At 44.3% G+C, this 288,358-nt stretch overlaps 2 protein-coding genes and 1 long non-coding RNA gene across 5 annotated transcripts; 1 reads left to right on the top strand and 2 right to left on the bottom strand.

Moving 5' to 3' along the window:
• Positions 1–87,346: 87,346 nt before the first annotated feature.
• Positions 87,347–110,627, bottom strand: LOC309338123. Its single transcript, XR_014154734.1, has 4 exons — positions 110,573–110,627; positions 104,293–104,560; positions 103,496–103,555; positions 87,347–88,477 (listed from the first exon to the last, which is right to left on the bottom strand). It is a non-coding gene; the product is annotated as an uncharacterized lncRNA (long non-coding RNA).
• Positions 110,628–116,605: 5,978 nt separating this feature from the next.
• On the top strand, positions 116,606–169,045 carry FANCL (FA complementation group L). Of its 3 annotated transcripts, XM_081854936.1 has the most exons (14): positions 116,606–116,793; positions 124,860–124,918; positions 131,149–131,209; positions 132,691–132,747; positions 137,537–137,634; positions 139,958–140,054; positions 147,528–147,596; positions 158,528–158,678; positions 159,454–159,537; positions 161,153–161,198; positions 161,278–161,359; positions 163,290–163,406; positions 168,511–168,582; positions 168,903–169,045. In XM_081854936.1, exons 1-14 carry the CDS (start codon positions 116,698–116,700, stop codon positions 168,936–168,938), a joined length of 1,125 nt encoding a protein of 374 aa, XP_081711062.1. In that variant the 5' UTR covers positions 116,606–116,697; the 3' UTR covers positions 168,939–169,045. The 3 variants fall into 3 exon arrangements, with proteins under 3 accessions (XP_081711062.1, XP_081711064.1, XP_081711063.1); XM_081854937.1 differs by lacking the exon at positions 124,860–124,918 and having other exon boundaries at positions 116,620–116,793; XM_081854938.1 differs by lacking the exons at positions 137,537–137,634; positions 139,958–140,054.
• Positions 168,829–233,879, bottom strand: VRK2 (VRK serine/threonine kinase 2). Its single transcript, XM_081854802.1, has 14 exons — positions 233,684–233,879; positions 229,600–229,740; positions 221,679–221,734; positions 219,869–219,938; positions 219,431–219,518; positions 218,638–218,746; positions 217,327–217,419; positions 209,415–209,547; positions 192,950–193,070; positions 181,236–181,294; positions 179,558–179,739; positions 171,443–171,610; positions 170,018–170,083; positions 168,829–169,248 (listed from the first exon to the last, which is right to left on the bottom strand). The coding sequence occupies exons 2-14, from the start codon at positions 229,733–229,735 to the stop codon at positions 169,009–169,011; spliced, it is 1,521 nt and encodes a 506-aa protein (XP_081710928.1). The 5' UTR covers positions 229,736–229,740; positions 233,684–233,879; the 3' UTR covers positions 168,829–169,008.
• Positions 233,880–288,358: the final 54,479 nt, after the last annotated feature.

The following is a 288,358-nucleotide window of genomic DNA, read 5'->3' as shown; positions in this document are numbered from 1 at the left end:
TGAGACAAAACAGGGGTGGGAAAGACCCAGACTTCACTCCCCTCCATTTTCAGAATCACCCAAATCCAGAATTTCTCTTCTAAGTACAGCAAGACTGAATGTACATAATGATGTATATGCTAGGAGATTTCTCGATTCCCTTTTTTTGCAGGAGAAGAGATCCAGCAACTCTGCACAGGATAAATGGATCCCACACAAATCGACAAAGCAGATTGACAGATCTGTCCGTTCTTGCAAACCAGTGAAACTCCCTCAATTCAGCTTAAAAGAGAAATAAAGGAATGGAAAGGAGAGAAAAAAACCACCATGGGGTTTAGTTTAGCTTTCTTTGAAATACTATAATGAAAATGTGCTTTTTTTATTTGTGTTTATAGTATTTTCAAGAAAATGGTTTTTTTCCAGAGCGACGCATCCCTCTCCTTCCCTGCCAGCCCCTTGCCAAGGGGAAAAACAACAACTTACTTTTGAGAAGTAAGCACCTAAACATTAGGAAGAACTTCCTGACAGTAAGAGCTGTTCGACAGTGGAATTTGCTGCCCAGGAGTGTGGTGGAGTCTCCTTCTTTGGAGGTCTTTAAGCAGAGGCTTGACAACCATATGTCAGGAGTGCTCTGATGGTGTTTCCTGCTTGGCAGGGGGTTGGACTCGATGGCCCTTGTGGTCTCTTCCAACTCTATGATTCTATGATTCTATGATCCTATGAGGGTACCCCTGGTGGCACAGAGGTCAGCAAGAAATAGGAGAGGCTTTTCTTGCCTCTTTGCCTGGAAATAAAATGTGATTATATGCTGGGTATCACAGGACTCATATTCTACGCTGTCTCCCAGTTCAGAAGCCTCTAGAGATGCAGGAGTAATTCTTTCCTGTTCACACTGAAAGGTGAAGCCATGCGATTCACAGTTTCTGAAACGCTGCGGGACCGAAACACAGTGATCCTTCGAAACCTGCAGTTTTCCAACCAAGTAATAGGTACAAAAATGCATGAAAGTGCATATAAGGAGTGGCAATTTTTCTTTCTCCAAACCTTTATTAGGCATTACATATATAGACCATTGTAAAATGTCCATATACAAATTTTAAAAAACATATATACAAAGAAGCAACCATATAAGATATATAGCAACAAAAAGTTTCATTGGAGTGTTTTCTCGTTAAACGGTGCCATTCACCACTTTAAGAGATACTATTGACAGAAACTCAGCCACTCTTGCAGTTAAAAAAAGGTAAAGAACCCCGACAGTTAAGTCTAGTCGCAAACGACTCTGGGGTTACGGCGCTCATCTCGCTTTACTGGCCAAGGGAGCTGGCATTTGTCCACAGACAGTTTTTCTGGATCATGTGGCCAGCATGACTAAGCCGCTTCTGGTGAAACCAGAGCAGCATGGAAATGCCATTTACCTTCCCACCGGAGTGGTACCTACTTGCACTTTGATGTGGCAGGAGCTGGGACTGAAAACAACAATGCTACTGTGTCTTTCTCTTTTCTGTTGCAGGACAGAGCTTTTGGTGAAAATGGGCAAAATGACAGCCCTGCCATCGCCAGGGAAAGGGGGAAAGGGGACCTGAGAGGGAGGTCTGGAACCCCACATTTAGCTTCCCTGTCTGAGCGCATGTTGGGTGCTATAGAAAACCTTCATCGCGCTGATGATGGCAGTCATCGAACCAGCATTTTGCAGGAAGATCTCTTGATGTCTGCAGGCACTTCTTTTTATTAAAGATTTCTTGGTTTACAAAAGTATGCACAATGTCTCTTTTTTTCAAGTTACATTTTCTACAGATCAGCTTCATTTGTTGAGACATTAGTGTTACATTAGGAAGAAAAGGGGGAAAGAGGTGGGGGGATGGTGAGTGGGGGTGGAGTCGGGTGACGATGTTTAAGTCATGTCAGACTAACCTGATCTCGTTTTTTGACAGAATTACAAGCCTGGTAGATGAAGGGAACGCAGTGGATGTAGCCTACCTTGATTTCAGCAAGGCATTTGACAAGGTGCCCCATGATATTCTTGTAAAGAAGCTGGTAAAATGTGGTCTTGACTATGCTACCACTCAGTGGATTTGTAACTGGCTGACTGACCGAACCCAAAGGGTGCTCATCAATGGTTCCTCTTCATCCTGGAGAAGAGTGACTAGTGGGGTGCCACAGGGTTCTGTCTTGGGCCTGGTCTTATTCAACATCTTTATCAACGACTTGGATGATGGACTCAAGGGCATCCTGATCAAATTTGCAGATGACACCAAACTGGGAGGGGTGGATAACACCCCAGAGGACAGGATCACACTTCAAAATGACCTTGACAGATTAGAGAACTGGGCCAAAACAAACAAGATGAATTTTAACAGGGAGAAATGTAAAGTATTGCACTTCGGCAAAAAAAATGAGAGGTACAAATACAAGATGGGTGACACCTGGCTTGAGAGCAGTACATGTGAAAAGGATCTAGGAGTCTTGGTTGACCACAAACTTGACATAAGCCAACAGTGTGACGCGGCAGCTAAAAAAGCCAATGCAATTCTGGGCTGCATCAATAGGAGTATAGCATCTAGATCAAGGGAAGTAATAGTGCCACTTTATTCTGCTCTGGTCAGACCTCACCTGGAGTACTGTGTCCAGTTCTGGGCACCACAGTTCAAGAAGGACACTGACAAACTGGAACGTGTCCAGAGGAGGGCAACCAAAATGGTCAAAGGCCTGGAAACGATGCCTTATGAGGAACGGCTAAGGGAGCTGGGCATGTTTAGCCTGGAGAAGAGGAGGTTAAGGGGTGATATGATAGCCATGTTCAAATATATAAAAGGATGTCACATAGAGGAGGGAGAAAGGTTGTTTTCTGCTGCTCCAGAGAAGCGGACACGGAGCAATGGATCCAAACTACAAGAAAGAAGATACCACCTAAACATTAGGAAGAACTTCCTGACAGTAAGAGCTGTTCGACAGTGGAATTTGCTGCCCAGGAGTGTGGTGGAGTCTCCTTCTTTGGAGGTCTTTAAGCAGAGGCTTGACAACCATATGTCAGGAGTGCTCTGATGGTGTTTCCTGCTTGGCAGGGGGTTGGACTCGATGGCCCTTGTGGTCTCTTCCAACTCTATGATTCTATGATTCTATGATTCTATGTTTCTATGTTTCTATTTTACTTAATGTATGTGTAGGGTTTTGTGTCACCGACACTTGTTCGGGTTCTCTTTCCTATTTGTTTGTGTTCCTTTGGTGGTGAGAGAGATTGGGGTTGGCCTAGGGTGTGGTTGTTTGTTTGTGACTGGCTGTGGTGAATTTTGTTTTCATGTGTGAGTGGGGTGGGAGGGTGTTTTTGAATCAGGTTAGCCGTATTGATTCGTATGCTGTTGGTGGATTCTTGTCGTTGTCTTGTGGGGCTGTGTATGTGATAAAAGGAACCATACCGGGGTGAAGGCATCTTCTTCCATTTGTCCCTGTGTCAGTTTCAGTTTATTGGTTAGTTTTTCTAATAAGGCTGTTTCCCATACTATTTGATACCATTGGTCCGGGCTTACTCCTGACAGGTCTCTCCAGTGTCTGGTTATGGTGTTTCTGGCTACTGAGAGTAGGTGGGTTATGAGTTCTTTGTGATGTGAGTGGGCATTATTATCTTGGAAGATGTTTAATAGGGCCAGTTCTGTGGTGACTTAACTTCCCCAGAAAGGTGTCTTTCAAATTGCTTAAGGCAGTCAGAGCGCCCCTATATTTTCCTTTTAAAATAATAATAATAATAATAATAATAATAATAATAATAATAATAATTTATTCCGCGGCCAGAGCCAGGCTCAGGGTGGCTAACACCAGTAAAATTACAGTAAAAACATAATGGGGGGGGGGACAATTTAAAATACAGATTAAAATGCAATTTAAAATGCAGCCTCATTTTAAAAGTAGCCCGTAGATCAAAACCCTAAGGGGAGGGAAACATAAGGGTCAGACTGAGTCCAAACCAAAGGCCAGGTAGAACAGCTTTGTTTTGCAGGCCCTGTGGAAAGATGTCAAGTCCCGCAGGGTCCTAGTCTCTTGTGACAGAGCGTTCCACCAAGTCGGGGACAGTACTGAAAAGGCCCTGGCCCTAGTTGAGACCAATCCAACCACCTTGCAACTTGGGACCTCCAAAATGTTGTCATTTGTGGACCTTAAGGTCCTCCGCGGGGCATACCAGGATTGGCGGTCCCGTAGGTACGTGGGTCCTAGGCCACATAGGGCTTTAAAGGTCAAAACCAGAACCTTAAACCTGACCTTAAACCTAAGGTCATTTGTGGACCTTAAGGTCCTCCGCAGGGCATACCAGGAGAGGCGGTCCCGTAGGTACGTGGGTCCTAGGCTGCTTCTTCGATTCTTGTCTTCCTTTCAGTGCAGGATCTACACGGCCTGAGCATCAGATGATGCTTATGTGTGCATATGTACAGGGGCGTCTTGCCGATAGAGGCAAGTGGCGCGAGGCACCTGGGCACCAAGTTCTGGAGGGCGCCGGGGAAGAGGCAGAGGCTGGGCGCAGTGCCTCCTGGCATCAGCTTGCTGCCCTCGCCTGCCTCCGCCATGCCTCTCCAAAGCAGCGCCGCACCCAGAGCCTCCGCATTTTCCCTGCCAGAGGAGCCGCCCTCCAGGTACTGCCCGCCTCCTCCAGACCCGCAAAGCTGCCGGCAGCGCTGTAAAAAGGTAGGCAACTCTGGGAAGCAGGGTGTGTATGTGTGCCGGAGAGATCTTTGCATCACAGCGCAGAATATTCTTAAGACGGCCCTGCATATGTATCATGCACCTATGCTTATCTTTCAGGTAAGGTAAAGGTAAAGGGACCCCTGACCATTAGGTCCAGTCGTGGCCGACTCTGGAGTTGCGGCGCTCATCTGGCTTTACTGGCCAAGGGACCCGGTGTACAGCTTCCGGGCCATGTGGCCAGCATGACTAAGCCGCTTCTGGAGAACCAGAGCACTGCATGGAAGCACCATTTACCTTCCTGCCGGAGTGGTACCTATTTATCTACTTGCACTTTGACGTGCTTTCGAACTGCTAGGTTGGCAGGAGCAGGGACCGAGCATCGGGAGCTCACCCCATCGCGGGGATTCGAACCGCCGACCTTCTGATCAGCAAGCCCTAGGCTCTGTGGTTTAACCCACAGCGCCACCCACATCCCTTAGCTTTCAGAGTAACCTGCAATTCTCTCTCTCTCTCTAAATTCCTCGAGAGTTCAGCTAACCCCACTGAAATCAGGACTTCCATGTAAAAATACGGTTACGATCTGGATGCCAGTAGAACCAAGAGGTAAAGTGGATTTCTGAATTACCTTGATTGCCCACAATACTTTTGAGACTGTGGCTAATGAACACGAGGAAGAGCACGCGACTCGCGCCTGTTTAAATAAATAAATAAATTCCCAAATGCTCTCCGGTATTTGAGGACACTGAAAGAGAGAGAAGTGGTTTGTGTATGTGTTAGAAACCCAGTTTTTTGTGTGTGTTTTTTTGGAGACAGACCAAATTTCCCTTTTGCCACTGTAACTCCAAAGCACGGCTTCAATATTTAATGAAATGCTTATGTTGCTGCACCTGGATACATTGTGAGCGCCAGGTCCCCAGTGGGTCATTACTGCAGCCATCTGAAAGGGGGCAAACTGTTCATCTATGGCAGTAATGCCTGTCTTCAAGACTTGAAAGCTTACAAAACAGCAGGGAGCAAAGTTATGTTGGTTCTGATCTTGGGGAACAATTCAGCCAGGGGGCAAAAAAATATCTTTGTTTCCTCTCGTCAGAGGTGATGTAGTTCGCCGTAATTCTGGAAGGCGGAATTTAGGGGCTGGTTCCAAGCTGGCTCCCTCTGTTCCCCATCGAAACCTCCCCATTTGTGAGGCCTCTCCATCAACAACGAGAAAAACACACCAATTCATGCTTTCCCTGCTAATGATCTGATGCGTCAATAGCTCAAAACAAGCAGATGTCATAAGTTAATGTTAACTTCCATGGGACTTTAACTGGGGGGGGGGGACGTGGCTTTTCGGAAGCATTTGTCTTCCCTGCCTTACCAATCCCTCGCTGGAGATCTGCAGAATCCCTGGCACAGGATTCCTGGAGCACACGAGGAACCCGCAACTCTACCTCCCTCTTCCACACTCACACACACACACACACTTCCGCCCTGACTAATGGAATTTAATTACCGTAGTGGTATTAATCATCTGTACAGTAGAGCAAAGTGTATTTTATTACCACTTTTAAGGGTTATTGGCACAGTTATTTCAAATGAGCTGTCAAACTGCATTACGTGTCAGGCATGCCAGCTTTGAGAGCCTGCAGAATGGGCGGAAAAAAGAGGGGGGGAATCAGGAGAGGAGAAGCAGACCTTTTTAAAAAATGGGGGGTATTTAATATTTACATGCACGCAAGGATGGGGTGGGGGGGAGGTCAATGTTCCCATGAACACGGGAGACTTAGCTTTGGGGGACCCCAGTTTGCCAAAGCAGATCAGAAGTGGTTGTTCCATATAGATGTCTCTGTCCCTAGATTTAAAGTCAGAGGGCAAAGTGGTACCATCCCATTCAGGACTGAAGCCTACTTTAAAACCAAAGGTTGGAGAATCGAGACAGGAAAATGGCACTTCTCTGGCACTGATACAGGCACACATAATATATGTTTCACATCTGTAAGAAACCCACCTTTAAGAAGGCACCACCTATACTTTGGACTTGGGAGAAAGGCAATGGCAAACCTAGACAGCATCTTAAAAAGTAGAGACATCACCTTGCCAACAAAGGTCCGTATAGTTAAAGCCATGGTTTTCCCAGTAGTGATGTATGGAAGTGAGAGCTGGACCATAAAGAAGGCTGATCGCCGAAGAATGGATGCTTTTGAATTCTGGTGCTGGAGGAGACTCTTGAGAGTCCCATGGACTGCAAGAAGATCAAACGCATCCATTCTTATGGAAATCAGCCCTATTGCTCACTGGAAGGACAGATCCTGAAGCTGAGGCTCCAATACTTTGGCCACCTCATGAGAAGAGAAGACTCCCTGGAAAAGACCCTGATGTTGGGAAAGATGGAGGGCACAAGGAGAAGGGGACGACAGAGGACGAGATGGTTGGACAGTGTTACCAGCATGAGTTTGCTACCAGCATGAGTTTGACCAAACTGCGGGAGGCAGTGGAAGACAGGAGTGCCTGGTGTGCTCTGGTCCATGGGGTCACGAAGAGTCGGACATGACTAAACGACTAAACAACAACATACTTTGGAACTCCCTGCCTCTTGATTTCAGGCACGAACCTTCGCTGCGCTCTCTTTGGTTTCTGCCATATGCAATTTTGTTCAGACGAGCCTACCCAGATATTTAGAGTGTTTTCAGCTATATGCTGGAAGCCACCCAGAGTGGTTGGGCAACCCAATCAGATGGGCAGGGTACAAATAATAAAATGATGATGATGATGATGATGATGATGATGATTTAGTGCTGGTTTTAATTTTCTGGATGCTTTACTTGTTTTTGCTAACAATTTTATTATTTATTATTTCCGTAAACTGCTTTTAAATGTTATAGATAGGTAGCCGTGTTGGTCTGCCATAGTCAAAACAAAATAAAAATTCCTTCCAGTAGCACCTTAAAGACCAACTAAGTTAGTTCTAGGTATGAGTTTTCGTGTGCATGCACACTTCTTCAGATGGTATCTGAAGAAGTGTGCATGCACACGAAAGCTCATACCTAGAACTAACTTAGTTGGTCTTTAAGGTGCTACTGGAAGGAATTTTTATTTTGTTTTGCTTTTAAATGGTTGAGGTTGGGGTTTTTTTACAATCAAGTGGCATATAAATTTTGTGAAATAAATAAATAACATAAATTATCCCTCCATGAATTCTTCCCAATCCTTTTTTAAAAAATCCATGGTGATTGTCATGCCTTGTGGAAGTCAGCTCCATGGTTGAAAAATGTGGTGTGCAAAGTAAGGTAAAAAGTAAAGGTAAAGGACCCCTGAATGGTATAGTCCAGTCAAAGGTGACTATGGGGTTGCGGCACTCATCTCGCTTTCAGGCCGATGGAGCCGGCCTTTGTCCACAGACAGCTTTCTGGGTTATGTGGCCAGCAGGACTAAACCACTTCTGGCACAACAGAACACCATGACGGAAACCAGAGCGCACGGAAACGTGGTTTACCTCCTGCCACAGAGGTACCTGTTTATCTACTTGTACTGGCATGCTTTCAAACTGCTAGGTTGGCAGAAGCTGGGACAGAGCAACAGGAGCTCACCCTGTCACAGGGATTCGAACCACCAACCTTCTGATTGGCAATCCCCAGAGGTTCAGTGGTTTAGACTGATTTAGTGATTTAGTATTTGGTTTCTAAATCACTGGTTTAGTGATTTAGTATTTCCCCTTGTTTGTCCTGAACATCCCATCATTCAATGTCATCGGATGGCCCTGGGTCCTAGCATTATGACAGAGTGGCAAAAATGTATTATCGGAAGCTGTCTTTTACTGAGCCGTTGGTCCATTTAACTCAGTGTTGTCTACACTGACGGGGAGCTCTCTGTAGTTTTGGGAAGGATGCTCTCTCAACCCTACGTGGTGATTCCTGGGACTGAACCTGGGACCTTTGGCATGAAGAGGACTGCTTCCTGTTGCTGAATAGGAATGAAAAGAAACTTATTTTCTGCCCTAAAGCTGCACAGAATCTCCCTTTCTCTTCCTCTCTCAAAAGTGAGCATTCCTTTGTTTAGGTTCCTTTCATGCAGCAACCGCAGCAAGCTTAAACTCTTTTCGGGCTACAGAGAGCATCAGGTTGTTTCTTGTATCTCAATGTGGACTCGAGGCATTTATCTCCCCGTAACACATGCTTTCCTGTGTCTGGTTATCAGAAAGCGACCTTTTCTTTAAAAAAACAAAGCAAAACAAACTTGCATCCGTCTCACCTCGCTGGGTCACCCCCAGCCACACATCCTGCTAGCTGGAGGTATGGGGTGGGTACATATTTGTGCAAGAGGTGGTGGGAGAGGGGGGAATCCACCTGGAATCTGTACGCCTATGGTGGTGTGGGATGTAAACACAGGAGCAGTCAATGACAACATTCCTAGAGTGTACATGTTAGAACATGGGGAGGGATGTCTGTCTAGCAAGTAGGTAAACTTCCTGGGGACGGACTTCCTCCGCATGTGACCGGAGGTGGGTGTGGCCTCACCTGTGCAGGTAAATGATAAAAGCACAGGGCAGGCAGCCATATCTCTCTCTCATCTTCATCTTCTGAAGGAGCAACATGCCCTCTAGGCTCTCAGCCAAGAGAGGACAGTACTAGCTTCCTATAAGATAGATTCTAAGTGTATGTAACCTTTTTTAAGCTGTCTGCCTTCTGGGATCATATTGTGAACAGAACGTGAGTAAACTCTTTTATACTTTTATAAAGACTGTGTCGTGTCTTGTATTTTAAGAGGGAACAAAAGGGGAAATTACCAGAGTAATTATTATAGAGGTTCTCACGAACCTGTGCAGACGTTACCGTTGCAAACTTAAAAGGGAATGTCATAAACTCTGCTGATATTTTGGGAACTTGTTAGCACAAGTTGGATTAGGATATAATTAGTCAATATATCCTCTCCTGCACCCCAGAACATTCCCACAAATGGGACCAGACATAATAAGAATAAGAATAATAAATAGGACAGGTCAAAACCAAAATGCTTTGCTGCTGGAGACAGGGGAGAAATTCAGCTCAGTTTGAACTGGTGACCCTCGGATGAAGGGCAGTATAGAAATTGAAGTATAATTAAATTACATGATTTTAACACAAACCTACCCAATTTGTAGGGATGCGGGTGGCGCTGTGGGTTAAACCACAGAGCCTAGGACTTGCCGATCAGAAGGTTGGCAGTTCGAATCCCCATGACGGGGTGAGCTCCCGTTGCTAGGTCCCTGCTCCTGCCAACCAAGCAGTTCGAAAGCACATCAAAATGCAAATAGATAAATAGGTACCGCTCCAGCAGGAAGGTAAACGGCATTTCTGTGTGCTGCTCTGGTTCGCCAGAAGCGGCTTAGTCATGCTTGCCACATGACCTGGAAGCTGTACGCCGGCTCCCTTGGACAATAAAGCGAGATGAGCACCGCAATCCCAGAGTCGGCCATGACTGGACCTAAGGGTCAGGGGTCCCTTTACCTTTACTACCCAATTTGTACTTTCTGAACCAATACGCAAACCGAAATGCAGTCGCCCTTTGAAATCCAGACTTCTTCAAATGCCACTGTGTGGGTGTCCAAACAAGTAATGTGTACACCAATGTGTATATTTGGTGGAAAATGCACATGCTAGTGAAAATAGCATGGGAAATGTATCATATTGGGGGGAATTGCTTGCAGAAATGGGGGGGGGGGAGTTCAGTTGTACCTTGGTTCTCACATGCCTTGGTACTCAAACGGCTTGGTTCCCAAATGCTGAAAACCCTGAAGTAAGTGTTCCAGTTTTCAAACGTTTTTCAGAAGCCAAACGTCCGATGATACTGTCAGCTATTTTTTCCAGGGCACCTGGAAAAGCTGCGCCTTGGTTTTCGAACATTTCAGACTTCCAGAACAGATTAAGTTTGGCACTTGTGTTTTTGCTATTTATTTTTTCTTTTAGTTTTGGAGGCTTTTTCAGTTAATTTGTTTTTGTGACTGTGTGGAACCCAGTTCAGCTACTGACTCATGGATTGTGTGACTGTGGAAATGGATAAAAGCCCCCCATCCGAACAATGACTATCATCAGTGTAGGTAAGATTTAATTTTTTTTTTAATTTTTATCATCTACAATATTGTCTAATTTATTTTATAGTACAGTACATTGAGCATTGCTTTCATTTTATAGATCAATGGTCTCGTTAGATAGTAAAATTCGTGTTAAATTGCTGTTTTAGGGGTTGTTTTAAAAGTCTGGAACGGATTAATCCGTTTTGCATTACTTTCTATGGGAAAGCACGCCTTGGTTTTGGAACGCTTTGGTTTTGGAATGGACTTCCAGAATGAATTCAGTTTGAGAGCCAAGGTACCTGTCAATGCTGTTGCGGTTGCTCGAGAGTAACCAGGCAGGACTGCAACCTGTCTTTTACAGGCTTTACTTTGGTGCAAACTATTTACAGTGAAGAGCGTCATAAGTTCATGTCTGGCTCAATCTCTAGCAGAATCCGGGAGTGGTCTGTTTTTGTACCTCCCCCAACATAAAAGTTTCATCACCGCAAGCCTTTTCAGCCCCTCCCTGCGCCTCAAACTACTGCGCATGATGGGCGATGGCAAGGGTGTGTGCTTCCCTCCTCTCCAGTTTGCTCAGGCGCAGTCTTAAGGCTCTCTCTAGCATTCTCTGGTCCTTGCACCTCTTCACCACTGGAGTGAAGCCGGAAGAGGAACTGCTTCGCAAGATTTTCGGAGGCTCCCTGTAACACAACTCCCCCTGTATCTCTCGCCTCTGAGCCGATGGCAGTACCCTAACAGTACCACTGTATGCAAAAATGTGTAATGGAAAATTCGCAATACAATGCAGGTGAATTTTCATTCATAAGCCCTAAACGGCCTCGGTCCAGTATACCTGCAGGAGCGTCTCTCCCTCCATCGTTCTGCCCGGACACTGAGGTCCAGCGCCGAGGGCCTTCTGGCAGTTCCCTCCCTGCGAGAAGCCAAGTTACAGGGAACCAGGCAGAGGGCCTTCTCGGTAGTGGCGCCCTCGGTGTGGAACGCCCTCCCATCAGATGTCAAAGAGAAAAATAACAACCAAACTTTTAGAAGACACCTGAAGGCAGCCCTGTTTAGGGAAGCATTTAATGTTTAATAGGTTATTGTATTTTAGTGTTTTGTTGGAAGCTGCCCAGAGTGGCTGGGGAAACCCAGCCAGATGGGCGGGGTATAAATGATAAATAACAACAACAACAACAACAACAACAACAACAACAACAACAACAACAACTATTATTATCATCATCATCATCATAGACTTGTAGAGTCAGACCATCTAGACTGGCAGCTCTCCCAGTCCTACCTGAAGATGGTGGGGATCAAACCTGGGAGCTGATCTAACATGGAGCTACAGCCCTTCCTCAAGTCTATGGGAAGCTGTAGCTCTTTGCACAGAAAAAATATGGGATAAAATGTCACTCACTTTACACCTGGCACTGCCGACGCCAACATTTCGTTTTCTTTGCTTCTTTTCATTTCTGTTATTATGAATGTAGCCTGCCGCGATTACACTATTTGTTGCCGTGGTTAGTTTAGTATAGGATTTTTATTTTTAATTTGAAGTTTATGGCATTTCTCTCCCCACCAGATCTCCCTGCATCCCCTTGTATTTGGAGAATCCATGTTTGCGGGGAGAGGGGGGGTGGGGAAGAGAGAGGGGAAGTTCAGTTTCATTCCACTATTGATCTGTCAGACAAGAACCTAATCAATCTTCTTTATAAGCTATTAAAGCAGAGCAAGAGAAATGAACTCACCTGATACATTCAACATTGATTGCTTCTTTCAAAGAACCGAATGTCAGTCTTATCTGCTACTACAGCTGCGATCCAATTTTTCAGAAACAAGTTTTTCCTCTTGTTAGTTTCCCAAGAAATAAAAGAGCGGGTTTTTATGCTCCCCCAACCCCACCCCATCACGATCTTTGTTTTAGCCCATCATGATCATCATCAAGATTCAATAGGGCTCATTATCTTCTGGATTTTATTAGCTACAATGGTGGGATGGTTATGAGCTACTAAGATGTTCTCCCCCCACAGGAAAAAACCCCACAAAACCTTCCCTAAGACCACCTGAAGGGGCGTCTCCACCCCCATCATTCAGCCCGGACACTGAGGTTCAGTGCCGAGGGCCTTCTGGCGGTTCCCTCATTGCGAGAAGCAAAGCTACAGGGAACCAGGCAGAGGGCCTTCTCGGTAGTGGCGCCTGCCCTGTGGAACGCCCTCCCATCAGATGTCAAAGAGATAAACAACTACCTGACATTTAGAAGACATCTGAAGGCAGCCCTGTTCAGGGAAGTTTTTAATGCGTGACATTTCAATGTATTTTTCATCTTCATTGGAAGCCGCCCAGAGTGGCTGGGGAGTCCCACCGCAGATGGGCAGGGTACAACTAATAAATTGTTGTTGTTGTTGTTCTTGTTGTTGTTAAAGCCATCCAAATGGGTGGCCATCACTGCCTCAAGGGGAGCAGGGGAGTTCCATAGTTAGACTAGGCACTGTGTTAATAAATATTTTCTTCTCCCTGTCCTGAAATCTTCCAATGTTCATCTTCGTTGGATGTCCATGCATGAGAGAGGCAGAAAAAAAACTTTTCTTCATCCACTTGCTCCATAACCCTCTTTTAAAGCCACACAAGGTTCTGGCCACCACTAAATACTGAGAAAAGCCAGGGAGATTCTGCCAGTCTGAGTCTGTGCTACAGATAAATCCTAAGTGTTTTTGGTTTGTGTGTGCATGCCAAACTATGGATCTCCTGCCGCTTCCAGAAACAGCTGGGAAGAGAGAAGAGGAGTTCAGGGATATATATATATATATAATTTTATAAATTGTGTGTCTTTGCTTCTCAGTTTGTATTGTGTTGTTTTATGCGCTGCAACCTGCTGTTATTTTTTATGGATTATAGTTTAGAAATGATTTAAGAGTGAGTTTCTGTTTAATTATTATCTGCTGATATTTAATTTCATTGTGGGCTATTATATTCTAACGGATTGTCAAATAATACTTAATGCGGTAGAAGTTGCTTATTTCAAAGTTATGCTTCAATTATGTCATTTTTGTACTGCCATAGGGCCATAGGGCGAACGGTCTTGTATACAGCAATACAGAAAGGCTGTATGCAAATTATAAACACAATGCAATGAAATCCTGGGGCAAGAGGAATTGGGCCGACTTATTTACTTATAGATATATTTTCACACACACACACACACGCACACACACACCATTGGTTGCAATGAGAGAGAGGAATATTTAGGCCAGCTCCAGGCTGCCATGGAGGGAGTCTCAATCCTGCAGTATCTCAAGAGAGCTTCACCTCCACCCTCTAATGACCCCATTTCAGGATTTAAAGCTGGCTATTTCTGGCCAGAATTCCACCAGTGGAGGTTTCTGAAGACTTAATGGAGGGGCACCTCTGCACAGTCATAACCATCTCCAAACAGATCCAGGCATCAGGACTGCCCTGCTAGACAACCAAAAAGTCTGACTGGTTATGAGATAGCTCCATGGAGAAAGCTATCAATGGCCACACTCTGCATCCACAATTGGAGGGGCGCAATGCCTGTTGATGGAAACCATAGGAGGGGAGAGAAGAAGGAGGAGGAGGAGGAGAAGAGGAGGAGGAGGAGGAAGAGTTTGGATTTGATATCCCTCCAAAGGAGTCTCAAAGCGGCTCACAATCTCCTTTTCCTTCCTCCCCCACAACAAACACTCTGTGAGGTGAGTGAGGCTGAGAGACTTCAAAGAAGTGTGACTAGCCCAAGGTCACCCAGGAGCAGGGAATCGAACCCGGTTCACCAGATTACGAGTCCACCGCTCTTAACCACTACACCACTCTTCTGCTTGAATCCTTCTAGCAGGTTTCCCAAATGCATCTGAGAGGAGGATGCTGGACAAGATAGGACATTGGCCTGATCCAGCAATCTCTTCTTGTGGCCTTATGTTCCTATTAACTATTAGAATGCTCTGTATCAGTATATTTTAAAAAGGACCCCTAGATGGTTAAGTCCAGTCAAAGGGGACTATGGGGTTGCGGTGCTCATCTTGCTTTCAGGCCGAGGGAGCCGACATTTGTCCAGAGACAACTATCTGGATCATGTGGCCAGCATGACTCAACCACTTCTTGTGCAACGGAAACCAGGGCGCACAGAAACACTGTTTACCTTCCTGCCATAGTGGTACCTATTTGTCTACTTGCACTGGTGAGCTTTCAGACTGCTAGATTGGCAGGAGCTGGGACAGAGCACTCCATCACAGGGGTTCGAACTGCTGACCTTCCGATCAGAAAGCCCAAGAGGCTCAGCGGTTTAGACCACAGCACCACGTGTGTCCTCACTATGTTAATATACGCCATACATGGCCATTGAGCTTTGTTGGCAACAGACAGACAAGTTGTGGAATTACTGTAAAAGAAAAGAAAGGATATTATATACACACACACACACACATATGGAGCATCTGGGGGGAAAGGAGTCCTTGGGTGCAATTCCAACGCAGCGCTCCTTTTCAGAAGCTTCACTAATGCAGGATAGGAAAGGATTATATTCAACCATATCATGGAGCCAAATAGTGAGATTGCAGTGGAGTTCCCGCTGAGCTTGTTTTATTTTCCTTAATACTAAATTGATTCCTGGAATATTAACTGTGCACACTTTCTCAGAAAACCCATCCATTTGCAATACGTGGATGTAATTTCCCCTAGGAAGATATGATGGTGCATTCAAGCTTATGTTTATTTATTGCACACACACACACACACACACACACACTGTGCAAAAAAAGGGGGGGCAGGGACTCTTCTAAGAGAATGTTTCAGTCAAATTAAATTAATTTCTAATTAATTTTCACTGCTATTTCCGAGAGGAAACCTTTCATCAGCGTCATTTAGGCTTTGAAAATTACAATATTAACTAATAGTAATTAAATAATAATTTATTAATTTCAATCGTTTTAATTATCTCCTCTGATTAAATTACCTGTAAATCAGTTCCACACTGCTTTTGTTATTAATTAGTTAATTTAAGAGTGAACTGCAAAAAAAAGAAAAGAAAAGGAAGAAAACAAGACTCTCGGGGATTCGTTTATGTTTTGTCTAAACAGGTCAGTGGGAACTATTTCAGAACATCAGCTTGACTTCTCTGATTATTAGATAGATAGATGGACCTCGCAACTGGCTGAATTGATCTTTCGTTTTTAGATACTACTTAGACCACAGGGTTTGAATAGGGGATCGAGCCAGAAGAGCTGATGTGAATTCAATGGGGAAGGATAAAAATAGAAATCAGAAGTGCTAAATAAATAAATAAAAAGATGTTCCAGGATCATATGGAGCAAGATAACATTAAATCACCCCTAGCAATTTGGAGTTCTTTTTATTAGCAAAAACAGGATATACAAAGGAGGGTTAGGACTAACGAGCACAGCAACTCATCTCCCGTAGGTCTTGCCCTAAGAAGCAGTTGCTGAGACTGAAGGTCCACAGCTGCCCAAGTCCCTGCCTCTCCAGAGTTTTCCCCATGCAATCTGAGACTAGACTTGTGTGATGCTAGCCTCTCCTCTGCCCTCTTCATGCCTCTCCTGATTCTAGGAGACCTGTGGATAGGGAGCTTGCTGCAGCAGGAGGGGGAGACGCCCTGGCTTCTTCACCAGCTGGACTCATCTCTGCCTTTTGGCCTCCCTCCTCTGCTCCTTTGGGACTTTTCTCTGCCAAAGACTCCCCCCGCTCACTAAACCCTGATACCTCTTCAGCTTCCAACACTTCCTGCCAGTCTTCTCCCTCACCATCATACCATCATCCCACCTCCAATCCTTGGCTCTGTGCTTTCTTCCCTTGGGGGTTCCCCAGCTGTCTCCTCCAGCCTTTCCTCTGTCTCCAACACATGGTTTAAGGAAGGTTTGAAAAAGGGATGCGAGTGGCGCTGTGGTCTAAACCACTGAGCCTCTTGGGCTTGCTGATCAGAAGGTCACTGATTCAAACCCCTGTGACGGGGTGAGCTCCCGTTGCTCTGTCCCAGCTCCTGACAACCTAGCAGTTCGAAAGCACACCAGTGCAAGTAGATAAGTAGGTACCGCTGCGACGGAAAGGTAAACAGCGTTTCTGTGCGCTCTGGTTTCTGTCACGGTGTCTCGTTGCACCAGAAGCGGTTTATTCCTGCTGGCCACATGACCCAGAAAGCTGTCTGTGGACAAACTGCCCGGCTCCATCAGCCTGAAAGTGAGCTGAGCACTGGAACCTCATAGTCATCTTTGACTGAACTTAATGGTCCAGGAGTCCTTTACCTTTTCTTTACCTAATGAAGGCTACCAATTGAAGGTTTATAAGGAGCTGTTAATCTAACTCAGTACTGTCCATAGCTGTCAACCTTCCCTTTTTTTGTGGGAAATTCCCTTATTTCAGCGCCGTTTCCCACTGCTTCCTGCTGCTATCCCGGATTGTTAGATATCCCGTAGACTGTCTCCGGGACAGGTGAGGCTGCTGATCCCTTATTTTCAAATCCAAAAGTTGACAGCTATGGTACTGTCTGCACTAACCGGCAGCTTCTCCCCAGAACAGGGGTGCCATCTCAGGATTGTGGGTGTCCACTGCCACAACGTGGATGTGCGACACCACACATACACAACTCTGTTTCTGAGTCTGAGACGGTCCCGGAAAAGGGTGTCTCACTGACTGGCTGCGAAGCATGGAGCTGAACTGTTTCTCTCTCGGATGCAGTGCTGTTGCTGCCTGCCAACTTTTCTCATTGACTTTGTGGGTGCCCGGCCCCTGCAATTATATTGTTGTAGCTGCCCAAGCACCCCACGGTTCCCTGTAGTTGGCTCCTATGCCCCAGAGTTTCAAGCAAGGTTCTCATATGTCCCTACTTGGAGCTGCCAGAAATTGAACCTGCAACATCCTGCAAGCAAATCAGATATGGCAGCCAAGGGCAACCATGAGGTTGTGCAACTGAGTATCAGATTATGAGGTATAGTGGTTGGAAGGTGGAATATGGACCTAGGAGACCAGAGTTCAAATCCCCACTCAGGGATGAAGTTCACTGGGTGTCCTTGCACCCCTCACCATCTTTCAGCCTAAGATGTGAGAATAAGTTGGGGAGGGGGGAATCAGGTGTGCCAGGTCCTCAGAAGAGAGGTGGAATAATATGTGAAAAAATGGGGGGGGGGGGAGGGATATGATTTACAACGAATTGAAAAAACTGTTTAAATATACCGTATTTTTTGCTCTATAAGACTCACTTTTTCCCTCCTAAAAAGTAAGGGGAAATGTGTGTGCATCTTATGGAGCAAATGCAGGCTGCACAGCTATCCCAGAAGCCAGAACAGGAAGAGGGATCACTGCTTTCGCTGCCAGTGTGGTGTAGTGGTTAAGAGCAGTAATCTCGTAATCTGGTGAACCAGGTTCGCATCCCCGCTCCTCCACATGCAGCTGCTGGGTGACCTTGGGCCAGTCACACTTCTCTGAAGTCTCTCAGCCCCACTCACCTCACAGAGTGTTTGTTGTGGGGGAGGAAGGGAAAGGAGAATGTTAGCCGCTTTGAGACTCCTTCGGGTAGTGATAAAGCAGGATATCAAATCCAAGCTCTTCTTCTTCTTCTTCTCTTGCTGTTCTGGCTTCTGAGATTCAGAATATTTTTTTTTCTTGTTTTCCTCCTCCAAAAACTAGGTGTGTCTTATGGTCTGGTGCATCTTATAGAGCGAAAAATACAGTAACTTCCCCAAAAAAACCGGAAGCTTTTTTGTTGGGGTTGATAGGAGATGAAATAAGAAAATAATAATAATAATAATAATAATTTATTATTTATACCCCGCCCATCTGGCTGGGCCTCCCCAGCCACTCTGGGCGGCTTCCAAAAGAATATTAAAATACTATGATACATCAAACATTAAAAGCATCCCTAAACAGGGCTGCCTTCAGATGTCTTCTAAAAGTCTGGTAGTTGTTGTTCTCTTTGACATCTGGTGGGAGGGCATTCCACAGGGAGGGCGCCACTACCGAGAAGGCCCTCTGCCTGGTTCCCTGTAACTTGACTTCTCGCAGTGAGGGAACCGCCAGAAGGCCCTCGGTGCTGGACCTCAGTGTCCGGGTAGAACGATGGGGGTGGAGACGCTCCTTCAGGTATACTGGACCGAGGCCGTTTAGGGCTTTAAAGGTCAGCACCAACACTTTGAATTGTGCTCGGAAACGTACTGGGAGCCAATGTAGGTCTTTCAAGACCGGTGTTATATGGTCTCGGCGGCCGCTCCCTGTCACCAGTCTGGCTGCTGCGTTCTGGATTAGTTGTAGTTTCTGGGTCACCTTCAAAGGTAGCCCCACGTAGAGTGCATTGCAGTAGTCCAAGCGGGAGATAACCAGAGCATGCACCACTCTGGCGAGGCAGTCCACAGGCAGATAGGGTCTCAGCCTGCGTACCAGATGGAGCTGGTACACAGCTGCCCTGGACACAGATTTGACCTGTGCCTCCATGGACAGCTGTGAGTCCAAAATGACTCCCAGGCTGCGCACCTGGTCCTTCAGGGGCACAGGTACCGCATTCAGGACCAGGGAGTCCTCCACACCTGCCCGCCTCCTGTCCCCCAGAAACAGTACTTCTGTCTTGTCAGGATTCAATCTCAATCTGTTAGCCGCCATCCATCCTCCAACCGCCTCCAGACACTCACACAGGACTGTCACCGCCTTCACTGGTTCTGATTTGAAAGAGAGGTAGAGCTGGGTATCATCCGCATACTGATGAACACCCAGCCCAAACCCCCTGATGATCTCTCCCAGCGGCTGCATGTAGATGTTGAAAAGCATGGGGGAGAGGACAGAACCCTGAGGCACCCCACAAGTGAGAGCCCAGGGGTCTGAACACTCATCCCCCACCACCACTTTCTGAACACGGCCCAGGAGGAAGGAGCGGAACCACTGTATGACAGTGCCCCCAGCTCCCAGCCCCTCAAGACGGTCCAGAAGGATGTTATGGTCGATGGTATCAAACGCCGCTGAGAGATCCAGCAGAACCAGGAAACAGCTCTCACCTTTGTCCCTGGCCCGCCGGAGATCATCAACCAGTGCGACCAAGGCAGTTTCAGTCCCATGATGAGGCCTGAATCCCGACTGGAAGGGATCCAAATGGTCCGCTTCTTCCAGGCGTGCCTGGAGTTGTTCAGCAACCACTCGCTCAATCACCTTGCCCAAGAATGGAAGATTTGAGACTGGGCGATAGTTGGCCATCGTGGCCGCATCTAAAGATGGTTTTTTAAGAAGTGGTTTGATAACCGCCTCTTTCAGTGGGTCTGGGAAGGCTCCCTCACGGAGGGAAGCATTCACCACCCCACGAAGCCCATCACCCAGTCCTTCCCGGCTAGCTTTTATAAGCCAGGATGGGCAAGGATCAAGGAGACAGGTGGTTGGTTTCACTCGTCCAAGCAGCCTGTCCACATCCTCGGTGGTAACAGATTGGAATTGATCCCATGCAATTTGACTAGACAGGACTCTAGCACTCTCCCGCCCCGGCCCTGCTCCCACGGTGGCGTCTACCTCTTCCCGAATCTGAGCGACTTTATCTGCAAAAAACTTTGCAAAATCATTGCAGGAGATCATGTGGCCCGTACTGGGCCCCGATGTAGCAGGTGGTTCCGCTAAATTGCGGACCACCTGAAAAAGTCTCCTGCTGCTGTTTTCTGCAGATGCAATAGAGGCGGCGAAGAAAGTTTTCTTCGCCGTCGCTACCGCCACTTGGTAGGCTCGACATTGAGCTCTAACCTGTGTCCGGTCAGCTTCAGAATGAGTTATCCGCCACCGGCGCTCTAGCCGTCTCAACGATTGTTTCATTGCCCTCAGATCCGTGGAAAACCACGGGGCTCTCCGGGCTCCATGCAATCGGAGAGGGCGCTTCGGAGCCAAACAGTCAATAGCCCTGGTTAACTCCACATTCCAGCGGGCCACCAGGGAATCAACTGAAAGGCCATCAACATGGGATAAAGCATCCCCTACCACTCTCTGGAAACCATTTGGATCCATTAAGTGGCGGGGGCGGACCATCCGAATCGGTCCCACCTCCCTGCAGAGGGGAAGGGTCGCGGAGAAGTCCAGTTGCACCAGGAAGTGATCTGACCATGGCACTTCTTTTGTTTCACTTTTAGTTAGTGTCAGATCACCAACATCCGTAGAGGTAAACACCAGGTCCAAGGCATGTCCGCGGCTATGGGTTGGGCCAAACTTATTCAGGGACAGCCCCATGGAGGCCATGCTTTCCACGAAGTCCCGAGCGGCCCCTTGTAAGGTCGTGTCGGCATGGATATTAAAATCCCCTAGGACAACCAAACTAGGCGTCTCCAGGAGAACATCCGCCACGACCTGAAGCAGCTCGGGCAGGGAATCCTTGGTGCAGCGGGGAGGTCGGTACACCAAAAGGAATCCTGTACTGCCCCTATTGCCCAACTTCCAGAACATGCACTCAGAAAACTGGGTCTTCCCAATAGGACGCCTGGTGCAAACTAATGACTTCCTAAAAATCACTGCAACCCCCCCTCCCCGCCCACAAGGCCTGGGTTGCTGTGCGTAAGAGAAACCTGGTGGACAAGCAGCGGCAAGAACAGGCCCATCTGCTTCATTCAACCAAGTCTCTGTTACACATGCCAGGTCAAATCCTCCATCCATGATCAGGTCATGGATGGCAGTGGTCTTATGAATCATTGACCTGGCATTGCACAGCAGCACCTTCAGGTCATGTGGGTATCCCTTGCTGATTCTAGTATCCATCTGGTCAGGACCAGACCTGGAGGCAGGGATAGTCCTCAGACAACGACTAAACCTGCCTTCTCTGTAATGACATGGTCTGGTCTTAGCGTAACTCCTCCTCCTACCCGAGATCACTGAGATCGGTTGTCCCAACGCATCCCCCCCTGTGGAGCATGCCGCAGCCATTTTGTTGGCTGGGACCCACTCCCCGGCAGCCCTGACCCCTCCCCTTAAAAACAAAATAAGGCATTAAAACAATGAAAACAAAACAAAAAAGAAACCCCAAAAAACAATACAAATAAAAAACTGTAAAAATTACAATCCATCAAAATCAAACAAATTCCCAACTAAACATCCATCCCACCCCCACCCCACCCCTGCATATACAATAATAATAATCACAATAATAATAATAATAAAGAAATAAAAGGAAAAGGAAAATTTTAAAACATTTTAAAAAGAACTCTGCACCCCTCCGGATCCCCCTGGGCCGCAGCAGCAGTGACAGCAATCGTCCCTGTGAGGCCTGTCAGGCCCCGCCCCGGGCCAGATGGTGAGTGGCAGGAGGAGCAGGGCCCTCAGACACCCAGCAGGAGAGTCCTCCTGGGCAGCAGAGTCCAGCAGTCCTTATGGGCCTGTCAGGCCCCGCCCCGGGCCAGATGGTGAGTGGCAGGAGGAGCAGGGCCCTCAGACACCCAACAGGAGAGTCCTCCTGGGCAGCAGAGTCCAGCAGTCCTTATGGGCCTTCAGGCCCCGCCCCGGGCCAGATGGTGAGTGGCAGGAGGAGCAGGGCCCTCAGACACCCAGCAGGAGAGCCCTCCTGGGCAGCAGAGTCCAGCAGTCCTTATGGGCCTTCAGGCCCCGCCCCGGGCCAGATGGTGAGTGGCAGGAGGAGCAGGGCCCTCAGACACCCAACAGGAGAGTCCTCCTGGGCAGCAGAGTCCAGCAGTCCTTATGGGCCTGTCAGGCCCCGCCCCGGGCCAGATGGTGAGTGGCAGGAGGAGCAGGGCCCTCAGACACCCAACAGGAGAGTCCTCCTGGGCAGCAGAGTCCAGCAGTCCTTATGGGCCTGTCAGGCCCCGCCCCGGGCCAGATGGTGAGTGGCAGGAGGAGCAGGGCCCTCAGACACCCAACAGGAGAGTCCTCCTGGGCAGCAGAGTCCAGCAGTCCTTATGGGCCTTCAGGCCCCGCCCCGGGCCAGATGGTGAGTGGCAGGAGGAGCAGGGCCCTCAGACACCCAACAGGAGAGTCCTCCTGGGCAGCAGAGTCCAGCAGTCCTTATGGGCCTTCAGGCCCCGCCCCGGGCCAGATGGTGAGTGGCAGGAGGAGCAGGGCCCTCAGACACCCAACAGGAGAGTCCTCCTGGGCAGCAGAGTCCAGCAGTCCTTATGGGCCTGTCAGGCCCCGCCCCGGGCCAGATGGTGAGTGGCAGGAGGAGCAGGGCCCTCAGACACCCAACAGGAGAGCCCTCCTGGGCAGCAGAGTCCAGCAGTCCTTATGGGCCTGTCAGGCCCCGCCCCGGGCCAGATGGTGAGTGGCAGGAGGAGCAGGGCCCTCAGACACCCAACAGGAGAGTCCTCCTGGGCAGCAGAGTCCAGCAGTCCTTATGGGCCTGTCAGGCCCCGCCCCGGGCCAGATGGTGAGTGGCAGGAGGAGCAGGGCCCTCAGACACCCAACAGGAGAGTCCTCCTGGGCAGCAGAGTCCAGCAGTCCTTATGGGCCTTCAGGCCCCGCCCCGGGCCAGATGGTGAGTGGCAGGAGGAGCAGGGCCCTCAGACACCCAACAGGAGAGTCCTCCTGGGCAGCAGAGTCCAGCAGTCCTTATGGGCCTGTCAGGCCCCGCCCCGGGCCAGATGGTGAGTGGCAGGAGGAGCAGGGCCCTCAGACACCCAACAGGAGAGTCCTCCTGGGCAGCAGAGTCCAGCAGTCCTTATGGGCCTGTCAGGCCCCGCCCCGGGCCAGATGGTGAGTGGCAGGAGGAGCAGGGCCCTCAGACACCCAACAGGAGAGTCCTCCTGGGCAGCAGAGTCCAGCAGTCCTTATGGGCCTTCAGGCCCCGCCCCGGGCCAGATGGTGAGTGGCAGGAGGAGCAGGGCCCTCAGACACCCAACAGGAGAGTCCTCCTGGGCAGCAGAGTCCAGCAGTCCTTATGGGCCTGTCAGGCCCCGCCCCGGGCCAGATGGTGAGTGGCAGGAGGAGCAGGGCCCTCAGACACCCAACAGGAGAGTCCTCCTGGGCAGCAGAGTCCAGCAGTCCTTATGGGCCTTCAGGCCCCGCCCCGGGCCAGATGGTGAGTGGCAGGAGGAGCAGGGCCCTCAGACACCCAGCAGGAGAGCCCTCCTGGGCAGCAGAGTCCAGCAGTCCTTATGGGCCTTCAGGCCCCGCCCCGGGCCAGATGGTGAGTGGCAGGAGGAGCAGGGCCCTCAGACACCCAACAGGAGGGTCCTCCTGGGCAGCAGAGTCCAGCAGTCCTTATGGGCCTGTCAGGCCCCGCCCCGGGCCAGATCAGAGATTATTTATGTATGCTACGACTGCCGCCAGAATTTTAGTAGCCCAAAAATGGAAAACTCAGGAAATACCAACATTAGTGGAGTGGCAGACAAAAATGGTGGAATATGTAGAATTAGCAAAAGTGACGCACGGGATCATTCACCAAGAGGAATCAAAGTTCAAAAATGAATGGGGTAAATTTGTTGAGTATATAGGTAATAACTGTAGAAGTTTAAAGACTGTAGTAGGATTAAAATAAATTTTGTGATGTTTATAGGATGTTCTTAAGAATCTGCAAAAAAAAGAGAACACTCAATATGAAAGCCTGTTGAAGGGAGGGAGGGAAGTCCACATGCAGTAGAGCGTTTAGAAAATAAGTGAATATATGATTATTGAATTTTAGAGTATTTTGTTTGTTTATGTTTATGTTAAAGAAAACTCTTTAAAAAGCATTTAAAAAATAGACAAGAGGAGGAATATAATTGTGATTCACACAAAAAATTACTATGCTTCCAGATTTTTTTTGGGGGGGGGGGGGATGTGTTAATATAGCAAATGGGCCATTGTCAACCATTGTTAATAGCTCACTGGATTTTCCAAAATTAAACCTAGAAAGAAAATATGTGACAATCTAGGGCTGCCATATTTCAAGAGGTAAAAATACAGTTGTTGAGCTTTCTCAGGACAATCACCTGATAGCCCTGAAAACCCCCAAATCCAGGACATTTGCTTAAAAATGTAAAATTTCCCTGGATGGGCATGTCGGGCCGCCGAAAGAGGACATGTCCAGGAATTCCTGGACTTATGGCAACCCTAACAATGGCTAGTACATTGATGTTGAAGGAAACTTGCGAAGAACCCAGTTTCCACAATAAACACTCATCTGAAAGCATTCTTTCTTTAAAGGGTATCCAGGGAAATTCTTGCTGAAATGTTGATACACCTCAAGGTGTGGCATTTTTTTTAAAAAAGAACCCAAGAAACAACTGGCGATTTCCTTTTCGAAAAACATCAAGTGGTTAAAATAAATGGATCTCCTTTTAAAAATGTGCAATGTGTGTTTGCCTTTAAGAACATTATCTATGTCTTTTGTTAAGTGATTTGTAATTGTTTTTAAATTGTTGATCTCTCTTTAATGGTATATTTGCAGCTGTGCGGCTGTTTAAATTCTCATCGCAGAAGCAATTTTTGGATTAACGTAAATTGTTCATCCATCTTGCGGAGCTCTTAAAAAACAGCGAAGAGCAGAGCGGGGGGGGGAGGCGGGGAGAGAAAGTAGAGCAAAAAGGGGGGGAAAGACTCTAATATGCAATTATTAAGAGATGCATTGTGATAACACCTTTAAATATTTATATAGCCACTGATTATATATTAAACAATTCTCACATGAACTCCCTGAAAACCCATTAATATTATTATTAGATTTCAGGCACACCTGCAGACTCTGTTCAAGGTGGGGTCCATTATCCTAGATCCTGTAACAAAAAAACTACATAATTCAAATTCCATCCCATCTCCCGCCATGCCCCAGGTGGCAAAATTCATCGGGCCCAGTAGGCGCCACAGCTGCTTGAAAGCACCCATGCTCTGATTTCAAAGTTCTGTTGCACCGTACAGAAATAGCTCACGGAAGCACAATCTTGCTCCATGCTTTCCAATGCTGGATATGTGTCAATTAGGGATGGAAGAGAAATCTTACCCAGTCTGCATTTTGCACTCTCTCTCCAAAACACGACACAGGACGAAACACAGCTGTCCTTGGCAACAGTGCTGACTCCGTAGAATCGTAGAGTTTGAAGGGACCCCGACGGTCATCTAGTCCAACCCCCTGCTATGCAGGAATCTTGCCTAAAACAAACCCATGACAGGTGGCCATCCAACGTCTGCTTAAAAACCTCCGGGGAAGATGATAGAAGATGATAGAATACTTGGAACTTGCGGAAATGACTGAGAGAATAAGGGGACACTCAAACCAGAAAGTGTGTGAAGAATGGATAACATTTAAAGAATGTTGTTGTTGTTTAGTCGTTTAGTTGTGTCCGACTCTTCGTGACCCCACGGACCAGAGCACGCCAGGCACTCCTGTCTTCCACTGCCTCCCGCAGTTTGGTCAAACTCATGTTGGTAGCTTCAAGAACACTGTCCAACCATCTCGTCCTCTGTCTTCCCCTTCTCCTTCTGCCCTCCATCTTTCCCTACATCAGAGTCTTTTCCAGGGAGTCTTCTCTTCTCATGAGGTGGGAAAAGTACTGGAGCCTCAGCTTCAGGATCTGTCCTTCCAGTGAGCACTCGGGGCTAATTTCTTTCAGAATGGAGGATCTTCATGCAGTCCATGGGACTCTCAAGAGTCTCTTCCAGACCATAATTCAAAAGCATCAATTCTTCGGCGATCAGCCTTCTTTCTGGTCCATGGATAAAGACAACAGGCATTTAAAGAATATATAAAATAATATTGTGAAAATGCAAATCTCCTGACAGGTCTAGGTTGAATCTTGAATATTAAGAAAACTATAAATGTAGAATTTTTTTATGGATATGTAACAGATATAAAAGGAAATGAGTAAAGGTTAAGAATATGTAGAAAGCACAATGAAGTGAATTGGAAGTCAAAAGTGTGTGTGACGTTAGATGATGTGTTGTTAGTTCATGTTTACAGTGGTACCTCGGGTTACAGACGCTTCAGGTTACAGACTCCACTAACCCAGAAATAGTACCTCGGGTTAAGAACTTTGCTTCAGGATGAGAACAGAAATCGTGCGGTGGCGGCACGGCAGCAGCAGGAGGCCCCATTAGCTAAAGTGATCCCGCAGGTTAAGAACAGTTTCTGATGAGATTTCCATTCCACCTTAAAGAGCAGACGTGTGGAACTGTTGCGTCTCACATGTCTGTTTACATTCCAGCACAGCTTGCTGGGAACTTCCATTGTGTATAGCTTTTGCTTTTCCTGTTCTCTCTGAGAAGACGAGCGAGAGAGACGGCATGTTCCTTTGTCCTGATTTATGATTAATAAATCTGTAGTTGTAGTATGCTTCCACAAGCCTCACGCCTATTCTGTGTGCGCAGTTTGCTCGGCTGATAGTGTACCCTGGCTCTGAAGACTGGGTCGCTGATTTACGTCAGAGCAGAGGCTGATGGTCTTCGCAGAGGGAAGACTGGAAGGAGATGACCCAGCTGGGGCTAGCCAGCTGGCCTCCCGGCCCTCTGCATGTCTACAGTTTCAGGTTAAGAACGGACCTCCAGAACGAATTAAGTTCTTAACCCAAGGTACCACTGTAGTTGTCATTGAGGTATTGGCTTTGTTTGTCTGTGTTGTTATATGTAAATTGTTTTTCAACAAAGTTTTTTTTAAAAAAAAACAACCTCCAGGGAAGCAGAACCCACCACCTTCTGAGGTAGTGCGGTCCACTTTTAAGCAGCTCTTACTGCCAGAAAGTTCTTCCTGATTTTTAGCCGGAATCTCCTAAACATTAGGAAGAACTTCCTGACAGTAAGAGGTGTTGGACACAGAGCGCTTGCAGAACTACAGTTCCCAGCACCCTTATAACATTACTACAGTGTTGGGAAACTGTGTACATGCAGCTACTCTCACAGAGTCAATTAAGGTTTGGCAGACAGCCAGAAGGGAATCTGAAGGAGTAAGTCTGCCTGGTGATAACAAAGACATGAAGACCGCTCCCTGATTGGTCAAGCTCTCTCAAGTGAGTGATAATTAATGGCCTACTACCTGGAATGTGTTAGTTCAGGAGTTCAGTGTTCAGAGTTCTGTGTCAGTGAGTGTAGAAGTTGTGAGTCGTGTCAGAGAGAGCTAGCAAAAGATCCATGTTCTGTTCCTGTAAATAGTCCACTGTATATAATAAACACCTAACTACAAGTTCCTGGTTCCTGCTTTGTCTATCCTGTCTGCAGCCAAGTCGCCAATTGCTTCCGTGGATTCTGCGTCTGCTCTGCTAGGTCTGGCTAAGGTCCTGGAACTAGTCAGAAAGTTGAGAAACACCAAATAGGTTCCACCAGTTCCCAGGATTGTCCATGATTATTAAAGTGGTATCAAAGTGCTGTGAAAGGTAAGCTGTGCATTTGAACTTACGTTCTTAAATATTACAACATGTTGGGTCTGGTGGGCTGCAGATTTATACAAACTACCTTGGGAATACATCCCATTCAATGGTCCTTACTTCAGAGTCAGTACATAAGATTTCACAACCAAAAAGTCAAAAGAGATTCTGGTTTTTAAGAACAAATGCTTTCCACCGCAATCAATAGGACTTACTGCCAAGTAATATATCGGGAGCTGAGGTTGTTAGTAAGGCCTCTGGTTTTGCCAAAGAGGAACGTCATTTATTTGTGTTCCACTTGCTGGGTTAAAAAAATATGGGGGGAAAATCTGGCCTAAGCCACGTCCTTTGTTTACACACAAATACATTATTGATTTAGAGCAGCTCATTCATTTGCTTGAGAACGTCTAGATCTAAAATTGATCTCCAGTTTTAAGCCGTGTGTCCTGTGAACCTGAGAGTCTTGTGCAACTTAAAAAGGGTAATTAAAATAAAATAAAAAAGAGCAAAATGGGGAAATGCAAAATAATAATGATGATCAAAGCACAGGGAGTGAGGGAGGGGAAGCACTGGGGAATGGGAATGCAAAAACCAAACAGCTCAAGAAGATGCATGGAAGACTTGGGATGTGATGGATATCTGCAGTTCTTATTTTAGGGAGCAAAAATAGCGCATTTGCAAATTGTTGCACAGAATATAGTAACAGCTTTCTGAAATCAGTGTAAAATTGAGTTTCAGATGGGAATCTATCCCAGGCCTGAGATGCCACCAAAGAATCAAACCTGCTATGTTGCACAATGCTGTCTTTTTGCTTTCTAGAATGAAGCAGGCATTGAATACCACTGAGATGAGAGTGAAATCTAAGCCAATAAGACTCAAGCCTGCTCTGTGATCTTCAGATTAATCATATAATGGTAGAGTTGGTACCTCAACTATCATCTAATTCAACCTCCTGCAAAACAGGAATCTCAACTAAAGCACTCAAGACAGATGCCCATCCAGCTTCTGCTTAAAAACCTACAAGGAAGGAGAGTCCACCATCTCCCGAGGAAGACCGTTCCACCATAAAACAGCTCTTAACATCAGAAAGTCCTTCCTGAAGTTTAGTCAGAATCTCATTTATTGTAACCCTCCAGAGCAGGAGAAAACAAGCTTGTCCCCTCTTCCATGTGACAGCCCTTAAGATATTTGAAGATGCCTATTTTATTTCCCCTTTTCCAGGCTAAGCATCTCCATCTCGCTCAAACCGTTCCTCACAAGTCTTGGTTTCCAGATCCTTGATAATCTTGGTCACCCTCCCCTTCACACCTTCCAGCTTGTCAACATCTTTCTTAAATTGTGGTGCCCAGAATTGGACACAAGATTTCAGGTGTGGTTTGACCAAGGCACAACAGAGTGGTACTATTAACTTCCTTTGAAGTATTAGTAAGAACAGGGCTTTTTTGTAACAGTCACCAGTACAGAGTACTGTCCCCAGTGCCGGATTTACGTACAAGCTAAACAAGCTATAGTCATACCTCGGGTTAAATGTGCTTCAGGTTGAGCGTTTGCAGGTTATGCTCTGTGGCAAACTGGAAGCAACGAAGCACGTTACTTCCGGGTTTCACCACTCGCGCATGCGCAGACACTCAAAATGACGTCATGCGCGTAAGCTGCGAATCGCGACACGCGCACACGCAAACGGGGGTTGCGTTCACTTCAGGATGCGAATGGGGCTCCGGAATGGATCCCCTTCACATCCAGAGATACCACTGTATAGCTTAGGACCCCACTCTCTTGGAGGGCCCCAAAAAATATAAAGGGGAAAAAACCTGGGTGTACATTTCCAAAATATAAGATAAAAAACAAATGAAATAAAACCTACAGACAGCAACAGTGGTTTGCGTTGTGTAGGCTCCTATGATGTAAGTAATGGGCCCCGCCTGCTAGCCTGCACCCTAAAATATCACTGGTTTGCTCATTTCTATATCAATTACTTTGATAAAACAATATTTTGTTTTCTGCAAATGGCCTGAGATACCAATCAGGTCCATAAATTACGACATAGCATATATTCAAAACAAAAAAAAATGTCAATTTGTTGTTGACAAAGGACAGCTGGACATATAAAGGGTCCCATTACCTTCAATAGTTTAGGGCCTTGTCAAACCCTGACTGCCCCGTCTTTTATTTTTGCTACCCATGGCAGTCCTTGTGTACTGGCACATAGCACCCTTATTAAAATATAGAATCACAGAGTTGTAGAGCTGGAAGGGGCAACGACAGTCATCTAGTCCAACCTGCAATGCAAGAATAAAGTACCAGCACCTCATTTTTTTACCCCAAAAAGCAATAGTTAACAGTATGGTTTTCCCAGTAGTGATGTATGGAAGTGAGAGCTGGCTGATCGCCGAAGAATTGATGCTTTTGAATTATGGTGCTGGAGGAGACTCTGGAGAGTCCCATGGACTGCAAGAAGATCAAACCTATCCATTCTGAAGGAAATCAGTCCTGAGTGCTCACTGGAAGGACGGATCCTGAAGCTGAGACTCCAATACTTGGGCCACCTCATGAGAAGAGAAGACTCCCTGGAAAAGACCCTGATGTTGGGAAAGATGGAGGGCACAAGGAGAAGGGGACGACAGAGAACGAGATGGTTGGACAGTGTTCTTGAAGCTACCAGCATGAGTTTGACCAAACTGCGGGAGGCAGTGGAAGATAGGAGTGCCTGGCGTGCTCTGGTCCATGGGGTCACAAAGAGTCAGACACAACTAAACGACTAAACAACAACAAAATGGTGGAATGTTAGGAACTGGGGCACACACAATGACAGACACACGATGAAGCTTCACAAAATTGTGGTGGCAAAGTTGACCATCTCCCTTCCTTGCACTCGCTTCCACAAAACTGGCGATTCCTTGATATTTTCCAAACAACTTTGCAACATCTTCCCCCCCACCCCCCGTTTAAGTTAAAAAGAATGGAAAATAGTGCCCATGGGAGAAATAAAGAATGTGTGTGTGTTAGGCTAAACCTCTAATAAATCACATCGTTAAACCCTTTATGATTTTTCCCTCCTTTTAATTACATCACGGGAAGAATCTCTTTTCAAAAATAATAATAATTGCACTTTAAACATTTCTTTAGAAGCACCGAACAAGACATTAATAAGAAAGTGAAAAGATAAGCAGAAAAGCAGTCAGTGAAAAATTCTATATTTGTATTATAAAGGCATTGTTTTCACTGCTGGCACCTTATTTTTCAAGTACATAAAGAGAATGCAAGCGAGATCAGGGTGAGACAAAGATCAATGCTGAATGTATTACCTGGCAGTGGTCAGACTCAGTTTAATAAGAAAAGAATTGATCCATTAAGCTAAACCTAATTCTTCGCCGAAAATGGTTGAAATCTATTCTTTATATTGCTAGCTTCATAAAGACCTATAATATTTGGAAGAAACAACCCGGTGCTGGGTTTAATCTGATTAAACGTATTGCGAAATATACTTAACAAGAATCTATCAAGTTGTTAATGATCGCTATTAATAGCAAACAATTTTTGTATAGAATTCTTTTATTCTTATTATTATTGTTATCAGAGATGTCAGCAAAATACGATGATGTGGAATGCAGAGGGGGGAAAGGAGGGAGGGAGGGAGAAAGAAAAGCCTTTGCAGTAATTTGTAACAGCTACAATTGCAGGCCTAAAACCTTCACCTACAAGACCTAAGTAATTTATTTCATCAATCCAGTTTCTAACACAAAGCGAAATTTGATTCATAAAGTATTTGAGTGCCGGCCATTAACACCTACCAGCAAAGTTCAGAGGGCCAGGAACAACTGTTTATAGCCAGGGCAGCGCAGAGCACCATAGGACGAGAATGATGGAAAATGTTTTCACCTTCCGGACCAAGGATGATTGAAAGTGTTTTCACCTTGCCAACAAAACTTTCAGAACCATTCTGAAGGGCAGTGTGGTCATTTTGATTTTGAGCATTTCTCGGACGATGGAAATTTATGGCACCTACGCTTCTTCGCAGGACACGGGTGGCGCTGTGGGTTAAACCACAGAGCCCAGGACTTGCTGATCAGAAGGTCGGCGGTTCGAATCCCAGCGATGGGGTGAGCTCCCATTGCTCGGTCCCTGCTCCTGCCAACTTAGCAGTTCGAAAGCACGTCGAAGTGCAAGTAGATAGGTAAATTGGTACTGCTCCGGCGGGAAGGTAAACGGCATTTCCATGAACTGCTCTGGTTCACCAGAAGCGACTTAGTCATGCTGGCCACATGACCTGGAAGCTGTATGCCGGCTTCCTCGGACAATAAAGCGAGATGAGCGCTGCAACCCTAGAGGCAGCCACGACTGGATCCTTTACCTTTACCTTGTGGTTCTTCGCAGGATTAGAAGCCAGGACCTTTTCGGTGGTGGCTCCACATGGGGGGAGGAGAGATGGACAACTGTTCCCCACAGCTGGAAGTTGTGGCATGCCCTCCGATTGGTTCCAGGTTTCACCAGTGTGTGTGTGTGTGTGTGTGTGTGTGTGTGTGTGTGTGTAAGAGAAAGAGCTGTCATTTTAACTTCCCACAAAGCCCCTGATAGGAAGATTTTCTGCTTCCCTCCCCCCCCCCCCCGCCGCCAATTCAGTTCTCCACATTTCAATATCGGCTTGCGATGCATACTTTTCTTAAGACGTCGTGAAAATCCACAGTGTTTCACTGCTAATTTCTCCTAACATCCCTCTATTGCAGTAGCCCAATTCTGTATTCTCACGTACCCCAATGATTAAAGGGTGACCCAGGAAGGTGTAAGCAGAGAGTGCTCCTCACAAGTCAGCTCTTAGGGGCCGATCCACTTTCAGGCAGCCCCCAATTGTTTTTAGAGCCAGTGTGGTGTAGTGGTTAAGAGCGGTGGACTCGTAATCTGGTGAACCACGTTCGCGTCTCTGCTCCTCCACATGCAGCTGCTGGGTGACCTTGGGCTAGTCACACTTCCTTGAAGTCTCTCAGCCCCACTCACCTCACAGAGTGTTTGTTGTGGGGGAGGAAGGGAAAGGGGAACATTAGCCGCTTTGAGACTCCTTCGGGTAGTGATAAAGCGGGATGTCAAATACAAACTCTTCTTCTTCTTCTTCTTTTTCTTCTTCTTCTTCTTCTTCCCAAGGATGTCATTCACAACAGCGGTGCTTGGCAGACTCAACAATGGCGCTCACAACTAAATTTTGGGGTGCTGGGTGGATCTTTGCACCCTGGCGGCGCATATGCTAAAGACTTGCCTGCTCCCACTACTTAGCTGGGGAAGTCGAGCGTCTGTCAGCAGCGAGAGAGGCTGCAGTGGAACTTGTTTCTCACGCTGCATTCACATTCATGCAGTGGTGCTAAACTTTGCAGCTCCCTTGAATGGCATTTGAAAGAGCATTGTCAGAGGCATGTTTTAACGATTCATAAATTCCTTGATTTCTAGGAACGGGCTCATCAAAAGCTACAGCAACGCTAGACCCTGATTGCAAAGCTAGGGGGTAGTGGATCTTCCTCTTGCGAAACCCCCCCCCCCTTGAATAACTGACTGTCTAAATTGTTCAAAATGAGATTTTCATTACTCTTCAGAATCAAAAGCTCCCAAGTTCTCCTCTGGTTCTAATCATGGTGTCACAGATTTATTACTGTTAGCCGCACCGTTTTTCTCCTTTGTTTCTTCCAGGCATTGGATCAAATCATTTCTACCGTTCCATTTTGTCTGTATGCAACTGTTGACCTAGAGATCAATCTGGCCTATGGAGGTTTCTCAACCAGTCCCAAGTCAAGTCCCCGGGGATCCTTCTCGGGTACCTGAGCAGTTTATCCAGCACTGAGCTGAGACAGAAGCTCTTTTCAGACATTTACCAAGGGTAAAGTGAATGCTTGATGGGATTGCAGATAAAGACTCCATCACTTGACCTACAGGTTGCAGTCAAGGCTAGCCCTACTCAGAGTAAACCCATTGAAATTAATAGCCATGGCTAACTTTGGTCTGCCAATTTATAACCCAACAGGAAAAGCTTTCTCAGCATTTCGGTTCTAAAGCATTAGAAACTTCTCCTTTGGAATTGCTTTTTGAATCTTGCAGCAGTGAGAATAAATGCTAACAACTTTTCCTCCATTCCCCTTAAATTAGCTTGCAGTTGTTATTTTCCAGGTCTGCTTTCCCTGATGCTAAAGGTCCAACAGAACCCAGAGTGACTTTTATTTATTCATCTAAGGAAATATATACAGTGGTGCCTTGGTTCTCAAATGCCTTGGTCCTTAAACAACTTGGAACCCAAACACTGCAAACCCAGAAGTTAGTGTTCCGGTTTGCGGCCTTTTTCAGGAAGCTGAACGTGCTCCGTTTTGAGTGCCATGCTTCTGTTTTGAGGTCTGTCTGTTTTTGCTATTTATTTTGTGCTTTTGTTTTTGCTGCTCTTTTTTGTTTTGTTTTTGTGACTGTGTGGAAGTGTGGAGCCCAGTTCAGCTACTGGTTGACTGGTTGTGTGACTGCAGCACATTGTTTATTGCTTTCATTTAATGGGTCAATGGTATCGTTAGATAGCAAAATTCACGTTAAATTGCTGTTTTAGGGGTTGTTTTTAAAAGCCTGGAAAGGATCAATCTGTTTTGCATTACTTTCTATGGGAAAGCGCGTCTTGGTTTTGGAATGCTTTGGTTTTGGAACATATTTTCAGAACGGATTAGGTTCAAGAACCAAGGTACCACTGTATTATGCTTAATCCACATAGAATAATAGAATTGTAGAGTTGGAAGTGTCCCAGGGGTCATCTAGTCCAACCCTCTGCAATGCAGGATTCTCAGCTAAAGTATCCATGAGAGATGGCCATCCAACCTCCGCTTAAATACCTCCAAGGAAGGAGAGTCCACCACCTCCCGAAGGAGACTCTTCCACTGTCGAACAGCTCTTACTGTCAGAGAGGTTTTCCATATGTTTAGTCAGAATCTCCATTCTTGTAACTTGAAGCCATTGGTTCGAGTCCTACCCTGGCCTTTGAGCAGTTTACAAAAGGGCAATCTAAAATATTAATATTTTTTTTTAAAAAAAAAAAATGATAACAGCAAACGTTCACAGCAAGTTATCATCACATTCATATAAAGAAGAAGAAGAAGAGAAGTGTTTGTATTTGATATCCCGCCTTTCACTCCCTTTAAGGAGTCTCAAAGCGGCTAACATTCTCCTTTCCCTTCCTCCCCCACAACAAACACTCTGTGAGGTGAGTGAGGCTGAGAGACTTCAGAGAAGTGTGACTAGCCCAAGGTCACCCAACAGCTGCATGTGGAGGAGCGGGGAAGCGAACCCGGTTCCCCAGATTACGAATCTACCGCTTTTAACCACTACATCACACTGGCTCACACATTTCAATGCAATCATGCACTGAAATACTGACAGTAGGGTGGGATTTTCCGAAGAGATGCTCAGCTGCCAAAAAATAAAAGAAAGGGTGGAGGATGATAGAGTGTTTTTCTACCTGCCAGTCAGTGCAGGTAATAATGACCTGGATGGACCACTGGTCAGATTCGGTATAAGGCAGCTTCCTATGATACTTTGACTTATTGCTAGATATGGCTTCATAGCTTCCCATGTTAAAGGGCAACATCATTTTCTCAGGCGGGTCTTGGATAATTTTAGCAGAAAAATATTTAGAGCTCCAATCTTCTGTTATGGCCTCTTATTTAGCAGCCCCGCAAAGCCTTTTGTCTCGGCACTATTTTTCTCCTTTGTTTTCTGCATTAGCAAACAGCTATATCTTGTGTCTATAAAGAACAATTGCCCAATTGATCCTTCTGCCGCTGTGCTCCAGTTTCTTCAAGCGGACGCCGCACTCGTTACGAGGGCTGTAAGGCAAAGCCCGTTATTTAGCTGTCGAGCAAAGTACAGTGGTGCCCCGCAAGATGAATGCCTCGCAAGACAGAAAACCCGCTAGATGAAAGGGTTTTACGTTTTGGAGGCGCTTCGCAAAACGAATTTCCCTATGGGCTTGCTTCGCAAGACGAAAATGTCTTGCGAGTTCCTGCGGGGTTTTTTCCCCTTCCCCCCCTTTTCCTAAGCCGCTAAGCCGCTTATCAGCTGATCCGCTAAAAGCCGCTAAGCCGCTAATAGCGCTAATCCGCTAAACTGTCAATGGGCTTGCTTCGCAAGACGAAAAAACCGCTATATGAAGAGCCTCACGGAACGGATTAATTTCGTCTTGCGAGGCACCACTGTACAAAAGTAAGCAAATGGCATCATTTAGAATCTAAGCAGCTCTGTAGGCCGTTTGGATGTGGCCCTCCAGTCCTCTCCCTGGCCCTTGGAAGGCTTCCCAGGCCACGCCCCTTCTCACTATCCCTGCTTTTAGGCCTGATATTTTTGCCTGGCTGGAAAGTGTCTTGGAACTCTAAGAATGCATCCTGCCTAGCTTCTGACATTTCTCCGATGAAAATAATAAGGATAATATATAATAATAATTTCTTACTTATACCCCGCTCATCTGGCTGGGTATCCCAGCCACTTGGGGCGGCTTCCAACAAGAGATTGAAAATACATTAAAACCCCTAAGCAGGGCTGCCTTCAAATAGAGATGTCCCATTCCATAATCATAACAATAATCTTATTATTTATATCCCTCCCACCTGTTTGGGTTGCCCCAGGGGCAACATATATAGAAACACATATAAAAACATATTAAAACATGAAACATTTTTTTTAAAAAAAAACCCTTCCCTACTTATCTCCTTGGCTCGGGGGTCACATAACTCCATAGCCTCTAACAATTCTCAGATGAATATAGGGGCATCCTAAGGAAAAACAGGACATTCCAGGATTGAATCGGAAACCAGGATGGCTTCTGTAAATCCGGGACTGTCCTTGGAAAATAGGGAAACTTGCAGGGTCTGGGTGGAGGACAGAGAGGGAACGGCAAAGTTTTGTGAAAACTAGCCTGCTGTCGATAAGTCACATTCCCATTCACTGCCTTTGGCCAGCTGGCTAAAGACTCTGTCTCCAAACCCCAAGGATCAGTGCTGGTGTCAGTGCAAGGCAGTTTAGGAAAACTGCCAGGCAGGGGTGCCATCTTCTCAAGATGATTGAGGGGGCCGGGCGCGACGTCCTGACATTGTGCATGTCATGTTGCGAGGAGCTGAAGGGCAGAGCCAAACGCCCTCTGAACATTGAGAACAACACAGAGATAGGCTTAAAACTATTTAAGCCTGCAATCCTATACTTTCTTACTTGGGTTTTAAGTTCAGGGTTATGCTGTTGACATATTTTGGTTTCTACAGATAAAAGGGACCCGGTTGGGTTTCAAAAGAAGCCCCGAGAGTCAAGAAAGGTACAGTTAGATCTTATTCCCAGGGAAGTCACAATCTGCCACACAGACCTAAGGGAGGTCTGCTCATAAGGAATTGGCAGAAGTTTGGCAGTTCGGGGGGAGGCAGCAAGAGGAGATTTGCAGGTGGGTTTTTTGAGGCGTGAGTTGTCTCCCAGGCAGGATAATTCCTTAATTTCACAGCAACAACAAGGAGATGAGGGATCAAAGTCAAGCACAGAGGTTTACAGATACCTTTGCACAACATCTCCCATCAGCCTCAGTCAGAATGTTGGGAAGGGCCATAGCTCTATGCTAGAGCATCTTCTTTGCAAACAGGACCAGAAATGTCCCGTCTGAAATCCTATAGAGCTGCTGTCAGTCAGAGTGGACAGTACCAAGCTAGAGGACCAATGGTCTGACTCAGTATAAGTCACCTTCCTATGTTGCAATAATTTTCCTTGTCACTACCTTCCTTGTCACTACCTTAAAAAGCAGAGACATCACCTTGCCAACAAAGGTCCATATAGTAAAAGCTATAGTTTTCCCAGTAGTGATGTATGGAAGTGAGAGCTGGACCACAAAGAAGGCTGATCGCCGAAGAATGGATGCTTTTGAATTCTGGTCTGGAGGAGACTCTTGAGAGTCCCATGGACTGCAAGAAGATCAAACCTATCCATTCTGAAGGAAATCAGTCCTGAGTGCTCACTGGAAGGACGGATCCTGAAGCTGAGACTCCAATACTTGGGCCACCTCATGAGAAGAGAAGACTCCCTGGAAAAGACCCTGATGTTGGGAAAGATGGAGGGCACAAGGAGAAGAGGACGACAGAGTACGAGATGGTTGGACAGTGTTCTCGAAGCTACCAGCATGAGTTTGACCAAACTGCAGAAGGCAGTGGAAGACAGGAATGCCTGGAGTGCTCTGGTCCATGGGGTCATGAAGAGTCGGACACGACTAAACGACTAAACAACAACAACCTTCCTCACCTTTGCAGAGAAGTGTGTGAATTCTTGGGTGGGATAGGTGCCCAGTGGCTGTGTGTGTGTGTGTGTGTGTGTGTGTGTGCACGCATTTATCTACCTATATGTGTGTGAGGGTAAGGCACACAAATAAAATAAGAATTATGCACCGTGCGTGTATTCTTTACCTGTCAAAAATCACTTAGTTCTTGACAATTTCCACGTAAAAATAAACAGTAGATTTACTCTTTATCCTAACAGACAGGATAGACATATTTATACACGCAGGTTTTCCTACACTGCTTTGTCTTGGAAATATTTATCATTATAAAAGGCAAAAGATGACATCCCATAATGCTCCCTCTTAGAGTAGTTAACACTGCGGGGAACAGATCTGTCTTTGTCTTCAAACTCCATTACCATAAAAAGAGCAGTAAATGAAATCTAACAGGTACACTTGCAGACCAATAAACTGGTTCTGACCACAAACATGCCTTCTGTTATGGCTGCCATTGGATGCCATTGTCTCATCAACCAAACAAGCACCCCTGCTTTAGTCACATAAGGGCTGTAAGAGCATCTGCTTACCAATTTGGAATCTCAAAAAAAGAGCCTCAAAAATTCCCAGGTTTTAATCTTTCCCGGGGATGGTATGGGACTAGGGGGTAAGCAAATCTGTCAGATTGGGTTTCTCAGTTTGCAATTAGTACTCGTTTTGAAAAAGTCTTCATCGAAATTCATCGGCATCTTAGTACGCATTGATCCTAATATACACATTCTTTTGTGCAGCTTTGCCTAGTAATTACATATTTTTTGTAAGGCATTTCCCCTCTGACCTAATGCTTTTTTGGATCTTATTTTCTCTAGCATAGGCACACGATCCCCTCGTACATGTGCTCTTTCGGTGTGCATTATTTCGTTGCAGAACGCCATTGCAAAATTCAGAGAGGTGCAAATTTCACAGGATGGTTGAGTTTCAGGCAGCGCGAATTAGGTGGATTCACCTTTTGGTGTGAACTAAATCTAATTTCACTCCCCTTCATGGAGGAGACATCAGCCTTAGTCTCCTCTTGTACCTCCCCAAGCCACATTAAGTAACTTTTCCTTAAGTGCTTATTTAGGACATTTTCAACCCAGTCCATTCTATCAGCCTGGCTGGGATCAGCTGCCATCCACTTCCTCCTCTGCCAGAACTATGCCCATCAGCAGACAAATCCACCTGGCTGCATCTGAGGACAGGTAGCATGGGCCACTCCCATCATTTTAGCTCCTTCTCTCTGGGAATTGTCTCCTTAGTAGCCATTCCGGCTGGTCAGCATAACGGAAAGAGGAACCTAATTCACAATTCCCAGACTAAGACCCTGATAAGAATGCAGTTATCCTTTGGACTACCCCAAATGTGCAACTCTCATTTTTTAAACAACAACAACAACAACAAACCTGTGTATTTTAGAGAAAAATCAGAAAAGGAGACTCTTAAGGATGGAATTAACACGCATTATGTTTGGTGGTCTCTGATTCCTCTGCCCCTTCGAAATCCTCGGTCCACATACTGCTTGAGCCTTCCTTGTAGAATTTTAAGCATAAATCTCTAGCCGGAATTAAGATTGCCGGAAGAAATATCAACAACCACAGATATGCAGATGACACAACCTTGATGGCAGAAAGTGAGGAGGAATTAAAGAACCTTTTAAGGAGGGTGAAAGAGGAAAGCGCAAAATATGATCTGAAGCTCAACATCAAAAAAACGAAGATCATGGCCACTGGTTCCATCACCTCCTGGCAAATAGAAGGGGAAGAAATGGAGGCAGTGAGAGATTTTACTTTCTTGGGCTCCATGATCACTGCAGATGGTGACAGCAGCCACCTGCTGCTTCTTGGGAGAAAAGCAATGACAAACCTAGACAGCATCTTAAAAAGCAGAGACATCACCTTGCCAACAAAGGTCCGTATAGTTAAAGCCATGGTTTTCCCAGTAGTGATGTATGGAAGTGAGAGCTGGACCACAAAGAAGGCTGATCGCCAAAGAATTGATGCTTTTGAATTATGGTCTGGAGGAGACTCTTGAGAGTCCCATGGACTGCAAGAAGATCAAACCTCTCCATTCTGAAGGAAATCAGCCCAGAGTGCCCACTGGAAGAACAGATCGTGAAGCTGAGGCTCCAATACTTTGGCCACCACATGAGAAGAGAAGACTCCTGGAAAAGACCCTGATGTTGGGAAAGATGGAGGGCACAAGGAGAAGGGGACGACAGAGGACGAGATGGTTGGACAGTGTTCTCGAAGTTACCAGCATGAGTTTGACCAAACTGTGGGAGACAATGGGAGACAGGAGTGCCTGGCATGCTCTGGTCCATGGGGTCACGAAGAGTCGGACATGACTAAACGACTAAACAACAACAATGTTTGGTAGATCATGTTTTCTGCATGGCCATCTCTACCACTGGACAGATTGGCAACAGTGCCCCTAATATTCTTCTTGGTTCTCTAAGCTAGCCTGCTGCCATCAAGTACATTGGAGGATACTTTCCCATTGCCAGGGTTGAGCTGAGATTCAGCAACTAATCCGTCCATACTCTGCACAGTTTGGAGAGGGGATCTTGTCCTTCACCTTAGGTAGCAAAGAGTGGCTCTCTCACACAGAGAGAGAAAACCCTTTGTCATAATATCCTAGGCACAATGCTATGTGTGTTTACTTTGAAGCAAGCCCCACTGAGTTCACTGTGACCTTTTTCGGATTAGACACGCACAGGGTTGTGTTGTTTAAGTATGTTTAAGAAGTGGACCGTCAGTGTGGTGTGATGGTTCAAGTGTTGGACTAGGATGTGGGAGAGCAGGGTTCAAATCCCCTTTTAGCCGTGAAGCTCACTGGATGACCTTGGGCCAATCACCATCTCTCAGCCTAAGAAATGCAGACTCTGCGTTTTCCAAGAAGAAGAAGAAGAAGAAGAAGAAGAAGAAGAAGAAGAAGAAGAAGAAGAACTTCTAGAAAGAAAGTTATGAAGCAAAATGTGCAAGTATCCTTCTAATTGTTTTATTGTTTTATGCTTCTACCTTTCAGTATTTTTAGCCAAGAAGTGAAATCAGAGCTGTGATTGATGAGTGAATGGCTTGGACACCAAGCAATAGGGGGCTGTTTCCCCTCCGAAGAAGAAGAAGAAGAGTTTGGATTTGATATCCCGCTTTATCACTACCCGAAGGAGTCTCAAAGCGGCTAACATTCTCCTTTCCCTTCCTCCCCCACAACAAACACTCTGTGAGGTGAGAGAGGTTGAGAGACTTCAGAGAAGTGTGACTGGCCCAAGATCACCTAGCAGTTGCATGTGGAGGAGCGGGGAATCAAACCCGGTTCACCAGATTACGAGTCCACCACTCTTAACCACTACACCACACTGGCACCTTTCCTGCTTCTGTCTCATTTCCTAGTCATAGAAACCTCCAAAATTTGCCCCTCCTTTTTTCCTAGTAACCAGGATGCATCGTTCCTGTGGTGGGCTCATCGGATGTCAGTGATTCCCTGGAAGGTATACTGCTACACAATAAACACAGAAATAAACATGACAACTTTGCAAAGATGCTCAGGCATGTCTCCTGAGTCCAGCCACTCACTGCATTGTGATCTTATAGTGTAATAAAATACATCTCCTGGTATGCCCCACGGAGGACCTTAAGGTCCATAAATAGCAACACCCTAGTGGTCCTGGGCCCTAAGGAATTCAGATTAGCCTCAACCAGAGCCAGGGCCTTTTCAACACTGGCTCCGACCTGGTGGAACGCTCTGTCTCATGAGACCAGGGCCCTGCAGGATCTGATTTCTTTCTGCAGGGCCTGTAAGACAGAATTGTTCTGCCTGGGCTTTGGCTTGGAGTCAGTTTGATTCCCTCCCTTTCTTTCTTTTTCCTTTCTGCTCCTGTGATGAGCCTGCATTGTTTTAATGTTTTAATGTTGTATTTTAATCTTGTTTTTAAGTTGTATTCCTTCAACTTGTTTTTATTATTGGTTGTTAGCTGCCCTAAGCCCGGCCTTGGCTTGGGAGGACGGGGTATAAATAAAATTGACTATTATTATTATTATTATTGTTATTGTTATTATTATTTCCGTATATAAGTGGGTCTTGTGGTGTTCCGTGGGGCTTACTCCCAGGTACATGGGTACTGGATTGCTGCCTAAGCTTTGGTGTACAGTTAGGATTGACAGAAAGCAAGGTTCTTGTGCCCTTAACAGCTGTATGGCAGGCAGAAATTCATCATGTTAAGCTTTTTCTATTATGGAAATAGAATTATGGGGAAAGCTTCACCTGCTCACATTCTGTGAGGGGTAAAAGAATATGTATGTGACCAATTTATTTTGGGACCATCTACAAAAAACAAAAAAAAAGGCCACAAATTTGGATATGTTGTGAATCAGATGCATATCTGTGTCCTCTTTTTGCGATCAGAGAGCCCAATCCACATACAGGATGCTCAGTTGAGAAAATCCTATTGGCATTGTCAGGAAACTGCCATCGGAGCCAAGGGCGGTGGTGAGGCTCCATAATGATGCTGGAGAGGGAACCAGCAAGGAGAGAGAGGAAGCTTCCACTGGGGAAGGAAATAGACGTGACCCCAGGGAGAAAGGGGAGTCTGAGGGAGCTTCGGAGAGAACGCTCCAGGACTCTTCCAGTGAAGCCAGCGGGGAGAGCACGGGACCTCCTCTGGGGACGCCTACTCTGCACAGAAAGGTTTCGCGCAGAGAAGGCAGGCGGCGATTGGGTGTGAAAGAACTTCTATGTTGGAAGAAATTCAGGAAACGCCCACGGACGGATTCTTTTTATATATATATATATATAAATTTTTATTAAGATTTTTGAATACAAATACCAAATAATAAACAATCTTATTTTTAACACAACGTAATTTCATCATTTCTTTGGACTCCCTCACGTCTCCCGCTCCCATTTACATCGTTAAAAGGTTTTTCCGAGCAAATTATTGACTTGTTTACGATCTTATATCCACTCATTTCAATATAATCTAGCAATTCTCCCAAAAAAAATTTTTGTTTTCTTTAATCTCACTTATCATCAAATTCAAATCTAATTTAGTGGTGGCCAATTTTTTTTTATAATCTAGCATCCTTCTTAACATTCAACCAAATTACAATATTTTTGTAAATACATCTTAAATTTCTTCCAATCTTCCTCAATCCTCTCTTCTCCCAGGTCTCGGATTCTGCCAGTCATCTCGGCCAGTTGCATATAGTCCATCAGCTGCATCTGCCACTCTTCCAGTGTGGGTAGATCTTGAGTTTTCCAGTTTTTTGCGATGAGTATCCTTGCTGCCGTTGTTGCATACAGGATTCTGCCAGTGATTGAGACAGTCACGGTGCACTGACTGTCCAGCCTGGGGAAAGTTTTAACCAAACTACTCAGCTCGGAGCAGTTTGCCCCTTACGCACAAGCAACCCCATACCCCATTACAGGCATCCTACATTTAACAGAAATAAATGCATAGTCTTCTGTGGTTTAGCCCTGAGTTTCAGATTGTAAGCCCCTTGTGGCAGGGAACCGTGGTGGCGCATATAATGGTGGGGAAATACTGAGTCCCAATCCGGATATGACAATCTGCATATACACACATAGCTTTTCTGGTGTAATCAGGAATCAGGAAAATAAATTGGATGAGCATCTGAATATGGAAGCCATCTATTACTTTCAACAGGATGCACAGTTGGTTGTGAAATGATGTGAGCATGCCAATCTACATTTGGGTGGGGATATGCATTCAGATATATGTCCTTTTGGAAGCAACCCAATGTCGAGAGATGACTTCCTGCATTCCGATGCACGTCCAACTGAGATTCTGGTACCCACAGAAGCCCACTTCATAATGCATCAGTGTTTGTGATATATACGTTTACGATTGATTGGACCGGGTGGGGTGGGGTATGCATTTATTTATTTGCATTTCTTCATAGCATTTTGGAGGGGAAAAAATCTATAATGCCATTCCGTGAGAGTTTCTATAATAGACAGTAGCAGCTGCTATGGTCTATTGTGTAAATAAGTAATTATGGAATTTACAGACTATCATGTAAATATGTAATTATGGACTTTTTAAAAAATGTGCATTATTCTCTCCATGTATTATTTACTCAGCTTGCAACAGTTCCTTGGGATGGAGCCCAACCAGTCTATTTGGGTAAACACATCATGGCAAACATGTTTAAGATATGCATTATTTAGCAACTTAAATTTCAGCCCATAGTGCTACTCTCAGTACATCCGAGGCATTTCTGAATGGGAGACAATGCTCTGTCCAAGATATCGCAGGTCCTTTTGTAACAGGAGAAGGAGAATCCCATGTATACTGGCACCAAAGTGGAAGAAGGAGCTATGAGCAAGCTTGGGGGAAATGCAAATTTTTGCAGGAGTACAGTAGTTTTTTCTAAAGGGGTCAGGAGAGACAAACATAAAAACTGCCCAGTGAGAGCAGTAGTCTCAGGATGCAAACTTACTTTTGGGAGGAGGCTGAATGCAGGGAAACCAAAATGCTATCTTACAAAGCTATCATACTACCAATTTTACTGTATGCTTGTAGAACATGGACCACTTACAAACACCATCTCCAACTCCTCAAAAGATTCCATCAATGGTGTCTCTGGGAAATTTTACATATCACTTGGGAAGATGGGCAAACTAGTGTCAGTGTACTGGAAGAAGCAAAGATCACCATTGTTGAAGCAATGATTCTTCAACATCAGCTTCGTTGGACTGGCCATGTTGTGCGGATGCCTGATTATCGTATTCCAAAGCAGCTACTCTATTCCGAACTTAAAAATGGAAAGCGTAATGCTAGTGGTCAACAAAAGAGGTTTAAAGACGCTCTCCAGGCAAATCTTTAAAATGTAGTATAAACACTGACAACTGGGAAACACTGACCTGTGAGTGCTCCAGTTGGAGAACAGCCTTTACCAAAGGTGCCACTGTATTCTGCTCTGGTCAGACCTCACCTGGAGTACTGTGTCCAGTTCTGGGCACCACAGTTCAAGAAGGACACTGACAAACTGGAACGTGTCCAGAGGAGGGCAACCAAAATGGTCAAAGGCCTGGAAACGATGCCTTATGAGGAACGGCTAAGGGAGCTGGGCATGTTTAGCCTGGAAAAGAGGAGGTTAAGGGGTGATATGATAGCCATGTTCAAATATATAAAAGGATGTCACATAGAGGAGGGAGAAAGGTTGTTTTCTGCTGCTCCAGAGAAGCGGACACGGAGCAATGGATCCAAACTACAAGAAAGAAGATTCCGCCTAAACATTAGGAAGAACTTCCTGACAGTAAGAGCTGTTTGACAGTGGAATTTGCTGCCAAGGAGTGTGGTGGAGTCTCCTTCTTTGGAGGTCTTTAAGCAGAGGCTTGACAACCATATGTCAGGAGTGCTCTGATGGTGTTTCCTGCTTGGCAGGGGGTTGGACTCGATGGCCCTTGTGGTCTCTTCCAACTCTATGATTCTATGATTCTATGATTCTAGGTGCCATGGACTTTCAAGAAGCACAAACTCAGGACCAAAAGGAAAGATGAGCTAAGAGGAAGGCATGTTTGGCAAACCCTCACCGTGATCAACTACTGCCCAGAAAGCTATGTCCTCACTGTGGAAGGACATGCGGATTCAGAATTGGCCTCCACAGTTACCTATGGACACACCGTATTCATATTCCATATTCACGGAAGGCAATCTTACTCAGCTACGAGTGATCACCAAAGAAGAAGAAGAAGTATATGGTCACAATGGGTAACCTTTGCCAGCCCACCCTCACCATTGTTCATTTTTAACATGGATCATTTTTAGTACAGTGTAAAAAAGCAGTGGTGACTCGGCACCTCAGCCTGTGTCACATACAATGCGAAACCAAGGCTTGGCTGGGAGAAAAATGATTCTGCAGCGGGAGGGTCCCTGACCGCTGCCCTTGCCTGTTCCTTTTCCATCCTATCAGCAGATTATGCTTTTGAATATGGATCAAGACAAGTATTATCTATGGTTGGCTCTTATCTCCTCTCTGGCTTGTACAGAGGACTTAGGGAAAACAGGCAAGCTCTTCCCTCATTAACTGGCAGGGAGGGGGGAAGAATTTTGATTCAGTTCACATTTAAACATGAACCTACCTATGTTGCACGCTTCGGACGAGATGCAAATCGAAACACAGTCGTCCTACAAAGTTCACACCATGCATTCTCCAGCTGGAAAAGAGGAGACTGAGACGAGATATGATTTATTGTTGTTTAGTCGTTTAGTCGTGTCCGACTCTTCGTGACCCCCTGGACCAGAACACGCCAGGCACTCCTGTCTTCCACTGCCTCCCGCAGTTTGGTCAAACTCATGCTAGTAGCTTTGAGAACACTGTCCCACCATCTCGTCCTCTGTCGTCCCCTTCTCCTTGTGCCCTCCATCTTTCCCAACAGCAGGGTCTTTTCCAGGGAGCCTTCTCACGAGGTGGCCAAAGTATTGGAGCCTTAGCTTCAGGATCTGTCCTTCCAGTGAGCACTCAGGGCTGATTTCCTTCAGAATGGAGAGGTTTGATCTTCTTGCAGTCCATGGGACTCTCAAGAGTCTCCTCCAGCACCAGAATTCCCCTTAATACAATGCATATTTACATGTTACGTTCACATTTCTATGCTTTCTTTAGGCAGTGGCATATGTATTTTAGTATGCACAGGTAACAGAATTGTAGAATTGGAAGAGACCTCAAGAGTCATCTGGTCAACCCTTTGCCATGCAGGAATCATAGCTAAAGAATCCCTGAGGGATGACAAACCTCTGCTTGAAAACCTCCAATGAAGATCCACCACCTTCCAAGGACATCCATTCCACTGTCAAACAGAATGCAGCAGCTAAACTGGTGACGGAGTGGCCACCGGGACCACATAGCACCGGTCCTGAGAGATCTGTATTGGCTCCCAGTACGTTTCCAAGCACAATTCAAAGTGCTGGTGCTGACTTTTAAAGCCCTAAACGGCCTCGGTCCAGTATACCTGAAGGAGCGTCTCCACCCCCATCATTCAGCCCGGATACTGAGGTCCAGTGCCAAGGGCCTTATGGCGGTTTCCTCACTGCAAGAAGTGAGGTTACAGGGAACCGGACAGAGGGCCTTCTTGGTAGTGGCACCCACCCTGTGGAACGCCCTCTCATCAGATGTGAAGGAAATAAGCAGCTATCCTATTTTTAAAAGACATCTGAAAAGCAGCCCTGTTTCCACTAGAGGGCGCATCAGAAGATGGCTGACAATAACATCTCTCCGACCCACATGAGGTAATTTGGAGGCTATGATGGGAGTAATTAGCCTCCCTACCCCCCCCAGGATGGTGGGGGGGACTGCCCTTGCCTGCTGTGCCCTATACCACCCCCGAATTTGTGGGGATGGGGGCACTAGGCACAAAGCCCTCCTGTGGGATTCCGGCACTCCTGGATGCCGTCCCTGATCCGCGCCACTAGCTGCAAGAACTTCAAAAGAAACAATTTTGATGAAGGAATGCACATATCTCAAGGAAGGAGGGGGAGTAAAGACTGCTAACAGAAGAGATCTCTGATAAAATAAGACAAGAATAAAACATGAGAAGATACGCCAAGAAATGGTATGGCAAATGACTGATGGAGGAGGGGGGGAAACTTTCCTTTCTTTCCTTATGTGATTAAACAAGAATCCCCTCCCCTCACGAGTCAGAATTGTCGTTTTAAGGACTTAAGCTGTGGATTTAAGGCTGTGTGGAGATAAACTTTCGAACCAAAGCATGTTTTAAGAAGAGCGTGGAATGTATAAGAGCTTTGGAATGACGCAGTTAAAAATGCCGTCGCCATATTGGGAAGTTCTGTCGGAGGACTTAAGTCTGAGAGGAGAAATAGAGAAATAGAGCTGTTTTTATAGTGTGGGTGAAACTCCTCAGTGGGACTTAAGAATGACAGTTCTGTAATTAATGATGGAAAGAGCGCTGTTATTTATGAAGGTGATGATATATGGAAACCATCTCGATTTGAGGATTGGAAGAACAGAAAATTCACACAGGATTATTATTGGTGTTTATCGGCTTAAGGAGACTATCAGAAGAGATCATAAAGAAAAAAGAGAAAATATATGAACAAGATGTGATGTGGAAACAGCAAGATAAGACTGGATAGAATTATGAACTCTGTTTGGACTGATCTGGATTGATTTGGACATTAACGCAGTAGCAAGAAGATGATCAGAATCCCCCTTCGGATCTTGAAATATGGGTCCCCCCAACAAAATTTAAAATTCAGCTTTGTAATTTGGAATTTATGTGATGTGATTTAATTTGATTTGATTGGCCGGTTAATTAAAAATATTTTTTTAAAAAAAAGAAAAGAAAAGCAGCTCTGTTTAGGGAAGTTTTTTAATATTTAATGCTGTATTGTTTTTAACACTTGATTGGGGCTGCCCAGAGTGGCTGGGGAAACTCAGCCAGATGGATGGGGTATTATTATTATTATTATTATTATTATTATTATTAATAATAATAATAATTTGTCTCACTCCACAATTTGCTTGCTGCTTCTCCATGCTTTCCCCTCGTTCCTCCTCAGCCCCAGTCTCTCCTAGGCCAGCTTTGCTCCTCCCCTCGCCTGCCTTTTGTCCCTGGACTGTGGAGAACTGACCTTGCTTGTCTACTTAACCTCCAGTTTTATTTCCCTTTCCATGCCCCAGTCGGACATCCCGCCCGACCAGCAGCACCTCTGCGCAGCTCCTGGTCCTTCTCCTCTTCCCGGGGAAAAAGTGCTGGGATTCCTTTTCTGGATCTCACCATCCGCTCTACATATCCCCCCTCGCTTTGTTTATTCTGGAAGCCCCGCCAGCATTCACAAGGTCATGCCGTATACGCTAGTCACACTATATTGCCTATGCGTGAAATCCTCATTTTGTGCAAAGCTCACAAATATATATTCATGTCATAATATCTTAATGTCCGGGAAGGATTGAGCAAGCAGAGGCGAGGGGGTCTGTCGTACGCACTCAACATTACGGTGCTTTAGCAAGCCAATGGGAAATGTTGTCAATTCAACGCTGGAAATCGAGAGGGGAGGGTGGATGGGGTGGGGAGAGGTTTTAAGTTAGTTGGCATTGTTGGAAGTAGGGCATTTGGCCAAAAAGGGAAAGAGAGGGAGAAAGCCAAAGGACTGCACTGCTTTTCTGTGATTGCAATTAGTTGTGTGTGAAGCAGACATGTCAATCGGGGGGGGGGGGGACGAGGACTACGACTCTGTCCGCATTTTTGTAAGAATAATTGCAGGGCCATGTTCAAGGTGGGATTATGGACAAGAAGCCCCCAGGGCCCATTGCTGCCCATGCAGTAAATCCTCATTCTGTGCAGATTTAATGAGAAAGAGACTTTCTTGTAATTCATTCCGAGGTTTGTCACTTGTTTCTCCTACATCGAGATGAGGATGTGTCGCTTGCAGAAAAGGCAGCGATAATTTGGCGGACAAACCAGAATTAAGACTTTTTTTTCAATATGTATTAATAGCTTTGAGCCAAAGTTTTGTACTAACCCACAAAGCATGCAAATTCCTTGGTATATCAGCCGCATTCTCCGTCATGCCACGGTTAAGCATTTGGGCTCGCAAAGCTCTCCGGCAAAGGACATTTTGCTTTGTGTTCTACATCCAACAGACGGCAGTGTTTGGGATCATGTAGAGCAACTAATTATGACTAGGTAAAGGGACCCCTGACCATTAGGTCCAGTCGTAACCGACTCTGGGGTTGGGCGCTCATCTCGCTCTATAGGCCAAGGGAGCCGGTGTTTGTCCACAGACAGCTTCCGGGTCATGTGCCCAGCATGACTAAGCCGCTTCTGCTAAACCAGAGCAGCACATAGAAACGCCGTTTACCTTCCCACTGGAGTGGTACCTATTTATCTACTTGCACTTTGACGTGCTTTCGAACTGCTAGGTTGGCAGGAGCAGGGACCGAGCAATGGGAGCTCACCCCATCACGTGGATTCGAACCGCGACCTTCTGATCGGCAAGTCCTAGGCTCTGTGGTTTAGCCCACAGCGCCACCCGCATCCCTAATTATGACTACCATCTTGCTATTACTGCTGCTAGGAAGGCCAGGGGTGTCGATAGTTTTGCTCCCAAAAATGGAAGAGGAGGACAATTCACAAACAGGGGATCAACTTCAACTTCAAAAGCAATAAAACAATTTAGTAGAAGTATCATAGCCTGAGAGAGGAGGATCTCTCCATTCATGATATAAACAAGAACAAAATTATTTCACAATACTTGACACGCCACAAGGGGATGCCAAACATGGACTATATTTCCCATGGATGACAGCACTTCTCATGGTCCCCAACTTCCAAGTGATGTTGGCCATAACAAGGAATAGATAAGAGCTATATGAAATACAGTGGTACCTCGGGTTAAGAACTTAATTCGTTCTGGAGGTCTGTTCTTAACCTGAAACTGTTCTTAACCTGAGGTACCACTTTAGCTAATGGGGCCTCCTGCTGCTGCTGCACCATAAAGCACGATTTCTGTTCTCATCCGGAAGCAAAGTTCTTAACCCGAGGTATTACTTCTGGGTTAGCGGAGTCTGTTACCTGAAGCATCTGTAACCTGACGCATCTGTAACCCGAGGTACCACTGTAGTCTGGCTAATAAAAGCTCTGAACTCTACTCTCCGTGTTTCTCCTGTGTTCTCCATGTGGTGTTGCGATTATCAGCATCATTTATTACCTGCCCTTCACCAACTGGGTGAGTTGCAACAATTTAAAATTCAAGATTAAAAACAGTTAAAACAGATCACAGCTAGATCCTGAGCCAAGACAGTCCCTGGTATCTGTTCCCTCAATCTACTCCTTCCCTCTGTGTCATGGGGTTAGTCCTTCTGTCTACTTCCCTAACTCCCTAACATTGTTCCACGTATGTTGATATAACTGAACACAACACACCCATGAGTATATAAGACAACATCCAGGGCCTTAGTCTCTGTCATGGAATTCCCTACTATTCCTCCAGTAAGTAGCACAACAAAGGGGGAAAACACTGAACCAGGAACTGAGGGCCTGAGCCCTTGAGATGTGCCAACCATGTTATAAAGGATTAGGTTAAAATTGATTTATTAATTGGTGAAAGACGAGAATTATAGTATATTAAGATAAATTATTAGGATAAAAATAAAGCTGGAAAGGATTTGCTGAAACATCTAACTGAACTAGAATACAAAAAAGGGAGGTGTGAGGAGGTCAAGGAAATAAGTAAAGGAAAGAAAGTTATGTAAAGGTCTGATTTGTTTTCTTTTTTAATTGTTTGTTTGTATTTCTTATGTTTTTTCTTATTTTTCTTTTTTAATGTTTCTCTTTGTAATCTTTAAAATTTGAATAAATATTATTAAAAAAAAAGAGATGTGCCAACCATGTCACATGCCACATGGGAAGAAGCAAAGATCACCAGTGTTGAAGCAATGATTCTTCAACATCAACTTCATTGGACTGGTCATGTTGTGCGGATGCCTGGTTATCGTCTCCCAAAGCAACTAATCTATTCCAAACTTAAAAATGGAAAGCATAATGCTGGTGGTCAACAAAAGAGGTTTAAAGACTGTCTCCAGGCAAATCTTTAAAAATGTAGTATGAACACTGACAACTGGGAAACACTGGCCTGTGAGCGCTCCAATTGGAGAACAGCCTTTACCAATGGTGTCATGGACTTTCAAGAAGCACAAACTCTGGACCAAAGGCAGAAATGAGCTAAGAGGAAGGCATGTTTGGCAAACCCTCACCGTGATCAACTCCTGCCTGGAAACCAATGTCCCCTCTGTGGAAGGATGTGTGGATCCAGAATTGGCCTCCATAGTCATTTATGGACTCACTGTTAAAACCGTGTTCATGGAAGACAATCTTACTCAGCTATGACTGGTTGCCAAAGAAGGAGGAGGAGGAGGAGCAGCAGCAGGGAAGGTCTATAGGGTTGATCTGGACTCCGTCTGGAGTCTGGATTCATTTTGTTGGGGAGCAGCAGCCCTTGGTAATCATAGAATCAGACTTGAAAGGGATACCCCCTGCAATGAAGGAATCTTGGCTAAAGCATCCATGAGAGATGGCCATCCAGCCTCTGCTTGAAAACTTCCAATGAAGGAGAGTCTATCACCTCCCGAGGGAGACCGTTTCACTGTTGAACAGCTCTTACTGTCACAAAGTTTTTCTGTATGTTTAGTTGGAATCTCCAAGGTAACTTGAAGTTGTTGGTTCAGATCCTACCCTCTAGAGCAGGAGAAACAAGTTTTCTCCCTCTTCCATGTGAAGGTATTTGAAGATGGCTAATGACCGCAGCATAAGGGACATGGGTGGCGCTGTGGGTTAAACCACAGAGCCTAGGATCTGCCGATCAGAAGGTCAGTGGTTCGAATCCCTGCGACGGGGTGAGCTCCTGTTGCTCGGTCCCTGCTCTTGCCAACCTAGCAGTTCAAAAGCACGTCAAAGTGCAAGTAGATAAATAGGTACCACTCCAGCAGGAAGGTAAATGGCACTTCCATGCGCTGCTCTGGTTCTCCAGAAGCGGCTTAGTCATGCTGGCCACATGACCTGGAAGCTGTACTCCGGCTCCCTTGGCCAATAAAGTGAGATGAGTGCTGCAACCCCAGAGTCGGCCATGACTGGACCTAATGGTCAGGGGTCCCTTTACCTTTGCCTTTATAGTCCTCAGCAATATTTCTGAAGACTGGCATGAGGCTGCCCTGTTGAACCATTTCCTTAATTTCATCCCTCCACACATCACTTGTCCGCATCCACAGAGGTATGTCAATTTGGTTACAATGAACTTGAAAGCCAATGCCTTTGTACTGATTGGATAAAATGCTAATACCTGGAATTGCAATAGCCGGTGTAATCCAGTCCCATTGACCTTCTTGTCAACAACCAATAATGAGTACATCATCAAATGTATGGAGAAAAAAAATAAAATAAAAGGAATCAGGGAGATCTTAGTTAGGCCATGCCAACAAAGAGATTTTATGAACCTGGCACAGAATGAGGGAAAGTATTATTAGCAGCATAAAAATGAAAAACGTCCTGTTGATTTTGTGCATGGGGTTTTCTGCAGAATGCATTACGACTCAACTTCCCGCTGAAAGCACAAGGTCATGCCGGATACGACTTGTCACAGTATATTGCCAATGCATGAAATTCTCATTTTGTTCAGCACTCCAAAATATATATTCATGTCATAATACCTTACAGTCCACTTACAGTCTGGGAGAGCCTGCCTATTACATATGCAGCATGGGTGAAGACAAATCCAGCAACGGTCCTGAGATCTATTTCTTCTCCCTCGCTACACATGCTAACTCCCATTAGCTGGGAGTTTTACACCAAACCGCGAGCGGTTCTGCATTAGAAATGGGCAAAAATGAAAAGAGAAGAACTCAGGTTGAATATACATGGACATACCGAGCTGACTTGTACTGCGTCAGGTGGACATTGGCTCATTTTTGGACTGGAGGTGACTGCTGATGGCCACATTAGGGCTGAGATGAAAGGATGGTCTGTTAGCACTTCTGCTGCAGCAAAAAGGGTCCCTCCTTTTGCTGATTGTATGGGAACTGAGAGAGAGAGAGAAGGAGATGGAGATGGAGATAGAGGGAGAGGTGTTCCTTCTTTCAATGAGACACACAGTGATCCCATTGGGTAGGATCACTCGAGTGATGAATCAAGGAGCTGGCTTCATTTGCCCAGTGGAGGAGCTAGCTGCTCTGGCACCTGGAGTGGTGTGCACCTGGGGGTGGGGCTAGTGTCCCAGGGGCCGGGGCGAGCATCCCAGGGGTGTGCTCCCCATGCCAAGTGTCCCAGAGGGTGCGCGTCCCAGGGGGGTGCTGCCCGTGCTGAGTGTCCTGGGGGGCACCACCCATGGCGAGCGTCCCGGGGGCGGCGTGGCAATGTCACCCCCCATGACACCCGGGGTGGTCCGCACCCACCTTGCTCCGCCTCTGCATTTGCCCCCAGTGACTTTGTCACATGGCCGGATCTGATCAGCTATGTAATGTTGCCAGGTGAAAGCCGTGCTCCCTAGTTGGCTAGAATCATACAGCAAAGGTCAAAGAAGACATACCAAAAGGAAGAAATTGGCCCAAGCATCAGACATAGAGAATAGAAGGGTCCAGAGCAGGCTTGTTTAATAAAGAACCATTTCATATAACTTCTAACTACTAATTGTGATTGCCAACATCACTTGGATGCTAAGGACCAGGGGAAATGCCCGTCATTCCTTGAATAGAACGGTCAATATTCTGCCCAACAAATATACACATTTTGGCAACTTCCTACCTCTCTATTTCCTTTCCCCTCTTACACAACAATGTTTGGCAATTAAGTTCCCAGGGAACACCATGGTAGTAAAGATCTTACCAATCTCCTTCCCATGACTGCCCATTTTGATCGTCGGAAACTCACAGCAGTTAAGCAAGCTGCAATTTTGCCTTTCCCAAAGTGCGAGGGACATAGGGCTTGCAACAACACCAAATGTATTCGAACACCCCCCCCCCAGAAGACTCCCAAACATTCAGAAGTTTAGGTTAATGGAAATCCTATATACCTATGGCCCCAATGACAAATAAATTTGTTTAAAAAAATCCAAATCATTAGGAAGATAGGGTAACTCAGGTATGGAAAATGGAGCACTCCAAACTGGCCCTTTCTTCTAGGTTCTGCTCTGGAAATGACATTGCGATGGGACAAAGGGCAGGACGAAGTGGTAGCTTGTGCCCAATGGGAGGAAGATGATGACCATTAGGGGGTACCACAGCTAATGGCAGGCAGAACCAGCTAATTCAGGCTTTGTCTCTGCCTTCCTTCCTGCTGAGTTCTACAAGGACAACGCTGAGACTAAGGAAGTGGAAGTTGTCACAGACAGTGCTACGTCCTGGGAGGATAAAGGTGTCAGGAGGTCTTACACACGAGTAGGAGACCGGCAGAGACTGGCATGTTCTCTCCCTCCTGGTCGTTCATTCGGGAGATTCAAAATCTTTCTCCAGCCCAAACATCACAGCGACTGATACCTCAGAGGCATCAGCACACATCAGGATCAGCAGAAGTATAGGCAGTCAGCATTCAGACTACGTTTATTTCCATATACACACACTCAGAGCATCGTAAATCGGCGCCTTCCTCTTCAGCATCAGACAGCAAAGAGAAAGAAGAGAGGACAAATGTCCTACATCATGGAAACACAGTAATATAAACATCCTGTTTCCGTCACTTCCCACAATGTGGTATGAAAACATACACGGTCATGTGATAAAAACAATCCCATGACTGCAACACGGGAAAAGAATCCTAACACCCTCCCCCGATTTGTGTACCGCGTTGTACTCATCAGTGTAACTGCAACAAACATACAGATGTCTTACACATAGTATACCCCTGTAGCACCCGTTCCACCCTTGGAACTACCTCCAACTGGACTAGGCTTGGGCTGTTCCATCTTGCACATCTGGTTACCCTCCTTCCATGGGACTAGAGCTCTAGCTCTGTTCCTCTCTGACAAAACAGTGTCTACCCTTACAGCCTTTGGGTGTGGTTTCCCATCCTTTGAGGACAAACCTTGTACCCTTTCAAGACTTCGGGTTCCAAGACCTTTGTTGAGCTACTAGGTAAAGGGAAAGGGACCCCTGAACATTAGGTCCAGTCGTGACCGACTCTGGGGTTGCAGCGCTCATCTCGCTTTATTGGCCAAGGGAGCCGGCGTACAGCATGACTAAGCTGCTTCTGGCGAACCAGAGCAGTGCACGGAAATGCCATTTACCTTCCTGCTGGAGTGGTACCTATTTATCTACTTGCACTTTGATGTGTTTTTGAGCTGCTAGGTGGGCAGGAGCAGGGACCGAGCAGCAGGAGCTCACCCCGTCACGGGGATTGGAACCGCCGACCTTCTGATCGGCAAATCCTAGGCTCTGTGGTTTAACCCGCAGTGCCACCCGCGTCAAGCTACTAGCCACAGCTAAATCTGCACCAGCTGTGTCAGTGGAACTCACCTTGGTATCAGGCACCAGTACTCTTTTTCATACCCCAGGAAGACACTATGTTTCCTGCTGTTTGACGTCTCCACCCACATGTCAGACCCATCTGCTGGTCTCTCAGGCAGGTGAGGGACAGCTGTGGGCAGACTTATGGATGGTGGGGCCAATTTATTATCCTGGACCTGCATCCACCGACTGCAGGCTCTGAAAACCAGATAATTTGCAGTGTAAAAAGATATCCCTGCGAAAGATGCAGAGGTAGTTTTTCTGCTTTGCAAAGAGGCAGGCTCCTTCTCTTCTGAGATGAGCCCTTAGAAATAACACTGGTGTGGGTTTTCAGTGCGGTTTCGCTTGAATGGGGTGGATCTTTCAACAGAAGAGATTTACTCTGGTACCAATAACATCACATGACTGCATCACCTGACCCCTATCATAGTTTTGCAACTTTTTTTTTTTTAATGTTTGCAGATTCCCACTGGCTTGAGAGTAAGCCTCGTTGAAATAAAGGGGACTAACTTCTGAGTAGGCGTGCGTAATGTTGACACAGGATTGATATAATCTTGATTTGGTATTAATATGCTGTTTTATGGTGCTGCTAAGATTCCAACCAGAAGTCAACAAAGGCAGAAGATATGTCTCCAAATATATTTCATAATATGCTGGCGATACATGCAATACTTGGGTGGATATCTAAAAGAGGGGTGTTGTACCTCAAGCTTGGGTTGGGGGGGGCAAATATAGCCCTCTAGACATTTTTATCCCTCTGCAAGTTACACCCTATCCCTGGCCCTGCTGTAGATCCTGAACATTTTTTGCCCGGCTGGAATGTGCCTTTGTAATTCTCTGATAATGCCTCTTGCTTGTGTGGATGAAGGACAGAGACAAAGTGTGCCAGACTGTAAGTTAGAAACTAGCCTATCGTAGAAAGGTACATTCATAGGCAAACTCAGCCCTCCAGATGTTTCAAGACTACAGTTCCTATCACCTCTGACCACTGGTTCTGTTAGCTAGGGATGATGGGAGTTGTAGTCCCAAAACATCTGGAGTTTGCCTATGCCTGTTCTAAGCCCTGACATCTCCAGGCAAGCTTTGGGAAACTCAGAAGAGCCACTACCAGCAGCTGTAGATAATTCTGAGCTACTGACCAAAGGTCTAGCTCTGCATATGAAAGTTCCCTGCCTTCCTATAAAAGGGAGAATAACCTCCAGGTGTGTCCCAAATGAGAAGAGAAGAGGGTAGCCTATTCATGCCATCACGCCACCTCCTTCCCCTTCCTTTTTCCTTCCAGTTTTTTTCATTTGTTCCTTTCTGCTATTTCCACTCAACCTACGCCACTCCCGTATACTTCAGAGCCCTTTCATGCAGAGAAAGGGTGGGCTTTTGCGCTTTGGTTAGGACTCAACAGCTTAATAACCTCTCAATAGGCGAATGCTTCTATTCAGCGACGAGGCCCTCTACACATGACCAGAGGCTGTCTGGAATTAATTATCATTGCAGACCCTCCAGTAATGAGCTGCCCCCTCTTACTCGAACCAGGTCTCGGCGCTGACCGGTTCTTCTCCGGTCAACACGGGGTTGTTGTTGTTATTTTTGCTGCTGCTGCACTAGCAGATTAAACTTCTGGAAAGCCAGCGCATTTCTTAAGCCTATTTTCCCCCTCTCCAAGAACTGACGCCGATTTCTAGCATTCCGTTTACAGTGGAGCGTGCACATTCTTTCTTTCTTTCTTTCTTTCTTTCTTTCCTCCCAATGAGTTCAAGGAAGTGCCATTCCCCACGACCTCTCCCTCTTCCCCGCCCAGGGGGCAGAGCCAAAGTGTGCCCGCTCCCACACCAATGCGCAAAACCTCTTTCTCCAGAGCACTTTTCAGGACAGGCTGGGGGTCTAAGCAACATAAGACGGGCGTCTGTAACCTCTCCCGAGGTCCTAACGTTAGAGCCCCTCCCGGAAGTGGCCTCCGCACCCTCTCGGCTCCCACCCCAGGTCTCGCCCCCTAGGTCGAAGGCGGCATCCGGCGCGCCATCGCGCGCCTTTGCGCAGTGGAATGCGCCCCGGCCGCCGCTGCGCAAACCTCTCCAAGCTATAGGACGACTGCAGGCGGTTAGGGGGTCGCTGCTGGAGTTTGGCGTAGGGGAGGGGAGACGGGGGTCTTTGGAAGGGGGGCCAGGGAGGGGTTTCCTCCTCCACCACCCGCCAAAACCCACCCGCCTTGCTGGTGTCGCACTTACCTAGCTTGTGGCGACGCTCCCGACCATCTCCCAGGAGAAAGAGAGAGAGTTGTATTTGGGTATGTTTTAAAAAGTCCATAATCCACGCAAGCCTTGGAGGGCGTCCGATAAATAGGAACACTCCGCCATGATTTCTTTTGTTTAGCTAATTCTTTTCTGCATTCTGGCTTGCCCGCTCTACCCCCCCCCCCACCTCACCGCTCACTTTGTCCCTGGCTGCTGCTGCTGCTGCGGCTTCTTCTTCCCAAAATACACGAGGAAAGAATCACACTTGCTGGTCACTCTTGTCTTGTAAGAAGACCCTTTACCTTCCTCTCTTTGCTTTCCCTTTATCCCACACCACCAACAAAATTGATTTTTTAAAAAATGAGTAGAAAGTTGAGACTTTGGTGGCTAACTTGTGGGCCTGTAGATGCTATGGACATTCGCCTCCCATCAGCCCAAGTCAGCCTTGCCCAGTGATCTGGGATGAGGGCCGCTGTAGTCATAGATTGTAGAGTTGGGACCATTAGGATCATCTAGTCCAACCCCGTGCAATGCAGGAATCTTTTGCCCAATGTGGGGCTCGGATCCATGGCCCTGAGATTTAAGAGTCTCATGCTCATCCAAATCCAGGAACTTTTGGATAGCCACAGGTTCCCGGATTCTGGTTGAGAGCAAAGAGGTAAGTCAATAAGTGAATAAGAGATGGCTTTGTAATCCTCGTTTGCAGGGTTTTCTTTGAGCCCTAAGTCAAGGAAGTGATAGGGAAGAAGAGGGTGCATTGGTGCATGTACAAAGTGCATCTGAGAGCCAGTGTGCTGTGGTGGACTAGGACCTGGGAGACCTGGGTTCAAATCCCCGCTCTGCCATCAAACTTAGTATGTGACCCCGGGGCAGTCACTGCCTCTTAGTCTAACCTACCTCACAGGGTTGTTGTGGAGATTAAAGGAAGAGGGGGCAGGGAGCCATGTACAGCACCTTGAGTTCCTTGGAGGAAAAGGTGGGATAATGCTGTGGTTAAACCACAGAGCCTAGGACTTGCTGATCAGAAGGTCAGTGGTTCGAATCCCCATGACGGGGTGAGCTCCCGTTGCTCGGTCCCTGCTCCTGCCATCCTAGCAGTTCAAAAGCACATCAAAGTGCATGTAGATAAACAGGTACCGCTCCAGTGGGAAGGTAAACAGCGTTTCCGTGTGCTGCTCTGGTTCACCAGAAGCGGCTTAGTCATGCTGGCCACATGACCCGGAAGCTGTACGCCGGCTCCCTCGGCCAATAAAGCGAGATGAGCGCGACAACCCCAGAGTCAGCCATGACTGGACCTAATGGTCAGGGGTCCCTTTGCCTTTACCTAATTGCAATAAATAAAAATAAAAATATGCCTCCCAATAGGGTTGCCAATGTGTCAGGTAGCCCTTGTAGCTGTGCCTTTAGCAGCAGCTTAGTGTAGAGCCATTAGCGAGTGGCCGTGCTATTTCATGCCATGAAACACCTTTGCTGGCTATTAAAGGCACAAGAGCAGCCCATCCTGGTGTTTTGGGAGGGGTTGGTTGTCAGCCCTTTTAGGAGAGTTTCCCTCCTCTCCCCAAGGCTCTGGAGCCTCTTCAACACCTGTCCGATGGGTAAAAAGTAGGACATGAAACGTATTTGTCACTTCAAACCAGGAAAACATCTGATTAAATTTACACTCAATACAGATGATAAAAGAACAGTCATCTTGCTGGGAGGGAAAAGGTGGCAACCCTCTGAGCAACCATGAACTTACAAAAACAAACCATCACCGAGTTAAACTCCATCACTAAATGATTCCTACAGCCAAAGTTATGACAATTCTAGTAGTGAGCATGGATTCCATCTGGATTCCCCCCACCCCCACCCCCACCCTGCTGTGCAGCTATTAAAAGGCACAGGAGCCCTGTCGGAATAAAAGCTGGCAACCTTTTGCAGAGTATATTTCCTTTAAAAACAACAACAATGATCTGTTTTATGTGATGAGGAATCACCGTGGATCAGCGAACGCTGCCATTTCTAAGTTCTACCATCCTCACATAACTTCCTAGAAAATCACGTTGCAGCGAACTCAATAGGATTTACTTCTGGGTAAACGTATTTGGGATTGGGCAGGAAGTTTTCTTCAAAGCAGACTTTTTCAACATTGGCTCCCGCTTTTGGCAGCTGTAGTTCAAAACATCTGGAAGGCACCAAGGTTAAGGAAAACCGCTGGAAAGAAAGTCTCATTGAAAACGACAGGGCTTATTTCTGAGCAAACATATTTAGGATTGGGTTATAAATGTCCCTGTGCAAAGAGAGTGGCCCATTGTTTTTGCTCTTACAGTGCTTCTGAAAGCTTTCAAAGCTGGATGAAATTCAGCAGGCGTTAAGTTTCCCCCTTCAACATGTAGCCCCATGTTGATGAAAGACATCTAACTGCGATATTCCTATGTGCCATGCAGGCAGTAATAATAATAATAATAATAATAATAATAATAATAATAATAATAATAATTTTTATTTATACCCCACTCTCCCCGGCTAACAAGCAATAATAAAAACAAGTTGAATGAATACAACTTAAAAACAAAATTAAAATACATTAAAATATTGAAACATTAAAATATTAAAATGTAGCCTCATCGCAGGAGGAGAAAGGAAAAGAAAAAAAGAAGGGGGGAATCAAATTGGCTCCAAGCCAAAGGCCAGGCGGAACAACTCTGTCTTACAGGCCCTGCAGAAAGAAATCAGATCCTGCAGGGCCCTGGTCTCATGAGGCAGAGTGTTCCACCAGACCGGAGCCAGAGTTGAAAAGGCCCTGGCTCTGGTTGAAGCTAGTCTAACTTCCTTAGGGCCTTTTCTTACTCCAGTAAGACCCTGGAGCCCTGGTTAAAAAACGAAAACAGGCAACCCTCAGTAAAAACTCCCATGGTTTAATTTTTTGCACATCTTGTTTACTTCTGATGCTGCTATTTTGGGGATCCCTCATTTTCCATTGACTTGCGTGACTCTCTATCATCTTCCATCAAGGCAAGTAACAATCAGGGAGGGTGGCAGCTCCTCTCTGACCCAGGGGATAGGATGTCACATTGAATTAATAAACGCAAGGCTGGGATACCTCTGCCTGTGCTTTACCTGCACACTTTCCCAAGGCAAGTAAAGCAGCACGTGAGCTAAGAAGAGCAATACAGGAAGCCAGTCTTCCTGTGCATTTATGAATCACTCTGGCACAGGACTGGATTTGTAAAAGATGGCGTTTCGCCTCTCACGGTTGTCTTGAATGTAGGGCCTTTCTGACTGACTTCTAGCTTAACTGCATGAGAATCAGGAAATTCAGAGTGTGCAACACACACACACAAGTGCATGGAAATGCAACAATAAAATACCATAAAGAAGGCTGATCGCTGAAGAATTGATGCTTTTGAATTATGGTGCTGGAGGAGACTCTTGAGAGTCCCATGGACTGCAAGAAGATCAAACCTCTCCATTCTGAAGGAAATCAGCCCTGAGTGCTCACTGGAAGGACAAATCCTGAAGCTGAGGCTCCACTACTTTGGCCACCTCATGAGAAGAGAAAACTCCCTGGAAAAGACCCTGATATTGGGAAAGATGGAGGGCACAAGGAGAAGGGGACGACAGAGGACGAGATGGTGGGACGGTGTTCTCAAGGCTACCAGCATGAGTTTGACCAAGCTGCGGGAGGCGGTGGAGGGCAGGGGTGCCTGGCGTGCTCTGGTCCATGGGGTCACGAAGAATCGGAAACAACTAAACGACTAAACAACAACAAAGAAAACTACAATGGTTGAATGTCGGCTTACCAGAAGATAGGAGAGCCTTGTTTGGTCAGGGTGAAGTCCCAATGAGTCCAGCATACTGTTTCTAAAACTGGGTCTCAGTCAGGTGCCTTTAGGAAATCCACAAACAGCCTGGAGGTAACCACATCTTCTGTTTATAGGTACACTGCCTCTGAGGTTCTATTTAGCTATCATGAACTAGTAGCCCTGGATAGACATGGAGGGGGGAGAGAGCTTGAATGATATCTCCCTATGCACACGCACACAGTTGCATATTCTCGAAACCAAAAAAACCCCAAATGCTTAGCTTAAGGGGAGGTGCTGCAACTCCCTGAAGAATGATCATCCCCTGAAATGCAGCCACTGAAAATGCATTGTCTATAACGCAGGACACAGTCACACCATATATTTAAAGCACCATGGTACCACTTGAAGCAGTCATGGCTTCCCCCAAGGAATTCTGGGAATTTTGGCTTGTTCAGGACGCTGAAAGTTGTTGGGAAGCCTTTTTTCTCCTCGCAGATTGCTGAAGTTCCCTGTGAAGAGGAATTGGTTGTTAAACCACTCTGCAAATCGTAGCTCTGTGAGAGGAATATGAATCTCCTAACAACTCCTAACAACAGGGACATGGGTGGTGCTGTAGGTTAAACCACAGAGCCTAGGACTTGCTGATCAGAAGGCTGGCGGTTCGAATACCCGCGACGGGGGGAGCTCCCGTTGTTCGATCCCTGCTCCTGCCAACCTAGCAGTTCGAAAGCACGTCAAAGTGCAAGTAGATAAATAGGTACCACTCCGGCGGGAAGGTAAATGGCGTTTCTGTGCACTGCTCTGGTTTGCCAGAAGCGGCTTAGTCATGCTGGCCACATGACCCGGAAGCTGTACGCCGGCTCCCTCAGCCAATAAAGCGAGATGAGCGCCGCAACCCCAGAGTCGGCCATGACTGGACCTAATGGTCAGGGGTCCCTTTACCTTTAACAACTCTCAGCGTCCTTAGCAAACTACAGCTCCCAGAATTCCTTGGGGGATAGCCATGACCGTTTAAAGTGGTATCACAGTGCATTAAATGTATGGCATGAATGTGGCTACAGAACTTCTTCCTGGGCAACTGAACCCCCACCATCTGTGGTTTTTTATACCTATGTGGAGATGCCGACCAGTTTCGTACAATAAAATCGGAAGAAAAATATGCACCAGCTCTACAAGTGAGTCAGCCAAGGTTAGATGTCCATGCAGACAAGCTAGCCTACCAACACTTGGGCGTTTGCATGGATAGAAATTCAAATAGGACCAATTTTGGGGAAGCTTCCTTATCCCCTGGAGTTGTGGATGGAAATTTAAATAGGGCCAGCTTTTGCTAGTTTATTTTACTGATCATCTGGAGATTAGCTATTGCCCAGTGTAGGTGACCAGACAAACAACTATGAGAGATAGCAGTGTGTTGTTATACATGGAATGCTAAGCAAATGTGTACTTAGATCTACTGAGATCTATTCTTCATTTTTCCAGTCTGCGTCTCTTCCTGGCATGAACTGGCTGGATGAGCTATACATTCATGCAAGTTAGGAATAACAACAAAGCCCTAGAAACTCTCCTGAGAGTCCATCATTGTGAATTCCACAAAGGCATTGTTCTTTGTAAGGCAAAATAAAAGCAATTGTGGTGGGGGTTCGGGGAGTAAACCCCTCCCCGCCCGCAGTTGTGTTATCCTGCGTTACCAAACTGCTATTTTATAACAATAACTGCACATTAATTATGTCAATTTTGCCCCATGATGACAGATTACAGTGAGCAATTCATCATTGTAACATATTAATCGCGAGTATTAGTTTTTAAACGGAAGAATCGCATCTGTAACATACTTGTCATATTAGTGAAAATTACCACAATGATGAAAAATAACCACCCAGCTTGTACATGTATTAGCAAAACAAGGAGTCTGTGTGTGAGTCACGATTCTCCATCTCAGTTTTCTGTAGCCACACATTGCTATAGAGAATGAGAATAAGAAGTAATCGTCTCATTATTATTATTATTATTATTATTATTATTATTATTGGCTTATCCAATGTATTGTGAATCATTGTGGGTACAGTTTTGTGTGAAAGTGTAATTTTAAAAAATGGGGGGTTGTGGTAGGAGATTGTTAGCTGCTTTGAGACTCCTTAAGGGGAGTGAAAGGCGGGATATCAAGTCCAAATTCTTCTTCTTCTTCTTCTTCTTCTTCTTCTTCTTCTTTGAACATCAGCTATGTAACAGCAGGACTGACTATTAGCAATAGGCTCCCTGGGATCTGTCCATGGTCCTGAACTGCTCTGGTTTTCTAGCGCAAAGGTTGTTTTGTTTCGAACTGGACCTGCTAGCTGGGTCTATTTGTTCTCTGCGTTCGCCTTCAGCTCAAGACTGCTTGCTGAACCTGGTAGCTCCCAACCTTTTTGTGGGCTTAGCATCACTCGGAGTCCACACACACACAGACACACAAACACACAATATTAGGAAAATCTCACTTGGGAAACAACCCTGTTTGTGAGATTATCTTACTCTTACTTCCCCCAGAAAACTGGCTCAAGGGTAGTGAGTGATGTTGTGCTGTCCTGCATACTCTTGAAGGACAATGCAGATGTCCATCAAAACAGATTAGGCTCTATCTCTGGCTGAGGCACTCAGCTGTGAACTAAGCCTTCTTAGCCCTGTTGCTGGCCTGATGTGTGTGTTTGGGTTATTCTACTTTGAAAGCCTTCTTGGGAGAAAAGCAATGACAAACCTAGACAGCATCTTAAAAAGCAGAGACATCGCCTTGCCAACAAAGGTCCGTATAGTTAAAGCTATGGTTTTCCCAGTAGTGATGTATGGAAGTGAGAGCTGGACCATAAAGAAGGCTGATCGCTGAAGAATTGATGCTTTTGAATTATGGTGCTGGAGGAGACTCTTGAGAGTCCCATGGACTGCAAGAAGATCAAACCTCTTCATTCTGAAGGAAATCAGCCCTGAGTGCTCACTGGAAGGACAGATCGCGAAACTGAGGCTCCAATACTTTGGCCACCTCTGGAGAAGAGAAGACTCCCTGGAAAAGACCCTGATGTTGGGAAAGATTGAGGGCAGAAGGAGAAGGGGACGACAGAGGATGAGATGGTTGGACAGTGTTCTCGAAGCCACCAGCATGAGTTTGACCAAACTGCGGGAGGCAGTGGAAGACAGGAGTGCCTGGCGTGCTCTGGTCCATGGGGTCACGAAGAGTTGGACACGACTAAACGACTAAACAACAACAACAACAACAACAACACTTTGAGAGCAGACAGCTGAGCTATCAGGAATAGGCTGCTGTCCTCTCTCCAGCTATGCTTACTGAAGTATAAGGTTCAATTCCAGAGTGGTGTATGGCTATCTGTCAGGGACTCTTTAGCTGTGATTCCTGCATTGCAGGGGGTTGGACTAAATGGCCTTTGGGGTCCCTTCCAACTCTACAGTCCTATGATTCTGTGGAAGCCACAGACCAAATAACTGGACTTCTTGATGCAACAATGAGTTTAGCCATTTCAATTGAATACTGGAAATCTAGATTTATTTTCTTTCCGTGTCAATTCAATTTGCTCATATGCTAAAGAGTTACATGTACATTTTTCCACAGCTCTTTTTTTTAAAGATTTACAAGTCCATCCCCCCCTTAAATTAAGCTACTCAACATCAATTAAAATGAGGAATAAAAGTGAATGTAACAATGCCGCTGGTTTGTCTACATAAAAAGATACATTTTTAACATACTCTCTTTTTTTTAATTTAAGGAAGCGGCTGTCACGGAACATAACCGGGTTTTGGAACACCCTTCAGATTGTTCTTGTAGGTGTTTATCAGGAATCAAGAGAAAGAGAAAGCTGCTCCAGAGAGATATAAGGCAGCTGACAATTTGCATAAAAGATTCTGCGCTTTTTTTTAATATATATGAATACATATCCACCCATCCATCCATCCTTTGGCACCATAGCTTTTGCCTTTGGATAAATGGGCACCTCCGTTCTCCTGGATGTCAGCGTGGCACATCTTGCTTCTTAAGTGCTAGCAGTTCAGTTCTTTGAAAAGGCCTGTGGCATCTGACACCTTGGCTTTATTAGCAAGCGTAGCGTTGTCACCCTGCGTGTTTTCAGTCAATTGGAGTGCACTGCAGTCTCCAGAAAAGCACCCAGCATCATATCCCAAGGCAACGTGCTATGGGAATGGCTCTTCTTCCTTTGCTGTACACCACTGTAACTTAACACTCGCACAAAAGCTGCTCCTGGATTTAAAGGCGTCAAGCCAGGTGTTGCATATTCATAGATTGTGCCAGGCAACCGCAGGGGGCGGGTGCTGATTCCTTACAAAATCATGAGAGGACGCTCCATTTTGTTTCTTCGGTATTCTTCTACTTCTTCTCTGAGAAAAAGGTTGCTTCTTTTCCTTAAGTTTGAATCATAGAATTGTAGAAGGGACCCCGAGGGTCATCTAGTCCAACCCCCTGCAATGCAGGAAACTCAGCTAGAACATCCATGAGAGATGGCCATCCAAGCTTTGCTTAAAAAGCTCCAAGGAAGGAGAGTCCACCACCTCCCAAGGAAGACTGTTCCACTGTTGAACAGCTCTTGCTGTAAGTTCTTCCTGATATTTAGTCAGAATCTCCTTTCCATTGGTTGCGTCTCGAGGCCCCAAGACCCACCCCCAAAATAAATACACACGGACACTTATATTAGTTGAAGCTTTTGGGCACATTTTGGCCACAACTTTATTGAAATACAATCACATGAGCGGTATTGGCTTAGGCATTGACTCCCCACTATAACTGACTCCACCTCTCAGGGTAATCGTCCAACGGGGTAAACCAAACGAGGGAGCAAGGTCGATGAGGCTCACCCTGGGGTTCCTATGGTCCTGGCATGGCCCTAGCCCCTCAAGCGGACTTCAGATGAGATCCAGGACCCCCAGATTCCTTTAATGGAATACCCAGTTGCTGGAGGGGCAAGTGATGGCCGCACCTCCCCTCCCCACAATCCAACTGAGCCAATGCCAAACCACCACCTTACAAGTTGTGATGATTTGCTAAGGGGTAGGCGAAAACCAAATGGCTAAAGCCAATCTGCCAAGTGGAAAAATTCCTACCCAGCCCCTGTTCCAAAACAGGAGACCCAAACCAAAGCAAGGCCAAGCGACTCTAACTAAACTAGGGAGGATGGGCAGATGTTCAGAAGTGCAAAGCAAGTGCCCCTGCTTGCGTCACACTGCCGTTTTTAAAGCCCCTGGGATCAAGCCACCTACTGGCTATTGGATAAAACTGCCTGGTGTGATCCCAGGGGAATGGCCAGGAGTTCCTGCTCCCCCCCCCCATTTTAACCCTGTCCAGTGAGCTCTTGGGTCCCACACGCAACCAGGACCCTCTGTTATGAGGACCCCATTTCAAGTCCTACCCTCCAGAGCAGGAGAAAACAAGTTTGTTCCCTCTTTCATGTGAAAGCCCTTGAAAATGCAACAAACCTTGGAATTGGTGCAAGGGAAATGGGGAGAGCAGAATTCTAGGCATCAGGAATGGTGCTTCTTCTGAGGAAGAAGACAAAATTACGCAAGGTAAGGGAATGCAGGCACATCTATGATATATGTAACTTGCAAAGTACAACGCTTGACTGGATGCGACAGTGGCAGAAAAGCTTTCTGCTGCCATTAGTGACATGGAGCTGGTCTTAAAATGGACTTAAGCCCATGCTTGGTTGGTTTTCTCTAAAGTTCTTCTACGCCATTGATCCAGTCATTGTCTCCGTTGTTTCATTGTCCCAAGCATTGTGGGAAAGTGAGGGGCCAACTGGACTCTGTGTAGTGGTAATAAAAGATATGGAGTGATCACACCAATGACCCTGACCATTTCCCATAATGGAATTTGGTCAGGGAATTGACAAGACAATCTGCACACTTAGTTAGAAGCTTTCTCCTCGCAATTGCCTGCCCCTGATATTGCCTCCTGCTCAGCATGGCAGCAGTATTATAGACAAAAAGGAAATAAGAGAGGGGGGGCAGTCTGGGAATCATTAACTAAAGCCCCACCAGTCTCGTTGGAACAATAATTACCAATTAAGATGCAGTTGTGAGGCTGCCACTTGAAGCAATAGCAGGGACAGAAAATACAGGGAGGAAGCTAATAACTGAAGGCACAGTAACCCCTAAAAACCTCACTAGTCACCTCACCCCAGACAGCCTGGGACCACACTTTGCATTTTAAAAAAGAAAGAAAAGCTTCCACATTCCAAAAGAAAAGCTGAAAAGACACCATATAGAACACTAGAGTGCAGCAAGATGGTGGTGAAGTTGACCAGATTCTTCATAAAAAGTGAACAACTGGCTAGCAATCAATAATAATAATAATAATAATAATAATAATAATAATAATAATAATAATTTATTTATATCCCACCCACCTGGCTGGGTTTCCCCAGCCATTCTGGGTGGCTTCCAACAAAATATTAAAATACAGTAATCCATCAAACATTAAAAGCTTCCCTAGCCTGTGACCAGTAGAGAATTGCATTCCAGTATGAAACGACATGCTGAACCCGATGCTAAATTCTGGGGTGCCGCATATTATGCAAATTTGGGATGTGCCAAAGTACAGACCTGTCTTCCCAGGGATCATAGAGCTGGGAAGACTCAGAAAGTAATCAGGTGGGACCACCTACCAGTAGCTTCCCGCCGCTCAATTTGTGCATTCCTCCCCACAGAGAGGCATAATGGGGGATCACATTTCCCATCTGAACTCCCAACATCTCCAATTTGAACAACTGATCCAAGCTGTATTCTGCCAAAACGGGTGCATTTAAAATTCTTCATCCCGGCATCAAGGACGCATTGCGATTCTTGAAAAATCCTGTTATTTCCCACTCATCCCCCTTTACAAAATGAACCCCCCGCCCCTAAAACTGCATTTGCTAGCAAAATACTTGGGAAGTAAAATTTCCACCCAAGCCTTTGTAGTTTACAGCATGCTCACTTGGTAATTGTCAGTTATAATTCCTTTCAATTACCAGGGAGAAGTAGGTCAGCCAATCCTCAGTGCTTACAAAAACTTGTGACGCTGAGCTGGAAGGCAAAACAGTAGAAGTTCGGCTAAAATATGATTGAGCAAACAAGATCCCCCGTGGGCTTCCAAAGTCAGAGTTTAGAAGTGATGCCCTAACAGGACCTCTTGAACACAAGCACGGCGCCATTAAGACCCTTGGTGCTTGGCAATTTGGGATTGATTCATATGTTACCTGGGCTGCTTTGTGGCAACACCAGTGTCAGGAGTGTATGCAGGAGCCAGGCCCTGTGACTGGTAGGGCCTCGCAGGACTGGGGCCTTCCTGAGTTTGGCCTGGAAGGGCAAGGCGTGGCCGCACAGGTAAGGCTTGACAGAAGACTCGTAGCACCTGGTGGCAAGGATCAGGAGGGGTATATAAGACCAATATTTCCCTCAGGCCGCAGCAACACACTATCCACCTAGCTGTGCTTCAGCTTTCTGACTCTTGGGATCCTGACCGTCGAACTCTTGGCTTCCTTACTCCAGGTTTCCTGATTCGTGAACTCTTGGCTTCCTGACCCCTAGACTGCTGACGCTGGACTGCTGATTCCTCAGTCCCGACCTCTACCCCGGTCCCGATGTACAGAGCCAGGACTCCAACTGCCTGTAACCTGGACTGTGACAACCAGTGACTTTTGAAGACCAGAATTAACATGGGACACAGGTCAATATTAAGAGCAGAAGAAGAACTTCCGGTCTCCTTGATTTCCACCAGCTTTTCCTCTGCAGTAGTTATGGGCGACTTGCCAACAAAGGTCCGTATAGCTAAAGCTATGGTTTTCCCAGTAGTGATGTATGGAAGTGAGAGCTGGACCATAAAGAAGGCTGATCGCCGAAGAATTGATGCTTCTTAATTATGGTGCTGGAGGAGACTCTTGAGAGTCCCATGGACTGCAAGAAGATCAAACCTCTCCATTCTGAAGGAAATCAGCCCTGGGTGCTCACTGGAAGGACAGATCCTGAAGCTGAGGCTCCAATACTTTGGCCACCTCATGAGAAGAGAAGACTCCCTGGAAAAGACCCTGATGTTGGGAAAGATGGAGGGCACAAGGAGAAGGGGACGACAGAGGACGAGATGGTTGGACAGTGTTCTCGAAGCTACCAGCATGAGTTTGACCAAACTGTGGGATGCAGAGGAAGACAGGAGTGCCTGGCGGGCTCTGGTCCATGGGGTCATGAAGAGTCGGACACGACTAAATGACTAAACAACAACAACCCAGCCCCATAAGCTTTCAGGGAAACAGTCTGGAGCACTGCGCCTTCTGGCAAAATTCCGCCAGAGGTGTCCATGTGGCAAAGAGCGCTTGGGCAACATCAAGGCAAAGAGCTGCTAAGTCTCATCCTGCCAACAGAGTCAGGTGCTTAACTTGTACAGTCCCTCCTCTTGTATTGAAAAGTATTCTGGCTTTATCGCTGTAAACAACTTGGAACATAATGACGCCGTTTGAAAGAGCTGATCAAGGCGAGAAAAAATGGCGAGTGCTGTAATAAAGGCATACTAAATGGTGCTATTAACATTTTATAGTTCATCTATGGAGGTGGCAGGGGAGGGGGAGAGACAATGGTTCCGAATTGCAACTACAGACAAAAAGGAGAAATTAATTCTCTTTTTTTAAAAACAGGACCACGGAAGCAAATATTTGCCATATATTGGTGGAGCACTGCACAATGTGAAGATTAGCGCTGATGCAGTGTTAACTGCATTGAAGGGCATTGCGCAAGAGAGTGAGGTTGGCTCTTTCTTTGGGCTTCTGTCCAGGCTACAGCCAAAGGATGGCTATGGAGCTAAGAGCAAAGTAAAGGTAAAGGAACCCCTGACCAAAGTAAAGGTAAAGGAACCCCTGGGTTGTGGCGCTCATCTCGCTTTATTGGCTGAGGGAGCCGGCGTACAGCTTCCGGGTCATGCGGCCAGCATGACTAAACCGCTTCTGGCGAACCAGAACAGCGCACGGAAACGCCATTTACCTTCCCGCCGGAGTGGTACCTATTTATCAACTTGCACTTTGACGTGCTTTCAAACTGCTAGGTGGGCAGGAGCAGGGACTGAGCAACGGGAGCTCACCCCGTCATGGGGATACGAACCGCCGACCTTCTGATCGGCAAGTCCTAGGCTCTGGTTTAACCCACAGCGCCACCCGTGTCCTGTAAAAAAGCAAAGTGCTTGTGTAGAAATAAAAAGCTTGTATCAGGGAGGGGAAATCTTTTTTTCAACCTGAGGCCCATTTTTCCTTCTAAGTAACTTCCAAGGGGCCACATATCGATGGAGGGCAGAGTCCGAGTGAAATGTGAGTGGAGAAATGAATGTTGATTTTACCCTGATACAAGAGGCTGGTTTCCACACACCTCCTCTCTATCCTCCATCCAGGGAAGGAAGGGGGATTATATCACAGTTCAAGGACACATTCCAGCCCGGTGAAAACATTCAGGAGTGAAACACAGTCTCTCCTCCTCCTCCTCCTCCTCTTCTTCTTTGGCAATCACTCGTAGCCAAGTAACATTGTCTTCCATGAACACGCCCTTAACAGTGAGTCCGTAAATGACTATGGAAGCCAATTCTGGATCCACATGTTCTTCCACCTTGAGGACATAGGTTTCCTGGCAGGAGTTGATCATGGTGAAGGTTTGCCAAGTGTGCCTTCCTCTTAGCACGTTTCTCCCTTTCATCCTGAGTTTGAGCATCTTCAAAGCCCACAACACCTTTGGTAAAGGCTGTTCTCCAATTGGAGCGCTTGCAGGCCTGTGTTTCCCAATTGTTGGTGTTTATATTACATTTTTAAAAAAGATTTGCCTTAAGAGAGTCTTATAACTTCTTTTGTTGACCACCAGCATTATGTTTTCCATTTTTAAGTTCGGAATAGAGTAGTTGCTTAGGAAGACGATAATCAGGCATCTGCACAACATGACCAGTCCAAGGACCAGAGTATGAGGGTTGTGGCCTGGGAAGAGGGGTGTGACCTAGACAAAGTAAAGGCATGTGAGAGCCAGAAGATTGCCAGGATGGGAATCTGACTGGGCTGAAAAATGGTCCCCCACCCCCCAGCACTGGAATGGATAGAGCAATGCTTCCATTTGAGGCAGCTTCAAATAAAGCCCAGCTTTCTGCCACAGGATGAAAGTTCCTGTATTACAGCTGCAAGAGTCTTGACAGTAGAAGAACCCAAGCAATGATTGAGTGACTTGACACTTTATTACTGGAGAATCCTGTGAAAGTATTTCAAAGTCAGTTTGACGTCTTGGAAAGAGAGTCTCAGATTAAGAAACACCAGCCTGGTGCAGATCAGGAAGAGGAGAGAATGATGGATCATGTTATGGAGTAGCCAAGGTGGTACAGGCTGACACCTATAAATGTCCCCTTATGGAGTGATGCAGCACTCTATATCCTTGGAGTGGAGGGCCCATTACAGACACTGCCAAAATGTTCTGACAAGGAACCCAAAACTGACACTGGCACATACATCCCAACTCAGCTGTTCTGGACAGAAGACTTTTCTCTATTGCCCTGCTGGTCTTGTCTGATGTCAAAGAGGTGCGCTAAGCAGTGTATGACATATCTAGTGCCATTCACGCTAAAGTGGGTATGAACGAATCTGTCCGTTTCAGTTTCTCTTAGTTTTTCATTTCTCCAGTCTTAAGTTCTCCATATTTCCACATCATTTTGTGTGTGTTTTAAAGAGGCCCATATGAAAGTTCGCCAGCATTTCAATGCAAATTTCTTCTGACAGCTTTGTATACAAATTTGCCTAGTATGCACATTTTTCTGCATTTTTCTCTCCAAATAATGGATTTTTGTTGTTGTTATTTTCCTTAATAAAGTGTATGCATTTTAGTCAACACTTTACCGCAGTATATGAATTTTGGTACACATTAAGGTAAAGTTAAAGGGACCCCTGACCATTAGGTCCAGTCGTGGCCGACTATGGGGTTGCGGCGCTCATCTCGCTTTATTGGCCGAGGGTTCCGGCGTATGGCTTCCAGGTCATGTGGCCAGCATGACTAAGCTGCTTCTGGCAAACCAGAGCAGCGCACAGAAACGCTGTTTACCTTCCCGCCGGAGCGGTACCTATTTATCCACTTGCACTTTTGAAGTGCTTTCGAACTGCTAGGTTGGCAGGAGCTGGGACTGAGCAACGGGAGCTCACCCCATCACGTGGATTTGAACAGCCAACCTTTTGATCGGCAAGTCCTAGGCTCTGTGGTTTAACCCACAGTGCCACCCGCATCCCTTTTGGTACACATTACTTGGCTGGAAAACTACATTGCAAAATTTGGAGAAGTGTGAATTTTTCAGTATGGCTGTGTTTCGGTAGAGTTGGACGGGTCCCCAAGGGTCATCTTGTGCAGGCATCACAGCTAAATAATCCCTGACAGATGGCCGCTCAACCTCTGCTTGAAAACCTCCAATGAAGGTTCACCATTTTACAAGGTCATCCATTGCAATGTCAAACAGCTCTGGACCATTGGCCATGCTGGTTGTGGCTGATGCGAGTTAAGAGTCCAACACTTTATCCATCCTTACTTTATTCAAAAAGATTAAGGTATTTTTTCCCCAACCCCTCCCCCCCCCCCCGAGCATGATTTGACCCACTGGAAGACTGGGCAGGTTATATTACAGAGGCTTATTATTTTGAATAGTTCATGTTTAAAAGTTCTCTTTGATATGGCAGGATGTCGTTTGACAATCCCTGACCCCCCTTCCTCTCATACAAGCGAAGAGCAGATCTAGAATATTAAGAACAAGCCCTTTGAAGCTTGCAGTTTCCCTAGAGTTCAACGGTATCCGAAACCGTAGTTCTAGATAAGTGTTCTTGCTCCAGGCTTTCACAGACTTATTACAAGCGTAAGGCAGGACTCGCTATTACTGCGCTGGAGTACCCATTAAAACTTCAAAGCGCACACTTAATCTGCATTTTGCCCGTTGTGTAGCACAGAGCACTTATTTGAAAAAGGAGGGGTGAGAGATTCTCTCTCTCTCTCTCTCTCTCTCTCTCTCTCTTTATGAAACTTCCTCTGTTTTGTAGACTGAATTCCAAGGAAGGGTCACGGATGACATTCAGGTTTTGCAACCATCAATAAAGAGCCCAGATTCTCATCTTTCTTGCTTACTCTGGGCTTTGGGAATGTATGAAACAGCAGCCCATATTAAGACTGTGGAGCATTGCCTTGTTGCTTCCGTAAGTATGAACCCAGTCCGCTTATGAGTAGGAGAGCAGGTTCTTAAAGCAAATTGCTAATAAGAGTTTCGGATTTGGATTTGATATCCCGCCTTATCACTACCCGAAGGAGTCTCAAAGCGGCTAACATTCTCCTTTCCCTTCCTCCCCCACAACAAACACTCTGTGAGGTGAGTGGGGCTGAGAGAATTCAAAGAAGTGTGACTGGCTCAAGGTCACCAAGCGGCGGCTTCTGGAGGAGCGGAGACACGAACCCTGTTCCCCAGAGTACGAGACTACCGCTCTTAACCACTACACCACACTGGGTGTGCCGAAAGAAATGGATCCAAGGGTAGTCATGTTGGCTATGTTCTAGCACCACGGACAGAAGCATGGTTACCCCTGAATACCAGTTGATGAGAATCACAAGAGAGGAGAGCGTTATCGCCCCCGTGCTTTACTTGTGAGCTTCCCACAGGCGTCTGGTTGGCCACTGTGAGAACAGGATGCTCAGCTAGATGGTTCTTTGCCCTGATCCAGCAGCCAGGCACTTCTGATGTTCTTACTGGGTATTCAGAGGTGGTCTTCTTCTTTGCCGATCACTCATAACCTAGTAAGATTGTCTTCCATGAACACAATTTTAATAGTGAGTCAGTACGTGACTGTGGAGGCCAATTCTGGATCCACACGTCCTTCCACAGTGGGTACATAGGTTTCCGGGTGGGAGTTGATCACAGTGAGGGTTTGCCAAGTGTGTCTTCCTCTTAGCACGTTTCTCCCTTTCGTCCTGAGTTCGAGAGTCTTCAAAGCCCTTGACACCTTTGGTAAAGGCTGTTCTCCAATTGGAGCACTCGCAGGCCAGTGTTTCCCAGTTGTTAGTGTTTATACTACATTTTTTAAGATTTGCCTGGAGAGAGCTTTTAAACATTTTTGTTGACTACCAGCATTACACTTTCCATTTTTAAGTTGGGAATAGAGTCGTTGCTTTGGAAGACGATCATCAGGCATCCGCACAACATGACCAGTCCAACGAAGTTGATGTTGAAGAATGATTGCTTTGCCACTGGTGATCTTTGCTTCTTCCAGTACACTGGCATTAGGTCGCCTGTCTTCCCAAGTGATGTGTAAATTTTTTTTGGAGATACTGTTGATGGAATCTTTCAAGGAGCTGGAGATGGTGTTTATAAGTGGTCCATGTTTCACAAGCATACAGTATTCAGAGGTATACTGCCTGTGAACCTGAAGGCTCTTCTTAGCTTTGGTGGCTGCCTAACTGGAAAATAAGAAGAGTTCTTGTGGATCATACCAAAGGCCCATACAGTCCACCATCTTGCTTCCAAAAGTGGCTAACAAGACTTCCAGAAAGAGACCTCATCACAATAGCTATGCTCTGTCTCCACTGCTGAAGGCAGGACTCCACTGAATACCAATGCTGGGAATTACAAATGGAGAGCATTCAAGTCCTGCTTGCATGCTTCAAGAAAGGTCTCTCATTGGTCATTGTGAGAAGGGGATGCTGGACTTGTCTGGAGGTTCATGATGTCTCGGGTGGGGCGGTAGAATAGCTTGTCAAAAAAAATGTATTGTTGTGAATTGGGTGAGGCAGACTTTGTGCAAACTCATAAATTCCTGAATTTGTGCAAACTCATAAATTCCTGAATTTGTGCAAACTCATAAATTCCTGAATTTAGCAAGGGCTGGAAATAACACCGGCTAACTTCCTCATGAGGCCAGCCTGGCAATGGTGAGGAAACAATTAGGCCCTCAATAGAAGTCATCAAGCAGGCAAAAGGCTCTGACGAGCACAGAGGGAGGTTGCCAGGGTAACAGGGGACGTGATGTCACCACAGGAAGAGAGGGCCACCTTTTGCCACAGAGGTTTTGAGAGCAGGAGTTTCTGGGAAGAAGGAGAAGGAAGTGGCCAGAACTGAAGTGAGGACTGAAGGGCAGCAGCAATGCCGGCTGACTGGAGCAGGCTGTTGGAGAGAGACACTGTTATGGCACTTAGGATGCCTCCGAATCCATTGCTGCACTGCTGGGAAGGAGAAGCATCTCTTGAGACGTAACTGCTGTGAACTTGCCCTCCACAAAACTCAGGTGTAAATATGTGTGAATAAACCATATTTCTTAAGGACACTAGTTTCCACTGTGCCTCATTTTCACAGTGAAAAAACAAACCCTAGTTAAGTGCCAAGACCCTTGGAATCTCTTGCTACCACTTGGTAGAGATTGCCCATAACAGTATCTAATATGAGATGCAAAGAGAATTTGGGGGCTCCTGCTCAAGATAGCCATGTGGGGATGCCTCAAACATCCATGTAATTTCAGTGTTGTTTAGTCGTGTCCGACTCTTTGTGACCCCATGGACCAGAGCACGCCAGGCACTCCTGTCTTCCACTGCCTCCCGCAGTTTGGTCAGACTCATGTTGGTAGCTTCGAGAACACTGTCCAACCATCTCGTCCTCTGTCGTCCCCTTCTCCTTGTGCCCTCCATCTTTCCCAACATCAGGGTCTTTTCCAGGGAGTCTTCTCTTCTCATGAGGTGGCCAAAGTATTGGAGCCTCAGCTTCAGGATCTGTCCTTCCAGTGAGCACTCAGGGCTGATTTCCTTCAGAATGGAGAGGTTTGATCTTCTTGCAGTCCATGGGACTCTCAAGAGTCTCCTCCAGCACCATAATTAAGAAGCATCAATTCTTCGGCGATCAGCCTTCTTTATGGTCCAGCTTTCACTTCCATATATCACTACTGGGAAAACCATAGCTTTTACTATACAGACCTTTGTTGGCAAGGTGATGTCTCTACTTTTTAAGATGCTGTCTAGGTTTCTCATTGCTTTTCTCCCAAGAAGCAGGCGTCTTTTAATTTCATGGCTGATGTCACCATCTGCAGTGATCATGGAGCCCAAGAAAGTAAAATCTCTCACTGCCTCCATTTCTTCCCCTTCTATCTGCCAGGAGATGATGGGACCAGTGGCCATGATCTTCGTTTTTTTGATGTTGAGCTTCAGACCATATTTTGCGCTCTCCTCTTTCACCCTCAATAAAAGGTTCTTTAATTCCTCCTCACTTTCTGCCATCAAGGTTGTGTCATCTGCATATCTGAGGTTGTTGCTATTTCTTCCGGCAATCTTAATTCCGGCTAGGGATTCATCCAGCCCAGCCTTTCGCATTTCAGTACATGTGTGTAATACACAAGGTAATGCTGGAGACAGTTTTATAACAAGTCACATCATTCATTCCAACGTTCCACTGAGTGGGGCTTCTTCTGCCTTAATCTCCTGGGGCACACAGAAATTGATACTGAAATCCAAAACAAAGCCTGATGAAACAGTGTTTCCATTGTTCCATGCATCTGTCATGATTTATCTTTTGAAGAACTCAAAGGCACCACCCCAAGCAAAACCCCAACAGCACAATGACTACAGTAGAAACGTGTGCTTACTCAAATCTGTTATTGCATCTTGTTTTAACATGGATCTAACAAATGTTATTGTCCCAGTTAACATGAAACATAGATGAACACACACACATACAATGTAAAAAGTCAAAAGGAGGAAGGAGGAAACTGTGGTCTTCCAGATGGAAAATTTGAATCCTGTACCCTGATTTGTAATGTTTTTATTGGCTTAATAGAGGCATTACATTCATGTGGATTTTGACAATATTTAAATGAATGCATTGCTTATGAAAGCAATATTTTATTTTCTCTCAGAAAGAAATGTTCTTCATCAGTTTTTAGCATGCATTTAACTCAAGGGCCAACAGTTAATCCTCAGTCCAACAAGATGAAAAGCCCTGGTTTGTTTTGCACTCCCTCAAAAACTCCTATCTCATCATCGCCTGCCCCCGAACTCCTCTGCCGCTGCGGCCTAAAACAAAATTGTGATTTACAACTGTATTCCACGTTATCAGAAAATAACACTGTTGCATCCCAGGGAGCTAGACCCAGTTGTCATATATGGTTACCATTGTTTCTTTGGAAATAAATGACTTCTGGTTATCATTGGCCACTCTGACATGATAATGTAAAATCATATTCGGGGCTGTGGTGTTGAAGGCGATAACGTGTGCTGCTAAAGTTACAAAACCGGCAAAAAATAACAATAAGTCTCTCTTGGATTCCTTGCACATTAACACATTCAGATTCTGGCCACAGCAAACTATTGGTGGCATTTTTAGGGACATTTCAGGCATTACAAAGTTGCCAGCCCATCTTTCTCATGGGATGTGCGCTGGTCAAGGAGGTCCGGCCAATCTCAGTCTTCTGGCAAGCAGGGATGGGGGAAGAATTTGGTTTGGTTCAGCATTTCAATGCGGAAGGACCTGATTCACACATGCCGAATTAATTCACATACTGAAAGGCAGCTATCATTTGAAATCCATGTGTCTCTGAATTTTGTGGCACGCTTGTGCAACCAAATAATGGGTGCAAAAAAAGCACATATTAGTGGAAAGTATGAGTAAGAATCACCTTGCCGACAAAGGTCCGTATAGTTAAAGCTATGGTTTTCCCAGTAGTGATGTATGGAAGCGAGAGCTGGACTTTAAAGAAGGCTGATCGCTGAAGAATTGATGCTTTTGAATTATGGTGCTGGAGGAGACTCTTGAGAGTCCCATGGACTGCAAGAAGATCAAACCAATCCATTCTGAAGGAAATCAGCCCTGAGTGCTCACTGGAAGGACAGATCCTGAAGCTGAGGCTCCAATACTTTGGCCACCTCATGAGAAGAGAAGACTCCCTGGAAAAGACCCTGATGTTGGGAAAGATGGAGGGCACAAGGAGAAGGGGCCGACAGAGGACGAGATGGTTGGACAGTGTACTCGAAGCTACCAACATGAGTTTGACCAAACTGCAGGAGGCAGTGGAAGACAGGAGTGCCTGGCGTGCTCTGGTCCATGGGGTCTCGAAGAGTCACACACGACTAAACGACTAAACAACAACATGAGTAAGAATGTATAGATTAGTGAAAACAAAATTCAAAGTGCGTTAGATCTGTGGAAATGGTTTGCAAAAAGGTGTATATTAGGCAAGATTGCATCCAAATTTTGTATTAGGAGAAATGCACAACAGGCTGACAAATGTTCTTGAAGACTTAAATGATGACATTCTTACATTCTTATTACATGGAAATATATTAGTCCATTAGTGTGCATTTGTCCCCTTGGTTTTCAGTTATGCTTTGAAATATTGTTTTGACATATTTGTGGTATGTATGTGTATGTGTGGTTTTAAACTGTATTTTGTTGTATCCTCTGCACGCGAATCGTAAACCACTTTGGGAAATAAATATTGCAGATTCAAGAAGAGGGTGGACTGGATGACCTCAAAGACTCCTTCCGACTACTGTGAGTCAAAGAAAGAAATTCTAACAGAAATTTAATGGGCCCACTGACTCTACAGCCAACATCCAAATAACAGAAATTGCTTCTGGAGCTTCGTATAAATAAATGCAGCAGGACTAAAATGAGCAAATGGAATAGTTCCACCCCCACCTCGAAATGTCTCCTATGCAAACCAATTTTGTTCTGCGCTTTACATATTTGCCTGCTGCTAATTAAATTGAGCTCTAATTCCAATTAAAATGCTGGTTTTCTTAAACAGACCACAGTAAAATGACAGTGCCATGCAATTTGGTGAGTTCTTACGTGACTGTTGTAACAATGGTTTGCCTGGCTTTTTTCCTCCCTGCCTAGTGGGTTACGTTCCAAAGCCAATGAAATCGATGGGATTTTACCACCCACTTGGGGTATTGCAAAACTATTGCATTCTCTTATTGTTTTAATTCTTCCCTTCTACAACTGGGCAAAGTGGTACGGATGTTTTTAATGGATAGTTTTGTTGATTTTATTCTTGCATTCCATCTCGCTACATGTCAATGAAAGTGCAGCTTATAAAACTCCAAAATATAATAAAGGTCCTCCTTTTTTAACTCAACGATGTGAGGCTGGTTGTGATGGCTGCATATTTGGTGGCTGGAGGAGAAATCCGTAGTCGGATGGAGATAGAAAGCTCATAATAACCCAGATTCCTCCAGGCCTGGAGAGTCAGGTGACACAAGAGGACCAATTGGCAATTGACATCATGTCACCTGGTGGTGACAGTCATTCTTTCAGGCTGTATTGCAGAGGGAGAGAAGGATTATGCCATTTCTTCTTCTGAGAGACTAGCTGGTCTCCACAGATACCTAGCTACAGCTGTTCCATCAATTTACCTGAACTGTTCCCATTCCAGCTAGTCTTGATAATGGAGGTGGCTACCCTGTGGACCGTCTACAGTGGTACCTCAGGTTACAGACGCTTCAGGTTACAGACTCCGCTAACCCAGAAATAGTACCTCGGGTTAAGAACTTTGCTTCAGGATGAGAACAGAAATTGGGCAGCAGCAGTGGGAGGCCCCATTAGCTAAAGTGGTACCTCAGGTTAAGAACAGTTTCAGGTTAAGACCAGACCTCCAGAACGAATTAAGTTCTTAACCCGAGGTACCACTGTAGAGCCTATTAAGAGGTTTGGGGTGGCCTGAGAGTACAGGTGTGATTTAACTATAGCTTGAGTATGTCCTTCATCCTGGGAAGGTTCTTCAGCACATAGGTGTAGCCTTCCCCTTCATCAGTTGGTATTCCTCCGGCAGCCCAACCAGCTGATTGGCCTCTCTTTCTCCCTTCCTTCCTTCCTTCCTTCCTTCCTCCCTTCCTTCCTTCCTTCCTTCCTTCCTTCCTTCCTTCTTCCATCCACTTCTGCTCCCCATGGTCTACCTTTTAAATCCCAGACAACCCATGTAGGTTTGAAGCATCGTTCCAATCCTTTCTCCTTCTCTGCCTCTTGTCTGCTGCCCATCAGTGCCTACACACAATGCTGTAATGTCCTGTGTCCCTGGGTTACATGGGTGGCCCTGGCTCATAGGGCCATACACAGAGGTGTATCACTGGTACAACTCAAAAGTTTCCTTCCCCTATGGGGAAGTGACATAGCTCAGTGGTGGTGTGTCTCTACTGTACTGCAGAAAGTCCCCGCTCCAGGTATGGCTAGGAGAGATTCCTGTCTGAAACCCTGAGGAATTGCTAGCCCGTGTCGACAATACTGTGATCTGAGTAGGTAGGAGGCAGCTTCCTATGTTCCCGTTTAGTTTTTCGCTGCACAGTTAAGTTCTGAAGAGCTACTGAACTCCTTGGAAGTGATGCCCTTCTGTGGAATGCTCTCCTGTCTGGTGCTGACCTTAGGTTCTTTCTCGTACATTTTAATTCTGCCAGTCCTTTAAACGTTAATTAAAAAAAAAACCATATTTTAATATCTTTTTGATAGCGTTGATATTTTAATAGCATTGATTTCAGCCTCCTGGATTGACAGCTGTCATTTGAAGCTGCCGTTTGGCTTTGGAGAGCTGCTCAGTTGACAGTGAACTGCTTGCTTTGATTGCAGTGCTGCTTTTAGGCTTGCATTGCTGACGGGTGAGTTTTGTCGGCTTAATCTTGTGTGTTCGAATAGTTAGCTGAAATATACGCGGAGTCGAGAGTGGATTTCATGCTCTTTATTCAGCTCATAGTGGTGAGGAGGAATGGAAGTTCCCCCAGAATGTCTGCTTTATATACATTATTTACACAATGGGTCCCACGTGTTTGGCTAATTCCGGGATTCTCCTGTAGGCCAATCAGGTTGCGGATTCACTTCCACCTGGAGCTGGATTGGGTGGCTCCTGTGGGCCAATCAGACTGCTGCATTCTGAATCCTATTGTTCTAGGACCCATCAGACTGCTGCATTTTGGATCCTATTCAACTCAGTACATAACATTAGCAGATAGCTAATAAATGCAATAAACCAATAGATGTGGAATATGGTTTTGTTCCAATGACCAGTGATGATCTCCGATTTACATTTGTCCTCCGCAATGAATTCATTTAAAGTCTGTGATTAAAACCGCTATGTTCCTTCAAAATGCAAATATGTCATCCCCCCCCCCCAAAAAAAAAATATTGCAAAGAAAACATCGTGAGGCTGGTGCCTAGAAATGATCTCTGGTTGGATTCTTAAGTTTGTGAGCTAATTGTATCGGGTACGATTTATGCAAAATCCTGGGATCAGAAGGCCAAAACTCTTGCTTCTATAAATGCAACAACAGGGCTTGCCTGAAGAAAGGCAGCTTTAGAAAAGGAGAAGAAGAGTGTTCATGAATGAGAGGGGCCTTTGCTATCAGGTCTAGATGCTTAAGAGACATCAGATGTTTCTGGTGAGGAAAACTTCCCTGGAAGGTTAAATGGGCCCTATGCCATCTCTTTTATTTCAAAGATGAGATGGCTTTTGAAAGAAAAAAGAAAACCCTACTTGGCTCCTTAATGCGAGGTCTCGCCACGTGAAGCAATCTCTCCAACACCTTGCTGTTGCCACGTGGCTGCTCCTCCTTCCCCTCCCCTGGTCTTCCGTGCATGTCTGAAAGTCTGATAAATTAGTTGACTTCCAGGGTAAAATGTTGATGCCCTCCAAGGCATTTATGCAGAAGAGGGCTAATCCATCGGTCTTTGTCCCACAGGCACCCCCCAAGTTAATTTCTCTGCTAAAAAGCAAAGATGTGTGTCTGTTTTCCCTCGATCAATTTGTTGATGAAATGCCTTTGAAATGCCCGCAGATCAAGGACCTCCTTTTCTGGCTCCGAGACTTTTTGAACCACCTCAATTCGCTGTTCTAGCCACCCTGGGATCTGAGTGGAAGGAGTTCTCAAAGGTGTCTTAGAAACCCTTCCCGCTGCTCCTTGTGTTCTTCCAGCCAGACTTTCTGAAGGTTTGAGATGAGAAGAAGAAAAGATCAAGAACCAAAAGTGTCTTTTTCTCTGCGGTTTTCAAAAATCTTCCTGGGCACCCCTTGCTTAAAACTAAAAATAAGGGTTTGCAACAGCAGTTTACAGGAAGAAATAAAGGAAAAAACAGCTTCTCCCCGTAATGGAACCCACAGGGGAGAAATAAGCAAAGTTTTAGTCCTTCAGTTACTCCAATAATTTTTTATGATGTTTGAATGTTGTGTGTTTCACCCATGCCATTCTTTAAAGGGTTATCTCTAAAGGACTGTCTCTCCCACATCCACTGCTATCCTGCCTGGGGCTAGATATAGGCCACCACCTAACAAAGTTTGGGCTTCCATAACTTGCTACAGGGCACTCTCAGTGGTGGCACCTCAACAGCAGAACACATTTTCATTCAGAGGTTAGAATGGCACCAACATTGGTTAGTTTTGGGTGCCATCCAAAAATATTCCCCCTTCTCCAGCCTTTTTGATTAAATAGCTCAGGCACTAGAATCTGATAGCTGAAAGGTGGAGGGTGCCGGGTCTTATACAGGGATGATTAATTGATTTTATGTCAATGAACTCTTTGAATGTTTTTACCCACCCTCCGCTCCTTTTATGATGAAGGGCGGGATATGTATTGTAGAAATAAATAAAATTAAATAGTTAAAGCCTTTTCAGCAGCGATAGACTAGCATCCCCCGAGAGGCTTGCCTGACACCCAAGCTAGGGCCCTTTCGGTGCTGGGTGAATATCTTCTTTTTGTGCTCAGAAGAATGGTTAAGACTCCTCCTTTTTATATATATAACAAACCGCCTTCCAGCAACATGGAAACCAGAACTTTCGACAAAAATGCTTCTCTCCATCCTTTACCCAGATGGCAACACTCAAGGACTGTGCCAAGCAAGAATGATGAGGTGTAAACTGAGGAGAAAGTGCAACCTAAGAAAAGTTTCAGGGGCCAGACACAGAGGTCTGGAGAGCCACAGGTGAGCCCTAAATCTGAGGTCCACCCTCCTCAATCTATCAGGTACTTCAGATTTTGTCCTAAAATCTTTCTGGATTATATGATGGCTTTCATGGTTTAAGCTGCTGTGTTTTAGCCTGTTTTTAATTATTAAAGGTAAAGGTAAAGGTACCCCTGCCCGTACGGGCTAGTCTTGCCAGACTCTAGGGTTGTGCGCTCATCTCACTCTATAGGCTGGGAGCCAGCGCTGTCCGCAGACACTTCCGGGTCACGTGGCCAGCATGACAAGCTGCATCTGGCGAGCCAGCGCAGCACACGGAACGCCGTTTACCTTCCCACTATAAAGTGGTCCCTATTTATCTACTTGCACCCGGAGGTGCTTTCGAACTGCTAGGTTGGCAGGCGCTGGGACTGAACGACGGGAGTGCACCTCGCCGCAGGGATTCGAACCGCTGACCATGCAATCGGCAAGTCCTAGGCACTGAGGTTTTACCCACAGCGCCACCTGTGTCCCTGTTTTTAATTATTACTTACTTGCTATTTGGGGGGTACTGCTGGTATTTTTGCTTCTGTGATTTACAGAGGTACCTCGGCTTACATACACTTCAGGTTACATACGCTTCAGGTTACAGACTCCGCTAACCCAGAAATAGTGCTTCAGGTTAAGAGCTTTGCTTCAGGATGAGAACAGAAATCGTGCTCCGGCGGTGTGGCAGCAGTAAGAGGCCCCATTAGCTAAAGTGGTGCTTCAGGTTAAGAACAGTTTCAGGTTAAGAACGGACCTCCGGAATGAATTAAGTACTCAATCCGAGGTACCACTGTATTAAACTTTTGCTTTTATCTTCTTTAATGTGAATTGCATTTTTTTGTTTTTGTTTCTGTAAACTGTCCAGAAAGCTAGTGTAGTTTAGTAAAAAGGTAAAGGTAAATGACCCCTGGATGGTTAAGTTTAGTCAAAGGCAACTATGGAGTTGCAACGCTTATCTCGCTTTCAGGGTGAGGAAGCCGGCATTTGTCCACAGACAGTTTTCCAGGTCATGTGGCCAGAATGACTAAACTGCTTCTCGTGCAACAGAAACCAGAGTGCACAGAAATGCTGTTTATCTTCCGCTGCAGTGGTACCTATTTATCTACTTGCACTAGTGTGCTTTCGAACTGCTAGGTTGGCAGGAGCTGGGACAGAGCAATGGGAGCTCACCCTGTCACAGGGATTCGAACCGCTGACCTTCTTGGGCAAGCCCAAGAGGCTCAGCAGTTTAGACCATAGCACCACCCGTGTCCCAGTTGCAGTTTAGTGTAGCGTAGAGGTTAGAGTTGTGGACTAGGACCTGGGAAGATGGGGTTCAAATCTCCAGTTAGCTATTAAACTCACAAGATTATGTTTGGCCAGTCACTGTCCCTCAGCCTACAGGGTCATTGTAACGAAAAAAAATGGGAGGTGAAGAACCATGTGTGCCACTTTCAGCTCCACAGAGGAAAGAAGTCCAGCATACTCTTCGAAGTTTAGGGAGGGTAAAAAAAGATTAAACATTTTTTCTTTCAAATGATCTAAAACAAAATATATTGGGGAGCTTTTCCATCTTGAAATCCTACTTCCCGACCATGGTACAAAGTCCTTACACTCCTTGGGAAACTTCCAGACCACCCCAAGCCAAACTGATTTTGCCATCTTACTCACAGAAGCTGGACTTTGTCAACATGTTGTGACCTGACCTTTTCTCTTCAGCAGCTGGAATGTCAGGGGTTTTGCTTTGTTTGTTTGCTTGGGGACTTTGCAGCAGATCAGCCGAGGAAAAGACTTAAACCACTTGTGTCAAGTTTTTAAGCATATAATATCTCTGGGTAAGGAGCACAAATGTGCTGTTGCATTCATGTTCTGCTTGAGGGCTTCCCGCAGGCCACTGAGAAGAGGATGCTCTCCAGGAAGTTTGCAAGCTGGGCTTAAACTTTGGAACCAAGAGGAGGGTCCCCCCCCCCAAAGTCTAACTACAGGGTGGGGAGGGTGATGCATTTCTTCCCTGCACCCTTCCCACCCTCCTATTGGGATGTGTCCAAGGGAACGGGGGCAATTCGTAGGCCCCCAGCTGGCTCCAGCCCACCGGCCGGCAGCCGGGCAAACTCCGGTCCCTGGAACAGCATCAAAACAGTGTCACACAGTGTCTGAAGCTTTCGGAAGCTTGAGCATGCCTCAGTCAGCAGAGTGATTAACACGCAACAGAAGTGGCGGACAGAGGCATATGTAAAACGTATTTACAAGCAGTTTATTCAGGATAGACCAAGACAAAGAAAACATGTCTACTCTCCTTCATGTCTAAGAGCAGGAAGCACTAAGCAAAAGCAATACACAAACAGAAGTTCCCGGCAAGCTGTGCTGGAAGGTAAACAGACGTGTGACTTACAACAATCCACATATCTGTTCCTCTTAGGGTGGAACAGAACATCAATATGCTAACACCTCCATCTTCCAACCCTCCACATTTACACTGGGTAAAAGTCTGTTAGACCAGCAAAGAGGGTCCCCCCCAAAAAAAAACCCCCCACCTAATTAAGGTGTTGGACCAAATTTTTGGCAGCACAGTCACAGCATATGGGGAGGGCAGTGCTGACCCTCCCTCCCTCTGCCATGTAGCTTTCCTTTCTTCCCACCAAGTTTCCATATGGCAAATAGGCTTTCCAAGTGTCTTACTGGGTGCAATCTGAGGTGGTTCCTTGCTGCGGTGCTGCAGGGAGGAGTGGTGAGAGAGGACGATGCAGACCAGATGAGGAGGCCTCTCAGTCCACATCCAGCCCACAGGTTGGCAGTTCTCCACCCCTGGCTGTCCCTCTGCTATTTCATGCAGGCCACTGGTTTGATAGCATTACATGCCGTCTCTGAAGACTGCAACCCCACTTCGGCATCATGGCTAGCATAATAATAATAATAATAATAATAATAATAATAATAATAATAAATTTTATTTACACCCCGCCCTCCCCAGCCAAGACTGGGCTCAGGGCGGCTAACAACCAATAATAAAAACAAGTTGATTGAAATACAACTTAAAAAACAAGATTAAAACACAACATTAAAATATTAAAATACAGCCTCATCACAGGAGGAGAAAGGAAAGAAGAAAGAGGAGGAGTGAATCAAATTGATTCCAAGCCAAAGGCCAGGCGGAACAACTCTGTCTTACTGGTCTGCGGAAAGAAATCAGATCCTGAAGGGCCCTGGTCTCATGAGACAGAGCGTTCCACCAGGCCGGAGCCAGTGTTGAAAAGCCCTGGCTCTGGTTGTGGCTAATCTGACTTCCTTAGGGCCCGGGAACACTAGGGTGTTGCTATTTATGGACCTTGAGGCTCTCCGTGGGGCATACCGGGAGAGGCAGTCCCGTAGGTACGAGGGCCCTAGGCTGTGAAGGGCTTTAAAGGTCAAAATCAGCACCTTAAATCTGACCCTGTACTTCACCGGAAGCCAGTGCAGCTGGAAAAGCACTGGGTGAATATGCTCCCATGGCAGAGACCCCGTGAGGAGCCTCGCTGCAGCATTCTGCACCCGCTGGAGTTTCTGGGACAGCTTCAAGGGCAGCCCCACGTAGAGCGAATTACAGTAGTCAAACCTGGAGGTGACCGTTGCATGGATCACTGTGGCCAGGTCGGGGCGGGAAAGGTAAGGGACCAACTGGTAAGACCATCGGAGATGTAAAATACACAAAGCATGCTGGTCCACAACTTCTTGTTTCTGTGATACAGAAACTCTGAAAGAAAAGTTGGTTTCCATTGGAAAGCAGGAAAAGTCCATTGCAGCTTCATTTCCCGCTTATTATTGGATGCTGATGGCACATCCAAATCTGGGATGAACCATCTAATTTCCAGCGATACGAAGAAGCACCATTGCCAAGCTCATTTAATCTTTAGAAAAAGCAGGGTTTTATCAGCTTCACTAACAACTTCTTTTTTGGGGCACAATATACTCACGTGGCTCGATTGTGCCAAACACCCGTCTCCTCTAGTTATGTACTAGACATCGCTTAACGGGAACAGCCAGCATCCAGCAGTGATGTTGGATAATCAATCGTGTCTTCAAGGATAAAAATAAGCCGGACCAAATCTATGGTTTCTTCTTGCTTCCAGCGTGTTTGGGAAACACTGTTAATGAAAAATGAGGCGGGTGTCTCCATTGCACATTTTTGGATTACTGTTTGGTGCCATCAATCTGAAGCCTAATGAAACAAAGACCACCTACAGGGGAAGGATATTGTGTCCATCTGACAAACAGCATCCGACTCACTAGCTGGTTGCAAAGACGCAAGCTGGCATCGGCTGAGAAATTTCCTGCTTCTGATCAGGCGTAGCAAGCAAAGTCCCCAACTTTCCCCCATCTCCTTCCTGTGGGGAATCCAAAAGGGAAACTCACTGTTAGCACAAGAGTGGGAAACCTATGGCCTCCCACATGTCGTTGGACTCCAACTCCCATAAGCCCCAACCAGCTTGTCCGGTAGTCAGTGAAGATGGGAGATGTAATCTAGAAACATTGGGAGGGCCACAGATTCCCCATCTCTCTGCTCTACAGTCTCTGTGTGAAATAAGACCCAGAGAATGGGGCAGCTCTTTCTATGCTTGAGTAATGCTCAGTGTGGAAGATCAAGCAGTACTGGGACTGTCTCCTCTTTGAAACCCTGGAGAACCACTGCCAGTGTAGAAAAAATAATCTGAAGCAATTATTATTATTATTATTATTATTATTATTAATACCTCACCCTTCTGGCTGGGTTTTCCCAGCCACTCTGAGAGACTCCCAACAGAATATTAAACAGAATAAAACATCAAACCTTAATAATAATAATAATAATAATAATAATAATAATAATAATAATAATTATTTATATCCCGCCCATCTGGCTGGGTTTCCCCAGCCACTCTGGGCGGCTTCCAACAATACACTAAAATACAATAACCTATTAAACATTAAAAGCTTCCCTAAACAGGGCTGCCTTCAGATGTCTTCTAAAAGTTTGGTAGTTATTTTTCTCTTTGACATCTAGTGGAAGGGAGTTCCACAGGGCGGGTGCCACTACCGAGAAGGCCCTCTGCCTGGTTCCCTGTAACTTGGCTTCTCGCAGCGAGGGAACTGCCAGAAGGCCCTCAGCACTGGACCTCAGTGTCTGGGCAGAATGATGGAGGTGGAGGCGCTCCTTCAGATATGCTGGACCAAGGCCATTTAGGGCTTTAAAGGTCAGCACCAACACTTTGAATTGTGCTCGGAAACGTACTGGGAGCCAGTGTAGGTCTTTCAAGACCGGTGTTATATGGTCTCGGTGGCCACTCCCAGTCACCAGTCTAGTTGTCGCATTCTGGATTAGTTGTAGTTTCCGGGTCACCTTTAAAAGTAGCCCCACATAGAGCGCATTGCAGTAGTCCAAGCAGGAGATAACCAGAGCATGCACCACTCTGGTGAGACAGTCTGAGGACAGATAGGGTCTCAGCCTGCGTACCAGATAGAGCTGGTAAACAGCTGCCCTGGACACAGAATTGACCTGTGCCTCCATGGACAGCTATGAGTGCAGAATGACTCCCAGGGTGCGCTCCTGGTCCTTCAAGGGCCTTAAAAACTTCCCTAAACAGGGCTGCCTTCAGATGTCTTCTAAAAGTCAGATAGTTGTTTATTTCCTTGACGTCTGATGGGAGGGCAACTTCCTATGTTCCTATATATGTTTTCATTGCCAGGTTAAGTTCTGAAGACCTCAGTACCTTCTCAGTAGTGGCTCTGTCCCTATGTTCCTCTTTTGGTTTGTTACTATCGTTCCTGCTGGACTCAATGGGCCCTTAATGTGATTGAGCAGGGCTTTTCTTAAAACGATTGCTTAAGAAACAGGTTGTTGTTGCTGTTTTTAAAATAAAGGTATGGATATTTCACAATGAAAGCTTCAGAAAGAGGTGGAAATGAGCCACAGTTGGCTTATCATCAAATCAGTTATTGCGTATGTTACTACTGTGGAAATTCTAATTTTGGTGTTTTACAGAAATTTTACAGCATTGTATTTTGGAAACACAATGCTTGTTGTTATTGTTAAAATTGTAATAATTTTTTTTTTTTTAAAAAAAAGAATCATAGCAAAAAATAAAAATCCTAAAATACAGAACAGATGTCCAATACTGCATCAAATTAGTATTCTAAGAAAGCTCAGTGAAACAGAAATGTTTTCAGCGGTGATAACTGCAATATTGCTGGTGCACCAGGGACAAGTCAAGACACTTGCCATTTTCAGCAGGGAGTTCATTTGCTTCTGTACCTTAGTAGCACTGCTAGAATTTCCAGAATATTACTGCTTGTCAGGGTACTTCCAGGTTACCTGTTTATTGAGCATTAACCCTGATATATTTTTCGGGGAGATTTAATGAGCATTTGGTCTAATCTGCAGAGACGTCAGACGGAATTGCAGGAAAGCAAGTATTATTTTCGCAGTGCCTTTTCCCATCCCTCTCCATATCACAAAAACTCTGATCTTTGGGACATGACTGCATCCCATCCGAAAACAGTCTGGTTGTGTTTAGAATAGATTTGTGAAAGATTTAGAAAACTTAGCGATTAGAATATTTGTGTGAGAATGTATGGGAAAAATACGGAATAACAGATACAATCTTGCTTAAAATGTATATAGGAAGTGCAGTGTAAGCGATGGAAGTCAATCAATGAAATTTTATTATTGAGATATTTGTAGAATAAATTTGGAAGAAATTCTTCCAACTTTTCTTCTCCTTCTCCTTCTTTTCTTCTTTTCTTCCTTTTTTCTCTTTTGTTCTTTATATATATGTGTGTGTGTGCTTATCTGAAATATGTATTTATGTATGTATCTATGTATGTATGCATTTGCAATATTTTGCTTATATTTTGTAATAATTATGTTAAATAAATTAAGAAACAAACAAACAAAAAACAGTCTGGAAGCGCCTTGATTTAACAGGGAGAAGAAGACAATGCGAAATTACAGTTCGTATTATTTGGGTCTCTTGCCATCGCTAGACACGATGGCAAACTCTTTCTGCTAGCGCTGTGAAAACGACCACTGCTAATTTTTTGCCTGACACACCATGTAATAGATGTTTAGAAATCTGCTCCTCATCCACACATTACTAGGTTGTGCATCACCATTATGGTTTTCATAATCAGTTTTTTTTAAGGTTCCTGACAGCCTCATCCCCAGCACATCCTACTGAATTGGTCCACCTGTATGAACAATACTTAGGATTTATGCTTAGCAGGTACAGAATTGTTTTGGGCTTTCTCGGTGTTGATGCCTGCTGCAGAGGGGACGCTGGGGTTGCTACTGCTTATTGTAAACCCTGTATCATTCGCCAATACACAAGAAACTTTCCGGCTGACTTTGACTGCCATACTGTTTTTTGTTTTTGTTTTTTAAAATGTAATTAAATTTTTAAAGTGAGATCTTTATGGTGTGGCTCTCCACAACAGAACTGGCACATCTCCATGTGCATAGACACACTCCCACCAAAGTGCCAATTCCATCTATGAGAAGCGCATGGTTGGTAAATGAAACATGCTTTAGATTTGTAATTGTACATAAAATGAAAGGGTTTAAGGTCAGTGAGGAGAAGGAGAAGGATTGGTTTGAGAAAATATTGAATTATTTGGGCAGCCTTCAATTTGAATTAGCCTGATCCTCTATTCCCTTTTCCCTTTCCTCTTCTATGAAGAAACCCTTTCTGGGACCCCTGGTCTTCCCTGGTCTCCTTGCTGGCCCTAGTAGGACCAACTTGGCCAGTTAGCCCTGGTGATCATTCGATGTCTACTGACTTGGTGTTGTTGTTTTTTTCCCTTTCCAAAAATGACCCCTGAATTTTTGAATTTTATTGATATTGATGCTGCATTTTATGTTGTATTCTATGCTGTTTGAAAGTCACATTTCAATCAATGTTTTATATTTCCTGTTAGGTGCCCTGAGCTTGATTTTTAAACAGGGAAGGGTGGGGTATAAGTAAAATAAAAATAAAAATATTTATTTATTTATTTATTTACACTCCTGTTTCTGTTGGAATCCTCCAACATCCTCAGCTATTCCTTTAAGATGATGCTTTTTTCTTTTCTTTTCTTTTCTTTTTGGTAGTACTATGTTTATTGAATATTGCCTTTTGTTGGTCACCTTGAATGCTTGTTCAAGCGGACAGGGCATAAATAACTGGAAGCGGGCATTATTAAAGCAGGAATAGGAAACAAGCATCTTTGAGCATTTGATTTCAGCTCCCCAGAACTTAGTAACTAAGTCCATCAACCTTTTGCATCAACTCTATCAACTCTATCCCCATGGCATACAAAGTATGCAGGAACTTGACGGTTTCTGAGTGAAACTTTGAATGAGGAGCCTTGTTCATTATGACAGACTTTTGTAAATCAATGGGAAAAAAAGTTTGCTGGATTCTTGTTAATGTTCTATTGTCCTTTTTCGGATAACTCTTGCGCCAGAAAAAAATGCCTCTGCTGCTTACATCGTGCACGATCTATATGACTCCTCAGCAATGTTACTAATCACTTTATGCATATTTATGGGTGGGGTGCAATTTGTATATGTGTGTGTGCCTGTAGTTTTACTGCCTTACAATATAGGAGCACTTATCTAACCCCCCAGATGCTTATGTTGATTATGCTTAGAAAACGAGGGATAAATAAGGAGGTAGAGTTGCCAATTACTGCAAGATGAAATCTATTATCGCTGTAACAACATCCCCACTTTCCACAATCATACCTTTATATTTTACCCATCTCTCATTTCCTTGTGGGGAAACTAAAGAAGCTCAGCATATGTGTACTGAAAAGCTAATGTCAATAGACCATTTAGAGCATGGTGTTGCCAAGCATGTAGGATGAGTTAGGGAGAGGTACCAGAGGAAGCAGGTATTAGGTGGAGAAATGTCCCAGCAAACCAGCCCCTACAATGAGAGCAAAGAAAGAAAATGATACCCGTTCCCATTTATCAGAACTATCTTCCGTTTTAGATGCCGTGCTCCCTGGGAAATGAGTGTTGTCCTTCCAAGTACATGAGATTAATTGGCAGTAATTGAACACAGTTTGGAGGCTAATTATGTAAAAATTGATATTAAAGAATACTACCAAATTGATGGAGTTTAGCAGTTCATATTTAGTTTTACAAATTACATGAGTTGAGAGGCAGCAGTAAGAAACAATAAAAATCCACTGAGAGCTGCTAAAGCAAATTAAGGTTTACTAGTCCTTTGAAAGACAAATGATCCAAGCGCTTGTAATGTAGGGAGGGCAGTAAAAATTGTTCCTGACATTTACTATAGATTTAAAATATCAAATGGTCGCAGATGCCATATGTTGAACACATTTCATTTTTTTTCCCTCCCCTTTGAGGGTAAATGCTGCTTTATTCCAAAGGACAGCAAGGAAGGAAGAAATCTGAGACAAGAACTTCTGGATCCAGGTTTCTGGTGCTGCGGCAGAAATATCTTAAGATCAATGGTTTTCAAAACATGCGTTAAGGAAAGCTGGGGTTCCTCCAAAATTCATCAGGGGTTCTCCAAGAAGAAAGTCAATAAGAATAGAGTAGCATCTCTGAGGGAGGGACCTTGGCTCAATGGCAGAACAGAAGCTGTCGATTTAGCTCTCCCAGCTTCAATCTCCAACATCTCCCACTTTTAAGAATGGGAGGTGACAAGAAAGAACACCAGATAAACACAGGCAGAGTCATTGTTAGCTGGCATAGATATTAAGTTCTGTCCATTTGACTTTTTTAAAAAAATTGCTCCTTGCTTGGTTTTTAAAAAATAATAATAATTGTTGGCCTGTTTTAGTGTGCTGTATGTTAAATTTGTGCTTCTTTTTCTACACACTTGCAAACCACCTGGGAATCAACGTTGATAGAGTGGAACATAATTACTGGCAGGTGCTCTCCCAGGTCCCAAGTGCCAGCATTTCCCACAATTCCCCTATTTCCTTGAAAAAGACCAACTCCAACTCTCATCAGCCCTGGCCAGCATAAACTAGAGAGCCATAAGTTTCCCATCCATTAATTAAACTAAGGTATCATGCTAATATCTACCATATAGGAGAGAAAAAATTGAGAGAGGTGCTATCACCTGCCATATGGAAAATGGCTATTACTTATTTTTATAATAGCCTGACTCAGTGGCTAAAGAATAGAAGTTGTCAGCTGGGCTCACTCAATGCATTCTATGCACCTATGCTCAGGCAATTATATCTCTCCTACCTGTCCACATGTAAGGAATTGCGAGCTGCGGGAAGGTATGACATGGGTACAGCACAGCCACAGACTGAGATGAAGATTAAACCCATGAGCACAGCTCACATTGACCCCAAGGGCCATACTTAACAGAAACTCAATGGGGAAGTGGTTGTCCCATTACAGGTCGGTTGAGCACATAAGGAGAGCTGGGTGGAAATAGCTTCTGGAAGAGATCTCAAGTTACTGGTCAGTGCAGTTATTATGCAGGCAGAGGCATCAGTCAGTCCTGGGTCAGGAACCAAGTGGGAAACACTGGTGGACAGAGACAGGCACTTCAGCACCCTGGACAGAGACAGGGAGTAGGTTACTTGTTCATAAGAATGTAAGAAGACTACTCTTGTGCTTGACTCCTACTTGCATGCTTTCCCCAGGCATCCAGTTGGTCACTATGAGAACAGGGTGCTGGACTAGATGGGCCATTGGCCTGATCCAGCAGGCTTTTTCTATTTTTATAAACATGTATCACAATACTCCAGCACTTCAGCGCAGGACATTGGGCATAACATTATGTTTGAGGATTGGGAAAGGTTGTGGACCACTGGGCTGAACTTCACCGCATGTAATGCTCTGAAGGAAAATGTAATGAAAATGATATATAGATGGTACATGACCCCAGTTAAACTTGCCAAAATATACCATTCGTCTGATAATAAATGTTGGAAATGTAAAGAGAATGAAGGAACATTCTTTCACCTCTGGTGGACATGCCCTAAGGTGAAGGCCTTCTGGGAAATGATATATAATGAGCTGAAAAAGGTATTTAAGTATACCTTCACTAAGAAACCAGAGGCCTTCCTTCTGGGTATTGTCGGCCAGAAGGTGCTAAAGAAGGACTGAACATTCTTTATGTATGCAACAACGGCAGCAAGGATACTCATCGCAAAAAACTGGAAAACTCAAGATCTACCCACACTGGAAGAGTGGCAGATGCAGCTGATGGACTATATGCAACTGGCCGAGATGACTGGCAGAATCCGAGACCTGGGAGAAGAGAAGAGTGAGGAAGACTGGAAGAAATTTAAGATGTATCTACAAAAACATTGTAATTTGGTTGAATGTTAAGAAGGATGCTAGATTATAAAAAATTGGCCACCACTAAATTAGATTTAAATTTGATGATAAGTGAGACTAAAGAAAATATAAAATTTTTTGGAAGAATTGCTAGATTATATTTGAATGAGTGGACACGAGATTGTAAACAAGTTGATAATTTGTTTGGAAAAATCTTTTAACGATGTAAATGGGAGCGGGAGATGCGAGGGAGTCCAAAGAAGTGATGAAACTATGTTTGTGACAGAAGTAAGATTGTTTATTATTTGTGCATTCATATTCAAAAACTTTAATAAATATTTATTTAAAAAAAAAAAAATACTCCAGCACTTCAGGAGGACAGACTCGATAATCCAACTCTACAATTCTAAGTCCCTAATCAAAATGCAACACTGTTCCATTACATCAAAGCATTTCACTGTGTGACAAAAACACATAATACAGCCATTAAAATAATTCATCTACATGTACACTACATAATACTGTACATTCGTGCTACACAAAATTAATTTAGTTCAGTTGGTAGAACATGAGATTCTTATGGGTCATGGGTTTGAGCCCCACATTGGTCAAAATATTCCTGCATTGTATGGGGTTGGGCTTGATGACCACCGTGGTCCACTCCAACTCTACAAATTCTATGATTCCATGATACACAACCTCCATATACACCTCCCAAAACAATCTGCTTGCACCCACCACATCACTCCATTCACTCAATTCTTGCTTCAGTTAAACACTCCAATAATGAATAACAATAACAAGGATCCCAAAAGAAAAGATAGACAAGGACTGGAAGGTGTTTAAAGGATATTTGCAAAATCATATTGAAAAATCAGAACTCCTATTAGAATAAATAAGTCCCGTTATTTAGTATTTCAGTATTTATAACGGGACTTATTGGATGGATAACAATGTGTAACAGAAAAAGAAGCAGAAAGTTGGTTTAAAAGTGTGTGAAAGAAAGTAATAGAAGTGGAAAGAAATTGGACTTCCGGGTTGACGCGATCGGTCTAATGGCGGATTCCCTCCGAGCTCCGGAGGGAATCGGCTCCGCTGAAGACGGGTCTTGCCGCGCCGGCGACGCGGGGACCCTTAGAAACCACAGGTGCTGATACCTGTGGACTTGGTGACTCAGTGGGCACCTTAAGCGCCCTCCTCGACAATCGAAGAGCCTTTTTAAAGGCTGTGGAGAGGGTACGAGGAATGGCGTGGTGCTGGGAGTAGACCGCTACTTCAGTGGAGTGAAGCCGCAAGCCATTACCGGAGAGCGTCAACTTTCTTCCCGACATTTGGACTGGAAATAAATACCCCGTGAGTAGAAGGAAATTTGGACTTTAAAAGAAATTTATACCTTTAATTTGGAACGAACGGGGGGATGTGCTAAAGGGAAGTCCGCACCCCCCTACATACAGACAATTTAAAGCAAGGAGCGAAAACCTAAGATCGGAATAAAAAATTTCGTGTCTTTTGGGACTGATAAGAGATTCCATTAATTTGTGAGAACAAGCTTTTATTTATTTTTAAGTTGCGCTGGAGGGAAGAGGTGAACTTTGAAAACTTTTGTGTACCCCCCCCCCGGACCTGGGAGCGTCCTGCATCAACCTAGCGTGAAAGAACAGGAGTTTGACAGCTGTTAATTGAGCTGTCAAACGGCTGGATCAAGATAAGAACTGCATTACTTTATATCTCTCTGATTTAAAGGTGTTACATTTAACTAGAAGTGGTTGGAAACAAAGTAAATAACAAGGTATAAGACTGTTGGCAAAGAACTCTAACAATGGCAATCCCCCTAGGGGGAACCAGTGACACTACAATGGCTGCAGAAGGAAAATTACTAGCACAAATAGAAAGAGCCTTTTTTCTCGTGGGAACTTTACAAGAGCAAGCTATGGCTATGGACAAACAACTCACGACCTTGATTGCTAAAACAAGCAACCTTGCTGATGGAACTAAGGATCTGACTCTGAAAGATTCTGCAGCCGAAACAGAAAAGATATCTTTGGAGCTGGTGGAAAAGGAGGCTGGAGGGGAAAAAGTACAGATAAAAAATTTCGAACAGGACCTTTTGCAGTCAGGGAACAGAGAAGTTTTTTGGATTACAAATCATGAGAAGAGAAAAGCAAAGGAGGAAGCCATTGGACACTATGGAACATGGGAAGTTAAAAGAGTAAAGAAACACAACTGGGACTTCCTCCTCTTTTCTGGCTTGGATGACTTTGAAATTCGGGGACCCCTGGCAGAACCCTGGCAGCAAGCTTTTCCAATTAGGTTTGATTCGAGAAAAGATGAAGTGACTGTGACAGACATCCCTCGAGATCTGAAGACCAACAAAAAAGACTATCAACAGAACAGACAGAGAGAGACTGAAAGAGACTTAAAGGCCTCTGATGTGAGGAATCCGGGCTAGGAGTTTCATGGGAGGACAGTTATTTGGGAAGGGACAGATACCTGGGCAGGGAGGAAGGGGGAAAAACAGAATTCAAAAATTTTATGATTTTGGGGTTTTATAATTTTGATTTATATTTCAATATAAAAAAGGGAAATTTATGGTATAAGAACCTTGATCGATCTTAGATAAAGGATCTAATGTATATAAGTGAATGGGACAATAAATTGGGCCTAACAGAAAGAATTAAGTCTAAACATAATAAGAATAGGGTTAAGGAGAGAAACAAGAACTTGCTGAATTAAATATGGAAATTGGGATGTATGGGGGGGTGGGGGGAAGTCAGGGAAAGAGGGTTATGAAAGTAAGGATATGAAAATATTCATGTGTGTGTTTTTTTTTTCTTTTTGTATGTGTTGTTATAAAATGTGAAAATCCAATAAAATTTTTTTTAAAAAAAAGAAGTGGAAAGAAATTGCAGTTGAGTAGATTGGAAGTCTAACACAAGGATGGGGTGAGGGGTGAAAGATGGTGGTGGGAAAAGGAAATATGTGTGGGATTGAGGGTGGGTATGTATGAATATTTTTAAGGACTGTATGAAATGTATGTTTGTATATTCGCAATATGTCTGTATTAATGTTGAATTATTTTAATAAATTAAAATTTATTTAAAAAACAAAAACTAACCAATAATTTGGTGCAGTAAACTTGTGCCACTGGCCTTCCCAATTTGCTTGGCCCCTTTTCTGATCTATCAGAGTCATGACTGAGGTAGGCAGCACAACAGAATTGTGTTATGAGGGTTTTTTTGTACTTTTATTGATTTGTCTTCTGTGGATCCCCTGTAACTTAAGAGAATATTCTGGGCCCATTATTTACTGGGTGAAATGAGGGCTATTGAGTCTAACCAGCACACCATACAAACTGTTTGTATATGTCTCTACAGGGGAAGATCAGTGACAGCAGACAAGCAAATCTGGAAGAAATGATCCCGGTTAAACAGTATGCGGGCAAAGGAGATGTCACTGAAGGCAAGTTGCATTCCTTCCTTGCCGTAGGTCTAGGAGTGCTTCCTACATCCAACACTGTCCTCATATGGTGAGATTCCCTACCCACACCACCACCAGAAGCCAATGACATGTAAGGTGGGCACTGAAACTCACCATCTCACAGAGGGTGGTAGCCAAATAAATTAATTGCACCAGCAGAATAACTTCGCCTTTGAAAACGGAAGTTTCCCTCCTCTCCTCCTCCTGGGCAAATCCGCCACAGGTGGTTGTGAGAACACCCGAAACAAATGTAGGGAGTGTGGATGGGAAGATGGAGGCAGAAAGTCCCATTGCATAAGCAGAAGTTGTTCCGCTCTTCAAGGAGTTACTTAGTGATACTTTGGATGCAATACAATGTTTTGTCATGTTTTAAGTGCTCCTAGGGGGAAGGAGTTGGGACGCGGGTGGCGCTGTGGGTTAAACCACAGAGCCTAGAAGTTGCTGATCAGAAGGTCGGCGGTTCGAATCCCTGTGATGGGGTGAGCTCCCGTTGCTCGGTCCCTGCTCCTGCCAACCTAGCCGTTCGAAAGCATATCAAAGTGCAAGTAGATAAATAGGTACCGCTCCGGCGGGAAGGTAAACGGCATTTCCGTGTGCTGCTCTGGTTCGCCAGAAGCGGCTTAGTCATGCTGGCCACATGACCCGGAAGCTGTACGCCGGCTCCCTTGGCCAATAAAGCGAGATGAGCGATGCAACCCCAGAGTCGGCCACGACTGGACCTAATGGTCAGGGGTCCCTTTACCTTTACCTAGGGGTAAGGAGAGGAACAATATTTCTATAGTTCAATAAAGGTCTGTATAGCTGAGTGGCTAAGCAAATGTCATACCTACACAAGACTGCAGAATCAGGCCATTGCAAACTCCAGCTCATGCAAAACTTGTCTGAAACTGTGGCAAGCTGCTGCCAGTCAGTGTGGACAACATGGAGCTGGATAGACAAATGGTGTGACTTTGTATAAGGCAGCTTCTCATGTTCCTTTCAGGGAGTATATTCACTATTACAGCCATGCCCAGCTTTGGTACGAGTGAAAGAATCAAGTCTGAACAACGAATGGTATAGAAGAAATATAATTATTTAATAAAAGCCTCAGCGACATGCTTTTTAAATTAAAAAAGAAACAAATATTAGAAGTTTTAATAAAAGAATACAATGCACGGTTGAATAAAAGATCTGTTACGGGTAGACAATTTTTGCCTACTAAAGTAGCTGGAAATTTTACTGCTAGCAAAAACTGGATGATGGCTTTTATTGGCATGAGATGTAGGACAAAGAAAAACTCACGAAGTTATAGGTCCCAGCACTCTAGGAAAAGTACATGTGCCATGTAAAAACTCCATGGAAGCCGAGAGAGAAAGCAAAAGCCAAGTCTGACCAGATGGTAAAATTGGATGTTACTGAATGACGTCATAGAACAGACTGATCTGTATAATGAAACCAAGCAAGCCAGAAGTTTTTTTTAGAGTCCAGGAAGACATGAATGGAAGTGGTGCATGAAAGAAAAGCACTCTCCTTTGAGAATGCTTTTGAGGACATCATGTCTAGACTCCAAATGTTAAGAGGCTTTTCCATTTTGAATTCAGACCGAAGACTATAGCAAGCCAAGCTCTGGGGTAAATATGCTGAATTCTGTGCTTCCTTCCAACTTTCGTGAGGCAATTTAGGAGTGTATCTGAAAGGGGCACCTGGAAACTGTCGGTTGAGTCTATCGGTGTCTACCCATGCAAGGAGTCCAGCCCAACAGGGATGTATCCCTGAAGAACCTATAATGCCTGAGAGAGATGTTCTCTAGCCGGAAAGGCAGGCAACATACAATTTGGCTTTTAGAAGACATCTGAAGGCAGCCCTGTTTAGGGAAGCTTTTAATGTTTGATGTATTTTAATATTCTTTTGGAAGCCGCCCAAAGTGGCTGGGGAAGCCCAGCCAGATGGGCGGGGTATAAATAATAAATTATTATTATTGTTATTGTTATTGTTATTATTATTATTATTATTATTATTATTCTAGGGCTTGAACGTAGAACCTCGTGGCTGAAAGTCAGGCTTTGACTTGGACTATGTGTGCCCAGACTCCTCTTCACAGAAGGGGATACAGGTGAGGCATGCAAAACTACGCCTTGTGATTGGTAGGCTGTTTGAAGCATCAGAAATGGCTGAATGGCTAGGCCAGGCATGTCCAACTGGTCGATTGCGATGGTAGATCACTGCCTTTTTTTTGTACTGGGTGTTGATCGCAGTTGCTTGGAAGTTGGACATGTCTGGGCTAGGCCATAAGTTCTTGCCTGGTGGAGAGAAGTGTCTTAGTCCTGGCACCAGATATCACAGTCCTTTGGTCTGAAGGACTCAGTCTAGCTGACCAAGGCCTTTGTCTGCTCCTGACAGGTAAATCTCACTAGTCCAAAGCACATAGCCAAAGAAAAAGCAGTAGAAAGTCAGGCAAGAGTTTGATACCAAGGACAACAAAGCAGGCCCTTACAGAAGAGCAACAGCTACTGCTGCCTAGCCTGCCATTAGCCTTTTCCTGCTTCTTTAAACAGGACTGCTGGGAGTTCACTGGAACCAAACCTGGTACTTCGCAGTTGTCAAGACAATACGTGCCAAAGTGCAAGGCAGGGGGTGAATCTCGATGGCCACAGGAGATGTCAACCAAGTTGCACGACTGTGGGCTAAGACTTTTGTATGCTTTTAGCTTGTGATGAACTCTGCTCAAACCACATTCCCAGTTTGTTCCACTTTGGCTGTGTGAATGGATCAGCTTGCAAGACAGCAATATATCTAATAACAATAGGCTTATAGTGCAATAGCAATGGTGCTTTTGTCTAATCAGGAATCTAGCCCTTTCCATCCCAAGGTTCTTTCTATCAGCTTGCCCTTCTCAAAACATACCATCAGTATTTTCTTCTTCTTTTTAATATTGTGGTTTAGTTAGAAGCCTCTTTATTTTTTAAGACTTATTTTACTGTAGCATTATCACAGCTTAATTTTCATGCAGTTTAATCACATTGGGTTATAAACTAAAATCTCTCGGTACTTATGGTAGCATCTAGTGGAACCTACCCATTTGCTCCTTTTAGTACCCCTGACTCATCATCTTACTCTATATTCATTCATCAGTGTTTTAACAACCGTTCTAAAAAATGTGATGTGATAGATAATTTGTCTAAACATGCTTGGCTTTATTCTCTCTCTCTCTCTCTCTCTCTCTCTCTCTCTCTCTCTGTGTGTGTGTGTGTGTGTATGCACAAAGCCATTGGGGCAGCATGCTTACTAGGAAGTAAATCCCACTAAACTCAGTGGGGACCTACTTCAGAGTAGGAATCAACTGCAATTCTTTTCATTCTGTAGCAGTTTCCAGCTTTGTAGTTCTTCCATTTATCCTGAAAACAACCCTAGGAGGTCGATTGTGCTTAGAGCCTGAGCTGTCCAAGACCACCCCCAGCTGAGAAGGGCTTTCTGGCTGAGCGAGGCCTGGAAAAAGAAAAACTCCTACATCTAAAAAAGTGAACACACAATCCACCACACCGCAGGGTCATGGACTTCATCACACAATCCATTTTTTCCCTAAATAGATCTTCAGAGAGAGAGAAAATGCATTCAAAACACCATCATTTGAAATGCTGCCACAGTCTCACCTCCTTCCATCAGACAAAGGGGAAAGGGATCGTTTCTTCCAGTCCCCCCCTCCACTTGCAGGCTGAGCACAGGGAACAGCTCAAATCTAGGAGTTCCTTCACTGCCTTCGCTCCCTACTGATTCCCAGAAATTTTCTTCCTCTCTTTCTAGAGAAGGGGAATAGCTCAATAGCACAGCATGAGCTTTGCATGCAGAAGGTCCTAGGTTCAATATCCAGCATCTCCAGATAGCTTTCCAGGTCTGAAATCCTAGAGAGTCACTGTTGTTGTTTAGTCGTGTCCAACTCTTCGTGACCCCATGGACCAGAGCACGCCAGGCACTCCTGTCTTCCACTGCCTCCCGCAGTTTGGTCAAACTCATGCTGGTAGCTTCAAGAACACTGTCCAACCATCTCGTCCTCTGTCGTCCTCTTCTCCTTGTGCCCTCCATCTTTCCCAACATCAGGGTCTTTTCCAGGGAGTCTTCTCTTCTCATGAGGTGGCCAAAGTACTGGAGCCTCAGCTTCGCGATCTGTCCTTCCAGTGAGCACTCAGGGCTGATTTCCTTAAGAATGGATCGGTTTGATCTTCTTGCAGTCCATGGGACTCTCAAGAGTCTCCTCCAGCACCATAATTCAAAAGCATCAATTCTTTGGCGATCAGCCTTCTTTATGATCCAGCTCTCACTTCCATACATCACTACTGGGAAAACCATAGCTTTAACTATACGGACCTTTGTTGGCAAGGTGAGTCACTAGAGGTGTGGAAACTTTGGCCCTCCAGTTGTTGAGGGCCTACAGCTCCCACCACCCCTTGACCACTGGGGATCTCCCCTGAACCATTTGAAGCTAGATCCCTAGATTATGATATTGGTTACACCTTGCTCAAACAGTTACCTGGGATGCACATGTCATAGGGAGAACTGGGGGAAGAACTAAACAAAACATTTGCAAGTGGATTCTATTTCTGCATTGATGATTCTTTGAAAAGCCTATGTAAGTATACAGACAAAGGAATTCAAAAGCTACCTGGAGAGTTCTGGCAAATGAAAGAATAAAACTTGAAGATTGGAATGCTGAATTTTAAACCTGGATGAGAGAAAATCACTTTAGTCTGATAACCGGATTACGTAGAACAAAAAAAGGAGAGAAAATTAGGAACTGAAGAGCATAAAATTAAGGTGGAATGCAATTTGAACAGTAAGTAAATGATGCAGGCTTTTATATTCATCTCCCCCTCCCAGTGTCCAACTAATTAAAATTACAGTCAAAATGAAAGAGACCAAACTTGTAAATATCTTTTTGCTAATGATGTTGTCTTTTTAATCATCTTCGCATTCAAAGACTTTTCTTTATTCATTTAGAGCTTTACAAATCAAAAATTGTTTTGCTCCATTTCTTAAAATGTTTTCTCTTAAGCTATGAATTTGGAATTTTTCATTTGATTTTCTGGGTTTTTACAACTACCCTTGTGAAATCATGTATTGTATCAATTCACGGGATCTTATTTTTGCTGCAGAATATATTTTGTACATGATAATGGGATTTAATTCAAGCAACCTTATTCATTTAGGAAGGTCAATCCATCTGCTCATATTATTCATATTTAAGATGCACTTTACATAAAAATACAACAATCACAACCCAATATTTTATCTGAACTACATTTATCATACATATACACAGAATATACAAAATAAACAATGATTACGTAATGGAAATGTGTTGAAAAAACAATGCTGATATGCTACTGGAATACTGTAACATTATTAAGAATTATATCACACAAGTGAAGTAATGAATGGACAGAAACTCATTTAACTTACAATGCGCCTTGTCCAGCGTCTTCTCTAGGTATAGATTGGAGTGGGGAGACCTTCTTTTAGTTCAAGAGTCCTATCCCTGGGCTTCTACTGAAGAAAGGGTGGGACAAAAGTGCAATAAATAAAATTATTTTTGTCACCCACACATTCCAGTTTATGGTTTCTTAAACTGCAGTGCCCTGAACTGGACACTATGTAAGAATGAGGTCTGACCAAAGCGGAATAGAGTGTTACTTTTACTTTTCATGATCTGGACGCTAAACAGTGGTACCTTGGGTACCAGGGAAAAGAGTCGGTGGAAGAAGACTGGAAAAAGTTTAAAGATTATTTACAGAAATATTGTAAAATTAATGAATGTTAGAAAAACAATGGAATGAAGTTATATGGTGTGATGGGATTATGAGCTACTTGTGCGTAAAAGTTCAGTCCCTCAGATCTTGGGCATGTTTCTCAAGACTCTGTGTACAGCGGAGCCCCTTAAGCATGACTCCCTTAATCGCTGGCAGAATCCAACAGTGGGCATTTACGGAAACGACTCCAGCATAGAAACTCCTTAACGGAAACGCGTCGTCTGGATTCTCGGCACGACAGTTTCCGGCGAGGAGTGGGTGTACCTATAGGAGGTCCTGCGACTTCTCCACTGTTTTCGCTGGAAGATTCCCTGAGCAATTCCTGCGCCTCACTCTCTCTCTGATCTCCCGCACTCCCCCTGCTGGTACCTTCCCCCGCTGCTAATTCTCTCCTAGCTTCTGAGAGCCCCTCCACCACCTGCCTTTCCGATGGCAGTTCGCTGACATCCACCTCCCCCCCCAGGGCCCCCTTCACCCCCTCCCGCCCCCTCCTTTACTGGCGGTGAGGATGGAAAACCCCGGAAGGAACTTCCCTCGTCGTCAGAGGACTCGAACACCTTTCCCCATTGACTCCTGTCTCTTCTTCCCGAGTCCCCTTCCTCGTCGGAGTCTATTCCCTCCTCCAGCCCTGATTCTGGGAACCCTTCGAACTCTTCTTCTTCATCGGTTGTGCTGAAGTGTTCCCTCCCGAACCGTGCTACGGGCTGAGGTTTCCTTGGGAACCGTTGATGAAACACTTCTATTAAAACCTTGTCATTGACCTCCTCTGCCGGTACCCATGTGTTTTCCGATTCCGGTTCCCCTTCCCATACAACCAAATACTCCACCTGATTCCCTTTCTACCTGGAATCAATGATTTCTGCCACCTGCATGTTGCGTTCCCTTTCTTCTATGACTGGTGTTTGAATGACCTCCCTCTCACGTTTCCCCCACTCCCGCCCTTCTCGGTACGGCGACAGTAAGGACCTATGAAATACTGGGTGCAGTTTCATGTGGTTGGGCAACCTGAGTTTGAATGCTACTGGGTTGACCTGTTGTATGACCTCAAAGGGTCCTAGCCGTTTGGGTCTCAATTTCTTACACCCTCCCTTGAACGGCAGTCCTTGGGTGGACAGCCACACCCAGTCCCCCACCCTTATGGTTTCACCTTCCCTTCTGCTTCTGTCTGCTTGCTTCTTGTATTCTTCCTTGGCCCTCTCTAAGTTGAGTTGGAGTTGCCTGTGGATAGCTTCCATCTCTTCCACAAAGTGTTCCGCTGCTGGGACACTCCATCTTTCCCCTCGTTCTCCTGGGAATGCCCTGGGATGACACCCATAATTAGCCAGGAAGGGACTCATCCCTGTGGACACATTCTCCGCGTTGTTGTAGGCAAATTCTGCCAGGGCCAACTTATCTACCCAATCATTTTTTCTGTCATTTACATAACACCTCAGGTATTGTTGTAAAATACCGTTTGCCCTTTCCGCCTGCCCATTTGTTTCTGGGTGTTGGGCAGTCGAAAAATTGACTTCTACGTGCAGTAAGCTCATGAGCTTCCTCCAGAACCTGGAAGTAAATTGTTTCCCGCGGTCTGAGACCACCCTCAAGGGGGCGCCATGCAACCTAAAAATATGCTTTACAAACAACTTGGCGGTTTCTTCCGCTGTGACCGCGTGTGAACAGGCTATAAAATGGCACATCTTAGTTAACAGGTCTACCACCACCATGACCGCTGTCTTCCCTTTGGATTTTGGCAGATCCGTCATAAAATCTATGGATACTGCCTCCCATGGCCTTTCTGGTGTGGGTAAGGGTTCCAATAACCCCGCTGGTGCCAGCCTCTCTCCTTTTGCTCGTTGGCATCGGTCGCACCCCCTTACATATTCCCGTACATCTTCCCTCGCCTTGGGCCACCAAAACTCCCTGGTAACCAACCACATGGTTTTGTGTTGCCCGAAGTGCTCCGCTGTGGGGCTGTCGTGCAATTGTTTGAGTACCCTGCCCCTCAATTCCCCTTCCGGTATGTACAGTGCCCCCTTGTAATACAACGTTCAGTTCCTTTCCTCAAAACCCCCTGTGTTCTCTCCACCTCCCCGGAGTCCTCTGAGTTTATCTTGGGCATAATCATCGTTCTCGGTTCTCTCTACCAGTTCTCTTTGCCCCACCAATGCCGCCCCACACACCCAGTGGTCCTCGGGAATGATATGTCTCTCCTCTGGCGCTCCCTCTCCCTCCAAATACTCTGGTTTTCGAGAGAGAGCGTCCGCTCTGACATTCTCCTTCCCCGGCACGTAGCAAATTTCAAAATGGAATTTGGAAAACTCCTGGGCCCATCTCACTTGTCTCTGGTTCAGTACTCGGGCAGTTCTCCAGTATTCTAGATTTTTGTGGTCGGTGCGCACTTGGACCTTGTGCTGCGCTCCGATCAGCAAATGTCGCCATCTCCGGAACGCTTCATGAATGGCGAGTAGTTCTCGGTCGTACACGGTGTAGTTTCTCTCGGATTTGTTCAGCTTCCGCGAGAAGAAGGCACACGGTCTCCATTCCGACGTATCTTTTCCTGGCTGTAGAAGCACCGCCCCCACCGCTCTGTCTGATGCGTCAGTCTCCACTCTCATTGGTTGCCGTAGATCCACGTGCAAAAGTTGTTCTTCCGACGCAAACGCCTTCTTTAAACTTTCGAACGCTCACTGCGCCTCTTCCGTCCAGACAAATTTCTTCTTGCTGCTGAGGCAATCAGTGATGGGAGCCGTTAAGTGGGCAAAGTTCTTGATGAACTTCCGATAGAAGTTTCCGAAGCCCAGGAACCTTTGCACGTCCTTCTTAGTTTTCGGTGTCTTCCATTCCAGTACCGCTTGAACCTTGCTGGGATCCATGGCCAATCCCTTGTCTGACAACCGGTACCCCAGGAATTCCACCTCTCTGGTATGAAACTGACACTTCTCCAGTTTCACCCACAGCTGGTTTGCTTGCAGCCTGCTCAGTACCTCTCTTACGTCCCGCACATGCTGCTCCACATTCTCTGAGTACACCAAGACGTCATCTAAGAACGCTACACAGTTCTTGTAAAGCAAGGGTCCCAGGATGTGATTCATGAATGATTGAAAACAGGCTGAGCCCGCCTGTAGACCGAAGGGCATAACGAGGTACTCAAAAGCCCCCAAGGGGGTGAACATGGTGGTTTTCCACTCGTCTCCCTTTCTCATAGGTATCAGGTTATACGCCCCCCTTACGTCCAGCTTGGTAAAAAATTTCCCTTTCCTCACCCGGGTCAAAATGTCATCGATTCTGGGCATGGGGAAAGTCACGGGTTCTGACACTGCATTTAGGGCCCGGAAGTCCACGACCAATCTGGGTTTATCCGTGTTTTTTTTGTCCACAAAGAACACTGGGCTGCCCCCCACCTCTCTGATGAAACCTCGCTTGAGGTTTTTGTCAATGAACTCCCTTAACTCCTGCATCTCCCTGTCTGACATAGCATACAGCTTGCCCACTGGCAGTTGTGCTCCTGGGAGTAAGTTAATTTGACAGTCAAAGGGTCTGTGCGGGGGCAGTTTGTCTGCTTCTCTTTCGCTTAAGACATTAACCAAGTCGGCATATTGTCGTGGTACCTCCCCTTTATCTGTTACTTCCATCCCTGCTAGCGTGGCCTGGGCTTCTGCCTGTGCTTCCCCTCCCTTGCAGTGCGCCAGGCAATACGCTGACCCAAATGAGACTACTCTCTGGTGCCATCCCACTAGCGGGTCATGCAGCGCTAGCCAGCTCATTCCCAATATGATGGGCACTCCTCCCAGGGTAGCCACATTAAACGCTATGACCTCCGTGTGTCTTGCCACCCTCATTATCATGGGAACAGTCTGGAGGTTAACTTCTCCCCCCAACAGCTCCCTCCCATCAATCGTTGTCACCTGCAGAGGGTTACTTAAAGGAACAGTCTGTATCTGGTGTTCCGCTGCAAACTCCTTACTCATAAAATTGCAGGAGCTGCCTGAGTCCAATAGCGCCCTTATCTTTAGCGGATGTCCGTTTGGTAGCTCTAGCACCACCTCCACGACAAGCGCTGGTCTTGGGGGTTCAGGCTTGGGCACATTCACTGCTCTTTGGCCTGGCTGCTGTGCCCCGATGCTGGCAACCAGGCGTTGGCTTTTACCTGCTCCTTAACCCCCTCCTCCTCCCCCCCAACAGCTCCCGCCATTCCTTGCCATCCCTTCCTCTGAGGGCAGACTGGCAAAGTGACCTGGCTGTTGGCAGAGGAAACACTTCTTGACGCTCTTTCCCTCTTTCTTCCGCCCTTCGTTGGCGTTTGAAACTCCGCGCGCACGCGCTGTTCCAATCTCCATCGGTTCTACTGGCGGTCACTGCTGCCCTGGTATCTCTGGAATACGGAACTCACTCCAACGTTCCCCTTTCCCTTCCCGCTTTTCCAAGGCTCTTGCCTCTTGGCGCGCTCCGACAGCAAGCACTGATTTAGTCAATTGGTCCATAGACTCCGCCCTGGGCGCGCGGGAAAGTTCATCCTTCACCGCCGAGGATAACCCTTCTTCGAAAAGCATTTGAATTGGGTCTGCAGACAGGTCCCACCCCAGTTTATGGATCAACATGGTAAACTCAGTCCAGTACTCTCAGACGGAGCGGTTCCCCTGTTTACACGCCATCAATTGTCTGCGCACCACCCCCTGCTCAATCTCACTGGAAAACATCAGGTCCATGGCGCGAAAAAATTTCCTTGTGTCCTTTAGAGTGTCACTGTTCCCTGCCATCAGGGGCCTCACCCAGTCTTTCGCCCCACCTTCGAGATGCCCAATGACATACGCCACTCTCGATTCCTCATCTGGGAAGTCATCAAACTGCAGATTGAGGGCGTATTGCATCTCAGTCCTAAAGGCTTGATAATTTCTGGGATCACCCCCAAACTTTTGCACCAACCCTGGCACCTTCCTGGCAAGTGGGGTGGTTTTGCCCTTGTCTGCATCCTGAGCCCGCCTCTCTTCGAGCCTCGCTGTTTGCAGCGCTAGCTGGAGTTCCAACACCCTGCACCTTTCTTCCAGGCTTGGACCCGCTCCAGCTCCTCCTGCGTCTCCAGCTCCGGTTGGGTTGCTCATGATGCCTTTTGCACAAGCGCTTACAGAGACTGTCGGATTGCTGTGATGGGATTATGAGCTACTTGTGCGTAAAAGTTCAGTCCCTCAGATCTTGGGCATGTTTCTCAAGACTCTGTGTACAGCGGAGCCCCTTAAGCATGACTCCCTTAATCGCTGGCAGAATCCGACAGTGGGCGTTTACGGAAACGACTCCAGCATAGAAGCTCCTTAACGGAAACGCGTCGTCTGGATTCTCGGCGCGACAGTTTCCGGCGAGGAGTGGGTGTACCTATAGGAGGTCCTGCGACTTCTCCACTGTTTTCGCTGGAAGATTCCCTGAGCAATTCCTGCGCCTCACTCTCTCTCTGATCTCCCGCACTCCCCCTGCTGGTACCTTCCCCCGCTGCTAATTCTCTCCTAGCTTCTGAGAGCCCCTCCACCACCTGCCTTTCCGATGGCAGTTCCCTGACATATGGCTTTAGCAGAAATGTTATAAGGAATTAGGTACAGACAGATTGTAAATGTATTAAAGGGAAAAAACAAGGTTAGAATATGTTAAGATAAATTACAGGACAGGAAACAGAGGAAGATGGAAAGGAATTGCTGAAACAGTTAATTGAAGTGGAATACAAAAAGGGAGGTGTGAGGAGGTCGCTGAAACAAGTGAACGAAAGTTATGATATTGAAATTATTGGATGTGTTTTTAATTGTTTTTGTTTGGTTTGGTTGATTCAATGTTTTAGGGTTTGGGTTGTGTGGTGTTTTTGTTTTTGTATTGTATTGTATTGTCTTGTTTAATTCTTTTTCTTTGCTTTTGTAATCTTTAAACTGCTAATAAATATTATTTAAAAAATAAAAAATAAACAGTGGTACCTTGGTTGTCGAACTTATTCTGTTCTGGGAGTCCATTCAAATCTCGGAACAGTTCGCCCCGAGGTGGTTATCACCAGCGGAGGCCAAGGCCAGAAAAAGACTCAATATGGAGGTCGGATGGCCAAAATATTGGGAAATAATAGAAAAAACTGGAGCTAATTGGAGGCTGCAGAGCTTTGAAAAATTAAAGAATAGGGTGCAAGACTGGCTTCATTATGCTCAAATTCAAGAGGTTTTTAAGCTGGACAAAAAAATAGGATTCCAGGTGGAAAAATCGAAATTAGAGACAGAATTGTTAGAACCTAAGACCAAGGTACTTTCGAGGATGTATAATTTGCTGCTTAAATGGAATACCCAGGATGAGATAGTTAAATCAGCCATGATAAAATGGGCTCAGGATATTGGGTACAACATTATGTTCAAAGACTGGGAAAGGTTATGGACCACCGGAATGAAATTTACGGCATGTAATGCCCTGAAAGAGAATATTATGAAAATGATATATAGGTGGTACATGACCCCAGTCAAACTTGCAAAAATTTACCATCGGTCTGATAATAAATGTTGGAAATGTAAGGAGGCTGAAGGGACATTCTTTCACCTTTCGTGGACTTGTCCAAAAGTGAAGGCCTTCTGGGAAATGATCTACAATGAGTTAAAAAAGGTGTTTAGGTACACCTTTCCCAAGAAACCAGAGGCCTTCCTCCTGGGCATTGTGGACCAAAGGGTGTTAAAGAAGGATAGAACACTTTTTATGTATGCAACTACAGCAGCAAGAATACTTATTGCAAAATATTGGAAGACACAAGATCTTCCCACGCTGGAAGAGTGGCAGACGCAGTTGATGGACTATATGGAACTGGCTGAAATGACTGGCAGAATCCGGGATTTGGGAGAAGAGACAATGGAAGAAGACTGGAAAAAATTTAAGGACTATTTACAAAAACATTATAAGTTGTATGAATGTTAAGAATCTGCATGACTTGGAAAATTTAGCTCCTGCAACCAGATTGAGAAAACAGAAAATTAAGTTATAAGTAAGAAAAAGTTGAAATTTAAAGCTATTATACGTATTATTTTAAGGTATAAATATTTGACAAAAGGTACTTTAAATTTAGAAGTAAAATATTTTGAAAGATATAAATAAGACACGAAACAAGGTAATAATTTGCTGATATGTTTTATTGTAAAGAACGCAGGGTGAGGGAGATGTGGGGAAGTTCAGTTAACAACTTAAAAATGTATTCTGAAAGTTGGATTATTTTTCTTCTTTCTTTTCTATCCTTTTCTCTTTTTTTCTGTAAACTGAAAATATAATAAAAATTTTATTAAAAAAAAAAAAATCTCGGAACAGTTCGGAAACAAAGGCATGGCTTCTGATTGGCTACAGAAGCTTCCTGCACTCAGTCGGAAGCCATGTCGGTTGTTCAGCTTCCCAAAAAACGTTCACAAACCAGAGCACTCACTTCTGTGTTTGCAGCTTTCAGGAGCTGATTTGTTCCGACAAATAAGCCGTTCAACAGCCAAGGTACCACTGTACTTCTGTTGATGCAACCTATAACTGCATTAGCCTTAATAGGTGAACTAATACCAGTGTACTGGAAGAAGCAAAGGTCACCAGTGTCAAAGCAATGATTCGTCAGCATCAACTTCATTGGACTGGTCATGTTGTGCGGATGCCTGATTATCATCTTCCAAAGCAGCTACTCTTTTCCGAGCTTAAAAATGGAAAGCATAATGCTGGTGGTCAACAAAAGAGGTTTAAAGACTCTCTCAAGGCATTTTTTAAAAAAAATGTAGTATAAACACCAACAATTGGGAAATACTTGCCTGCGAGTGCTCCAATTGGAGAACAGCCTTTACCAAAGGTTTCATGCACTTTGAAGACACTCAAACTGAGGGCGCAAGGGAGAAACGTGCTAAGAGGAAGGCACGCTTGGCAAATCCACACTGTGATCAACTCCTGCCCGGAAACCCATGTCCCCACAGTGGAAGGACATGTGGATCCAGAATTGGCCTCCACAGTCACTTACAGACTCATTGTCAAAACCTTGTTTATGGAAGTCAATCTTACGCGGCTACGAGTGATCACCAAAGAAGAAGAATAGCAACCATATCACCCTGCTGACACATGTCTGGCTTCTGGCCTACTAATACGCCCAAATCCTGTTCACATGGGCTGCTATCAAGCCAAGTGTCACACATGATTTTATTTGACAATTCTTCCAGTACAAACGGACTTCCCTCTTCTCTCCCTGCAGCCTCCTCCACCTGCTCCAGAGGACTGGGGGGTAACCACCAAAAGACATTTGGAAGGTGCAGGAGACCTGCAGGGAAAGGAGAAAGAAAATCCCACTGTGCAAGCAGAAGCCTTTGTGCTAATGAGACAACTTCGTTGGGATACAATGCTATATGCCAAACCTGGCATTTATCTGTGTTGAAATTAATTTCGTTTGGCCCAGTTCTACATCCTATCTTGAATCTATTTTTAAAACACAAGAACGGAGAGATTTACAGGCAGTAGTGGAAGCTTTTTTCTTTTTTTCTTTTTTAAAAAGATGCAGTTATGATGGTTTAGAAAGATCATACTGAGGATGAATTTTTAAGAAGGGTGGGAACAGGCAAATAGGAATTATGAGCCAAAGCTCTATTTTAGAGATTCAGACCACCCCCGCCAATCATTTCTGAAGGGGAAAACCTTCAGCGGACAGTCTGGAAAACCTCCAAGTGTTTTCAAGGTTTGAAAGGGATTAACAGCATCCTTTTGGGCCTTCCAAATCAGTACAGCATATGGATTGGTCTGGTCTTCCAGTGTTGTCAATGTCTGTAATGGGAATATTTTTTGTAATTCAAGATGTAAATGAGGCATTAGAGAACCTATGTACTTTATGTGTAGAAGATAACTGATTTATATGGTTGCTTTTGGACACCTGCCAGGAAGAAATAATTCTAGGGAGCCAAGATCGTGTTTTGCATATGTGCGCAGATGAAAAACTCAAGGCCACTTGATGTTATTTTTAGAGAAAGAGGTCTGAACATTGGAATAGCTACCAGCATGCAGGCCTGTGCATCCTCCATGATCCTTTGCTAGCGCAGAAATTCTTACAGGAGACAGAATTCAGCATCCCTGTGAATCCTAAAATATTTTTTAAAATGGAAAGAGCAAGTTTCTAGTCCCTATAGCTATGACAATTGGCTTAAAGATGTAATAATAATAATAATAATTTTTTATTTATACCCCGCCCTCCCCAGCCAAGGCCGGGCTCAGAGCGGCTTATAAACAATAATAAAAACAAGAAGAATGATTACAACTTAAAAACAAAAATAAAATACATGGGTTGCCAACATGTCCTTCTTTTCCAGGATATTTTTAGTGATTTTTGGCTGGACACTGCTTCCGACTGCAGTATTCTGTATATGTCTGGGAAATTCCAGACGTATGGCAACCCTAGATTGCGGCTCTTCCACTGCCTTGGGGCCCCAACTGCAAAGGCCCTGCTATTTTAGGGCAAAATGTTTATATAAGGTGAATAGGGAATAATGGAGACTGCAATCTAAAAAGACGCCACCACACATGGAGAAAAAAGAATGAGAGGGAAAACCAAGTTCTTTAAATTACATTTCTAAAAACACAGGTTATATAGGTTTTGCCCTAGAGCAGCCTCTCCCCAGAAGTATTCTTCCCCCTTCCCAGGCCATAACGAGGAGCAATCAGAAGTTTCCAATCCTTAATAAATGTCAGTAATAATTTTTCCTCTAATTAAACACATTAACTTTGCTGTCCCAGCTAAGTCCAATAATTTTACCAACCATTCCTCCACAGTAGGTGGGGTTGGATATTTCCACCTTTGTGCATATCACAATCAAGTCTGTGCATGTCTACTCTGAAGTAAGCCCCAATTCAAGGAGGCCTGCAGTTTTTACTGCACTTGACATTTTTAATAGGTGTGTGTATATATTATATTTAATAGGTGTGTATATATTATATATAGTATTAACTTTCCCAGTTTGTTTTGAAGGGTTTTCCCCCTGTGTTTTTAATTGTTCTCATTTTTCTCTGTAAAGCAGCCTTGAGTCCCTGTCGAAGGAAAAGGCGGGCTCAGAGCGGCTTACAAACAATAATAAAAACAAGAATGATTACAACTTAAAAACAAAAATAAAATACAACATTAAAATAATGGAACATTAAAATATTAAAATGTAGCCTCATCGCAGGAGGAGAAGGAAAAGAAGAAAAAAAAAATGTACAGGCAACACCTGATGGAACCTCAGAAAGTGGGGAGCAGTGGAGGTGGGTTAAGAGACCTTTGTGCCTGAGTTCAACACATCGATTAAAAAAACCCAACCCCAACTAAATACCTGGTCATTTTCTGCCCTTTAATCTGTTCCCTGAAGTGGGCTGTCTCACTCAGCCTAACTGGTCAGGAAATTGCCTTATATAGAGTCCGGCCAATTAGTCAATCTAGTTAAGCAAAGAAACATAATTCCCCAAATCTAGATTACGGCAGGGTTGCCATATTTCAAACAGTGAAAATCGGGACAGAAAAGTTGGTGAGCTTCTTTTTTTGGGCAAAGTTTTTAAGGAAAATAGCCAAAAACGTCATGGGTTGCCAACACGTCCGGATTTTCCAGGATATTTTTAGTGATTTTTGGCTGGACACTGCTTCCGACTGCAGTATTCCATGTGTGTCTGGGAAATTCCAGACATATGGCAACCCTAGATTGCGGCTCTTCCACTGCCTTGGGGCCCCAACTGCAAAGGCCCTGCTATTTTAGGGCAAAATGTTTATATAAGGTGAATAGGGAATAATGGAGACTGCAATCTAAAAAGACGCCACCACACATGGAGAAAAAAAAATGAGAGGGAAAAACAAGTTCTTTAAATTACATTTCTAAAAACACAGGTTATATAGGTTTTGCCCTAGAGTAGACTCTCCCCATAATAATAATAATAATAATAATAATAATAATAATAATAAATTTTATTTATATCCCGCCCTCCCCAGCCGAAGCCGGGCTCAGGGCGGCTAACAATGCTAAAACAGTACAACATTATAAAAACATTATAAAAATTAATTAAAATCAAAGTATTCTTCCCTCTTCCCAGGCCATAACGAGGAGCAATCAGAAGTTTCCAATCCTTAATAAATGTCAGTAATAATTTTTCCTCTAATTAAACACATTAACTTTGCTGTCCCAGCTAAGTCCAATAATTTTACCAACCATTCCTCCACAGTAGGTGGGGTTGGATATTTCCATCTTTGTGCATATCACAATCAAGTCTGTGCATGTCTACTCTGAAGTAAGCCCCAATTCAAGGAGGCCTGCAGTTTTTACTGCACTTGACGTTTTTAATAGGTGTGTGTATATATTATATTTAATAGGTGTGTATATATTATATATAGTATTAACTTTCCCAGTTTGTTTTGAAGGGTTTTTCCCCTGTGTTTTTAATTGTTCTCATTTTTCTCTGTAAAGCAGCCTTGAGTCCCTGTCAAAGGAAAAGGTGGGGTATAATAATAATAGTAATAAAAATAATTTCTTATTAGACGTGTGCAGGGCTGCACCGAAATACAGCGCGAGCCAATATTTAACTATATTTAACTACAGCCCCACCAAAAGGCAGGCGGGAACTTATTATCTACTTGTCACAACTGGTGAGTGACGCAATAAAAGGCGTGGCTTTCCTCCAGCCCCGCCCCTCCACTCTCCTCCACGCGCGCGTTCTGCCCAATCACAGTTAGCGGCGGGAGGCACGGGGCGGATTCAAAACGCAACGGATTTCAACCGTCCCTGACAGAACGCAGAACGGCGCGCGCGGCGGGCGTGACCATCTCTGATCCCGCCCCCGACTTCCTCCCGCCCCTTTCTTGGCCTTCCGTTCGAGATTAGAGGGAACGGGTGTGGGGCGCGCGACGTTGTCCGTTGCTTCTCTCCGGGGCACGCGCATGCGCCGCGCCGAACCCTCCCTCCGCAAGGGAGGGGGGGAAGCGAGATTGCGCCTGCGCGGTTGTGGTAGAATGCTTGGGCGGCGGTTAAAAAAACACGTCTGCGCGTGAGGAGAGGGAAAAGCGAGCGGGCGGGAAACAGTAGTAGTAATAATAGTAATAATAATAATAATAATAATGGCTGCCGGTGTTGGGTCGCTGCTGCGAGAGTGTCCGCTCCTCCTGCCCCAGAACCGGGAAAAGAGCGTCTATGAGGGCTTCGTCACCGCCCAGGTACTGAGACGCTGCACCCCCCCCCACCCCAAACACACAGGAAAACGTTTAAGGTGCAGCTTTACCTGAGAGTAAGGTCGCATTCGACCCGAGGAAACAAGTGGCAGGGGTAGTGTGGGCGACCTCGGGGCGGGGGGAAAGAGAGAGTGGGGGCTTACTCGCTACTTTTCTCCTCACAACAATCCATAGCTGCCAACTTTTCCCTTTTCTTGCGAGGAATCCTATTCGGAATAAGAGGATTTCCCTTAAAAAAAAAAAAAGGGAAACGTTGACAGCTATGCACAGTGGCGTAGCGTGGGTTGTCAGCACCCGGGGCAAGGCAAGTAATTTGCACCCCCTAACATGTGGATTTGTGCCCACTAACCCTAACCCCCAGATGTTGCGCCCGGTGCGGCTGGCCCCCCCCTGCACCCCCCACGCTACGCCACTGGCTATGCAACAACCCGGCGAGGTTGGCCAGGAGCTTCGTGGCTGAGGGAGGATTCGAACCCGCATCTCTCGCGGCATAGGACGAGGGGAAGGCGGAAGAGCAGGCTTTGTAATAGGCTTAAAAGGTGTGGGGAAGCATTTCTCTGCCTGAGAGCCGCTGGTTTCTTCAGCTTGGTGGTCGCGGATCCAAGGCAGGTCGCCATGGATTCCTGCCTTAATAATAATAATAATAATAATAATATTTTTTTTATTTATACCCCGCCCTCCCCAGCCAAGGCCGGGCTCAGAGCGGCTTACAAGCAATAATAAAAACAAGATGAATGATTACAACTTAAAAACAAAAATAAAATACAACATTAAAATAATGGAACATTAATATATTAAAAGAATCACAGAATTGGAAGGGGTATCCGAGGGCCATCTAGTCCAACCCCTTGCAGTGCAGGGGGGTGGCCTGCCTAGGGTTGGGCTAGATGACCCCTGCGCCCCATTTCCAAATTTACAGTTCTGATTCTGTGCAAAAGGAGCACCCCCCAGCATGCGTGCCCAGCTACAAAGCGGGTCTCAAAAAGTTGAAGGTACCTGGAATGTTCTGTGTTGTTATTATGGTTTAATGACATTGTTGCTTATTAAATTTATCAGTCTTTTTTGGGGGGAGGGGTTGCCGCAGCAGCTGAAAGCGACTTAAATTTTTTTGAGGGAATTCATGCAAGACGAGCTCGCGCCCCCCCCCCCCAAAGCATCTGAATGCAAATCAGAAATAATCATCATTTAGGTTAGATAAACAAATTGCCTGATCTGATACAGTGGTACCTCAGGTTACAGACGCTTCAGGTTACAGACTCCGCTAACCCAGAAATAGTACCTCGGGTTAAGAACTTTGCTTCAGGATGAGAACAGAAATCGTGCAGTGGCGTCGCAGCGGCAGCAGGAGGCCCCATTAGCTAAAGTGGTGCTTCAGGTTAAGAACAGTTTCAGGTTAAGAACAGACCTCCAGAACGAATTATGTTCTTAACCCGAGGTACCACTGTATATGATTGTAGTGTGGCACCACCTTTGGAACTCCCTGCCTGTTGACATTAGGCAGGTACTACACTGCCTTCAGAAACCTTTTCTGTTTGGGTGGGACTATACAGACACATGATTTGGTTACATATCTACCTTTAAAATTTGTTTTAGATGCTGTATTGTTTTTTTTAAATCAGTTTTAGAATGTTTTAAATACATTTTTATTTCATTTTAAAATGCATTTTTATAACAGAAGTTGTTGCCACCCTAGGTTCCTTTGGGAGGAAGGTTGGGATATAACTTAAATAAATACATACATTAGTACTACTACTATGCCTTATTAGTTGCATCTCACAGTCCAGTTTAACAAACAAATATTAGTAACTTTCACAGTACGGTAATAATGATGGGCTGGATGGAAAAGTAGGCTTCCTATAACTAGAGCAGGAAAGAAGAGAGCTCTTGTTTAATTTTCAATTTATTTATTTGTTATTATTGTAGTTATTTATGCTCCACCTTTTGGGAATGCAGATCCATTCCAGGCAGTTTACAAATACATTAAGCTACATTTTAAATAACCACAGTTAACAATGCTGTTAGTGTTAAAATGTAGTCTTGCCTGCCAAAAGGGTGGTTACAGTTAAAAAGAACACACACACACACACTAATAAAGCGCATGGAGAGAAATGGATACAAGTCTGAGGATGCCAGAACAAAGAAGTGAGCTGCAAAATAAGTTCTTTAACCAGTTGCTGCCAGGCTGACCTTCCTGATGGTTTTGACTGGATAGAAGTGCTGCAACTGACCCAGTGGAGCTTGACCCCCTGGCTGATGTTGGAGGCTAGAGTATGCTTCCTTTCTGTTCTGTAGTATCAGGGCAACTGGAGCAGAGCCTTCTTCTGTAAGAAAGATGCAACAGAATGAGGTGGCAGAATGGACTATATCTCTTCAAACTGCATTAAAATTGGGGTGAGCTTTGCAATTGAATTCAGTAGGCACAGGATTCCACCCTTAAAATCGTTAATGCACTGACAGATGTATTATCTGAAACAGAACTTTCTTGAGAAATTATGTTTAAGCAAAGGAGTAGCTGGCTGCACACAAAGTGCTGTTGAATGTACAAAGAGAAGATAGGGGAAAAAGAAAGCAACACCCCTTCACCCCCAGTTAAAGCAGAGTTATCAAAGCTATTTTATATCTAGAATTTACAACATTTGCGTATGGCACCATATTTTTCTGTAGGAGATTTTCTTTTTAAAGGTGTTTTTTAAAGTACCTTTCAGTACTTTAATGAAACACTGAATCATAGTTATTTGACCTTTACAAAAGGTCAGAATTACATCTGCTTTTTATTTTATAAAAAAGGCCATTTAAATGTAATAGAAGTGAGAGTTACAATATACTATGAAGGTAAAGGTTATGGGGTACATTAATTGTGTTTCTGTATTCTTCATTATGACAGTTTCTTGAAATGTCCGTTCCTTTGTACAAATGCTGAAAATAATTAATAACTATGATAACTGCTTCTAAACTTAGTTAAAATACTTCCCTGATCAGAGATTTATGAACTCTGTTGGGGAGACTTGACACCTTCATTTGTTTCCCAAATTTGGCCAATAGCATCCCTTATTATGATACTTAATTGAAAGAGTACAGTTACACCTTTAAGATGAACTGAAATTATTTTACTGAAACAGCATGAGCTTTTGTAGGCAATTACCTACTTCATCAGATGCTAGAGTGGAACTGATTAGAAATTAGTCCTTATTAGAAAGAAGATCCTTTCTGCCCATGACATTTCACACTGCTTTAGCCAAGACAAAATGTGTGCTCTGGGGAGTCCTGGTAACTTGCTAAAAAGTGAGTGCAAAATACAGGCCCTGACCAATGCAAGTCATGAAATTATTAACCAACTTTAGTTGATTTTCCAGTTAGAATGTTAGACCACATGGAACCACACAAGGTTCAAGAAATGACAGAATTTTTTATAGCTATTTCTATGTATGGACACTATTCTTCTCTCTTGAGAGTGAAGGGAGGAAGGGAGGCAAATACACCATCAGGGCCTCTGCCAGTCCCTCTGTGAAAACGAAGAAGAGTGCTGGGAGAGGGAGTCTGTGGTGTTTTTTACCATCTGCTGACCACTGGATGGGAGAATTGTAAGCCTCCCTGACTGCCTTGTCAAAAACCCAGTGTATCAAATAAACAAATAATATTTGCAACCTGCAAATGCTCTATTATAGGTCATTCAGTGGCCTACAGCTCTAGCACATCATAGGAAAATTGAAACAAGATCCTGCTTTAGCTTCCATGCAAATTAATGTGTTTTCCCATTTGTGGAATAGTCTACATGGAATTCTATATAGTAAGAGTGAACTCATTCTCCATGAATGGATCCAAATGTGGTCAAAATGGTACCTCCTATGTATAAGAGAAAGGTGTCAGAAGACTTGAGGGAACCCCATGGTATGCAGACCTAGAGAAAAGCTTCAGGGGGCAGGAAGAGAACCCCAAAACAGTCCAGTATAGGATAAGCAAATGCGGAATGGTGCTGAAATATAGCATCCCAGAAGAGGGCATGGCTGACTGGCTGCATCCTTGAACAGTGAGGATTCTACATGTATTACTTGGTTGCCCAGCATGGTTAGTATCCTAGGCATGCATCTTAACCCTTTGCATCTTTTAGATTCACTCCCCCGGTGGTTGTGAAAAGCGGGAGGGTTTCATAAGCATGTCAGAAGAAGCAAAACTTGGTGTATGCTAGCTGCCCTTGCTAATAGAAAAACTTGCCTTCAATGACTGGAAGGTGTAAGAATGCTAAGTAACAACATAAGGAAAGACCTGCCAGAAAGCTAACAGTAACTGCAAGCATGCATATTGGTCAACTCTAATTGAATTCATTTTTCCAATTTAACAATTGAAGCAGCAGCACAGTAGACTAGGAAAAAAACTAGAGCATGGGACTTTTTCTTTGGAGTCCCCCCCCCCCCCGGCCCCAGGTTTTCAAGTGAAAAACAGTGTAAATTAGGGGAAACACTGAAAAAAATATGACACCCCCACCCATTTGCAATGAGTACAATTTTAGCCAGAATGTATAATATGAAGGTTTTTATGTAAGTCAATATACAGCATTAGAGAATAATAATTTCCATATATGCTATAGCTATATATGTCATTCAAACCCATTGCTATTTCTACACCTAAAGGGTGCTTCCATTTTCATGAGAGAGGCAAAAATGTCCTTGATTGTTTCTGAAGTGATGTTTGTCTTTGGATAAACTTGGATCTAATTTAAGATATGCTGGAAGCATGTGTCCTATATCTGTCCTTTTGACCTGACTTCTTTCTTGGAAATGACCTTTTTACCTCTCCTCAAATCCATTGTGACAGGGCACCCTGCTACATACTCTGAAACAAGCAGCTCCTTGTCCTGCTTTGCTGGAGGATAAAATGGTCAGGAGGCACTGCAAACCTATATATGTTTTTATGGGAGTAAGTTCCATTAAAGAGCATGGGCCTTCTGAGTAAGCATAATGCAATTCTGGGCTGCATCAATAGGAGTATAGCATCTAGATCAAGGGAAGTAATAGTGCCACTGTATTCTGCTCTGGTCAGACCTCACCTGGAGTACTGTTTCCAGTTCTGGGCACCACAGTTCAAGAAGGACACTGACAAACTGGAACGTGTCCATAGGAGGGCAACCAAAATGGTCAAAGGCCTGGAAACGATGCCTTATGAGGAACGGCTAAGGGAGCTGGGCATGTTTAGCCTGGAGAAGAGGAGGTTAAGGGGTGATATGATAGCCATGTTCAAATATATAAAAGGATGTCACATAGAGGAGGGAGAAAGGTTGTTTTCTGCTGCTCCAGAGAAGCGGACACGGAGCAATGGATCCAAACTACAAGAAAGAAGATTCCACCTAAACATTAGGAAGAACTTCCTGACAGTAAGAGCTGTTTGACAGTGGAATTTGCTGCCAAGGAGTGTGGTGGAGTCTCCTTCTTTGGAGGTCTTTAAGCAGAGGCTTGACAACCATATGTCAGGAGTGCTCTGATGGTGTATCCTGATTGGCAGGGGGTTGGACTCGATGGCCCTTGTGGTCTCTTCCAACTCTATGATTCTATGATTCTATGATAAGTAGGATTGCTCTGTAATAGTGCAATCCTATTACTATGTCTGCTACTTCAGTATGAAGTAAGACAAACTTCAAGATATCCAAGTCTTCTGTAAATGTTAGTATTTATAATTCAAATTGCAGAAGAGCTATATACTCCTAGCCCAGAACTTCCAGGCATCAGCAACTTAATCAATTAAATACTTCTCTTGTGCAAGCATTCATTTTTAAAGGTATAGGATTTGCAGCCTAAATTTCATAAGCATACCAAATAGTACAATTTTATTTCAAAAACGTTGAAAATTATGCAACTTGCATATATTTCAGTTTCCACCAACATTTCCATAGTCCCCCATTTTCATTTGTTTCCCTCTATGACTTCAACATTTCCAGATTTTTTACATTTCTGTCAGTATAGTTTCTCATTCTGCTTGGCAAATTAAGAAATCTGGCTCCTGATCCACAGTGTGGACATCACTATGTTGTATTGTACATGCTTGAGTTCTCATCCTGTAAGAATTCTGAATAATGCAAGCCACTTAAAAAGGGAAAGGGGGAAAGACACTCCTATTGATTTTATGAGAAGTGAAGCAGACGTGCCTGAATCACTTCAATATTATAGAGAGATAAAAGAATGTGGGCTATATTAAGATATGGCCTTTCCACACAATGAGAAGCAAAATGTTTCCCAACCACATCTCATCCGTTGTAAGATTTTTCTACAGTATTCAATCTGGCAATGGATTGATGTCCCTTCAATGTGATGTGGGGCTCGGGAGGGAGAGAGAATAACTGCTACTATTTCTGTCTTCTGCCTTCACTTTGAAAAGAGTGTTATCTTGTGCAACTTCCAAAGAATTTAAGATTTTTTAACCCCAAACATTTAAAACCATGGGGCAGTCAGGGTTAGGAAGTAAATAAAAGAAGATCACACAGTGGTGCAAAAATCTGAAGTGTCTGTAATACTTGCACACCTGCATTTTCCACATCAACCACTTATTTATAGACCGCTTATATGACAAATTTCTAAGTAGTTTTGAACTATAAAAAGTTTAAGAAAACCACTTAACACCACAGTTAAAACTGTAAAATCAGAAGTTCAATTCAGTGGACTGCTTATCTAATCTGATGGAGCCTCCTGTTTCAACAGGGAAGGCATTCTGTTGCTGCCAACAGTGTTATGGCATGCCCTCCCTGCTGAAATATGAAAAAGCCTTCTGTTACCTCATGCTGATAATTGTCAGGCCACAGCAAAATGAACCAAGTTCCATTAGATGATTGTAGTGCCCTTACCAGTGAAGAGGAAGGCAGTTTTTCAGGTAATCTGGCCCACGGTTATTTAGGGCTTTATATGGAAGTATCGCAAGCTTAAAAGTGGCTTGATGGTTATAGGCAACCAGAGCAGATTCCTCAGCCCTGGTGTGACATGTGCCTGATAAAGAGCACCACTTAGCACCCAGGCTGCAGTATTCTGCATAAACGGTAGCCTCTAGACCAACTGCCAAGGAAGCCTTACACAGAGCACATTACAGTAGGCCAAACGTGAGGTTGTCAGTGCTTGTGTCACAGTGATCAAGTTATCCCTGTCTAGGAAAAGGTGCAGCTGATGTAGCAGCTGAAACTGATGATAAGTGCTTTTTGCCACAGACCACTTGGCCAAAAATAGTTCCAAGAGCATCCCCGAGCTGCATACCTGTTTGTTTTTTTCAGTGGGAGTGTCAGCCCATCTAGGCTCTCCAATTCTCCAATCTGGAAACCACTTAACCACAGTGCTTCCGTCTTAGCAGGATTCAGCTTCAGTCTGTTGACCCTCATCCATTTCACCACTGCATCCAGGCCCTAATTCAGCTCATTGTTTCCAATTCTGAACCAATAGCAATGGGAAGTAATGCATGTTCCCAGATATAAAATACTGCACTCTGATTGCTTGGAAAATAAAACATCTCTACAACAAGAGCATGGTTTTGAGAGAAGATGGGTGATATAGTACAGATAATAAATAGATCAACAAATGTACATTAATCGTGTGGAAAGGCACTAAGAACCTCATTCGATTGCGTTGAAACTATTCTGCAAATGGAAGGGCTTCTGTACTGTACATGGAAATAACTCCAGTCCAGCAGAGACTCCCTGAAGGGGATGCTGCAATTTTTAGTGATCCTTGTTCCTCTGCATCACTTTACACACTTGTTCTGGAAGGTCCGTAGCCTTCTGTTGCAGCTTTTAATATTGTTCTTCTTCTGGTTCTTACTATGTTTCCCTCATGGCTTGGTGTTGGTCAAGTTGCTTCTGCTGCCTTGTACTGACCTCTTATCCAGCAGTAGCCACAATTTTTTGTATTTGGCCATATTTTTTCTATTATTTCATTGCCTGAGGCTTTGAGCTGTAAACTAGTAAAAAAAATAAATAGGTCAAAGTCTACTTTTAAAAAATTCTTGGATATGCCTTAGCATTCCAGCTGTGCTAAGGTGATATATTTGTAGATATTCTACCTAATGAGATGCTACTTTTCCAGGGCAGAGACTTTCACGTAAGGATATTGTTACCATCGGATCTTCAGTTGAAAAATGCCAGGTAAGGTGCATGATTTTTTAAAATATATTTTTGCTATATTGCAAGATAACCTTTTCATTTTTAACAATATGTCTTGTGTGAGAAGTAGTGATGGCTCTTACAGTTTGAAGAGATTTCCAGAGTATCAGCAATTTTAGTTGTTAAATGATTGTTGCTAATTAACTTTGACACCAGTAAGATTTAGTGGAACCAGTCAAGGAAGAGCATGGAAAAATGTAGGAAAATGAGCAAGTATTTTTTGATTCTGCAGACCAGGGAACAACCACAGAAGAATGTAAAGTTGAATTTGGTCTGAAAGTAATCATATTGGGGTTATACTTGGACAATCAGTGACTGTTGCAAAGCTGAAATGTCTTAAGTGAACTAGCCAAGGAAGTGGCATTGTAGGTATTCAGTAAAGTACTGAGGCTTCAGTTGGCACTATCCCCAACCATTGGGGGACAGAGATGCTGTGGTGCGCACACCTCCAGTAAAATATGGCTCATAATATATTCAGATGGCAACTATACTGACTTGCGTGTCATGCAGATCCCAAATTAGGTGGGTTTGTGGTGACACATGCAAATGAGTGGGATTTTGTATATAGAAATTGTTTCACACCAACTGATCATCATAGTCTGGGAGCTGCAGCATGCTTAAATTGAAAGTGGCTGTCATACATTTTGAACTGGTATCCATTAGATCAGAGATGTTACAGCTAGAGACAGGTGGGGGAGTGTGACGATTACAATTTTTCTCTTGAGGACACTCAGGTTTTGCATCATGCTTTGATTGAAAATCATATTCCGTGCATTTCAGGCAGAAACTTGTGCCCAGCACAGCTTGACTGATAATTCTGTGTGTGGTTTTCCCTCCCCTTTACCTTGAGTATGAGATTTATCTCACTTTCTTGAATTATGTGGAGCTATGTTTATCATGGTACAGCTTGTTCAATTCTCTTCAGTAGAATAATTTGGATTGCGTGGCTTTATCCTGTAAAAAGGTTTACAAGTGAGTAATTCTGCTTGGGGCAGGGATCGAACATGTGTGCAAGTATTGTTTCCATAGCTTTCATACCAGCAAATGTGCAGGGGCATACACCCTTCGCCGCCTGCACTATTGTACACTCCTGTATCAGAAAAGCCTTCATACAAAAAAGTCAGTGATTCCGAAGGTGATTCCAGTGTGTATGTGTGTGTGTACGTACCGCTGGCTTTTACATGGTTGAATGTAGCCTACTGCGCAAAGGGTAAGAATCTGTTACTTTCCACACTTTAGTTTCTGGATCCACCCATTACTGATATGCCATCCCGGAAGGTTGTCCTTGAGAGAATGTGACCCTTGGGTTGAAAAAGCTTCCTTCCCTGCCCTCTGTCAACTGTGGATTATGCTAATATCATTTCAGTCTGTCTGAGTTCGTCCAGGGCTGTAGAAAATTTCAGAAAGCTAATTTGGCTTGCAGAAAGGTGTTAAGGTCTGTGCTTCTTTTATGAAGTTATTGATAAAACACAAGAACCGCCCTCAGTTTCTTGTTTCAGCACCTAAAGCATGCATTGCATGCTCTGAAACGTGTGTTGTTTGAGATGCAAAGGTTGAATGGAATTTGTACTTCAATTCAATGAATATAATGGGAATAAAAGCTGATAGGAATGGTTGGTTACCCAGGTTATGAGGAAGGTTATGAACCCTTTAAGTGAAGCTGAATGGTCAGTAAACAGTGGCTCTGTTTCTCTTTTTTAATTATGCCTTCCTAGATGTTTACAATAAATGAAGTACTCACGCATGTTTATCTTAAAATGCCGGTTTGAGATACAGTACTGAATTCTGTGCAATCAGGCAACTCAAAGCTATTATATCAGTTAAAGCTGTTGTCCGTGAAACACTTTAAGCATGCATACTTATATCTAAATCTGTTTACATCCATTGAGTGTTATAGGCCTAATCTAGTTTAAGTACATATATACCTGTTTAAAAGTTTTATGGTTCATAGTGAATGATATAACTGAATATCACCACCACAGTATAGAAGTTTGAAACCAAAATAAAGCTGCCATGAGAAGCACTATCAGTTGAGCACATCCAAGAGCTGAACCTTGGATAACATCAACAGAGTGAAAAGGATGAAGGGAGAGAACCGTGAATCATGGTCTTTCCACCAGCAAGTGGGCATTTCCATGACTATTATACCAGTTCCTGGTTTCTGTGATTAATATTTCTATTTTATTTTATTAAGCTTGTTGCACTGTGGTATTTTAATGTTCAATTTTTTTGTGAACCACCTTGGTATTTATATTTGAGATGAAAAACAGTATAATAGTACTGTACAAGGTGCACACAAACATCCAGAGCAGAGCTTTTCAAACTTTTCATGTTGGTGACACACTTTTTACTGCATCAATTCCCAATACAGTAATCCAGTTTTACTAGCAAACCGGAGGTTAAACTAACCCCTTTCCAGCCCCGGGGGGAGGAGTGTTCACACAATACAGCTACAGCTACCAAACTAACATGTCACAACACACAGTTTGGAAAGCTCTGCTCCAGAGAGTAGTAAAGAGAAGCAAGGCCACTATCAGCTCTACTGTTAAACCAACTCATTCCTCCATCTGCTGTCATCTGGCAGCAGCCATTCCATCAAACTCTAGCAAAGAGATTGGCGGAAAACAGGGCTATTCTATTGGCTCAGCAGTTACATTTGACTTGTCTTCTCTATAGGGAAATGGTTATCTCTGACCCACATTTTATACATACAAGATTAAATATTTGTGCTTCTTTAATTTTTATATTTCAATTTTTATATTTATATATGGAACTCTATTTTATTCTATTTATTAAATTTCTATACCGCCCTTCATCCAAGGATCACAGCACACTTGTTGAGGCCTTCAGAGGAAAGTTCCCTGACACCCTGAGGCGGAATTCATATGTATAATGTGTGGTTTTCTAATAAATAAATAAATCCTGTCCTCCTGTCCCATATGCAAAACTCACCTCATCCTATACCACCATTGGTTTCATTTTCACAGGCCTCCCAGTCAGTTTCTCCTTGCTGGCAGAGTTTTGGAAGCTTCATTTGAACTTCTGCAAGAGTAACTGAGAATTCCTCAACATTCCGCTTTTCTACTGCCCTTCCCTTAGTAGCTTGACAGGCAAGAGAGTGACATCATCCAACATGAGTGACAGAACCAACCACTCTGATTACTCAGTGGGGAGAGCATGAGACGCTTAACCTCGGGGTCATGAATTCAAGCCTCACCATTGGGCAAATGATTCCTGCATTCCTGGGGGTTGGAGGAGATGACCCTCATGGTCCCTTCCAACTCTACAATTCTATGAAAACACATGCTCTTTGAACTATTTTTCATGGCAGTTGTTACAAGAACTTCGTAATCGAAAACTTTTCTTCCTCTCTAATTCCTTTTCCTTTTGTGTTGTATCTTTTGGATTGTACAGTGGCATAGCATGGGTTGCCAATGCCCAGGACCATGTGGAGGGGGGTAGGAGGGAGGGAAATGGATGGAGTACTCATGCTCATTCAACTGCCTAACCGCTTCCACATCACCTAGGAGATCACAGATGCAGAAATAAGAAAGTGTTTTGTTGTCTGGAGCGGTCACTTCATGGTTCACATGGAGAAGCCATTTTCAACCGAGCCCAATGATGGAAGTGCATAGCTGTATTGAGGCAGCACTGGGTGTTGAAATTTTGCTCCGCTAACAATTTTGTGCCCTGGGCAACTGCCCCTGTGACCATCCCCCACACTATGCCACTGTGCCTGAGGTCAAGGGCTATCTTATTACAGCGGTACCTCGGGTTACCAACACCTCGGATTACCAACACTTCAGGTTACAAACTCCGCTAACCCGGAAGTAGTACCTCAGGTTAAGAACTTTGCCCCAGGATGAGAACAGAAATTACTCAGCTTGGCAGCAGCGGGGGGGGGGGGGGGCATTACCTAAAGTGGTACCTTAGGTTAAGAATGATTCTGGTTAAGAACAGACCTCTGAAACGAATTAAGTTCGTAACCCGAGGTACCACTGTATTGATCTCCCCAAGCCCCTCAGAGCTTTTTGCTTGCTTACTTGCTTAAGATCAGGGTTAAAGCTCTCATAAATAAATTACAAAAAAAAGGCAAATAGTTTCAGCGGAGACAAGAAGAAAGCATTTTTGCCCCAGTATTTTTTAAAAACTACGGATTGTGGTTGGCGTATATAATGTGACAAGCAGCCATTTTAAACTTGAATTATAGTCCTTACCAATGAAGCTATTTAATTAGAATAACATGATGATTGATGCACGTTTTCCTGTCCTGAACAGATGTAGTCTTATTGAGGCATGTTATCAGTTCCTTATAGCTACTATAGAAACATCTATGCTTTGTAGTGGTGGGTGGGATCGGGGGAGGAGGTGTGGCATCCAGTAGTGGAAAACACAATTGCACCTTTGAACATGCTTCATGAAGATTGATGTGACATCAGTGCTGATCACATAGAAGCTTTAAGTAAGTATGCTTTCATACTTACTTAATTAGATATTTTAATTTATTTGTTTGTGTTATTTATTCCATTTCAGTGCTGCCTTCATCTGAAAATCACAGGACAGTTCACAATATAAAAGCACAAAAATGCATACTATAATATAAGACTATGTTTTTTTGCTAAAATAAAATATAGTCCAAAATTGGGGATCGTCTTATGCACAGATGGTGAATGCACAGGGGTTGAAAAAAACACACTACGAAAGCTTCTGCCATGGGAGGTATGCGCAGTTCCCTGTAAGTATTGCACCCTCCTTTCCCCCTTCCCCAGCCACATGCAGTGCTCTTTCTCATGCGTGCACACACGGGCGCAGGTTTTTGAGCTGCGCCACAAAAAGAGCAAGGTATGGGGTGGCAACTGGAGCCCTGTGGCTGTGCCAAAAACTCTCTGAGGGAAGTGCATCCTGGGCCTGCGCCACTGGCATGTAGCATTGTTGCCCTGGAGAAAGCCAAGAAAAGCTCAACAGGGTGAAACCCCCCCCCCACCTGGAAGCTGAGCAACTTCTAAATTTCTAAATTTGGGGTTCAAAATTTATACATGGAAAAATACAGGTATTTCCCTCTGAAGATGAATATTGATTTTCATGAACTGAATGTTTTTTTTTTCTTTTCTTTTTTATTGTTCAGGATTTAGAATGACCAACAGCACTTTCAGTTTTATGGAGACTGGTTTTCTTCATGTTTTGTTATAATTATGCTAAGTTTTGCAACCTTGTGATCAGAGAGTCAGAATTGGAAATTACCTCCACCAAGTACAGTGGTACCTCGGGTTAAGATCTTAATTTGTTCTGGAGGTCTGTTCTTAACCTGAAACTGTTCTTAACCTGAAGCACCACTTTAGCTAATGGGGCTTCCTGCTGCCGCTGCGATGCCACTGCACAATTTCTGTTCTTATCCTGAAGCAAAGTTCTTAACCCAAGGTACTATTTCTGGGTTAGCTGAGTCTGTAACCTGAAGCGTATGCAACCTGAAGCTTATGTAACCCGAGGTACCACTGTATGGTAGATTTAGGTTAGAGAATCAGGCTTTCTGAAATTATGTTACAATCAGAAACGTGTTTTCTAGTGTACTGCTACAGTGGTACCTTGGGTTAAGAACGTAATTTGTTCTGGAGGTCCGTTCTTAACCTGAAACTGTTCTTAAGCCGAGGTACCACTTTAGCTAATGGGGCCTCCTGCTGCCGCCACACAATTTCTGTTCTCATCCTGAAGCAAAGTTCTTAACCCGAGGTACTATTTCTGGGTTAGTGGAGTCTGTAACCTGAAGCGTCTGTAACCTGAAACACCACTGTACTTTGATTCTAACACTATCCACTCTTTTGAAGCTTAATAGAGGAAAGTGAAGCTTAATAATAAAAAATGTGTTAGCTAATTGAAAGTTTAAAAATCTGTTACAGTTTGTTATATTTCATACTTCAGTTACCATGCACCTTTATAAAGTGCATTGAAAATAGCATTTCCTATGGGATAATACAGCACTCTGTTCCAGAGAATATTAGGTATTTTTATAGAGCACATTTGGTAAACGTATACATTTGAAATTCATGTATTATGGTAGATGACATAGCATACAAGAAACTAAAATTTCTTAAAATAAAGGATATGTTTTTGTGTGTGTTATGTTTTCCTTTCTGTGTACATAAAACTACCATAAAGCACTCATTTGAACGTTAGTCTTCCAGTTTACTTCATATGGATTATTTTATATTTTGTAGGATACAGTGTAGCTGGTATTTGAAAAAGTTGTTGGATGGATACCAGCAAATTCTAAAACAGGTATGTTTGTGAAACGTTTTGCTGAACTTACCAAATTCCAGTAGCTAGTGATGGTATAAATACTTGAGAAGGCCTGTAGCCTACAACCCATTTGCTTGTAAGTACCGTATTTTTCGCCCCATTAGATGCACCGCCCCATAGGACGCACCTAGTTTTTATGGGGGGGAAATAAAGAAATAAAAATTATTTCCCCCCCAGGCGCGGGGCTGGCGCGGGGGAAGCCCGAGCTTCCCCCGACCCCAGCCCCCAGAACACCCTGCTATCTGCACGCCTAGGGAGCTGCGCCGTCTCCCCAAGCTTGCGGAGAGCTGCGTGAAGCCCGGGCGCTCTCTTCAGCGCGCCCCAGGCTTCGGAATGCAGGCAGCTCTGCGCAACCCTTCGGAGCCCGGCGCGGCTTCATGCCGGGCCCGTAGGGGCGCGCAGAGCTGAGCGACCTCCAGGAGCGCAGGCAGCTCTGTGCGACCCTTCGGAGACCGGCGCGGCTTCGCGCCTTGTTCCGTAGGGTCACACAGAGCTGAGCGACGCCCGGGAGTGCAGGCAGCTCTGCGTGACCCCTCGGAGACCGGCGCAGCTTCGAGCCGGTCTCCCAAGGGTTGCGCGGAGCTTCCTGAAGCCTGGAGAGGGAGAGGGGTCGGTGGGCACCGACCCCTCTCGCTCTCCAGGCTTCAGCGAAAGCCTGCATTCGCCCCATAGGACGCACACACATTTCCCCTTCATTTTTGGAGGGGGGAAAGTACGTCCTATAGGGCGAAAAATACGGTATATATTTAAAGCAACTCTGTTGTCTTCTGTAGAAATGCTTCAAAGTAAATTAATTTTCAGATCACATCAAAAGTGAGTCTGCTTATGACCTTGACCCTGAGTAGGGGAAGCTGAATCCTACAATGAAGTCTTATGGAATGCTCTTCCTATTAGATAGGGAGAAGAATTTGCTCCAAGCTTGGTTGACTGATAGTCTTTCTTTGAGATCTCTGGCATTCTGACTTCTGAGGATAATGGGAGGACAATGTGGGAACGAAAGTCATGGCCATGTAGTCATCTGCTTCACTAAAGGTTTTCTACAATAGGAGGAAGGGCTGTAGCTCAGTGGTAGAGCCTTTGCTTTGCACACCGAACTTCCTAGGCATCTCCTGGTAGGGCTGGAAGAAGACTTCTCTGAAATCTTGGAGAGCCACAGCCAGACAATACTGAGCTAGGTGGACCAATGGTCTGACTTGGTACAAGGCATGTTTCTGTGTTGAGTGAGAGACTTTCTTGGAAACCCTTTAGAAGAGATTTGGGGGTTTGTGTGTAGAGATGATATTTTTCTTGAAATGTTGAAGCCATGGGGTCATTTTTTATTTCTCACTTGCTGCGAAATGGAGTCCTGTCTAGCTTTAATGGTATCACTCATATGCTATATGATAAAAAACAGGCCAATGCAATAATATTAGCACAAAGCATTACATGAAATAATTAACAAAAAGAAATGTGTTTTTCAGCGGTTGCAGCACTCTTCGGATCTAGTCAGTTTCATGGTGGAGTTGAAGACTGTTTTGGTGAGGAACTATATTACAGAGGATTAGTGATCCTAATTTGTCTCCTTACTGTTTACTATTACTTACTTGTATAATAAGCAAGATACCCTATTTGCTAATCTTCCATAACAATTGCAGTTTTTCATATGATTCTTCTGGAATTGTGTTGTATCTGCAATGTAATGGCCAATACTATTGCTTATGTAACCTCTTTTTACAAGTTACTAGTTAGAAACTAGGCTATGGTTTTCCAAATGCAACTGTTTTAAGTTACTCCTTTTCAAATGTAGCCTTTTATTATCCTTGTATTATACTATGTCATGATACAAAAGCCTCGAAGTAAACACATGAGAGGAAGCAGTGGGGATGAGTGTGCTGATTTTATCCCCTTTGTTATTTTTGTTTTTCTGCTTTTAAAAATTGATTTGTCAGAAAGATATGCACAAACTGACACATAACCATGTAAACAATAGCAGAACCATACATGGAGCATATTCAGTATAAAAATCTAATTACAGAGATGCAGTTATATATACAGTAGCACAAATTTTAAGAAGAGTCTTTAGACCCCAACCACAATGATGAGTGACTCATGGGAGGAATGCTTGTATGACCCTATTTATATAATTTTTTAAAAAGTGAGAACCAGTCCGCATCAAAATTGACTGATTTGACTTTGCCCTGGACTATTTGTCTATGTCTAACTCAACACTCAGTTAAAACAATGTTCCATACATTTGCAAACCTCTTCGCTGTTTTCATTACCTTCAAATTTGTGGAAGATGGCTGTTTGAAGAAGAGAGCCTTTTTGATTTGTGGAGACTCATACATTTTAGAACCTTCTAAACACAGAGTGGAAAAACAATGACAGAGGAGGCATAGCTAGTGTGGTCATCCCCATTGTGCCCCTCATGTGTTTATTTCTTGGATTGGTAACCCCTGCATAGGGCTTGTTTGAATAGGCAGAATCTACCTTATCTGAATATCTTTCAGACTAGAAGGGAGGAAAACGGTTACCTCTTAACTTCATTGCTGGCCCTAAAGGAGGAATATGAGGCAATGTGCATCCATTAATTTACCTGCATATTTAAGTTCTTGGGTATGTCATGTGCAGCACAGTATTACTAGTGTAAGAATATCTCTTTATTGCCTATATATCCATCATAAAGGTGATTCCAGAGCTAAAAAATGAGAGGCATGCTTTATTTTGTTCTGATTTTACCATGGCCATGGTTTCTGATTTATAACTTGCCAAGCAGAAATGCAATAGGAACCGACCATTGCAAGGTGAAATCCAGTTGCAACTTCAAAAGAACCACAGTTTCATTCCTGTGAAAATGTTAAATTTCAGAACCTGGGGATTTGGATATTTTGGAGAAACCTGAGCTATTTTCAGCTGGATCTAAAGAGGCTCTCTATGACACTGTTGTTGTTTTTTAAGTACAATTGAAAGTACATACACACTTTGTTTGAACTTGCTTTTCTTTAAATATTTTTCCTGTCTGCTGATAATGTTTAGTGCTGAGGGCTTTTTTAGACTATAATTTTTACCACAGTGAATGTGCAGCAGTTATACACTTGTTGCAGAAGATCCAGATTCTTCTTGAGTAGCATATCATATTTTTCCAGCACTCAGGCAACAATATTTTGTTGCAGGTTAAATGATACGCTTTCGTGCATTTCTTCTGCAAATGCTGTGCGAAATGATACTGCTACATGAGGGCACCTCTTGGATAGTGCTTCTGACTGTCTACTGATGAGCAGCATAATTCCCTTCATATCTGCACTATTTTATGACTTCTTATAATTTCTTTTAGAGGTTGATTGCTCTCTCATTGTGCCACTCAAGTGCGTACGTGCCCATGTAACCCTTTTAAAAAGAAAACTGCAGACACCAGCAAGGACTTCATGTTTTCTTTCCCTCTCCTGGCAAAAATTCTACCATTTCATGATTTTTCTTTTTTACCCTAAGAGTGTGTCCTCCCCTTCCTGAGCTCTGGAGCACACAGATCTTTTTTATTTTTCTGTTTCAAAAAGACAAAAACCACAGCTAACCCATGCAGCAAGGCTATCATTTGCAATCCATTTGGTGTGGACAGTTTGTTGTTCTGCTGCCAGTAGATTGTGGCAAGGTGAAAGGCTGAGATTTATCACCTGATAAGCTCTTAGAACTTGTAGTTGGAAATAAAGTTGGAAACTGTCATGATGTTTCTATCATACTACTCTTCATTTTTAAGGATGCCTCATATTAAACTTTTTGATAGAGCCCTTTCCGAGCCTGCAGAGGAGAGGGTGTTGCGGGCAGGACACTCCCACATTCGCGGGGGCTTCCCTCGCCCCTGCGAGAACTGGGGAATCCCTGGGCGTGCCTGCAACCCAGCCCGCCAATCGGCGGGCAAGGGGAGGCGCGGCCTGGGCTATTTGAGGCCAGGCACGCCCAGCGACCACGCTCTTTTCCCCCTCGCCCAGCAGCTGAGCGGCTTTTTCCCATCCCACCCACCCTTAGGTTTAGCTAGAATTGGCCTTGCTATGGACTCCGGTTGGTTGCCACAAGGGGCCTGGTAGGAATTTTTCCAAATTGGCACACTTCCTGCCTTTTGGTTTTTTCGCCTACCTCGTAGCAATCGTCACAACTTCCGGGTATTGGCGGTTAGGCATTGGCATGGGGCAAGTTTAGAAAAAGGAGGGGGGAAGGGAGCGCCATCACCTTCCCCCAAGGAGAAGGGGTAGTCCGGTAGAGGACTCCCAGGGGGGGCGTGGCCTTGTCCGAAGCCTGGAGAGGTAGGGCCTCCGGCACGCCCCCGAGCGGTGACACCCGTGGGATCCTAGTTGGCGTACTTCAACAGGACTCCTGCGGTTTGTGTTCAACCCTTCCCGGTCACCATGCCGGGTAGTCGATAGAAGCCAATGCCTAAGGCCAATACCTTCAATTTCCGTAATCAATAAAGTTGTGGCCTTTTACGCCCATTAACCTTAAATCAACGTGTCTTTGTCTTCATTTCACCTGGGGGAGGAAACTTGTCACGCAACTCTGAGCTTCGTTTTCTGAATCATACTGGAGTATATTTCCAGAAGGAACTTGGTCAGTGGTTGTGAATTTTTTTAATAGGTAGTTCCACTAGACATAGGTTTTATGTATCCCTTTCTCTTCACGGTGTCCTTCTAGTCAGAGTGTTTGAGTGTTCCCATTTTTTTTAAATCTCTGAGGCATGCTTCAAATTTGTATTCATATATGCATTGACAATGCCTGATTAAAAATGTGGAGAGATTTCTACCAGAGGGTTCAAAAGCAGTTTAATGGACCCAACCTTTATTAGTATGAGGACCCCCTTTTAACCTCAAAAAAATAAATAAAAAAAAAATGAAAATGCAAACCCCATCATTTCAATTGTTACAATTTTAGGCTTCATTAATTGAGAAAATACATAATGAAAAAAAACTATTATGAATTTAATATGGTATAAAACCAATGTAGATCTACGCAGAAGACAGCTCACACTGTGCTGTAAAATGAGCAATTATGATATGGTGCTATCTTGTACATGTCTACTCAGAAGCAAGTCACAGTGAGTTCAATTGGACTTACTCCAAAGTGTACAGAACTGAAGCCTCAATGCCCAGACTTTCCTTTATTTACTGTTAAGGCACACACCACTTCTTTCTTGTTAAAAGGAGAAAGGATATGCTATCTTGGTTCTTCCTTTTTCCTTTGCTTAAGGAATGAGACAGAGAAGATTGTCATTCTCCAACTCCTCCCATACTTTTCTTTCCTTAGTTCCCATCTCTTTTCTCACCCCTTGAATGCTTTGAATCTGGCCATTTTTATGTACAGTGGTATCTTGGTTCCCGAACGGCTTGGTTGTCAAACAAATTGGCTCCTGAACGCCGCAAACCCAGAAGTAAATGTTCCGGTTTGCGAATGTTTTTCGGAAGCCAAATGTCCAACTCAGCTTCTGTGACTTCCGATTGAGTGCAGAAAGCTCCTGCAGCCAATCAGAAGCCACACCTTGGTTTTCGAACGGTTTTGGGAGTCGAACAGACTCCCAGAATGGATTAAGTTTGAGAACCAAGGTACCACTGTATAGGGAATAATTTGTAAACTTCAGAAGACAAAATCTGTGTCCTGGTCCCAACCACATGTTTTGTGGAAACGGAAGGCACAAAGAATGAGCAAAAGAGAGCAAATTGGGTAGTAACAAAATTTGGGTGAGAAGAAAGAAATGGGATTCCTAGACTTTGGGTGCAAAGAGTACAAGAGTTATTGGGAGAAAAAGGGGAGGCTGATGGGGTAAAATAGTTTTATTCTGGAGAGGCTGTTCCTCAGTGCTCCTGGAGCAAGCCCTGTGGGAGTTGTGGTGTCAGCTACTACTACGGGTCTGTCCTCCATGAGGTGCTTGGAATCCACTCCTGGCATACCTGAGCAACCAGGCTAAGCCATGAGCTGAGCACTGGAGAAGCAGGAAGGGACCAGTTCTGTGGTGCTGACAAGGCCCTGCCAGCAAGGCTTGAGGTGTAGAGGAATCAAACTCTAGCAAGTAAGTGTCCATAGCCTTCACACACACACCTCAGTGTAAGTTCCATCGAATACACCGAAACTTCTGAGTAAATGTGTATAAGATTGCATCCATAAGCCTTGCTGAAAACAAGGAAACTCATTTTAATTATGAGTGTCTTTTGAATAGACATATAGATTTGCATTGTTAGCCATGACTGGATTAGGATTCATCTGAATGTATACAATCAGTATATATATATATTTCTAAGTTGTTTAACACTTGACAAACGTATAAGATGCTATATTTTTCAACAGGAAGTTGCTATGAAAAACACACAAGATGTTCATGCGCCTCCATCTCCACACTATTACTCTGGTGTCATCGGAGATATAGAAACTTTGGGATGGAATAAGTATGCCATGTTTAATAACTGTGATCTTGAATAAATTGTTTAGTAAATTTAACATGCTTGTTCCTGAAGAAATAGTATTTTCAGGTTTCACTAATGGGTTAAATACAACTTGTGTTTAAATAGCTTTTCTTATTATAACTAACCTTTAATTAAGTTCTTAACATAGATTTTTTAAAAGGTCTTAAGAAGAACCTACAGGTCAAATCTTGTTTACAATTGAAAGTCTCTTCCACAGAGTTTATGTAGTATGCAATTGGGATTCCCCTCAGGGCAGTTAGGGTAACTAGTCTTTGACTCCATTCTTTTTTTGCTGGTTTCCTTAAAAAGCAAAAAAAAAATAATAAAAAAAATTGAGAAAGGAGAAATTGAGAAAGTCAGAGCTTTACTCTTATTTTCCCTCTTCCCTGATTATTATAGGGTAGACAGAGGAATGATATCTTCCAGAATAACAGATGCAAAACGCTATCCTAGTTACACAGGAGTACTCACTTCATTCTTGGAGGAGGTACATCATGCCATGCCCTGATAGAAGCTACAAGGCTTTATCTTCCTGCCTGTATCAATTGGCTGGGGAAGGGTGGCAACCTCCAAAGCAGCTCTGTGGAACCACAAAGGTAGTGAGTGGATAGCAAAATGCACATAGGAGAAAACAAGGGGTAACCTCTGGATCTCCAAATCCATCTGTACAAGTAACATTTATTAATGCCCTCCCATGGACAGAAATCACTTGTCACAAACCTGGCTGACATAGAGAAAAACAACTCATGGTACAGAGCCCCCACAGAATCCCACCCTTCACACACCCCTCTTCATTTGCTATTGCAGAGATCTGCACCTTGAATCTTTATCTGGAACCATGGGGTAATAGTTATGTATTGCATGGAGAAGGACTCTGTGGGTTGTATTCAACTAACTTTTACTTGGAGTCAGAATTAATGGACCTATGTTAATCAGTTTACGCACAATACAATTTCCTTTATTACAACCCTATGAATGGGGAAGGAGGAAGTGGTGGACACTGCTTCTGCTAGGGTTGCCATATGTCTTGATTTTCCCGGATATACCTGGAATACTGCAGTTCGGAAGCAGTGTCTGGGCGTAAATTGGCAAAAGGTCCAGGAAAATCCAGGCATATGGCAACTCATGTCGGCAGTGCCGTTTTTGCCAATTTTCCTTAAAAATAGCTCAAAGGTGTCTTTCTTTTGCTGTTTTGCCAAAAAAAGCTTAACAACATAAAGCCATTGTAATAATTATGCAGTGGAAAGGGCCATAGCTTACTCGTAAGAGCATCTGCTTTGCATGCAGAAAATCTAAGGTTCAGTCCCTGGTTTTTCAGACAGCCCTATTTCAAACCCCAGAGATCTACTGCCAGCTGTAGACAATACTGAGCTAGATGGACCAAGGTTGTGACTTGATATAAATATGGCAGCTTCCTATGTTCCTAACATTAGTAGTAACTTGGAACTCAGCTGAAAGCAAAGCTTCTTGCACCCAGTTCTGTTTGTGTTTCTGTTTTGTTCTCTTTTACAGTGGAACTTCTTTATGCATAATCTGTAGTGTGACTCAAATCTTCTGCTACTTGTTATCCATTGAAATTTCACATAATCTGAAAGTGGTCTTGTTGCCACAATGTATGATAATGCTTTCACAAAGATTACTAATCATATATAAATTGCTGTGCTGAATTTCCTATAGTACCTGTATTTATAATTTGTTGACCAGAACAGGACAGTCCGAGCATGTAACATCGATCGTGGCCTGACTGCTAGCTGATGGATGAGCACTTATATTATGTTTTATTATGTGTTTTGTATTTTAAATATCGAATAACTTTATTTTAATATTTTGTAAGTCTGAGACATTTTGTAAAAAATGATTAATAAATATAACATATATTAAATAATAATAATAATAATAATAATAATAATAATAATAATAATGAAAAAGTTCATTGAAGAAGGAAATCCAAGAACAAAAGTCTTCTACTTTAAGAAACTGCAAAAATGGATCAAATAGTTGACAGGAAGTTTAATGTGTAGATAAGTGGAGGCTGACAAGAACATGCTGTGTGTGCCAAAGGTTCCAGTGATGGAAAACTGAAACATAGTGCTCACTGACCACAGCGTGAGCCCTGACACACAATGTAAATAACTCAGAGATATATGACTGCATTAAGCAGCTGGCTGGTGTATTTCAGTGATAAATCTGCAACAGCAGAAATGGCTGTTATACAGATAATTTCTGATTAATATATTTGTAACAGACTAATAGGGGTAAGGCATAAATGAAATTACACCAGAACTTGTTTCTGTTCTTCTTCCAGGGTTGTTTTTGTAGATCCTGGTTTTAGTACCATCAGGTTAAAAGCAGAAGATTCCTGTGGCCGGGAACATCTAATAACATTGAAATTAAATCCAAAGGTGAATGAATGTTTTTTATGGTTTTGGGAATGGGGAAGTACGTTTCTATGACGTGCCTCAGATATATTTTTAGTAGTTGATCTGTTGAGTAATATTAAAATTGATATATGTTTAAGCCAATTTAAGAATAGTCATTAAAGACAGGTAGCTTTGTGATGTACAGTGGTACCTCGGGTTAAGTACTTAATTCATTCCGGAGGTCTGTTCTTAACCTGAAACTGTTCTTAACCTGAAGCACCACTTTAGCTAATGGGGCCTCCTGCTGCCGCCGCGCTGCCGGAGCACGATTTCTGTTCTCATCCTGAAGCAAAGTTCTTAACCCGAGGTACTATTTCTGGGTTAGCGGAGTCTGTAACCAGAAGCGTATGTAACCTGAAGCATCTGTAACCCGAGGTAACACTGTAATTGCAACCTGTAGAAGTTTCTGATAGAAAGTAACTATCCAAAGTAAAAATTCTACATCAGTGATTTTGCCAGTAGAAATTATTTAATATCCTTTTGGCTTGGTGTGGGCTTTAAATGTATCCATTTCACTTAATCATTGGTCAGTTTTGAAGCTCTCTAAGGATAATGGGCTTTGTATTAGCTGAATGTTTTCCTAGTTGAGTTTTAACTACCTAGAAGTGGCATTCCCTTGAACAAGAAATAATTCCCTGCATATGGATTAGGTAAAGGGACCCTGACCATTAGGTCTAGTCGTGGCCGACTCTGAGGTTGCGGCGCTCATCTCGCTTTACTGGCTGAAGGAGCTGGCGTACAGCTTCCGGGTCATGTGGCCAGCATGACTAAGCCGCTTCTGGCGAACCAGAGCAGCGCACGGAAACACCGTTTACCTTCCTGCCGGAGCGGTACCTATTTATCTACGGGCACTTTGATGTGCTTTCGAACTGCTAGGTTGGCAGGAGCTGGGACCGAGCAACGGGAGCTCACCCCGTTGCGGGGATTCGAACCGCCGACCTTCTGATTGGCAAGTCCTAGGCTCAGTGGATTACTTGGCCACAATTGTGGCTCCCTGACATGTGTGTGGAGTACAGGTTACAGATTCCCCCCACCCCCCTGTAAGATGGTTTGGAAAGAGAGAGGTCTAAATGACTCCTGTGAAGCGCTCTTCTGTAGCTGGCTCTGGCATGTGGTTATTTGTTTGCTTTTCATTTAAAACATTTCTGTGCTATTCTTTAGTTAACAAAACTCCCGCAGTGGTTTGCAACAGTCATAACAATATCAGATAAAAGAATATAAATTAACAATGGCAGAAATTTTTTTAAAAACACACACACACGTAAAAAAACAGCAGCAACCAGTAAACACCATCAGATTAAAACCTGCTTGCATGCTGAAAAGACTGGGTAAATGAAAGCAGTATTTGCTTGCTATTACTGAAGAGCTCAGCCTTACTGTTTGTTGTACTATGTATGCCGTAACAAATCTCCATGTTGTCCATAGAAGGCATATCAAGAAGAGGCTTGAGACAACAATGGCAAGGTTGAACTTGTGGTCCTTTATCAGCATATACACTATTCATCTTATTTTTTAATTTATTTTGTTAGAAAAGACAAGAGAGACAATGCCTGTTGTCTGCACTAGAAGGGACTCTTCACCAGCTATGCTTAGTAACATGAGACTTCTTTAAAATGCAAATATCTGTTATTTTCTGTGACTCAATCAAGTTATCCTCTGGGAGGGCACTAGGGCCCTGCTACGTCTACCAACTTTTAACTTTAATCTCAAAGTTTCTGGTTCAATTTAAATATCACCTGCATAATTGACTTCTTATTTCTGCAGCAACCTGTATGTCAGTACAGTGGTGCCCTGCAAGACGAACGCCTCGCAAGACGGAAAACCCGCAAAAGGAATTTCCCTATCGGCTTGCTTCGCAAGACGAAAATGTCTTGCGAGTTCCTGCGGAGTTTTTTCCCCTCCCCCCCCCTTTCCCTAAGCCGCTTATCAGTTGATCCGCTGATAAGCCGCTTATCAGCTGATCCGCTAAAAGCCACTAAACCGCTAATAGCGCTAATCCGCTAAGCTGTCAATGGGCTTGCTTCGCAAGACGAAAAAACCGCTATACGAAGAGCCTCACGGAACGGATTAATTTCGTCTTGCGAGGCACCACTGTATTTCCCTTTTGTAACAAATTGTATACTCTTAATGAGACCCTATTTGTGTTCCTCCCATATATGTGAACACTAATACGTAGGTTAGGTCACATGATTACACTCACCTCAAATTGGTAAAAGTAAACCCCTCCAGGGAGGGCATTCCACATGTGTGGTGCCAGTAGTTAAAAGTCCATTTCTCCAGTCACCACCTCCCTCATGTTTAGACAGTGGGGGGATTTGGAGAAGGGCCTCTGATTTTTACCTTAATAATTGAGGAGGCTTATGTGAGAGAATATGATCCTGTTAATAGATGTTGGTAGGTTCAGGGCAACGGTAGGATTGTCATCTGGGTCTGGTGGAGTTAGACCTGTTGCACCTTCAATTTAATCTGGTGACTCCAGTACTCTGATCCCAGTCTCTTTGAATTCATTTTACAACTCTCACTTTAAATCTTTACATCAAAATTCTGATTTCTTTAAGTTTAATGAGAGCTTACAGGGTGAAATTCTAAAGCCTTCACTGCATCAGTTAAAATGTTCCTTGCAAAAAATAGCGGTCCCATTAAGTCAGATTCTTGCAGAAGCCAAGAGTGTTGCAAATTCAATTTATTTTACACTAATTCTTCATAGCTTTGTTTTATCTAAAGTGAGTATGTTGTTGGAAAAGGAAGTAACAATTTTAGTTTTACTGTGCAGTGACCAGATTATGCAAGTTGCCAGTTGTACCTAGTGGTCATCAATCAACTCTGTTTCACAAGATTATAGTGATGAAAGGATCAATTGTGTTTGTCCTTTTTAAAAATGTGTCTGGCATTTAAACTTGCCAAGGGAGAAAATTAATATATAAAACGTGTGCTTGGTGACACAGGGATTTGATTTCTGGTAATATATGTAATAAATACACTATGCAATGATGCTCATTCATGTTATTTTTTATTTAAAGAACGTCAAGCAGAAAATGTTTGGGCTTGGTCCACCAAAACTAAATTTATTTAAATCCCATTTTTTCAAAGTATATATTAAATTCTGCCATTGCAATCAATAGGACTTATGGTACTGAAAAGTGCTCAGTTTTGGCTGGATCTTGCCTGATAGTATTTTAAAAGGTATGCAGGGGTTCTGCATTTTTGAAGAGCTGTTCTAGTATTCCTACATACATTGCTTTTTCTTTATAGGTGTTAGAAGGTTGTGTCCTTCCTTTCTTGGTGTAGATGTGACACTACCAATCTACTCATGATGGGGAGAGTTGTTGTTGTTTAGTCGTGTCCGACTCTTCTTGAGCCCATGGACCAGAGCACGCCAGGCACTCCTGTCTCCTACTGCCTCCCACAGTTTGGTCAAACTCATGCTGGTAGCTTTGAGAACACTATCCAACCATCTCGTCCTCTGTCGTCCCCTTCTCCTTGTGCCCTCCATCTTTCCCAACATCAGGGTCTTTTCCAGGGAGTCTTCTATTCTCATGAGGTGGCCAAAATACTGGAGCCTCAGCTTCACGATCTGTCCTTCCAGTGAGCACTCAGGGCTGATTTCCTTCAGAATGGAGAGGTTTGATCTTCTTGCAGTCCATGGGACTCTCAAGAGTCTCCTCCAGCACCAGAATTCAAAAGCATCCATTCTTCGGCGATCAGCCTTCTTTATGGTCCAGCTCTCACTTCCATACATCACTACTGGGAAAACCATAGCTTTAACTATACGGACCTTTGTTGGCAAGGTGATGTCTCTGCTTTTTAAGATGCTGTCTAGATGGGGAGAGTACTACAGGCTTATTTTCTCTCTCCATTCTGTTCCTGTCTGTGTGAATTCTACTCTCTTCCATTCTTGAAGGAGGTTTATAAAATATGCATGGTGGAAGGAATATGGATAGAATTTTCTCCCCTTTCTCTTCTATAGTACTAGAAGTCTGTTTATATATACAATGAAATGGATAGACAGGAAAATCAAGATGGACAAAAGAAAGCACTTCTTCTCATAACACATAATTAATTTATAGAATTTACTCCGCAAGATGTAATGATGGACTTTGGCTTAGATAGCTTTAAGTGGGGATCGGACATATTAATGAAGGGTAAGATTATCAGTAGCTATTAGTCATGATGACTAAGTGAAACCTCTCTGTTCAGAGGTAGTATATCGCTGAATATCAGCTACTGGGAGCAATAGTAGGAAGCACCTCCTGGCCTCCTGTCCCGTTTGTGTGCTTCCTGGAATCCTCTTGTTGAGCACCATTGGAAGTAGATTGTAGGATTAGATGGACCATTGGTCTAATCCAGTAAAATCTCCATTTATGCATTTATATTTACCCCAATCTCTAGTTTATGTTAGCAAATAGTAACCAAAGGCCTAAATCGCTGTGGAATGATAATCCTGTATCTGGGTTTCACAGCATCAGATTTTATGAGAGTGGTGAAGTGATTGAATGTTCTTCCACACAAAAAAATTTCCTGCACATGGAAGAGAAGATGGAACATGTCTCCCTAACATTTAATTGATTGTGTGGACTCTGAAGTCGTATAACCCAGACAAATGGATTAGCTCCTCAGTGGAAACTAGCAGTGGCATAGCGTGGGTTGTCAGCACGCAGGGCAAGGCAAGTAATTTGCGCCCCCTAACCCATGGATTTGCGTCCCCTAACCCTAACACCCAGATGTTGCGCCCGGTGCGGCCGGCCCCCCCTGCACCCCCCACGCTACGCCACTGGAAACTAGACCATAAAAAGGAGGGCTGGGATTTGGAGAAAGAAGTAGCCTATAGGTAACTCCCTGTCACCTTACCAAAGTTAGAAAATTGCTAGTGATGCAACTGTATTGGGTTTATTATTCTTGGTAGCAATTCAGCAAAGAAGTATTTACATGTTTGAATTGTTGGGGCTGGGGGCTCTGCTTAAACTCTGTTTTTAGGAGGCTACATGATTTGGCTACATGATTTGCTACCAAGAATGGAAGTCAGGGTGGAGGGCTTGTGGGCCCCTTTCCTCCTCTAATTCAAGCACTGGTTGTAGGCACTGCATTATTTTAATAGACACTATATGAATTCCTTGAAAAAGGACTATTGACTAGTAATATTTGTTGAAAATGTCCATGATTTTTTCATATCTCGTACAAAATAATATGTTACTATATGTAACAATCCAGGTTTTATTGAAGACTTCACCTTAACAGTGAACTCCCCCCCCCCCCATTCAGATCCATGTTATTGTGGCTTGGTTCATTTTCTGAGTCCATCATTATGGCAATAAGTTAAAAACATAAATAGAACTCATATTCTTAAAAGCATAGAGCAAGCCCACACCTTTCTTGATAAGTGAGAGTGGTGTAGTCAATCCTGTAAAAGGAAAGCAGAATGTTAACTGACATTGGGTTCTTTAAACTCAGAAGAATGATTGTGTTAGTTTCTTGGGCAATTCATTGTATTTTGTCTTTAAAAGGCTGAGAATAAATGCAGATGTGCTTGAGCATGGGGTTGTGTGTGTTAGTAGGTATAAAACACATTTTAAACGATTTAGGTCTTCCATAAATGTATCAAAATTGCAGGCATATGATGTTTAGAAAATCTGGAGTACTTAAGCATACAGTAAGGAGTACTTGTCTCTTGCACAACTGCAATCCTAACCACAGGGTGTAAATCTCACTGATCATCTCAGTAAACATGCCTAGAATCACATACTTAGTGTTATTCCTTTTTCCCTTCCATTGTGTGACGTTTTAAGAAATGTATACCTAACTGGTACTGAGTCTAGACTAATTTTCACACTGACTCATTTCTATTCTATTCTAATATATTTTCTCTCTAATGCAGTAAAGGCTGAAAAGCTAATAGTCTGCACATCTCAACCCAAACTGTCCTCTATGGTCAATCAATTGTCAGGAAGTGGGATGACTTAACCCAACACCTACTGTCCTACAGATAAGGTGTGTGGCAGAAGAAAATGGTGCATGCCTTCCCTTCTCCAGCTGTATTTCCCTAACCACTCCCTCTTCATTTTGTGACTTGTTCAAAAGTCATTATTGTAACTGACTGAAAAGAGCATGATAAACTGACAAAGCATAAGAGCTTTTGCAAGCCATAAAAGTTTCCTTTAAAAATGGAAAGTACAGCAGGGGACATGAACCATGGTAGGCGTAATAAAATATAAGTGTAAATTTGAATACCAAGTAGCCAGAGAAATAAAAATAAATGTAAGTGTAGCATAGGTGAGGAGCAGGTGTGAGAATCAGTGAGAGATTACCAGTAGCGGATATAAAGTTATAGAGAAGCTAAACTTCATTACCATAAAAGCCAATTGGATGTGGTCTACTACTGAATTAAGTTTAGCAGGGACCATAGCATTAGAAAACAAAGTAGAAGGATAATACATTCAGAGTAGTAGGTGGCAAGTATCCAGGATTAATGTTGGGTGGATTCATTTGGGAAGGTTTAAGTTGTATTTATATTTAACCTCACTTCCTCTTAACACCTCAAATGTTCGTGTTCTGCCTTTTAATCAAGAGTTTTATGAAGGTGGATTAGGGGAAAGGTAGTGGTCTTTTCATCAGTGCTTCTCTTTCAGTTTCAGCCAAACTTGGTTTTCTACATTGCGTTCAGTTGCATGTACAAGTCCATCTTATATCAGTAGGACTTGCATTATATAAATATGTATGTATGTACAGTTTGTGTGAGCACTGGAATCAGTGGAAATTGGAGCATTAACGTCTGTTATGCTGGATCAGTCACCTCTTGTTTTCTTCCCATAGGTTCCAGAACACTTTAGTTATGGATATGGCAGTGTTGTTAGGTTTATTAAGTTTAAAACTCATCTTGGGGCTCAACTCGTGACAGGTGGCCAGGAGATTTTTGTGACAAGAAAATGTCCTACTTTGTCTTTGCATATATAGAAAGAGGTTGTGTAAAATATTATATATAGGATGCACATAAGGTTTTTTCCTGTTAGCATTCTGTGCTTCCCAGAGAGGTCTGCTTTGAAACCCCAGAATACCTGTTTTGTTCAAATTCTATTTACTCTCAGAGGCGGCCCATGTCTGCGCTGCCCCTGCTGAAGCCTTGTTTATTGGGGTTATGCAGCTTTGGTTTCCAGATTCTGGTGAGTTCTTGCAATAATCCAGTGAGATTTCACTGGAAGCCACTGCAGCTGATTCTCCAGCAGGGGGAGCTTCTTGGATTTTGCTGCCCGAGGTGGCTGCCTCACTCTGTCTCACGGATGGGCCAGCCCTGTTTACCTTTGTCTTCAACTTTGGATTTATTTAAACTAACCTCAGCTATGTATATGCTTACATTGCAATAATAGTAATAGTAATAATAATAATAATAATAATAATAATAATAATAATAATAATATCACTCATAAGGTGTAAAAATGTTGAACTTCCACACTTCTGTCTCAGTATCCCACAGAACCACCAGATTGCCTTGTGGACTTACCAGTTCAGTTCTCTGTCTCCTGGATTCCAGAGGTAAGCAGCCTTCCTTCTTTTCTCCGGTTGTTAACAAACTTACCTGCTTAGCCTTCTGCAAGTACCTTGTCTAACATAAACTTGAGCTCTCTTCCTTTTGTTCCGTTTATGTGAAAAAAATAACATAATGAACATTTTATATTCTATGTAAACCACTTAGAGGTTATGTGTGATTAAGCAGTATATAAATCCTGTTACATGAATAAATAAACTTAATTTTGTATTTAGTATTAATAGGACAAAATCCAAAGAGTCAATGGTCATTTTTTCTGCACTTCGTAACAAGCCATAACAACAACAACAATTATTATTATTATTATTATTGTTATTATTTTTATACCCCAGTCATCTGACTGGGTTGCCCCAGCTACTCTGGGCAGCTTCCAATGAAGTATAAAGGAAAACACCAAAACATCAAACATTAAAAGCTTCCCAATACAGAGCTGTGCATCTGGCCCTTTAGCGGCACAGTTACCTCATTCTGGACCCAGGAGTCCCCCCATGCTGTTTCTGTCTACAGAAACAATATGGGGGACTCCCAGGTCCAGAAAGGGGTACCTTCTGCCTACTTAGGACTCAACCTCAATCCATTAACCACCATCCATCCATTGGGAAGTCAGAGCTGTTTCAAATGCAACATTCAATATGTAATGAAGCTCAGCTGCCCAAAGAAAAGTCTTCAGATTCCATTGGCTGGCACAAGATCCTTGCATGTCAGGCTGTAGACGATGAATATTATTATTGCTATTATTTTAATTTAAATAGCTTCCTATCAGTAAATATTCCCTGGGTGACTTCCAACTAAGCAATATATAATATGCAAAGCAAACAATGAAAGACAATGAGAAAAATTCTGTGCAACAGACAGCCATTCTTTAACTGAATATACTGTTTAAACTATTCACATCACAACTGATATACACTCTCCCCCCCCCCCTTGCACTGCTGTCCTATGCCATTTGGGACACATGGGGGAACAAAAGACTGCAATATCGGGGAAATGGAGGTGACGCAAAGAATATGAAGAGTTGAAATGCTAGTAAAAACCTTCTCCAACAAGAGGAGGAGAATGAGCAATTTCCTTGAGACTCATGGTGACTCAAAGGTTGAGGGATCAGACTGGATACTGAGGCTTCCGTAGTGGCTAAGCATCCTCTTCTGGCACTACTTACAGGCTGTAAAAATTGAAAAGCAGACTATGTTTCGTACAGAGAAATTACTATGGCGAGGGGACCAAAGGCATGCAACCCTTCATAGGTCACCCTTGAGCCCCAAACTGTGGTTCCAGGCAGGCAACCAGGTTCTTTAGAAATTAGAACTCTTCAAAAATGATGAAAGGTCAAAAAATCACCAGGAAATAAAACATGAAGGGTCATATGTCAGGCCTGGTCGTTGTCCTCTTCAGATCACCACACAAACGCTTCTTGTTCTTTTATAACTTTTTATTGCTTATTAACAAAACAATCTTATAAACAGTTCTTAAATATTATTCCTCAGAGTCACTTCTTTCAGATACCTTCTGAGCTCTGTTTCTCTGTGACCAGCCACTCTCAAAATGGCGAAGGCGCCCTTCCCTTCGCTTTTTTCTAACCTCCTGGCTAGAGCTGGCTTGTATCTCCCCTCCTCCGAATCTGAGCTAGAACTTAACCCTTGCCTTTCCTGGGAACAGCCGGTCCCTCCCTGTTGTTCCTCTTGCTCTCTTCTATTAGATTCACTGCTCTCCTTCCCCCCTTGGGGAATGCTTTCTCCCTCTGAGAAACTGGAAACTTCTAACTCTTCCCTGACATCATATTCCTGTAAGATCCCTAAGTAACCCAGGATAAACAAACATGGAGAATAGTCAAAGGCTCAGGGGAGAGAGAGAGAGAGGGAGGGAGGGAGGGTGGGTAGGGTGACTAGCTGGGGTTGAAGCAACCTATCCTAAAGATGAAGTTTGAAAACATTGCATTTCCAGGCAGATTGAAGAGCATATCTTGAAAACAAGCACTTAAGTCAGTTACCTAAGGGGAAGGGTTATATGAAACAAAGGGAAAACGGGCTGTATCCAGCAGAACGAAAGCATTACAAGACATGCCGAATGAGTATAGATATGATGATACAAGTTTCCCACCATAGGATGCAGAGGGTAATCTTAGGATGGAGCAGTGAGGGGTCCTTTGTCTAGATCGGGGATAAGGAACCTGGAAAATGGGGATAAGAAGCTCCAGCCAACATACATACATATATTCAGACATAATTTTATTTGCATCCCACCTTTCCACAGTTCAACCCATTCACAAGGCAGCTTACAGCATGAAAAAACACAATACAAAAGTAGTCACAAATAAGATATGATATGGGAAAGCTAAATAAGAGAAAGACATAGCTCAGTGGATGAGTGTGTGATTTGAATGCAAAAAGTCCCAGGTGCAGTCTCTGGCATCTCCAGGTGGAACTGCGGAAGACTCCTGTCTGAAATCCTAGAGAGCTGTTGCCAGCCAGTGTAGACAATATGGAGCTAAATAGTAGACTCAGTATAAGGCAGTTTGATGTTTCTAATAGTGAAATGACCGTCATAATGCATTAGACATACAACATACAGAAATCACCTTGGGCTTAGGACTGCATAGCTTTTGTGAATTCAGACTGAAAGACAAATCAAATAATTGTCATTTCCATACTTTTCCATTTCTGTCGTGGTGGCTTGCCAGCCTCGCTGAGAAATCCACCCTTTTTCTTTCTTAGGTGCAAGTGCAACACACTGATACTAAAATGTTATCCCATGAGCAGCGATCTAATGTGAATTCACAAATATTTTGATGTCTAAAGGTGCTGAAAATCTTTGAATTTGAATTCAATATAATTCTTTATATGGGGAGCTGGTATTTATGATGGCTGTAAATATTACACTCTAACCCAGTAAAAAATATCGTTACTAGGAATCATTTCATTCCTGTTAAATATAGAAACTTGAGTACCATATATTATTTGTATAGAATTAATAGTTTGTCCTGTTCATGGGATGCCCCCCTCTGGCAAGAATGCAAAATACTTAATTTTCTAAAAGTTTCTCACATTGAAAACATTATTTTGCTTATTTTTTTTTTAATGTAGTGCTGTCAGAGAACATGGTGCTTTACAGAGTAGCATAAGCTCTGTCATGCATGGCTGTGTGGTTTGTGAAAGTTCAGGGTGCACCAATTTGGAGAAGGCCTGAAAAAAAGCATCCATATTCAGTATCCTCCTGCAAATTCCCCAGATGGCATTTTGGGCACTGTAGGTTATCTTATCAAGGGTGTGCAACCCTTTCATTTGAGGCATCTGTATTGTTCAGCAATGAGCCCTGCTCACATCCATGATACTCCATTGCATCCCTCCTTCTGTTTCCATATTTTTCTTATTCCCAAAAGTCAGTATTCTGTGGCTACTGAACATGCTCTGTCCTCACTAAGATGTTTTAGGGTATTATTATTATTATTATTATTATTATTATTATTATTATTATTTTGTACTTTTACAAATCTTGGAGCTTTCCTGACCTGCTGATATTTCTGTCTCACATGTGAGCTGCAGTCAGACAACCAGTCTACATATTGTTTTTCATTACTCACAAAGAGAGAGAAAACAGTGAAGTCTTTTGAAACCATCAGCCAGGACATTAAAATTCAAGGGATAAGCCCCGTTATGCTTACAGTTCTATATTGGAATATCAGATTTGTAAAATGTTGGGTTGATTTCCTCGATGCCTTCGACATGTGCTGTGTCAGGAAGATTTGGGCACCACAATGTAGGACAGAGTCTCCAACAAAAATGTGCTCTCGCAAGCCCACATTTCCATCATGTTTGCACTCCGTCTCAGTGATGTCTGCACTGGCTTGGTCATGTCCACAGAATGGAAGATGGCAAGCTCCCCAAGGACATGCTCTGCGGGGAGCTGGCTTTAGGTCTGTTGGCAGATCAACTCTGTTTTACAAAGATGTCTGCAAGTATGACATGAAGGCTAGCAACGCCAGCCCAGTTGTGTGGGAATACCTTGCAGACAACCACAAGGCCTGGAGAAAGACAGTCGGGCCATGCACCCAGAGGAGGAATGACCTCTGGGAGGAGTGCAGAGAGAGGAAATGTCATGGTGCATCTGCAGCAGCACAACCGGACACCTTTGTCTGCCCCAGCTGCAACAAAACATGCCTCTCCCATATTGGTCTCTACAGACACGGCAAGCTGTCAACAGTTTGACTTCACCCTCAAAGAAACACTCTTCCATTGTCTCCCAGTGTGGGAGCCAGTGTGGTGTAGTGGTTAAGAGTGGTAGTCTCGTAATCTGGTGAACAGGGTTCGATTCCCCGCTCCTCCACATGCAGCTGCTGGGTGACCTTGGGCCAGTCACACTTCTCTGAAGTCTCTCAGCCCCACTCGCCTCACAGAGTGTTTGTTGTGGGGGAGGAAGGGAAAGGAGAATGTTATCCGCTTTGAGACTCCTTCGGGTAGTGATAAAGCGGGATATCAAATCCAAACTCTTCTTCTTCTTCTTCTTCCCAAGACAGACAGATGCCAACCAAACAACTGCACTGGAAACATTAAACTGCCAGGTTTTTGTGGTAATGCAATCTGCATCTGCATAAGAAAACTGCAAATGATTTTTTCCTTGTTCAATATTATTCACAAGTACAAACAGCTGGACTTGCCCCTTGATTCTAAATGTCCAGGTTGATGGTTTTAAAATACTTAGCTGTTTCCCCTCTCTCTTTGTGAGTAATGGAAAACAATATGTAGACTGGTTGCCTCTTGTTCTAGATATTTTGGGTATTCAGCATGCATGTGCTAGTTCTTGATAGGTATTTACTTCTTACATCTGTAGGTCACCTTAATGAAAACATTGACAAGACCCTTAACTCAAACAGTGCAAGTGTCACTGTTAGAATACCAGCACACTCTTGTTAAAGGGAATGTAAATAGATTTCAGGTACCATAATTGATTTCCCCCACTAACAGCTGCTTCTTATTTCATCTTCTAGTACTTTTGGACTTTAAGCTTGATGGTTGTCCCCCCACCTCTTTTTTTATATAATAATAGACATGGCTTTATGGCATCTGTATTAAAAATGGGTAATTTTCCTTATGGTCCCTGTCTTCCTGCTGGGTTGATAATGTTTTGATGTATTTTTCTTGTGCTCTGATGAGAGGTCTGCTGCTGCTGCTCTGACATATTCATTTGGATGAATAATTATAACGTGCACAATGTCAAGCTGAAGATGGTAGGGTTTTGTGCGTCATGACAAGCCTAGTAGCCAGTGCAGGTGTCTCACAGCATGATCAGTAGCAGCCAGTGTATTCTGGCTCAGAGGAGACATTTTAGAATAGTCAGAAATCAGCACCAAGGGCAAGGCGGCTGCCATTGTTTCATGTGCCAAATAAACCAAGACCTTCCCAATGATAAGTGCGAGTACATCTACTTACTTCAGATACATACTTTTTTTTTTCTAATTAGCCTGATAAATTTGCTCTCCACTCAGTTTTTGCCAAAATATGCAGTTAAATGCATATATTATTCAAGGGACCTTATATTAAAGCCCTCCCTTTTCCTCTGAATTTTTAGTTAAAGTACATATCCAGTAAAATATGCGATGTAGGATCTTCAAAATAAGCCTGGTGTATTTCTAGCTTCTATTGCTAAGCCTGCAATGGAATTGTGGAATATTGAATCAATAAAACACACAAAGGCATGGATGGTTGACAAGGGGAGTTTTTTAAAGATTTCAGATCTGATGCTTTTTTTCCCCTTTCACTGGTGGATATATCGGAAGAATCGGGAGGGGTACTGAAGAGGGGGTTCAGCTTGAGTAAATGACAAATGGAAACCATTTTCCAGGCAAATCTGAAAGAATCATAAATTACTAGGAGAAGAGACCTAGCGGGTCATCCAATCCATACCCCTGCTGTGTCAGAACCTGTTCACTGCAGTGCATTTTTCTCATGTTTTTGTCTTAATCCTCCAATCAATGTAGTGGATATTGCCTAGCCCAGCAAGTCTTTCCCTCCATTATTTAGTTGAAAGGAATTTAAATTTCTTCTTAAGTTTTAATCATGAACACTTTCTCTTAAGTTCTGTAATTGGGAATCCAGAAGACGTATTGCAAATCACTGAAGCATCTAAAATCTGTGTATTTATGTTGCAAGATGCAGTTTAAAACTTGCAGATGAATGTTGCCAGGATGAACAACTGCATCCCTTAAGCCATAACAGGTTTTTTTTTGGGGGGGGCCTTGAGAAAGCAAAAACTTTTTTTGGGGGGGGGTGGACCTTGAGAAAGCAAAAACTTTAGACACTCTGCTACATTATTTCCTCTAAATACTGAATTCAATTATTAGTCAAGTAACTGATCAGTTTGGAAGCAAACTTTGTGCTTCGGGTTGCAGAAGTAAATAAGTTTGTAAATGAAAAGAAAATGAATTTTTAAAGGACCCCCAAAGCTACCTGACAAAAAGAGGCGTGGGAGACGCTCTAAAGATACCAGGTCGGAGGGAGACTTGAGTCGATTGATTGTCTGTAGTTGAATTAAGGAATGTGAGAAAGTCTATTGAAAAACACCTCTCCCTGCCCTTCAAAAGTAGGACAGTATTCTGAAGGGGGTTAAGGGTTGGGGAGTATGCATGCCATGAGATTTAAAAACAAAATAAATGCCCCTTTTCACTGTCCTGCAATGTTTTCTTTTTCTCTTTCTCCATCTTTTTCTACTCACACTTCCAGTGGTGTGGGGCTGGCAATCTTCTAGCGCTATATAGCACAGCAGGAGTACAAGAAAAGTGTGAGGAGGTGGTCACACATTTGAACTTCTCTGCAGACAGCTGCACAGAACATCTAGTTGCTTCAGGTAGAAAACCTGGGGTTGGAACAGGGCTAAAAGTGCTTTACATGTGAGTAACATGTGGATAGCGCTAATTTCTAAATACGGGTATTTGTTGAATCTCTCTCTCTGTGTAGAAAGAGCCAGATACTTAGTATCAAGAGTTTTATTTTACCACCATGATCTGAGCCCAGCATTGGCCATCTGCCTATCACTTTGCCTTCCTCCACCTTGTAAGACAGCAGCACTCTCCTCTAACTGTTAGTTGTCTTGGGACAGAAGAGATTAAGGTATGAATATACTCTGGCTTCTAGCGCCGGTGAGGTCACCAGGGGCCAGTGGGAGATAGCACTTCCTGGCCCCATCAACTGTGTAGTGAAGGAGCAGCTGCTCCAGGGCTTGCTTATAAAATATTAGGTGCCTTATATTTGTAATAATTATTACTAATGTCATTTCTATGAAAAAATTCCTTCCAGTAGCACCTTAAAGTCCAACTAAGTTAGTTCTTGGTATGAGCTTTCGTGTGCATGCACACTTCTTCAGATACACGGTGTGCATGCACACGAAAGCTCATACCAAGAACTAACTTAGTTGGTCTTTAAGGTGCTACTGGAAGGAATTTTTTTGTTTTGTTTTGACTATGGCAGACCAACACGGCTACCTATCTGTAACTGTCATTTCTATGCTACTTTATACTTTTAAGAAAAAAATCTCAAACCAGTTTACAACACATTAAAACATCAAATAAAACAATCCCAAATCACTGAAAAAAGTCAAACATAAAGTACACATTCAAAGCAACATAATTAACAGGAAACTAATTGTCTTAAAGATTTCAAATAAGTGTTAAATAAGGAAAAATTGAAAGTGGAATGGTGCAGTTTGCTTTTCTTGCTCACTTCCTGTTTGCAGTGGCTCAGCCACTCCTAAACTGAACATGATCCTTAAGCATGCCTATATTTCAATAGATGCCAGGATTGGAGATCCAAACCCAACACCCCACCCCTCTGTTCTGAACAGAGCAGAGGTGCAAAGAGCTTCTGTCTTTTGAGTGATGGTGGCTGGTACAGATGCCCTTTCCCCGGGCACCAATGACACACCCTCAAATTTCCAAATTTGCCTTCTGGTTCCTAAAAGGCTCCATCTTACAGTACCCCGGAGATGGTGATGAAGGACAGGCAGATGTATATTTCGAAGTTAAAATGCTTGTTTCCCTGTGCTAATAGAGGGCTGGGGGAAAATAAAAATGGGATGTGAGCACTCTTGTTGGGGAGCTGGAGATAATTAGCAACGTTTTGTTGTGGGTCCTTGCTTGTTCATATTCTTTTTTTAAAAATGCTACTAAATTTCCCCCCGTTTATTTTGTATAAGTTAGCTTTATTTGCAGGTATAATAATAAATCAGTTGGTGGAATCCAAAGATGAACTTCTATATGCAGAATACATCATCTGCTCCTGGAAAGGCTTTTAAGTTGCACTAGATCATTTTGTGAGGAAAGAGAAACTAAATTCTGCTGGATGTTTGGGAATTGGTAGCATTATTTTCCTTTTGTTTGTACTATTGGGACTTAGTCTGTGCTGCTTGTCATTTTTAATACTGTATTTGGTGATTGGTCATTAGCATCATATTCGAAAGGGTCTGGGAGAATGTGATGGTAACAACCAATACCAAGATGAAGGTCTACCAGGCTTGCGTGTTGAGCTTTATGGAAGTGAGAGATGTTGAGCATCACATTGCAGGGCAGAGTCTCAAACAAAGATGAGCTTTCCCAAGCCCACATCCCCAACATATTCACACTTCTTTCTCAGCGACATTTACGCAGGCTGGATCAGGTCCACAGAATGGAAGATGGCAGGATCCCCAATGACATGATTTCTGTGGACCTGGCTTCAGGCACCAGGCCTGTTGTCTAACTCTGCATTACAAAGATGTCTGCAAACGGGACATGAAGGCTGGCAACATTAAACCGCCTTGTGGGAATCCCTTGCAGACGACCACAGCACCTGGGGACAATCAGTCAGGTCATGTATCCACAGTAGTGACCAGATGAAGAATGACCACTGGCTTGTGCATCTGTGCAACCGCATACTTTCATCTGCCCCAGCTGCAACAAAACATTTCTCTCCCTTATTGGTCTCTACAGCCAGCAGGAGTAACTCTCCAACAGTTTGACTTAACCCTCGAAGGCACACACTTCCATCGTCTCTCGAGACAAATCGATGACATCCGGTGGCTCATACCAGAGTTTCACTGTAACTTGTCCATCTAAAATCACGAAGCGGCAGAGTCCCTCTTTATTCCTTTACCAAGTATCTTGTCACAGATAAAAATGGAATCCATGCAAATTGCTTAAAGGGGAAATGTTCAGAAATAAACTGGTTGAAGTGTAAAATGGATGATAAATTCCTCCATGATTTGCATGACAAAGTAATGCAGCTGATTTTCAGATAGAGATTTAGATATGCATATGGAAAGTCAGTTGGCAACATCAATGAAGCATGCAAATAAGATCAGATGAGCAGATCACGTTAAGAAAAGATTTGGCCACCTTTTAAGGAACATCATCGAAAAATTGCAATTAGTATTAAAATTAATTGGATTTCAAAATGTATCTGTGGATTCTAATCCCTTGATGTTTCTTTATTTCTACTGGAAACCCTTTGAATTCCCTAAAGATAAAGATAAAAATGATTATTAGAGGATTTATCTGTATGTGATGTAGGGAAATGTGAAAAATCAAAATGGAAAGCATCTGTTGCAAGTACCAGAAAATTATGCTATTAATTTAAGTGTCATCAGAGCACAAAAGATCACATTCCAAGACAGTGTGAAAATTATTAAAATACTGGAAATAATAGTACTTAAGATGAAGATATTATGCTCTAAGATCTGGTTAAGTGACTGACACTATTATATCACTTCAGGTATTATAAAAGTAACAAAATGCTTTTAAAGATAATAAGCGTTACATTTTGAGATTGGCAGTATTCACACTTTTCTGCTTAAGTGCTTTCTCACTTTAATATAATTTAATAACAGTAGGGGGAAAATCCAACATTTTCTTTCTCAAGCTCTGCCCTTACTTTTAAAAAAAAATTTCATGTAACAACAAAAAACGGCATCTAAGCAATTTTTGCAACACCCAAAACTTCATTTTTGCCTTTTGACACTGGTTAAAAGACCCATATTTGTTTTTTACTCTTAGAAGATATAATAATTTCAGTTCATGGTGCTTTAGAATTGAATACCACATAACTCTGTTAAAAATAATAATACCACCCACCTAAAATACCTTGCTGCTGTACTATAATGAAATTTATATATACATGTATAAACTCTGACATTATACAATTTGGTGATATATGGGCTCTACCAGATGTCCCTGCTAATTCTGCCAAAGGACCCTGGGGTCTCCCAGAGTCTAATTTAAAAGTGTGTTAAATGTAACAGGAGAGCAACCACACAAATTTCTCTCTCTCTCTCTCTTCCTGCTGAAATGTGAGTCAGCAGTTGGTTCTTAGCACACATTTTAGTTAGGTTCCCCCCCCCCAAACCCCATTATTGGCAGAAGATTATACTGGATACAGTTGTAACGGGATTCCTTTAATTGCAGCATATTTCTAGGCTTCCTGGTATTCTAAATCACTTGGTGTTAATTGTGTTGTGCTGTATGTGTTAGAGGCCTTGCAATGCAAACCTGATGTTCTCAGAGGTAAATAATAGATATTCTTGGTGGTGGTTTTTTTATTGACCACTGAATCCATTTGTTATGAGTTAAAAACGAATTTTAAAAATAACTTTGAGAAATAAGCCATGTTTCCCCTGCTTTCAGCATGGAATACTTGTATTGGATTTTTTTTTCTTTTTTAATAGTTTGAAAGGTGACTCATAGCATAGCTCAAAAATGCAGCATTTGTGTGGCCTGTTCAAAACTCGAAAGTGTTTTGGGGGGAAATTCCAGTCTTTTCTCCCCCCCTTCCACATATTTTACTGTTGGATGTATGCTAGACTTTAAAATGTTGGAACAGGCTGTTATTAAAAAGCTATTCTGTATTGCTGTTGGTAAAGTGCCATCTATAAAATTTGTTACAATTTCCTTCTCTCTCAGAGCTCCTTATTAAGCATTCACAGTCAGTTCTTGGCAGCATTAGAATCATTGAAGGAGTTTTGGAATGCTCTAGATGAAATTGATGAGAAGACCTGGGTACTTGAGCCAGAAAAACCCACACGGAGTGCCACAATGCGAAGGATTGCCGTTGGTAAGAATAAAAAGGACAACTTCATGTTGACTTCAGGTTAATGGAGATCACAGAAACGGAAATGCAAGACGTTTAAAATTATTAGTTTTCATGCGAAAATGTGGCTTTAAAACAGAACACATTGATTAATATCAGCTATTAAATCTGACATCGTTTCACGAACAGTGCAGTATCAAATCACAATGTGTCAGAATTTAGATTGCAAGTTCCTCGACTAACTTTCAAGTCCCATAGAATTCAGTAGCATAACCATCCCTTGGTGTTTAGATGGTGCATGCAAATGTCACAGCAAGTGCTGTCACAGGAGACTCGTTGCATGCCTCTTTCAAGATTCTACCTGCCTTCCATAGCTGTTTTTGAACATGTGAATTAAAAAGTATTTAACTTTTTTTAAAAAATACACCTGCTATTTGAATAATTTGGTGGCATTTTTTTTAATTGATTAAAAGTAGTTTTAATCGATACCTCTGACCAATGAAGCAACTAGCTAATGTAAGCCTAATGAATAAAAAAACATGTTCTAAATAAGAAGTGGGAAAGCAAAGCATGCGAAATGGATAAAACAATTTGAAGCTAGTAACTTTCACAGTAGCAAATGTTAAAACTGAAGAAAAGGTCTGATGTATTGTTTTTAGAAATGACCGGCACAATGTCTTGGGTTCAAAGCTTAAACTAAGATTGCTCTTGCAGATTCCTTTTGTGTGTGTGAAGTATAGTTGGGTAAGGATGAAACTATATGTAGTTACAGCTCTGTTCATCTACATGTCTGTTCCAGGAAACAACATTTCAATTAATATAGAGGTAGATCCCAGACACCCCACCATGCTTCCTGAGTGTTACTTTCTTGGAGCAGACCACGGTAGGATGACTCCTATTTAAAAATCCATTTTGTCAATCATAATAGCTTTTCTGTCGCAGTGTATATCACTTTATGCTTACCGCAGGTTAACTTTATACTAAATTGAGTCTACTTGTTTCAGGCAGACCAAGCTAGACTCACACCATTGACCTTAATTTTTTGAAAATTGTGTGTGCGTGCATTGCTCAGAAAAACGTTGAAGATTCAATACATTACAAAACAATTTTGCACTGTTTAATATATTGCCAGTCTGTTCTATAAGATGAATTTAGCTGCAGTGCTACAGAAAGCTATATTGTGCCCCATGTCTTCTTGGTGGGCTGCATGTCAGTTCTCAATCCATTGAAAAAAGCTGCAGTAAAAGCCTGGGAACTAAGGTTTGGCCAAAGGCAGATGGGTTTCTGGTGACTAATATGCCCTAAGATTTATTCAAAGCTGAGTTGTTTCCAGTTCTGTCAATATATTTGTATAATGTCATTATGGAATTGGCAGTTTCATTTTCAGGCCCTTTCCTATGATCCACCAAATGCAATTTGCCTTTTCACAGCAGTTGCATACCTTGAGCTGATTTTTTTCGTTGAGGCTGCAGTCATTGCCTATCAAGTCCCTATCAGCATATCTGTGAAATTAGGAGTTTTTACCTCAGCGTGCATCGACTTGCACTTACTTAGTTTGAACTGCACTTGCCATTTTACTAGCCTGTTCAGCCAAATTGGAGAGCTACTTAGAAAGTGAATAATATAATATCATCCACAAACTTTGCCATCTCATGACTCTTTCTCTCAAACTCTGCAACATTGTAAATTAAAAAAGCAGAGCACCCTTTACAGATCCATGGGCAATATCTGTTTAAAATAATTTATATCCAGATCTTAATCCCCAAGATCAGAGTAGTATACAGTGAATACTAGTAATGTGCTGGAAATATTTGATTTTAGGGCGGGACAGGGATTTGTTTTTGTTCTTTTACCATGCTCTATTAAGTAATAAAAAAAGGTATTCAAAGGGGAGGACAAATTTCAGTGAAATTTTCATGGGTTTCCGTGAGTGTTCTTTCATTCTGCATATAATATCTCCCGTGGTCTGCACTCTGCAGGCTTCCTGAAAATCCCATGGCATCTATGATTGGGCTTTCTTGTAAGTGCCGTTCAGAGATGTAATAACTAAACATTTAATGTCTGTACACATTGTGCCTTGCATTGCAAGTTTACTTAAAATCAACAGTGCAAAATACAGGGTGCCCAGTTACATGATGTGTTATATGCAGCACACCTAACCTTGCAGTGCATGGACTTACATATCCAGCTGCCTTGAGCCAATATGCAGAAAAGTGGTGTATGCATAGAAAAATAAATACATGCCTGATAATTGAGAATTCATTCTCTGCTGAATCAGGCAGCCCGGGGTGTTATTGCTTTTATTATGACTGTGTTGTGCATTTTGCATATTTATGATGTAAAACTGTGATAAATAAATTTAGTAAATAATAAAAAACACAAAATTTTAGGATGTAGCTGCCCTCCTTCCCCTCCAGTCCCCATTGTCCCCTTTGAAGGAAGTCTGTTCGTAGAATGCTCTTGGGAGTAGTGACAACACATATGATTTTTATTTTCAGTGGTAAATCCCTTGAAAGTCAAGCTGAACAGCAACATACACCTGTGGTAAGTGTATTTGGTTGTAGACATTTAGTTCATAGCTTTTTGGGGAGTGTTGATACTTTATTTTCCTCCTTCTTTTCAGGGATCCAGAACTCAGTTTACTAAAAAATTTGAAAGAGGTTTTAGAAATTGATTTTCCATCTCGAGAAGCTCTAGAAAAATCTGTAAGTTGCTCTGTGGTTATTATGTTCATATTTTGAATACTATGGCAAAAGGGAATTCTGTAGCAGAACAAAATAATAGGAGCATTAATACATGTGATTAAGACATCCAAAATAAGCTTCACCTTTTAAGTTTTAAAGATTTGTTAAAATGTTTACCTTGTCTCAGTAAGAAAAAATTGAAATATGAAAGAGTATGAAATAAGATAATAAATTATTATTTATTTATTATGTTAAAAATTTGTATACTGCACTATACCTGTAGATCTCAGTTCAGTTCACAATAAAAAGAAACCAAATACAATTTACAATAAAGGGTCGTTGCATGATCGTCAAAAATCCATTGAGTTTTATTCTTAATAAGGACATGATTAAAGCTCAAAACACACTGCACACCTAGTGATAATGTAATACTTCACTCTTAATTGAAAAATTTCCACACCAACGATTTTCCACAAGATGGTCACTAGTTCAAAGCCAATTGAAACCGACTACCTGGGGTAAACCAAGGACCAACTCTTCAATCTGTTGGTATCTCATAATATGCATTCTGGAGAAATATTCTTAATATTTGTGGGTTGGCACCATTAAGGCAACACTTTAATCTCAGTGTCTTGTCAGGGTAATCATTGCTTCGGTCATTCTTTGAGTGATTGTCATCTGATTAATGAAGCATGAGTAAAAGGGAAGAGGGAAGCACACTTCCCTTGTATCCTGATGTCTTAAAATAGGCAGATGTCAGGGGCTCAGGAGCAGAGGCACAGGGAAGATGGGAGATGGAGAGCGAGGGGGAGGAATCAGAGGGCAGTGTAGGAGGAGACAGTGGTCCGAGGGATTCCATAAGCCTCTCCAGCGAATCGGAAGATTCACAGAAGGGAGCGCCAGTGGCCAGGGGTAGGGGGGTCCCAAGGGGAACGCCCCAGGAGCAAGGGGGGAGCAGGGACTCCCAGAGTAGTAGTTGGAAATCAGGACCAGCTTCCCCACCAGAGCAGAGTGGGGGGGAAGGGTCCCAGGCATCGGGACCAGTACTTCCCCCACCAGGGAGAGAAGACGAGGCAGAGCTGACCACGCCTTCCTCGGAGAGTTGTACAACGGAGGGGAGGTCAGATCCGGCCAGTGTCACGGAAGAGGGAAGCAGTGATAGAAGTAGTGTAACGGTTAGGAGAAAGGTCACTGGGTTGGCGCGAGAAGCAAGTTCAAATGTACAGGAGCGCGGGACAGCAGAGAGTGAGGATTGGGAACCGGGTCCTAAAGCACGCCGGAGGCAAGGGGAGGAGCTAAGCGACTCAGCGTCGGAAGAGTCCAGGAAGGGCAATGCCCCAGAGGGCAGGAGGACCCAGAGGAGGAGAGAGCAGCGCAGAAGGTGGAGCAGGGCTAGGATCTTAAACTGGTGCGGAAGGGGAAGTGATTCAGATAGGACTTCGCCGATCTAGAGTCTAGACGTAGGGTTGCACGCTCTGGCTTTAAAATGGAAATTATACTTCAATAAAGACTTTTGTACATAACATCAGCCTGGCGTTGGTCCTCTGTGAGCTGGGACCTAGAGGCAGCCCTGACAGCAGACTACAGCTTCTATCATGCCTGACCACAGGCCATGCCAGCTCATAGTTGGAGGCTGCAACACACTGGCCACCCCTGTTGTAACAAATGACCATTTCACATTTCCCTCTGTGCGCAAGTGAAGGGATAATACCTGCTACCTACGGATAAATGTATTAAAAATAAAGGGTAAAAAAGCATTTTCTAACCAGTTGGGGGTTGCCTCCAGTTGATAACAATTTTAAAGTTTAGTCCTTAATAAATGATCATAAATGGACTCTTGTACATTTTCTTATAAACGATAAGCCAACCACAAATGTAATTGTTTAAAATGGGTGAAACAAGTTGACATGCTTTATTCTATGTGCTCAAGCTGGGTTCCATGTTTTTTTAGGACTTCTCTATGGATTGCGGGATCTGCTACGCTTACCGTCTTGATGGGACTATTCCAGACCAAGTCTGTGACGACCCCCGCTGTGGCCAGCCTTTCCATCAAGCTTGTTTATATGAGGTAGAGCAACTTACGGTAGTGTTCTAGGATTATGGAACGGAAAATTGATGGGTGGGTGCAATCATACGGGTGCTCTTTTCTACTATTATTGGATGGGAGGCATTTCTTCCTACAGCCTCCAGTGCCCACATCCGCAAAATAAATGTTCTGAAGAATGCTTGTAGATGTCAGAGATAACGATCTTTGGAGCTTGACCGTTGAGCCGTGGCCACTGATAGCTTTACGATCCCAATCAGTGATTTACAGCGTCCGGCACGCTTCCTTCCCAGCTGCGCAACAAATTCTGCTGTCTCTTTAGCCACGGCTTAGCAGAGTAGCATACAGCGGTGTAAAACAGTCTTTTCCTCCCTTTTCTCCATGCAAGCATACACAGACAGGTTCGTCTATTTACAGCTCTTTATTGGAACATTTCAGCCCATAAAAGACCGGGGCTCCTTTCAGCCATGTTAAAAACATGTCCGTCTCTCTCAAGACACACAGAGAGAAAACAACAAGTACAGTCTCCTCCCAGACTCCTCCCAGCTGACGTCAGAAAGTGACGCACACCTCAGAACACTTAACCAGTTAAGTTCTGAACTCTCACACACCCCCTTGCGTTGCTTTCTGACAAGACCTGTGTAACATCTTCAGCAACACCCTGTGAGATCAATCCCTTCCCCAATGCCTTGCGCCCTCCCTTGGCGTACCTGTTCGGCATCTGTGGAATCACCTCACAACTCTCAGAATCGCACTGTGCGAAACTTACCCACGCACCTGTGGACTGGTACCTCTCAGGTGGAATACCCTTGGTTGTGCGACTGGATCGCCTGGGCACAAACTCTGGTGTTTCTTCTGGCTCACTGTCACCAGCAGGTGTGTCCTCTGCATCACAGGATTCCCCCTCTGACTTAAAGCGTCTTCGAATCCTCTCCATTACACTCACAGGAGAACTAGGCTCACTCTTGGGCTGTCCTTTTCTAACACCTTGTGGAGACGCCCCATCCTGCTCCTGACTCTGGTCAGTGACCTGATCGTCATCAGCAGACTCAGCCTCTTCTTCCTCCTCAACAGAACTGTCCTCTGGATCAGAGAGACATTCTGAAAGAACATCACGCTGTGCAGAAATCTTTGGCCTTTCATCCTGCTCAAAGAACTCAGCGTGTTTACTGATCAGCACCTTACTCTGATCACCTGACGGGTAAGCAAATCTCCATGCACGAGCGTCTGGCTCATACCCACAGAAGATCATTTTCTGGACTTTGGCTCCATCTGGCCCTTGCAAAGCCTTAGGCACAGGGACAACCGCAGGAGATCCAAACTTGCGCAGAAAGTGAACCTGGGGTTTTCTGCCATTCAACAAAGAGTACGGTGTGTCACCTACCAGTGAGTTGTAGACACGATTCCAGGTGAACGACACACAACGGATTGCCTCCAGCCAAAACTTTGGAGGTAACCTAGCTTCCGTTAGCATTACCTGTGCAGCCTTAACCAGAGCTTCACTCCTCAGCTCTGCCACCCCCCTCTTACTGGGTGAAGTAACTGTGTGACGTATCCCTCTTTTGTGAAAGAACTGCTGCAAAGCAGAACCAGTGTACCTAGCATTTCTGTCACTGACGATTGCTTTCACCTTGGTGGAGAACCTTAGTTCCACCCCCTCAATCCAGCTCTTGATCAGCTGTGCTGCATCCTCCCTGGATTTGAGGCCGTGAGTCCAGGTGCTCTGCGAAAAATCATCCTGAAACGTTAGCAGATACCTGGCCCCCCCTAGACTCTGTTCCTTGACAGAATTGAACAGATCTATGTGTACCAGCTGAAAAGGTTTAGTGGTTACCCGTTCTACCTTTGGGTAACTGCACCCCCTCTCCTTCGCCTGCCTGCAAGTGGCGCAACTAATGGCACGTCCACAATCTCTAATTTTACACCCTCTGGTAACCTCAGGAAGCACTTGCAGTTCTTCTAGAGAACTATGATTGGTCCTCTGATGCCATGCACAAGCACATTGAACATGAGTGGGAACTGTAGCACGCTGCGCCTGTGCTCTCTCAACCTTCCCCTCACCCCCAAGAGACGTTTTAAGAATGAAAAGATCATTCTGCCCTTTCTTAACCTTGGCAAGTACCCTCTCCCCTTTGGAGATTGTGCAGACATCATCCTGGAAACAAACCTGAAACCCTTTTTTCAACAAATAAGGCACAGATAACAAACAGTGATGCACCTCTGGGACAATACAAAACTCCATCCTTTCCTGCAAAACAGAAAAATAGGCATTAGCAAACTTATAAATTTCAGCTCTTTGTCCATTTGCAAACTTGACAGTCTGTCCCTGTCCTTTTGGGACTGCCGTGCAATTCCACATCTCGACTGCAGGGGTCTCTGGAACCATGTTGCGGTTAGCTGTAGAGTCGATGACAAAGCTAAGTTCGGAATTTTCCACACAGCTGTTCTCAAACAAGGCCATGCAGGCAGTTGTTTGAAAAGACTCTTCCTGTTGTTTACCACGACGTCCGGACTCAATCCCACGCCTGCCTGCCTTTGCAGGCTTGTTGCCATGGAAACCCGCCTGGTTACCATGAGAAGTGTCCTTGAAAACATCCTGTCTTGGCTCTGTGCTCCGGTGGGGGCAACTGCGACGCAAATGGTCTGGTGAATTACAGATGTAGCAACGACGAACAAACAAGGCCTGGACCGTGCATTCCGCTGGCCTGGCTCCGCCCTTACTCCCAGAGCTCCCGGTGCCAGCTTTGCCCTCCTTCTGGCGTCGTAATTCTTCATCCTGCAAACGTCCTGCCACGTAATTCAGAGTCAAATTCTGGGGATCCATTGACTCCAGAGTTAGACACAGATTGTCATAACTCTTGTCCAGAGAGCTGAGCAGAATGTACACCTTCAGCTCCTCTGAAAAGTTGACTTGTAACAGTCTCAGCTGATTAAAAACAGCTATCATATCAGTTACGTGCTTTCTGATACTATCCCCAGGACGTAACTTCATCTCAAACAAGCGTCTGGTAGTGTGTATCTTTGCCCCAGCAGTGGTTCTGTGGTGCACCCTTTCCAACGCTTGATAGGCTTCACACGCATTCTCCAGCCCCTCTACCAAAGGCAGCTGTGAGCCATCCAAGCTCAACACAATAGCTCCTAGAGCTTTGTGATTGCGTCTCTGTGAGGCGTGGGCATTCTGGATATCAGCCGCTGTGGCTTGAGGCCCCGGTGTGGGTAAAGGGGGTGCCTGCACAGCCTCCCACAGCCCCTTCGCCACCAGCCATGCCTTCAGCCTCCTGGACCATTCTTCCCAGTTCTGGCCGTTCAATTTTTCGAATGGGACGGACCACGATTCATGGCTGTCTGCCATCCTCTCCCGTTCTCCCAAGGTGCCCCACAAGCTGTACTTACTCAGTACCAGCTGATTCCGGCTCCTGTACGTGGAGAAACAGCTTAGCTGCTCCGGCTAACCCTCCCGTGGAGGAACGATTTCAGCTGCTCCCAGCGTTTAGCTCTGTCTCTCAGCAGCTCTCTTGCCTCTCAGAAGCAGGCAAACACTTCCTCTGCTTCCCGGCACCAGGCTAGACTCATGGAATGCAGCTTCCAACCTCCGGCTAGCTTCCGTGCCGACTTCAAAGCATTCCAGTGGCTCAAAGCCGACTGTTTTACGAGCGTTTACTGACCTCCATAACCTGTCAGAGATAACGATCTTTGGAGCTTGACCGTTGAGCCGTGGCCACTGATAGCTTTACGATCCCAATCAGTGATTTACAGCGTCCGGCACGCTTCCTTCCCAGCTGCGCAACAAATTCTGCTGTCTCTTTAGCCACGGCTTAGCAGAGTAGCATACAGCGGTGTAAAACAGTCTTTTCCTCCCTTTTCTCCATGCAAGCATACACAGACAGGTTCGTCTATTTACAGCTCTTTATTGGAACATTTCAGCCCATAAAAGACCGGGGCTCCTTTCAGCCATGTTAAAAACATGTCCGTCTCTCTCAAGACACACAGAGAGAAAACAACAAGTACAGTCTCCTCCCAGACTCCTCCCAGCTGACGTCAGAAAGTGACGCACACCTCAGAACACTTAACCAGTTAAGTTCTGAACTCTCACAGTAGATAGCACATTGAAGTTGTTTGTACTCCTGATACAAACCAATCTTACATGTTGTGTTTGATCACACATTATATGCCAGTCAGCATAAAAGCATGTTTCACAGATGTGTGAAATTTCAAAATTTTGGGTTAAGACTCGCAGCACAGGAATGTTGTGCTGCAAAGGAAAATGCAAAAGACCACACAGTTCCAGTTGGGGTTAAATTGAAATTGTAAAGTTCTGTCCCAAAACTGAATAGCCTGGATCATATACTTGGTCTTGAGTAGTGTATGCCAAAATGGAGGTTGAGGATCCTTAAAAGATCCCTGTGGATTAGTTTACTGGTAGGGTGGTGCTGTGGGTTAAACCACAGAGCCTAGGACTTGCCGATCAGAAGGTCGGCGGTTCGAATCCCCGCAACAGGATGAGCTCCCGTTGCTCAGTCCCTGCTCCTGCCAACCTAGCAGTTCGAAAGCACGTCAAAGTGCAAGTAGATAAATAGGTACCGCTCCGGCGGGAAGGTAATCAGCGTTTCCGTGCGCTGCTCTGGTTCACCAGAAGCGGCTTAGTCATGCTGGCCACATGACCCGGAAGCTGTACGCCAGCTCCCTCGGCCAATAAAGCGAGATGAGCGCCGCAACCCCAGAGTCGGCCACAACTGGACCTAATGGTCAGGGGTCCCTTTACCTTTACCTTTAGGGACAATACTTAGTGGAGAAGCAGCCGCTTTTGTTCTCACCAGGACCAAGTATGGCCAAATATGCTCAGCTTGGCAGTTGGCAAATAGATTGGGGGCCAGAATTAGATATTTCTGGAGCTCTTCTACTCAGACAATGGGGGCAGGTTTGTTTCCTAAAAATGAGGACAACCAGTTACACCAAGCTTTGCTTTCTCTGTCCTGCTAGTCAAAGGCTCATGCTGTGAGCAGCCACCTGGAGAGTGAGACTGGGCAACATGATTTAAGGCCTTGAATAGTAAGAGAGCTTGCTGTATTTGAGGCCTATTCTTTTGAGTCTTCTTGGGACTTACCTAATAACATGCATTTCTCTGTAGTGGCTGCGTGGACTTCCTTCCAGTCGGCAAAGCTTTAATGTCATATTTGGTGAATGTCCATATTGTAACAAGGTAAGGAAAGCAACAAGGATAATTGGAACTGTTTCTGTATGAGCTTAAGTTAGGGTTTCAAAATACAACTGAAATTACCTTGTCTTCTTTTAGGAGACTTTGCTGCAAAGTTACTGTCGTGCGCATACTTAAATCTCTGAGATACCGGTGTCTCTTGATACTTAGCAGGGGGAAACAATTCCAGTGTTTGAGTTAAAAATTAGGGGAGGGGGAATTATTCTTTGTAATAAATACCTTGGAAAATACTGTAAGCAAAATTCAAGTACTTTATTGATTTTTAATTTTGTAACAACTCACCTTGCTTTGAAAAAACATTCCAGCCAATAACACTGAAAATGTTTATGAAGAAAGTCTGAAGTGGAATTTCAGAAGCCTGTAACTATGTAAATGTACATTCTTAAGAATGCTAACACATTAGACATGATATCAAAGAAAATACACAGAAAGCAGTATTAAGAAGAAGAGCACAATGATGGTCATCGTGTATTGGTACAATTCTTTACGAAGTCCAGACGCTTCATGAAGTCCAGACTCCAAAGTGCTGCATAAAGAAGAGCTAGTCGAAGTCTGAAAGCGTTGTGGTTGAAAGGCTTCAGAATATGTAACTCCATTTCCTATGGATTTTTCCTCAATTTGCCAGAAGGTGTTGCAGATAGGTTGTGGTTTCTGAGAAGGAAGCAGAAAACAAATCTATCCATATCTTCAACAGATCTGCATAAGAACAAATATTTAAATGACTTTTTTGTACAATAATAATAATAATAAAATCATGGTACAAAGATAATTGACTAAGTGCAATAATTCACCAGATACATTTATAATCTATAACAGCTTTTCTATGTCCATTCTCTCAGTTACTCTTTTCACAGAGAGCCCACTGCAAAAAGCCATACCATTGTCCTACAAAGTAATCCTCCTTGTTTGGATCTCTTGAAGACTGAATTTGTTTAGCCAGCTTCTGTAATAAAGCTGTATGCTGAGCATCGAGACACCTTACAGGAATGGATTGACAGTCCAGTTTTGGACTATGAATTTCTCTTTCAGCCCAACAACAGAAATGATAGCCAAAATACAGAACTTCCAGATAAGGGAATGCCATCATAATTTTTTACAAGGCAAGTGGGGGGTGTTGCACCTAGTCAATCTTGTTACATTCAGCACTCCCACTATATCAGCATATAAGTCCCTATGGTTTTACGTTTCCTCCAGCTTTCTCAGTGTTCTAGTTGAAACGAGTCAGGAATAGGAAACTTGCAGGACAATTAACAGCACTCCTCTGGATAATTCAGTGATTGAGCTGGGAAAGAAGGGCTCTGGTGGTCCTTGAGGTATCTTGGGCCCAAGTTGCTCAGGGCTTCACATATTAATAGAACCGTGAACCTGGCTCAGTAGCGCATGAGCATCACAGATGCTTCAAGCTGCCTGCTGAACTCACCTTGACTAACTTCCTCCTGTAAACATCGGTTGTGGCTCCAGCTGGCTTTCCTCCAGTCTCAGCGGGCTAGGAAGCACAAACAGAACTAGCCAGTAGTAAAAGCCTTTAGAGTAAGGGTGAAGTTTGGGGGTGGCGGGGAATGCAACCAGCAGCTGGCTTTAAAGTAACACATTTCTTGCCTCGGGGAGAACACAGTTCATAGAAAGATCTATTAAGGTGACACAGGTGTATATGCAAGTTCGGGGCGAACGCCTTTGAAGTAACAGAATTGTAGAGTTGCAAGGGTCCCTGAGGGTCATCTTAATTCTGTTCTGCTTTTAGTGGAGAGCAAAAGGGCTCAGGGGTGGGGGCTGCCCGCAGAAGCAGTGCTGCCACCCCTGGGCTTACAAGGCCTTCATGTGTGGTAGCTGCTTTTCAGCCTTCCTCTCTCTCCCTTGTGCATAGGAGTGTATGTGTGGGCCAGGGCACATAGTAAATGCTTTTAGAGTTTACCCAGGTGTGTGTAGAATACTTGCATTCGTATGGGTTTTAATGGGCAACAGCAAGTCAGCCCCAGTTAGCAGGGGAGAAAACAGTCATTAACCTTTCTAAATTTCAGAAGACCTAGCAGTTAGAATATGAGAAGCTATACTATACTGTACTAACTGGTCATATTGGTTTAAATGAGTGTGAAAAGTGGAACATGTTAAGTTCTCAAGGGCCTGGACCATTTCAAAGTGGTGGAGCATCACAGCATCCATCAAAATCCTGTCCCCCACCCACGCCTAGACCATATAACACCGTTCTTGAAAGACCTACACTGGCTCCCAGTACGTTTCCGAGCACAATTCAAAGTGTTGGTGCTGACCTTTAAAGCCATAAACGGCCTCAGCCCAGTATACCTGAAGGAGCGTCTCCACCCCCATCATTCAGTCCGGACACTGAGGTCCAGTGCCGAGGATCTTCTGGCAGTTCCCTTCTTGCGAGAAGTGAGAGTACAGGGAAGCAGGCAGAGGGCCTTCTCGGCAGTGGCACCCGCCCTGTGGAACGCCCTCCCACCAGATGTCAAAGAGAAAAATAACTAGCAAACTTTTAGAAGACATCTGAAGGCAGCCCTGTTTAGGGAAGCTTTTAATGTTTAATAGGTTACTGTATTTTAGTGTTTTGTTGGAAGCTGCCCAGAGTGGCTGGGGAAACCCGGCCAGATGGGCAGGGTATAAATAATAAATTATTATTATTATTATTATTATTATTATTATTATTATTATTATTATTATTAGCAACATACATTGCAGGAAAAGTAACCTTTGTTCGGCCGTTTCTCACCTGCGCTTAATATTTTCCAAGGTGTGCAGGGAGTGGGGGAATGTACAGCTAGAAAAGCAGGAGTTTTCCGCAAGCCAGGTACAATTTAATGCAGCAATTTTATTTATTTGAAGAACTCACCGCTTCGTTCTGAAGCTGCTTGCTCAGCCCAGCCAGCATCTGCTCGTCTTGTCCTTGGCTGCTTTTCATTCCCACAGCGGCTCTTCTACGGCAGGAGAGGTCCTTGCTTTCAAACTCCTTTCCCTTCTCGTCTTTAACTTGCCTTGGCACTGGCTTTGGCAAATCAACCTGTTAAATGTACAAGTTGAGTGACTCGTGCAGCTGCTACTCCTGCTTTACAGAATCTGTTCCATATACTGCGGCTTGTGTGTGAAATGAAGGGCTTCTGCGCAACTTCTAGCAAAAGCATCATTAATCCGCCAACACAAGGAATGGCCAACATTTACCGCGAGTTAGAACTGCACAGGGCAGTCGTTGAGCTCTTGAGCAGAGTGCTTGCACTTGTGCTATCCTAAGGGGCAACGTTATTTATTGCGAAAATTTGTTCCAAGGATTCTTAAAGAACTCTTAGATGAATGTTATTAACCTTTACTGGATGCAAAACCAATAAGTCTCTGTCAATTAAGCTTGCATTAACTATATCTAAGTAAGTTGTTTTTATTGTGGTGATTCTAATTAATGTCAGTGCCTGGAATGAGAAAATAATCACTACTTATTCCATTAGTGAGGTGATCTGACCCGCCCTAAATGGGGCGACAAATTTCTCATCTTCCCTATAATACTGATATACTTGCTCTTGGGGCACCTTGAAAGGTCATGCAGCCCCCCCCCCCCCGCCCACCCGAGAAGCTGCATTTACATTAAAAATGTTAGTTCACTGATAAGAATATCATTTGTCAAATTTCTAGGTTGCCCTCCCTGGGATTATTTTATTTTTAACTTGCAGCAACGACATGTGGTAAGGTGAACTGAGCAATACGTTGAGTGAGCTGCACTCTTCAAGCAACAATTGAAGTGTGGATTTCCCATGTCCATTCCCTTACAGGAGGAGAGGGCAGAAGGCAGACTGGGACCTACTAGTCGATGGCTGGGTGATCTGTAATAAATAGGCAAAGGCTTCCAAATCTCAATAGCAACAAAAAGGCTTACTCCCCCCCCCCAAAAAAAAATTAGGATAGAATCTGCCTTAGTTGATATACAGTGGTGCCTCGCAAGACGAAAAGAATCCGTTCCACGAGTCTCTTCGTCTAGCGGTTTTTTTGTCTTGCAAAGCAAGCCCATTGACGGCTTAGCGGATTAGCGCTATTAGCGGCTTTTAGCAGCTTATCGGCTTAGCGGATAAGCAGCTTAGCGGCTTAGAAAAAGGGGGGGAGGAAAAAAACCCGCAGGAACTCGCAAGACATTTTCGTCTTGCGAAGCATGCCCATAGGAAATTTGTTTTGCGAAGCACCTCCGAAAAGGAAAACCCTTTCGTCTAGCAGGTTTTCCGTCTTGCGAAGCATTCGTCTTGCGGGGCACCACTGTACATTTATTCATATATATTCAGGTTATGGCAACGTACATCTTAAGAGCTAGGGATTCTGTGGCTCTGCATATGATGTTGAATTCTTAACTGCCATCAACCTCACCAACCATGGTCAATAATCTGGGCTGCTGGGAGTTGTACTCCAACAACATATAGAGGGGCACAGCTTCCCTGTACCTGGCTTATAAGGTGAACTGACCCATCCTATGATGGTGGCTAATTCAATGGTTCTCAACCTGTGGGTCCCCAGATGTTGTTGGACTACAACTCCCATCATCCCTGAGCTCTGGCCTTGCTAGCTAGGGGTGATGGGAGTTGTAGTCCAACAACATCTGGGGATCCACAGGTTAAGAAAGGCTGCTGTAATTTGTTTTAAATTCTTGTATTATACCTTGGCGCTTAGGGTGAAGGGTAAATAAAAGGGGGGGGGGGTTGCATCTGAACCTGTAGAGTCTATAGCCACAGTGACTGATATTGACAGGCCTTCCCTAAGTTAATTTGTCCAATCCCCTTTTTATGGAGTCGTAGAGTTGGAAGGGATTCTGAGGGCCATCTAGTCCAACCCCCTGCAAGGCAGGAATTTCAACTAAATGCATCCATGAAAGATGGCCATCCAGCCAAAAAACCTCCAAGGAAGGAGAGTCCACAAGTCCCAAGGGAGTCTGTTCCACCGTCAAACAGCTCTTACTGTCAGAAAGTTCTCCCTGATGTTTAGTCAGAGTCTCCTTTATTGTAACTTGAAGCCATTGGTTTGAGTCCTACCCTCTGAAGCAGGAGAAAACAAGCTCGTTCCCTCTTCCATGTGGCAGCCCTTGAGATATTTGAAGATGGCTATCATATCTCCTCTCAGTGTGCTCTTTCCCAGGCTAAGCATCCCCAGCTCCTTAAACTGTTCCTCATAAAGCATGGTTTCCAGACCCTTGTGCCTGCATCCATCAGTACAACTTCTGGCATCACGACGAATAGCCTGCTTCACAACAGACATTTCAATATCTAAACAGCCCAAGTGACTACAATCACATCCTTCAGTCTTTGCCTGCTCCACCCTGGGAATACAGAGCAGCCCTTGCACCACTTCTTCCTAATGCACAGGCGTCAATGGCAACAAGAAGGTATTATAAAGGTAAAGACTGGATGGTTAAGTCCAGTCAAAGGCAACTATGGGGTTGCAGCACTCATCTCACTTTCAGGCCGAGGGATCCGTCGTTTGTCCATAGAGTTTTCTGGGTCATGTGGCCAGCATGACTACACTACTGGCACACGGAGGACCGTGACGAGTGCCAGACAGCATGGAAATGCCGTTTACCGTTCTGCCGCAGCGGTACCTATTTATCTACTTGCACTGGTGTGCTTTTGAATTGCTAGGGTTGGCAGGAGCTGGGACAGAGCAATAGGAGCTCACCCCATTGCACAGATTCAAACTGCCAACCTTCTGATCGGCAAGCCCAAGAGCCTCAGTGGTTTAGACCTCAGTGCCACCCACTTCTCCTAATGTATTATAGCTCTACAGTGGTGCCTCGGGTTACAAACACTTTGGGTTACAGACTCCGCTAACCTGGAAGCAGTATGGGTTAAGAACTTTGCCCCAGGATGAGAAAAAAGAATTTGCGCTGCAGCAGGAGGCCCCATTAGCTAAAGTGGTATCTCGGTTAAGAACAGTTTCAGGTTAAGAACAGACCTCCGGAACGAATTAAGTTCGTAACCAGAGGTACCACTGTACTTGAGATCAGGTATGTGGTCTCCCATTCATTCAGAGATGTGTTGGGATTTCTGGCTTTGTAGGTTGGAGTTTTGAACAATTAACGGGTAAATGCTTCCAGTACAGGCTAATTTGGAGCCATTTTTTATCTGATCGTGTGCAATATATGCAAGATTATTCACTCTCCTTCTCCCCCAGAATCCAAACTGATTATCACCTTCATTGTATTCTGTATGGCTACTCCATTTTCACCTACACAATCGTTAACTGAATTGGGGGTGAAGTACAATGCTTTTCAAACTCAAAAGCAGTTGAAGCTTTTCACAGAAAATGGACTTTCCTGCCTTTATTCTCTATTTGCCGACGGTTCACAACATGCTATATTTTAGAATACCCTCGAGTCAGAAACAGCTCTCAAATCTGAGATGATGCAAGGTATGCATTTCATGCTAATGAAAGAGGATATTTGAAATCTCCATGGAAAAACTCAGAGGATGATGGGGACGAGGTTCAAGTCATCTGCAAACAGCACAGTTCTCTCCCTGACCTTGTTATTGGCCATTAAAAATACTTCTGCCTGTGTCTGAGGAACAGAAGCTGTGATAATTGACACTCCTCGCTTGTGGACTTTAAATGGGGTTATGCACTTGCAAATAGCAAATACTATTGCAGATCTCTCTTTTCTTGCAATCAAAGTTCAGCAACATCTTGTTTGACATCAATATCCAAGGTAAGTTTTAAGCTAAATACAAAACGTAATAGATTTCTGCGCTTTTGGAGGAAACGGAAGAGGGGAAAAGGGAAAAGAAACTGCTTTGTCCTGCGGCCTGGTACAGTTTGGGGGATACTCTCCATAACCCAGCCTGTACGAAAACTTAATCTTTCCAGAACCCTGGAACTGGGATAATTGGGATGAATAGTCCTTTTTCCAAACATTCTTCTATGACCGCCTACTTGTTTTCCTGCACAGGAGCTGGACACAGAGCGGGTGTGAGGGGTCCTGGCCGGTTGTCACTGGATAGCTCAGTTGGTGGGAGCCTGGTGCTGATAACGTCAAGGTTGCAGGTTCGATCCCCATATAGGATTGCTGCATATTCCTGCATTGCTGGCGGTTGGAATAGATGATCCTCAATGTCCCTTCCAACTCTACAATTCTATGTTTCACCTGATTGGGCAGAAAGCCTGCCCAGGAGAAATGAGAAACTGATGACCTTCTGGCACCCTGCCCTTCTTGTCTAAACAAAATGGCTGTGTTACACTCGCAGTCCCTAGCCCCAAAACGTCTAGTCAAAGTGTCCTGTTGGCATGTGCTATGACAGGGGTGGACCTTCGTAAGAGTCCAAAATTGGATGCTTCCCAGCCCCTGTTCTGCCTTCCAAAGCCAGATAAGGGAGGTACTGGTATCTGACAGAGGTCTAAAGCCCTCCCATCTCCTATCCAAAGCTGGACAAGTGCTAACTAGGCTTTGGGAAGGAGGCAGGAAGACTCTAGGACCCTGTCAGAGCCTTCATGCCTCTTTCCTGAAGCCCAGTGATTATTAGAATTTGGGACAGAGACAAGAAGGCTCCCCCTTGGCCTCTGCACCCTGTGTAGGGGAACCAGTCACAATGCCCCAAATCTGCAAGTTTATGATAAACAATGAATACACATCAGCAAGCCAAATATGCTTGTGCTGGACGAACAAACTGACTTTTCCTAAGGAAATGGAACACACAAGATCCATATCACAAAACTAGTTCATTGAAGCAAGACGGTGGGTTAAGCTTGTTTCTCTCGGGTTGTTGTTGTTTAGTCGTTTAGTTGTGTCCGACTCTTCGTGACCCCATGGACCAGAACACGCCAGGCACTCCTGTCTTCCACTGCCTCCCCCAGTTTGGTCAAACTCATGCTGGTAACTTCGAGAACACTGTCCAACCATCTCATCCTCTGTCGTCCCCTTCTCCTTGTGCCCTCCATCTTTCCCAACATCAGGGTCTTTTCCAGGGCATCTTCTCTTCTCAGGAGGTGGCCAAAGTATTGGGGCCTCAGCTTCAGGATCTGTCCTTCCAGTGAGCACTCAGGGCTGATTTCCTTAAGAATGGATAGGTTTGATCTTCTTGCAGTCCATGGGACTCTCAAGGGTCTCCTCCAGCACCATAATTCAAAAGCATCAATTCTTTGGCGATCAGCCTTCTTTATGGTCCAGCTCTCACTTCCATACATCACTAATGGGAAAACCATAGCTTTTCTCTTGGGTAGCATCTCCTAATGTTGCCCGGCAAGTTGCTTTCAAAGTGAACAGAAGTTTAAGAACCTAAGAAGGGTCCGCTGGGTTGGGCCAGTGGTTTCCACCTAGTCTAGCATCCTGGCCACTCAAGTGCCTATGGGAACTCTGAATGCAAAAGAACTGTCCCCATTCTGCATCTTCCAGCAGCTGGAATTCAAAAGCGTGCTGCCTCCAACAGTGGACTTGTTAAGGTGACATTTGGGAAAGGAGGGTCAAGTGTTTGAAGAAGAAGAAACACTTCTGGATTGCAACCACTGGCTAGCACCCACAAATACCATCAGCATCATAGTTATAAGTCCAGATTTGTTGTGCATCAATAAATCAAACAGCAACCACACAGCAAAGCAGTTTTGAAATGAAGGGAAATATCCAAAGTTTGCAAAATGGCTTGGTAAGGGACAATGTGGTCCACAGTTTGGTGGGAAAGTCAAAATCCCAGGGCAGGGACATCTGTGCAAATTCCTAGGACTACTGAGAGCACTTTGAATTATAGCTGTTGCTGCTGTTTTTATAAAGTTCTAAATGGTTGTCTAAAGCAGAAGAGAGAACCCAAGTCACTTTCCCCTTCAGTCTAGCAGCAAAAATATATACAGCCCAACTTAACGCAGGTAGTTCTGACTTTAATAGGCAGTAGTTACTATTTCTTAAATCTGCACATTTAAGAATGGGCGAGGGGAAATCAAATTGGCCGAACATCAGAAGTTTAGAGAGCAGATGCCTTTTGTGGAAAAAAAAAAGGGGGGGGGAGAGAAACTTACATATTTCAATTAACTTTAGAAAACTACAAATTGCAGAAACAGAGAGCCACTGCTCAAATTAGCATAGATTAAATGGTGACCACAACAACTACTGTCAAAGAAATGGCTTTTTGCTTTGTTGTAAAAGTGATAAAAAAAAAATACCAAAGTCTATAAAACTCTGGGGGGAAAAAGAGTCTTGGTAATTACCAAGATCAAAATCCAGTAGCTTTTTATTAAAGATGAACTTTTGTTCTGCTTTTCTACACAATGTAAATAGTGCTGACAATTGGGTTTGCAAAGGCATTCGCTACAATAAAATGTAATTGTATCATGAGAGAAAGGTGACAATCGGGAGATCATGAAAAAATTACATATTCTCACTGGTAGTTAATTAGCCATGCAAAAGCCCCTCAAACAGAGATTCTCTTCTATTAGGAATGATTACTATGCAGACCTACAGATGTCAATACTGGAGTCATTCAAATACTTCTTTCGCTACTAATTGAAGGTTGTAAAGCTCTGGTGCCAAGGTTTGGCTTCCAAAGAGCTAATTTATGACTAGGCGGCTATTTTATGTCTTCAGTTGCAGCAGCTACAGAACTCGGCAAATCAGAACCATCTGTGCGCCGGGATTTGAATCGCCATTCATCTCGCAGCCCATCAGTCGCATTAGTTTGCATCCCACATTTTTTTGGCTCATGTACCATTCTGACAGTCCAAAGTTCATGAGGAATATTAAAAATGAACCGCCGCCTTGACCCTGCCATATTGTGTCAGCAAAGGCTGCGGGCTCATATGGCTACTAACATCCCCGGCCGACGCTCCTAATCAGGCCCTGTGAATACTGCTAATTACACCGGTCTAAGTTTATTAAAAACAAAGGGGTTTGCATTTATTTCTTGGTTAACTGTATATTGACAGGACTGGGAGGCGGAAAGGGAAGAGCGTGTGTGTCTCAAAAAGCAAGCATGCGCCAAAATTTGAGGAAAGCAGCTTCTTGAAGGCCAGAGCAAAAAGAAAGAACAAAGTTATTTTAGGGGAACAATGGTTGCATCAATAAAGGCAGCTCGGCTTTTGATCCGTTCTGAAGGGACAGCTGTCATCCAAAGCTGTCCCTTGTGAACAACTCTGGCACTATCCCACTGCACAGGAAGCAAAGAAATTTGCACAAGTCTTACTGTTTGGAGCCGTGGTTCCCAACGTAGGACATACCCCCCACAGGGCGGCAATTTGATTTTTAAGGGGGGCAATTTGATAATGAGTTATTAATAGTGAATGGCCTTTTAGGCTTCCTCCACGTGAATAGGAGTTCACTTTTTGAATAATAAGAATTAATATGTCACCGGGGGGGGGGGTGGATCAGGATTATAGAGATGCTCAGGTGGGGAATGGCCCCAAAAAAGTTGGGAACTACCGGTTTGGAGGGAAGAAAAGAGTTGTGGGTCAAAAACGAGTTAGGGCAGTTTCTCTCTTGTAGGATGGCATCCAACCTCTGAACCCTCAAATCTTTCACTGGATATCAACAAGCAAATCATCCTATTAGCACAAGGACATCTGTAAGGGCACTTCCTCTCCTTGCCCCAGCCCCCCCTCAAAAAAACCTGTTCTGAGGTTCCCCCCAAAACTCTAAGGCATATTGGGGGGAACAGGGGTGTGTGGGGAGAGGAAGCCCCATTGCATGGGATTATGTCTTTAGGTGCAACCCTAAACATGTACTTTAACATTTTACATCATCAGCTCCTTCCTTGGGTAGAGAAGGGGAGACTCATCCTTATATACTGAATCCCTGGCTCCACCCATTAAGTTACTGTTGCTTAAAAAAAATAGTGATATTTCCGTTGTTGGTGATTAACTTCCAAAAAGTAGCATTTTTTAAATTACGTACCGCTTCCATGAGCGTCACTTTCCCCCACATGTTAAATTTAGCTGTAAACGAAACTATTCCTTAACAGGACATGTGTTATATTTATCCAGCCTTGACCAAATCCAATGGCTATGTACTTACTTTCTTGTGTTTAGCAGCAGATTCATTCGGAGGTCTTTTGGCAGCGGTAAAATTCAGTGCCCCGTTGCAACAGACTCCTTCGTGTTCCAGACCATCCAGGAGGATTTTCCTTAGTGCTTCATAATCGGGCTTTTCCTTGTACGCTAAATCAGATGCATTTTTCAAAAACCTGGCTATTTCACCTATAGAAACACAACATTCAATTTGTTGGAGGTCAGGCATTTTTTAAGGACGCAAGAGCTTTGCTGCATCGGACTGAAAGCCTCTCTGGCCTATGTTAAACTTTCCAAAGTAGCCAACCAGATACTACTGAGGAACCCCCATCTTTCCTTGGCTGAAATATGCAGACATATATTAGCAAGTGTTTCTTCTTAAATCACTTGGTCACCAGCTCTGTGATGGCCATGCCCAACTGGATTTGCGTGACCAGCTAGAAAGGTGGCGGGCAATTGTGAAACCTCGTGCAATCTAGTGTTAACACTTGAACTTGGCAACGTGAACTGAAACATGGGAAGCTGATTAGGCTGTAATGCTATAAGCTTCTTGGGACTAAGCACAATGACCTTAATGGACTTACTTGGGAGTAGAAAAGTACTGCTTTTAAGCAGTTGTTAACAGCTTCAAAAACCAAATCCCTAGCTGGGTAATGAAGCTATACAACGCTGAATACAGGAGTGTAGTGTTAATCTTTCTGTTGAGTGCAGAAGAGTCGGTGCGAGGTATGTGTGATATGCAAAGGACCTAGGAGCGCAATCTAGGTTTCATAAGCTCAAGTAACACACGCATGCATCATAAATTCATTTTCAGACTTGTGCCAGTAATGTAGCTCAAACGAAAATCAAAGAAGGAAACAGGCAGCATTCAGGGTAGACGCAGAGCACTTGCGAGCATAAGATCCTAACAAAATAGGAGCAGGCCAATGGACCATCTAGTCACGCATTCTGTTCTCCCAGGGGCCAAACAGATGGGCAAGCAGAATCTGAACTCAACAGCAGTCTCCCTGGGGTGTCCTTTGTTGCAAAAGCATTCCTCTTCTCCCAGGCCTTTAACTAAAGAAACATCCTATGGCCTTTTAAACTGAAAGGGGGGGTATTGTTTTTGTTTATTATGCATTTTTTTCATATTGTAGACCACCCTGTGATCTTTCGATGAATTTAATTAATAATAATATACCCTGAATCTTCCAACATTCAACTTGGATGTCCATAGACAGTGCCTTTTTATCTAGAATATTAGCCTAGCCTAGGGAAGTCCTGGTCACAGCCAAGGTAGTTATGTGTAAAGAAAACAAAATTGCTCACAATTTGCAACGTGCTGCCATGCAAAACTTCGCTCAGATGCCTACAATATCCTTGTATTCTCTGTTGACTACACCTTTCCTTTCCTGTTCCAAGTCAGAGATGCTTCCGATGTGAGCCAAAGAAATTGCTGCTACTGCTAAATTTGAGTAGTTTTGAATTGAAGCAGGTTCCTTTGGAACCATCAGATGTTTCTGGACCACAACTTCCATCAGCCCCAGCCAGAGATCAGGAATGATGGGAGTTGTAGTCCAGAAACATCTGGAGGGCTACAGCTTGCGCACCCCTGGCCTGGAAGGTGGCAATCCTTCTGGCACTCCCATTCCAAACCATAACAGGCTTCGAAGGTTCATTTCAATTGGTCAATTGGCTCAACTTACTGCAGTCTGTTCCTGCGGGAGCCCATCTTGTCACTGAATCTGGGAGTTCGTCCAGGAGCCTGAAAAGGTGAGGAGGGAAAGAATGTTAGATCAGAAGACGGCAAAATCCGAAGGTTGTCAGGGACGAGATGGGGAGGCAAAGCAGATCAGCCTCCTCTTGAAAGCGGGAGACTGCTGGAAATTTGGGAGACCTGTCTACCTGTCTAAAGCCCTAAATGGCCTCGGTCCAGTATATCTGAAGGAGCGTCTCCTCCCCCATCGTTCTGCCCGGACGCTGAGGTCCAGCTCCGAGGGCCTTCTGGTGGTTCCCTCACTGCGAGAGGCCAAGTTACAGGGAACCAGGCAGAGGGCCTTCTCGGTAGTGGCGCCCGCCCTGTGGAATGCCCTCCCATCAGATGTCAAAGCGATAAACAACTACCTGACATTCAGAAGACATCTGAAGGCAGCCCTGTTCAGGGAAGTTTTTAATATGTGACATTTTAGTGTATTTTTCATCTCTGTTGGAAGCCGCCCAGAGTGGCTGGGGAAACCCAGCCAGATGGGCGGGGTACAAATAATAAATTATTATTATTATTATTATTATTACCCACTGTGTTAACCCCCTTTGCATCGTGTGACTATAAGCACCACTATAGTCTGAGCAGAATTACGGCCAAGGAAATGTCTTCACTTTCCAGAGCTCTTGCCAAACGTTTTGCAGGGTAATGGAATAAAGGAATCCCCTCACAAACACACACCGCCCTGAGATAAATTTGCTTTCTTTACTCCCAAGTCCACAGATTAATGGTCGTCTAAAGTTCAGCACGGTTCACCAGGCTGGTGCTTGTTGCTCCAAAGTAGATTCTGAACGCAAAATGGCAACAGATGGATAATAATAATAATAATAATAATAATAGTTCTAAAGCAGCACCGAATTAAGCTGTCTTGGGCAGTGAGCGAATGGACTTCTAAAGAGAGTTGTGCATGCTTTTTTTCTTTTGCAGTTAGCAACAAGAGTCAGGGAGGGTTGCAGCAAAAGTTGGTGCCCACATTTTGAACAGAACCTGACAGCATCTTTTAACATCTGAAGGACATACACAAGCACAAAAACACATCTCCAGGAGGGAGGAATTGACTGGAACTCACAGGTGTGTGTTTAAAGCATGCTTTCAGAGCTACCACTACCCTTGAAACAATCTAGGAAAAGTCCTCCCACCTTCCCTAATTGTTAAGGAATGTTTTAAAGGCTGGAATTTTTTTTTATAATGTGTTTACTGCATCTTGTTTTTTATTTGTAACATTTCACTGCGCTTGCTGCAATTTGATCTTTATCTGCAAAGCTTTACAATGCCCATAAACCACTTAAGAGATTTTAAGCGGCATATAAACTGCCTAAATGAGTACATTAAATAATTACTTTTCCCCTCCTATGTTCATATGATGATTTTAGCTTCTAAAAAACACACTATATAACCATTTTTTTTTTAACTTTAATAAAAAAAAGATTAAATTAAGAATAAAACTTTAAAGAAAGAGATAGCAGGTTCCATTTCTTGCTAGGAAGTCCAAGCGGCCTTCACTTTTTGCTAAGACATTCCGTAGGGACTCAAAAACGCCTCAGAAGATGGATCTCCTAAAATTTGCTTTCCAACTTGTCTGCTGATGGTCTGCACAAGTTTACAGAAATGTCAATTCGCCATGGGTGCCAATGCTCCATCATGTATATTTTGTTGACACTATGTGTGTGTTTGTGTGTGTGTGTGCGCGCGCATACACACACACACACACACACACACACACTATTCCCACTATTGAAATTTCAGAATCCCTAAATCACCTTTCGCTCCTTACTGGCCTTATCAGTCAGCCAGAGAGCAAAAAGGGGAGAGGGGACATTTTAGCACTGGATACTGGTTCGTGAAAGGGAAGCGGGTGGTGCTGTGGGTTAAACCACAGAGCCTAGGACTTGCCGATCAGAAGGACAGCGGTTCAAATCCCCGTGATGGGGTGAGCTCCCGTTGCTCGGTCCCTGCTCCTGCCTACCTAGCAGTTCGAAAGCACGTCAAAGTGCAAGTAGATAAATAGGTACCGTTCCGGCGGGAAGTAAATGGCATTTCCGTGTGCTGCTCTGGTTCGCCAGAGAGTGGCTTAGTCATGTTGGCCACATGACCTGGAAGCTGTATGCCGGCTCCCTCGGCCAATAAAGCGAGATGAGCGCTGCAACCCCAGAGTCGGCCACGACTGGACCTAATGGTCAGGGGTCCCTTTACCTTTACTGATTCGTGCAGCAGACACCCCTGTCCTGACTTTCTACTCCCAGTATATAGTCCAGATTCTGCACAGAGAGAAGAGGGAGCAACAGAAACAAGAGGCGAGAGCCTAGCCCTAGATTATCCCATCTGCTTGCCAAGAAGGCTATGACAGATTTCACACATTATAGTGAGAGCAGATTTGAGTAAGCATGAAAACCAGATCAGGTTTGTTTGTTTGTTGATGGCTATGCCAGTTGAGGCAGACGGAACCTGTAGTCCAAAATATTTGCAGGGCACGAGGTTGGGGAAGGCTGTCCTAAAGTGTGATAAATAGAAGAGTCTTATGCCTTTCCATATGTGCTGTGGGTTGATAGGAACATTGGTTGACCAAAATGCTTTGTAGTTGTCAGCAATCTGCCTTGGGAGACATTGGAACAGTGAGCCTTTGGGGGTAAAGTCAAGGTGTTGGATGGAGGCATGGGAAAGACTGTGGAACACAGACATAAAATTTACAGCATGTTATGATTTAAGAGAAAACTATAGGAAAATGTTATACAGATGGTATCAAGCACCAAGTAGATTGGCAAACGTATAAATCAAAATTGAATTATGTGCTGGAAATGCAAAGGGAAAAAAGGTACAGTGGTACCTCGCAAGATGAATGCCTCGCAAGACGAAAAACTCGCAAAACGAAAGAGTTTTTCATTTTTTGAGTTGCTTCACAAGACAAATTTCCCTATGGGCTTGCTTCGCAAGATGAAAATGTCTTGCAAGTTTGTTTCCTTTGTCTTGCAAGTTTGTTTCCTTTTTCTTAAAACCGTGCATTCAGGGGGTCCAGTTGCGACTTGACTTCGAGGAGCAACTCATAGCATGCCTTTTTTGAGGTTTTTGAACACTTTGGTGATTTTTGAAGCTTTTCCAAAGTCCGTGCTTCGCAAGACGAAAAAATCGCAAGACGAAAAAACTCGCAGAACGAATTAATTTCATCTTGCGAGGTACCACTATACCTTTTTCCATATGCAGTGGTCTTGTAATAAGGTTAAAGATTACTGGGAAATGATATATAATGAATTGAAAAAAGTTAACATTTGTAAAGAAGAAGAAAAAGAAGCTGAAGCTTTTATCTTGGGAATTATGGGATCAGAGTAATATAATAATAATAATAATAATAATAATAATAATAATAATAATAATGCCCCGCTCATCTGGCTGGTTTTTCCCCAGCCACTCTGGGCGGCTTCCAGCAGAAATTTACGTCATGGGTGGTGAGCATCACATTCTCCCATGCCCTTTTGGAGAGGCAAGCCATTGCCGTGCTGCTTTGCCAATATGCTTGTCCAGCACTACGTCAATGGAGACATTGCTGGTTATGGTGGAACGCAGGCAGACAAAACCGTCTCCCACCTTAAGCGTGTGGCCACTAATGGTGATGCGTGGAGTGCAGGTGATGTTCTGACCTAGGACGTTGGGTCTTTGTCAGGCTGAGACCAAACTCCATGCAGTCTTGGACAAAATGGTTGATGAGGCTCTGCGGAGCTTTTTCTTATCGCTGTACTGAACTGAAACCAACCATAAAAAAAGAACTTTGCTGGATCAGAGCAAAGGGCCTTCGAATCCGGCATCCTATTCTCACAGCAGCCAACGAGACGCCTATGGAAAGTCTGGAAGCAGGACCGGAGCACAAAAGAAATCTCCCAACTTGCAATTTTAGGCAAGTAGCATTTAGTGGGGGTAGAACACAACCATTGCAGCCAGAAGCCTATAACAGCTTCATCCTCCAGGTATTTGTCTCACCTTATCCAAATTAGTGGACATTACTGCATCTTGTGGCAGCCAATTCTAATTTAACTACCGTATTTTTCGCCCTATAGGACACACTTTTCCCCCTCCAAAAATGAAGGGGAAATCTGTGTGCGTCCTATGGGGCGAATACAGGCTTTCGATGAAGCTTGGAGAGCGAGAGGGGTCGATGTGCACCGACCCCTCTTGCTCTCCAGGCTTCAGGAAGCTATCAGCAAGCCTGGGGAGCCCGCGGGAGTTCCCGTAGGGCTCCCCACGCTGCGGATAGCAGCCTGCCACCCGGCGTGCGGGGCGCCCTGAAGCAGAGCACCCCGCACTTCGGGCAGACATCGGCCAGCCCCACAAGCTCGGGGGACAGCGGGGAGGCGCAGCGCCGCCATCCCGCTGTTCCCCGACCTGGTTTTTTTTTGGGGGGGGGGAAATAAAGGGGAAAAAATTCCCTTTATCCCCCCCCCAAAAAAAAACCTAGGTGCGTCCTATGGGACAGAGTGTCCTATGGGACGAAAAATACGGTATGTGCTGTGTGGAACAGAACTTCCTTTGTCCTGAATTTAGCGTAAGCGGATGGTCCTGGGTTCTGGAAACATGAGGAGTGATGTGGGGTCAGCAAACCTGCATGGAGATTTCCCCAGATCTTTCTTTTCAAGTTTTTCTCCTGTTTCGTAAATTCATTTGTAACAACGAACGGAGGCCAATATCAAATACCGCATTAGACAAGCCTGGCAGTTTGCTTACTAAATGCAAGTAAAAGAAACATGGTAAATTAGATCACCCTCTAGGGCATCAGAAGATGTTCCGATGTAAACTTAAAAATCTCAGAGGCAAACTATGTTATTCAAATGGTCCTAATTTGCATAGGATGTGTCCCCCCCCCCCCCCCGATAGCCAGAGTGGGAGAAAAAAACTTCTCTATCTCTATCCACACCATACTAAACGGGTTTGGAAGCACTGCTTTAGGTTGGAAAAAATGATAACCAAGTCCAGGATGCTTCACGAAAAGCAAGAGCACATGCTCTGCTTTAAAGTTTAGCCCCTTGTGACAAAATACAAAGCTGTGCACACCAGCACCTAAAGAGCCACGACAATATTCAACTCAAGCAGCAACGTAGGAAGTGTGTTTCACTAGTGAGGTCAGCCAACGTACACAACACTCCCTCACACTGCTGCTACCCTTCCTTCAGCCACCCTATTCTTAAAAATTAAAAGAAGTGCAACACGCACACACAGTCGTGTATATGGATTTAGTTTGGAGTCTTGGGGAGGGGGGGAAAGGAAGTATCATCCCTCCAAGGGGTTAATCCTTGGCTGGAGAATTAATAAAGAAACTTGATGGATTACATTGATCGGATGCTGAATGGCGCTAGGGGTGAGGGACTCTAATGATCAGAAGTTCTAAAGGAGGGGGGTGGGAAATAATATATATATTAAACAATACTGTACAAAGTCAACATTTACAGATGCAATCTGTATTATCTGCAGCCTGCAGACTCACCCCGCTCTCCCCCACCCCCTCTCTCTGCAGAGAGCCAGTGCCAAACTGAATGCACAGATTGATTTCTGCAGATCAGCTATCCCCATTGTGTACCTCTGTTGTGACTTGCCCTACTTAAAAGTTTGCTGCCTCCGCCACTCGCAGCACCTCCATCGCAGCGTTGCCGGTGTGCCGAGCGACCAGCTATGTTGGGCCACAAGCAATTAGCTTCCTCAAGTCCCACCAGTAAGAGCAAAAGAGCGACAACAGGCAGTGTATTTAACCAGGGCTAATTACAGTACGCATGCTGGGTGGAGGAGGAAAAGGGCGAGGGGGGAAAGGGAAATGCTAAATGTTTGTGTTTTCTTCCCCCTCCCTACATTCACAAAATGCTTTCCCGAAAGAGATGAGGGGGGAAAACACCCAATAAAATCTTCTTCGAATATCCAAACAACTGTCACATGGAAGAGGGAACAAGCTTGTTTTCTCCTGCTCTGGAGGGTAGGACTCGAATCCAACTCTATAATTCTTATGGGGGGCGGGAGGAAGCAACAGCATTTAGAACAGGGGTCAGCAAACTCAAGTCACTGTGACGGAAGAGGCGACTTAAGTGAAACTGGCTGGCATTCCCCTGTCATTGAGCTTAGCAATGTAAAAGGCAGCCTTACCCAGATATTGCCTCCATCTAGGCAAAGAGAGCTATGCTTTATTTTATTATTTGGAAATCATGAACTGTGGCTGCTGCTGTTGTTTAGTTGTTTAGTCGTGTCCGACTCTTCATGACCCCATGGACCAGAGAACGCCAGGCACTCCTGTCTTCCCCTGCCTCCTGCAGTTTGGTCAGACTCATGTTAGTAGCTTCAAGAACACTGTCCCACCATCTCGTCCTCTGTCGTCCCCTTCTCCTTGTGCCCTTCATCTTTCCCAACATCAGGGTCTTTTCCAGGGAGTCTTCTCTTCTCATGAGGTGGCCAAAGTATTGGAGCCTCAGCTTCACGAACTGTGGCTAGCCAACTGCAATTCTGACACTGCTTAAATGCAGGGGGGGGCACACACTTTAGAGGAGGGCACAGCAAACTTTTTCAGCAGGGGGCCGGTCCACTGTCCCTCAGACCTTGTGGGGGGCCAGACTATATTTTGAAAAAAAATAATAACGAACGAATTCCAATGCCCCACAAACAACCCAAAGATGCATTTTAAATAAAAGCACACATTCTACTCATGTAAAAACACCAGGCAGGCCCCACAAATAACCCAGAGATCCATTTTAAATAAAAGGGCACATTCTACTCACGTGAAAACAAGCTGATTCCCGGACCGTCTGAGGGCCGGAATTAGAAGGCTATTGGGCCAGATCCAGCCCCCAGGCTTAACTTTGCCTATCCATGATTTAGAACATTAAATGACTGCAGGAAAGTTACCAAACTAAGCATACATTTGTGTGGGTAGGCTGTGGCTCTCTGGACATTGTTGGAACTCCAACTCCCATGAGCGTCAGACAGCACAAGGGATGCTGGGAGCTGTAGTTGAACAACACTCATGCTGGAAGCTTCGAGTACACTGTCCAACCATCTCGTCCTCTGTCGCCCCCTTCTCCTTGTGCCCTCCATCTTTCCCAGCATCAGGGTCTTTTCCAGGGAGTCTTCTCTTCTCATGAGGTGGCCAAAGTATTGGAGTCTCAGCTTCAGGATCTGTCCTTCCAGTGAGCACTCAGGGCTGATTTCCTTAAGAATGGAGAGGTTTGATCTTCCTTAATTTCATGCAATTTAACTGCTAGTCCTTGGTCCTGATCAAGCTATAGAGATATTCATGGCCTTTATATTCGAGCTTGATCCCTGGGATCATCTGCAGGAGTGTTGCTGGCCGTTCCCCAGGTTGGCGTAGTTCCTTTGACAATAAGAAACTAACCCCCCCCCCCCAGTTATTGACCCAGAATTATGGGATGCTCTGCCAACTTTCAATAGCCACTTTCCGTCTCTGCTTTTAAACGCTTGCTGGAAACTTTTCTATTCTGTCAGGCTTCTGTGGGCAATTAGGAACACACCTTTCTGCAACAGTTAGCTGATTTCTGATTTCTAACTTTTTATATGGTTTTTCCTGTGCGGTTTTGTGCATAATTTGTTGCAAACTGCTTGGAGATTTTTCTACGAACAGCAGTACGTATTTTTATAACTACCTAGCTATGCCCTTTGAGCCAATGGAACAAGTGAGCTACCTTTCTTCTGCTTTCCAGAGGGGCTGTTCAGCCACGACTTTTAACATGATTTGCTCGGTGGTGGAGCAGAGATAATACTTTGTTCCAAAGTTTAGTTTATGGACAGATTTTAAACATTGCTTTTAAACATTTTTAAACATTGCTTTTAGGCAACAAGGTCCCCTTGATTCTTAACCCTTAAAATGTCCTGGGCTGGTTCATATACAGGCTGAAATCGTAGCCAAATAGGAAATATGAGAGACACAGAGAGAAAGAGGCAAATTTCACAGAGATTTCTCTTTGCTTTGCCCAGTTCCGCCTCCTTAAAGATCATACGCAGGGCTGTATGTAATTCCACACTTAAAAACAAACCCGACTTTTGGCAACAAAGTAGCCAAAATCCCACAGCAAAAAAAAAGAAAAGAAAAGAAAAGAAAAGAAAAAAGGCAGAATTGAGCAGGCTGGATCAAATTTCATCAAATCAAGGCGGCATGCCACTGTGATACACTGCACAGCATGTTGGGACTAGGCAAACCTGGATTCGAATCCTCATTCAGCTATGAACAGCTGACTTAGATTACACTGGGACATAAATAGCCTGTTCATCTTTGCAGGGCTGTTGTGAAAGCAACATGTGAGTCAGCCAGCCAGCCATGGCTGGAGAAAACAGTGGGGTTTATACAGTCATAGGTAAAGGTAAAGGGACCCCTGACCATTAGGTCCAGTCATGGCCGACTCTGGGGTTGCGGTGCTCATCTCACTTTATTGGCTGAGGGAGCCAGAGTACAACTTCCGGGTCATGTGGCCAGCATGACTAAGCCGCTTCTGGTGAACCAGAGCAGCACACGGAAACACCATTTACCTTCCCGCCAGAGCGGTACCTATTTATCTACTTGCACTTTGACGTGTTTTCGAACTGCTAGGTTGGCAGGAGCAGGGACCGAGCAACGGGAGCTCACCCCGTCGCGGGGATTCGAACCGCCGACCTTCTGATCGGCAAGTCCTAGGCTCTTTAACCCACAGCGTCACCCGTGTCCTTGTCATACCTTGGATTAATCCAGTCATACCTTGGGTTAAAGACGCTTCGGGTTAAATCTTTTCTGCTTGCGTCCCGTGGCGACCCGGAAGTACCGGAAAGAGTTACTTCCGGGTTTCGCCATTCGCGCATGCGCAGATGCTCAAAATGACGTCACGTGCATGTGCAGAAGCGGCGAATCGCGACCCGCAGACGCGCAGATGCACAGACGTGGGTTGCATTCTGCTCAGGTTGCAAATGGGGTTCCGGAATGGATCCCGTTTACAACCAGAGCTACCACTGTACAGTGGTACCTTGGGTTATTACATACGCTTCAGGTTACAGACTCCACTAACCCAGAAACAGTACCTCGGCTTAAGAACTTTGCTTCAGGATGAGAACAGAAATCGTGAGGAGGTGGAACGGCGGCAGCGGGAGGCCCCATTAGCTAAAGTGGTGTCTCAGGTTAAGAACAGTTTCAGGTTAAGAACGGACCTCCGGAACGAATTAAGTACTTAACCCGAGGTACCACTGTATAGGCAATTTGTACACCTCGATCAAATTCTGTCTGAAAGAAAGACTCTCAGGAAGAATGATGTCAATTCAGCAAACGAGGGCAGATGTAGAAATCAACCATAGGCAGAGCCCAGCCTGTCACTGCATACTTCAATGCAGCTAGTTCTCCAGCTCTAACCTTGCACCAGATTTTTACATTTTTAAAAACAAGTGTTTAAAAAACAAGCTGGAAGAGACTGACAAATTTGTCAGTTTCAGTTCCTTGGTGTCCGCCCCCCCCAATTTTAAATTCAAGTTTCTGACATTTCTGCATTATTATTAAAAATAGTCCTAACCAAAATTTGGCAGCATTTCTCCCAATATGCATAAAAAAAATAATCAAGACTTTTTACTGCTATTTTAACTTCATAATAGTTAAAATAGCAACCTGGTAAGAATTATGAAATAACATAAATAAATAAAAGAGTAAGATAAACAGTACAACATACACACACACACACATCCCAAAGTACAGAGTCAATACATCATAAAACAAAGTACATTCTCAAGAGACTACAGTGATTTAGATGTTACAACACAAACCAACCTGATAAAGAAAAATACAAAGCAAATGTTATGAATATCAAAAAAGGGTCATATTTCATTGGAACTTGCCATCCCCATGATTGGCCTGTCATATAAGTTAGAAACAGCTACCAAACAGAGGCAAAATCCATAGCTTTATCTGCACCTCAAGATACTCTTAATTTATAAGTCAATTTTTCAATAATGAGAATAAACATTAAATATTTGGTTCAATAAAGTAAAAAAAAAAAGCCTCAAGAAATCCTTCCAGCCCTGTGATATGGTCATGCGAGCAGCTACTAATAGCAATGATTGTAAGTAGTTTACATAATTAAATCCATATTTGACTCATCAAAGTTGGATTTTAAAAAAGCAATTTTGGGTTTAAAGGCACCAGTGCGCCTATTATTTCAGAAATTTCCTTCATGACGCCTTCCCCAAATTTGCACACAAGTTTGCAAGACCACCACATGTGCCCATAGGTTCCCCTTTCGTTCTGAATGCAATTTTGTCTAACGTACACATTTCTGCAAGGGCATTGCTGGAAATTAAGAACGTTAGCAACTAGTTCAGGATCCTGTTCTCATAGTGGCCAACCAGATTTTTATTCTTATTACGTATTTATTTATACCCCTCCTTTTTCCCTGATGGGACTCACAAGTCTCACAAATATAAACAAGGGTCAGTAAAGACAAAGAAAAGACGACCAATTGTTTTTTGAAAGCAATATTACAAGTAGAGAGGGGCACTGTTGCATTCAGGTTTTCCACTGAAATATCTGTTTGGCCACTTTGAGAACAGGATGCTGGACCAGATGGGCCTGATCCAGAATGGGATGCCTGTGTTTCAATTTGCATGTTGTTGCGGGAAGGGAGCTGCTGGAAATTGAACCTGCAACATCATGCATGGCGAGTTACGGATTCCTCGCCAATAATTGATAACGAATCACTGTCATCTGCCTGCTAGCCAGAGCAAGACTCAGGACAGACTGGCCCATATCCGTGGAGCAACAGCTACAGGTGATTTGTGTCCTTTCTCTACAAAGACTACAAAGGGCTCATGCAGTGGCAGCTCTGATCATAAACTCATTTAGACTGTCAGCTGGAATAGACAATGCAAGAGAAGGGTGACTCTCCCCACCCTGCAATAAGGAATGTACCTTAACCCCCCACCCCCCGCAGCTGCTCCCCATTCCTAGACCTCTGTGGTTACGTAAAGAAAAGGCACTTTTCATATAGTGAATCATACACTGGAAATTAAATGAGGTTGCAGTCCTAAGCATGGTTCCTTGAAAGTTAAATTAGTGAAAATCATATTAAGTGTTACTCCAGATAATGCATGTTTAGCAATGTGGGGAGGGTGCGCTTGTTAACAGAAGTGCACTAATATTTGTCTTCTGGAAGTCTAGCAATGGGAGAATGCACACCCCACTCTCCAGAAATGCACACCCAATGCGGCCAGCACTGTTCTCTGGTTTCCTGACCATTTGAGAGCTATTTTGCAAAATTGTAGAGTTGGAAAGGGACCGCAAGGGTCATTCAGTCCAACCCCCTGCAATGCCGGAATCTTTTTGCCCAATGTGGGTTTTGAACCGACGACCCTGAGATTAAGACTTGTGGAATTATTGAAGGAAATACCTATCTCTTTAAGTTAGGAACACTAGAGCAGGTATCTCAATGTTGTCTGCACTGAATGGCAACAGCTCTCCTCCAGGTTTTCAGACAGGGGACGTTCCCTTACCTGGAGATGCCAGCATTCGAACCCAGAACCTTCTGCACACAAAGCAAACGCCCCTGCGATCCTTCCCTCCCCATTTTACAGATGCAACCATTTCACCATCATAACCTGCCCTGAGCTTTGGAGGGAAGTGAGAACACCCCAAAATACGTATTAAATAAATCATGCTTCTGTTTTTGTTTTTACTTTGCTTTTGCATCCCGGACAGCATCGGGGTTCCTCAAATTCCGCTCCCAGGGCAGATTCCCACACATCCACTGGAGCATGCAGAAGCCAAGAATTTCAAGGTCTCCTCGTCTGGATGGAGCTAAAAGGAAAGAGAAAGGGAGGGAGAGAAGGAATGTAAAAGAGCACTTTTAAAAGGTGGGGATGGAAAGAGACGGGGGGTGATGTTCAGTTGGTCCCCCTTTTTTGTGAGGGAGGGAAGGGGAGACATGGAAATGGCAGTAACTTGAATCTGCAGTTCGATGCAGCAGAGCAACAGGCAGAATTGCGTTCTGTTTGTTCAGCTGCCCCACGAACTCCGAACGGCCCCAAATTTTGGCTGCGGCCCACAGACAGGCCAGGATTTGTTGCTGCTGAGAGAGGAGAGAGAGAGAGAGAGGGTCAGTTTCCTCACCTCCTCAGACTCCATCCTTCCCTTTAGCTTGGCCTGTCACATGAACTTGATCCCCGTGGCCTCTGACATGCTCCAGACAGCCCATAACCCAGCACCGACACTTTCTCCAAGAGCCAGGCAGTAAAACAAAGAAATAAATGTCTGCTGCTAAATTGCTAACACATGTTTCGGGAAGTCCATGGGGTCCCCACTGGTCATGTGGAGACCCTTCGAGAGCAGACTAAACAGAGATGGCCTTCCCTGCTCCAGCAAGCAAGAGGCGTCTGCAGCTGGAAGGCAAGGCAACAGTGCGCTCTAGTGGGCAGACGAACTCCGGCAAGATGCGCAGGGAAGTTCCCTCGCATCGGCTGAAATCATATAGCCCACTTGGCTCTTCAAGCAAAACTGCTTGTCCAAATTCAAACTTGGCTTTCGTTTCCAAAGCCTCGGACGCAAACCGTTCGAAGGGGCACAGTTAACTGCGGCTGGCCTAAGCGGCAAGTTGAATTAAACATATGCATGCAACACACACACCCCCTCTCTTTTCTCCTAGCAACATTAAACCCGAAACACGTATTTGCAGGCAGATAGCTGAAAATCGCACGACAGAACGGTTATTCCCAAGGGCAGAGGTCATGTGCACGGAAGAAAAGAGTCAGGCACACATTATAATCCCGAGATCTCCGACATCCATGGCCGTTTTAAGCTTCATTCTCAAACAAAGATTGCGGGAGCAAAAGGAGAATTCTGCATATTTGAAGCTTGCTCTTGGATTTAGGGCACATTCAGGCATACTGTTTGTGGAACATTCACCCAGGTCTGTCTTCAGGGAGAATAGATGGCATTGGCTATTTTACAAAAATTCATCCCAATTTCTTCGATGGGCGGTAAAGTGATGTTGCATCCAAGCAATTTTTGCTTCTCGGTGCATTCACCCATCACTTCTTGCAAAAGGTCCGATCTTTGGGGAGGGGAGAAGGAGGTTTGTTGTGCAAGACCTCTCCATGAACTACGATTGTGAAAGCTGAATTTGCCAGGATGCGACTTAATCCCAACTAAAAACAGCCAACAGTCTGGAAGCACCCATATAATAGAAAGAGGGAAGGGGGAAGCTAGGGGAGAGAAAACTAGCCACAAATGCTTTGACAAAATCCCTTATTAAGAATTGTGCATTTGCACTGAATTTCAGTGCAAGTTTCAGTTTCAGTTATTTTGACGTTGCAGTGCTTTCTCGACCTATTTGCATTCTGCTCTAAGAACAGGAGAGCTCGTGTTTAGCGAGGGATGCAGGAGAGTACCAGAGACTGATGACGACCCTCAGAGGATGCGGCTGTTAACCCAACAGGTTCTGTATTATGAACTTTCATTACAGGAATTCCAACAGAGACCCCCTCAGCACTCTTTTTAATTATAAGAGGTGACTTCTTGGAAGGCCAGTTCTATGAGACCATCGTCCCTGTTATCCCCCCTCTTCTCTCTCCCGCACCTCTCTCTGATATGATGAAAGCACATAAATTCTTAACATGTTCTCTCTATATTAACTGCTGCTAGACTATCGGATTATGAAAGGCCTTTCCATCTAGCTGGATGCCATTTTATCCCCCTGGGGGTCGTTTGCATCCTACGCCAGCCTCGGCTGCGTCCGAAAGCCAAAGGCTCGGCGCGTCTTGTATAAAAGCCAGCCGGCCTCGTCTTTTAACACTTGCCATACTGTTGTCGTTTCTCGAGCCGTAGTCGCCGTAATTAAAACACAGTAGGGCAAAATATTTCCATTCGAGTTCAGGCAGCACGCCTCCCCCCCCCCCCACACACAGAGAGAGAGCTTTTCCTGCCCCACAAACCAATTATGTTGCTTCCTTCATCATTCTCACTCCACTTTCTCCAAAAATGGTGCTCTGGTACCTGTTTGGTCTTTTCCCAGAGGAACGACAGCTAAATCCTCTGGATGAAAGTTGTCAGAATTATAATGATCCAGTTCTTCCCCCACCTACGCACGTGTGTGTGTGTTTCAGTTTTTTATTAAAGTTTAAAATCTTTACCTACGAATTCCAACTTTCAAATGTCTTTGAACTTTTAACTTCCTGCCTTCCCCTCCATGCTGTTCTTAACCCCATCCCATTCACAAATGGCATTCTAATAAACATTTCACCCAAGACATATTTTTATTTCAAATATTATCATTTTCCTTCCGCTCCTCCCATTTCAAATCCTGCTCGCGATTTCATCTGATTTTTTTTCCAGGTATCCCAAAAAGGGCTTCCATTCCTTCATAAATAGTCTGTCCTGTTGGTTTCTTAATTTTCTGTTAGTTTCACCAGCCCCACATAGTCCATTAACTTTAAAGTCTGTTTTTCTATGCCATTATTATTATTATTATTATTATTATTATTATTATTAAAATTTGTATACAACCCTTCGTAGATCTCAGGGTGGCTCACAACATACAAATATTCCTCCTCTACCCCCAACTGAAGATGCAATTTGATACGAAGCCAGGAGGAAACATTAAGCCATTTAAAATCCTGTAGCTGAATTATTGCAACTCTTCTTCAGGAGAAAAAGACCCCAGAGACACAATTTCCCTCCACTTCTGCACACGATGTACCTATATCCAAGCTGCTTTGAAATCTTTTTTAAAAAAAAAAAAATATTAAGATTCCCCACGATGCATTTTGCTTTGCGGTTTTTAAATGTATTTAAAACTTGCACGTTTGAGACATTTGGGAAGCTGGCATGTTTTTTCTGTGCTCCCTGTTCCCTGACAGAGAGGAAGAGGGTCACCATTCTTTTATTCACTCTAGTCCTTGTGTGCATTAGCGAGCACACACAAGCACACAAAATAAATAAGTATGCAAACTGCCAAAGATGAGAGGGCAAGAGGAAATTATTAAGGATGCCTTGAGACAACTAAGCTGAACAAGTACCAAATAGGAAGTTGTAATGCAGGGCGTTTATCAATCTCCTTGTGTTATTTGTCAGCCTGCTTCCTTGAATAAAACTCGCCTGGTCCTCATTTAAAAGTAAATAACAAAAAGTTACAATTTCTAAGCAAATCATTTCATAATGCATTGATCTCTACCCCCACATCAAAAGTCACACAGTTTTTTATACAAAGGTGCACATATTTCTTTTTTGCTGCATTTCTCCTCAAATCAGATTGTGAGGGCAGAATATTTATACTGTTTTAAAAGAAATATTGGCAAATTATTATGCTGTTACTGGGTGGGGAAGGTTGGTTAAAAACCCAGAGGCAGTGTTACTGAGGGCTTCCTGTCAATTTCAAAAAGGATAAATTTCACTGAGGATCGTGTTGCTTCATTTTTAAGATGTCATAAACAAAGTGACAATTCTGATAATTTCATGTCTGGAAAATCCAACACTTCCTCTCTATAATCCGTCACTTTTACAGGCCTATATTTTTCCCAACGAGAAACCCAACCCTCATTTAGAATCAGATTAAGTTCAATTTCTCTGTGGACAAACCAGAACTACGAAGGGAAAAAAAGTAGGCATTTGAAAATTGTTTTGCTCGTTAACGGCATAATTCTTCAGTGACCGTTCTAAGCCAAGCAAAATAAATTTGTGTGTGGTGGAAGTGGTCCAGGAACGGGAGATGACACGTGCTAAGTAAATGTCCATAAATTGGCACATTTTATAGCCAATGCGTACGCAAAAACAGATCAGGCTTAAGAGGAGAGTAGCAAGCTTTAGGGAAGCGTCATGACTGGGCAGAGTTTTCTTTTGTTTGACAGCCGTGGCCAAATCATGTCGGCGATGTATGATTTCTAGAAGAATGAAACAAGAGCTGCACTGAGAGGTATTGGGGGGGGTGGCAATTGGCTGTGGGAACTGAAGACACCAAGGTTTAGTAGTCTAATGGTTTCCTAGGAAGGAGCAGAGCTTTAGGGAGTGACAACGCAAGCGCTTCGATGGCCTCTCTGCAAACGCAGAATCTGGTCATGGGAAAGGGGGATGTGGCCTTGCGGATGCGACATTCCTTCCCCCAGGAAATGTGAACGGTCCCAGCAGCCTCAGTTTTCAAGAGGAAACTTTTAGAAGTTTTCATTTCAATATTCATTTTATTAATTGCTGCGCTCCGGTTAACTTTGACCACTCATTTTAAGAGGGGCGTAACGTGGGTTTTAGGGATGCGAGTGGCGCTGTGGGTTAAACCACAGAGCCTAGGACTTGCCAATCAGAAGGTCAGCGGTTCAAAACTCCGCGACGGGGTGAGCTCCCATTGCTCGGTCCCTGCTCCTGCCAACCTAGCAGTTCAAAAGCATGTCAAAGTGCAAGTAGATAAATAGGTACCGCTCCAGCGGGAAGGTAAACTGCGTTTCCGTGCACTGCTCTGGTTTGCCAGACGTGGCTTAGTCATGCTGGCCACATGACCCGGAAGCTGTACGCCAGCTCCCTCTGCCAGTAAAGCAAGATGAGCGCCGCAACCCCAGAGTCGTCCGCGACTGGACCTAACGGTCAGGGGTCCCTTTACCTTTTTATAGTAGAATCAGATTCTACTTCCGTTACACCACCTCTCACGAGCTTGTTCTTCAGAGAAGTTTTGCACTGCAACCCCCATTAACCCCAAGCAGCATGTTCTAGCTAGGGCTGATATGATATGGTTTATGCCTTTAACATTAAGTGATGTAATCTTTAATGATCTGGACCTAATGGTCAGGGGTCCCTTTACCTTTACCTTTACCTTTAATGTGGATTTTAATTTGATGGTACTATGCATCACATTCTGTTTTGTTTTGTTTTAAACCTCTTGGTAAATAAAATAAAGAATGGGCATCTTGAAAATCTCAGCTTTAAGGCCTCCAGTACCAAAAGCTATGAAACAAAAATAAAAGGTTTCAATGTGTGCTGATATCCTGCTGATATCTCAGAAAACAGATCTGGGATTTTTTTTGGAGGTGGGCAGGAGGAGATGATATGGTAGTGGTTATTCAGTGCTGCGCATAACTCTTTGCGTGTATTTACTTATCCTGAGTAATTATTCTTCTGCAAGCCTCAAAGGGCAAACATGCTTCATTTGCATAATTAGAACTCATTTTTATTTTGATTTAACCCACAACTGCCAAAGCATGGAGTACCCCCATTGTTCTAGTTTCATGCGGCAGGTGGTTTTAAAACAACAACTACAATGTTTGATCCATTTAACCTACTACTGTCCCCAATGACTGGCAGAGACTCTGCAATGCTCTCAAGCTGGAGTCTTTCCAATATCTGCCCCCTGGACTCTTTAACCCTGGATGCCAAGAACTGAGCTCAAGATCTCATGTGATTTCCTCCCCCATCTGCAGCCTCCTCTACTCATGGTCCTCTGAAGCCTGATGTTGGCAACAGTCTTAACAACAGAGATTCTTCTAGGGTGCTCAAAACCACTCTGGGTTTATTTCTAAAGGAAGAATACATAGGAAAGGGGAGAGGAGTTGGGAAAGACGTGCAGGTTTTTTTGGTTAAATATTGGCTAAAAATACAACAAATATGTACTCCAAAGTTTTCAAACTGCAGGAGAGGTTCCTGGAGTTCCTCAAAAACTGATCAAATGCCCTTTATTTAACAAATGATCAGTAATCTTAGTCCAAAACCTAGCCACATGGTTTCTGATGGGGACTGGTCATTCAGAATGCATGCCTATGTTTTCTACTTTTAGTCTCTCTTTATGATTTTCCATTTTATACATTTCAATAATTTTATAATCATTTTTTTACATTTCAAAACTTGACTTCCTTTCCCCTCTTTCTGCGGCTCCTTAAATTTATTCTTAATGTTTTCTGCATATCCAAATTAACTTAATTTGCTCATTTATTCATCTTCTTTAAATACATACTCTTATAAAACTGCAGGTTATTACAATAATACTGCCAGTGTTCTGTTTACAGTTCATTTGTAAATATTCAATAAAGCATTTCCATCCTTTTATAAAGTTTGTTATCTTGGTTTCTTATTTTTTTGCCATTTCTGCACATTCCACAGGTTTTTGTATCTATTCTTCTTTTCCTGGGATTTCCTCCTTCTTTCCATTTTTGGGCAAGTAACATTCTTGCCGCTGTAGCAGCATACATGAATAAATTTCTATACGGTTTTGGCAGTTCTGTCCCTATAATTCCCGAAAGGACTTTTAGTCTCAGCAGGTTTCACCTATACTGTCACAAGCAAGATTACATTTTGCCAAGCCAGAATCAGGCCTAATAGTTCCAGTCTAAGATTGTGGCACATCTAGCAACATTTTCTATGCATGCTGTGTTGACTTTGCAAGGACAGAAAGGAAAGGAGGCTAAATAAGGATGGTGGTTCTCACAATGGCCAAAATAATTCTATCCTCCTCCTTTATCTGGCCAAAACTAGGGATCTATAATCCAAAACGGGTCTCAAGTCCATATTGTGACATCGGTTTCCTAGTTTTTGACCTGGCAATATATTACAAATCATGATGTTTGCGTGAATCCTATGGCAAAAATCACAATGTGGGAAAAACTGTGAAGCCAGCCAATGGCTCCATCCATACTTCAGACACTGTGATATATCAGTGTATCACAATGTTTAGCTGGTGGCATAACACAAAGTTGATAACCAGGTATCGCCCAGCCCAAACTTCTCAAAGTGGCTAACCATTTCAAAAACACACGAGATGGAAAATCCACAGCAAAAAAACTACATAAAGATATGCTAGTTTAAACATCAGAGCACATGTCTCCACCAGGATGAAAACACTTTGTGAACGCAGAAATTAAAAAGGCCCAGGGAAATAAAATACTAAAAAGCTGTTTTGTCTGGTATGGAAAGCACTTCAAACCTTCCCAGAGATAGTTCTGGAGTTAGGGTCACCTTCCAGAACTGCTCACCTTCCTTACTGCTGAAGTGAAGGGGAACTGGAGGCCCTAAACGGCCTCGGCCCAGTATACCTGAAGGAGCGTCTCCACCCCCATCGTTCTGCCCGGACGCTGAGGTCCAGCGCCGAGGGCCTTCTGGCGGTTCCCTCATTGCGAGAAGCAAAGCTACAGGGAACCAAGCAGAGGGCCTTCTCGGTAGTGGCTCCCGCCCTGTGGAACGCCCTCCCATCAGATGTCAAAGCGATAAATAACTACCTGACATTCAGAAGACATCTTAAGGCAGCCCTGTTCAGGGAAGTTTTTAATCTGTGATATTTTACTGTATTTTTTGTTTCTATGGAAGCCGCCCAGAGTGGCTGGGGAAACCCAGCCAGATGGGTGGGGTACAAATAATAAATTATTATTATCATCTAGGTGGCGGTTCTGGCAGAATGGGCCATGGTGCCAGGTCAATGTGGGAACTTTCTAAGAGATCCAACCCCAGTGTGATTCTGTCATTTAAACATCATTGGTGCAGTGTCGGATGTAGCCAGCATTAAGGAAATGGGAGACTGCAGCGCCACGCTAGATCTCAAATGCCATTAAATAATAATAATAAATAATAATAATAATAATGTCCCAAGCTAGTAAACCATTGTGTCTCATTCATTTCACAGAACCACAGAATGGTAGAAGTTGAAGCTGGACTGGTCATGTTGTGCAGATGCCTAATTATCATCTTCCAAAGCTCTATTCCGAACTTAGAGTGGAAAGCGTAATCCTGGTGGTCAACAAAAGAGGTTTAAAGACTCAAGGCAAATCTAAAAAAAATTGTAGTATAAACACCAGCAATTGGGAAACACTTGCCTACAAGCGCTCTAGTTGGAGAACAGCCTTTACCAAAGGTGTCATGGGCTTTGAAGACACTTGAACTCAGGATGCAAGGGAGAAACATGCTAAGAGGAAGGCACGCTTGGCAAATCCACACCGTGATCAACTCCCACCCAGAAACCTATGTTCCCACTGTGGAAGGACGTGTGGATCTAAAATTGGCCTCCACAGTCACTTACGGACTCATTGTTAAAACCGTGTTTACGGAAGACAATCTTACTCGACTATGAGTGATCGCCAAAGAAGAAGAAGAAAATGGTAGAGTTGGAAGGGACCCCGAGAGACATCTAGCACACTCCCCCATCACCCGCAATGCAGGAACCTCAACTAAAGCATCCATGACAAATGGCAAATTTGCTGCACTGGGTTTAAAACAAACCAAAACACCAAACAAAAACCAGCCATTTTGGTCCTTTCCCTGCTGCTCTTCTACATTGCTTTGCTTTTTATGTGGTCTTGCAAGCTGCTTTGTGTCTCCTTAGCAGCAGAAAAGTGGCATCGAAATCAAATCCTCGTTAATAAATCTAGGTTCACTTAACTGGGATTATTACGCTGCAGCAAAGTTTGTGGCCAAAAGAGGATCTGAACCCTGTACCGAATTAATCTTATTCATAAAGGTATTTCTAGACTGCTTTTCATTTTAAAACACCAAAGCGGTTTACGACGACAGTACATGAAACCACACAATCAAGGCCATATAAAAAAAACCTAAAAACAGACGGCAGTTAACTGTTGTGGAAAGATGTGCTCTTAATTGCCTGCGTAGGGCAGACGGAATTGAAAAGTTTTCAGCGTGCATTTTACAAGCTGAAATGGAATGCGCCTGCTGAATCTTTTATCGGCAAGAAACTGGCCCAATGACCACTTAAAAGCTCTATTTCTCATTGTTATCAGATGAGACTCATAATCATCCTGCCACTTTAAATCACTGTTAAGGAATCCTGGGCATTACAGTTTGTTAAGGGTGCCGAGAGTTGTTAGGAGATGGCTACAAGGAACTACAACTCCCAGACTGGTTTCCCAGTCCATCCCTTTTCCTGGGGGACTATGGGAACTGTAGCTCTGAAAGGGGAATAGGAGTCTCTTAACCAGGAATAGGCAAACTCAGCCCTCCAGATGTTTTGGGACTACAACTCCCATCATCCCTGACCACTGGTCCTGTTAGCTAGGGATGATGGGAGTTGTAGTCCCCAAACACCTGGAGGGCCGAGTTTGCCTACGTCTGCTCTTAACAGTGCTCAGAACCCTCAACAAAGTGCAGTTCCCAGGATGCTTTGGGTGAAGCCGCAACTGTTTAAAGTGGTATCACAGTGCTTTAAATTTATGCTGCGAATGTGGCTTCAGGTCCAACAACACATCTCTCATCACACACTGCAGCCTCTCTGCATATTTAAAGCCTCGTGCCTGAGAATGCCCCGTATCACTGCAAAACGCTTGTGCAGAAGTGCTTCAGCATCGCTTTGTCGAATTAATAAAAAAAGCATATTGAGATGAAGATTTCCACCTCTCTTAGGAAAGGAATAAACCTCTTAGCATCAGCTGTGTAATTTACTTGTTAAAAGCAATTGGACAGGAGACAGCACCTGAACTCTTCCTCCCCACCCCACCCAACCCCCCAGCCAGCCAAGCCAGCCACCCCCTTACAAATAAACACATTGGAACAAATTTAATTCAGACACTTCATATTCCTCTTATGTTCATCAATGATGGCAAATTAAAACCAGTCTCATGCACTCTGCGTGCAGGGCCCAGAGTATTTAAAAGAAGCTCGATATGTTAAGCGCAGTATATCTCCAGAGAAATTAGGTATTGACTGCATGCCTCAGTGAGTAGAAAATCTGCAAAAATCCATATGCCACATTGATCCAAATATTACTTTTTAACACTACTAACAATGTAACAATTTTTTAAGAGGTATGCTTGACGCAGGTATAATTCTCTTTAATTATCAAGGAACAAGCAAGGATGGCAACACTATTTGCACAATGCAGCTTTCGGGAAAGAAAACGAATGCTCCATAAGATCTGGGCAGATTCTGAGATTAAAATTTGGGGTGGGAGGGAGAGAGACCCAAGCCAATCGTACGGTTGCTTAGACCATTGGTTTCAAGCACAAAGAATTGAATTTGGAGGAAATAAGAGCCCCCAATGCCGAATGTTTATCACTCATATAGCATTTTTATGGCTTTACAGCTATTTTATCACTTCTGCCGCAAGGTGGGCTGTGATTCTGTTTAAGACCAAGACACAAACAACCCCAGTTCTGCATGCAGAGGGGGGAGATTTTTTTAAGCAACGCAGAAAAGCAGTCTGTGGCAGAGCCAGTCCGTGGAGCCTCCTAGCTCACCTGTGTTGACTGACAGCAGTTTTCCAGGGCTTCAGACAGGGGATCCCAAGGATTAAATCTGGGTCCTTTCATATGCAAATCACATGCACAGGTTTAGGAGCAAGCCAGTGATGCAATGCAGGCAAGGGGTGCAGAGAAGAAGAAGAAGAGTTTGGATTTGATATCCTGCCTTTCACTCCCTTTAAGGAGTCTCAAAGCGGCTAACATTCTCCTTTCCCTTCCTCCCCCACAACAAACACTCTGTGAGGTGAGTGGGGCTGAGAGACTTCAAAGAAGTGTGACTGGCCCAAGGTCACCCAGCAGCTGCATGTGGAGGAGCAGAGACGCGAACCCGGTTCCCCAGATTACGAGTCCACCGCTCTTAACCACTACACCACATTGGCTCTCAGAGGCAGGGAAGCCCATGTGCGTGTTCAGAGATATGGCACGGGACCCAAGAAGGGTTACGTCTTAGAACCCCCTTTTGGTGTTGCTGCTGCGGCAAGCGAGTCACTGTAGCAGGCTACCTTCACGCCTAACGTGACGGAGATAAAAGGAAAATGGAAACAGCCTTGTTATTACAATCCATCATCATCGCAAATGGGCTTGGATGCATTTTGAGACAAACTGGGCCACTTGGACTAAGGCGTGCAGTTTTCCCAAATGCCAAAAGGGGGTCTAAAGTGGACCTTGTGATTGATGCATGCTCCTAGTTTCTAGGCCTCCTAGAATTGTACATTGGGAGGGGACCCTGAGGGTCATCCAGCCCAACCCTCTGTAATGCAGGAATCTCAACTGAAGCATCCATAATTGGTGACCACCCAACCTCTGCTTAAAAACCTCCAAGTTTTTAAGTCCACAACCTCCCAAGGGGGTCCATTCCACTCTCAAACAGCTCTTACTGTCATAAAGTTTGGAAGGAATCTCCTTTTTGCAACTTGAACCCCAGAGTGGCTGGGGAAACGCAGCCAGGTGGGCGGGGTATAAATAATAAAATTATTATTATTATTATTAATCCATCTGTGGCGATCACACAGGGTCCCTGGACATTTCACCGTCTATTGATCCCTATGCCACCACTTTATTTCTCGCTGCCACCACCCAGGCCCTCCCTGGTACAATACTGAGTCCAGTCAGGGTTAAATTGGAACATAAACTTCTGTATATTTTTGCAGTTTAACAAACGTGTGGTTTCATAAACGGTATCGGTCAATTACAATCAGGGGGTGCCTATCCAGACCTATAACTTCCGCTACCTGCTCTCACTCGCTAAACCACCTCTCAGATATTTACTTGTCTTCCTAGTTCCTAACTGTTCCTGACTCAGCTTATTTCGCTACACTAACTCAACCCACCCACAGACTCTATCCCAATTCACTCCCACTCCAACCAACCTCCCAACGAACTCCTCCTCTCCGCCCCTCCCAGAGCTGGTTTTATAGTCCCTCTGACTCCACCCCCCAGGTTCTGATTGGGTAACCTGTTTAACTATTTCACCTCCAGCACTCTCATATGTTAACGTCACACCATCCATCGGATCAAGTCCTCATGAGCACAGAAATGTCTGCTCTCTTCATCAACTCACTTCCCCTTGGCCAAAAATAGTTATCCCCACATAGGCAAAAAAGAAAAAGTCCATAACCCATAGGGGTGGAGCACATTACACAAACGCACTCATGCTGCACAAATACAACTCACCACATAATTCAGCTATTTGAGCATCTGCGGAGTAACTATTCCCTATTCCCTTGAACCAGGGAAACAGTGAGCACTCAAACGCCATCCGTTCAGGAGCCGTTTTTCACCCGATAATTCCTTTCATAGACTAATGCAGGTGCCTTTTACAGAACAGGCCATGCTTGCCTGTCGCCGCATGTCTCACAGCATCAGTGGACTTAACAGATTTCCACCCTCCTCGTCCCGTTGCACGGGCCAGAAAAAGCTTGCCCATTATGGCCCCTTTCCTCCTGAAATGCTTCCAGCGGGTCAAACAGTGCAATTGTCTCAGCACCAGAGAGGCGCAAGAGTCCCATTTCATTTTTCCTAATGACCAGCGTTAAATGACTGCAGGTCTTAACAGTGCTGGCAAATTATCAAGGCCCTCTACATTACATGGTCAATGGTCCTTTTAATAGAAAAAGCAATAATGTATAGCTGTTTGTGCCAAGTAAAACTCGTTAGAAAGTATTAGTTTAAGATAACAGTTCAGCAGCTATTAACGACCACAAACGTTTGCCGACGCGCACATACGTCCCGTCTTCTGGTGGGCAGAAGGTGGGGTGGGAGGGAAGAGAGAGAAAGAAAAGGCCTGTCACTTTTTCTTAAGTATGGACATTATTGTTTATACAGAGCCATCAATGTATATGAGGCTTGAAGGAGGAGCCTTGGAGAATGGGCAACAGCTCAGCGGTCAAGGGCATGTTTCGAATGCAGGATCAATGCCTGGTTATCACCAGCTACAAAGTTTGCAGATAAAAATGCTGGGAAAGATCTACAGAGCTGCTGCAAGCTAAATTACACAGTATTGGCATATATCTGTAATCTCACTTCTGTGCCACATTTTTTTAAATGGCTCTCACAAGAGGGAGAGAGGGAAGACAGGGGCAAGGCTAACAGAGGTATACAAGGCATGGGTAGGCAAAATAAGGCCCGGGGGCCGGATCTGGCCCAATCGCCTTCTAAATCTGGCCTGTGGACGGTCAGGGATTCAGCGTGTTTTTACATGAGTAGAATGTGTCCTTTTATTTAAAATGCATCTCTGGGTTATTTGTGGGGCCTGCCTAGTGTTTTCACATGAGTAGGATGTGTGCTTTTGTTTAAAATGCATCTCTGGGTTATTTGTGGGGCATAGGAATTTGTTCAATCCCCCCCCCCCCCCGAAATATAGTCCGCGCCCCCCAAGGTCTGAGGGACAATGAACCGGCCCCCTGCTGAAAAAGTTTGCTGGCCTCTGATACAAGGTATGCATATTGGCAAATGCACCAACACTGACTTAAGTCCTTAAAAGCCCCAAACAGCTTTGGCCCTGTATACCTGAAGGAGCGTCTCCACCCTCATCATCCAGCCCGAACACTGAGGTCCAGCTCTGAGGGCCCTCACTGCAAGAAGTGAAGCTACAGGGAGCTAGGCAGAGGGCCTTCTTGGTAGTGGTTCCTGCCCTGTGGAGCACCTTCCCATCAGATGTCAAGGAGACAAATAACTAGACAACTTTCCGAAGACATCTGAAGGCAGCCCCGCATTGGGAAGTTTTTAATGTATGATGTTTTGTTGTTCTTTTATATTCTGTTCAAAGCTGCTCAGAGTGGCTGGGGCAACCACGTCACATGGGTGGGGTACAAGACCTGTATTATTATTATTATTATTATTATTATTATTATTATTATTAGGCAAGGGTAAGCCAACCCTCCAAATGTTGCTTATCTCCAACTTTCATCATCCCTGACCATGCTTGTGGAAGCTGATGGAAATTAGAGCCCAACAACATCTATGAGAGCAGGAGAGATTATTCTAAAGGTTCTCTGAAGATCAGAAGCCACAGGAGATCAGGGCCTTTAGTGTGGTTGCCCCTGTTCTGTGGAACGGCATTCCTGTCGCTATTCAACCGGTGCCTGCTATCCACACTTACCAGAAACAACTGAAGACGTTTCTGTTCTGGCAACCTTTTCCAGCCACGTGAACAGGTCTCTGCCAGGGGTGTTAACTCAGCAGCACTGCTTTAAAATCTACCTGATGTTACTTCCTATGTTTGTTCCCAACTGTTTCTTAGCTGCTTTTGTTGAATTCCGTGCATTGCCCCGAGGCATTTGTGGAAGGCAATATGATAACATCTGGAAAGCACATGTTTGCTACCCATGGACTTTGGGTGGGGGAGATCAAATTAATAAGCTTTATAGAAGAGGCAGGAGTTTTTTGGGGGGAGGGCAGGGGTTGAAGCTGGTAGGAGAAAGAGGAGGAGGATTCTTATTGGAACGTTGGGAAGGAATTTGAGACAGAACTCGTAAATAGCACCTACTCCCGCCCCCTCCCAAAAAAGTCTCAAATTAAACAGTAGTCAAAGTTTGGCAATAATCACTTTTATTTTTTCCACACTAGCATAACATTAGAATTGACTTTGTGTCTTGCTGACATAGCAACTAAGAAAGTCGTGTTGCATTGACCACCATCGATTGCAAGCAATGCAGCCATTGGGGGGACGGACAGGCTCGCCCAAGTGCCATATGTTTTCGATATTGACCTTTTTCTCTTTTTCTATGGCTCTTTGGGCCGGTTATTGAATTTGGACTGCAGTGTAATAAACAGCTGAGGTTTAATTAATGGTAAATGAATACAAGACACAGGTTATGACTTTAACTAATTAGGGAATTGTTGAATTAAGTCTGCCTTGGAATGCAAGGCAGTGCAATCAATATCCAATAAAAGGACTATGTATGTAATTTACCTGCAAATGTGTTTCCAATACCGTCAAAGTGAGTTTAAATAAGTAAGATATATGAAAGGCTACTGGGGGGAGGGGAGCTTGAGGGAGCAGGGGCGGGCAAGAATTTTTTAAAACGTTAACACTTCACATAGCTTGCAAAATAACGAGAAAAGATGATGATCTTTGGGAAGTTTAATCAGAAGAAAGGAGAGCCGTCTTGCCAAGAGCACGGCAGAAGATAGTTGGGAAAGGCCAAAATGATCACTGACTTCGGCCAACTGGTGATATGTAGGTAGGAGGATTCCTATGTGTTTTGATATGAGTAGAAAAATAAAGACAAGCTACAGATGAAGCCGCAAGGTTAAATCTCTGCTGAATTAATTTAGCTTGCACTCAGTTACAGACCAGTCCCATTTCTGTGTGTGGATTTTCCCAACAAATGTATGAATATTCCGCAGGTAAATTGTACACATTTTGTAGGCATTCTTCCTATACAGTGGTACCTCTGGTTACATACTTAATTCATTCTGCAGGTCCGTTCTTAACCTGAAACTGTTCTTAACCTGAAGCACCACTTTAGCTAATGGGGCCTCCTGCTGCCACCGTGCCACTGCTGCAAGATTTCTGTTCTCATCCTGAAGCAAAGTTCTTAACCTGAGGTACTATTTCTGGGTTAGCGGAGTCTGTAACCTGAAGCGTATGTAACCTGAAGCGTATGTAACCTGAGGTGCCACTGTATAGTAAAATGCATAATTATCATTATTATTTTGCATTATTTTAGGGACCAAAGGTGAACTGCAAAATCTAGAGGTGCACATAATGAGGGGGGAATCTTCCACATTCCATTCTGGATAACCTTCTGGAGGGCCAGAGACAAAAGAATGTGGAGTCCTGAATTTAAACTTCACCTTATACAGTCGGCTGGTTTCTACACATATTCATCCTGCCGCCTCTCTATTCTCGCATCCAGGCAAGAAAGAATCACCATCAGAGGTTAAAGACACACACTCCAGCTAGGCAAATTTATTCAGGAATGGTGTCAATCAAGGCCAGTGAGGGGCGTGGCCTGCAGAGAGGCTCAATGGCCAAGACGGAGAGGTCTGGAGGGCCAGGGGGATGCCCGCGATTCTCCTTTCCCCGCGTCTAAATTTGCAAGCAGGGATGTCAAAACAGATTCGTCTGCTGCAAAAAGCGGACTGAACAAATTACTTGGCCTGTTCCCAAGTCAGGCTGGAAGCAGTGAGGGGGAAAAGAGTGAGAGAGTTCCACTCTACTACTGATCTGATTGTACAGCTTCACAGTGCACGACATCAAAGTTTACTTAAAGGCAGTAATTTCCTTTCTTTAAAAAAAAGGGGGGGAAGAAGTTCTCTTCGCCTTGCCACATTATTCAAAATCCACTGTTCTGTATCATGCTTTCTCCCTTGCTGCACTCCAGATTGCCACACTGACTTAGGGGGACAGGAAGTCGCCACACAAAGCCCCATAAACCTGCTGCTTCTCCAAGTACGCTTCACACCAGCCCAATTACTCATTTCTCCCCCCCCCCAAAATGTTTTTGAAGGGGTGAAGGAAGAACGGGGGAGTTAGAGAGCAACTTACCTACTCCCTTGTGAGCATCTAAGCTGGTAAACTCTATGGTCCCATTATGGCCCTTCTTAGGATTTTCCCGATACTCTTTGTGGTTCCCATCGGGACAATATCTGTAGGCGAGTCCATAATCAGCAAGATAAACCTGGAAGACAAGAGGAGAGAAATGAACGATGCTTTTGTCCTCTGGAAAAAGTATAACCTTTCTAATTAAGCTGGAGGAAAACGGTGACTTGAGGAGACTCTCAGATCTGCATTTTATTAAGCCAAATGGCATCTCAGGATAAAATATGTCCATCGAGGGGCTGCTAAGAGCTACCCTCGCCTTCCTGAGTTGCGTGCCTCTTCCATACCCAGTCTTATTTCAGAGCAGAAAGGAATTTTTGTCTGTTTTGCTCCTAAGCTATCTTCTCTCCAGGTGGGCCTCCAGACATCATAAAGTGCAAGATGTCTTTTATCTGTCTCCATGCTGCTTATGGGACCCCGTCTCCTCCTTACTAAACACACTCACACACGCAGGCACGACAGATCGTGCCTTTCAACAGGCAGCCCTTCGACAAGTTCATAACAGCCGTGCTTACAGAAAAAGGACGGAAGAGGAAAGTTTTCTGCAAACACCAAGCATATGACATACTAATTTTTCCTTCTGGCGGGGGGACGAAAAGGCTCCAGGAGAGAACATCTCTCTGTAGTTGCAACAGAAGCTTTTGAAAGTTTTCCAACAGCCACACAAAAAAAGAACTGCAAATAATCCTGAAAGAGAAGGCCCCCGGTTGTCAGTTTTGCCATGTCTGAATCTGGCAGCAATAAGGAAAAAATGGTAACCCATTAGGGGCTTTGTCTCAAGCAAACCCAGCTATGCTCTCAGAATCTGATAGCCGCCTTGCTGAGCACTTGTTTAATGAACTTTCATATAAAGCATGCCAATTTGACTTGGTAAACTCTAGGTTAGATTACTGCAATGCGTTATACATGGAGCTGCCTCGTTCGGAAACTTCAGCTGGTGCAGAAGTTGGCTGCTAGGTTGCTCAGTGGGGCAAGAAGGTGTGAGCGTATTACACCAATCCTGGCCCAAATGCACTGGCTGCCAATTAGCTTCCTAGCCCAATTCAAACAGCTGCTTTTGACTGATAAAGCCTTAAACGGCTCCGGACCGCGATACCTCAAAGACCGCCTCTCCCCATATGAACCTACCCAGACCCCGAAATCATCCTCTGAGGTCCTTCTTTGTGTGTTTCCTCCATGTGAGGTCCAGAGGGTGGCAACATGGGAAAGGGCATATTTTTTTGAAGTGGCTCTCCATTTGTAGAATGATCTCAACAGGGAGGCTCACCTGGCACCTTCATTACGTAACTTGAGGTACCAGGCGAAAACATTCCTCTTCTCCCAGGCCTTTGGCTAATTAAAGAATCAATGTCCTTTTAATCCCAGTCATGGCCAACTCTGGGGTTACGGCGCTCATCTCTCTTTACTGGCCGAGGGAGCCGGCGTACAGCTTCCGGGTCATGTGGCCAGCATGACCAAGCCCCTTCTGGCAAACCAAAGCAGCAGACGTAAATGCCGTTTACCTTCCCGCCGGAGCGGTACCTATTTATCTACTTGCACTTTGACATGCTTTCAAACTGCTAGGTTGGCAGGAGCAGGACCGAGCAACGGGAGCTCACCCCGTCGCGGGGATTCGAACTGCCGACCTTCTGATCAGCAAGTCCTAGGCTCTGTGGTTTAGCCCACAGTGCCACCCACGTCCCAGAGCATGGAGTACAGTGGCCACCTGAGCCTCCAGAGACAGTGCTGAATCCAGGAGCACCTGCAAGATGCAGACCCAGTGGCGTAGCGTGGGGGTGCAGGGGGGGCCGGCCGCACCGGGCGCAACATCTGGGGGTTAGGGTTAGGGGGCGTAAATCCACGGGTTATGGGGCGCAAATCCACGGGTTAGGGGGCACAAATTACTTGCCTTGCCCCGGGTGCTGACAACCCACGCTACGCCACTGTGCAGACCTGCTCCTTTCAAGGCAGTGCAACTCCCCACCTGCCGGACAGGCCACCCCCTGCGCTAGACTAAACATGAAAAGATACGTTAAAAAAACCAATTATGGAGTTAAAGCACCACTGAAGAAACAGCCCAAAGTCTTCGGAGAATAAGCACCTGTTAAAAGCTTGGCAATAATAAGTGGACATTAAGCAGCAGCAGCCACTGCCCTTAAGGCTCAACCAACACCTTCGAAGCATCACCAGCGTTAAGAAAATCACTGCATTAATTTGCAAGGTGCTAAGTTGGAGAAACTACTTTCCGCATCACTCTTTAACTAGTTTTGTGCTTTCCTGGCAGGCAAATCCCTGCCCTGGAAAATATATATATATATATTAACAGCGTCAGCCTGACCTTGCTCTTAATTTAATTATATTGCTCTTGATGGGCTTCTTTCTTTTCCGTCTCCCTTTTCCTTTTCTCTTTTTCTCCACAAAAAAAAAAAAAAGGCAGTCAGGCTGATTCTATTAAAATTACTGACTCCTGTTTGTGCCCCCGGCAGATTTACAGTCTTGGGATGGCTGGTCTGTGTCTTAAAGGGGAGGGAGACCCTGTTTCTTGCTGCTGCATTTTCTGCCCCTATTTGGAGCGTGTCACCAGGACTGCAGCTTTCTGTTCCTGCAGGGGCAACAGCTTTTAAAGATTATACTGATTATATTTCTCACCTGACGACCTGTACAAACTGCAATACAAAGATTAAAGACTGGAGGCGGCGTTTGGAAATCTGGGACAAGGCATAAAGTTTTGTCAGGTTGACCGACTCTTATTTCCTCCCGTATCCTCTAGCAGATTCATGCTGCTTGCTACCCAACCTAGCCGAGCTGGAAAGACAATAATGCGTCAAGTCACTGTGACGGAAGAGGCGACTTAAGTGGAACTGGCTGGCATTCCCTTGTCATTGAGCTTAGCAATGTAAGAGGCAGCCTTGCCCAAATATTGCCTCCATCTAGGCACAGAGAGCTATGCTTTATTTTATTATTTGGAAATCACGAACTGTGGCTAGCCAACTGCAATTCTGACACTGCTTAAATGCCGGGGGGGGGGGGGGGGACACACACTTTAGAGCAGCGGTCAGCAAACTTTTTCAGCAGGGGGCCAGTCCACTGTCGCTCAGACCTTGAGGGGGGCTGGACTATACTTTGAAAATGAAAATAAAAATGAATGAATTCCTATGCCCCACAAATAACCCAGAGAAGCATTTTAAATAAAAACACACATTCTACTCATGTAAAAACACCAGGCAGGTCCCACAAATAACCCAGAGATGCATTTTAAATAAAAGGACACATTCTACTCATGTAAAAACACGCTGATTGCTGGACCGTCCATGAGCCAGATTGAGAAAGCGAATGGGCTGGATCCGGCTCCCTGGCCTTAGTTTGCCTACCCATGCTTTAGGGCACTTTCCAAAGTAGTTTAAGCAACTTCTAACGGGACAGAAAGGATGCCATAAATTAAACTCTGAAAGAAGAAAGATTCCACCAACCTTAAGACAAAAAGTCATAGATGTAACGAGACAGGGAGACAGAATTTTGGTCAAAAGTGAGGAAGCTCTTCCTCAATGTAAGAGCAGTTTGGTCAAGGAAAGAAGCAGGTGAGATGATTTGTGAAACCACATTCCTTGAATATTTCCAAGGAAACGCTGGATGAGCAACTGTTGTGGATGTTTCAAGTATTTTATTTATTCATCGATTCAGATTTCAATTAAATCTTATTGTAATTATCTGATGGCTCAAGGCTCCTTAACAGCTACACGGAACTGAAAAATACACAGCAGTCCAAGGAAAGCTTTGAAGGCTGTTTCCAGGGCAGAAGGCTCAGCACCCTCTCCTGATGCACTGCAACAACCCTCAAAACGTTAAGAGGCTTATTGATAAAAAGAGAGGCTCTTTTGCCCTGAAGATTCACTCAGTGGCCTAACGCTTCCCTGCAAGTGAATGAAATCAGCAGCAAGCTGACCTTCCGGAGGTCAGCAGATTCCGATCATCTTACAATTCCCAACACATCATTTAGGAGGTCAAAGGAAAAGGAGAGGGCTGGTTTTATTTGCTTGCCTTTCTCACTCCCATACAAGTAAACAAATAATTACTTGCTTTACACCCCCCATTGTTGTTGCTGTGTGTGCGCTTTGCATTGCCTATAACGCTGGGAATATTTCAGACAAAAATCATTATAAAACACTTCTATATGGTTTAAAAGCAGATATTCTGGAATGGAAATTTCCAGCAGAAATAAATAAAATTCAACACAAACTTTCTTAGTTCTTTCAAAAAATTTAACATACCACTTAACTGTAAAACAAGAAAGAAAAAGCCCTCAAGGCGATTGTAAGAAAGCTTTTCTTAAACCTGGATTGGAATTAACTGCAGTCATACCTCATGTTATGTTTGCTTCACGTTACGTTCTTTCAGGTTACGTCCCATGGCGACCCGGAAGTACCGGAAAGGGTTACTTCTGGGTTTTGCCGCTCGCACATGCACAGAAGCACCAAATCGCGCTGTGCACCTGCGCAGATACGGCACTTCAGGTTGTGTTCTTTTCATGTTGCGAACGGACCTCCGGGACGGATCCCATTCGCAACCAGAGGTACCACTGTATGTCTTAGTGCAGGGATGGGGAACCACAAACCCAGGGGCCAAATGCAGAGCTCCATGTGGCCCCTGGGACTCTCCCGCAGCCCTCACCAGCTGCTTTGAGTGATGTTTTGCCTGGCAGGAATGTGTCATTGAAAATTGTGCTTCTAAACTGGAAAGCTCAGTTGGTTAGAGCACAGAGCTGATAGCACCAAGGTTGCAGGTTTGATCCCTGTATGGGACAACCGCATATTCCTGCATTGCAGGGGGTTGGACTAGATGATCCTCAGGGTCCCTTCCAATTCTACGATTCTATGATTCTCACCTGCCAGGATGGAAACCTCTGGCTACTGTGGGGCATACTGCCTTCCTCCCGCACTTTTGCATCTGGCCTCACTTATCCCTAGCATGTTGTCCTATGAAAGAATCTGGCCCTTAGGATTTTCCCTTCCTCGCCCTGAGGTTTAGTGTAATGTCTGAACTGGTAAAGCTGGCAAATCAGAGTCTAAAGTCATGCACTTAACTGTTGCTTTGTTTGGGAGCCTTTAGGAAGTGCATGCAAATATAGGCACTAAACGACAACATCAAAAGCAGGTTCAACTCCAACAGAATTATCACAAACTAAGGGATGCGGGTGGCGCTGTGGGTTAAACCACAGAGCCTTGGACTTGCCGATCAGAAGGTCGGCGGTTCGAATCCCCGCGACGGGGTGAGCTCCCGTTGCTCGGTCCCTGCTCCTGCCAACCTAGCAGTTCGAAAGCACGTCAACGTGCAAGTAGATAAATAGGTACCACTCCGGCGGGAAGGTAAATGGCGTTTCCGTGTGCTGCTCTGGTTCTCCAGAAGCGGCTTAGTCATGCTGGCCACATGATCCAGAAGCTGTACACCAGCTCCCTCGGCCAATAAAGCGAGATGAGCGCCGCAACCCCAGAGTCAGTCACGACTGGACCTAATGGTCAGGGGTCCCTTTACCTTTACCTTTAAGGATCCCAAAGAGCAATCATGGTCAGAATTAAACTCCTATAAATCATACTAAACACAACCTAGAATCATAAAACTGTAGAGTTTGGTTGTCTAGCCCACCCCCAGCAGTGCAGGAATCACAGCTAAAGAAACCATCACAAGCAGGGGACTTAATGTCAGAAAAGCATCACAACTATAGAAAGAAGATATTGAGGGGAAGGCATTAAAAACATGGAATGTATTTCATCCTTTCATATACAGTGGTACCTTGCTTCTTAAACTTAATCTGTTCCGGAAGTCCGTTCGAAAACCAAAGCGTTCCAATACCAAGGCACACTTTCCCATAGAAAGTAATGAAAAATCTATCAATCCATCCCAGACTTTTAAAAACAACCCCTAAAACAGCAATTTAACATGAATTTTACTATCTAACAAGACCACTGATCCATAAAATGAAAGCAATAAATAATGTACTGCAGTCAGACAATCAATCATTCGGTAGCTGAACTGGGTTCCACACAGTCACACACAAAAAAGAGCCGCAAAAACAAAAATGCAAAATATATACCAAAAACAGACAGACCTCAGCGTAACACTCAAAACGGAAGTGTGGCACTCAAATCGGAGCTTGTTCGGCTTCCGAAAAAAGTTTGCAACTTATTTCCGGGTCTGCAGTGTTTGGGTTCCAAGTTGTTTGAGTACCAAGACGTTTGAGAACCAAGGTACCACTGTATATTGTTTTAGTCAACAGAGCTGCCATGTAAAACCTGGCGAGATATATTGCTTTGTTAGCTCAGCAACAAATCTGGATCAGCAGTGTATTAGCAGGCCAACTTAATTAGGGCTGCAAGAACTCAACGACAGCATTATTAGCAGCAAAGCGGCAATCAACCGCGCTGCAAGATGCAACACCTGATCTCTCCAAAGCATTTGTCCCTGGGGCGCAAGGGGTTCTCATCTACTTCAGTGCATTTGCAGACAGCGAGTCTCATCCAGCGGGCCTGTGCATGGACACAAAGACCAAGGTGTGCATAGGGAGCCGAACGAAGGATTTCAAGCTGCAGGGACCACTTTGAAGGCAAGTCCTCACAGTGTGTGCAAAGCTGCACTCGAGCCGGCTGAAACTGCTTTAGCTTGCATGCGCTACACTTCAAAAACCCATCTGCATACTGCACTTTCAACTCTTAAAATGTTTTCTTATGATTATATATAAATTGTCTTAAAGGTAAAGGGACCCCTGACCATTAGGTCCGGTCGTGGCCAACTCTGGGGTTGCGGCGCTCCTCTCGCTTTATTGGCCGAGGGATCCGGCGTACAGCTTCCGGGTCATGTGGCCAGCATGACTAAGCCGCTTCTGGTGAACCAGAGCAGCGCATGGAAACGCCATTTACCTTCCCGCCAGAGCGGTACCTATTTATCTATTTGCACTTTGACGTGCTTTTGAACTGCTAGGTTGGCAGGAGCAGGGACCGCGCACCGGGAGCCCACCCCGTCACAGGGATTCGAACTGCCAACCTTCTGATCGGCAAGTCCTAGGCTCTGTGGTTTAACCCACAGCGCCACCCACGTCCCATATAAACTGTCTTAAGTTAAAACAAAAAGAAGGTACTGGCTACTCATACTGCACTCACGATTTTATTTATTTGTTTCATAAAATTTACACACTGCTTGATTACAAAAGAAGCTCAAAGCGGTTTTACAGGGGGGAGAAGATAACATAACGAAACCATCACTAAAAAAATCGAGCAACAATAATTTAAGACACCTGAAGTGTTTAGGGAAGTTTTTAACGTGTGATATTTTACTGTATTTTGGGGTTTTATGGAAGCCGCCCAGAGTGGCTGGGGAGGCCCAGCCAGATGGGCGTGGTATAAATAATAAATTATTATTATTATATTATTATTAAAAGGGACAATAGACTAACAACAGGTTAAAACTCACACCAGCTTTCTAAGCATCTGAGTAGGTTTGATGTCTAAATGAAAGTGTTTTCTGCAGGTGCCGGGGAAAAAGAGTACTGTGAAGGAGGCTGACAGATATCCATAGGCAGGGAGTTCCAAAGTTCAGGTGCTGCCACACTAAAAGATCATGTTCTTAATGAACACAGAATGGGATCGAAGCAGAAATTGTGCATGGGTTACTTCCGGGTTTCAGTGCTCGCACATGCGCAGAAGCACAAAATGACGTCATGCGCAGAAGTGCCGAATCGCATCACGCGCATGCGCAGCACTTCAGGCTGCGAGCGCTGCAGGTTGCGAATGTGCCTCCCACACGGATCATGTTCACAACCAGAGGTATGACTGTATAGCACACATCCCACCAAAACAAATTTAACATCCAAGCAAAATATGATGCTTACCTCATGTGGATTTCTGTAGCCCAAAAGCAAATTTCCTGCTTTAATGTCCCCATGAACGTATTCATGTTCATGTATGTACTCCAAAGCATCCAGCTAGTGGAGGAGAGGGGGAAAGACAAATTACAAAGGAAACTAGGAGTCATACTGATATTAGGCCAGTGGGTCAGCCAGTTTTAGTCAGAAAGCAATAAGCTGAAGAGGAAAAGCAGGTCATTTTCTTAACTCGTGATTAAAGTGGGGGGTGAGGGAGGCATTGAAATTTTGATCTAAACCCATCTACAGTGGTACCTCAGGTTACAAACACCTCGGGTTACAAACACTTCGGGCTACAGACTCTGCTAACCCGGAAGCAATACCTCGGGTTAAGAACTTTACCTCAGGATGAGAACAGAAACTGCGCAACAGCGGCAGCAGGACGCCCCATTAGCTAAAGTGGTACCTCAGGTTGAGAATGGTTTCAGGTTAAGAACGGACCTCCGAAATGAATTAAGTTCGTAACCAGAGGTACCACTGGTTCATAGCTGAGTACAGCCTCCCCAGCTACCACAATACACAAGCTCCCTAATATCAATGAATAAACAACAGGTGATGAAAAAAAATGCATCTCAGTGAATCGTATCAACTTCATTCAATTAAATCTGCCTATGGAAAAAGAAAGCAATGAGTTGTATTCAACGCTACAGTGGTACCCCGCAAGACGAATGCCTCGCAAGACGGAAAACCCGCTAGACGAAAGGGTTTTCCGTTTTGGAGGCGCTTCACAAAACAAATTTCCCTATGGGCTTGCTTCGCAAGACGAAAATGTCTTGCGAGTTCCTGCGGGGTTTTTTTCCTTTCCCCCCCCTTTTGCTAAGCCGCTTATCTGCTTATCCGCTAAGCCGCTAAAAGCCGCTAAGCCACTAATAGCGCTAATCCGCTAATCCGTCAATGGGCTTGCTTCGCAAGACGAAAAAACGGCTAGACAAAGAGACTCGCGGAACGGATTAATTTTGTCTTGCGATGCACCACTGTACTCCTGATTAAAGAAGGTCCATTAAAGTTGACAGGCATGGCTAACTTGGGTTAACATCAACGGGTCTATACTCTTGAGTAGAACTTGGTTGGATACAACCCAATATTTCTGAAGCAATATGTAATTCCTTTAACGATAACTTATGAAAACGGCACAGCAATCTGTATCTCAATGACATTGCAGAACTTCCCCATTAGAGGTGCTCCTTTCAGATTAACAGTACACAAGCATCTGTTAGAGACTGTTTAGACAACACACAATTCCTTCAAGCTTCACACTGCTAAGGGCCCAATACCCACCATGCGGACTCCAATCTGCAGAACCGTTGCCTTGCTGAACTTTCGTCCTCCTCTTTCAAAGATGCTTTGCAGATCCTCTCCTAACCTTTCCATCACCATAAATCTGTAACTATATAAAACACACAGAGAGAGACATAAGCATAGGATTGTCATGGCTCGTTGCCTTGTATTATAAGCAACAAAACGTATTCTTCTTTTTGTTTCTTTATATATGTACCACTTAATGTTAAAATAGGCGTCTACAAAGTATAAAAGCCCCTTACAGACATTAAAATATAAGCAGCCACAACAAAACAATCCTATTAAAACTACACAGCAATTCAAACCAGGGACTTAGGTCGAGAGATCAAGGGAAGTACTGTGTACACGGGTGCATGCACTAGGACTGCACTAAGCTGGCTTTTAGCAGATTAGATCACTGGTCTAATGCTCTAGTTCAGTGGTGGCCAAACTCGGCCCTCCAGCTGTTTTTGGACTACAAGTCCCATCATCCCTAGCTAACAGGACCAGTGGCCAGGGATGATGGGAACTATAGTCCAAAAACAGCTGGAGGGCCAAGTTTGGCCACCACTGTTGAGGTTGGTAGTTGGGCTACTCAAGACCCTTCTAATCTGAGAGGCCAGGGGGACAGCAGCTGGGACCTGCAGGCTGCAAACCATGAGGTCTACCACTGACCTAAACAGCTTCCTCCTCCTTTTCAGGAATTGGACAACTTAACTCCCAACCCTCAAAAATGCTGATTCTTATTCATTTACATTGTGTGTGTGCATGCGCATGCATGCGCTTTCCTTACCTTTTGCCATTATGTTCAGTCTGGCCAGCTCCCCAGAAGAAAGGAATTCCTAAAAATGTCAATCGTTTCAGCTTCACCCACTTCTTGACTGCCAAAAATGTAAAGAACATTTTTTTTAAAAAAGAAGTTTCCTTTTATTATTAAAAAATATGCTTGCTTGTTAAAGGTTTCTTTTAAAAAAACAACAACAGTTGAGCTTACGGTTTTTATTTATTATTATTTATTCTACTTATATGCTGCCCTTCATCAAAAGATCCCAAGTGTACAAAGTTAAGAACACACGTTTCGAAACTGTTAGTAGAAAATAACAGCATGGAAATAATAATACATGCAACTACATTTGCGGAAGACAACAACTGTGCGCTTCTGTATTTGGAAAAGCGCTATTGCACAGTAAGAAGTGCGTAAATGCTTCGACTCGTCTGTCACTCCACTTACTATGCTCTTGTTTTGCAGCTCGCTGGTAGAATTTCAGTTCAGAAAACAAGGGTCCATTTTCAAGGTATTCCTGCATTAAAAAACAAAGAAGCAAATCCAGTTAATGAATGTCACTCACAACTAGGGCTGGGCGACATCTGTTTTTCAACATCATTGTATATCACCAGCTAAACATCACATCACCAGCTAAACATCTCAAGAGTTGAACAATGGCTTGAGGCACCCCAAAATTTAAAAAACTCTCAGGCCACAAAGCTTCATACGGTTACATATTTTAGACCAGGCATGTCCAGCTTCCAAGAGACTGCGATCTACTCCCACTATAAATAAACTGGCAGTGAATTGAATTGACCATTGAATTGACCCGAGTTGTTGAGTTTTTTTGTGGAGGCTTCATCAAAGCTGTTTTGCATTTTTGATAATTAACCTCACAGGATTGTTGGAAAGAAAAAGGGAAGGCTGGTGGTTGTGGTGAAGAACCCTATATATCACTGTGATGTCCTTAGAGGAAGGATGCGATAAAGTTGTGAAAAATGAATAAAGAGGATAGATAATGGGGTTGCATCCAGTGCAGGACTTTACTGTACTCTGCCCATGTACCCCCAAAGTCTACCCTAGGGGGACCTCCTCCCAGCCCACTGGAGTAGATTCTGAGGGTGCACGTTTACACAGGTCTCCTTCCCTCCAAACCCTCTCAAGTATTGAGATAAGCAGAGGAGGGACTTTTGGCAATTCCACTGTGCCCCGTTCAGGGTGATGGGGTGGCCCAGGAGAGGGCATTCTTCGTGGCAGCACCTAGGTTGTGGAACCCCCCCCCCCCCCGAGGTGCACCTGCCATCTCCATTCTGTAAATCTAGAGTAAGAATTATTACTCCAGTAAGGATGAATATTGGGACGCGGGTGGCGCTGTGGGTTAAACCACAGAATCTAGGGCTTGCCGATCAGAAGGTTGGCGGTTCGAATCCCCGCAACAGGATGAGCTCCCGTTGCTCGGTCCCTGCTCCTGCCAAGTGAAAGTAGGGGAAGGTAAATGGTGTTCCCGTGAGCTGCTCTGGTTTGCCAGAAGTGGTTTAGTCATGCTGGCCACATGACCCGGGAGCTGTACGCCGGCTCCCTCGGCCAATAAAGCGAGATGAGCACCGCAACCCCAGAGTCGGCCACGACTGGACCTAATGGTCAGGGGTCCCTTTACCTTTAAGGATGAACATTAATACCAGAAGGTACATCAGGAAATTATGCTGTGCTGTTAGGGACAGGGCCTATAGACATTCTGAAATTGCACTGAAAACAAGGCAAAAATAATAATAGAAGCCTCATATGTAGGGAAAGCAACATTGAAGAACAGCAGGATAGATTTCAGCACTTGTACTCTTAAGGCCCTTCCGGACCAGGGGTTTGTTTGCAGAAGTATTCTGCAACATGTCATTAATGCAGTAACAGTGCATCACTGGTGGTTTTATAATGGGCTGTCCACACATCATTCTGCTTTATTAGTTGTTCTGTGGTGCTTTCCCCGTGTTATTGCATTATTGCCATCTCCAGGGACAAAACAAACAAACAAACCCTGGAATTCTTGTGGCATGCAAATTTACAGGATTTCAGCAGGAAGTTAGAGGGCGTGAGACAAAGCAGTCTTTCTATCCCCAAGTTATTTGCAGGCGCAAACATTACTGAAAGCACGATCAAGTATAACCGCCCCAATATCATCGTGAGTTCAAATCATCACAAATGCGTAACAAAAGGAACATACAGAGAGGACCTTACAGCCCTTTGCCAAGGAAGTTGATTTTTTAAAAGGTATGAAAATTACCACTTTAATGACATGCTCTGCACTGTCTTCTACAGGAACATCAAGGCGAGGGGAAGCTGCAGGACAGAATGTGGGTGGAAAGAGAGAGAGGTGGGTTACGGGTGAATTGATCTCTCTAGCTATGAACACAATTTAAGCTAAGCACCAACAGAGACAATATGACAAGTCCCATACAGACCTTGTTGCGTAATAACAAACAACACCGTTTATTTAAATGCTTCTCTAAACAGATTAATAACTAAACATCTCTGGGCAATATGCACAAATAAGGTAAAGAACCCGAATAGTATAATAAAATCAAAAACATAATAACAATAACAACAACAGCGACAACAATGAAAATATCTTATCACTGCATAACAAGAACCTCATGTAGACCTTCACCCATTTTCTTCATTCCTTCAGTTACTGTTATTCCTATATACGCCCATTTCATCAGATGAGAAAATGAGGCCAAAATAAAATCAGCAACTTGCTCCAAAGCCATCCAGTGAACAAGTGGCTGAGCAAAGACCGGAACCCAAATCCCCACAAATTCTAGGAGGAAGAGCAGGACGGGGCAGAAGCAGGCAAGCTTCTCCACCCCATGCAGCATGGTAATATGACAAACTGAATCTGCCAAAATTCCCTATTTAGCTCCAGCTGCACTGCAGGAATGTTCAACTGCCATGGGCAACAATCGATTTCCAAATGACTTTGGGGTTTTCTTCCCCACCCCAGCCCAATGTGGATCTTCTCCAGGTTCTGTGGAGCAGAATGGGGAACAACTGCACTACTTGTACCCCATTTTCCCACCCAAATATGGGCAATGAGGCATTAAGGCTGTGGGTTAGGGTAGCTAATATGTGGCACTCCATATATTGCAACCTGCATCATCCCTAACTATTGGCCACGCTGGCTGGGGATGATTGGAGTTGGAGCTCAGGAACAACCTGATGGCCAAAGGTTAAAGACCTCTACTGTAAAGGTAAAGGTAAAGGTAAAGGGGCCCCCTGACCAGTCGTGGACGACTCTGGGGTTGCGGCCCTCATCTCGCTTTATTGGCCAAGGGAGCCGGCGTACAGCTTCCGGGTCATGCGGCCAGCATGACTAAGCCGCTTCTGGCGAACCAGAGCAGCACACAGAAATGCCATTTACCTTCCCGCCGGAGCAGTACCTATTTATCCACTTGCACTTTGACGTGCTTTCGAACTGCTAGGTTGGCAGGAGCAGGGACCAAGCAATGGGAGCTCACCCCATCGCGGGGATTTGAACTGCCGACCTTCTGGTCGGCAAGTCCTAGGCTCTGTGGTTTAACCTGCTAAACTAGGGGTGGAGATACCCTGTGACCATCCAGATGATGATGACCATGCTGGGATGGGTAAATAATGGGAAAAGGTATTGAAATATACATTTATTAAAAAACCAGAAGCATTTCTACTCGGCATTCTAGGGGTGGATATTAACAGACAGGATAATAAACCGTTTTTATATGCAACAACGACAGCAAGAGTACTATTGGCACAGAAATGGAAACAAGAAGAATTACCGACAAAAGGAGAATGTCAGATGAAATTAATGGACTATGCAGAATTACCGTATTTTTCCTTCTATAACACGCAGATTTTTTCTTCTAAAAAGGAAGGGGAAATGTCTGTGCGTGTTATAGAGCGAATGTGTGGTCCCTGGAGCCGAAAAATCATGCAAAAATCAAATCGCGGCGCTGCACGCTGCACGGAGAAGCGAAACCTGAAAAGAGGAAGCGGCTGCTTTCCTGCATTCTGCCTCAGGGTCTTACTGCCCACCCCCCTCTGTTTCGTTGCTGTGTTTGCTGAAACGGAACAAAGAGCAGGGAAAGCCCCTCCCCTCCAGGCAAGCTCCGGTGCTGCTGGGGGAGGGGGAGAGAGAGGGGGGAAGGGAGAGAGAGGGGGGAGGGGGAGGGAGAGAGGGGGGGAGGGCGAGAGAGGGGGAGGGAGGGAGGGGAGAGAGAGAGAGAGAGAGAGAGAGAGAGAGAGAGGGAGAGAGAGAGATGGCTGGCTTGGGTGGGGGGAAACTTTTGCCTTTCTTTCCTCCCTCCCGTTAAATCCCTCTCCTGCATTCTTAGCCAGCTGCTTCTCTGCACACCCCTCTAATGTCCCTTCTTTGTTTTTCCTTCGCTCCCCACTTAAAATGTGGTTACAAAGCATGGATCCACAGGGATCCTCAGGATCTTTGCATTGGGTCACCCCAAATTCACCATCAGATCACATAGCATGTCCATGGCTACAGCCTGCACCAAAAAAATCAGGCACCCACTGTTGCTTGGGGCTGCAGTGGTGCAAAAATGTGGTTTAAAAGCATGGATCCACAGGGATTCTCAGGATCCTTGCATTGGGTCACCCCAAATTCACCATCAGATCACATAGCATGTCCATGGCTACAGCCTGCACCAAAAAAATCACGCACCCACTGTTGCCTGGGGCTGCAATGGTGCAAAAATGTGGTTACAAAGCATGGATCCACAGGGATTCTCAGGATCTTTGCATTGGGTCACCCCAAATTCACCATCAGATCACATAGCATGTCCATGGCTACAGCCTGCCCCCCCAAAATCACGCACCCACTGTTGCCTGGGGCTGCAATGGTGCAAAAATGTGGTTAAAAAGCATGGATCCCCAGGGATTCTCAGGATCCTTGCATTGGGTCACCCCAAATTCACCATCAGATCACATAGCATGTCCATGGCTACAGCCTGCCCCCCCAAAATCACGCACCCACTGTTGCCTGGGGCTGCAATGGTGCAAAAATGTGGTTAAAAAGCATGGATCCACAGGAATTCTCAGGATTTTTGCATTGGGTCAGCCCAAATTCACCATCAGATCACATGTCTGTGGCCACAGCATGAAGCACAAAAATGATACATCCACTGTTTCATTCAGAATGTTTTTTCCCTTGTTTTCCTCCTCTAAAAACGATGTGCGTGTTATGGTCAGGTGCGTGTTATAGAGCGAAAAATACGGTACATAAGATAACAGGAAGGATTTGAAACCTGCGGGATCAGAGATTCTCAGAGGACTGAGTAAATATGTGAATTATTTGAAAAGCAACTGTAATCAACAAATTACACTAGTAGGATTGCAAGGAGTTTTGTAAGGAGGACTATATGAAATATTGCAGGGAAATGTGTGAAGAGAATTATTAGGGAAGGACTATTAAAAGTAATGGTGAAAATAATGAAATGCAGATTAAGTGATAAAGTCTGAAAAATCATCAGATGTGGTTGATGGAAATCCAAAACATTGTATAAGAAAATATGTTGTATGATTTTTGGAAATTTTATGTAAAAATCAATAAAAATAATTTTTTAAAAAAGAAATATGCCTAATAATAATAATATTTTTTTTAAAAAATACATCCCGCCCTCCCCAGCCATAACTGGGCTCAGGGCAGCTATCATCAAAATATAAATACATTAAAACATAAAATTCAGCAATTGACTGAAATACAGTTTAAAATTGGATTAAAATCAAATAAGATCAGGAGGCAACCGGCAAATTATGACTATAGGGGTTGGGAACCTTAGGTACTTACCAGGCTCAGCTATTTATATGAGCCAGTGAGAGGCATTAGAGAGGCCTCATATATAGGGTGTTGTAGGAGGAGAGGGGTCAGACTGGGCCCCGACCAAAGGCCTGGTGGAACAGCTCCATCTTGCAGCCCCTGCAGAAAGATGTCAAGTCCCGCAGGGCCCTGGTCTCTTGCGGCAGGGCGTTCCACCAGGCTGGGGCCAGGACCGAAATGGCCCTGGCTCTGGTTGAGGCCAGTCTAACCTCCTTGAGGCCCGGGACCTCCAAGATGTTATTGTTTGCAGACTGTAGGGTCCTCCGCGGGGCATATGGGATTTGGGGTCCAATAACACCCAGAAGGGCCACACCATGGACATCACGCTCAGGGCAATGCTAAAAAGGAAGTGGTCTTTGAGTGAAGTTAGAGACTAAGTCCAAATTCACATGAAACTGTTGCATACCATTAAGTGCTTCTGCCATTATGCAAATATTATAATTATAATTAACTTTAAAGACTTGATTTAAATTATCTTAAGAATAAGAGACTTTAAAATATCTTTGTGAAAATGTAACTGGGACCGAACTGATCAAGAAGGAGATAGAACTATTGAGTTAAAGCCTTTAACTATAATTAATAAAGGCAAAATTACAACCTTACAAGCAATCATTATTTGAAATATAAAGAAGAAACTTGTCCGTTAAAGGAAGAAAAACAGATTGTTGAGGAATAATGATTTCTTCAATAAAATTAAAATGAACTGGAGATAATTGAAGATAGTATCATTGATTTTGAATGATTAGCACCTTCCATACAAACCAAACTTAACTAGACTTTACCAATAACTTTGTACGAGACCTTACGTCTGATAGTTTCATTTTATGAACTGAAAACTGGAAAAAAAGGATAGCAGGATAGCAGGCCAGAGCAATAGAATAGCAGGATAGCAGGCCAGAGCAAAAGGATAGCAGGCCAGAGGAATAGAAACTCAAACCTTGCACCATTTTCTCCAGTAAAATAAGGGTAAAAGACAAATAATCTGCAACTGAAACTCTTCTCACTTTTTCTGTCTTATTCTTCTCATACTTTCTTTCCCAACTTTTAAAGCTAAATTGACACTCTCTCTTTACAATTATATTTCATGATGAAATCATTAAAGATTGCACCATTTAATGTTAAAGGCATAAACCATATCATATCAGCCCTAGCTAAAACATGCTGCTTGGGGTTAATGGGGGTTGCAGTGCAAAACTTCTCTGAAGAACAAGCTCGTGAGAGGTGGTGTAACGGAAGTAGAATCTGATTCTACTATAAAAAGGTAAAGGGACCCCTGACCGTTAGGTCCAGTCGCGGACGACTCTGGGGTTGCGGCGCTCATCTTGCTTTACTGGCAGAGGGAGCTGGCGTACAGCTTCCGGGTCATGTGGCCAGCATGACTAAGCCACATCTGGCAAACCAGAGCAGTGCACGGAAATGCAGTTTACCTTCCCGCTGGAGCAGTACCTATTTATCTACTTGCACTTTGACATGCTTTTGAACTGCTAGGTTGGCAGGAGCAGGGACCGAGCAACGGGAGCTCACCCCATCGCGGAGTTTCGAACCGCTGACCTTCTGATCGGCAAGTCCTAGGCTCTGTGGTTTAGACCACAGCACCACCCACATCCCTATTCTACTATGGAAATGTGATTAACCAGCTTGCAAGCAGCTGGGTGCTACAGTGTAAGCTGCCTCCCTCCCTTCAACACGGCTTAAGAAGCTGGTCACCCCATCCGACAACCTCTGGAGAACAACTTCAAGGCCAGAGGTCATGTGTGTACAAACACAGGTCCTTTGCACAGTACATTAACACCTACGTTTCTTTTTCCTTCACCTGAATGAAAACCCTTTAACAACTCTTCATGAAATCAAACATAACTGAACTTCCTGGAGATCCTAGGGATTGAACCTGCAACCTTCTGCATGCAAAGCTGATGTTCTACTAGTGAGCTACAGCCTTTCCACAAACGAAACCCATATGCACCAGCTATTCGACCCACCTAAACCTGAACTGCCTATTCCTACTGGTCTCCCTCTGCTCTCCTATCTAGAGAGACTGAGCCCAGGGTGTTCTACATGCAGAGCATGTTCTTTGCCACTGAGCTATGGCGCTCCCCCACAGCTTTTATTAGTTTTAATAAGCAAGCAGCAACATTGGAGCACATTTCTGGAGGAAATTGCCATTCTCCGCCTCCCTGCTCACTGACAGCCTGGCACCACAGCACCCAGAAGTCCGACAAAGTTAACTTGCTGGTTTGAGCTGCCAGCTGGAGCCTGCCAGCTTTCACTTACAGCGGTTCATTTTCGTGGCAATCATCTCTTGGAATATAATGGAGAAAAGTGTCTGCCATAGATCTTAGGGAGCCGCTTTTGCAGGCAAAGTTTGCACACTGGGGGAGAGCAAAAAAGCTATGCCTATTGGCAATTAAATAGAATTCCCCAACTCCTGTCCACAGCTGATCTCACTGCTGCTGCTGGAGGTTTTGGCAACAGATGCTCATTTTGCAAACACTGATGGCCTCAAGAAAGTGTATTTGTGTACGTGCACATACACTGGGAAAGAAGGGTGGGTTTTTTTAACCAGTGTTCCTCAGAAATTATTCTTCTGCTAGGTTTACATACTGGAGTGTTTCTCAAACTTAGGTCCCCAGCTGTTGTTGGACTACAACTCCCATCATCCCTAGCTAGCAGGTCCAGTGGTCAAGAACGATGGGAGTTGCAGTGCAGCAACAGCTGGGGACCCAAAGTTTGAGAAACACTGCACTGACATCACAATAGCCATGCTAGGAAGGCATATTTCAGAATCAGAAAGTTTAAAAAAATGGCAATGTTTTCAAACTCAACTTAAATATGGTCCAGTAGACCTTTTAGAAAAACAACAGCATTGTGAAAGTCTTAACATGCACGAAAGACATTAACTGAAGCTCAGTCTGTAGATAAGCGTTTTACTTAAGCTTGAGGCCTGCAGAGCTTTTGTTACTTTTGAGAGAAGATCTATACAGACAGAGCTATCTGATATCAAGGCTGTAATTGTCTAGTAACGTCTTCTCTCATAGGTCTATGTTTCTGCACACCCATCTTCTTCACTGTCTCCTTCGTGCATGTAATCAAGTCAGATCCTGGCTGCAAAATCTCTCATCCCCACAAAACAGTCAGTCTTTCAGCGTGACATGACTATTTGGGCGCATCCAGACAGATGCCAATGTTGAAGTGAAATTCAATCTATTGTTATTGGCATCTGTTGGCCTTGAGAGACAATGGAGTGTGCCTCCAGGGGTGAAGTCAAACCGCTGCATTAATAGCACCGAAGTGACCTCCCCAGGCTGGGCAGTGTGTATGGAGGCCCTGGGCTGCCCAGATGACCCCTTCCGATCCAAAGGAAAGCAGAGAAATACATTAGGGACCAGATTGGCTGCAGGAGTTGCTGCAAGGAGGTGTACAAGGCGACATCAACCTCCTTAGGGATTTCATTCCAGGGTTTACTCCTTAGCCTTTTCTACTCCCGACGTTATCCTGCAAGGTGGAAGCGATTTCATTTGGCCACTGTCTCTTAGGTTCCTTGTTCCTTATTCAGTTAACCAACAGCACGGAGGCAAGCCATTGGGTTACAAAGAGGAACATGCAAAAATATTTGCTGTTAGGTGGATTATGGACAATCCGCAAGGATATGTTTCCCTTAAATTGGCACTGTGGCACTGGCTGTGTTGTGGAATTGGCATCTAGACCCTGCTGAAACTGGCATGCCACCTTCTGAATGGGCACAGGGACAGGGCAGCAGATGGCCAGGAGCTGAGATGTGTCTGAAGACACCATGTGTAGCCCAGTTAAGCTTCCAGTGCCAAGAGGGACATCCAGAAAAATTCACTTTTGCTCCTAAAGGTTAACGTCAGCTCTGAAAGTCAAACAGTGGTTTCTGAAGCTGTAGGAGTCAGGAATATCATCAGTGTTGCTATTTAGGGTGGTAGTCGTGAGAACCCAGAAATTACATATTACCAGCATCTGTGCTGGGTTAAAAATTGTATGGGAATAATTTAGAGATGGGAATAGGGTAATCTAGGATAGCCATCCTCAGCCTGGTGCCCTCCATATTCATTGGACTACAGCTTCCATCAGGCACAGTCAGTGCTCAGAGATAACGTAAGTTGTCATCCAAAATGTACCAGGATGGGAAGGGCTGATTTGGCAGCAAAATTCTCAAGTACCCCAAACTGTGCCTTAAAGTTGTGCTTGAAAGCAACACGAAGATTGAACTGGTTAAGAGATGAAACCAACACAGAGATTGAGGAACTAACAGTTATAAGGATGGAACACCAACAGCAAAGACAGCACATTGCAATGACTCAGGTGATGATCTATACTTTACCTAGGTAGATTAGGCCAAATCCTCCCTGGCCAATCATACGACCTAGTCTCCACTCTCTTTTCTCGGTGTCTTTCAGTACTACCCCTTCTTGAAGAGGACTGGGGAGGTTGCTTTTTCCATGCCTTTTAGGAGGCATCACACCTGAATGGGAGAAATGGAGGAATACATAGGAACATATGAAGAGTTCTTCCATCTATATATTATTTCCTGAATGCCCCACTCTACCCAGTGTTTGAAATTAGCCAGGCGCCAGGCACATTTCGCACCTGGCTTTTGACCACCTGCAACCAAGTAATGGCACCTGGCATCTCCACTGTCTGGGGAGATCATTGGATCTGGACTGTTTTCACACACTAATACCTCTTCCTGCAGAATTCTATCAGTTACATTTTATCTGAACAATTGGAATGAATTTCCAGAACCGAATTGCTTTTCCCACCCTGTGGAATGGGCCAATGTAAATGTGGACTGTCTCTGGATCAAGTGACTTTTCTTATTTAAGTTCTCAAAGCTCTTAACCTAGCTCAAGGTTGTCATCTGGACTAGCCAGATGTTTAACTGAGAATCAATCACAGTCAGTCCATCATTTGAAAAATAAGACTTTATTTTTGCCCCAAAATGGCAACTAGACATTCCATTTTGGCAACCGCAACCTTGACTTAAGGAGCCAAACAATAACACTTATTCAATGGAGCATTCATGAATTGTTAATTTGCTGATATAATGTTCATGGACATTTATCAACTCTATTAATAGAATTATTACTGCAGTCTATGCAGTCTATTGTTATCTATTCCTGTTTACTGCTCATGCAGTAACCACCTGTTATGTGTTGTAAGTGGCTTATACGTGTATGATCATAATTTATTATTTGGCCCAGACTGCATTTTTTATTGTTTGTTTGTTAAACTTGTTAGTTGCTTTACCTTGCACAGGGCAACCCAAAGTGACTTAAAATAAAACAAATAGACAGACAAAACTCTGACACAAATATATTAAAACCAAGAGGGAAAAGAAACACATTAAAAAAAAATCCCATCTACTTACGCAAGTCACTCAAATGTCATGCTGAATGCATCAAAGCTTACTCCCAGGTAAGGACATAAGCACATCATGCATTTAGAGCACATTCAATGCACATTTAAAGCACATGACTTCGCCTAAGGCAGGCATGGGCAAACTTGGCCCTCCAGATGTTTTGGGACTACAATTCCCATCATTCCTGACCACTGGTCCTGTTAGCTAGGGCTCATGGGAGTTGTAGTCCAAAAACAGCTGGAGGGCCAAGTTTGCCTACACCTGGCCAAAGGAATCCTGGGAACTGGTTTGCTAAGAGTACAGTGGTACCTTGGGTTACATCCGCTAACCCAGAAGTAGTGCTTCAGGTTAAGAACTTTGCTTCAGGAAGAGAACAGAAATTGTGCTCCGGCGGCGCGGCGGCAGCAGGAGGCCCCATTAGCTAAAGTGGTGCTTCAGGTTAAGTACAGTTTCAGGTTAAGAACGGACCCCCGGAACGAATTAAGTACTTAACCCGAGGTAGCACTGTATTGGGAATTGTACTTCCTTTTTTTAAAAAAAAAAAATACATTTTTATTGATTTTTAAACATATCAGTTCCAACAGTCATACAACATATCTTATGCAATATTTTGACTTCCGTCAACACCTCTGATGATTTTCCGTTCTTTACTATACTTCTGCATTTCTTAATTTTCTATCACTTTTAATTATCCTTAACTAATAATTTGGGAATTGTAGTTCCATGATGGAACTACAGTTCCCATGGTTCTTTGAGGGAAGTTATGTGCTTTAAACATGTGGCGTGAATCTGCCCTAAGTGAGTATAGGGCTGCAGCTGCAGTCACTTTTAAAAAACCAAGCATCTCCCCACTCATCTCCCAGGAGTCTTTGCAATACACGAGCCACACCTAGCTACATGCTACGGTACTAGCAAACTCAATTCTCCAAGTGAACACTGCCACTCCTGCACAAAAGGGATGAACCACAGAATTTATGGAGGGAGGAGACTAAATTTTGCAGGGAATTCCACTCCTAAAAAGGAGTGAGAAGAAAACTCAAAAAGGAACCACCCAAAGCAGCTGAAAGAACATGCCCAGTAGATGCAGAATATCTGTGTTTTCCCAAAGGAGGGGGGGAAAGTGGGGAGGAATGGAATGGAGTACCCTGGAAGGGGCTGGCTGGCTGAAACCACCACTCCACTGCTACAATATTTCACTCCAGCTTCCACTTCCAAAAAGTCTTGGCAATTTTTTTGCAGTATAAAAAATATATCTAAATTTGCAAAGAGCCTGAGGACAAGAGGGTAGAGAAGCAGAACATCGAGTCCCTATCCAGCCTCAGCCGGAACAGCCAATTTGCCAGGGCTATCTCTTTCACTGGAGATTCCCCCCCCCCCCCCTTAAAAACAATATTTCGTTTTCATATTCATGTTTTACAATCACATATCCAAGAAACAGCATAAAAACAAGATTCCAAAAATGCCCTGGACTTCCCGCCTCCCCTTTGTGGGTCTTGTTGCTGATCATTTCCTCCTGCATCTTTTATAATAATCCAAATCTTTTACGCCACTATTATATCCAAAATTCAACGATAAACTACATGTGTTAGTCCAATCCAACTAATGATTTTAACTGTTTAAGATAAATTATCAATTTCCCCCATTCCTTATTAAAATTTCCGATTCTTCAGGCCATTTTTGCCATTTCGGCATAATCCATCAACTTAAATCTGCCATTCTTCTCTGGCAGGGACTTCTTTCCATCTCTGGGCCAATTACATCTGAGCAGCCATGGTCGCATACATAAATAGTCTTTTTTTCTGCTCTGTTGGTATTTCGGCACCTCACTGGAGATTTTTTTTAACCAGGAGGTTGGCTGGCCCTCCCTTGGGGAGTCTTTTAACTTTGCTGTGGGGGGTTAGACTAGATTACTCCTGGGGGTCCCTTCCGACACTACCATTTAGGGCCGGATTTAGGTTTGATGAGGCCCTAAGCTACTGAAGGTAATGGGGCCCTTTATATGTCCAGCTGTCCTTTGTCAGCAACAAATTGTCACTGTTTTGTTTTTGTGTGTTGAATATATGCTATACGGTAATGTATGGACCTAATAGGTATCTAAAGCCATTTGCACATAACAGAATATGTATTTTATCAAAGTCATTGTCGAACTGAATCACAATTACGTATATTAACAGTGAAATAATTAAGCTCTAACATAAATGATTGCGGGCCCATTACTTACATCATAGGAACCTACACAACACAAAACACTGTTGCTGTATGTAGGTTTTATTTTGTTTTTTATCTTATATTTTGAAAATGTATATCCAGTTTTTTTACCTTTAATTTTTTTTGGGGGAGGGGGGGTGCTCCTGTACGTAGGTTTTATTCTATTTGTTCTTATCGAGGGTGCAATAAGATTAAGGGCCACTATCTGAACGATAACCTTGGTCATTTGATTGCCCTTTTTACCAATTGCTGTCTGTTTATTTGTATATATTGCTTGTTTTATGTTGCCATGGCCGTTGGCTAATGCGGATAAAGTTGATCTATCTATTCTATTTGTTTCTTATCTTATATACTAGAAATGTACATCCAGGGGTTTTTTCCGCCCTTTAATTTTTTTTGGGGGGGGGCTAAGCTATAGCTTGTTTAATAATAATAATAATAATAATAATAATAATAATAAATATAATATAATATAATATAATATAATATAATATAATAATAATAATAATATAATAATAATAATATAATAATAATAATAATATAATAATAATAATAATAATAATATCGTATTTAAACCCCGCCCTCCCCAGCCAAGACCAGGCTCAGGTCGGCTAAATATGTTATGTTTAGCTTAATATTATACGTAAATTCGGCAGTGCTTCCGACGCTACCATTCTATGGTTTTTTTGGGGGGGGGTGTTTGTTGTTGCGGTCCTGCCTCCCCCCCTGCCTTGGCTTAGCTCAAACTTTCAAGTCACCCCAAACTTTCAGGGGGACCCCACCCTACTTCTCCCCCCCACCCCTTCTTTTGGGAGAGGCCGCCAAGTCCTCCGCCTACCGCCGGGAGAAGGAAAAGTCTCTCTCTCTCTCTCTCTCTCTCTCTCTCTCTCCCCGCTGGAAACTTTGTATCTTCCTCCTTTCCTTCCTCTCCTTCCTGAGGCGCCGGGCGAAGGGGCGGCCGAGCGTGACGGCGGCCGGTCAGCGCGCGCCGCTCCCGCGCCAAGGAGCCTGGTCACGTGGTCCGGCGAGAGGGACTCCAAGGAGGGGCCGGCCGGCCGGCTGCGGGGCGGGGCGGGGCGGGGGAGGCGTGTCCAAGCGCGCGCGCCCGCCTAGAGAGCAGCCTATCGGAAGCGGAGGCGGCGGACACGCCTCCTCAGCAAACAAACGCCCGGCTCTCGAGAGCGCGCGAGAGATCGGGGCGATCGCGGAGTTGGAAAAGGGGCCCGAGGGTCATCCAGACCAACCCCCAAGGGCCGGGTTTAGGTTTGATGAGGCCTTCTAAGCCAGTGTTTCCCAACCTTGGAGCGTCGGCTGTTTTTGGACTACAACTCCCATCATCCCTATCTAGCAAGACCGGTGGTCAGGGATGCTGGGGATTGTAGTCTGAAAAAACATCTGGAGAACCAGGGTTGGGAAACACTCGCAGTGTTTCCCAACCTTGTGCCTCCAGCTGTTTTTGAACTACAACTCCCATCATCCCTGACTAGCAAGACCAGTGGCAAGGGATGATGGGAATTGTAGTCCAAAAACAGCTGGAGGCACAAGGTTGGGAAACACTGCACTACTGAAGGTTATGGGGCCCTTTATACAGTGCTACCTCGGGTTACGTACTTAATTCGTTCCGGAGGTCCGTTCTTAACCTGAAACTGCTCTTAATCTGAAGCACCACTTTAATAATAATAATAATAATAATAATAATAATAATAATAATAATTTATTTATACCCCGCCCTCCCCAGCCAAGGCCGGGCTCAGGGCGGCTTACAAGCAATAATAAAAACAAGATGAATGATTACAACTTAAAAACAAAAATAAAATACAACATTAAAATAATGGAACATCAAAATATTAAAATGTAGCCCTTTAGCTAATGGGGCCTCCTGCAGCTGCCGCGCCGTCGGAGAAAGATTTCTGTTCTCATCCTGAAGCAAAGTTCTTAACCCGAGGTACTATATCTGGGTTAGCGGAGTCTGTAACCTGAAGCGTATGTAACCTGAGGTACCACTGTATGTCCAGCTGTCCTTTGTCGACAACAAATTGCCGCTGTTTTTTGTGCTGAATATATGTTATATGGTAATTTATGGACCTAAAGGTAAAGGTAAAGGGACCCCTGACCTTTAGGTCCAGTCACGGACGACTCTGGGGTTGTGGCGCTCATCTCGCTTTATTGGCCAAGGGAGCCGGCGTACAGCTTCCGGGTCATATGGCCAGCATGACTAAGCCGCTTCTGACGAACCGGAGCAGCGCACGGAAACACCGTTTACCTTCCCGCCGGAGCGGTACCTATTTATCTACTTGCACTTTGACGTGCTTTTGAACTGCTAGGTTGGCAGGAGCAGGGACAGAGCAACAGGAGCTCACCCCGTCGCGGGGATTCGAACCACCAACCTTCTGATCAGCAAGTCCTAGGCTCTGTGGTTTAACCCACAGCGCCACCCGCGTCCCTTAATTTAATTAATTTAATTTAATTTAATTTAATTTAATTTAATTTAATTTATGGACTTATTAGGTATCTAAATCCATTTGCACATGCAGAAGGTAAAGGTAAAGGGACCCCTGGCCGTTCGGTCCAGTCATGGACGACTCTGGGGTTGCGGCTCTCATCTCACTTTACTTGCCGAGGGAGCCGGCATACAGCTTCCAGGTCTGGACTGCCCAGACACTGAGATCCAGCACCAAGGGCCTTCTGGCGGTTCCCTGCGAGAAGTGAAGCTACAGGGAACCAGGCAGATGTTTTATTATTATTTAATAATGTTTTGTTATGTTTTCATATATGTTGGAAGCTGCCCAGAGTGGCTGGGGCAACCCAGTCAGATGTGTGGGGCATGAATAGTGAAATTATCATTCTGGAATGGGAAGCCCCTATTTTCATCAGATAAATGTTGGAAGATATAGCAACATAGCAATGTGAACCTGGATCGTTCCAACCCTAGTCCCAACAAACAAACCCTTAAACAACTCTTTCTTTTGTTACATTTGCCCACGCTAGCTCCAAAGACTGGTGCGTTCTTTACAGAAAAGATGGACTTATGCAGAAGTAGGTCCGACTGACACATCTTTCCCTGTTTCCTTTGCCCCAAACAGTCCTCCTATCCCAAACCAGTGTTTCTATTTTGACTTGGGGGGCATGTGTGCAGTAGTTTTTTGGTTTTTGCAAGGGTTTTATTGTTCATTGTCTCCTTTCCCAGAGTCCCTAAACATGAACTGTGCAGATGTGCACATCAGCCTTTGCCAGAGGGCTGCATGACATACTTGCCATCCTAAGCACACTTACTTGGGAGTAAGTCGCACTGAACTTCCCAGGGTTTCAGGCATGACTTTGAAAGAAGAAGGGGGGGGGGTGAGATAACAAGGCCTGTAGTTAAAAGAAAGCGGTGGAGTACAGGGATAGGATGGCGAATGCACATAAAAGAAGCTCCTCATCAAAACTGTTGGGTATTATATACTGAGTTGAATAGGATCCAAAATGCAGCAGTCTGATTGGTCCTAGAACAATAGGATTCAGAATGCAGCAGTCTGATTGGTCCTAGAACAATGCAGCAGTATGATTGGTCTGCAGGAGCCACCCAATCCATCTCTAGGTGGAAGTGAATCCACAACCTGATTGGCCCATGGGAGAATCCCAGAATTAGCCAATCACGTGCGGCCCATTGTGTAAATAATGTATATAAAGCAGATATTTTGGGGAAACTTCCATTCCTCACTACTATGAGCTGAATAAAGAACATGAAATCCACACTTGACTCTGAGTATATTTCATTGGCTCTGGGCATGATCCGGTCAGGGTTAAGCGTGAATTCCCATCGATTTTAGTGGACGCTTCAGTCTCCTGCGGAAATCAGTGGGGAACAGAAAGTGCTTAACTTTCATTGCATCATTACCCAAATGAGTCACTTGGAAAGAAGCTTTATCAGGCAATTCCTGCTCCTTTGCTTTCGCTTCTCTTTTTCCTGTTGCTTTCTGAGGGCTGTTGGGAAGTCAATGAGTCTTTAAATCAGAGCCACTTCACACATTCTGGCGTTCATTCTGGATGATTCTAGTGTAAACCTAAAAAGGAACATGAATGTAATAATGCTTGCTTGCCAGAGACCTAGGTGGTATGTATTCCAAGGACCAAGGACTGACTGTTGCTCTCTACCTACTGTAGACAGGGGCTCTGCAGGGTTTTGGACAGGATCTCTCCCTGCCAAACCTGGAGGTGCCAGGGATTGAACCTGGATCCTGCTATATGTGAAGCAGATGCTCTTGCCACTGAGCGAAGGGTCTTTCCAACCCCTATGCTAGATGAGAAGGAGGAGATGAGCAGCTTCCAACATAATAAAAACACAGCAAGCATCAATAATAATAATAATTTATTACCGTATTTATACCCCACCCATCTGGCTGAGTTTCCCCAGCCACTCTGGGTGGCTCCCAATCAAGTGTTAAAAACAGTACAGCGTTAAATATTAAAAACTTCCCTGAACAGGGCTGCCTTCAGATGTCTTTTAAAGATAGGATAGCTGCTTATTTCCTTCACAACTGAAGGGAGGGTGTTCCACAGGGCGGGTGCCACTACCAAGAAGGCCCTCTGCCTGGTTCCCTGTAACTTCACTTCTCGCAGTGAGGGAATCACCATAAGGCCCTCAGAGCTGGACCTCAGTGTCTGAGCAGAATGATGGGGGTGGAGACGCTCCTTCAGGTACACAGGGCCAAGGCCGTTTAGGGCTTTGAATTGTTCTGGGAGCCAATGTAGATCCTTTAGAACCAGGGTTATATGGTTCCAGCAGCCGCTCCTGGTCACCAGTCTAGCAGCCACATTCTGGATCAGTTGTAGTTTTTGAGACGGACCTTATCCTCCATGAATTCATCTAATACAGTGGTACCTTGGGTTACAGACACTTCAGGTTACATAGGCTTCAGGTTACAGAATCCACTAACCCAGAAATAGTACCTCGGGTTAAGAACTTTGCTTCAGGATGAGAACAGAAATCGAGCTCCGGCAGCGCAGCAGCAGCAGGAGGCCCCATTAGCTAAAGTGGTGCTTCAGGTTAAGAACAGTTTCAGGTTAAGAACGGACCTCCGGAACAAATTAAGTTCTTAACCAGAGGTACCACTGTAGTCTTCTAAAGCTTTCTAAGATAATTCATGACAGTGAATTAAGAACTTAAGGAGGGCCTATTGGACCAGGTTAGTGGTCCATATAGTCCTTCTTCCTGATCAGACATGGGCCAACCAGATGCCTATGGGAAACCAGCAAGCAAAACCTGAGCACAAGAACTCATTCTCCTGCTGTTTCCAGCAATTGATGTTCAGAAGCATTCTGTCCTTCAACTGTGGAGCCAGAGCAGAGCCACTGTAGCTAGTAGCCATTGGTAGCCCTCTCCTCCACAAATTTGTCTAATCTTTTAAAGCCATCCAAGTTGGTGGCCACGACTGCTTCTAGTGGGAGAGAGTTCCATAGCTTAACTATGTGCTGCATGCACTGCATGTTTATCTGTCCTGAATCTTCCAGTTCTGTACACTGATGGTTCCACCAAGGGACCACCCATGAACCAGTTCCTGCCTCATGTTGTTGCTTAGTCGTTCAGTTGTTTCCGACTCTTCGTGACCCCATGAACCAGAGCACTCCAGGCCCTCCTGTCTTCCACTGCCTCCTGCAGTGTGGTCAAACTCATGTTAGTAGCTTCGAGAACACTGTCCAACCATCTCGTCCTCTGTCGTCCCCTTCTCCTTGTGCCCTCCATCTTTCCCAGCATCTGGGTCTTTTCCAGGGAGTCTTCTCTTCTCATGAGGTGGCCAAAGTATTGGAGCCTCAACTTCAGGATCTGACCTTCCAGTGAGCACTCGGGGCTGATTTCCTTAAGAATGGATCGGTTTGATCTTCTTGCAGTCCATGGGACTTTCAAGAGTCTCCTCAAGCACCATAATTCAAAAGCATCAATTCTTTGGCGATCAGCCTTCTCTATGGTCCAGCTCTCACTTCCATACATCACTACTGGGAAATCCATAGCTTTAAGTATACGGATCTTTGTCGGCAAGGTGATGTCTCTGCTTTTTAAGATGCTGTCTGGGTTTGTCATTGCTTTTCTCCTAAGAAGCAGGCGTCTTTTAATTTCGTGGCTGCTGTCACCATCTGCAGTGATCATGGAGCCCAAGAAAGTAAAATCTCTCACTGCCTCCGTTCTTCCATTCTTCCTGCCTCATAGAATCATAGAATGGTGGAGTTGGAAGGGACCCTGAGGATCATCTTGTCGAACCCCCGGCAAGGCAGGAATATGCAGCTGTCCCTTCAATTATACTCAGACCTCCTTCTAGCTGAAGTACGAGATACGCAGCTGAACGCCTAGCCTATCGTTTCATAAAAAGGAGCAGATCCAAGCACAAACCAATCATTTGCCAAAACAGCAATCCTGTTGTTTTCCACCCCACACCCTGCAGTCTGTGCTGTTCCTGTTTGCAACACCACTATTTTTTATACTGCAAAGCTCTTGCCTCTCTGAAGAGACTGGTCCTTTTCCTTTTTTCCCTTTTTTCCTTTTGCTGTTGAAGAATAGCTCTGACCTCCAGCGCCGCTTATGCCTTTATGACAATCTGTAGTCATCAGTGAAGTATGCTGGCTTTTGGGTCATCACTAATGTCAGCTGCAGACCTCAAAGGTCTGCGCAGAATGGATGGCAGGACTGCTACTGCTTGCATTGAGTTACGGCTTCTCCCTACAGAGAGGATAAGGCTGCGAGGTGGAGGAGGAATCTCAGTGTTATTCATAAATCCAGATATTTCAATTGCCTAAAAGGTTTCTGCTCGGGCTTTTTTCTCCCTGGTCTCCCTTCATGTTTTAGAATCTAGCGTTTTAAACAGTGCAGTATATGAGATTCTCTTAGTTTCCCTATTTTCCAGGGACATCCCTGATTTAGAGAAGCCGTCCTGGTTTCTGATTTGATGCAGGAATGCCCCATTTAACTTTTAAAAGGTAAAGGGACCCCTGACCATTAGGTCCTGTCGCGGACGACTCTGGGGTTACGGCGCTCATCTCGCTTTACTGGCCGAGGGAGCCGGCGTACAGCTTCCGGGTCATGTGGCCAGCGTGACTAAGCCGCTTCTGGAGAACCAGAGCAGCGCACGGAAACGCCATTTATCTTCCCACCGGAGTGGTACCTATTTATCTACTTGCACTTTGACGTGCTTTTGAACTGCTAGGTTGGCAGGAGCAGGGACCAAGCAACGGGAGCTCACCGACCTTCTGATCGGCAAGTCCTAGGCTCTGTGGTTTAACCCACAGCACCACCTGCGTCCCACTGATCTACTTGAATATAAATAGTATGACCATGTCCAAGGCATGTTTCTAATTTTCCCCCACTCACAGGGGCAAGGATGTTTCTTCTGAAGCAACACAATGAATGAACAAACGTTTCCACCACCGCCTGCAGAGCAATCGTATTCATATGCAAATTTATGCACAAGCCAATCAATTAATCAACTGAGACATCTTTAAAAAGCCCAGGTCACAGGTGCTGTTTATGGTCGCATTCACTTCCTTCTACAAATGTGTGAACACACATGAAAAAAGTGCTTAGGAGTTTGAACTCGCAGCGCGTCACAGAACGTTAACAATTGTCCACTTGAGGGGGGGGTGGCGGCACGCAGGCATGGAAATAACGGGGGGAATAAACCCTTAATCAGTCACCGCCTTGGTAAATTACACTCCTGTGCCATCCGTACGGAGCCCACATTCTCCTAGACATAGTACATTAACTGACTCATTAGCTATTTCCAACCATATGGACTTAGGTTTGGGTGGGTCACTTTGATAATATCCAGAGGTGAGCTTCCTTAATTATTGCAATTACGTGATCTCAATCAGGAGGCCAGACAGAGGAAATCTTGCCGGGGACTTCAAAATGGGTGTCAACGCGCCCCAGACATTGACGGAAATGAGTGGTGTGGCCTTTGGGTGCGCAAGGCCCCCTGGTACCTGGGGAAGTAATTGCCTGAAAAGTTTCTGAGAACCCGGGGATGGAGAAAAAAAAGTACCATCCGTAGCACGGATAGATCTCTGTTTGGACACAAAGAACTTTCTCTCGGCTGCAGCTCTTCTGGGGAAATTGCTCCATGCTTTGCTCGGTTGTATTGCTGATGTGCTTGATACAAGGTGGTTATGTCCCTCCCTTCCTCCCCCCCCCCCCGTGTAATTTTAGCGATGATATTTTAAGCACTCTCGTACTAAAAGGAGGGATGCGGAGAGGAGGTGCTGAAATGTCAGTGTTAAATACCACAGGGGTGTCACACCAGGCAACAGTGTGAGAAGTCGCAAGTCGACTAGCAACCGCTGTTGCAGATCTAAGGTGTGAAACGGCAAGATTTCAAGATAATTGAGCCATCCGTTTTATCCCTAGCTACAGTTTGCTTTGACCAAAAAAAAATAACAAAAACCCACCAAGAGAATAAAATGAAATAAAAAAAGTGGATCTAAGCAGTAACGTGTCTCAGTTCGACAAAGAAAAATGTAAATGCTGAATCAGGGCAATATTGTTCACGGTATTCAAGGCACTGTATAAATTTAAACGATAACCCCAGTTCATACATCTTTTTTGGCCGTTGATGGAAGCATCGGATAGATCGAAGCCTCCCAGCAACTGTAGTGGTCACCAGACCCCCAAAGGCCACTACAGGCACCTGTGCTTCGGCATCTCCTTACTAGCCTCAGTCTGTGCATCAGGTAAGGACAGAATTCCTATTGCTCACTGACCTTCACAGCCATTCAGAACCTGCTAAAGCTGAACAGGGATTATATATATATATATGTGTGTGTGTGTGTGTGTGTGTGTACATATATATACGTGTATACATATATATACTGGTGGTTTTATGGCTGAGATATATATGTGTGCAGGAGAGCTAGTGTCCATGAATCTCGAATATATCCCGGAACCCCATGGAAAGCCCTTCCCTCAAAGAATTCTGGGCACTGCAATCTGTTAAGGGTTGCTGGGAATCGTAACTCTGTGAGGGGTAAAATGACAGTGGCCAGAAATCATTGAGGGAAAGGGTGTTCTTCAAATGCGCTTTAACGGTGTAGTGTATACACAGCCAAAAGTGGGCCACTTGGTATTGAAATTAGCCCACAGCAGGGCTGGCTAACCTGTGGCACTTTGGACACTGATGAATTCCGCCTTCCATCAGCCCTACCCAGCATGGTGGAAGTTGTGGTGCAGTAACCTCTGAGAGGCACCTGTTTCTTCACCCGGTCACCAATTTATGGTGCACGTCTACCATACCCTCCAATATTTCTCCAATGAAAATAGGGACATCCCATTCTGTAATTATAATTTTACTAATTATACCCTACACATCTTACTGGGTTGCCCCAGCCACTCTGGGCGGCTTCCAACATACAGTGATACCTCTGCTTATGTACTTAATTCGTTCCAGAGGTCCGTTCTTAACCTGAAACTGTTCTTAACCTGAAGCACCACTTTAGCTAATGGGGCCTCCAGCTGCTGCCACACCGCTAAAGCATGATTTCAGTTCTCATCCTGAAGCAAAGTTCTTAACCCGAGGTATTATTTCTGGGTTAGCAGAGTCTGTAACCTGAAGCGTATGTAACCTGAAGTGTATGTAACCTGAGGTACCACTGTATATAAAAACATAATAAAACTTTTTTTTTTTAAAAAAAAAAACCCTTCCCTATACAGTGGTACCTCGGGTTACAAACACCTCAGGTTACAAACCCTTCAGGTTACAAACTCCGCTAACCTGGAAGTAGTACCTCGGGTTGCAAACTTTGCCCCAGGATGAGAATGGAAATCACACACTGGTGGTGTGGCGGCAGCAAGAGGTCCCATTAGCGAAAGCGCGTCTCAGGTTAAGAACAGTTTCGGGTTAAGAACGGACCTCCGGAACGAATTAAGTTCATAACCCAAGGTACCACTGTACAGGATTGCCTCCAGACAGCGCGAGGTTTGGATAACTCCATACCCTCCAACATTTCTCCAGTGAAAATAAGGGCATCCTAAGGAAAAGTGAGGGAGGCAGGTGGCGCTGTGGTTAAACCACAGGGGCTAGGGCTTGCCGATCAGAAGATCAGCGGTTCGAATCCCCGCGACGGGGTGAGCTCCCGTTGCTCGGTCCCTGCTCCTGCCAACCTAGCAGTTCGAAAGCACGTCAAAGTGCAAGTAGATAAATAGGTACCGCTCCGGCGGGAAGGTAAATGGCGTTTCCGTGTGCAGCTCTGGTTCGCCAGAAGCGGCTTAGTCATGCTGGCCACATGATCCGGAAGCTGTATGCCGGCTCCCTCAGCCAATAAAGCGAGATGAGCGCCGCAACCCCAGAGTTGGACCTAATGGTCAGGGGTCCCTTTACCTTTAGACCAGTGTTACCTGCTCTGGCTGGCAGTGGCTTTCTGGCAGCGGTGAGGAACAGCTGGCCTTGCTAGGTCTACCAAACCTCTCAGCTTGAGCTGCCAGTCTATTGAGAGCAAACAACCACTACTGTTTCTGAGATTGTCCAGTGTGGGGAAGTTCTAGCTGGGAAAGTGCAATTTCATGTTTGTTTGTTTGTTTGTTTCATAAAATTGATACATCACTTGATTGTAAAATAAATAAATAAATACAAGAACCTCAAAGCAGTTTGCAAAATGATGAAATAATAAAATCAAGGAAAAAAATGTATTTATTGCCTGTTTTCATTATACAATTTAATTCCATTTTTATGCAATAAATTTTGTTAATGCTGGAAGCTTGGTTACGCAGTGCCACCTTGCCAATTTGCTACTGCTCTCCTCCCTTCTCACAGCCCTCCATTCCACTTTTTGTAAATATTAGCAAGCTGATATGACCCACCCCCACCCCTCCTAGGGTAATAGACTGATATAAATCAACTTCAAATGTTCAGATATGTTCTTTTTTGATAAGAGTTTAAAAACAAAACAGGAAAAATATTTATCTGTAAGTGGAAGGGGTGCTGGTGGTAGAAATGAGTGCTGAAGATGTCTGAAATAAATTATTTTGTAAACTTCCCCATCACTAGCCAGTAGCTTATTATTCTGCCGACCTCAAAGAAAATTGCTTCAGAATTATGTATTCCCGGTCTCTTATTCCACAAAAGGTTTTAAAGATCTATAAAACTGCTAATGATGATGGTTGACACTGTTCAAAATCAGAAGCATCCACACATGTCTCCCAAAATACAAGCATATGGGGGTGGGTGGGGGGAAATCGTCTATATAATTAAATTAATGATAGATTATGATAGTCCTCTCTACTCATTAAAAATTTTGCTGGGTTATTTATACAGCCCTATTAAAAAGGAACATTACACAACTTAATTTAGAATCTTATTACAGCCATAAGCGCAGAGCGACAGCAAAACCATACAAGTACAATCAGAACTTTGTACAACTCAAGAAGAGATTCCTCCCCCTCCCAGAATCCTTTGCAACGTAGAGTGGTTCCATGTTGGAATAATCCGTGGTGGAATACCAATTGTTGGGCATCGGAAGCGGGAAGATGGCTGGTTGCTCTTACATATCATCCGCCATTTATTCGATGAAAATAGGAATGTCCTATACAACAACAAGAAGGGACGCAGGTGGCGCTGTGGATTAAACCACAGAGCCTAGGGCTTGCCTATCATAAGGTCGGCGGTTCGAATCCCCGCGATGGTGAACTCCCGTTGCTCGGTCCCTGCTCCTGCCAACCTAGCAGTTTGAAAGCACGTCAAAGTGCAAGTAGATAAATAGGTACCGCTCTGGTGGGAAGGTAAACGGTGTTTCCATGCTCTGGTTCGCCAGAAGCAGCTTAGTCATGCTGGCCACATGACCCGGAAGCTGTATGCCGGCTCCCTCGGCCAATAAAGCGAGATGAGCGTCGCAACCCCAGAGTCTGTCACAACTGGACCTAATGGTCAGGGGGCCCTTTACCTTTATACAACAACAACAACAACAACATTAACATTTTTTCTTTTTCTTCTCTGGCAATCACTCATAGCCGAGTAAGATTGTCTTCCATGAATATTGTCTTAACAGTGTGTCCGTAAGTGACTATAGAGGCCAGTTCTAGATCCTTCCACAGTGGGGACATAGGTTTTTTGGGCGAGAGTTGCTCACAGGATTTGCAAAACATGCCCTCCCTTATTTCTCCCTTGCATCCTGAGTTTGGGCTTCCTCAAAGCATTTATTTATATATTCCCCAATATTTATATTGCCCCAGCCACTCTGGGTGGCTTCCAACGTAAATAAAAACCATAATATGAAACATAAAAAACTTCCCTATACAGGGCTGCCTTCAGATGTTTTCTAAAGGTTGAATAGTTACTTATCTCCTTGGCTTGGGGGATCGGATAACTTCATACCCTCCAACATTTCTCTGATGAGAATAGGGGTGTCCTAAGGAAAAGTGGGCCATTATGGGAGCAAGTCAGAAACTAGGACAGCTTCTGTAAATCCAGGACTGTCCCTGAAATTACGGACCCTTGGAGTGTCTGCTCTTAGGCTCTGCTTGTGGGTTTCCCACAGGCATCGGGTTGGCCCTGTGATCCTCGTCTAGACAGGCCATTGGACTATTCCAACAGGGATCTACTTATGTCCTTATGTCTTGTTGCTGTTTGGCTCATCACTTTCCTCCCTGTTGACCTCTAAAACCAAATGCAATATAGCATGACTGTGCACCCATGTGCTGGAATTTCACTGCATTTGAACATCTAAGGCAGGCAGGGTTTTTTTTTTGGTATGCACACATCTCTAATTCATGCTATTGGGAGGTAGTTATTGCAATACCTCCCCCTGTTCCCCCTTCCTTTGGTTCCTCCGCTCATAATTACACCACTGTGTCTATAATAATACCTTAAATGCCAGCAATATGTTCTCCGTTCAGTAGTTAAATGTGTATGTAGTGCATAGTGCAGTAAAACAAACAGCTGTACCCTGAGCAGAATCATTCAACCTTCCGAACAAATCTTTACAGTAAGTCTCATTTTATTGCACAGGGAGAAAGCTCTTTACCAAGCAGAAGTATTATTTTTGATGGAGGGCTAGCACTTAGCTTTCGAAAAACCATTGGAACCTCTTCTCGGGACATTACTTGCAGGCTGTGATCGTGGGTACCCAGCTGCCTTCTCTCTCTTTAAAAAACACACACACACAGCATTAGTGTATTATCTTTTATATTATTTATACTTGGAAACAAGCAGAGCAGGCGAGTGTTGGAATTTGGGGGTCGGCCATCTCTGCAAACCACTCATCAAAAACCCCTCCCTGCATTCGAAAAGTCTTTAGTGATTACCAGCCAATTGCCAGTCTCCTCTTCTTGGGCAAGGTTCATGAGTGGGTGGTCACGGACCAGATCCAGGTGCTCTCTGATGAAACTGATTGTCTATTGGGGTTTAGGCCTGGTTTTGGCACAGAAGCTGCTTGGGTCACCTAGTAGGATGACCAACGTCAGGAGAAAGGCATGGGAAATGTGTCCTGGTTAATTGTCCTCAACCTCTTGTTATAATAATTTAAGGTCTCAAATATATAAGTAAAATACTCAGAAATTTAGAAGGCAAACACATAAGTGTCATGAATTTAAGGTCTCAAATATATAAATAAAATATTCAGAAATTTACAAGGAAACACATAAGTGTCATGGTCTGGGCTACAGGCGATCAAAATCCTGGCTGAGGACATCGGGACCGGGGGCAAGATGGCGGGGTGGGAGCAGGAACGAGAGTCCAGAAGCAGGGGTCCGAGGGTCAGGAAGCAGGGAGTCATGAAGTCAAGGGTCTGAGGGTCAAGAAGCAAGGAGTCACGAAGTCAAGGATCCAAGGGTCGAGAAGCAAGGAGTCACGAAGCCAAGGTCCGAGGATCAGGAAGCAGGAAGCCAAATGCAGCAAGGCAGGAAATGAGTTGCTGTGGCAAAAATCCAAAGGCAAAATGCTGACCTTATATTCCTTCCCAGCGCTTGCCACCAGGTGCAGTGAGTTACCAAGCGGCCTCACCTGTGCAGCCACACCTTGCATCTCCAGAACAAACTTAGGAAGGCCCCAGTCCTGTGAAGCCCTACTGGTCACAGGGTCCGGCTCCTGCATGCACTCCTGACACATAAGTATATAAACCACGTGTCTGAAATAGTACAGGAGAACAATCCTGAAGCCATTTTGACTCTCCCAGTGACCTCAAATATTCCTCTGCAGTAAGGGAGGAAAATGGGGAAAGCCTTCCCTTTTTCTTTTTGCTCATAAATTCTGTCTTAAGGGTAGGGTAGAGCAAATTTTGTTTTCTCCTCTGGAGGCTGGGTCCTGAACCAATAGGTTCAAGCTACAAGAAAGGAGATTCTGATTAAATATCAGGAAGAACTTTCTGATGGTAAGGGTTTTTTGACAGTGGAACGGATTCCCTGAGAAGGTGGTGGAGTCTCCATTCTTGGAGGTTTTTAACCAGAGGTTGGATGGCCATTTGTCAGGGATTCTTTAGCTGTGATTCCTGCATTTCAGGGGGTTGGGTCTAGATGACCCTCGGGGACCCTTCCAGCTCTGCAGTTCTATGACTCAATGATGGTTGGTCTGTATATGTTTGCAAATGTAAAGGCACCGGTATTCATATAAAAGTGCCACAGGTGACAGCACAAAATGGCAGCCATGGGCAGCCAAAAAAATAAAATAAAAAGAGATGTTGGTCCCATCTACTGCATATGATACAATATGTTCTCAATATGTGAGAACAAAATGCTGAACTATATGGGCCCCTCTCTCTCTTTTTTGTATAATTGTTATTAAATTTTTCTATTTTACATTTTAGAATAGTCATTTGAACAACCTTAAAATATCAGTGACTTCCCTTCTTCTCCTTCCATGGTTCAATTTGCATGCCATCAATCCCTACGTATTTTACATAAACTAAACCATTCAGTATTCCATTTTTATATCTGTTGGATTTATCTTAATGCTGCCAATGTTTTGAAATGTACACAATGTTCACTCATATATTCAGTAAACATTTTCCAGTCTTCTTTAAACTGTATTCCATCAGTTTAAGTTGCCATGCTTCTTTCATTGGGACCTCACTCGCTGCAGTTGGGACCTCACATGCTGCAGTAGTGGCATACATAAATAGCCTTTTTGACACCTGGGAATTTCCATCTGAATTATCCCCAACAAAAAGGACTCTGGTTTTTTTTTTTGGGGGGGGGAAGTACTTCTAAACATTTTTTCCCCCAATTCATTATAAATTATTTCCCAATACTCTTTTACAAGTCCACCACATATGATAGAAAGTACCCACAGCCTCATTGCATCTCCAGCACTTAACTGATTCAGTCGTATAAGAATCAGTTTTATACATTTTATAGATGGACTCTTTTTATGCTCTAGCCAGGGATGGAGTCAAGGGCCATATTTCTCCACAGACAATCTCTTGGGGGCCACATGCCAGTGATGGGCAGAGCTATGAATATTCAAGGACAGGCAGACAAAACCACTCAGGGTATGAAGCCGGGCCAGTGAAGTGTGGGGTCTGATGGACAGCAGGTGTGGCCTGGGGAGAATTCTGAGGGCCAGACAGAGAAGTCTGGAGGGCCACGTCCTGGGCCCTGTGTCTGAAGTCTACCACCACTACTCTAGCCAATGGCTTTTCGACTTCCTTGGCAATGCCAGCCAGGGACAATCTGTGGGCACTGAATCCAGGTCTGGTTTTCTTACCAGCTGTCCAGCACTGTGGGAGGAGTTGAGGACCACACTCTGCTCCCATGACCATCTCTGGTTCTCCTGCCCTGGCCAATAACTTCAGTCTTTGACAACCCTGGGTGCTTCGAGAGGCCTCGAGGGTTCTCGCGCCGTTAGCTTTACGACTAAGACAGGACCATTGAGTACGGAGGCAGACAATTATTATATTTACATTAAATGAAATTAAGGCAGGATGCCCATCTCTTTAACTTTATGTTCCTTTAATAGACAATCATCCTTCATCTTCCCCCTTCAAGCCGGAGAGCGCTCGGATGGCATAAAACCAGCTTCATTTTAATAAGGTGAAGGAAGAAGGCCGCCGGATCGAAAATGACTAAATTATGCTCAGTTTAGGGGGTTTCACTTCGGTCTTTTGCCTCAGGCTTCGGGGACATTAAGGCCACGTTATAAATCCCGGCCACTGCTTTCTTCTAAAGAGCAGAAATGAGAGTTTATTAGTATCACAGTGGTTGCCTCAATAATGACAAAACAGTTGCTCATTACTGCTCATTAGATTCATATTAGATTCATTTGCAGAAGCAATACATCTTCTATTCAGAGTCGATTGCAAAACAACGGATATGATTTGACACCTGCTGTAGGACCGAATTCATTAGACGGTAATAACACAAACAGGAATTCAAAGGATGGCCTTCTGCTCGCCCCCTCTCTCCGAGGGAGCCGAAATGCTGGAGAATTTGAACGGAATAAATATAGGCAGCAATCAATCCTTTTAAACACTACGCTATAAAACACTCGTTTCGTAGACACAGGAGCAAAGCCGGCACCTTTCTGACAGGTGCAGGATGTGTGAGTGTGTTGTGGACTTGTGCTTTGCAAGCACCCCATGGAGTCCTGTGGGCACACGGTGACTTAGCGGACTTCCATCAACACCCTTCCTCAGGGTCCTGTCCGACTCTACAGTTCTGTGACTCTATGATTCATCAACTGGGGCCAGTTGACACACTGGCCACTCATACTTACGGGACCGCCTCTCCTGGTATGTCCCGCAGAGGACCCTAAGGTCCATGAATAATAATAGCCTAAAGGTCCTGGGCCCTAAGGAAGCCAGACTGTCTTCCACCAGGGCCAGGGCCTTTTCAGTGATGGCTCCAACCTGGTGGAATGCTCTGTCCCACAAGATTAGGGCCCTGCAGGAATTGATCTCCTTCCACAGGGCCTGTAAGACAGAGTTATTCCGCCTGGCCTTCAATTTGAATTAGCCTGATCCTCTATTCCCTTTTCCCTTTCCTCTTCTATGAAGAAACCCTTCTAGGACTCCACATTTAAACTCTTCCCTGGTCTCCATGCTGGCCCTAGTAGGACCAACGTGGCCACTTAGCCCTGGTGAGCATTTGATGTTTACTGACTGGGTTTCTCCCCCCACCCCCCAAAAAATGACCCCTGAATTTTTGATTTATTTATTTTTTACAATGATGCCGCATTTATGTTGTATTTTATGCTGTTTTTATGCTGTTTTTAAGTCACAAGCCAGAGAGTGCCCGCGGAGTATCGAACTGCCATTAAGCAATTAGTGATTCTGCAAATGTAGAGTCAAAGTAACCGCCAGGCTAAGCTGGCCCTTAAGTCGCATTTTAATCCGTGTTTTATATCTGCTGTTATCTAGTCAGAAAAGAAATGGATGTCAAAATTACAGATGCTATGATGTAAAACTGGAATTATGAAAACCATGAGGCGGGATGGAAGGAAGTCGATAGCTCGTATGAGCAAATGATGAGTTTTAGAAGGATGTATTTAACATTACAAAATGGAAAGCTTAATAAATATATTATTAAAAAAGAAATAAATTGGAAAACAAAAAGAAACAACTTCTGGAAATGCTTGATTTATAGCACCGAACACAACTACTTTATAATATGATCATAGGGCATCCAGAAAGTATACTGTAGAACTATGCAGCTACATAAGAACATGAATTATCCCCCAAAATATAATCAACAGTTAGGCCTGTCCTCGGTATCACCTGACGCTCTTGCAAATAGCTGAGCTGCTTCACTGACGACATTTCATTTTTTTAACTAGATAAAAATGGCTAAAAATTGTGATGGGGCACAAGAATGCAAATATATTAATACTGCATGGTCAGGGCTGCTTCCTATTAATATGCCATTAATATAATAATCCTTGGACTGCATTTAAAGATCACAGAGATCAATATGTATTCAGAGGTCAGGAGGAAATCGATTCTGCAGTAAAAGTGAGTCATATTTAATATATTCCCCATCACAATAATTAAGTTATTATAATTATTATTATATATATAAATAGAAAGAGAGAGAGTAGCTCAGATATATGAATAATGAACAGTGTCACCGATGGTGTAAGGTAATTAAAAAGATTTAGATGAACTTGGCTGACCTCTTTATACCCCGCCCATCTGGCTGAGTTTCCCCAGCCACTCTGGGAGGCTCCCAATCGAGTGTTAAAAACAATAAAGCATTAAATATTAAAAACTTCCCTTGGTCCAGTATCCCTGAAAGAGCATCTCCACCCCCATCGTTCAGCCCGAACACTGAGGTCCAGCGCCGAGGGCCTTCTGGCGGTTCCCTCCCTGCGAGAAGCAAAGCTACAGGGAACCAGGCAGAGGGCCTTCTCGGTAGTGGCGCCCGCCCTGTGGAACGCCCTCCCATCAGATGTTAAGGAGATAAAGAACTACACAATTTTCTGAAGACATCTGAAGGCAACCCTGCATAGGGAAGTTTTTTTTAATGTTTCATGTTTTCTTATGTTTTTGTATTTTGCTGGAATAGGGAGACCCAGCCATTTGAGCAGGGAATAATAATAATAATAATAATAATAATAATAATAATAATAATAATATTGTATGGTCCCCAAGATCTGCCCTGGAGAGCTGCTGCACATCAGAGTAAGCAATGAAAATTTAATAAACAAAATAAAATATGTGTTGTGGAAGGGGGAATTATTGGGTTGTCTTTGTTTCTTTTTTTTATTATGTAGTTTGTTTTTTTTATTTCGTGACTTTACGTTGTGAACCGCCTCGAAGTCAGCGGGTATAGGGCAGTTGTAGTTTGTGTTTTTGTGCTTTTATGTTGTATGTATACAAATTTAATAAATAAAAATAAAATAAAGTAGATACTGGCCTATCATGGTCAAATGAAGCCTGACCTAATATGAGGCAGCCTTCTGTGTGAAAACACGATGGCCCGTCTGATTTTGACAGTGGCTTTGCTCTCTGGAGAACCAAGTGATGTAAACAGAAACATTCCCCTCGTCTCTTTCTGCTGGATATTACATCTTGATGCTGAACAAAAGACAGGGCATGTTTATTTGCTTTCGTGGGCTTTGGTTCACTGATCTCTTCGGTGGTCTGAGGGGAATCAGCCCAAAGACAACAAATCACTCTTTCCGAGGCCTTTGAGGAAGCAAAGTTCATCGTCTGACTGGTCCGGGCCACGGGGCAGTGAGGAGAGACCATGTTGCCCGTAATCCTTTGCTACCGAAGTTTACATTTTGTAAATGCATCTACCAACATGCAATTTTGTGTCATTTGCTTCCTTGTTTTAGAAGTCTGTGCTGATAGCAGAAGCAAAGCGCCTACCAGCTCCAGCAAAACCTGGAGAACTGAAGGTTATTGATTGGTTCAAAATTGGGAAAGGAGTACGACAAAGCTGTATACTGTCTCCCTGCTTATTTAACTTATATGCAGAATTCATCATGCGAAAGGCTGGGCTGGATTAATCCCATGCCGGAATTAAGATTGCCGGAAGAAATATCAACAACCTCAGATATGCAGATGACACAACCTTGATGGCAGAAAGTGAGGAGGAATTAAAGAACCTTTTATTGAGGGTGAAAGAGGAGAGCGCAAAATATGGTCTGAAGCTCAACATCAAAAAAACGAAGATCATGGCCACTGGTCCCATCACCTCCTGGCAAATAGAAGGGGAAGAAATGGAGGCAGTGAGAGATTTTACTTTCTTGGGCTCCATGATCACTGCAGATGGTGACAGCAAAATTAAAAGACGCCTGCTTCTTGAGAAAAGCAATGACAAACCTAGACAGCACCTTAAAAGACATCACCTTGCCAACAAATGTCCGTATAGTAAAAGCTATGGTTTTCCCAGTAGTGATGTATGGAAGTGAAAGCTGGACCTTAAAGAAGGCTGATCGCAGAAGAATTGATGCTTTTGAATTATGGTGTTGGAGGAGACTCTTGAGAGTCCCATGGACTGCAAGACGATCTATCCATTCTGAAGGAAATCAGCCCTGAGTGCTCACTGGAAGGACAGATCGTGAAGCTGAGGCTCCAATACTTTGGCCACCTCATGAGAAGAGAAGACTCCCTGGAAAAGCCCCCGATGTTGGGAAAGATGGAGGGCACAAGGAGAAGGGGGCGACAGAGGACGAGATGGTTGGACAGTGTTCTCGAAGCTACCAACATGAGTCTGACCAAACTGCGGGAGGCAGTGGAAGACAGGAGTGCCTGGCGTGCTCTGGTCCATGGGGTCATGAAGAGTCGTCCTGTCATCCCGTTCTCCTTGTGAATGAGAATCTCATTCATTGATACATCTTCGTAGCTTTCATCCTGAATCAGACCCTGATGCCATTTTTTAAAAAATAATTTTAGTTGATTATACTAGTGTAGAGTTATAACAATACCAAATAAATACCCACATTTAGAGATTTATCTGAATATAGACTCTCCCCCCCAATCCCATCCTTGCCTCTTATTGTCAATGTTTTCAACTGCATATTATTTCATAATCCGTATTTTGAGCCTATCCATATTGTCCATAATACTTGTTGCGTTACAAGTGTTATTAAAATCCTGCTAATGTTTCCATCTGCTTACATATCATTTCCCAGAATGCTTTTATTACTTTACATGACCACCACATATTGTCAAAGGTGCCTTATACATTTTTGCTAACTTAAAATGAAAGAAATGTAAAGAACCCCTGACAGTTAAGTCCAGTTGAACGACTCTGCGGTTGCGGTGTTCATCTCGCTTTACTGGCCAAGGGAGGTGGCCTTTGTCCGCAGACAGTTTTTCCAGGTCATGTGGCCAGCATGACTAAGCCGCTTCTGGAGAACCAGAACCGTACACGGAAACACCGTTTACATTCCTGCCAGAGCGGTACCTATTAATCTACTTGCACTTTTTGGTGTGCTTTCGAACTGCTAGGTTGGCAGGAGCTGGGACTGAGCAATGGAAGCTCACCCCATCACGGGGATTTGAACCGCTGACCTTCTGATCGGCAAGCCCTACGCTCTGTGGTTTAGTCCACAGCACCACCCGCGTCCCAACTTTGCTAACTTACTAGGAGTCAAATACCACCTGTACATCACCTGGATGTTATTCTTGTCATGTCTATGGCAATCTGTACCTGTCGCCTGACCTGGGAGTGAGGATTATTACATTACATTAAACAATTATATTTACATGTACATTAAACAATGATATTTAACAAGTAAGGCTCTATCCACAGTGGAGGAAGCAAGGAAAGGGCTCTCAGGGCATCAGCAGAAAGCTACGTTGGCTGTTGCCTATAGCAAAAGCTCCTGGCGAGTTTCCCACATTTTAAGTCTTAAAGACATCTAGGCTCAGAAAATCAGACCTAAGCACTTTAGGCTGTTAATATCCAGCTGAAATAGCACTATGGACACCCAGAGCATTAGGGTAGACTCCTTCCTTAAGGAGCCATTGATATACCCTAATCCTAATAGCCAGGTCAACAGCATGGGAAAGTTAGGGGTCTGCGGATGTCTTGCGAGACGTGGGAGAACTTTGAAAATCACAAGCTACTCCCTGGTTCTGAGTTCTTTCTTTCTTCTTCTTCTTCTTTTACTCCGGAGATTTGCAGCAATTTCATCGCATTCTTGCCGTTATTACTCGTAACAGGAGTTGTTGATATTGTTATGATGGTTGCCAGGCCTGAGTCTAAATAGTTGTGTGCTCAATAAATTCTCAGCGAGGGATCGGCAGACACACGAGCCGCGCGCACGCAGAGAGTCACGCAAGTTGGACAATAATCGTAACGTTAGAGACAAAAGGACGGGGGAGAACAAAGATCTCTCTCCCCTCCCCCCCTTCCCTCCCACCCCTGTAAAGATTCTAAAATCACACACAAAACATTTGTTCTGCTCCAGCTCTTTGTGAACTAATTGGCTCTCCTGGAGGGACAGGTAATTGTACTTGACTACACAAGCTGTCCTCGAGCTTCCATGGAAAGCTCCAGTAAGCGCACAGCCTTTTCTGCCATCAAGGATTTTACAGGTCAGGCATCCGATCGATACAGCTAAAAGCAGCAGGGACTGTAATGTCGACAGCAGGTTTCAGAAAACGCTGCAAGTGCCAGTTTGTCCCCCCGCTTCATGCAGAAGCTCGAGACAGCTTAATTAACCCTTGGAAAATACAATTTATCCACAGGCTCTTTTGGGTCCGGACTAGGCCTTATTGAGGAAACTGATAGCGAAGATATCAGCGCTGGCAGCTCGGAATTCCACACCCTCCCAAGCAAATGCACACACCCCAGCCCCCATTTAACGCCACCCCAGTTAGGATGCAAAGGAAATGTGGCTTTTAGGCGGAGACTGTCCACGTGGTCGTGAAATGCGTAGGACACCAGGGAGAGAACTTTCTTTGCTCTCCGGTGTGATTTCTCTAGGGGTGGGGGGCATTGATCACTCACTTCCTGGAAAGAAAGAATGAGGGGGCGGGTATGCAACTTAAGTCTAAATGCTTTTTCCCCCTTTTGCTACTTGTCTCTTCCTACTAGTAGTGATGTATGGAAGTGAGAGCTGGACCATAAAGAAGGCTGATCGCCGAAGAATTGATGCTTTTGAATTCTGGTGCTGGAGGAGACTCTTGAGAGTCCCGTGGACTGCAAGAAGATCAAACCCATCCATTCGGATGGAAATCAGCCCTGAGTGCTCGCCGGAAGGTCAGATCCTGAAGCTGAGGCTCCAATACTTTGGCCACCTCATGAGAAGACTCCCTGGAAAAGACCCTGATGTTGGGAAAGATTGAGGGCACAAGGAGAAGGGGATGACAGATGAGATGGCTGGACAGTGTTCTCCAAGCTACCAACATGAGTTTGATGAAACTGCAGGAGGCAGTGGAAGACAGGAGTGCCTGGCGTGCTCTGGTCCATGGGTTCACAAAGAGTCGGACATGACTAAATGACTAAACAACAACAACTAACACCTGGCCACAAAAAGTGCCTACTGGACGATTTCCCACTTCCCTGAATTTTAGAAACAAAAGAAGTCACCAGTGGAGAATGGAGGAGCAAGTGGTTATGGGAGGCAATATTCAAACTGCAAATACGGCCTAAGACCCTCATACCTATGGGACCTCCTCTCCTGGTATGTCCCATGGAGGACCTTACAGTCTTCAAACAAAAACATCTTGGAGTTCCTGGGCCACAGGGAGGTTAGGCTGGCCTCAACCAGATCCAGGGCTTTTTCGGCTGTGGCCCCAATCTGGTGGAACGCTCTGTCACAAGAGACTAGGGCCCTGCGGGACTTGATATCTTTCTGCAGGGCCTGCAAGACAGAGCTGTTCCACCAGGCCTTTGGCCAAGGCATAGTCTGACCCCCTCCTTTGGTAATCCTCATAGAACTCTAGCCCAATGGTTGCCATTAATTTGACTCTTAATTGATTTTAGAATGAATTGATTTTAGAATGCTGTGTTACTTTTACTGTTGTTAGCCGCTCTGAGCCCGGCTTTGGCTGGGGAGGGTGGGATATAAATAAATAAATTATTATTATTATTATTATTATTATTATTATTATTATTATTATGCCTCCGAAGTCTGGCCATGGGGTCAAAGGGTTTCTCCTTTTGGCTTTAGTTTTCCCTTTGCATGGCTCACTTCAGTCTAAGATGCATCATGCTCAGTTTTAAAAAGTCTTTAAAGTTCGTGACACTTAGCAATTTCACTCCAATGGAAGGGGCCTGCCCTGCTTCTGCCCAGGAATGATGACAAGTGCACTTCATTGCACATAAGAACAGATCCTCCAAGTATCTCCATTTTCCAGGGACAGTCCTGGATTTATAGAAGCCGTTCCAGTTTCTGATTTGATCCCAAAATGTCCCGTTTTTCCCTAGGACATCCCTATTTTCATCGGAGGGGTATGGAGTTATGTGACCCCCAAGCCAAGGAGATAAGTAAATATACAGGATGAAGACATCTGAAGGCAGCCCTGTATAGGGAAGTTTTAAAATGTTTAATGTTTTAGTATGTTTTTATATATGTGGGAAGTCACTCAAAGTGTTGGTGTTGACCTTTAAAGCCCTAAAAGGCCTCAACTCAGTATACCTGAAGGAGCATCGCCACACCCATCACTCAGCCCTGACACTGAGGTCCAGCTCTGAGGGTCTGCTGCTGGTTCCCTAACTGTGAGAAGTGAAGTTACAGGGAACCAGGCAGAGGGGCTTCTCGGTAGTGGCACCCGCCCTGTGGAACACCCTCCCATCAGATGTCAAGGAGATAAAGACTACACGACTTTTAGAAGGCATCTGAAGGCAGCCCTGTTTTGGGAAGCTTTTAATATTTGATGTTTTATCGTGTTTTTAAGATTCTGTTGGGAGCCACCCAAAGTGGCTGGGGAAACCCAGCCAGATGGGCAGGGTATAAATATATTATTATTATTATTATTACTACTACAGTGGAACCCTGGGTTGCGAACGTCATCCATGCGGGAGGCACGTTTGCAACCCGCAGCGTTCACAACCCACAGCGCCGCGTCTGTGCATGTGTGTGACGTGATTTGGCATTTCTGCGCATGCACAAAGCGTGATTTAGTGTTTCTGCGCATGCACGAGCACCAAAACCCGGAAGTAACCCATTCCGGTACTTCCGGGTTCAGCGCGTCCGTAACCCGAAAACGCGCAACCCGCAGTGATCGCAACCTGAGGTATGACTGCATTATTATTATTATTATTATTATTATTATTATTATTATTATTCAGAGTGGCTGGGGCAACCCAGTCAGATGGGCAGGGTATAAACACCCCAGAGGACAGGATCACACTTCAAAACGACCTTGACAGATTAGAGAACTGGGCCAAAACAAACAAGATGAATTTTAACAGGGAGAAATGTAAAGTATTGCACTTGGGCAAAAAAAATGAGAGGCACAAATACAAGATGGGTGACACCTGGCTTGAGAGCAGTACATGTGAAAAGGATCTAGGAGTCTTGGTTGACCACAAACTTGACATGAGCCAACAGTGTGACGCGGCAGCTAAAAAAGCCAATGCAATTCTGGGCTGCATTAATAGGAGTATAGCATCTAGATCAAGGGAAGTAATAGTGACACTGTATTCTGCTCTGGTCAGACCTCACCTGGAGTACTGTGTCCAGTTCTGGGCACCACAGTTCAAGAAGGACACTGACAAACTGGAACGTGTCCAGAGGAGGGCAACCAAAATGGTCAAAGGCCTGGAAACGATGCCTTATGAGGAACGGCTAAGGGAGCTGGCCATGTTTAGCCTGGAGAAGAGGAGGTTAAGGGGTGATATGATAGCCATGTTCAAATATATAAAAGGATGTCACATAGAGGAGGGAGAAAGGTTGTTTTCTGCTGCTCCAGAGAAGCGGACACGGAGCAATGGTTCCAAACTACAAGAAAAAAGATTCCACCTAAACATTAGGAAGAACTTCCTGACAGTAAGAGCTGTTCAACAGTGGAATTTGCTGCCAAGGAGTGTGGTGGAGTCTCCTTCTTTGGAGGTCTTTAAGCAGAGGCTTGACAACCATATGTCAGGAGTGCTCTGATGGTGTTTCCTGCTTGGCAGGGGGTTGGACTCGATGGCCCTTCTGGTCTCTTCCAACTCTATGATTCTATGATTCTATAACAATAACATTAATAATGGAATAGGACATCTCTATTTTCATCAGAGAAATGTTGGAAGGTATGTAAGAAGCTAAGCTTTATTCCAGGAGACAGACAGTGCAAATTCAGTGGCAAAAGAAGAGCAAGGATTAGTCTGGACACCCTTAAGTGCCAGAGATGGGGCCAAGACCAAACTGACTTAGAAGAGGAGCTTCAAGATTTCCCAAAGCTCTGTTCATGGATACAGCCAGGGAGGTCAAGATTCCAGGATCAGGAGCCATGAGTTGAGACTGCACAGGTGTAGGTAGTTGTTCCAACCATCTGCCCTGGTTATTCGCTGTGCTTTTAAGCAGAGGCAGGGAAAGCCCAGCTACTCGTGTGCATACCTGTCTCACCAAGAAGTGGCCTGCAGCTAGGTGCTTCTTCCAGGGCTGCTCTTTCCCTTCTCTCCCACATAAACATTCCCTGCACAGTTGGAATGCTTGTGAATATTCCGTGCCACCACACTCCCACCACCAGGCCAACAGACTGTAGAATAATATGGAATTCAAAACAAAAGCCCTGATACTCAAACAGTGGATTTGAAGCAAAGAGGCTTACTGGATGCTGGTGTTAGCAGCATGCCCAGGAGTAAAAAAAAACCTCCCAAACTCTTATTAAGTGAGACCTTGGCTTGGTCCTAGGAACGCTGGACAGTTTCGACCAAAATGCAAACCAATGTTCACAGATTTGTATTATGTCTAGAATGAAAATAAATCCAAATTACAAATTACATTTGTATGCCACTCTCCATCTGTAGGTTTCAGGGATCTCAGTTCACGGCATCAAAATGCAATATAAAAAAACACAAAATGCATAAATAATACCATTTGCTGTTGTTCTTTCTTTCGGTAGGCAAATGATATGCAAATTGATTACATCCCCCCATTTGCATTGGGTTTTCCTTGGCACTGAAATGGAAAAGGTGGAATAACAATGTCATTTACACGATCAGTTGCATAGGGTCATGTTTAGGGAAGTTTTAAATGACTGATGTTTTAATGTATTTTTAATCTTTTGCTGGAAGCTGCCCAGAGTGACTGGGGAAACCAGGCCAGATGGGCGGGGTATAAATAATAATAAATAATAATAATAATAATAATAATAATAATAATAATAATAGTACATAATTTTGTCGCATTGAAATGAGCAACGTAGTTTTTGGCGGAAGACAAACTGCAGCATAACAGAAGCAGCACTGCGTGCAAGGAACACAGAGGACGGAATGGAAAGTGATGCTTGCCTGTATGCCTACTTGATTTCCTCCTGGAAAAAAATATGCCCCACGATTTGGGTCTAGGTATGCGAAAGGCTGGGCTGGATGAATCCCTAGCTGGAATTAAGATTGCCGGAAGAAATATCAACAACCTCAGATATGCAGATGACACAACCTTGATGGCAGAAAGTGAGGAGGAATTAAAGAACTTCTTAATGAGGGTGAAAGAGGAGAGCGCAAAATATGGTCTGAAGCTCAACATCAAAAAAACGAAGATCATGGCCACTGGTCCCATCACCTCCTGCCAAATGGAAGGGGAAGAAATGGAGGCGGTGAGAGATTTTACTTTCTTGGGCTCCATGATCACTGCAGATGGTGACAGCAGCCACGAAATTAAAAGACACCTGCTTCTTGGGAGAAAAGCAATGACAAACCTAGACAGCATCTTAAAAAGCAGAGACATCACCTTGCCAACAAAGGCCCGTATAGTAAAAGCTATGGTTTTCCCAGTAGTGATGTATGGAAGTGAAAGCTGGACCTTAAAGAAGGCTGATCGCCGAAGAATTGATGCTTTTGAATTCTGGTGCTGGAGGAGACTCTTGAGAGTCCCATGGACTGCAAGACGATCAAACCTATCCATTCTTAAGGAAATCAGCCCTATTGCTCACTGGAAGGACAGATCCTGAAGCTGAGACTCCAATACTTTGGCCACCTCATGAGAAGAGAAGACTCCCTGGAAAAGACCCTGACGTTGGGAAAGATGGAGCGCACAAGGAGAAGGGGCTGACAGAGAGCAAGATGGTTGGACAGTGTTCTTGAAGCTACCAGCATGAGTTTGACTAAACTGCGGGAGGCGGTGGAAGACAGGAGTGCCTGGCGTGCTCTGGTCCATGGGGTCACAAAGAGTTGGACACGACTAAACGACTAAACAACAACAACAGCAAAAAGAGGAGAGACTGCACTGCACAGTGACATCTTTGTGTCCTCCACGAAAACTCAATCTTTACACAGGTTTGTTGTTGTTTTATTTGCAATATAAGCCAGCATAAAAATACTCAAAAATGCAGCCTCTTTCAGTTCTGTCAGAAGTGCTGTGTTCCACTTTATGAACTCTGCAGTAATAACTCTGCACGAGGTGCTTGTAGCAGCCGGTTATTGACTGTGAAGGCATTCTTTACCGATTGACTGCGAAAGAGAGCCTTGGTTTTTGCACTCATCCCCGCACCTGGATAATAACCCATTTTTGAACCTTTGATTTGATTGATATATCTTAGCAGCAGGACACTGAAGTATTTATGCCATCAAAAGGAGGAGCGGGGGTGGGAGACGGAATATTTTATGCCCCCCATCTGCAACAAGACGGCAAGCAGGGTTTACAATCAAATAAGAGTTCAAATAGTTTCATTCGTTATTAAACATTGGGAACTTTAAAAAGCTTAAATTAGTGGAGGCTTTTTCTTTTAATGCGACTTCAGGAAAACACCGTAAAATTCAAGGGATGGTCAGTGGAAACAGCCATATTTAATGCTTTGCAACGACGGTCTGCAAAACTGTACTGTTGACAGGGCTGGGAAATAAAACTCAGATGATTTCATGAAGCAATGAGTGGTACTTGATGATGGATTATGAGGGCCGATTCTCGCACCGTGGCAACCAGTGGCTGGTCCAATCCAATGTCATGATGCTGACCATGTTTGCAGTGATCTGGTTCAGAATTCAAATTTAACAGGATCAAAACACTTGGAGGCAGGAAGCTCCGTCACACTGAGTCAGAACAGTTGGGCCAACATTTTCCTACACCAGAGGTGGAGAACCTTTTCGGCTCCACAGACTGGATCTCCATCAGATCCTAGCCTTATCAGATAGGGCAGCCCATCTGCAGGATTTAACTTCCTTCCGCAGGGCCTGTACAACAGAGCTATTCCGCCTGGCTTTCAATTTGAACTTAGCCTGATCTATTATTCCCCTTCCTTCCCTCCCCTTCCCCTTTTTATGAAAATTACCCACTCTGGGATCCCACAGCTAATTCTCCCTTGGCCCAAATAGGACTAATTTAGCCAGCTAGCCCTGGTGATCATCTAATGTTTATTGGATGGGTTTCCCCCCTAAATTGATTTTTGATTTTTGAATTCTGAATTTATTGTTATTAATGTTTTATACTGTATTTTATGTTGTTTTTTGTTGCAGCAATTAAGTGTTTTAAATTTGTTGTTAGCTGCCCTGAGCCCGGTTTTCTGAACCGGGAAGGGGTGGGGTATAAATAAAAAATTATTATTATTATTATCTGTCAGTCACTTGACACCACAATGATAGCAGGTGACTGGGCTTCAGAGCACCACAAAGGGCTCATAAATAGTGCTGTGTAGTGATTTCCCTTGCCAATGCTCAAATTGAAGAACATTTTAAGGCTGCCAGCTGTGCATTGGCATCGCTGCCTTCCCCACATATGATATCAGGTGTGGGGTGGCTAGATGCGGTTTGGGGAAAACAGCCTTGCAGGCCCCATTTGAACCCCTGGAGGGACTGGGGAGGAAGGCACTGTTGGGTACCGTCTGAAGTCACATGAAGCCACCAGCTTGCTGAAGTTAAGCAGGTCTCGATCTGGTCAGTATGTACTAGATCATATAGAGAGCTTGCAGGAAAACCTTTGCACTGTAACTCCAGAGTAAAACTGGATTGGCGTATGCATTGGAGATGTGGTTCTGAAAGGAGAGAGAAATAAAAAACCATACAGTGGTACCTCGGGTTACAGATGCTTCAGGTTACAGACTCTGCTAACCCAGAAATAGTACCTCGGGTTAAGAACTTTGCTTCAGGATGAGAACAGAAATTGTGTGGCAGCGGTGCGGCAGCAGCAGGAGGCCCCATTAGCTAAAGTTGTACCTCAGGTTAAAAACAGTTTCAGGTTAAGAACGGACCTCCAGAACGAATTATGTTCTTAACCCGAGGTACCACTGTACCAGCCACCAGGAATATCAGTGATGCCATGTGCATGGGTAAGAGGGCAATTAACCCATCAACCATAGGCTTTTCAAAAGCTGATATGTTGATGGAGAGTAGAATGGTTCTGACGTAACACAGGGGTCAGCAAACTTTCTCAGAAGGGGTCCGGTCCACTGTCCCTCAGACCTTGTGGGGGCCCGGACTTTATTTTGAAAAATAAAATAAAAATGAACAAATTCCTATGCCCCACAAATAACCCAGAGATGCATCTTAAATAAAAGCACACATTCTCCTCATGTAAAAACACCAGGCAGGCCCCACAAATAACCCACAGATGCATTTTAAATAAAAGGACACATTCTACTCTCTAAAAAAACCATGCTTATTCCAGGACCATCAGTGAGCCGTATTTAGAAGGTGATTGGGCCAGACCTGGCCCCCGGACCTTAGTTTGCCTACCCATGAACTAGAGGCCTTGGGTGTGCAGGGGGAGGAAGTGAGATTGTGGTGCAATCTCAATTTATGGACGTGATATTAGGGATGGAGGGCCTTATATGCAAGGGTTGATGACTTCATGTGGTATGATAGATCAATAAATAACTGTGTATAGAAAGCACAGTCATGGCAACAAGAAATATATCAGATAATGTCTGAATGTGCACCACCTTGACTTTCATGATGGAAGAAAGATGGGGGTCAAAATGCAAGAAAACAATTAGGAGGTATCAGTGCCAGGCAGCGCTTCCATTCGTTTTTCAAAAGCAGGGATTGGGAGACATATAGTCCAGTGCCCATCAGCCCCAGCCAGTTGTCACTCAGGAATGATGGGAGTTGTAGTTCAGAAACATCTGTAGGCCCATAGACTCTTCAACCCTGTTCTAAAGGAACACCTGCAATAGCACAGGAGGATATAAGTGACGCCCCATCTCACTGAGGCAGAATGCACCAGAGAACTCGTCCAAAAGGACACCAGCGCTCCATAATGTTGCTTATCTTTGAAATTTTGACCTGGCAGCCCTCACCACAGATCCAAAGCATCTAGTTATCCAAATTCACTGTGTGTCACCCACGTAGCCTTAGGGTCAGCGTAACCCCTGTGTAAATAGCACTTACCTTTATTGGAGCATTTGATTACCTGAACATTTTGGATGTCCTCCAAGCCCATTTGGACAAATGAAGTCATGCAGTATCCATTGTTTGTTCCACATTGTCCTGGGGTGTCTCAGAAGTGTCTTTCCTGATGACTTTCCTTCTTATCTCTGCAAGGGCAGAGGCGGTATCCTTAACTAACTGATCACAGAGACAAATCCTTAAATAGTGTTCATTTTTTCCAAAGAAAAGTTGCCCTGATAATGTGCTTGGAGGGTTGGGCATGAACCTGGCATCAGGATTATAGGGCAGCTGTGGTCCTCCCAATGTAACTGAACTAGAAGAGTCTGGATTTGATATCCCGCTTTATCACTACCCGAAGGAGTCTCAAAGCGGCTAACAATCTCCTTTCCCTTCCTCCCCCACAACAAACACTCTGTGAGGTGAGTGGGGCTGAGAGACTTCAGAGAAGTGTGACTGGCCCAAGGTCACCCAGCAGCTGCATGTGGAGGAGCAGGGAATCTAACCCGGTTCACCAGATTACGATTTCACTGCTCTTAACCACTACACCACACTGGCTCTCACTACAACTTCCATAATTCTTGACCATTGGCCATGCTTGCTAGGGTTGATGGGATTTGTACTGGATGGTCAAAGGTTCTCCAGAGCTGCCATGGAGCTATCAGGATCTGGGGGCAAAGCAGGAAGTGGGATGAAAGAACAAGCCCAAAGGCAGGAGCCAAGAGTGAGACCAGACCATAAGGAGAGCTTTCTTGGATCAGGCGAAAGGCCCGTCTAGGCCAGCATCCTGTTCTCACAGTGAGCAACGCATGGGAAGCCCAAAAGTTGGACCTGAGTCAACAGCGTTCTTCCCACTTGTGGTTCCAAGCAACTGGTACTCAGAGGCACAATGTGTCTGACAGTGGGCATAGAACATGGCCAATACAGCTAGTAGCCACCGATTGCTTCATCCTCCAGACATGCAACTCTATAATTCTATGATGTTAGAGCTCAGGTAGACTGTGGTGCTCATTTGGAAAAGGAAGTCCTTTTATACTGCTTCCTGCCATGAAGGGCAAATGTTTAGCTCAGGAGGTTGGATCTGGGAAGTTCTTTCCCATGAGGTTGCAGTTACATGGCTTACCACATAGGGCAGCAGTTCCTGACACAGAGGCATCAAGCCAACCATCGTATGGGTGGCCATCTATCATGGATGCTTTATCTGAGATTCCTGCATTGCAGGGGACTGGGCTTTTGAAATTCCTTCTATAGTAGCATGGACAATGTATCCTGTGATCCTTTGGCCTTCTGGGCACAGTCTACAGCTATGGACTGTCAGGAGATCAGCCTCCACTTGAGTAGGACCCTGGCAGAGACACATGCCCGACTGGCACGTTCCCTCCCTCCTGGTCGATCGTTTGGGAGCTTCAAAAGCTTTCTTCAGCCTGAACATCACAGCGACCAATGCCAACCAACACCGGCACACTTAGGGATCCACAGAGTTTGCGCAACCTGCGCGTGACAGACCTCAGCAACTCAGCATTTTGGCTAATCTACTTTATTTACATATAAACACACATGGAGCACTGCAACATGGCTCCCTCTCTCTCTAGCATCAGAAAGCAAAGAGAGAAAGAACAAAGGACAATAGTCCCACTTCACACAACACAGTAACACAAACATCCTGTCTCCATCACTTCCCACATACACTGTCATGTGATAGACAAAAATCCCATGACTGCAATCATGGAGCAGGAATTCTAACATGGACAACAAGGCATGGCTAAGTTTGCCTTGGAACACCCCTCTTACACAGTAGGTCCCGTGTGATTGGCTGATTCAACTCCCCTCCTGGAACCTGATTGGACTGTTCCTGCAGGTTGCTGATTCGCTTCCTCCTGGAGCAGGATTGGGCGGCTCCTGCGGACCAATCAGGTTGCTGCCTTCTAGGATCCTACCTGCCTATTGTTCTAGGATCCAGGTTCAGTACGTAACAAGAAGGGTGAGCTGGTGCAGTGCCAACATACCCATCGGGCCAATCCAGTGTTCCTTTTGGTGTTTTTGGACAGTGTCAACCTGACTGCTTTCCTTCCTGACGCTAAAGATGGGAGGTCAGGGAAACACCACTGCCCTACTTGCCCCCCCCCCCCGATGGCCAAGTGGTACAAATACACCCAACATGGGGCTATTGAGGTCCATGTCTTGTCTGAGGCTTTCTGCACAGCCCTAAAACATTCATCCAGTGCTTTGCCAGCTGCACTGGCTCCCAGTGGTGTACAGGGTCAGGTTTAAGGTGCTGGTTTTCACCTTTAAAGCTCTATGCGGCCTAGGACCCACATACCTCTCCTAGTATGCCCCGAGGAGGACCTTAAGGTCCACAAACAACACTTTGGAGGTTTCAAGTCGCAAGGTGGTTAGATTGGCCTCAACCAGAGCCAGGGCCTTTTCAGTACTGGCCCCAACTTGGTGGAACGCTCTGTCACAAGAGACTAGGGCCCTGCAGGACTTGACATCTTTCCGCAGGACCTGCTAGACAGAGCTGTTCCGCCTGGCCTTTGGTTTGGACTCAGTCTGACCCTTATGTTTCCCTCCCCTTATGGTTTTGATCTATGGGCTACTTTTAAAATGAGGCTGCATTTTAACCTGTATTTTAAATTGGTTTTTGTCCTCCCCCATTATGTTTTTACTGTAATTTTACTGGTGTTAGCTGCCCTGAGCCCGGCTCTGGCCGGGGAGGGCGGGGTATAAATAAAATTTATTATTATACAGTGGTGCCTCGCAAGACGAAAAGAATCCGTTCCGCGAGTCTCTTCGTCTAGCGGTTTTTTCGTCTTGCAAAGCAAGCTCATTAGCGGCTTAGCGGATTAGCGCTATTAGCGGCTTAGCGGCTTTTAGCAGCTTAGCGGCTTAGCGGCTTAGCGGCTTAGAAAAAGGGGGGGGGGAAGCAGGTGGAAGAGGATTGGAAGAAGTTTAAAAATTATCTACAAAAACATTGTAAAATTTTTGAATGTTGAGGACATTGAAATGAAACGAAGGGGTTCTAGTGAATAAGATAAATAAGAGTATGAAAGAAGGGATAGATATTGGATGAAAATCAGAACAATATAATATGTGAAGGAATGTTTAAAGGATAAAATTAATAAGAATGAACTGTGCTAAATTAATTTTAAAGTGGAATACAAGAAAGGAAGGCGGGTGGGAGTCAGGAAAATAAGGTTATGAAGGATATGAATTTGAAAAGAGATCTTTTTATTTCTTTTTATGTTAATTTTTTTTTTTTTAAGTTTTCTTAGGTCTGTAACATTTTTTCTTCTGTTGTTTTGGTTCTTTTTTGATCGCCTGTTTTTGTTGTTTAAATGTCGATGTTTGTTGCTGTTTTGATGTTTGTTGTCTTTTCTTTTTCTGTAAAATTGAATAAAATATCATTAAAAAAAAAGAAAGAAAAAGGGGGGGAGGGGAAAAAAGTCGGAAAAACTCGCAAGACATTTTCGTCTTGTGAAGCAAGCCCATAGGGAAATTCGTCTTGCGAAGCACCTCCAAAACGGAAAACCCTTTCGTCTAGCGGGTTTTCCGTCTTGCGAGGCATTCGTCTTGCGGGGCACCACTGTATTATTATTAACAACAATCTAATTGTGGAGGTTTCTCGTACTTTGTTGCTCTCCTATCTGTTTGTTGATCTCCTATCTGTTTGTTTCAAAAGATGCTTCTTCCTCCGGACTTCAGGGGAGGAACTCAATGTGAGATGTTCCTTTGAACCATTCCAAGTTAGCACTAGCCATTTCCCTTTCTTCCTATTAAGCCGGGAAGCCTTCAATCAGCTCAGAGAATCCTCTGTTTCCGGGGTAATAATGTATTGGTTTCAAAAGAAAGAAAAGGAAAGAAAGAGAAAAAAGAGATGAGAAGAGAAGACAAGAGAAGAAAAGAAAAGAAAAGAAAAGAAAAGAAAAAAAATCAGTTTAAGAAACTTACTCCAACTTCTAATGCAATGATCTGCCCATCTTGACAAGTTTTGAACTTCAGGATACTCTGGTTCATTACTCAATTAAAACCCAGCGCAGCTAAGCTGTAACTTGCTTCTCTATTAGTTCAACCTTAAGCCCCATCAGAAGTGGATTATCCAATGTCTTGGGAACAATTAAGGCGTCCTTTCCCTACAAAACTGGGTTTTTCTTATGTGTGTTTTTTTTAAGCGAGAGAGAAAGAGACAAAAACGTATTTCATATTGAGTTTGCAGTGCACCAATTGAAAACTCAATGAAAACCATTGGGGATAAGCATTTATCCTAACAAGCAACAAGTTCCTAATAACTCACCCAAACATCTTGGGAATATAGTATCAGATATGTATTCCTGAAATGCTTTCAGTGATAGGTTTAGTGCTGGGGGGGAGAGGAGAGGGGGAGAAGTTATAGGGAACAGCCAGCTAAAGAAGTACATTGAACAGCAACGCTAATGCAGATTTAATATGCATATGAATATCGATCTTTTTTCAGCAAAGGGGGAGAGGGAGTGAGAGAGGAGAGACGCCTTCATGAATAACAGCCACACTTTGCTGTTAGATGCCGGAGGAGCCTGGGAATTAGACTTCAGCCGAAGAGCAATTGATAGATTTCGACAGGTCAGACAATGTCATTCCAAAAGCATCTAATCAATATGGACAAATGTGTCAGAAAGGTGATTTGAAAAAAAAAAGACTTTATAATAAAGGAAAGGGGGTGGGTGGTGGTGGTGGGGAAACGCAGGATAACTTCAGGCTCCCTTGCCTATCTCACATATTTTCTGCCTCAACCATTTCACATTTTCACAGCTGACAAGGAAAAAAACCCCAAAAGTTGCTGTGGGTTCTAAAACTTCTGGAAAGGCTAGGGAAGCTTTTAATGTTTGATGCATTACTGTATTTTAATATTTTGTTGAAAGCTGCCCAGAGTGCTGGCAGAATCCGAGACCAGGGAGAAGAGTCGGTGGAGGAAGATTGGAAGAAATTTAAAGACTATCTACAGAAACATTGTAAAATCAATGAATGTTAGAAGGATGTTGGAATGAAGTTATGTGGTTTTAGCAGAAATGTTATAAGGGTTTAGGAAAAAATAGACTGTTAATTGGTGAAAGGAGGGAAAGTAAAGTTACATTATAGTAAGATAAATTACAGAACAAAAAGTGGAAAAGATGGAAAGGATTTGCTGAAATAGTCAACTGAACTAGAATACAAAAAAGGGGGGTGTGAGGAGGTTAAGGAAACAAGCAAATGAAAGACAAGTTATGGGAAGATTAGCTGTGGGGTTTTTTTCTTCCACCCCCCTCTTTTTCTTCTTCTTGTTCCTTATTGTGATGCGTTGTTTTGTTTGATATGATGTTTTTATTCTTTCTTTTTGTAACCTTTAAAATTTCAATAAATATTATTTATATATATATATATAAAAAGAAAGCCGCCCAGAGTGGCTGGGGAAACCCAGCCAGATGGGCGGGGTATAAATAATAAATTATTATTATTATTATTGTATTATTATAAATGAACATGTACTACGTACATCGGAGCAGCGAGTCCTGTTTGCCTCATGGTCCTGTGGCGTGTGGTCTGAGGACCCAGGAGGCCACCTCCTCGTTGGAGCGAAGGAGGTTTGGGTCTGGTAAGTGATGGGATGGGTGACTTTCTGGGACCCCCATCGTTCCACTGGCAGGCTAAGTCTGCTGCCCAGGACTGACCTGCTGGGGGCCTGAAGGCACCTGCCATGCTTCTCTCCACCTGGCTTGGGGGGCGGGGGGGACCTGACAGGCTCCACAAAGGAGTGCTGCTGCTGCTGCTGCTGCTGCTGCTGCTGCTAGACAGAGAGGGCTCCATTTTTTGTTTTTAATAAAACAATAAAACAATAATAAAATTTTATTTATATCCCGCCCTCCCCAGCCGAGGCTGGGCTCAGAGCGGCTAACAACAATAAAAGTAACACAGCTTTCTAAAATCAATTCATTCTAAAATGAGTTCAAAATCAAATTAATGTCCACCATTGGGCTAGAGTTCTGTGAGGATTACCGAAGGAGGGGATCAGGCTGTGCCTTGGCCAAAGGCCTTGTGGAACAGCTCTGTCTTGCAGGCCCTGTGGAAAGATGTAACTTAGCCACCGTCTTGGTGAGCTCCTGGTCTCTCCCCTGTATTAAGAAGCATTTAACCTCTGTCTCTGGTTTCCATGTTGGAATACATAGATGGTCTAGAAATTGTTGGCGGAGATCATACATTTTACATTTAAGGACCATGTGAGCTAGAGTTTCCACCAGGTCGGCCTTGCATGGGCAGATCCTATCTCCTTCTGCCATACCCACAAACCTACCCCAAAGAAGGTTAGAAGGATTAGAATTGAACCTAGCCAGCGAAAAAAGCCCTTCTTTCTTGCAGGTTAAACAAAAATTGTAAATAATTAAGGTTAAATTCCTGCGCCCAAGAGAGTCGAAAATAAAGAGGAGATGAAACCGGAAACATGGACGGCTTCTGTAAATCCAGGACTGTCCTCCCAAAATGCTTGGCGGGTCTGAGGTTCATCTGGTACAACGCAGCAATGCCGAAGTCACAGCTAAATGACTGGGTTCCACTTCACATATTGTTTCGGGAAAGGTAGATTCATCTATATAAGTGCAAGCTGAACCTAATTCCACCCCCTTTTCTCTAATGATGCCCTAATTGTGTTGGAACCGAACACAAGAGCCAGGCTTGAATCTGCTGATTAGCCTGGCAGGTGTGCTAATGTTTATCAAGCAACTTGTTGTACTCCGTGCAGATAACAAAAGGGGAGGAAGTGCAAAACTTTTGCAACTCCCTCATGGGGGAAATAGAAGGGCCCAATATTGCCATTAATTTGGGTTCATCTTTTTTCCTCTCTCCTTCCTCCAGAAGAGCGAATGAAGACATTGTTCCTTTGCACCATCTGGAAACAATGGGAAGCATAATAAATAATGACGAACAATGGGGGCTGTTTCAAAAGATTCAGATTGTAAATATAGGTATTAGATCAGTGGATGGCAAATGCGGCATAGAGGAGCAAAATTGTTTGGAACAAGAAGGCGAGCTGGGGAATATTTTTCCTAAACAAAACAATTACACGGCGCGCTGATTAGGGGTGGGCGGGAGGGGAAGCGATGCAAGGTTTTGTTGCGAGGCCACCGCTCAAACAATGGGCCAAGTGTTTTTAAAAACGCTCATGGAAATTGGGATGCCATTTGTATGGTTCACGTCAGGTTATTCTCCCAAAGAGACAAATACAAGATAAATGCCTAATAACAATGACTTTTAATAGATGGAGGCCATGATAAAAGAAAACAAACAATGGCTTTAAATTATAGGGAGGTAGATTTAGGTGGGAGATTAGGAGAGGGGGAGGAAGACAACTATGCTTCCAGTTGAGAGACCTCCCTTTTAATATCAGTTTTAGCAAAGGAAGTTGATGTCTAAGGAGGTGGTAAAACTGGTTCACCAGCCAGGGGCAATTTTAAGGAGCCGTTAGATCAGGGACAGCCAAAGTTGTGCCTTCGAGATGTTGTTGGGACTCCAAATCCCACCATCCCCAAGCAGCATGGCCAATGGTAATTTGGAAAGCACCATGCTGGCTCCCTGTAAGTTGGGTCAAACTTTGTCACTGCTTTGTCGTCATGGAGGCAACAAAACAATCCTTGTCCTGGGTGCCTAACTGGAAAGTCAGGGAAGAAAAATTGGAATCGCTTTCTGTTTTCCCTCCCCTAAGGTCTTGATATCTGCGCTCATGGAAAGTTCTTCATGGACTAATATTTATTCAAACACGACAGCAGTCGCCACAACCTACAACTCGCGTCCTTCCTGTTACGGGGGAGAAAGTCACCTCCAGTTCTGTCCCTTCCCACAAAGAGTTAAAAGTTCTAAAAATTCCCCAACGTCTAACAGAAGGACATCCCCAGCCCTGAACTTCTTTGCTGAAAAAAACAAATGAAAGCACATGACATCACATACACAACACATTAACCTTGGCATCTCCCTGGATGCTCTTTAGAAAAGAAAGGGGTTTTTTAAAACCCAAATGTGCTTACTTATCTGATATTGGGGTCAAAGAGTGCCCAATTAAGTTATAGTTTTAGGGGGAAACAGGAGATGTGTTTAACAATGAGTGGTTTACATTTTTCTTTTAAAAAAAGAAGAAAAGAAATTGCATTAAGAATGATTGTTCGTACTGCAAGGATATAATTATACCAGAATGGTATCTGGTATATGTAATGAGCCCATAGGGGCTTCATGGACCTCTGAGTCTTTCATTCCTACCTTTTACATGCACTTTTCCCTTTCAACTGAAAACAACAACAAAGAACTAAAATACACCAAACACACCCTCCCTAAAAGAACCACAGATGTCTTGTGGAAACTTGAAGTTGCAGATGAGTGCAACAGAAACTCATATTCAAAGGCCATATTGTCTGCAGCCATGGAGGTAGAGAATAGCTAGCAGCCATGACAGAAGGCAGGGAGGCCAACAGTAGGTGGCGCAAGAACTGTTGTTGTTGTTTAGTCGTTTAGTCGTGATCGACTCTTTGTGACCCCATGGACCAGAGCAGGCCAGGCACTTCTGTCTTCCACTGCCTCTCGCAGTTTAGTCAAACTCATGCTGGTAGCTTTTAGAACACTGTCCAACCTTCTCGTCCTCTGTCGTCCCCTTCTCCTTGTGCCCTCCATCTTGCCCAACATCAGGGAGTCTTCTCTTCTCATGAGGTGGCCAAAGTATTGGAGCCTCAGCTTCACGATCTGTCCTTCCAGTGAGCACTCAGGGCTGATTTCCTTCAGAATGGAGAGGTTTGATCTTCTTGCAGTCCATGGGACTCTCAAGAGTCTCCTCCAGCACCATAATTCAAAATCAATTATTCGGCGATCAGCTTTCTTTATGGTCCAGCTCTCAAAGCCAACTCATTCTACCCCCCCCCCAATTCTCCTCCATGCGTTTGGAAGCATTACTGCCTCGGACCTTGGAGGCAGAGCGTAACCATTGTGGTTGGTAGCAGCCAATAGCCCTCTCCTCCATGAATGTGCCAAGCCCTGTACTAAAGCCATCTTGGTTGGTGGCCATCACTGCTTCCTGTAGGCGCCAAGTTCCTGTCAGCATGCCTTTGAGACGAGGCCAACAACTGGGCTCAATAACTGGTACTGCCCCAACTGGGCTAGGCAACTGGAGCACTTCCAGAGACCTTCCACTCATGGAAAGCAGGTCTAAGTGCACTGGACCCACAACTGTCCATTGTGAGCACCAAACTCAGCAGAGTGAAATATACTCAGAGTCAAGAGTGGATTTCATGCTCTTTATTCAGCTCATAGTGGTGAGGAGGAATTAAAGTTCCCCCAAAGTATCTGCTTTATATATATTATTTACACAGTGGGCTGCACGTGATTGGCTAATTCCGGAATTCTCCTGTAGGCCAATCAGGTTGTGGATTCACTTCCATCTGGAGCTGGATTGGGTGGCTCCTGCAGACCAATCATACTGCTGCATTGTTCTAGGACCAATCGGACTTCTGCATTCTGAATCCTATTGTTCTAGGACCAATCAGACTGCTGCATTTTGGATCCTATTCAACTCAGTACATAACACAGAGCATGAACAACACGGAAGAAAGCTGTGAAGCATAAGTTTTCTTTTATTTCTAATAGCTACTGCAAACTAAAAACTAAAGAGCTGCTGGCTTGCATGAGTGTTACAGGTCTTAGTCAGCCATCTAATCTCTACATAGATAACACACAAGACTCCCCACAGAGTCAGGCAGGAGCGGAAGAAGCGAAGAGCAGTTTTCATCCCTTCCTTTCTGAAATATCATATCAGGAGATTCTCACAATGGGAGGGGGTGAAAATATCAACAGTTCCCCACTTTAACTATTACGCTTCGTTGGATGCTGATGAGTTCCATTGTTACGAGAGAGGCAGTGGCACCTCGATGTCCTGACATAATGAACGTGAACATCGCGCCTCCCTTCCTAAGCCAGGCAGAAGCTTCCCAGGCTTTGGGCACCAGGCTTTAATACTTCAATGCTCTCATTTACCAGGACACTAGCATAGTCCCCCAAGTCCACTGATTGCATGCCAGTGGCTCCATCCCTTTGATAGGGTATTGAACTGTTCTGGAAGCTTTGCTTGGTAGTCACAATAACCCCACTGTTAACTGGTAGTCGTTGTAGCAATGTGAGGAGAAGGAGAGGAAGAAGAGTTTGGATTTGATATCCTGCATTATCACTACCCTAAGGAGTCTCAAAGTGGCTAACATTCTCCTTTTCCCTTCCTTCCTCACAATAAACACTCTGTGAGGTGAGTGAGGCTGAGAGAAGTGTGACTGGCCCAAGGTCACCCAGCAGCTGCATGTGGAGGAGCGGGGAAGCGAACCTGGTTCACCAGATTACGAGTACACCGCTCTTAACCACTACACTACGCTGGGTCTCAGTGAAGGGAGGGGAGGACTTGTAGCACCCTGCTTGTGGTTAACGCTTAGCTGGAATGAAATATTCAACGCAGCAATAGAGAAATTAAAATAATAATTTATTTGTCAGACAAATAAATGATAGGCACAGTGGTATATGGTTACCAAAGCTCTGCCCCTTCCAGCCCTGATGGCCAGCACTTATATTTCCTCAGCCCAGCCCCCTTGCTCCTCCTTTGGCTGCCTCTGTCCAATCAGCCTGGTTAAAATTCCTATTGGCTGTTTGCTAGAACCAATCATAAAAGATACACCCATTTCCTATTACCTTTTATGGGAGACAAAGAGCTATATTTCCTTCTATCCATAAATGGCAGACAAGTAGCCATATATCTTACATTTGCCTCGACAAGGCACCTTAATTACCAGATCACCTTTTGCCCCTGTTGCCCCTGCATTCCAAAACAAATGGCTAAAACAAATGGCTCATGGTATTAAATTCTATCTAAACAGAGATCTTGGGTTCACATTCTCACACACCATCAATGAAATAAGAATCTAACATTTCTTACTTTCTAAATCCTTTGCCTAATTACATTAAGCCAACAAATCTCATACATAACATAGATAGCTTTTTAGAAGAAAAGGCCTTTGCAAAGTAAAAAGGAACTCAGTAAAAAACAGCTTCAAAAGAAGCCTCTTCAGTTTACACCCCCCTTTTCCCAGCCAGCTGCTTTTCCCATTAGCTCTTCCCAAAATTTATTGCCCTTTAACTCTCTCAGTATACCTTAAACCTTAGGAAAATATGGCTAGAGTCTAATGGGAGGCACATGGTATTATTTTCTGTTAAACAATAAATCTTACTATTTACCAACTCTTAATTAGTGTTTTTGCAGCTTGATTGTATTCTGTAATATGTAGGGTCAGTGTAACATTTGCTCCCAGCCTGTAATTCCCTTTTACAACTTTGAGAAACTTGTCTCCTGCTACTGCTATAAATCAGGGGGGCCCTTGTTCAGGAGAGTAGGAAGATAAACAACTGGCAAAGTACTTAGCCAGCTGGTTTCTGCCTGGCATGAAACATACATTTGCAAATTGTCAGGGGTTCAGGAGCAGAGACACAGGGGAGAGAGGAAACGGAGAGCGAAGGGGAAGAATCTGAGGGCAGCGTAGGGGAGTATGACAGTGGCCCGAGAGATTCCATGAGCTTCTCCAGCGATTCAGAAGATTCCCAGAGGGGGGCGCCGGTGGCCAGGGCAAGGGGGGTCCCAGGGGGGACACACCAGAAACAAGGGGCCAGCGGGGACTCCCAAAGCAGCAGCGGGAGATCAGGACCAGTTCCCCCACCAGAGCAGAGTGGGGGGGAGGAGTCCCATGAATCAGGGCCAGCGTCTTCTCCAGTAGGGAGAGAAAATGAGTCAGAGCTGTCCACGCCTCCATTGGAAAGTGAGGGAACGGAGGGGAAGTCAGGTCCAGCTACCCCCCCCCCTGAGGGGGGAAGCAGTGACAGGAGCAGTGAAACGGTCAGAAGGAAGGTTGCCGGCTGGGCGCGCGCGCCAAGTTCAAATGTACAGGCGCGCGGGACAGCAGGAAGCCCGGATTGGGAGCCAGGTCCTAAAGCACGCCGGAGGCAGGGGGAAGAATCCGGGGACTCAGCATCAGAAGAGTCCAGAAAGGGCAACACCCCAGCGGGCAGCCTGACCCAGAGGAGGAGAGAGCAGAGGAGGAGGTGGAGCAAGGCTAGAGTCTTAAACTGGTGTCTGGGGGGAGGAGATTCAGATGGAGCTTCAGCGGTCTAGAGTTGAGACGTAGAGCTGCACGCCGCGGCTTTGAAATCGAAACTGAACTTTAATAAAGACTGTTGTATATAACAAGAACTGGCGTTGGTCCTTCGTGAGCTGGGACCTAGGGCAGCTCTGACACAAATATATCTTTAAGCTCATTTTAAAATACAGGCCTTGATCAGATGCCTCAGACTCTCCATGCCTGACACATAGCAACTTCTGAGATTCCACCAAGCCTCAGGCCCCTTCCTTTCCTCCTCCAGCCACACTTTTAAAAAGATAAACATAAGGGATCCAAGACCCCTCATACCTTGCTATCTTGGCCATGAGCACCCAGGCTGACTTGGCCGCTTCTTGGAAGCATGGCATGGGGGTCCAGTGCAGCCGCCTCTCCTAGAGCCAGGCGAACTGGGGGTCAACACGGGGGGCTCCTGGTGGGTCCTGCAGCAGCAAGGGCCTAAGTCCAGGCCCCCAATGGCTTGCCAGTCCTGAGCTGCTGCTGTCGCCGCCTTGGACTCACAGCCCTGGACATCCCAGTCAAGAAGGAGCAGCAGGGTCAGTTATGATACATTGGGCCAAAGATTTTGGTTATAAGACAGTGGTACCTCGGGTTAAGTACTTAATTCATTCCGGAGGTCCGTTCTTAACCTGAAACTGTTCTTAACCTGAAGACCACTTTAGCTAATGGGGCCTCCCGCTGCCGCCGCGCTGCCAGAGTACAATTTCTGTTCCTATACTGAAGCAAAGTTCTTAACCCAAGGTATTATTTCTGGGTTAGCGGAGTCTGTAACCTGAAGCGTATGTAACCTGAAACGTATGTAACCCGAGGTACCACTGTATACAGTTAAAAGACTGGGAGAAATTTTAGAAAGAAGGAATAAAATTTACTGCACGCAATGCCTTGAAAGAAAATATTATGAAAATGATGTACAGATGGTATATTACACCAGTGGAATTAGCTAAAATGTATAAAATAAGTAACAAATGTAGGAAATGTACGGAAAAAGAAGGTATCATCTGTGTTGGGAATGTAAAAAGGTGAAAGGTTTCTGGGAAATAATTTATAATGAGATGAAAAAGATGTTGAAATATACATTTATAAAAAAAAGCCAGAAGCATTTTTACTTGGCATTGTAGGCATGGACATTAATAGGCAAGATAAAAAACTGTTTTCATATGCGACAATGGCAGCAAGAGTATTATTGGCACAGAAATGGAAGCAGGAAGAATTGCTGACGAAAGAGGAATGGCAGATGAAATGAATGGACTACGCAGAATTGCACAAGATGACAGGGAGAATTCGAAACCAGCGGGACCAGAAATTCTTGAAGGATCGGAGTAAATACGGTATGTGGGCTATCTGATAAGCAATTGTAATCAGCTGACTACGCTTGTAGGATTACAAGAAGTTTTGTAAGGAGAACTATATGAAATATTACAGGAAAATATTAGGAGAATGGATTTTAAAGTATGGATTATTAAAAGTAATAGTTAAGGAAATGCAAGACGAAGAGATGAAGGTCGAAAATCACTAGACGTGGTTGATGGAAGTCCTAGGCTTATAGCCAAAATGTAGCGCAAGATGAGAGATGTTATGTTTTATTTGGAAAATATATGTAAAAACCAATAAAAATATATTTTTTTTTAAAAAAAGGAGCAACAGCAGGCGAGCGACCATCTCCGCCTTCTGCCCACAACCCCTTCCTCCACCTCCGCCCCCGTAATTCACCGCATAATGGTTACAGTCCCCTTTTTTTCTGAAAACAAAGGCATAAAATCTGCAACCATAATGCGGTGAATTACGGTACAGTCAAAACTCGGTTCCTAAACGCCTCCATTTTGGAACGTTTCAGCTGCCAAATGCTGAAAACCCAGAAGTAACTGCTCCGGATTTCGAACGATTTTCAGAAGCCAAACATAAATAGCAACACCCTACAGGTCCTGTGCCCTAAGGAAGTCAGATTAGCCTCAACCAGAGCCAGGGCTTTTTCAACTCTGGCTCCAGCCTGGTGGAACGCTCTTTCTCATGAGACCAGGGCCCTGCAGGATCTGATTTCTTTCCGCAGGGCCTGTAAGACAGAGTTGTTCCACCTGGCCTTTGGCTTGGCGCCAATTTGATTCCCTCCCTCTCTTTCTTTTTCCTTTTTCCTTTCTCCTCCTGTGATGAGGCTGCATTTTAATGTTTCAATATTTTAATGTTTTATTTTAATTTTGTTTTTAAGTTGTATTCATTCAACTTGTTTTTATTATTGCTTGTTAGCCGCTCTGAGCCCGGCCTTGGCTGGGGAGCGTGGGGTATAAATAAAAATTATTATTATTATTATTATTATTATTATTATTATTATTATTATTATTAAGGTTTCCGCTTTCAGTTTTTGGTTGCCGAATGTTTCGGAAGTCAAACAGCCTTCTGGAACGGATTACGTTCGACACCCGAGGCTTGACTGTAGTTTGTGTTTCGGACCCCACCCAAGAAAGAAACATGCTTGGCCCCCTCTCCCTTGCATACAGTAAGATGTGTGGCTGGAATTCATTTCCATTCATGGTACCGAAATGGCTTGAGCTGCCTGGATCCTGACTAGCGAAACAGGAATCCACGGGAGCCACAGAAGTCCATGGCCATGCCTGCGTGTGCAAATTCCCTTTATGCCGAGGGAGATTGCGCAGCGAGATGTAAAAGAAAACTCAGCTCTCTGATGAAATGTAGGACAGGCTAGGAAGGATTTTCCGCCTGCATTCTTTTTGCCCATAGGCCTGCCTTTGAAATAAACTGCGAACATGGTTACCATGTAATTAGCTGAGCAATAAGTTAGGTGTTTAAAAATATTTTTTTTTCAGGTGCTTTTTTGTATGCACGCTGGCTTCTCAGCCTCAATCAAAGCTGCAACCGAGTTTATCATAAATTATCATGAAAAGGTTTTCTACTGAGTAGATGGTTAATTACTGCCTCATTTGAATAATTTTGCATATTAATGAGAAATCATTTTCAGATTTTTAACTTCAGCCGAGAAACCCGTAGAGATAATGGGCCCCTTTTTATTTCAGATGTGTGTGTTCCTGTTTCTATAAAAAAGAAGGAAAATTAAAATAAAATAAAGTATATGCACGCACGCACACAAAAAACCCAAAACCTTTTCCTTCCTTTTACCAACTTGTTTTTCAATTGATTAATAGATTAGTGTTTTGTGTCATTAATAAACTATATTCAAATGAAATGCTAGTTCATTATACTGTTTTCTGCTGGAGGAAAAAGAGAACGATGGGAGGAGGGGAGGGAGAAGAGAAATGGGTAGAAAACAGATTAAAGGCTCCATCTACTGGGATGCTCTCCAGGGTATGACCCACTGAAATGGATGGGGACTGTTCAGGAGGATACTTGCTTCTGAAGAGGCAAGAACGGAATTCTATTGTGAGCCCCACTGAGTTCCGCAAGCCAGGAAAATGTGCCTGCGATGGCAGCTCCCATGCATCTCAGTGGGATTTGTGGGGCAGAAGGTTTCAGCGGAATTCAGATCCGGCACAAGCACTGTTTTGCAGGTGGGGCAGACAGCTTTAGCATAAAAGCGACCCCTAAGTTATGGGTTAGGGGTGCTGGTGACGCTGTGGTCTATACCACTGAGCCTCTTGGCCTTGCCAATCAGAAGGTTGGTGGTTCGAATCCCCACGACAGAGTGAGCTCCCATTGCTCGGTCCCAGCTCCTGCCAACCTAGCAGTTCAAAAGCACACCAGTGCAAGTAGATAAATAGGTACCACTCCGGTGGGAAGGTAAACGGCGTTTCTGTGCGCTACTCTGGTTTTGGTGTTCCGTTGAGCCAGAAGCGGCTTAGTCATGCTGGCCACATGACCCGGAAAAACTGTCTGCGGACAAACGCCGGCTCCCTCGGCCTGTAAAGCGAGATGAGCGCCGCAACCCCATAGTTGTTCACGACTGGACTTAACTGTCAGGGGTCTTTTACCTTTGCATTTAAGTTATGGGTGGCGGTTGAAACAATGAAGGAGAGGTGGAAGCTCACAACTTGGAAGGGGTTCTGGGCATAGCTGTCAACTATTCCCTTTTTTAAAGGGAAATTCCCTTATTGCGAATAGGATTCCTCGCAAGAAAAGGGAAGAGTTGACAGCTATGGTTCTGGGATGCAGGTTTACTTTGTGTGTGTAGTTCCAACAACATTTGGAGGGCCACAGGTTCCTCATCCCTGATGCACGGATAACAGTGAAACTTTGGGGACATTACAGCCACACTTATAGAGGAATCTCAGTGTCTCCTTAATTCCCTACATCAGGATGGTGCAAGGGCCCATATTTAAGCAGAAAAGGGTTGGGTGAGGATCTCTCTGGTGGGCAAAGTGTTTGATGCATGGAACATGATGGCTTCTTCCTTTTTAGGCACACTACATGCACGCGAGTGCATAATTTGTAACTGTTCTGAAACTTCTGTTCATACAAAAAGACAAGATGGATGACCCCATAATGGCCATTCCTGTCCATGACTGTGGTCTTAAATAAAGTGTTGCTTGTATTGAATCAGCTAGGGTTGGGATGTTTGTGGTTTTCTAAAATGTGAGGTCTAGTTAGTTTGTAGTCCGACAAAGGTCCTCTAAATCACCCTGTATGTTTAGATAGAGCTATTGGGTTCCTGCCAAAAGTGGTAGAAGCACTCCGGTAATTGTTTGCAGGTTATACCCCTGATGTCATCCAAGCATGGAGGTGGTCTCCTTGGCTTTTCAGATCCTACTGAGGAGACACACATTAATAAACATAATGCATCTGCCTTTGTTTCACGCAAACTTCAGGAGAAGGTCGGACATTCTGCACCGTGCTAGTGCCTAAGATCCAAATCTCACGTCGAAAAAGTATACTTTCCAAATTTATCTCTGCTGTTGCCAAGGCAGCGACTTGCTTGTGTTTGACCATGCAATAACCCTTTGAAGCCTGTCACAGAAGGCTTAGAGCAGTGTTCTTCATATGTCGTTGGACTACAAGGCCCATCATCCCCAATAGTCATGGATGATGGGGGCTGTAGTCCTGCAACATTTGGAGACCCAAGATGGAAGAACACAAGCTTATAGAGGCGCTCCTTTTGAGAAGGAAGCAACGCTGCCACCAGAGGCATAGTGAGGTCAGGTGGTACCCAGTGCAAAAATTTTTTTATTCCCCACCCACATTGCCCACATTGAGATTTTTTTAGGGAAGGTACCCCACATGGCAAACCTAGAAAGCACCTTAAAAAGCAGAGACATCACCTTGGCAACAAAGGTCCGTATAGTTAAAGCTATGGTTTTCCCAGTAGTGATGTATGGAAGTGAAAGCTGGACCATAAAGAAGGCTGATCGCCAAAGAATTGATGCTTTTGAATTATGATGCTGGAGGAGACTCTTGAGAATCCCATAGACTGCAAGAAGATCAAACCTATCCATTCTGAAGGAAATCAGCCCTGAGTGCTCACTGGAAGGACAGATCCTGAAGCTGAGACTCCAATACTTTGGCCACCTCATGAGAAGAGAAGACTCCCTGGAAAAGACCCTGATGTTGGAAAAGATGGAGGACACAAGGAGAAGGGGACGACAGAGGACGAGATGGTTGCACAGTGTTCTTGAAGCTACCAGCATGAGTTTGACCAAACTGTGGGAGGCAGTGGAAGACAGGAGTACCAGGCGTGCTCTGGTCCATGGGGTCATGAAGCGTCGGATACAACTAAACAACGAAACAACAACAACAACAACAACCCCACATGGCACCTTTGTGTTCACATTGGTCTTTCCTTGCACCCTGGATCCTCTCATGAGCCCCTCCACCTGCTGAAATTAGATCTGAAAGAAACACTTCATTGTAGCCAAGGAATAGACTGCAGTATGCCCTTGGTTCTATAATGTGTGTGGTGTCCATGCGAATTTCTGATTTTATGTTTGCTACCCTGGGACGCAGGTGGTGCTGTGGCCTAAACCACTGATCAGAAGGTCTTCTGATTGGGCTTGCTGATCAGAAGGTCGGCGGTTCAAATCCCCGTGACGGGGTGAGCTCCCGTTGCTCGGTCCCTGCTCCTGCCAACCTAGCAGTTCAAAAGCATGTCATGTGCAAGTAGATAAATAGGGACCGCTCCAGCGGGAAGGTAAACGGCGTTTCCGTGTGCTGCTCTGGTTTCAGTGTTCCGTTGTGCCACAAGTGGCTTAGTCATGCTGGCCACATGACCCGGAAAAACTGCCTGTGGACAAACATCGGCTCCCTCGGCCTGTAAAGCGAGATGAGCGCCACAACCCCAGAGTCATCTGCGACTGGACTTAACTGTCAGTGGTCACCTTTACCTTTACCTTTCCCCTGGACATCTCTGGGAGGAAGGGAGGAAATGAATTTTATCATCTTTGTTCATGTTACAGAGCTCTCACCTTCTTGGGTGCTCTGTGCACAATGAGAATGGCTGTTTTGTTAGGGGTAAGGAATACTTTTTGGCCTTGGAGGTTCTGGGCCTGTCATTAAGTAGCTGATTCTTCCTTCTCCATTTATTTTAGCAGTATACAGTAGCAGCAAAAAGTCTGCATTTTCACAGCAGCCAAAGAAGAAGAGGAAAAAGAAGGGGCATGTGGGGGGGGGGAGAGAGGGGAGTTAAGTGTTGGCCAGGCACTCTTACCTGGCGTTCCTTTCTTCAGAAGAAGGGCCTGAAGTCAACACATTCTCTTAAAATAAAAATAAAAATGAAGGAATAGCAGCAGCCAAATGTTAAGAGCTTTGTTGGCACTCCCCTTTTCTCCCTTTCTTTAACCGGGTGAGAGGTTTGCCCTTTTTGCCACGTAAATGAGATTTATATCTAATTTTCTGATGGGATCCTTTCATGCGTGGCCCAAACCTCTGTTTCAAACCTAGCCAAATCAAAGATTTCTTTTCCTGGAAGCTGACAGAACATCGAAGAGCACAAAAGAGCACAATTCACCGAGAACGAGACTCGTGCCAAATAATTTGCAAGGCGTAATGACTGGCAAATTCCTGGAATTCACACAGAGGGATTTGGAGAAAGTTCTGTAGCTGGTGTTTATTTTATTTTATTATTGTTAAACTTAGACCCACCTCTTTGACTCTTGGAGCTCAGTCTACGTACCAGGTAGGAACTTATGGATCACCCCCCCCCAAAAAAATAATGTAGGCTGTAGATTTGCATAAATTCATGTATTCTGTTATATATGCATAGATGCACTTTTAGAAATAATAATTTTATACTTCTCACCAAGGGGAAAATGGTGACCAGCTGACCTGCATACCTGCTGTCTAGATGCTAACTTCTGATGCAGAAGGCTCCTTTTGATCTTCCTTCTTCAGATTGGACTTGGATCAGAGAGTCCTTCATTTAAAGCAGAGGTAACAAAAATGGTGTGCTCCAGATCTTCTGGGCTACAGCTCCCATCAGCACCAGCCTTCAAGGCCAATGGTTAGGAAGAAGGAGAATTGTAGGTCAACGACATCCAGAGAGCATGACGATGGCTACTCTTGAAATGGAGGACTTCTTCAATAGATAACTGTCCTCTGTACATTAGGGCATGTGGCCACCCAAATTACTTGTGATTCCTTTGATGTTTGTTCTACATGCATCTTAAGAGACCAGCTTGGCTTGGCTTTAGGGATGCTTGTGGAATTGGATCTTCATGAATTCTGATACAAGTGGACCTCTCGGACTAATATGTGGGCTTAGTCTTGCTGGATCAAGCCAATGTCCCACCTAGTCCAGCATCCTATTCTCCCAGTGGCTAGTGCATGGAAAGCCTAAAAAGCAGGACCTGAACACAACAGCATTCTCCCTACTTGTGATTCTCAGCAACAATGGCAGGAAACTATAGCCATCATGGTCAATAGCCATTCAAAGCCTTATTTGTCCAGTTCATCAATTTGTCCAATTCTCTTTGAAAGTCATCCAAGTTGGTGGCCATCCATAGATCTTGTGGCAGCAGATTGCTGTTGACTTGACCCTCACAGAGATGCTATTGGTTCGGTTAAACTAATTAGTCACACGTTTAAAACATTTCTTTTTAAAATAGTTTTTTAATTGGGTTTTTGATAATTTTATGCATATTAAACATAACCATTTCAGACATTAAAATACAAGGTTCTTTTGAACCTTCGGGCCTCCTTCCCTCCTTCCATGGCTTCCATGTTTAAGTTTAAATTTGCTGCATCTTTTACCATTACCCATCTATTATATAACCACAATTGCCATAATAATTCCACATTACAAGTGTCATTACATCCCTGCCAAAGATTTTAACTGTTTACAGTGGTCTCTCTCTCTCCCCCCCCCCCCACTTTATTTGACTTTTTAATGCTTTATTAAATTCACAAAGAAAGCATACATTCAGAAAAAGAAAAATACATATTCCCATATTCTTAGTCCCCGCCCCCCTTATACATAATTTCTATAACGAATTCCCATCACCTCATTGTGGATCCTAAATGCTTTAGTACGTCACACTTTTCTTTATCAGTCCAAATCAATCTGCATTATTTTATTTTCCTATAGTTTCCTATAGTTTTTACAGTGGTCTTTTAAATAAATTACAAATTGACTCCAGTCTTTAGAAAATACTTGATCTTCCTGGTTTTGGATCTTCCCCGTCAGTTTTGCCATCTCTGCATATTCCATCAGTTTCATCTGCCATTCTTCTTTTGTTGGCACTTGTCCTTCCTTCCATCTCTGGACTAGTAGCATTCTACATTACAATATGTGAGAGCTGGACCATAAAGAAGGCTGATTGCCGAAGAATGGATGCTTTTGAATTATGGTGCTGGAGGAGACTCTTGAGAGTCCCGTGGACTGCAAGAAGATCAAAACTATCCATTCGGAAGGAAATCAGCCCTGAGTGCTCACTGGAAGGACAGATCCTGAAGCTGAGGCTCCAATACTTTGGCCACCTCATGAGAAGAGAAGACTCCCTGGAAAAGACCCTGATGTTGGGAAAGATGGAGAAGGGGACGACAGAGGACGAGATGGTTGGACAGTGTTCTTGAAGCTATCAGCATGAGTTTGACCAAACTGTGGGAGGCAGTGGAAGACAGGAGTGCCTAGCGTGCTCTGGTCCATGGGGTTACGAAGAGTCGGACACGACTAAATGACTAAACAACAACAACAACATTAAAAACATTTCAATCAACTAAAAAGTTTTTTTGATCGAGCTGTCAGCAGATTGAAAACACTTTAGAAGGCATTTTAATGCCTGTGCTTATAACGACAGATGACAAGTATGATCTTTAAAGAGGGATTTCATCCTGTTTGAGAAAGATCAGAAAATGATCTCGGCTAAAATAATGTCTGTAGTATATAAAAAGACTGACCTCCCCTACTTCAGAATGGTTGTTTCTTTCATAGGCAAATAAGTGTAGATTTAATCACTTGCCGAATCAACTAAATTTGATAGATCAATCAACTTTGTTGTTTTTTTAAATAATATTTATTGAACATTTTCAAATATAACAGAAAAAAGAAAAGAAATAAAACATCCATTTTATAACCTTATTTTCATTAGCATCTTGCCAGGACTTCCCCACCCCGCCCCCTCTTGTATTCCAATTCCTTCAAATAGATTCAGCAAGTTCTTACCCCAAATTTTAAACTTATTATAGTTAACCCAATGTTAAGAATGTTTTTCCATCCCCTAAAATCGACCCCGCTCCCTTCCACGAGTTCCCCTCTTTAATATGCAGAACAGATTAAAATAAAAGAAAATAAAACAAAGAATAAAATATAATTTAGCACCCTTTGGATTCCAAATTTCCCTCCCCCCTTTCCCGGTTGCGTTCCCCAATGTCCATCAATGCCTGTTGTCATCCTAGAGATCCCACATCTAGGCCGAAATCCTTCACAAGTCCACTTTGCCGTCTTTTTAATAGTCTTTGCCGTCTTTTTGATCATCTTTAGTTTCAAGCGTCCAATCTTGGAAAAGCTCTATCTCAAAAAGGTCCATTTTTTCCATCCAGATCTCTGTATTTAAGAGTAAAAACTCCAATTTTGTTTCTTTAGACCTTTCAAATCTGGATGTCCCAAATGTTCCCACTTCCAGCTTTGTCCAATTCTTGTTGTTCATGTTGTTCTTATTATTCTCTCTCCTCACTTTCCTCTAGTTTCTTTTCCTGCTCTCCTGCAAAAATGTTCCAATTCCAAAAGCTTCTAAATCCCCTACAGAGGCTTTGTTATTCAGGAACAAAACTTTATGTCAAGTCCCTTCCATTCTTCAATAGATAAATCTATTGTCTCCTTTAGTGTAGAGACCTCTGTAGACAAAATAGTGTTCCATTTCTGCAGTTTCCCAGGAGATAAAAAGTCCAATTCAAATTCCATGCCAGCAATACTTGTAGTGTCCCACAGCCCCTCTAGAGGGATTATAGTAACTCAGTTTCCTTCCAGATCGCACCCAACAGTCAAAGTAACTTGTTATTCCTTGTTTTAAACAATTTATATCTAATTTGTAACAAACGTAACCGGCAAAGTCCTCATAACAAAGTTCTCTTTTTATTCTTCAGCTTTGACAGCTCCTTTGACTGCTGTCAAAGCCTCTGTTTCTCCTCTCCCAGCGCTCTCGTGGATCGCTCCCGGTTCCCGGGGGGGGGGGGGTTGCATTTTAGCTCACGTTCTACTTTTCTCCTCCAGCCCAGTCTTATAATTTTCCATCGTGAAATTAGTGACTTTATCAAAATAAGATAGCACTCGATCTTAGTTGTTAAATCCTTTGCTTTATTTTTTTATATATATATAATTTTTATTAATTTTCCAATTTTTAACACCAAACAGCAACAACACACAAACATCAACAAATACAAACACACCCCAAAAATATCATTTCTTAACCTCATTTTCATACACCTCGTTTCTCGGACTTCCCCATACCTCACCCTTTTTGCATCCTTATTTTACAATTTTTCAACAACCCTTTTTGCCAATTAAATTTTAAATTTAAACTCATTGTCATTCTCAATTTCACCTTAAATCATCAAACAGTTTTAGCTGCAATTCTGCATCTTCCTTCCCCTTGACATTTTATCACTCCTCTATTTTACAACAGTTCTTAAGATATACTTTAAACTTCTTCCAATCTTCCTCCACTATCTCTTTCTCTTGGTCGCGGATTCTGCCGGTCATTTCTGCCAGTCCCATAAAGTCAATCACTTTCGTCTGCCATTCATCCTTTGCTTTAAATCCTCTACGACAGGGGGGAGACTGACTTCCTTTTTGCACCTCCCCCGCTCACTCCGAATTTAATTTTTTTTTCCCTTTTTAAGTCCAGTTTCCAATTACTCACGGGTTGTTCTTTTTAATCCGAATTTTCAATGGAAGAGGTCAGCGCTCTCCGCCAAATGGCATGCGGCTTCGCTCGGTAGGGGAAGCGGAGGACTCATAGCACCACACCCCCCCGGCACCCGCTCCGTAGCCTTTAAAAAGGCTCCTTCGCGGGTCGGGGGGCGCAAACGGTGCCCGCCGAGTCACCATGCCCATGGGTTTCAGCGCCCATGGTTTTTGAGGGTCCCCGCGACGCCGACACGGTAGAACCCAGCCCCTGCCGAGTAGGCTCCCTCCGGAGCTCGGAGGGAGTCCGCCATTCGGCGATGGTGCCAACCCGGAAGTATGATCTTTAAAGAGGGATTTCATCCTGTTTGAGAAAGATCAGAAAATTATCTCGGCTAAAATAATGTCCGTAGTATATAAAAAGTCTGACCTCCCCTACTTCAGAATGGTTGTTTCTTTCATAGGCAAATAAGTGTAGATTTAATCACTTGCCGAATCAACTAAATTTGATAGATCAATCAACTTTGACTTCTCTAATTGGGTGACACCTAGGAATGGGGAGAAATCAGCTTTGGTTCATATTTTAACCTACAAAATTTCACATTTCCTGAAACAATATGCAAACTGAAACACAGCTGTCCCATGAAACTGGCACAACTTTGAAATTTGCAGTGAAGTTCTCAAAACAAAAAATGAGTACAGAAAGGAATATATTACGAGAAATTGTGGATGAAAAATGCATCTGTTATTTCTGCTTTTTTTTTTTTTACACTGTTTTACTCTTTGTTTTTATTTTTGCATATGGCTTTGAGGCTTTGCAGAACACTATAATTTTTAAATATTTTTCAATGTTAAGTGTTTTGGTGACGTCTAAAATAAATGGTGAAAAAAATGCATGATATTAGGGGATATTGATGGCAAAATTAATTATTATTGTATCAGCAATCTTTTTTTTTAAAGCATCTCTAAGCAGTTTGCAGCCTAAAATATATATATCACTAAAAAAAATTTAAATTATATTTTATTAGGTTTCAACATTTTTAATATATGGAGTCACTAAAAAAAATTGTCTTTTCTCTTATTTTTGTCGATTTCCGACCTCCTTTTCCATGGAGTTGTTTTTTTTTCTCCCCTTCTTCTACACCCTATCTAATATATCAATAAAATGTTGAAACAGAAACAGAACCTTAAAAACAGTAAAACAGCACCACCCGTGGCCCCTGAAAGGCTGCTTTTGAGCGAATGGTGGCCCTCTGGATGGAAAAAAGGTTCCCTGCTATT

Source organism: Podarcis erhardii (assembly GCF_964252035.2).
Source record: "Podarcis erhardii genome assembly, chromosome: 3".
Taxonomy (NCBI): Eukaryota; Metazoa; Chordata; class Lepidosauria; order Squamata; family Lacertidae; genus Podarcis; species Podarcis erhardii.
Note: the sequence above shows the minus strand (reverse complement) of the source record. Positions and strands in the feature narration are given on the sequence as shown.

Excerpts from the sequence above, each read along its gene's own strand:
- FANCL (XM_081854936.1), top strand. The coding sequence starts at position 116,698 with ATGGCTGCCGGTGTTGGGTCGCTGCTGCGAGAGTGTCCGCTCCTCCTG. Across the intron at positions 147,597-158,527 it reads CTGTCTCCTGGATTCCAGAG|AGCTCCTTATTAAGCATTCA; the intron begins GTAAGCAGCCTT and ends CTTCTCTCTCAG. Across the intron at positions 159,538-161,152 it reads CTTTCTTGGAGCAGACCACG|TGGTAAATCCCTTGAAAGTC; the intron begins GTAGGATGACTC and ends TTTTATTTTCAG.
- VRK2 (XM_081854802.1), bottom strand. The coding sequence starts at position 229,735 with ATGCCTCCTAAAAGGCATGGAAAAAGCAACCTCCCCAGTCCTCTTCAA. Across the intron at positions 219,939-221,678 it reads CAGAGCATGTCATTAAAGTG|GAATACCTTGAAAATGGACC; the intron begins GTAATTTTCATA and ends TTTTTAATGCAG. Across the intron at positions 179,740-181,235 it reads TCCCGCAGGAACAGACTGCA|GTGAAATAGCCAGGTTTTTG; the intron begins GTAAGTTGAGCC and ends GTGTTTCTATAG.